At 46.0% G+C, this 288,358-nt stretch overlaps 5 protein-coding genes across 17 annotated transcripts; 2 read left to right on the top strand and 3 right to left on the bottom strand.

Moving 5' to 3' along the window:
• Nucleotides 1–131,474: 131,474 nt before the first annotated feature.
• On the bottom strand, nucleotides 131,475–170,305 carry Cct6b (chaperonin containing TCP1 subunit 6B). Of its 6 annotated transcripts, none has more exons than XM_075942296.1 (14): nucleotides 170,169–170,305; nucleotides 168,329–168,392; nucleotides 166,263–166,397; nucleotides 159,441–159,614; nucleotides 158,417–158,520; nucleotides 148,901–149,011; nucleotides 148,118–148,277; nucleotides 146,635–146,717; nucleotides 145,502–145,598; nucleotides 144,674–144,821; nucleotides 135,552–135,685; nucleotides 134,136–134,238; nucleotides 132,241–132,313; nucleotides 131,475–131,749 (listed from the first exon to the last, which is right to left on the bottom strand). In XM_075942296.1, exons 1-14 carry the CDS (start codon nucleotides 170,303–170,305, stop codon nucleotides 131,677–131,679), a joined length of 1,596 nt encoding a protein of 531 aa, XP_075798411.1. In that variant the 3' UTR covers nucleotides 131,475–131,676. The 6 variants fall into 6 exon arrangements, with proteins under 6 accessions (XP_075798411.1, XP_075798414.1, XP_075798416.1 ...); XM_075942299.1 differs by lacking the exon at nucleotides 170,169–170,305 and adding an exon at nucleotides 170,098–170,117; XM_075942301.1 differs by lacking the exon at nucleotides 148,118–148,277 and having other exon boundaries at nucleotides 148,954–149,011.
• A 129-nt stretch (nucleotides 170,306–170,434) lies between these two features.
• On the top strand, nucleotides 170,435–172,049 carry Znf830 (zinc finger protein 830). Its single transcript, XM_075991389.1, has one exon. The coding sequence runs from the start codon at nucleotides 170,458–170,460 to the stop codon at nucleotides 171,574–171,576; it is 1,119 nt and encodes a 372-aa protein (XP_075847504.1). The 5' UTR covers nucleotides 170,435–170,457; the 3' UTR covers nucleotides 171,577–172,049.
• Nucleotides 172,050–174,278: 2,229 nt separating this feature from the next.
• LOC142860302 (large ribosomal subunit protein eL19-like) lies at nucleotides 174,279–174,951 on the bottom strand. Its single transcript, XM_075991388.1, has one exon. The coding sequence runs from the start codon at nucleotides 174,736–174,738 to the stop codon at nucleotides 174,373–174,375; it is 366 nt and encodes a 121-aa protein (XP_075847503.1). The 5' UTR covers nucleotides 174,739–174,951; the 3' UTR covers nucleotides 174,279–174,372.
• An 18,156-nt stretch (nucleotides 174,952–193,107) lies between these two features.
• Lig3 (DNA ligase 3) lies at nucleotides 193,108–218,295 on the top strand. 2 transcript variants are annotated; one of them, XM_075991379.1, is made up of 20 exons: nucleotides 193,108–193,240; nucleotides 195,589–196,142; nucleotides 198,789–198,932; nucleotides 201,359–201,559; nucleotides 202,238–202,389; nucleotides 203,141–203,307; nucleotides 203,446–203,523; nucleotides 204,140–204,308; nucleotides 205,765–205,920; nucleotides 207,633–207,764; nucleotides 208,368–208,447; nucleotides 209,521–209,608; nucleotides 209,897–209,974; nucleotides 210,190–210,313; nucleotides 211,348–211,490; nucleotides 211,819–211,893; nucleotides 212,257–212,403; nucleotides 213,216–213,423; nucleotides 214,051–214,172; nucleotides 215,184–218,295. In XM_075991379.1, the coding sequence occupies exons 2-20, from the start codon at nucleotides 195,593–195,595 to the stop codon at nucleotides 215,415–215,417; spliced, it is 3,048 nt and encodes a 1,015-aa protein (XP_075847494.1). In that variant the 5' UTR covers nucleotides 193,108–193,240; nucleotides 195,589–195,592; the 3' UTR covers nucleotides 215,418–218,295. The 2 variants fall into 2 exon arrangements, with proteins under 2 accessions (XP_075847494.1, XP_075847495.1); XM_075991380.1 differs by having other exon boundaries at nucleotides 201,362–201,559; nucleotides 215,184–215,813.
• Nucleotides 217,817–283,397, bottom strand: Rffl (ring finger and FYVE like domain containing E3 ubiquitin protein ligase). Of its 7 annotated transcripts, none has more exons than XM_075991384.1 (7): nucleotides 283,222–283,397; nucleotides 234,361–234,548; nucleotides 228,629–229,036; nucleotides 225,222–225,305; nucleotides 224,249–224,459; nucleotides 222,604–222,627; nucleotides 217,817–220,197 (listed from the first exon to the last, which is right to left on the bottom strand). In XM_075991384.1, exons 2-7 carry the CDS (start codon nucleotides 234,538–234,540, stop codon nucleotides 220,016–220,018), a joined length of 1,089 nt encoding a protein of 362 aa, XP_075847499.1. In that variant the 5' UTR covers nucleotides 234,541–234,548; nucleotides 283,222–283,397; the 3' UTR covers nucleotides 217,817–220,015. The 7 variants fall into 7 exon arrangements, with proteins under 7 accessions (XP_075847499.1, XP_075847496.1, XP_075847498.1 ...); XM_075991381.1 differs by having other exon boundaries at nucleotides 228,629–229,039; nucleotides 283,222–283,358; XM_075991383.1 differs by lacking the exon at nucleotides 283,222–283,397 and adding an exon at nucleotides 282,842–283,022 and having other exon boundaries at nucleotides 228,629–229,039.
• Nucleotides 283,398–288,358: the final 4,961 nt, after the last annotated feature.

Below are 288,358 nucleotides of genomic sequence, written 5' to 3'. Positions count from 1 at the left end.
TTGGCCAGTCTCTGGCCTTAGACCAAGGCTCAGATGTCCATGCGTGCAACAGAAAGGAAATGCCTGCCAGGGCTGAGGAACATGGACACAGCTAGAGAGACCAGCAAGAGGTGACTGCGAAAGGCTGAGTGGAAAATGGTGGCAGTATTCTAAATTGGTCCTTGTTCCAAGTTGCCTATTGCTCCTAGAAGGCCTGACCACACCCAACAAGACACAGTCATTTTCACCACTTTCTTTTCCAGCAAGCAACAAGATGACACGGCCCCTGATATATAGTAACTAGCTGGTCCTTGACCTGGAGATCCTAACTCACCCTTCCCCATCCCTGTAACATGAGGTCCTGCTTGTTGGGGGTTACTGTCCTGCCCAGTTCCCACAGCTGGTAAGCCCCCAAAGAAATTACACAGAAATTGTTCTATATTAATGATAAACTGATTGGCTCATTAGCTCAGGCTTCTTATTAGCCCTTATCACTTATATTAACCCATTATTCTTATCTATGTTAGCCACATGGCTCAGTACCTTTCTCAGCAGGGTAGGTCACATCTTGCATCTTCTGTGGTCTGTGCAGGACTGCCAAAAGAGTTTCCTTCTTTCCAGAATACTCCTGTTCTCATTGTCCCACCTCTACTTCCTGTCTGGTTTTCCCACCTATATTTCCTGCCTGGCCAATCAGCATTTATTTAAAACATGATTGACAGAATACAGACAATTCTCCCACACCATATCCCTAGAAGCAATGTTATGAAAGGGAAAAGTCAAAGGCATCTAAGAAGAGCTAAACGGACTCTCGGCCTCTCCCATCCATCTCAACAGAGATCCTCATGCATTGGAGCAGGATGAGAACCCAAAATGCCTAAATCCTGCACACCTCCTCCTCCTCTTACAACAGTACAGTGAACTGCTCTCCCTCTTGGCTCCACTCCAGTCCCTTGCCCAGGCTGTACCCTCTGCCCATAATGCTACTTAGGAACTAAGACATCTCCTCCTTCCACCCGCACTGAGCAGCTTCTGTTGACCCTGCTATTAAATGCAGCTACAGTGATATCAACGAATCCTGCCTGCTCTGTGATGGAGATAGAGCCTTCTCTTGGAGGGGTTCTGAGTCAGGCGACGGGCATGAAAACTTGCCCCATGAGAGTCCCCTCTTTAGGTGGGAGCATATCCCTCTATGTGAGAGCTGTTAATGCTATTAGGCGCCCAGGGAGAGAGCAGGAAAAAAGGGCTGCCTCATGAACTTCTCCACATAGACTCCTCTGCAGGCCTGGGTAGCTGACACAGAAAAAAAAAAAAGAGAGTTTACTGGGAGCTCCATCTCAAGCCAGCTGGCTTTACAGCTACCAGCCCCTACATGGAGCTGATGGAGCTGAAGGATGGTCCTGAGCATGGTGGGCTTGGCTATTTACCACTAAGAACACCGCACTTTACTGCGGCTATTAGGACCATAACAACACCTCATCCATCCTCTCCCCAGCCCTGCTACATGGAACACTGATGGTGCAATTAGACACCAGAGAGCTGCTGTAAATTGCCGAGCAGCCTTCTTCTGCCAGCTGCACCACCTGACTCCCAGACCCAGTAGACGGTGATGGTCTCCAGCCCCAGCACTCTCACCTGCACTGAGACCCCTAGGATGGAGTTCAGAGCACAGGGCAGCCTCCTGCCTGCTAAGGCCACAGGAAGCTGTGGTCAGGCTCTTTAGAGAATTCCATTCTTAGTGGTGGGGATTTTTTTGCAAAATTTAGGGGGTTCCTCTTATGTGCTTCTTTGGGAGTTCCTCACACAAGCTCTAATGACCACCATACTATGTGCTAGGGGCATGGGACTGTTCCCTCCCTACCCCAGCCTATGCATCACTCCAAAAGACTTTGTGTCCATGGGGCAGAGGACGTGGTAGACTCTCTGCATTAGTTTGTTCTTTTCCTTGATGTTGTGACCAAATACCTGACAAGAAGCAACTTGAGAAAGGAGGGGGTTTATCCTTAGAGCACAATACATCATGACAGGGAAGGCAGGGCTGTAAGAAGAGCTCTAGTCAGAGCGGAGGGAGCCCAAGGAGGCTGCTTGCATTGTATCTGCAATCAGGAAGCAGAGAGAGGTGAATTCTACCATTCTATTCCTTTTTCCTTTTTGTTTAAAGCCCTCAGCCTGTGGAATAGTGCCACCCATGTGCAAGGGGGGGGGGGGTGTCTTTGTTCCCTCAGTTAAATCTCTCTGGAAATGCGACCAAAGACATACCCCAAATATATTCCTATGGTGATTCTAAATCCCTGCCCCAAAATTTGTCAAAGAAAATTAATTGGAATACATACCTTTTAGTCCATATCAATGAACCCCATGTTGGGCAAAATTTGCTCCCCTTAGATCCCATTATCCATCTATCAAATTGATGGGGGGGGAGACTTAGGAGACTATAACCTGGTCCCAAGGGTATGTTTGGCATTGCTCCAGAGAGAACGGGCATTTACTATCTAATTATTTAAGAATATTCACCTAAAAATACAAAGTCCCTACACCTCTTTAAAAATGATTAGGTGAGGGTACAAGCCACCAAGTCTGATGACCTGAGTGGATTTCCAGGAGCCTTGGAGGAGGGAGAAAACTAACTCCTGTTAGTTGGGTTCTGATCTCCACATGCTTGTTGAGGCACACAAGCACCCCCTCCACACACACACACACACACACACACACACACACACACACACTAAATAAATGAACACAATTTGAAACTGTAATATTTATTTATTTTCATCTTGTGTGTTTTAATATTTTGCCTGCAAGTATATCTACACACTATGTATGTGCAGTGCCCACAGAAGAGGGCATCAGGTCCCCTGAACCTAGAAATGCAGATGGTTATGAGCTGCCGTGTGGGTGCCAGGGACCAAACCCAGGTACTCTACAAGAAAAGCTGATGCTCTTAACTATGGGGCCATCGCTCTATTCTCCCTCCCAAAATTTTTAGATAGAAGATGTCATTCAGTTAGTATAATCATCTCCAGCAAATATTGCACAACTTTTCTCACTGACAATAAGAACACAGACGCTAAACTCCGGAACGACAGAAGCTAAAGGGAGCGGAGAAGAAGGAAGGGTGGAGGATGTGCTGGGAAGCACGCTCAAAGTGTATGAAAAAGGCCTTGTGTAACCCCTGGAATCAGATAGGAGATTGTGTCATGAGGCCCCTCACCTGTGTTCAGCAACTATCTGGTGCCACATCACTGCCACCTTTTACACGGGGTATGGACAGTCATTGTGGCTCACCCCTCCCTTTGTTCCTCCACTTCTCTCCCTTCTGCCGCCTTCCTTGTGGCCTGATCTCAGGATCTTGATCTCAGATTCTGCCCATGAATGAGAGTGGACAGAGGAAGAGGGGAGTGACTTGCTAGAGAGTCCTGAGTTCCTTGCCTTTATTTGGAGTAAAATTCATTATTTCCTGCCTCTCTGTGGCAGGCAATATCTTTTCTGTTCCTAGCTCCCTCAGACACAGGAAAAGAGAGATGAGATGAAATGTTCAGAAAAAAAAGGGGGTCAGAAAAACTGATGTATTGCAATGCACAGGGGTCAGAGGAAGAATGGCTGGGGTGTTTACAGAGAGAGAGCTTTTGTCCACGCTACCCTAAAGCCACAATCATCCTAAGCTTCTCTCTTGGCCCCCTGGTGGAACCAAGATCTCTCTGTTCATTAGCGTGCTCTCCTGATCAGTACCTTGGACAGCTCCAGGACCCCAGATCATGGTGGCTCCAGCCCAGCCAGGGCATTTCCAGCCCCAGCCATTACCCAGCCTTTGCCTTTAGCCATGAGTGTCTTTCATGCCTTTATCAAACTTACCAAGCTTGACCCTCCAGCTTCTGGAAGTTTCTCCACCCATTTCTCCTACTGGGTCCTGCTTCATAGGTCCGCTTACATAGATCCCCATAGAATGCTATTTGCTATTCCTCTCCCAGTTCTTCATGGCGTGCACTGCCAGCATAATGATGTAGATATTCACCTGATCTTATCAGTCATGTCTTTCCATTTTAGGATAGGAGCCCTGGGAGGCAGGATTCAGACTGGTCCTATTCAGCTGGGTACATGGTGGGGGGAAAAAAAACTTACATTCAAGACCATTCTGAATGTAAATAGTAAAATCCAACTAAAACACAGCCCCTTTCCTGGAGAAGCTGCTAATTAAAGCCTAGTTTATGTGGAATGGAAAACAATGTAAATCTCACCCCATGCTACCACACATTTAAAAAACAAAACAAAAAAAAAAAGCAGCTTGCTTTACAAACGTGAAAACCTGAGTTAGATCCCAGAACCCACATTTTCAAAAGCTGAGCATGGCAGTGAACCCTTGTAACCCCAGCCCTGGGGAGGAGGAAACAGGCTGAGCTCTGAGACTCTCTGGCCAGCCAGTCTAGCCTACTCGGTAAGTCCCAGACCACTGAGAGACCTTGTCTCAAAAAGAGAGAGATGATTAGCATTTGAACAGTCAAGGCTGTCTCCTGGTCCTATGCGCATGTGCATACACTTGTGGCATACACAGACATACACATGAACAAATTCATTAGTTGATTTAAAAAAGCTGTGGCAAAGCCACAACCAGAACCCAGCCTCCCAGGCAGCTAGGCACCATGAGTTCTGCCCTGTGCTCCTATTATCCAGTCTGCCTAGTAATGGCCAGGCACACACCCCCTTCCATTATCCCATCAGCCCTGTGTGGGCCTCTCTTTGGCTGGCATTTAACCCCCTGGGGCTTCTGTTGGTTGTGGCTCTCTCCACCGCTGCCCTCTCAGAGTGCCTGCCAGGGCCTTCTCGCTGCTCTGAGCAGAAAGATTTAATGTTGCTGCTTTGGTCTCTGTCTTCACACATCAAACCCTTCCCCTGCTGGGAACCTCATCATCACCAAACATCAAACTCCAGCTGAGTTCCACTTAGCTGTTTGCAAATGGAGGTGGGGTGGGGTGAGGTGTCAGTGAAGGGGCACAGGGCACTGTAAGAAGACACAAAGGCGGAGGACTCTAGGGGAGACACAGGAAGCTTGTGAAGAAGGTCGGCTAGCTGAAAGCAATGAATTCCTGCCAAGGGTGTGAACTGCCCACAGTTACACCCCTCAGACCCTCCATGGTGATAGGCACAGGCTTCAGGACCGCTGTTGTGTGGATCCAAACCTGTAGTATTATCACCCAAGCTTCAGCCTACCTTTCCAAGTCTTGTTTGATTCATCCTGAAAATGGGGCTGTTGGTATGCAGAAAGATCGTGTGTGTGTGTGTGTGTGTGTGTGTGTGTGTGTGTGTCTGTTTATGTGTGCATGTGTGCACTTTGTACATTGTGTATGGAGGCTAGAGGACAACCTTTTATGTTGTTTATCAGGCATTATTCATCTCTCTGTGTCCTGGGACTCACCAAGTATGCTAAACTGGGAGGCAGGAACCTGTCTGTCTCCATCGCTCCAGTTCTGGGATTACAGGGGAGTGCCATCATGCCTAGCTCTTTCCATGGACTCTGGGAATCAAACTCAGGCCCTCATGCTCCTGTGGTCAGCACTTGACTGGCTAAATGTCTGCCCAGCTAAAGAAGATCAGACTTCATGCGCGTATACATCACAGGATGTGTGGCAAATATATTTTCCCTGTAACTGGTACCCAGCCTGACTTACTCTCTGCCTTAACCACGATCTGTCCAACAGAATGGCTCACCCATCCTGATTGACTCAGGATGACTTGAGTGGCCACTGGAGAGGCCAAAGTGATGGAGTGGGTGGTACCCAGGCCAGGTCACCAGTCCTCCCCTGCCCCATGCCTTTCTCATCCCTTCCCTCCTTGCTCACTCCAGGCTCTAAGCTCTTGGAACTGCAGGCAGAGTAATTTAGTCCATGCTTTGAACATCTTTCCTCTCCCCACCCCCACTGCCTCTCTGCCATGGTCTCTTTTCCTTCTCCACCTCCTAAATACAAAGACAAAATACCCATAGATGGGAAAGGGATGGGGAAGACAGAAAAGAGGAAGGGGGACAAATATCTCACCTCTCTAACAGAATGGCTTCCTTTCTGACTCTCCTTGCCTCTCTTATGTTCCTTCATTCCCTCTGACAGCCCTAGAAACCACCTCTTCCTTCTCACCAAGTCCCTCTCCCTTCCTCCTGCCTGATCTCTAAGCTGCAGCTCACTTTTTCATAAAATTCCATTTCTAGCCATTCTCATTACTTACTCACTTAACATGACTGGCTGGGGGAGGGACAGGAGCCACGAAGCCAGGGAAGGAGGGGGGTGGGGCGTGCTGCCTTAAATCAACCTGGGTCCCCAGCTCCCCTGCTGAGGTGTATTAACATCTGATGCGACCGGATAATGGACTTAAATTTCCACACAGGGAGCTGACTCCAGTGTCGGCAAGATTGCAGCATCCAGCGGGATGGTAGAGAGACTCAGTCACCCTTGGTGGCTTCTCTCTCCCTGGGGACATTCCATAGAGGGAGACATTTGTTTAATAAATATTTACTGAGCACAACATGCTGCCTCTCAGGTGCTGGGAGTATATACATAATAAAAGGGATCTTCATCTAGGTCCACAGGTTTAAGGAAGAATTTGGGGACAATGGTATTTGAGAAATCATATAGACTCAAAGAAGAAAAGCCAGGATCTTAGCTCGGGTTCTCAAAACAGACAGAAATGAGGCATTGATGGAAGGTCATTGATTTGGGACACCAAGATGATTGATCCTAAGAGACAAAAGGAACAGGGGACAGAGGGATCTGGGGAGACGGAAGGAGGAAACACACACAAAGGTTTGAGGATGGAGTTGTGGAAAGACCTGTAGAAATCTCGGGAGCCTCAGAACAGCCAGTCACAGGAACTACCGCCCAGTGATCTCATTGGAAGAAGGAAGGAGGCAAGGGTTTTGCTTTGGGCTCCTGGCCCCATCATTGGAGGATCACACCCAGAGGTATTTGTTTTTCATCCTCACACAGTACATATGCAACTGGAGCTGAGACATTGCTGAGTCAGAGACACAGAGAGCCCAAAGAATGCTAGAGCTAAGATGCTGGCAACCCTCCCAGACAGTCCCCAAGAGCTTGCAAACTCAGATCACTGAGACAACCTGCCTGGCATGGGGAGGTAACATCTACTGTAGACTACCGCCTCTTGTCATGTGCAGACTCACATGTGGTCATTTTGTCTCTGGGTTTTCAAGGTAGGAAAGTGAGTTGATAAGGACAAGTGTACCAGCAGGTGTGGTAGCACACCAAACTCTGGAGGCTGGAGCTGAAGGATGAAGGTAGACTTTTCTTTTCTGTCCATCCCAAATAACCAAGAGGGATACTTAATATTAGTTATAAATGCTTAGCTGATAGCTCAGGCTTATTACTAACTAGCTCTTACAACTTGAACTAGCCTGTTTCTATTAATCTATGTGCTGCTGTGTGGCTCATGGCTTTGTGTCCTCCAACATGTCTTGCTCCCTCTGCATCTCCTGGCGACTCTACTGACTCTGCCCTTCTACTTCTCAGAATCCTCCTAGTCTGGCTCTCCCACCCAATCTCTCCTAACCAGCTATAAGCCAGTCAGCTCTGTATTAACCAACGAGAGTAATACATATCTACATGCACAAAGATTGTTCCACAGCAGGAGGATGGGGAGTTGGGGTCAACCTGGACTACACAGCAAGCCTCTATATCAATACAAAAGTGTCAGCCACGACTGCAGGTCCTGAGACCACTATTGACATCTGTGTCTGTCCTGCACCACTTACCCTTACCTTCCTGCTCTGCCAATACTTAAGCCAGCCTGGCTCGCTTGCTCACTAGGGTAACCCAGGTAAATATTTCTGAGGGGTGTTAGCCAGTGGTGGCCCCGATTTCAAGAACCCATAGTTGTCACCATTGCCCATCCACTATTGTTGTTAGGTATGAAAGCATCAAGAGATGTCTCAGTAGATCCCCAAGTTCCAGAGTCTTCTATGCCCCCATTACCTAGCACACCCAGCTCCTTATCTCTTGACCTAAACTGTGCTGGAGAAACTATGGTCCACCTCTCCCAGAGCCTCAGAGCGTAAGCAGAGACTCCGACAAGGAGGTCCCATGGGTAGGAGGTAGGGTTTGACTCTGAATCAATCTCAGATATTTTCCTTACATGGGGGCCACTTAGCAGAGCTGTGTGGGCTATGCCTTAGCCCTCTGTACAGCCCTGTTTGTCCACGGGTCCCAGCAAATTGTGCTCAGTGCCTGGAAGTAAGCAGGCAACTTTGTCCTTTCTCTCTAAAGAGCAGAATGGTACACTTGGCCCTTGGGTGCCTCACACTGAAGTGAGCCAGGGGAGGAAGCCGAGGGGAAAACAAAACACCACAAGTTGTTTTATGGGATTTCTCTAATCATGACAGAAAAATAGATGATTGGCAGGTCACATAAAGAACTCTGACTCAAGTCTCCAAATCCCAAGGTGGGATCAAGGGAGGCCGAACAGAACCTGCAGGCCTCACAGTGAAAGCCAACAAGACAGATGCCTGGGGTCATGCAGGCAAACTCAGTTGGAAGTCTGCTGTTACCCAAGCCATCATAGCCAAAGCACACATAGATACTGTACACACATACATGCACACACACAATTTACATAGTTATCATATGCACTATGCACACACTATGCATACACACTATACACCACACACACAGTCTCTCTCTCTCTCTCTGTCTCTCTCTCTCTGTCTCTCTCTCTCTGTCTCTGTGTGTGTGTGTGTCTCTCTCTCTGTCTCTCCTCCACCATTCCCTCAGCTGTCTCTAGAGAAAAAAAGGGAAGCATCTTCGGATACAAACCTTCTAGAATGTTGCACAGGGAGGAGCAGCAAGCTTCAAGATACCTTCTCCTTTGAGAGATGTGACCAAGTTTGTTAAATGCCGTCCTATGCTCTTACAGGATAGCTGGTGGAGGGGTGCATAGGAAAGAGCAGCAGAAAGACATCTAGAAGATTCTGGTCACCTGGGTCTATGCTGTGCTGGGAGCTTCTTATTTCTCCTGTCCTAGCCTCCATTTGCCAATCTGAAAGTAAACTCAAGAGTCTGAACCTCCACCAACAGAGGAAGCTTGAGAGGTGAAGAGGGTGCTGCAGGAGTATCTTTAGTGCCCCCATAGGAAGATGCAAGGATGGGATGAGTTACTGATCCAAGGGAGAGCAGCATCTGGCTGAGAGCAAATGCTCTCAGGTCAGAGCTGCCAGGAGCCCCTTTCAGCACAGCACCACTTAGATTGCACTCAATGTTCAAAACTGGAGAATTCTTATTAGTACCTAGCAGAGTGTTTTTAAAAATAACTTGTGTGCATTACCTTTAAAAGAGACATTGGCATTTTAGAGAAAGATGCCCCAACGGCGGGCTGGGAGAGAACGACCTGCTCCTCTTGGCCTCACCCGCAATTGGTGTTTCCCAGCCTGCATTGCAGTTAGGCAACCATGGAACTGAGTGCTAGTCAAGGGGACATGAGCAAGAACGAGGACTATGTAGTCCAATAGGACTGGGAAGGCCTCCCAGGTAACCTCCTATCTTTTCTTCCCCGTTTGTCACCTCCTAGAGAGCCTGAGCCCTGAGGTGGAGGTGGAGGGTCACAGGGATGTGGATCTACCATGGCTACTGCTCAAATGTAAGGACCAGACACAGCACGAGGAAGGTGCGATTATTGAGAAATCTGGTTTGATGCCCTAGACTTCTTTTTTTTTCCTTGTAGGAGCAGAGATTGAATCCGCAGCCTTATACATGCTAGGCAAAACACTCTACCACTGAGCTACACCCCAGTCTGGAGAGCTAGATTGGATGGAGCTCTGAAGTCCACATTCCTGAGCAGGAGAGGAAGGCGGAGTGTGCAGAGGTCCAAGTGGAGAGAAGCGGGTGGGGTCAGGGGTGATCTGAAAAGCAATTGGAGATGGAGGCACAATGAGCTGGCTGCTCTCCAACCCTTGCAGAGGCAGTAATCTCTTAGCTTGTCTAAGGATAAGCACTCAGCGGGGAGTTCATCAGCATGTTCTCAGGAGGGAGGCTCTGTTTCTTCTAGCTGTATGCTTCCGGACTGGAGTCTGGGCTGTGTTCCATCAGCAAGCACAAGCAATGCCACACATGTGTGCAGACACACACACACACACCTTTACCTCTATTCAGGCCTGTTATCTTCTCAAATATTTCCCAGAACCAAGTTCCCAAAAGCACCCTGGAATTCCTAGAAAAATCTAGAGGCTGAACCTGAGGGAGCAGCAGGGAAATCACAGAGAAAAAAGCTTCCAGCTTTTCCCTGTAGGAGCCATTAAGATGTATTAAAACTAATGTCTCCTCCCCTGCCCACTTCTAGCTCACCTCTGCCTAGGCCTCCCCATCCCCACGTATACCACATTAGGACCAAATTGAATTAGAATAATTAACTTTTGGTCACACTTTTAATTTGGTGCAGGAAATAAGAGAGCTAATGGAGATTAAACAAGGCTCTCACTCCAGAGACCATTCTAGAAAGTGCAAAGGGAGACCCTGGCTCTGGGGAGGAAATTCAACAGCCAAGAAAAGGAGGCTGAGACAGATGTGTATAGTGTGGGAAACATGCATGTATCTGCATGTGAAAACACGCTCACTGCCTCACCGGCAAACATGTACTCTGGGCTGCAAATGTAACTTAGTTGTCAGAGTGTTTACCTAACATGCATGAAACCCTGGGTTCGATCCTCAGCACTGTATACGAAAGACATGGTAATGTGTGCCTCTAATCTTAACACTCAGGATGTACAGGCAAGAAAATTAGAAGTTCAAGCTCACCCTTGGCTACAGAGATAGTTTGAGACCAACCTAGGCTACGTGAGACCGTCTTAAGAAAATGCACACAATAAAATGAAAAATTCACATAGTCATGTATGTACGTACGTCTGAAGGCTAGCACACAGGTGCCTTTGGATGGGTATGAGTGCATACCGCTATGAGTGTGTGCATACACTGTTTTAAGCCCCCAGGCAGGTAAAGCTACCTGATTCTGTGGCATCCTAGCATCTCTGACTTGAAAGAAACCTTCATAAATATCTTCAAACCGGGTTACTTTCCACCTGTGGTTTAATCTCTTCTGCATATCCCAGGGAAACACAGCATCAGCTCCACCTCCACTCACCACTGATGAGTAACCCCCCCCCCCCCCCGCATCCCACTGAATGCAGCAGCCTGGACAGCAGGAGTTTGTCCTTTACTCAACACCTCAGTCTGCCTCCCCACAGGGTCTGCATGGATGGTGGCCATTGTTGAACCTCCTCTCTAAACCAGTATCCAATGCTGGTGCACAGCCAACTACACAACTGTACACAAGAAGCATTCAGAAGTCAGGCTTGGAGCACGCATGTAACAGAGATCTTTCAGGGGTCAAGGTCAAGTGCCCATGAACCAGAATGAACATCTGGTGGGATTTATGAAAATACAGATCTCTGGGCATGTGCCCAAGAGCTCCGGATCTGGAGGTCGGTAGAAGACATTTATCTTCTGAGTATGTGATGCGCAGAGCCAGGTGGCTCCTGTGCAGGAGCTGTGAGCCATCATTTGAGGTCACTGAGGTCACTGATGTAGCTGGTAGGCAGCCCACTCTGAGCCTGCCTCCCTGAGAGAGACCAGCACCCCCACCATCATGTAGCTGAAAGCAGAGTCTAAGCTGAAAGCAAACCTCCCCGAATCTGACATTTTCACTGTCCTCATGCCTATCTCTGGCCAGGGGGCAGGAAAAAAGGCCAGGACCAGCAGTCCCACACCTATTAAGCAAAGGGTCTCTGCCCAAAGGAGCCGAAATCACAGAGACTGTGGCTGCACTGGAGAGAATTCTCCAGGATACAGGAAATGGACTGGGATCAAGGGCACACTGAGGATGCCAACGTGGAGAAAAGAACCAGGCAAGGAGAGGCCAGCTAGGGCTTCCCCATGAAGGAATCAGACATTCCCGAGCCTCATCTCATCACCCAGTAACTTCAGAGCTGCCTCTCTGGGCACTACACACACACACACACACACACACACACACGCATGCACACACACATGCAGGCGCGCACACATACATGCATACTTGCCACAGTTCACTGAGGTCCCCAGCCTCTCATCAAACTCAAAATTCAGCTTCGTGCCCGCCCCACCTCCCAAAGAGAAGCCAGGGCCCAAAATAACACAGCTCTTCAGGAAAGCATGGCTTTCCTTTTGCTACACCACGCTTCTAACTTACTGCAGAAAGTCAGCACCTAATAGAAAGATTTTGTGTGCCCAGACACTGCAGAGAGGCAGGGACAGAGCCCAGTGTGCAACCAAAGGGCTTAACAAAGCCGAGGCAAAACCACATTGGCCAAGAACAGATCCAGGAAAAAAAAACTTGTCTTTTGCCAACATTGGCTTTCCTCATTATCTGCCACCACTGTCACCCTGCCCTGATCCCCAAGACACCTCGTCATGTTCTGAGACTGTCTGAAAGCAGGCAGGCACCTCCAATTCAGAGTTCTGTGGGCCCTGAACACAGGAGAATAATAATAAAAAAAGGAATAAAAGAATCCAGTGTGCTGGCACGTTCCTGTGATCCCAGCTCTGGAGAGTGCGTGGCAGGAGAATCAGGAGTTCAAGGCCAGCCTGAGCCACACAGAAAAACTCTGCTTTAAGAAAAAAAATAAATCAAAGGAGAGGGAAGAAGAAAAAAGTTGTATTTGACCTGAGGTCTGATTTCACTTTAGTCACAGATAAAGTCAAGTTCTGCTTGTTTTGAATGTGTGTGTCCCCAGAGGGGAGGTGAAGTCTCCCTGCTGCTTCTCAGTCACTCACATACCACATGCTGCCTCCACTAGTCCACACAGGACACACAGAACAGCCCCTGGGCTTTCTAGTTGTGTCTGTGGCTACTCGGAAGGGTGTATGTGCTGAAGACAAAGAAGCCCCCAACCCATTTGGGAGGATGGTCTAGTGACTTGCTCAGAGAGAGTCCAGTCTGGAAATGGAGCTGTCTACTCCATGTTCCTGCCCAAGACCAGTCTGGTCTATGCTCCTGAGGACAAGGACCCTACTGTTTTCCCAGAGTTTATTCCCTGCCTTTGCCCCCTCCTTTCTCAGGAAAGTTGGGGGAAAGAAACTGACAAGTCTTCCCTGGGTGGTCATGCTGGCCCGTTCCTGCCCTGCTGCCCTGCACATGCTCCCACAGGTGTCTTTCTCGACTCCCATCCTATTTTGGCCCAGCACTGAAGGAGAGTCCCAAGAGCTGGGAGAGACCAGAGGGGCTAGCCTTGGGAAGAGGATCGGCAAGCAGTGTTGCTCAGATTCCACAAAGCTCAGGGTAGGAAGACTCTTGACTGGGTCTCGCCAGGACCAAAGGAGATGACTAGGTGGGGACTTCACAAAGGTCCCCAAACCAGTGGGGAGTCGGAGAACTCCAACCTGAGGAAGTCACTGGAGAGTTCCAGAGGAGGGAGAGGTCAGAGCAGATCTCATAGCTAGAGGCTGTCCCAATCAGGTTGTGTCCCTGTGTGGAGGCCAGGATGGCAATCTCCAGTAATTAGGGACAATCCTCCCATGGTTCCTTGTTGATGGTGGGAAGAAGAAACGGGATTCCACAAACATGGAAAACCCTGGAGTATTAGGCATCTGGCCCCCTGGAGGGCCCAAACTATGAGCACCAAACTGTACCCTAACGTCTCCTGCATACCTGACTCTCACCGTAGCCCTTATCATCATTAATACTGCACATTTTATTTATGTTCCTGGTTTATTTTTGTCTCCTCCAAAATGTGAACTCCTTCAGGCAGAGTTTTATCGGTTTTGTTCATTGCTGTAGTCGTCGATGCCTAGAACGGTTGCCTGGCTCATAGTGAACATTTGAAAAATGAATAAGACCGAGGGAATGTTTAAAAAATAAATAACATTTGAAAAATGAATAGGAGAGGGAGGGAGAGAAGAAGGTTGCTGCTGCTCCCCCAGGTCCCTGGCTGTGGTCCAAGGCACTGGGTTTCATTTCAAGGCAGGTCATTTGTGAAATCAGGGCTGGACCTGCAGGCTGCAGGCTTGACAGTGAGATCCCTGTTCTCAGGGCTACAGGAAGCAACTAAGGCACAAAAAGGAAGAGGTGAGACAAGGCCCCTCACCCACACACACACACATACACACCCCAAAGAGGCACCCTCATGTAAAACCTGCAGAGATTCTCGGTTGCTCTGAGCCCATGGCCCAGAAAAGGCAGGCAGACTGAGAGGTTCAGAAGCCACGGAGCTCTCCTACTATGTACGTTCTTTGGCTACTGGGGCCATTACTGAAGGGCCAGAGGGCCAGGTTGTGGGTGAGATTGTGCAGGTACACACCACACTGGGCCCTTTCTGCCTGGTGTCTTGGGACCCCACCTTGCTTCACAGACTATGCACTCCCCAACTTCTTAATGTGGATGACAACAAGCAGTATCCACTCTCCTTTATAGGACCTTTGCAAAGTTCAAGCACAGGCAAAAGATGCAAATGGATGATTATTTCTCTCCCCCTAGCCCATAGTTCCAAGATTCTTAACTTCTTATTTCCCCTTCCACGGTTTGCAAATGGAAAACTGTTTCTCTGAACGCCTGAGTTGCTGTATATGCTATCTCTGACTTCATTTCTGGCTATTTCTCACTCAGCCTGTGCGTGTGTGTCTCTCTCTATGTGTGTGTGTGTGTCCTCCACTTTTCTTGTCCTTATTTCCCCTTCTTCTCTGAGTCCCAGGCTTGCTCCTGTTCACCTTTCTTCCCCCTGCTGTTTCTCTCTACCTCTCTGCCTCCTCTTTACCTTGCTCTCCCTCCTCCTTTCTTCCCCTCCCTCCCTCTCTCCTAATTGCTTCTTGTCTGCAGATCCTGTGAGGATTTATGTAATGCCGGGCAGCAGAGGCAGTAGCCAATCTGGATGCTGCAGGCAGACTAAGAACCTAGCAGCCTTCAGGAAAATGGACTATGGTCCTCCCCAGACCCAAGATGTAGCCTGGGCCTTCTCCCCCAACTCCATCTCCTTACATCCTCACCCTCTCTGTGTTAAGAGACAGCCCCACCCCCACCCCACACGGTAGTGGAGAGGTCTAAGGCCCCTGAATAAAACTTGGGATTTAGTTTGTGGCTAAATAACATGAGGGAGAGAGAGACAGGGCTGGACCTGAGGTCCAGTATCCTATCATGAACCCCTCTGGAAAGAGACCTAGGGCAGAACATGCACCTTGGGGAGCCTGTTTCCCCCACTTGGAAAATGAGCCAACAGTCTGCTGCCTGCATTTGACCCCCCATCCCCCAACCAATTAGACCAGAAGCCAGAGAGAGGCCGGCCTGGATGGAATGAGATCAAGGCATCTATGGAAGATGGGAAAGGAACAGTTACCTGTTCCAGGCTGTTCCTTGCAAGTCTTCTCAGGGAAATCATGGTTCCCTTTTGGGTCCATAGTCTTATCAATAAAAGAATTTAAGAGATGGACTCAGAAGGAAACTCTAAGACAGTTTAGTCTGAAAGAAAAGCCACAGGTCAGGCAAACTGCAGATCTTGGTGCCTACCAGGAAGGAGGAAGAAAGACAAGATGAAAAGAGAAAGCCACGCATTTTGAGTTTGGGTCTAAGTGTAGTAGTATCAAAGAGTTTCACAGTAGCCCGGAATGGAGTATAACAAAAGTTCATTTATTTGGAGATGAACTCACAGTAGTGATCAGCAGTCCCCTGTGTGCGCTGGGAGCTGGACTGAATCCAGCAGGAAAAGGGGCTGCACACACTTTTCATCTGCACTTATAGTACATGAGACCACACCCAAAGTGGGCCATTGGCTGAAGGAGTTCTCACAACATACAAGAAAGCCACACGTTTAGCAATAGAAGTCCAGCAAGCAGCTGCATGGTGGGAGGGGAAGGGTTTAGAGAAAAAGCAAGAAAACTCAGAATGTCAGGAAAAACATGCTTGTGCTCCTGGACAGTATTCCAAAGAAAAAAGACGAGTTGTGTTTTTTGAGTCAGAACTTGGGAAATTGGTCAGGTATATCAATGCGGCATGGATGCTCCATAAGCTGCTGCTTGGGGGCAGGGCTTTTGGTGGTATAAGTACATTATCTCATTAAGGGGATAATTATTCCTCCCATCTCCTTAGCGAGTCTTCAGGCGAATCAGCCTTCCCGATGGTGGGCTCCTAGCTGGGTGAGTGACAAGCCCAGCTGGATTCACTCTTAAGGGAGGAGCAATAGCATATAAAGTTCTCATCCTTGGAGGGGATGAGAATATCATGCTTCCCTCTAGAGCCAGAGGTGGATTCCATTCTTTGGTCCCAGGGGCCTAAGGAGAAGCAGTTGCATTTTCTTTTCTAGTGTTACCAGGGAAACAGAAAGTGGGGGTCCCTCGTGAGGGAAGAGTCCATCCTCAATGGGCTCCAAGACCATTACTCTCTATCTAGCTACTTAACTTAGTGATTTGAGTCAAATTCAGACCCAGGGAGGTTAAATCATACCTGTCTGCCAGCCCTCCCACACCCTCATTTGCTCTGCAATCCCAGAGCTTTTAGTGGGGCAGAAGAACACTCCAGGGTCAGAAAGGAGCAATACCAATTTCCTGCTGTATATCTCCCTCCTTCAGTCAGCCTTACCCAAGACCATGAGTTGGGCTACAAAGGCAAAAGAGAACCCAGGAAGTTTGGTAAGAATAGCGAACATTTTTTTCTTTTTAGGTATCTGGTTGATTAATATCTAAGAAGTAAAGAGACATTAACCCCTTCCACAACCTAAAGACAAAGGTCTCAGATTTCAGAGAAAGATGGGCTTGTAGCAGACCTGAGGAAGGACTTCCCACCTGTTTGAGAATGGGAACAGAATTCAGTTCATTTCTTGGAAGTACTTCAGGAAAGTAGGGCCTCCCTGTGAAGGTCCTTTTGATGGATATCAACCTGTGTGGATATGGAAGATTGGACTAAATGATCTGTTGGAGACTCTTACCATGCTCAGGGGTAGTAATCATAGGCAAACACACCTCTTGCACATGTTCAGAAATCACACATGTGATTCTCAGAGCCAAAAACACTGGTGTTTCCTTCTGGTTCTGTAGTTTACCTGCAGCAAGGCTGGCCAGTGCCTATCTTCAAAGCTCTGTTTGCATGGCAGGACAGTGAGGGTGTATAGAAGTGAGGGAGAAGGCCTAAAGACAGGCAGGAAGCCAGGGCAGACAGTGTTATCTCTCCATCTCCCTGAACAGCAGTCTCTCAGCCCAACGTCTTTCAGGAAGGCAAGCCAGGAAATTAACTAGGAACTAAGACACCTCCAGACACCTGCTTGTAAATTCAGGCCTGGGGCAAGTGGGGACTGGCTTGGAAAGGGTACCCAGACAGTAGGAGATCCCTGGAGAGGACACCACAGGGGTCCATTCAAGAATGGGGTCTGTCTAGCTTTTTTTAAGGGGCATGTTTCACTACCCTCCCCTCCACACACACCAACCTGGCTTTGCAGGGGAGTAAGCTACAGGCTGGTGATGGATGACTGTCTGCCCACTTAAAGCCCCCAGGAAACAGATGGGGGGGGCACGGTGATACCTGCCTTTTCCTTGGAACCAGGAGTTCCACACAGAGGCCAGCACAGGTTTTAGAGCCAGACACACCAGTTCAAACCCACGCTATGTCAACATACACATTCTGCACATTGGTCTTGGTTTCCTTGATGAAATGGGCACCAGCTGAGGGAGTTCAGTGGCTGAACAACATGGCCTGAGAAGCCAGTTAGCAGAGTCCATGGGCTATGTGTTCCACACAGCTCTTCAAGAGCATGGGCTCTTCTGTTTGGACATCAAGGGGACTTGGACACCCTAGATGAATTTCTGGGACTCAGCTCTAGTGGCATGGGCTAGCTGATGGTCTATGGGGTCATCCTTCCAAGCATAGTGACACGTTTAGCTAAATTCCTGACCTCTGCCCACCATATACCAGTAGCACTCCCACAAGTCTTGATTTAGGTCCTGTGGCCTCAATGCAGGGGATACTGGGAAGTGTAGTCCACTTTGTGGTCAAGCCAAGTAGATGGCCTTGTCTGGGTAGCACACAGCCATGCCTCTGCAGCACCATTTCTTTGGGGTATTGGGTGATAAGAAGAGGAGGCTCCTGGGCTCTCCGCAGGTACAATGGAAGCTCACTCGGGATGCTCTGTCACTGTATCCCCATGCAAGAACAAGGAAACCAGAAGGCAGGGAAGAAAATGTTCTCCCTGCGGTCACAGAACCAGATTCCAGTGCCTACATGTCTCCACCTTGAGGATGTACTCTCAGAATGTAGATTCTGCCCCAAGTCCCTCATTCATACTGTCACAACTTACATCATAGACTCAGGCCCCATCAAATGCCAAAATGTGACCACCTAGTGCCACTCAGTAAGAAAGTACAGGGCTAACTGGAGCCCTGATTGAAGAGACTGAAGATCCAAAACTGCCTGGAAGGAGGTCACTTCTGTTCCCTAATAAATCTACTTTTAGATTAAAAAGCAGCTAGTAGTCTCATATATTTTACATTGGTATGGATTTTTTGTATATTGATATAAATTAAAGGTCATTTTTGTTACAACATACTGAAAGTATTATACCTATGCAACACATTTAAAATTGTAAAGTTCTATTTGTCTTTGAAAGCTTCTATTGCAAATTATTTAGGATAAATAAGATAACAATCAAACTTGTAGTAAGGGTTTAGATGTAGACAGAAATAAACTTAATTTAGCATCCTATATTTTAGATAGATAGGTGGCCTTCAAACACTTCATAGATCTGCAGAATATGACGTTTAAGATGGTTTAACAACATAAGGCTTTTCATGACAGTGAGATATGTCTGTTCTTGGCAGCAGTGATAAACCTGTTATATTAAAGTCTATTTTTGTGAGTTTTTGGAGTTTGGGGCTGTGGATGTCCCCAAACTTGTTATTGTTTCTTACCACCTGGGCTTTTGGCAATCCTTGTACCTTTGACTCTATGTTTGTTTATTTATTTATTTATTTATTTATTTATTTATTTATTATGTATACAGTGTTCTGTCTGTCTGTATGCTTGCTGGCCAGAAGAGGGCACCAGATCTCATTACAGATGGCTGTGAGCCACCATGTGGTTGCTGGGAATTGAACTCAGGACCTCTGGAAGAGGAGCCAGTGCTCTTAACCTCTGAGCCATCTCTCCAGCCCTAATTGTTCTTATTGTATATAGTTTTACTGTGTTAGAGTTAAACCTTTCCCTTTTTATTTAGACAAAAAGGATACAATGTTGTGAGATAATCTTAATGTACACTGTGAAGATGTATCTCTGTTAAGGCACCTTCTGACTGGTTTAATAAAGAGCCAAATGGCTAATAGCTAGGAGAAGAGGATGGGGGACTTTTCAAACAGAGGTAGGAACTCTGGGAAGAAGAGAGGCAGGATTCGCCAGCAAGATGCAGAGCAAGCTAAACATACAATATGAAGGAGAGGTAATGAGCCATGAGGCAGAAGGCAGAATAATATAAATGGGTTCATTTATGTTTTGGGAGCTACTTGGAAACAAGCCTAAGCTAAGACCAAGCTTTCATACTTAATAAGAAGTCTCCATGTCATTATTTGGGAGCTAGTGGTACAAAGAAAGACCTGCTGCAGATCTTCTGTATATTTTTGTGGTTCTCTAACCCCATCAGCTTGTGATGTCGATAGATTGATGCTGAGGGACTTCAGGAAACCAGGCTGGTTCTCTAGGTGGCCAGACTGGGGGAAGATAAGAACAGCAGACAGATCTTGGACCTGGTAAGATGGCTCAACCTGTAAAGGTATTTGCAACCAAAACCTACTACCTGGATTCAGTGCCTGGGACCCACATGGTAGAAGGAGAGAACTCAACTCCTCCAGGTAGTTCTCTGACCCCCACATGTACGCCTTAGTGCACACGCATGCACCTGTATACAAGCATATAAACACACACACACAATCAATGTAATACAACAAAGCAATGGGCAGTCCTGCCTCCTCCCGGATGCCTGGAGTGGGGACAGGCACCAAGTAGGTAGTCATGTGACTGCATGGAGTGCTGTGTGTTATGGTTTCTTCCCTGGTCCCCAGACTCCATTTTCTCCCCCATTGCAATGCTATCACTCCTCCTCTTTGAAACCCTCCATAGCTCCCTGCTACCATCACAACAAAACCCAGACCTCTCATTCAAGCTGACAAGACTTCCCCCAGCTTTCCCTGGCCCTGCTCTCTGCTTTGAATGCTGCAGCAGCACCCACCAAGGTTCATGGTGCCCCTGGACACAGTGTTTCAAGTCTTCTAGGACTTTGTCCGAGACATTTCCTCTACCCAAACTGTATTAAGAGGCATCATAGTAAACCCTTATCTGTCCTTCAAAACCCTATTCATATATTATCTTCCTGGAGCCTTTCTTTACTAACTCCTTTTCACAACAGCACAAACTAAAATAAACTAATTTTTATTTATTTATGTTTTCCTAATTATAAAACTTAACATTTAAGTGTTATGTGTTACTTTTCATAACATTTATTATTTATTAACAGCTATAACCCAGGCATTCTTCTATACATGTCTCCTTGACTTCAAGTTTCCAAACCTACCCACTGGGCCTTTAAGCTCTCCCTCCCCTTAAACCTGGGCAGGTTTGCCACTGCCTCGACCACTAGAGGGCAGCAGAGGTGATGCTTCCATAGGTCAGTTACAGAAGGCAAAGACGCTTCCTCCTCCTCCCCCCCAACCTTGCAGCCCCCACCGCACCCTCACACCTGTGTTCATTGTCTGGATACTTTCTCTTCAGACTCACCACCACCACCACACTGGGTGAGCCACTCAAAAAGGACTGCCAGCCTGGGAGTCACATGAGCCATTGAACGACAACCTCCCAGATGTTCCCAGCCACTCACACCACCTTGAGAATTGAAGTCCTCCGTGATGGAGCAGAGACAAGCACTCAGTAGTACCCTTCCCCAGTTCCCAGCTCCTGGTGACAGACCCAACCAGGACCTGGGCAAAGGATGAGGCTTTCGTTTGGCTACAACACTGGTTGTACTGCAGTGGTAATCACGCCGTCACGGCTGTCACCTTTCTCCGATGAGATGGCTAAGAGGACAACTTGAAGGAGTTAGCTCTCTGATTCCACCATGTGGATCCCGAGGACCAAAGGCGGGTTGATCCTGCTTGGCAGCAAGCATCTTTACCCACTGGGCCACCTCACCATCTCCAGCATCAATTTATTTATTCATCCCAGCAACCCAAATGGGCATACATTGTCTGTTGTTTGTATTCCTATAAGGAAACCAGGCCACAAAGGGTCAGGAGACTTGGCCAAGTGCTCACAGCCTGCCATGGTGGCGGCAAGAGCCTGCCCCAGGCAGAGCAGATCTAAAGTCCTGCCCTTCATATTCCATCCCCACAGGGCATGCTCAGCATGGTATATGACCTAGGACTGTAAACACAATCCCACCAACGCCAAGAGAGAAGCAGGACATATGGACCCAGACAGAGGCTAAACCCTTCTACATGCAGTGAGGAAGGCACCTTCCTGTTTAGCACGTCCTGAAGTCCAGCATCATGAGGTCACTGGAAGTACACACCACCTGCAGCTTGGCCTGTTATTTCCCCTTCTGACTTGTGTGAGGATGAATTCCAGGAGTTATTGACTGCAGTGATTTCATCGAGATGTTCTTGCTCTTAGTGTCTATTCTTTAAAGATGAAATAAAAAAAAAAATCCAAAGGCAGTGACGTGGAGGGGTGCTTACTTGGTATCATCAAAGCCATCGACAGACATTTTCCTGGAAGAGGATGAACAGCATAAGGCTCCAGTGGAATGCTGTGGGCGTGTCTGCAGGGCTGACCTGAGCATCCAAGGATTGTTGCTGGGCTACAAGGGGCTTTGGGCTCCCGGGGCGAGGAGGTGGCAGCTGGTCCAGCACAAAGTGATACTTAATAAATGCTTTTTGAATTCAAGAGTGAATTGGGAATGCACACAGGCCAGGATGCCTGCACCACCCACAGCAGGAGGGGCAGTGACTGTATGTAGCATTGTGTCATCCAGGACTGGACCAGCACCCCTGAGACCCTCTCTGGACACACCAATCTCAGCCCATGCTTTTGTGGTTCCTGTTCCTCTGATGGAACGGGCTTTAATCTGAGGGCAGATCCTCCCCTACCTGTCAAACACCCACTCCTCACACTCTTCATTCCCAGCATTGACACCTTAAGGGCCCCATCCTCCTCTGTCAGACCAGCACCCCGCGGGGCTCTGTGTGTGAAGCATGCTGGGTGCCTCAGGATGGGGTCCCCAACAGGAAGTGCTCAATGACTCCTCCACTGGTGAAGGAGTGAGTGAGTAAATGAATGCTTGCCTAAGACTTGGTGTTCCCCAAGGCATTTTCTGAGCATTGCACCAAGAACTCTCCCACCCTGCCCCCTGGTGCCTAACTTTGACCTCACTTTATTTTTTTTTTTAATTTATTTATTTATTTACAGATGGTTGTGAGCCACCATGTGGTTGCCGGGAATTGAACTCAGGACCTTTGGAAGAGCAGGCAATGCTCTTAACCACTGAGCCATCTCTCCAGCCCCTTGACCTCACTTTATAGGTGAGAAACAGAATCAGCACACGTAAGAGGGTACCCTAAAATAAAATGACTGGGAATGACTCATCCTGATCCAGATTCCTGTGTTGGAATCCGAATGACCTCTGGAGATGGTCAGTATTTTTCACTGTCAGAGTCTAAAGTTCGCTTGGGGTAAATCCCCCAAGAGATTGCCTAGGTTCACATTAGCCTCTGGGAATATCGGTGGGGAACTGTCTTGCTTACTGCCTTAACCGAAGGTGCAGAAAGCCACATTTAATTGTGGGTAAGGCCGTTCCCTAGGCTGCGGATCCTGCTTTGTATAAAGTGGGAACCGTGAGCAGAACATTAGCAGGTGCGGTCACTGCTTTTCCTGACTGCAGGTCTAAGAGGACCAGCCGCTTCAGGCCCCTGCTGCGTAATTCCCCCACCGTGAGGGATTGCACCTAGAACCAGGAGCTGAAACAAATCCTTCCTTCCTTAAGTTGTTTTTGTCAAGAGTATTTTTTATCATAGTTGCAAATAAAGAAACTAAGGCAGCCGCCAAGTGACACAACAAGGAAATAGGGCCTATCAGAAAGTGACTCCATAGTGAGTGTAGAGCCTGTGGGTGTAAGTCAGTGCCGTGGTAAAGGGGCTGGTAAAGGGGTTGTGTTTGCCCTTCCACTTGCTGTCACTGAGCCAGAGACCAAGCCCTGCCCCCCAGACACCTCCCCAATCTCCACATTCAGGAGAACTAAGCACCTACTACTTTTGAAACACCCCAATCCTATGGGTGTATCCTAGCAGCCTGAACAGAGACAAGCACAGCCCAGCTAGGAGAATCCCCAGCATCGGTGCTTCCCACTGCTCCAGACCAAAGCTCAGAACAGCACCGTGGGCAAACACACACGGTCAGGCACTCATGTGTATAGATGTGCACACAGGACCTGCACATGCACATGGATGCAGATTGTACACAGATGCATGCAATGGACATGCACCCCCACACCGGCATGCACATGAGCCTTAAGAGAAAACCGGTGAAGAGGGAAAGAGTCTCCAGCCTCCATCTGCCATCCTTCCAGCCTTTGGTACTTCGGCTTTTAATTTTCACATCATCAGTTATGACATCAAAACAGTCTTCACACAGGTGCACAGGACCCAGGCTGTCTCCAGCAGCCCCGATGCCACATTCCCCTGCGCACTGGGCCTGGTGCCAGCGGCATTTCGCTTCTCTTTAAACTCCATGAGGGAGGGGGAGAAGCCACACCTCACCTCCACGGCCACCTAGCTCACTTGTGTGGATGCTGCTTTTAGAGGTGGGTCTCTATGGCTGGCCAAGCAGAGAAAACTCCCTTCCCCACCTAGATGGCCAGGGCTCCTGTGGAGACCCCTGCAGGGCCCGACTGTGCAAACTCTATAGTGCTGGGCACTATTGAGAAAGTCATTCTCCACTCTCCTTCCCGATGTCTCACGAGAACGACAGGGCTCTCACCTCAAATGAGATTTGAATGCTAGGAAGCAGGTGGCTGACTGCTTGGGGGTTAGAGGAGGGTGGACGTGAGTGGACACTGGGAAGCAAGCCCAGGAACAGGTTGGAAAGTCTCGGGCTTGAGAGCACGGGCTGCACCAAAGGCAGGAAGGGCCTTCATCAGGCTAAAAATAGCTGTGCGCGCGCGATAAAAGCCTGTATGCGAAGCAGAGGACCCTCCAGCAGAAGGGCAGAAGAGAAGCAGGTCTGAGGCTTTTAAATCCAGAATGCAAACGAATGCTTTAAGCAAAGCCCTCCTGCCTCTCTACTCAAGTCCCTGAAGCTTCTCTGCCTCCTACCAGGCCTGCTGCAGTGGAGTTCGGAGGTGAAGGCTTCCAGATGAGAAAGAACAGACCCAGAGCGGTCCTGGCATGCTTTCTCTTACCCTGCCCGCCATATCCAGTGCACACCAGGCCCCCACATGTGGAGCGCCCAGGCACCCGAGAGCATCCAGGAGAAAGACAGAGACAAAAAGAAAAGCCTGAGGGTAGGGCTCAGAGGAAACACATGCGAGGCACAGTGGCACACTTCAAATGCTGAAAATTATCCTCAGAGAAACGCGAGGTGCATCCCTGAAAAAAAGAGCAGGTGGGCTGAAGAAATGTCTCAGTGGTGGGAGCACTGCCTGCTCTTCCAGAGGAGCAGGGTTCGATTCCCAGCACCCACGTGGCAGCTGCCAACTGTCTGTAATTCCAGTTCCAGGGCTTCTGACACCCTCACACAGTCATACATGCAAGCAAAACACCAATGAATATAAAATAAAAATAAACTGAAAAAAAAGCAGCCCCCTTTATGTATACACCAACAAACAAAATGCTAGGAAGAATTTTTTTTATTTATTTATTTATTTATTTATTTATTTATTAGCAAAAAATTTCCGCCTCCTAACCACCTTCCATTTCTCCCCCTCCCCCCACTCCCCTTTTCCTCCCTCTCCAGTCCAAAGAGCAGTCAGGATTCCCTGCCTGTACTCACTCATAAGTGGATTCTGGACATAAATAAAGGTCAGTGAGCCTATAATGCGTGATCCTAGAAAAGCTAAATAAGAAGGTGAACCCAAAGAAAAACATATAGTTATCCTCATGGATATTGGAAGTAGGCTAGATTTCCAGGCAAAAATTGGAATCTTGAGGGTGGCAATGGGGTGGGGGTAAGGGGGGATGGGGAGAGAAAAGTGAGGGGGGGAGGATGGGGAGACCCTGGGGGAATGGGATGGTTGGGATGGAGGAAGGGTGGATATGGGAGCAGGGAAGAAGATATCTTAATTAAGGGAGCCATTTTAGGGTTGGTAGGAAGAATTTTTTTAACTCTTAGAATTTAAAAAAAAAAAAAGATTCTATTGGAGGGCTGGGGAAGTCCACTAAGGAAATTACTAGGAATAGGAATGAAAGACAGGAGAAAAGTGATTGGAAATTCGGGAAATGGTCCAGGAGACCCACCACATAGCCAACAAGGGCTCTGGGGAGGGAGGAGGCAGAAAAGTGACCATTACCACAAAGGCAATTAGGACGATGTCTGCATGCTAGGGAATCTGCATTTTGGGGGATGACACCCGATACAGAGGCACTTTGTTGGGAAATCTCAGAACAGTGGGGATGAAGAAGATATAAAAGCCACCAGAAAAGGAAAAGACTCTGCTTTTCCACAAATGGCGTGGGCACTGCTTGGCATTCAACTTCCTATGAGCACGCTCAGGTGCCTTAGCTCCTACATAAGGGAATAAGAGAGGAAAAGTGGCATTGTGGAACAGGAGACGGCATATGCAAGTGGGCACGGAGCCAAGTGGAAGGCAGGGGCAAGGGACACCCAGATTGCTGATGGTGATCCAATCACTGATGAGAGGAAAACGGGAGGAAGAGTCCAAAGCCAAAAGATCACATGATCTTCTAAACACACCTAGATCAGGCATCCAAACCTCCTGCGGTGGGGACTACAGGCTCAGAAGAAAGGTACCCACCACGTGCCTTCTAACCCCCAACTAGCTAAGTTCCCTCTCTGGTCACCCCTAAGCCAGAGCAGGTTGTAACTTAGCCTAAGCCTCCGCTGGTTGCTATGGAAATGATTGGCCCTTAAGCAGAGCAAATACCTTGGTACTTATTTCTTTCCAGAACAGGGCAGGGGAAGCTGTTGATGTGCTGCCAACTTGGATCAAAAGCAGGAGTTGATTGTTGGGGCTCCTAGAAGGCTGTTGACTTACACAGAGAGAGGTTGAGGTGGGAAGCCTCCAAAGATGAGAAGCCTGAGATTTAAGAGCTCACTCTCTCTCCTCCTCTCTCTTCTCTCTCTCCCTTTCTTCCTCCCACCCCTGCTCTCTCCCCTCCCTCCTTCCTGTGACAATATAAAATGCAAACAGAGATGAACTGCCAGTCTCTGGCTTTACTGAGAGAGGTCCTGAGCTCACACAGCAGACTAAGCCAGAACGACAGCCCAAGGCTCTCAATACTCCCCTCCCTTCCAGAACCTTCTTCATGTCACTTACCTCTCATTCTACGGAAATAGAACCAAGCACCTATTTGATGCCAGGCACTGGGAATTCTTACAGAAACTCCATATTGGGGTTGGAAAGATGGTTCAGCAGTTGAAAGTCAATACTGTCCTTGCAGGAAGTAAATTTCCATCACCCACACCGTCTGACAAGTCCCTATATTCCAACTTGGGGTGATCTGCTGCCATCTTCTGGCCTCTCAGGTACCTGCACTCATGAGCACAAATCCCACTGCAGAAACAAAAATTTGCAATAAAAATAAAACCTTATTGGGAAAAAAAAAACACCTGGTAATAAGACAGAGAGGGGGGCTACACAGAGGCACATGTGGAATTACAGAATGCCTGTCTAAGCAGCCCCTTTCCTTAAAGTGGAGTGAGAGAATTAGGTCAAATCTGTTTGTAGGGGGTCCTCTGAAGGCTCCTAACGATTAGGGGGAACAGTTCTACACAGAAACCTGACAAAGCAGAGACCAATCCTTACAGGCTAGAACCTAAAGTCAGATCTGACATCCAAGGAGCAGATACCACATGAGGCTGGAGCAGCACACCTGGAGCTTTCTGCCATGCAGGGGCCCCGCCTGGGAAAAGCTCCAATCAAGTAAAACCAGGAAGGCACAGAGACCCGGAGTCTGGGCAGGTCTACCTGCATGAAAGAGCCCTGTTCAAGGAAGGAGGGAGACAGGAGGGAAACCGGGTTTGTCTCAAATACCTTTGAGAATAGTTAGAACCCTTTGCACCCACAGGTTTGTAAACCCCCTTCTCCAACACTCAGGGGTTACTCTTCAATTCCCCAACCTCCTCATCCCACCCCCACTCCAAACACCCAGTCCCAGCCCCCTAGGTAATTATAAAGAAGTTAAACTGAATTACACACGCAGGGTTTATTTTGTGTTTTTCTGCTGCTGCTGCTGCCAATTATGGTGCAATTAGACTGCCTTCATTAGCAAATGAGATTAGAATTAACATTGTTAATTACTCGTTCTGTTAAATGGGGAAGCAGTGTGGTGGGGGGGGGGCATTAGGTGGAGGAGGGAGGAACCCTACATCGCAGGTTCACATCCCATGCCCAGGAGGGTTCCTGGTCCCTTGGGAATTGGAGTAGGAAAGGGATTTACCAAATGTCCACCAACAGGCAGGTGTCAGGGACTAGGGACTCTGCTCCTTCCTAACCGTCAACCATCCACTGAGCATGCAATCTATGCAGAGACTTAACCCATGCACATCATGAGTCATGGGTCTTAGCATCCCATCCCCACTTTACAAAGGAGATAATTGGTGTCCAGTGCAGCTAAGCGGCCTTTCCAATGTCACACAGCAATGGCAAGAGTGAAGCATGTCTCTGTTCCTGAACACTGGGACCATTGCTTTTCCTTCAAAATCAACTTCTTTTATGACGTATCTTGTCTCCCAAGGACCATTGGCCCCTGTTTTTCAGATAGGGGGAACTGAGACCCAGTATGTCATGAGTGGTTGATGAACCATGGCCTGCTCGTTGGATCTGGTCTAAACCTGTGTTTATAAATAAGCTTTATTAGAGCCAGACCTGCCATTTAGGTATGTGTTATAAATACACACTACTGGCTTGTTACGTTGTAGCTATTCTCGACTATAAAATTTAATTCGAAATACTTTTAGTTTTAAAAGTTACGTTTATTTATTTTGTGTCCACAGGGGTGCACAGTGCCATGATGCTCATGTGGAAGTTGGAGGATAACCTGTGAGAAGTGTGTTATTCGGGAGGATAGGTCGCAGGTTATAGGCGTGCAAAGCAAGCGCCTTTACCAGCTGAGCCGTCTTGCTGGCGCCAGTTTGTAAATTATAAACTAAAGTAATGACTGAGCAGCTACAGCGGTGACCACATGGCCTGAGAAAACATCAGCAGTGAAGGAAACGCGATCGGTATATTCTGCTTAAAAACATCAGGATTCAATCCGGGGCGGACAGGATCCTTTGGACATTTGAGGGTTGCTGGTATTTGAATTCTGGAAGCAAGAAAGAATTGGAGCTTGTGGGGCCTGGAGAGATGGTTCAGCAGTTACGAGCCCTGACTGCTCCTGCAGGGAACCTGGGTTAAGTTCCCAGCTCCCACGTGGTTGCTCACAACCCTCTGCAACTCTAGTGCCACAGGACCTGACGTTCTTTTCTGGCATCTGTGGACACACCTGACTCAAGTTGCACACCCATACACGCAGGCAAAGCAGCCATACACATAAACTAAATAATTTTTTTTAAAGTGAGGGCTGTGGAGTGATACCCAGAAGCTTCAGGGCTCCATTCTAGGGTCACCTGGAGAGTCCCAGCTCTCAAGGTGAGTGAACAGATTCAATCCTCACGCTCATCTTCGTTCAGTGTTCAGCTTGGTCTCTGTGTACCCTCCAGCCAGTCCTCAGCTTTTGCTTCTCTCTTCCCTGGCCCATGGGTTGAGGGGGGTGGGTGGGAGAGGCAACAAAGACTCCTGGGAATTTCCCTGCAGTCTTGCCTCCCAGATACATCTATAAGACACTTCCTGATGCAGGAGTTGTGCACTGAAAACTGAAGCCGAACTGTCCTAAAGAGAGCTGGATCCAGAGCCCCGCCTCTTCAGGAGTGCTGGAGGACTCTCTGTCCTAACAGGGCTGAAGGAGTTGGAAGTCATTCTTGCTCTTTTGGAGACAGCCACTGGAGGGAGGACACAAGCTACCTAAGATATATCCCCTGTCTCTGATCTCCATGTCGGGACTTCAGAATACTAAAAATTTCTACAGAGGGAAAGGGGGTACAATGAGTTGGGGGTGGGAAGTCCATGTCCTGGGAGGGGTCTCATCCACAAGGAGTGTTTTCTTGCCTCTTTGCCAGGGAAATATCCCCAATGGATTTCTGCCTCCTTAGGAGTTGACTAAATCCTAAGAAAGGCTGCCTTCTGCAGAGAAGAGTGAGGAAGGGGGCCAGGCACTGCTTCAGGGGGACATCTGTTCCCTCTGCACTGTGGCAGAAGTGCAGATAGGATGCCCTCCCCTAGACAGCTGGAGCAAATCCTAGGGCATGGGCTTTTTCTCCCTACCGCCGATTCCTGATACCCATAGGTGTAGTTATGATAAAAGATAAAATAGATATAACTATTGTAACTGTAATTCTTACTTGATACCTGTTTTGTTATATGTAATTTTTCTGTGTTAAAGTTAAAACCTTCCTTTTTATTTAAACAGAAAAGGGGAAATGGTGTGGGAGGTCCTTCTATATACGTGTTGCTTTTGTTGGTTAATGAATAAAGAAGCTGCTTTCAACCAATGGCTTAACAGAATATAGCCAGGCTGATAACTAGATATCAACACATAGAAGAATGAAAATAGATCCGTATCTATCACCATGTACAAAACTCAAGTCCAAATGGATCAAAGACCTCACACATAAAGCCAGCCACACTGAATCTCATAGAAAAGAAAGTGGGCTGTACACTTGAACACAATGTCATAGGAGACTACTTCCTAAATAGAACCCCAGCAGCACAGACACTGAGAGAAACAATTAATAAATGGGACTTCTTGAAACTGAAAAGTTCCTATAAAGCAAAGGACACGGTCAACAAGACAAAATATCAGCCTATAGAATGGGAAAAGATCTTTATCAACCCCACATCAGACAGAGGACTGATCTCCAAAATATACAAAGAATTCAAGAAATTGGTCCTCAAAAGAACAAATAATCCAGTAAAAAAAAAAGAGTAATGTTCAACGTCCTTAGTCATCAGAGAAATGAAATTAAAACAACTCTGAGATTTCATCTTATACCTGTAAGAATGAACAAGACCAAAAACACTGATGACAACTTATGCTGGAGAGGTTGTGAGCTAAAGGGAACACTCCTGCATTGCTGGTGGGAGTGCAAGCTGGTATAGCCTCTTTGGATGTCAGTGTAGTGATTTCTGAAAAATTAGGAAACAACCTTCCTCAAGACCCAGTAATACCACTTTTAGGTATATATCCAAAGGATGCTCAGTCATGCCACAAGGACATGTGCTCAACCATATTCATAGCAGCTTTGTTTGTTATAACCAGAACCTGGAAACAACCTAAATGTCCCTCAACCAAAGAATGAATAAGGAAAATGTGATGCATTTACACAATGGAGTACTACACAGCAGAAAAAAAAGAATCTTGATTTTTTTTTTCAGGCAAATGGATGGAGCTAGAAAACATCATTTTGTGTGAAGTAACCCAGACCCAGAAAGACAATTAACACATGTACTCACTCATAAGTGGTTTTTAAATATAAAGCAAAGAAAACCAGCTACAAATTACAATCCCAGAGAACATAGACAACAATGAGGACCCTAAGAGAGACATATATGGATCTAATCTACATGGGAAGTAGAAAAAGACAAGATTTCCTGAGTAAATTGGGAGCATGGGTGCCTTGGGAGAGGGTTGAAGGGGAGAAGAGAGTCAGGGAGGAGAGCAGAGAAAAATGTAGAGCTCAATAAAAATCAATAAAATAAAAAGAATATAGCTAGGCTGGAAAGAGAAAGAAGGTGGAGTCAACAAGATGCCATGGAGTCCCCAGAGGAGAAAGATGCTAACTGAAACCTTGCCAGTAGGCCATGAGCCTCATGATAAAATATAAAATAATAGAAATGGGTTAATCAAAGATATAAGAGCTATCTAGCAATATGCTTAAGAGATTGGCCAAGGAGTGATTTAATTAATACAGTTTCTGTGTGGTTATTTCAGATTTGAGCAGCTGGGAACAAAGAAGCAGCCTCTTACAACACATAGGAACATGCTCTCTGTCCCTCCCTGTCTCTCTCTCTTTGCCCTGTTGTCCCCTCCCCACTTGCAGGTCCCTGGGCTTTTCCATTGTCCCTTGTCCACAGGATTTGCTTCCTCTTCCTGCTGTTTCATCCCAGTGGCTGCTGGGTTTGTTTGGGAAATCCTTTTGAGTTTCTAAGGCTTTCTGATCTTTCTGATTCTGGATTGGTTTTGGAGTGGGGGTGGGGGAATGGACTCCTTCACTTTCCTCCTTTACCTTTTAGGACTGAGAGTTGCCTCCAGATGACTACCCGGGCTCCTGAGATCCTTCCCTCTCTCAACTTGCTACGCAGGCTATGAAGAAATTGCTTTCTCTGAATCCCTGGAGGATGCCATGGAATCTGCCACAAACCTAAGCATCTGGCAACTTCAAAGAGAAAATCTGACCCCTTCTAGTGGGAATGAGCACCCTGTAGATTGGAAAGAAATGACAGATTCCTAAGAGAATGACCTCCCTCCCACCCCTGTCACAGACATTCAGGTAAGAGCCAGTTTCCCAGGGAAAGGCTGATCCCCTTCAGCCTTAGGGATAGGCTGGACCAAGATAGAGGGAAGTGATGCATGGATGGGTGGGTGGGTGCATGGCTGAATGGATGGACACATGGCTGAATGGATGGTGGATGGATGCATGCATGCATGGGTGGGTGGATGGATGGATACATGCATGGATGATGGATGGATGGATACATGGGTAGATGGATGCATGCATGCATGCATGCGTGGGTGGGTGGGTGGGTGAGTGGATACATGGATGGATAAATGGATGAATGGATGATTGGGTGAATGGATGGATTGATGAATGTGTGGGTGGGTGGATAAATGCATGGGTGCATGGGTGGATAGTAAGCCTGACTCTTCCCAAATGAAGAGGCTGAAGCAGCCACTTCCTTTTTTCTTTTTGACATAGAGTCTGGTGCAGCCTAGGCTCCTGACCCTCCTGCCTCCACTTCCAGAGTCCTTGGATCACAGGTGTGTGCCATTATGCCCAACCACTTGTGACTTAGAAATCCCCGGGAGCCCAGAGTTGTGTTATAGAGCACTGATCTCTATGTAGAGCAGCTATGTCTACCCACAAGCAACTCTCAACAAGAGTACACCTGTTGACCTTCCAAAAACAGTAGAAAGGGGGTGGGGAGGGTCACTAGCTCCTCACCTAAGACTCCACCCTCTTGCACCCCACTCCCAGCTGTAGATAGTCTTTGAAGACAGGAAAAGTGCAAACATACACACACACACACACACACACACACACACACACACACACACACACACACAAATCAAACCCCAACAGTTGGTTCTCTGACATCTTGGTACAAAGAGTATTCTAGACCCAGACAATGAACTTAAATGACAAGGGCCATTCCAGACATGAGCTGGTCACTGGGGCCAGACAATGCAGTGTCTGTAGATCACAACAAGGCTGCCTCCCATAGATTGCCTGTGGAAAGTGTCAGCTGTGGGCCAAGTCCCATCCACCTGACATTCCTGTTAATAACAAATCCTAATTAGCATGGCTTTTAAGCATCCATTACATTAATTTAACACGAAAATCTAATGGAGCTTTATTGGAATTTTTTCGGCAAAATTAACCCTGCGGGTTTCTTACACATGTTTTCATTAGGGCTGTGAGCTGCTCAGAGAATGGAGAATTAGAATTAGCCCCAGGGTTTAGGCTGTACACTCTATGCCAGCCCTATGTTCCCAAGCACTCTGGGTGCAGGTCTTTGTCTAGCAAAGCTTTTGCCCCTAACTCACACCATTACGGGCTTTCCACACAATCCTGAAGACTTCAATACTGGAATGCTAAGGAATCTCAGGACAGGGTCCCTAGAGAGAGCATTATTAACTACTGTCTCTGCAAGGCTTTACCCAAGCCTGGACACCATCGTCCTTCCCTGGCTGTCGTGCGGCTAGGAGTGACCACACACATAAACTCAGTTCTAGCCTAAAGCAGGCGGGCAGAAATCTCAGGATGGCGCATTTCCCTGAGCAAAACTCAAGCTAGAAAAATCCCTCTTCCTGCTCACCCCTTCCTCTCCTTCCAGCCTGGAACAGCAGGATCCATTCTGGAGCAGCAATCTGCCACGAGAGCAAAAACCCAAGCTAAGGACGGCTGAAGAACTTGGGACAGAAAGAATCTGGCCATCCCTGAGCTACAGTGGAGTGATTTTCCCCTGTCTGTGCCGGGCTTCCTTGATGCATATGAGAAAATCCTTATTTGTTTATGCCACTGGGGGTAGAGTGTGCAATGAATCTTTCAGCAGCCAATAGTCCTTGCTAATACACTTCCGTTCTGGTCCTAGACTCCCTCTGACCTTGAGCAGGGCCCTGCTCCTTTCCAGCTGTCTACTTCCTCCCATGTAAAGTAGACAAATGACAAATGGAACAAACCAGGTTCTTAAAGCCCCCTAGACCACAAATCCTGATGGCACAGTCCACTCCAGTGACTCTGCATTCCATACAAATTAACACGAGGTCGGGAGTTCATGCTTGAGGAGTAAAACACCTGGGCCTGCCTGCTGCGTTTTCTCCCCCAACCCCAGAGAAGCTGCAGTTGCTCCACACATACAGCCTAGGAAGCTCCGGCCTTGAGGACCTCTGGGAACTCATTGAGTAGACATCACATTGGGCCTACAGACTGTCCCAAGCATAGCAGACAAGGGAGATGGTTCTAGAGCAGGTCTTCTTGCTGCTCTTGTCCTCTGGGTCTCCTGGGAGTCCTGGTCCGTGTGTGTCTGGACCTGGGGCTCATGCAAGCAAACTCTGTGTGGTGCCCCCTACTCTGGTCAGTAGGTCATCCCTCAGCAGAGTCCCTTGGATGCCAACTCTGCCTCCACCTGTGATTCTGAAGGAGATGCTTACTTAGCTGCTCTTCTTAGGGAGTGGCCATTGTCAGTCATGCCTTGTGGTTCCAGGCAGAGCATGGTACAACAAACTGAGTCACCATCAAAATCAAAGGCTTCATTCAAGTCCATATGGTGCCTTCCAAAGACCCTGGAGAAGGCAAGCACCTAGACAGGACCAGGAGGGAGGGGACACAAAGCAGATACAGAGAGGCGCAGGGCAGGACAGCTCACATTCAAAGAACATGTAAAGTACATGTAGATAGCGTATCTCTAACATGATCCCTGTCTCCTAGAGCACATCTCCCAACTCTGTAGCCTGGCTTCAGGGGTGGCCATGCCTTGGTTCCCTACAGCTCTCTCTAATACCCATCCTTATTACGGGAAGGAAGCCAGACTGGGTGGGGGCAAGCCTGGGATGCCAGCTGAGGCAGAGGCCGAGACAGCTGAGTCCTGAGTTCAAAGCCAGCTTGGGAAGCTTGGTTGACCCTCTCTCAATAAAAAGTAGCAAGACAGCCAGGACTGTGGGTCAATCAATGATCCAGTCCTTGTTTCATGTCCATTAGGCCCTGGGTTCAACCATAGGACAGAGAGGAAGAAAGGAAGGAAAGGTAGGAAGGAAATCTGATCCGGTTCTCTGTTTGGGGTTTTGTTTTGTTTGTTTGTTTGTTTTTTGTTTCTGAGACAGGGTTTTTCGAGTGGCTCTGACTGTCCTGGAACTTGCTCTGTAGACCAGGTTGGCCTTGAACTCAAGAGATTCGCCTGCCTCTGCCTCCCAAGTGCTGGAATTAAAGGTGTGCAACACCACCACTCAGCCCAATTCTCTTTTTATGAGTAAAGAAGTTAAGACCCAGAGAAGTGAGGCAGCTTTCTCAAGGTTACACAGCAAGTTGCTGGCTCCCTAAGAGCCCTCCGGTCTCCTGTCCTTGACTATCTGACAGTGGCAGGGAGTGGGGTCCTTTAGTCTTGGGAGCAGGGCTGAAGGAGGCCAGAAGAGTGACAAGATGCTGTCACCGAGCCAGATCAGACAAAGCCTTTCTATTGGACCAGGCAGTCAAGACAGGAAATCAGGATATTGAGGATCCTGCTCCCCAATTAGTGTCAGCATTCATCTGCAGCCCAGCCCACTGCAGGTGGCAAATCTGGCTGCTGGAACAGGGAGGGGATTGAGCAAGGCCAATACAACAAAAGCTGGAGGTGGGGACAAAACCCCACTTGTCCCTCCCTTGCTTGTGTAGCTTACATGCAGCGCCTAGAGTTTAGTGTCAACAGGGCCCAGATCCAAAACTGCGTGAGTCTGACAGCCAGCCCCAGCCTGTGCTCCACCACACCAGAACACAGAACCCCATGCAAAGCCACAAGCCAGACACCAATAAAGCCTTCCACACGCGTGGCTTCCTGCCCCCTTCCCTGCCATCCGCTGCCACCAACACAGAGTTCGAGCAGAGATGTTCTAGCCTGCCGGGGAGAGAAAGGCAGTCCTGGCCTGACTCAGAAGCCATCTCCCTGCAGGCACCTGCAGGATGTTCCCAGCATGGGCAGATCTCTTTTCTGTTTTTCGATTGGGATTAAGGTTTTCTCACACCAAGATGGAAATTAGTTTTCCTGATGTGAGCTCATGATGGAGGACAATTAAGACAGAGGAAGGGCCAGGAAGGAAGGAAGGCTGAGGAATTACAGGGATGGATGGGCCGGAAGTGGGCTATCCGATCTCCTCCATCTGGCAGGGGAAAGTGGATGGGACCAAGTGGGGTCCCGGTGAGGCTACCACACAGGCTGTCCCAGACTCTTCCTCCAGGTCCCTGAGATGGACAGGAAGCCTTGGCTAGAGGTCTAGGGCCCACACTCTGCTGTGAGCACAGTTGATGTCAAGTTGAAAGCCCCACAGCTCCAGACGACACTGGCTTTTCCTGGCCGCACTCATTTCTGTGCCCTGTGCATAGGGGTATGCCTGGGAACCCTCCTTTCCTTACCGGGTTCTCAGGATCTCTAAGCTTCAAGAACCACGAGCTCCAGGATCCAATGGCACAACACTAACTGTGGCCTCGCCCAGCCCTTCTGTCCCTCTGCCAGGCACAAGAACCTAGCAGGGAAAGATCTACTTTTACCTGTTGCCGACACTCTCCATGCTCACCCCCTACGTGTGTGTGCGTGTACACATGTGTATGCATGTGTGCATGTGTGTGTGTTCATATATGTGCATTCACATCGCCCATGGGGCTAGCTAGTACATACTGCCTCTTCCTCCTCTTCTGCCCCACATGGTCTTCCTGTCACCTGCCCTGCCTATCAGGAAGACATAACTAGAGGCCACAGTGTGGAACTACCATGGTCACACATAGATACGTTCCATAGGGAGTCCTCCGTGGGAGCTGGGAGACCTAGTTTTACCCCCTCGTCACCACAGTACTAAGGCTCTGTGGAATTGTAGTCTCTTGTTGGCCTTTATTTGGAAAATTCAAGCATGACAAGAGATGTCCCGAGGTCTCCCATGCTGGGAGTCTGAGAAGGAGAACAGAGAGGACTGACCACACTGGCCACCGGAGAACCGGAACACAGGACTTGGTGCCCTCATGGCAGTGAGTTGAGCCCACTCTAGGCCCTGCTCTGCCGCTCAGCCAACCCAGAGGTGTTTGGAGGTGGCATAGGAAAGAGATGCCCCACAGTGGCTGACTACACAGGAGCTCATTGGAAATTCCAGCTGAGAGTTAGTTTAAAGCAAAGAACGGTGCTTATTTGGCCAGTTATGCAAATTGCTTGCTGCAAAGCCCTCTGGGAACTGCAATTATTGAAGAAGGTGAAATGATAGGATTAAAGATAGGAAAGGAGAAAAGCAGCATTCTGCAGTTGCTGGGAGCACATGCCCTGGAGCCGGGTTTTTAATCCTTGCAGTCCAGCAAAGCAGGCTGAGCTCTTCCCAGACAACGGAGAGTATGTTCAGCAGGCTGGAGGTGCACAGGCTATCCTGTATCACAGTCCATGGGTGCACAGTCCACATCCCACATCACAGTCCATGGGTGCACAGCCCACATCCCCATCACAGTCCACATCCCCATCACAGTCCACATCCCCATCACAGTCCACATCCCCATCACAGCCCACATCCCCATCACAGTCCACATCCCCATCACAGTCCATGAGTGCACAGTCCACATCCCCATCACAGTCCATGAGTGCACAGTCCACATCCCCATCACAGTCCACATCCCCATCACAGTCCATATCCCCATCAGAGTCCACATCCCCATCACAGTCCATGAGTGCACAGTCCACATCCCCATCACAGTCCATGAGTGCACAGTCCACATCCCCATCACAGTCCACATCCCCATCACAGTCCACATCCCCATCACAGTCCACATCCCCATCACAGTCCACATCTCCATCACAGTCCACATCCCCATCACAGTCCACATCCACATCACAGTCCACATCCCCATCACAGTGGACATCAACATCCCCATCACAGTCCACATCCCCATCACAGTCCACATCCCCATCACAGTCCACATCCACATCCCCATCACAGTCCATATCCCCATCACAGTCCACATCCCCATCACAGTCCACATCCCCATCACAGTCCACATCCCCATCACAGTCCACATCCCCATCACAGTCCACATCCCATCACAGTCCACATCCACCTCACAGTCCACATCCCCATCACAGTCCACATCCCCATCACAGTCCACATCCACCTCACAGTCCACATCCCCATCACAGTCCACATCCCCATCACAGTCCACATCCCCATCACAGTCCACACCCCATCACAGTCCGCATCCACCTCACAGTCCACATCCTGTATCACAGTCCACATCCCCATCACAGTCCACATCCCCATCACAGTCCACACCCCATCACAGTCCACATCCCCATCACAGTCCACATCCCCATCACAGTCCACATCCCCATCACAGTCCACATCCCCCTCACAGTCCACATCTCCATCACAGTCCATGGGTGCACAGTCCACATCCACCTCACAGTCCACATCCCCATCACAGTCCACATCCCCATCACAGTCCACATCTACATCCCCATCACAGTCCACATCCCCATCACAGTCCACATCCCCATCACAGTCCACATCCCCATCACAGTCCACACCCCATCACAGTCCGCATCCACCTCACAGTCCACATCCTGTATCACAGTCCACATCCCCATCACAGTCCACATCCCCATCACAGTCCACACCCCATCACAGTCCACATCCTGTATCACAGTCCACATCCCCATCACAGTCCACATCCACCTCACAGTCCACATCCCCATCAAAGTCCACATCCCCATCACAGTCCACATCCCCATCACAGTCCACATCCCCATCACAGTCCACATCCCCATCACAGTCCACATCCCCATCACAGTCCACATCCCCATCACAGTCCACACCCCATCACAGTCGACATCCTGTATCACAGTCCACATCCCCATCACAGTCCACATCCACCTCACAGTCCACATCCCCATCACAGTCCACATCCCCATCACAGTCCACATCCCCATCACAGTCCACATCCACATCACAGTCCACATCCCCATCACAGTCCACATCCCCATCACAGTCCACATCCCCATCACAGTCCACATCCCCATCACAGTCCACATCCCCATCACAGTCCACATCCCCATCACAGTCCACATCCCCATCACAGTCCACATCCCCATCACAGTCCACATCCCATCACAGTCCACATCCCCATCACAGTCCACATCCACATCCCCATCACAGTCCACATCCCATCACAGTCCACATCCACATCCCCATCACAGTCCACATCCCATCACAGTCCACATCCACATCCCCATCACAGTCCATGAGTGCACAGTCCACATCCCCATCACAGTCCACATCCCCATCACAGTCCACATCCCCATCACAGTCCACATCCCCATCACAGTCCACATCCCCATCACAGTCCACATCCCATCACAGTCCACATCCACATCCCCATCACAGTCCACATCCCCATCACAGTCCAAATCCCCATCCCCATCACAGTCCACATCCCCATCACAGTCCACATCCCCATCCCCATCACAGTCCACATCCCATCACAGTCCACATCCACATCCCCATCACAGTCCATGAGTGCACAGTCCACATCCCCATCACAGTCCACATCCCCATCACAGTCCACATCCCCATCACAGTCCACATCCCCATCACAGTCCACATCCCATCACAGTCCACATCCACCTCACAGTCCACATCCCCATCACAGTCCACATCCCCATCACAGTCCACATCCCCATCACAGTCCACATCCCCATCACAGTCCACATCCACCTCACAGTCCACATCCCCATCACAGTCCACATCCCCATCACAGTCCACACCCCATCACAGTCCACATCCTGTATCACAGTCCACATCCCCATCACAGTCCACATCCCCATCACAGTCCACATCCCCATCACAGTCCACATCCCCCTCACAGTCCACATCTCCATCACAGTCCACATCTCCATCACAGTCCACATCTCCATCACAGTCCATGGGTGCACAGTCCACATCCACCTCACAGTCCACATCCCCATCACAGTCCACATCCCCATCACAGTCCACATCCTGTATCACAGTCCACATCCCCATCACAGTCCACATCCCCATCACAGTCCACATCCCCCTCACAGTCCACATCTCCATCACAGTCCACATCCACATCACAGTCCACATCTCCATCACAGTCCATGGATGCACAGTCCACATCCACCTCACAGTCCACATCCCCATCACAGTCCACATCCCCATCACAGTCCACATCCCCATCACAGTCCACATCTACATCCCCATCACAGTCCACATCCCCATCACAGTCCACATCCCCATCACAGTCCACATCCCCATCACAGTCCACATCCACCTCACAGTCCACATGCCCATCACAGTACACATCCCCAACACAGTCCACATCCCCATCACAGTCCACACCCCATCACAGTCCGCATCCACCTCACAGTCCACATCCTGTATCACAGTCCACATCCCCATCACAGTCCACATCCCCATCACAGTCCACATCCCCATCACAGTCCACATCCTGTATCACAGTCCACATCCCCATCACAGTCCACATCCCCATCACAGTCCACATCCCCATCACAGTCCACATCCCCATCACAGTCCACATCTCCATCACAGTCCATGGGTGCACAGTCCACATCCACCTCACAGTCCACATCCCCATCACAGTCCACATCCCCATCACAGTCCACATCCCCATCACAGTCCACATCCCCATCACAGTCCACATCCACATCCCCATCACAGTCCACATCCCATCACAGTCCACATCCACATCCCCATCACAGTCCACATCCCATCACAGTCCACATCCACATCCCCATCACAGTCCATGAGTGCACAGTCCACATCCCCATCACAGTCCACATCCCCATCACAGTCCACATCCCCATCACAGTCCACATCCCCATCACAGTCCACATCCCCATCACAGTCCACATCCCCATCACAGTCCACATCCCCATCACAGTCCACATCCCCATCACAGTCCACATCCACCTCACAGTCCACATGCCCATCACAGTCCACATCCCCATCACAGTCCACACCCCATCACAGTCCACATCCTGTATCACAGTCCACATCCCCATCACAGTCCACATCCCCATCACAGTCCACATCCCCATCACAGTCCACATCCCCCTCACAGTCCACATCTCCATCACAGTCCATGGGTGCACAGTCCACATCCACCTCACAGTCCACATCCCCATCACAGTCCACATCCCCATCACAGTCCACATCCCCATCACAGTCCACATCTCCATCACAGTCCACATCCCCCTCACAGTCCACATCTCCATCACAGTCCATGGATGCACAGTCCACATCCACCTCACAGTCCACATCCCCATCACAGTCCACATGCCCATCACAGTCCACATCCCCATCACAGTCCACATCTACATCCCCATCACAGTCCACATCCCCATCACAGTCCACATCCCCATCACAGTCCACACCCCATCACAGTCCGCATCCACCTCACAGTCCACATCCCCATCACAGTCCACATCCCCATCACAGTCCACATCCCCATCACAGTCCACACCCCATCACAGTCCACATCCTGTATCACAGTCCACATCCCCATCACAGTCCACATCCCCATCACAGTCCACATCCCCATCACAGTCCACATCCCCCTCACAGTCCACATCTCCATCACAGTCCATGGGTGCACAGTCCACATCCACCTCACAGTCCACATCCCCATCACAGTCCACATCCCCATCACAGTCCACATCCCCATCACAGTCCACATCCCCATCACAGTCCACATCCCCATCACAGTCCACATCCCCCTCACAGTCCACATCTCCATCACAGTCCATGGGTGCACAGTCCACATCCACCTCACAGTCCACATCCCCATCACAGTCCACATCCCCATCACAGTCCACATCCCCATCACAGTCCACATCTCCATCACAGTCCACATCCCCCTCACAGTCCACATCTCCATCACAGTCCATGGATGCACAGTCCACATCCACCTCACAGTCCACATCCCCATCACAGTCCACATCCCCATCACAGTCCACATCCCCATCACAGTCCACATCTACATCCCCATCACAGTCCACATCCCCATCACAGTCCACATCCCCATCACAGTCCACACCCCATCACAGTCCGCATCCACCTCACAGTCCACATCCCCATCACAGTCCACATCCCCATCACAGTCCACATCCCCATCACAGTCCACACCCCATCACAGTCCACATCCTGTATCACAGTCCACATCCCCATCACAGTCCACATCCCCATCACAGTCCACATCCCCATCACAGTCCACATCCCCCTCACAGTCCACATCTCCATCACAGTCCATGGGTGCACAGTCCACATCCACCTCACAGTCCACATCCCCATCACAGTCCACATCCCCATCACAGTCCACATCCCCATCACAGTCCACATCCCCATCACAGTCCACATCCCCATCACAGTCCACATCCCCATCACAGTCCACATCCCCATCACAGTCCACATCCCCATCCCCATCACAGTCCACATCCCATCACAGTCCACATCCACATCCCCATCACAGTCCACATCCCCATCACAGTCCAAATCCCCATCCCCATCACAGTCCACATCCCCATCACAGTCCACATCCCCATCCCCATCACAGTCCACATCCCATCACAGTCCACATTCACATCCCCATCACAGTCCATGAGTGCACAGTCCACATCCCCATCACAGTCCACATCCCCATCACAGTCCACATCCCCATCACAGTCCACATCCCCATCACAGTCCACATCCCCATCACAGTCCACATCCCCATCACAGTCCACATCCACCTCATCACAGTCCACATCCCCATCACATTCCACACCCCATCACAGTCCACATCCACCTCATCACAGTCCACATCCCCATCACAGTCCATATCCCCATCACAGTCCACATCTCCATCACAGTCCACATCCCCATCATAGTCCATGGGTGCACAGTCCGTATCCTACACCATGGTCCATGGGTACACAGTCCACAGCCCACATCACAGTCACACCACAGGGCCACTCTGATTTTCTCTGGGAGGAAGGTTGTGCTGTCTGGTCCCAGGACATCCTCCAGTGTCCGTGTCCTTCTGTGATTCATTTCTCGGTGTGTTCTGCTCTAGCAATGTGTGATATAGGAGACATGGCAAGGTCAATGAAGACTCTTCTACTTGTCTCACTCTAGAGAAAGCCAGCACCAGGTTGTGAAGACACTTAAACAGTCTCAGAAGGAAGCCTTTAAAGTGTGGACACGGGTTCCTCCAAAGACTGCCATGCTAGTCAGGGAGATGGGCTATTGTGAAGCTGGGCAGCCTGATGCAGGGTTTCTAGCCCTAGAGAAATCTCAGATGGCCCAGCACACCAGCTGGGACTTCATGAGAAATTATAAGCCAGAGCCACAGATGGACTAACCCCACAGTTCTAAAGCAAAGAAATCATTAGTGTCCACAAACGTTTGTTGTTGTTTGAAGACAATCTTTTGGGCTTGTTAAGCATTAATATGCGGATGATGCAGGTGGTACTTAGGACGCAGTTATAACTGTTACTCAGGTACGGGGAAGCCCTCAGATGAGGAGACAACTGCAACTGAAAAGACAGCTTGTCAGAGGTCTCAGAGGAACAGTGCCATGCCATACAGAGCCACGGGGGCAGCATCAGATTTAATTTGGGAGATGAGAGAGTAAGAGGGAGTCATGAGCAAGGGTTTGTGGTCTCCAAAACAGACATGGGTACCACAAAATAGGTAGGTTGAGGCAGACCTTGCTCGAATCATCTCAGTGAGTCTGAGGGTGAGGGACTGTCACCTCCAGGTGCTTAGTCCTGGCTCTGGGGCAGGAAGGAATAGTGGCCTGGAGCAGAAGACACCCATAAAGCAAGTGAGTGGAATATGGACTTACATAAGGCAGGCGTCTCCCAAGTGTCGGCTCTCCCTGGGAAGGATAGATGCTCTGGGTTAGCCAGGCTTGTGGGGTATCCAAGCACCAGAAATGCAGAAGGTAAAATGCTGCCACTGTCCTGACTAGATTTAGAAACACTCAAAAAATGCGCTTCTGGGAATGTCTTTGAACGCATTTCCAGGGAGTATTAACTGAGGAGGGGCCCCATCCACAGTGTGGGAATTTCATAAATTGGGCTCCTACTCTGAGTAAAAAGGGGGAAAAAAATAAATAGAAGTGGGTAGGAGCCCATGGAATGCCAGTGTTCACTGTTCTCTGCTCCCTGATCTGTAGCCATGTGAGCAAGCAGCCCCACGCTCCTACTGCCACTGAAGAGCCCCTGCCACCCTAGCAGGCGAGGTTCCCCTGCCCTTGGCACTCACACACCTAGCAGTGGATGATTCTATCCGTTCATCTCCAGAACTCCCTGGGAGCAGGGCCATGGTTTATTCTCCCTTGGATCTTTAGCACACGGCTCTGGGTCTGATGCACAACAAACGGCTTTGTTAAATGACTGAATCAATCAGTTGGTGAACAAGGATGGCATTGTGCAACTCACTCTCACCCCTAGGATCTCATTTTTTTGTTTTGTTTTGTTTTTTGAGACAGGGTTTCTCTGTAGCTTTGGAGCCTGTCCTGGAACTCGCTCTGTAGACCAGGCTGGTCTCGAACTCACAGAGATCCACCTGCCTCTGCCTCCCGAGTGCTGGGATTAAAGGCGTGCGCCACCATCGCCCGGCCCTAGGATCTCATTTTGTCACCTCAAATCATCATAGCCATAATCACCACCACTACCCTGTCATCATAATCACCACCATCATCACCACTACAACCACCATCAACACCACTGTCATCACCATTTTCTTTGCCATCATGGCCATAACCACTGTCACCACAACCATCACCACCACCACCACCGCCACCACCACCACCACCACCACTGTCCTGCCCACCTCATAGACCATCTTTGGGATTCAGGGAGGCAAAGGATGTGGGTAACTTTTGTAACCTGACAAGGGCAGTACATGCAGGAGGGGAGTTTTCCTTAGCTCTGCTGGAACCCTGCATCACAGCTGCCCTCTCCACCAGCCCAAGTTCCAGGGTCCTTCCAAGTCCCTGGCAAACAAAGGCAAAAAGAAGCTCCCTTCACATGTGTGCCTCCCTCCCTCCCTTTGCTCCTCCCCTCCCCCAACTTCCTCAACAGCATGCGGCCACCCCTCTAGCCCTTTTCCCCTCCCTTTTCCTTATTCCTCTCTCTTTTCAATAAGCAAACTTGAGAAATGGTAAACGTTTCTCCCCCATTATTCAAATGGCATGGAAATTACCTACTTGGCATTCCTCTTTGACATGGAGCCTTTAATTAGCCACTGGCTCCCCATCCTGGGTGTTTCTCTGGCTCCACAGCTCCTCCACTCCCTCCCTCTCTCCATTAGCATCCTAATCAGGGAAATACAGGCTTTGGGAAGAGGGAGAAGGGTGGTGGCCTCCAAGAGGTGTGGGGGGACCTCTCATGAGCTGGCAGAGAGACCTTGGTTCTGGGGCCTGTTCCTCCAGCCAACTCTCCTGTGACCTTAGACTTAATTGGAGTCACTCATAACAGGAAGTACCACTGGCTCATACTGGGGCTCCGACCCCATCCAGATCCTTTATCTCAACTACAAACACACACACACACACACACACACACACACACACACACCACCTCTAACAGGCCCACCTCACCTGGGTTTCTTCCACTCTTCCAGTCCTCACATTATACCCAGCTGACCCCAGACCATCACATGGGTCCTCCAACTCTGGGGGATGCAGAAAGGGTCCTCTCCTGATGGGACTCTCAGCTTGGGAGGGCTCAGGTCCCTGGCTTCTCAAACCAATGATCCAGAGCACCTGCCTCCAACGGGCCCTTCGTGCACATCAACTCTCATTCTCCCAACCCCATGAAGGAAGGTGCCTGTTCTTGCTCCTCAGATGAGGAAGAGTCACCCTGGAGCATGTGATGAACAATGGGCAAGTCAGGAATGACACCCTCCCCCACATCCCATACTCCAAACAGTATTTTCTTTCACTAAACACTTTACTTCTGGGACAAGGAACACTGAACCCCGCTTTGTGTCGGGACTGAGGTGCCAGCCCTCCTCCTGTCCCTTTGTAGCTGAGTTCTCCCCGTGTCACTCACCCCATCCCCTTCAAGTGAGATCACATAGCACAGTGGCCACTATCAGAAAGGGTGAGTCCCAACCACAAGGCGAGGGAGAAGCTATATAAGTCAGTAATGTTTCCAGGAGGACCCAGGGCTCTTTTGGTACCTTCTATGTCAAGGACTCAAACTTCATCTACTTGGCTGCTCCATGGTTTTTTTCCTCATGGCCCAATGTGGCTGCTCCCATACAAGCCATTACAAGTGCATTGCAGCTAACAGGAAGGAAAAAGCTAGATGAATACAAGCATTTTCTTAATGGATACCTCCTGGAAGCCGTGGATACTATTTCTGCTTATGTTGTTCATCCAGAGTTTAATCTTGTGCACCCAGCTAGCTGCAAGGGAAGCCAACAAATGCCATCTTTATTTTGGGTAGCCATGAGCAGGGTTCTCACAGAGGAGAAAGAATGGTGGCCCATTGATTCTTACTATCCCCACGAGTCTTCCCAGCCTCACTTCACTCAGGAGGTTGTATGAATATTAAACAGAGCCTCTCTTTTGTTAAATGACCCAGAAATTGGTCATCATTGCTGGCAGACTGATGCCCTGAGCATCCCCTCACTCTGAATGTAGTTCTCCCAGGTGGAGTTCTTCCTCTGTCGCTCACGGCCATGATTCTCTCTGTCCTGCCCCCTTTTCACTATCGGCTGCCATGCTTTTCCCGCTGTTGGCTCTTTAAAGGTGGTGGTAAACCTGAGATAAAGGAAACTCCTTGGAAGCACCACCGCAGCCATTACTTCTCCTGCTGCTAGGACCGAATCCCTGTCAGGAAGCAACTAACAGGAGGGAGGGAGAGTTTATCCAGGATCCCTGTTGGGGGGCATCATCCATCTCACCAGGGAAGGCCAGGTGGTGAGAGCAGTGTTAGCTGGGGCAGCTGGAACCCATCACTGTCTCACATCTCAGCCAAACAGAAGGCAGAGAACTGTCAGGAAGTGGGGCCAGACTGGAAAGCCTCAAAGTCCACCCATAGTAGCCCACTTCTTCCATCTCCCAAAGCTTCCGCAACCTTTCAAAACAGCATTGTCAGTTAGGGACCAAGTGTTCAAATACATGAGCCTACGGGGAACATTTCTCATTCAAAACTGCACAGTCATTTTCCAGGAAGTCCCCCCACCGCCCCGTCCTCCTAAGTTTGAACTAACCAGACAGCATGGTTTTGATTAGACTGTGCTCACTGGACAGCCCCTCCTGAGCTGGCACTGGGCACTGTACGAGGCACGGGAGACATGCACATATGAAGCTAGACCTACCCTTGGCAGCTCACACTCTAGCCCCGCCAGATAGGTGGACATCCAAGTCACTTAGCAACAGGTGTCTCCGTGTTTTATAAGATTTAGCATTATGTGAATTTGACACTGTGACATAAAGGTATTAATAAAGTCTCACTTTACATGCAAACTATGAAATAATATGTACCATTTGCATTTTATTGAGCATGAAGAATGTTCAAACTGTCAGGCCTGCTGGATTGTAAACTGTGTTTGCACGCTTGCTGTGCGGCAGGGTGGCTTCAGCTCATCAACAGAAACACCGACCCACCTGTGTCAGGACTGGTCTTCAATTATGCAAGCTGCTCCGTTATACAAGGCCTGCTGGAGCATTGCACACCAGGCCACAGGTCTGGGAGTCAGAGTTCTGCCTCTGCTATCAGAGAGCTAGGATTTGACTCCTCGTTCCGTCACTGTGTAATCTTGGGCCAGAAGTGGCGCCGCTCTGGGCCGCGGTTTCCATAGATGTGCAGCCAAGGTGACCATGCCAGAGGGCCTAGTGAGAGGACTCGGCGGGTCAGAGAGCTTGCTGCATAAGCACGAGGACCCGAGTTCAGGTCCTCAGCATTCATGTCAAAAGCCAAACTTGGCAGCAGGCGTCTACAATCCCAGCCCTGGAGAGGTAGAGACAGGAGGATCCTGGGCTTGGCTAGCCAGCCAGTCTAGCTGAATTAGAGTCTTCCAGGTTTGCTGAGAGATCCTGGAGCAAATAAATAGAAAGTGATAAAGGAAGACCCCTGAAGTTGACCTCTGACCTCCACACGCACACACACACACACACACACACACACACACACACACACGTACATATACATAAATTAACCTGGACGCCCACCCTGGGGAGCCCCTCCCCACAGAGAATCCTAGGCTCTCCTAGGGGCACAGGTGCTGCCTCTCATCTGCTCCTCAGAGCAGAGCGCCAATGAGCCCGAGAGGTGCTGTGGCAGCGGACCAGGCAGGGGGTTATGGGCACACACCACACAGGAGTAGAAATAGGCCAGCGGCTCCAGACCAAACAGGGCAAGGGGCAGCCAGGGCCCCTTCCACATGGGTAATGGTCTCTGGCTTGGGGTGCAGTGGGCTCTCTCCATTCTTTGCCTTGTGTCAGCCAGTCTGCAGGTCTGGTGGGGCCTAGGCATTCCTTCTCAGAATCCTTCCTTTAAAAGACCAAAGCGCGATGTATAGAGTTAGTTACAGGGGAAGCCGTTTCCTCAGGCGTTGTCCGGTGGGCTTTTAAAAGAAAATGCGCATTTTAGTCACATACATGCCTTTTTCTTAATGTATCAAGGGCGAGATGTAGTGGCAGGAAGCATTGAGGAATTAAAGTTGTTTCTCGAGATATTTAAACCTCCGGAATAAGGCACGAAAACACCCATGATTTCTATTACCGATAAGCAGGGCTTCTGCCAATGCTATTGTAGCTTGTTGCCCACACCGACAATGAAATCCTCAATTTCACCGAAAGCTTAGCGAAAATGGAGATGCAACTCTTCCCTGGCTGAGTTCACAGGCTCCCGGAATTCTTTTCACACTCCCGTTGGATCTCCAGGATGCCAGAGGGAAATCCTTGCCACATACAAAAGCCCAGTTTCGTTCTCATAGCCCGGCGGTTAAGAACTTCGGAGCCTATCAGACTTGGTAGCGCGGGTCTGTAATCCTAGCTACTCAGGAGGCTGAAGGAGAGAGCTGCACACTCAAGGGCAGCCTGGGCTACGCAGGAAAAGTCAAGGACAGTCAGGGACACCCTGCCTCAAAGTAAAAAGTGAAAAAGAAGCCTGGGGATACAGTCAGTGTTTGTGTCTGCCTAGTGTGTGAAAGGCTCTGGATTCCATTCCCAGCATTTTAATTATTAATTAATTAATAAGATGTAGCTCATTGACAGAATGCTTCTTTAGCATGCATGAGGCCCTAGGTTCAACACCCAGTATTAAAAAGAAAAGTATAGCAAAGCTAGATTTCCTCTACCACTTCACCTGGGGCAAGATCTTCCACCCACCGTGCCTCAGTTTCCTCAAAACCATGGGCACAGAATGAATGCAGGCAAAGCCGTGAGAACGGCACCTGGCATACAGTCTGTGCTCAAGTTCCCCGCCCAGCTGGCTTCACGGTGGGTCTCAGCCCCTAGAGACAACGAGGCGAGGGAGCCCGAGCCTCGGCTGTATTTACTAACCGTTTTCATGTGAATAAGCACGCAGGCACAATTAGCAGAGTTATTTCAATTCTGGGGTTTGCCCAACTATAAAAGCTTCCCATGTCTCCTTCTCTGATTTCTCTGCTAATTACAAACATCGTCGTCCACCGCAGCTGCCATGCACCCTCATGATGGCTGCATCTAAAGTGGTCGTTAAAGCCAGCACAATGGTGCACCCTGACGAATTGCCCGTCACACCCAGGATGAATGGAGGCAGGAGAAGGAGGCTGGCCAGGTCCTAGCTGCCCACAGGAATAGGCCTTGGAAGGGCGTGCGGATAGGTGTGCGGAACTGGGAGACCCTGGGAGTCCTCGCTGGGTCAGCTCTGGTCTACGTCGCCGTGTGCCTTTCAATTCCTCACTAAGCCTCTCTGGGTTGCTTGTTAATCATCTATAAAGTGGTTTGAGGATGAGGAGGTGGGTCTAAGATGTTTTCTAGAGTTCCCCAGCCACCACCTACTGCATCTCGATTATTCTAGGTATTCTGGGACAGACAGCCATCTCTCTATACCCTAGGGCTTCCCAGGCCACCTCGCAGTGAGAAAGAGACAGAGATGGGCAGAAACTGCCATACTCACAAATATTTCATATGGATGTTTCCCCATACTCCCCAACCTCTCTGTTGTTGGATGAGGCTACTCATACAGTTCTGACCAGTGGGCTGTCAAGGAGAAGTGACATGTGTCGCTCCTAGTCTTGGGTGGCAATAGAAATGAGCGCCCTGTGGCATCTTCCCATGTTGCAACCTGTGGTGGGAAGGGGAACTGAGCTGAGCTGCAAGCAGCCCATGTCCCACCCTGCCACTAGGAGGACACTCTGCAGAAGTAACAAGCAGACTTCTGCCTGCCAGAAAGAGTCGGCCCTAGCAGGGCAGTAGTGGTGCACGCATTTAATCCCAGCGCTCAGGAGGCAGAGGCAGGTGGATCTCTGTGAGTCTGAGGCCAACCTGGTCTACAGAGAGAGTTCCAGGACAGCTAAGGCTACACAGAGAAAAACAAACTGAACAGACAAACAAACAAAAAAAGTCGGCCCTTGCTACCACGGCAAAACCCGCCCTGCTGCGCCTAATGGTAAGTATCTTCCTTACCATTTAATTCAAATCATGGGGATTTTAACCATGATTTTCCTTATCATTCAATTCAAATCATGGAGAATTCAAATCACGGAGCTTGTCTCCCGTGAGGGGTTCATCCACTGAGACAGTGTGCCTGAGCTAGTGGGAGCTCACCAACTCCAACTGGACAGGGAATGAACGAGCATGGGATCAAACTAGTCCCTCTGAATGTGGTTGACAGTTGGGGCAGACTGAGGGGCCAATGACAATGGCACTGGGATTTGTCTCTATTGCATGGACTGGCTTTTTGTGATCCTGTTCTTTTTGGATGTATACCTTGCTCAATCTGGATGTAGCGGGGAGGGTCTTGGACTTCCCACAGGACAGGGTGCCTTGCCCTCTCTTAAGACTGGAGGGGGTGTGGGGGAGGGGTGTGGAGGGCGTGGGAGGGAAGTGGGAGGAGGAGAGGAAGCGAGAATTTGGACTGGTACTTTTTAAAGTAATAAAATAAAATAAAAATAATATTAAAAAAAAACAAACCACAGAGTTTTCAATAAAGTACTCTAGGGGCAGCAGTGAGTAGAGAGGAAGGCTCCGGGGTGGGGGTGCGTCAGTCACAGAGGGTGGGCTTCCCACAGCAACTGGCTCCGAAGTCAGATGCCGCCTCCTCCAACTGCTTCCCTGCTTCCCAGCTCTGCAGCCAAGCCAGATGGCTGGAAATGCACCGCCGTCCTCAAGGTGCAAGCAGGGACCCAGGGAGACCTTTGGCTTCCGCGGGTTCCCCAGGGAGACTTTTCACATAGTGGTTTACCCAGAAGACAACGTATCCATGACAGAAGAAATCCTGTGCATTCCAGGCCTGGAAGAAAGGTCTGGGTGGGGGCTTTGCTCTGAGACCTCTCTATCCAGGGAAGCCAATGAAGAGGAGAGCGCAGGCTGGGTTCTCTTCCGCCCCTCCTCCATACCCCACCCCTTTCCTGAAGTATGAGTGAGAACTAGATTCTTTCTCACCTCCACGGGGTGTGAGAATCCCACAGAACCCTTGACACAACTTAAAATCACACCCTGCTTGAGGTGTGATTTTATTATATAAGGAAAGAATTCGGAAGGTTCAGAATCCAACGCCCAAGATTCCAGTGAGAGGACCACGGGAGGACTCTGGGATGCGGAACGGACTCTGGGATAAGGGGCTGACTCTGGGATGAGGAACGAACTCTGGGATGCGGGGCGGACTCTCCGCCACGGGGTCTCCAGTACAGGTTGTGACATCCTCAATGTGATCACAGAGGCTCCAGATGTACAGTATTCTAGGATCCTGGGTGGTCACAGCTCCAGAGCAGTCCCGGAAATAAACTGATGAGTCAGGTCACCCACCTGGCAGTCATCAAGGCTGAAGCCGCAAGGGTACCATTGGCTGCGGCTTCCGGAGGTGCTGCAGAGGAACAAGCTTCCTGTCGCCACCTTTCTAGGTCCTGTGTTCACACCCCTAAATGACAATTGTAAACAGCTGTCCTCATGCAATAAGTAAACAAATAAATAATAAATAAATAGTCAAATAAATAGTTAAATAAATAAATGGAGTGACTTTGTATCTGAAGGGCGAACACCAAGCCTCCTCTCTGGGGCCCTCTCCCAAGCCTCTGTATATTACCTCCACGTGACCGCGGCGCTGTCAGCTCTGCCACCAGAGCTCTGCGTGGCTGTGATAAACGCAGGAGGCTGCACGCTGTCTACCCCCTCGGGCCCTGCAGTCAGGGATGGGGTTGAGGGCAGAACATCCCCGGAGTCACTCCGGGATTTATCCTTGAAACTGTTTGCCTTTGTCGGGGGAGAAAACAAGCAGATGTTGATAAAGGTGAGCTTTGTAAATCAGAGCGTGTATGTTGGCACACAGTGCCCTTTGAGGCCATCTATCAGGGTCGGGCTTCTGCACCAGCACCTGGGATGCTCTGGGACAGGTACTCACCCACCACCTTTTACAGACCCTCTCCCTGCCTCCCTTCTCCAGGAAGTCTTCCCAGACATTCCTCCTTCTTGCTCCCAACAAGCAATGGCCCTTTCTCAGCCCACTATGAGGTCGGTTTATTCTAGAATTACTTGTTTCTCTCCATCCTGTGTGAGAAGCACATTCTATCCCAGTCTAAAACCCAGGGGGAGCAATGCCAACTACTTCCCAAGCCAGAGTCCCATCCAGGAAAGACTCTGTGGAATCTGGGAGGCTGTGAGGAATGGCCACGTGGACTTGCAACTTTCTGGAGAGCAGACCCGCCACTTTCGGGTGACCCTCAAACGAATCCGATCGAAGCCGACCAGGATGGGGCCTTCAGAAGCACTGAGCACTGGTCAGAGCGTGGTACTGCCCCACCCTACACCTGCCATATGCAATTCCAGCTGGCCAGAGTTGGGCTGTGGACCGAAAGCTTCCAGGACACACAAGCTCAACCGATCCGAACGTCTTGGGTTTTGCTGATGTCTTAGAAGGCAGCTAAGTCTCCCCAGCACTCAGGGAGGCCACTGCCCTCACCAGCTGTGGAGGGATGGTGCAGATGTACCACTTCAGGGGAAGGTTGGAAACAAAGCCGGCACTCAGCATGCCGATGGGAAGCAGAGTGTAGTCTCCCAGCCTCTGCAGCAGGCAGGTGTCGCGAGACTAAATACCTGCTGGGACCCTTTGCTTTCCCAGTCTGGGTTGCAGCTAGGGAAGCAGGGCTGCTGCTGTGTTCTCAGAACTAGAATATGACTCAGTGAGGGAACCTCTTTGGGTTCTGTGGGGTATGGGAACTCCTGGGACCTTCCTCAACCCTCACTCCCAGGAAGGGACCTACTGGGTCAGTTGGCAGCCCATTACTACAACAAATACCTAAGATAGCCAACTAATAAAGACTTCAGCCCATGGTTTCAGAGACTCTGGTCCATGGTCAGCTGACTCATTCCTTTTGGGTCTGTGGTCTCTCATCGTGGTGGGAGGATGTGGCAGAGCACACCGTGACAGCACAACCCCTCACCTCATGGCCGAGGAGAGGAAGAGAAAGAGATGAGAATCTCACAGGGCTCTTTAAGGGCCCCGCCCTCAATGACCGAAATACCACCCATTAAGATCTACCTCCTCTGGTACAGCACCCTGTGGACCCAGCCTTTAACACACAAGGATGTAGGAGACATTTAAGCTCCAAATGCGGCAGCCACCTACAGGGGTCCAGTGGAGGAAGGACTCTAGCTTTTCTAAGAAAGCTTCCACAACTTCAGAAATCCATCACCTAGAACCTTGTTGCCAGGGGTCCTGAAGCCACTCAGCTCCATCACAGCAGACTTCCTGGTGCCTTAGAACCCAAGTATCCCACAGCGAGATAAAGGGGTGAGGCTGGGCACTTGCTTCCCCAGTCCCAGGGCTTAGACAGACACAGGAGCCACACCAGGAACAATGTATGACATCCGGGGTCCAAATGGAAATGGGGAAAACCAGTTCCGGCTGCCAGCTCACCCCAACTGTGTTCTTGGAGCCTGGCAAGCCACCACCTCTCGGATCGTTACTGTTCATATAGAAGTCGAGGAGGGGTAGTCTCCAGAACACCAGTGACACTGTGTGTCTCAGTTGGGGCTCTATATTCCTGTATTCCAGAAAGGTCCCAAGTGAGGTTTCACCTCGGAGCCTGCCGCCCCAGTAGGGTGTGGACATGGCCTTGCTGGAATGATAGCGCTCACCGAGATCCCTCTGGAAGCATGCTTTGGTGTTAGCAAGGAAGCACCAGTCTGGGTGGGTGGGATTCTCAGCAAGAACGCAGCAGTCTAGTGGAGTGTGGGCAATGAGGGGCACAGGGAGCTGGAGTCTAGATCTCAGCAAGCCCAACGGAGGGTATGAGACAGGGAGCCCAGCGACCTGACAGTCCTGATTCCCTTAGGACCTTGAGCTCTCTCTGCCAAAAAGGAAAAGAAATATCAATGACGAAAAGAATGTGAGAGGAAACTAGATGGCAGAGGATTTGGCGGATGCTGGACACACAGACATTTCATCTCCACAGCCTGGGAATACTATGATGACATTTGTCATGTAGATGAGGAAACACTGAGGCTCAGAGAGGTCATGTGACATGCCCAGGATGAAGGAGCTAGGGCATGGCAGGGCCAAGTCTCAAACTCCAACTCATGTATTCTTTCTATGAGTTCTCTCCAGTGATAGGGAGCCCAGGAGACAGCTTAGCCCAGGCTACCCTCTGTGTACTCAGCAAGTTATTCTCCTTCCCTTTCTCACCTAGCTTCTTCCTGCCTTGCACCCAAGATGTTCCCATAGCCTTGCCAACAATCGCATGTTCCCCCAATTCTGAGACAGAAAATGGAGCCACCTTGAGCTTCCTATAGGACATTCAGCAGCCACCAGACTGGGCATCAGAGCTTCCACTCTCCATGTCCCTGACAATGACAGGATTTGGGTAGATTAAAGGTTAGGGAGTAGAGGCACAAAGGTACCAGGGAGCAGAGGCTCCTAGCCTCTGAGGACCACAGAGGTGAGCTCTTGGAGTGAACTTTCCTGCTGCCAGATCCTTTTAACAGACCTTTTTTTTTTCTTTTTTCTTTTAATATCACCATGTAGCCCTGGCTGGCCCGGAATACACTATGTAGACCAGACTGGCCACAGACTCACAGATACACATCACCCTTGAACTGGAGTTAACAGAGGGTTGTAAGATGCCATGTGGATAATTGAAACTGAATCCACATCCTCTGCAAGAGCAGTAAGAGCTCTTAATCACTGATCCCTCTCTCCAGCTCCTGGGTAGAACATACTTTTCAAAAAATGTGTGAATGCCTTTGCCTTTCTGCGTGACTTGGCCCTGGAACCCTGACTTGGACACAAGGGAAGAAAGGGAGGACAGAAACACAAACACATGTTCCGAAAAGCTGGGATCTGCCGGGCTGGGTGCTCTGATGGAGATGCAATAACAGAATCAAGCTGGAACCCAGGAGGCAAGTTTGCTGTATCCAGCTGAACAGGAGGCAGGTTTAGCTTGTCTTAGCAGGAGATCGCTGTAAATCAGTGGTTCTCAACCTTCCTAAGGCTGAGACCCTTTAATACAGTTCCTCATGTTGTGGTGACCCTCCAACCATAAAATTGTGTTTGTTGCTACTTCATAACTGCAATTTTGCTGCTGTTATTAATCATAATGTACATATCTGTGCTTCCCAATGGTCTTAGGAGACTCCGGCGAAAGGGTCATTCTACCCGCAAAGGGGTCACAACCCACAGGTTGAGAACCACGGCTCTAGAGGAGGTGTCAGGTGGCGACCATCCTGGAGGAGGAAACTGTAGGTTTCAGGTTTTGTATGCAGACCAGAGGAAAGCTTTGCCCGTTCCCCTGGGTTCGAGCTGTTGAGGTCATTGACATGGTTTTAGTATTGTCTCCATTTCACAGATAAATAGATTGAGACTTGGGAGTCTGCCCTAGATCACTGTGGTGGTCTCATTGAGAATAGTCTCATAGGTTCATACGCTTGAATGCTTACTCCCAGTTGGTGGAGCTGTTGGAGGAGAATTCAGAGGTGTGGCTTTGTTGGAGGAGGTGTGCCACTGGGGGCAGGCTTGAAGGTTTGCAAAAGCTGACACTTTTCCCAGTTAGCCCCCCTTCCCTCCCTCCCTCTGCCCTCCCTCTGTCCATCTATCTGTCCCTCCCTCCCTCTGCCCTCCCTCTGTCCATCTATCTGTCCCTCCCTCCCTCCCTCTCTCATTTGTTATGGTTTGTTATCATAACATGTAAGCTCTCAGCTACTGCTCCAGTGCCCTCCCCGCCTGCCTGCTGCCATGCTCCTGCCACGATGAACATGGACTCACCCTCCGAAACTGTAGACAAGCCCCCGAATAAACTCTTCTTCCATAAATTGCCTTGACCACAGTGTTTCTTAACAGCCAGAGGAAAGTCACTACGACAGTCATACAGCCAGCCAATAGCAAAACCGACACCCCACCCGTAGATTTATCCATAGGGTCACTAGTTACAACTGATTGTGACAAGGTCCATAACCAAGAAAAGGTCACATAGTGTGGGTATTCAGGGATGGGAAGGCTTCCTGGAGGAGGTGGCTTTTGACCTGAGGCTAGAAACTGTGAGGCAACATGGAGGTGCAAACATTAAGGAGGGAGAGGCAGGAAAGTGTATTGACTAATATCCCAACAGCACTCGATGCCGACTCCCTACCAACACCCCCACCCACTGCCCCTGAAAACAGAGCACCCAGGGCCGCCTCTGAACTGCCCCCAGCCGTGGGTTTCAGGACGAGAGACAAAGTGGGAGGAAAGAGGCAGGGAGGACAGAATCACACGTCCAACCAAGCTCTGACTAAACTTGAAGAAACGGAATGAGGAGAATCCAGGGACAGAAGCCAACAGAGCAGGGAGAAGGCACGCGGCCACAGCAGGGGTGGGGGTGGGGCATCCCACTCTGCACTCTAGGTACCCCAGTCCTGACCCACACTGCAAAGCGCAGCAGGGCTATAAACCGCTATGTAGGGAGCATATTTATTGGTGTGGGAAACTGCCCCCATATATTTCAGGTGAAACGGCAGGTTGCGATATAATACATATGGTGCGATGCCGTTCTCATAGGAGAAAGATATCCTCGTGTAAGTCTGAAAAGATATACACCCAAGATTTCAACCGTGGCTATCTCCAGGTGGTAGATTGTGGGTTTTTATCTTTTTTACACTTGCCTATATTTTCTAATTCTTCCACAAAAGCAGACATTATCTGGGCTGGTGCACAGGCTTTTAAAAAAATAAGGTAAATACATCTAGAATTTGAGCAGGTATTGTAGCCAGGAAAAGAAAGGGCTACAATCTGATTGCAGTAGGTGGGGGAGAAGGGAGGGGAGTACAATACGTTGGGAGTAGAAAGTGGGGGGGGGGCTCCTTTAGGATAGGGGTGGAAGGAAGGGAGGGGAAGATTCAGCCAGAGGGGAGGGTGGGGAGATCATAAGGATGAGGAAGACTTAGACAGTAATTTGTAAGTTCCATCCTCTGCTCCCCCATCTCCTCATATGTGAGGGGTGCTGTCTAGAAGCCCACAGCTACCTGAGAAGATGCAGAAAAGGTGTGTGGAGGAGGGGATGAGGTGTCATGGCATGCCAGAGGAATGCGGACTTGGAAGCTAACTTGGGGTGTGCGAGAAGCAGACAGAAGTGGACCTAGGCAGCAGCCCAAGAAGAATTGTCAGGTAAGTCTCCAGGGTGAGGCCGGAAGCAGATAGCCTGACATGCCCTGAGATACATATGACCCAGGGGTTAATTCAGATCCCCCTGACTGGCAGCTAAAGAATTAGCTCTAGGACTAGTGGCCAGAGGCAGAGCCAGGTGGAACAGGAAGCACCCTGCTCTTCCCAGCCTTCTCTGAAGTCACACAGGTGAGGCCAGTCAAAGCCACAGTGGTGACTGCCTGTGTCACACTGGTGTCTAATATTCTCTATACCCCATTCTCCTTTGCCAGGAGCAAAACACTTAAGACAGTCAGGGCTCTCCTTAACTAGGGAACAGGCTGCCTTAAAGAGTGAGGGGTCTCCTTCCCCTGGAGCTATTCAGACAGGAGCTGGACCCCTCAAAGGGTATATCAGAAAAAGCCAGACTCTTTCCATTCCAGTTCTTCCATTCCAGAATTCCTCAGACTCCAAGACAGCAGATCTTAGGCAGAAATTGTGGAAGACCCATATTTCCCTGTTCCCATCCCACCCTTCACAGACCTGTACCTAGGGGAAGTGGGTCCATCTACAGCTCCCAGCAAAGAGCTGGGTCAAAAAGAGGAGTCTATCTGTCTGCAGGGGGGAGACGAGATGGAGCAAGGCACTCTTGGAGGAAGTGCTGGTCTCTGGGAGAGAAAGCAAGGGGCTCTGAGAGGAAGTGAGGGTCTCTGGGAGGAAGCAAGGATCTGAGGGGGAAGTGAGAGGGCTTGAAAGGCAGGTCACATCTCTGGTGAGAGGTGCAGGTCTCTAGGCAGCAGTGAGGCTCTCTGGGCCTTTGGGATTTGCCACTGGTCCGGGGACCTGGGGGAGAAAATACCACAGGAAGAGAAGCAGAAGTTATTCTGCTCCAGGTATTCAGAGAGTCCCAAGGTCCCGGGGATCCTTGCGTAATGAAACTTTAAACCATCACATTGGTGATGGTGAGGAGGTGAGGAGACAGAAGGTCCTGGGCTGATGAGGAGGGTTAACGTTGGACGCTGAACCTCAGCACCACAGTTTGCTGTTAACAGAGAGAGATTTACAGGGACGATAACTTGGGCTTGCTCTTAGGGAGGGTTCAGTCTCTAAAACAGGGGAAGAGGGAACTAGGAGGCAGGTGGGGGATCCGTGCCTCTGGGTGGCTGCAGACAACATGTCGGTGCGGACCCCTATGCTGAGGCAGGGTCCCTCCTCGGCCTCTCAGGTCCTTTCTCCACCTACCCATCTAACACCCAGTCTAGGCCCTGACTGCCTCTGGCTCCTGTTGAGTCTGAGCATCCTGAAGCCATGCAGTGACGTGAGAGAGAGGACAGGTACTTGTGTCCTAGGCTCCCTTCCTGCAGGGCCACCTTCAGCCAGCATGACACAACCCTGGCCATTTTGACTTCTGGCTACACTCTCTCTTCTCTGTCCCTCACCACCTAAGTAGTGCCAGCTCCATCACAATACACCTGTCACTAGCCCTGTCCCACCTGGTAGGATCACACACCCACACCCTGCCCACACCTTGACAAATTGTTCCTTTACTAAAACCCATACCGGAATTATAATAATGCGTTCACGCCATCTGGCTCCTGCCAGGGTGCTGACTGATGCGCAGGATCCCTAATCAGACAAAAGAATTAAGCAATTTGTCCTCTCTGTGTGGCACAATTAAGACGGTGGCTCCGCAGAATGTGAATCACAATCACTTTGTCAGGCTGGGAAGATGGCTCGGGAGGTCAAAGCACCAGCTAACGAAGCCCGATGACCTGAGTTCAAAGCCTAGAATCCATGTAAAAAGCTGGAAGTGATGGTGCCCAGCTGTACACCCCAGCACTCCTATGGAGAGATAGGAGGGGGAGACAGGACAACTGCCCAGAAGCTCATAAGCCAGCTACCTACAAGCACATAGCCCAGCAGCAGAAACAACAGAGGAAGTGCTTCAGCAAGGTGGGAGGTGAGAACCAGCTCCGGAAAGCTGTCCTCTGACCCTACACGCATGCCCCAACACACGCACACACGCACATACACACTCCCTCTCTCTCAATTAAAAAAGTTAATTAATAGAATCATCGTTGTCAGCCTTATTCCATTTCAGTACTAAACAATATTATTGGCCATGGTGTGGCTCATAGCTCACAACTTCCAAAACCTTTCCTCCCCATGCCTACTTGTTCTCAGGGGAAACTGAGTCCCAGAACTACCCAGAGTCACAGTCAAACAGCAAGCCAGAGGACCCAGATCCTAGCCAGGTGCTTTCCCTGAGCTGAGCACCTAGCTGGGCCTTTCAGTCCCTTCCCTGTCCCCCTCCTTGGAGGAGGCGGACCCTGGGAAAATGATGAGGTTTTTATAGATTCTGTGGTAAGTAGTTAATAACTCTCCAGGCATAGATCTGTGCTTCACGTGGACTGGGAATAACTCACAGTAAAATATGACTTATCATTTATCACACTGACGGGTAATAAATGCTTCCCAGTGAAATCTGGGCCCCAAAATGGGGGTGGTGAGAGCAGCTACGAGATGAGGCTCCAGTCTGGATGCTGGAGATCCCGTCAGTGGTAGGGGGATTTAGGGTGAGCAAGTTCAACCCACAGAGGGAACAGTATCCAGGCACCATAAAAAGTTTCTTTTTTCAGTGTTGGGGATTGAACGTGGGGCCTCACACATGCTAGGCAAGGGCTCTGCCATGGACACATCTCCAGGCCTGTCTCAACACAGGGTCTCACTAAATTGCCTCGGCTGTCCTTGAACTTGCAACCTTCCTGCTTAATCTCCCAAGCAGCTGGGATTATGAGCCTTCCAGGAAACTCGGAAGCTTTCCACACCGTGGTAAACTCCCTGGACTGAACTTAGCTCCCCATCAGTTTTGTCACGTTTCTAGAGCTCTCATTCCTCCCTTCTAGAGCCAGGATATCTCAGGGGCAGTGAGGTCTGTTCTAGAGGTCCAGGCACGTGTCCTCTGCCTGCCTTATCCTGATGAGTTGCTGTTACTCCGAGTTCCCATCCCCGAGTCACTATGCTAATAATTGGCCCTGTGGCTTGCTTTCCTATCTTCCCCAGCATCTAACAGTCATCGCAGCTTCCCTAACTCAACATCTGCCGCGTGTCATGAGCATTTGCTCGTGTGCTCAGGACATTCACACTAGCCCTGGCTGGCCCTAAGATGACAGCAGGGACACACGGGGATTGAGTGACCAGTCCAGGGTCTCATTGGGATAGATAGCACAGTGCCTCAGGTCTTCTCACTGACCCTGTCTAGATACTATCTCAGTGTGGACCCTGCGCATACTGAGACAAGGGTTGAGGACACAAAGCATAGTCTGTTTAGGAAGGAGAGAGGCGCGTGGGGCAGGGAAGGAGGGAAGCCCGTGAAGAATGATGAGCAGGTTATACCCAGGCACTCAAGGAGCTCAAGGGAATGGTGCAGACCTCAGCAGAGAGGAAGCCAGGGTGTATCCGCAGTCACCAGTCAATCACTTACTAGTAGAGGGTGTTCATTCACTGTGTGGTGTTTTGAGTGAGAAATGCCCCCATAGCCTTGAGCCTTTGAATACTTCATTGCCAATTGGTGGCTCTGTTTGGGAATTTTAGGAGGTGGAAGAAGTGTGTCACTGGAGGTGGGCCTAGAGAATGCAATGTAATTTCTAGTGTGCTCTCCCCCACCCACCCACCCCTTCGCTTCCTGTTTTAAGCTTATGGTTCAAGAAGATGTGAGCTCTTAGCTTGCTGCTTCAACCACCTTGCTTGCTGCTTGCTGCTTGCTATGCCTCTGCCTTGCCTTCATGGACTCTAACTCTGGGGCCATAAGCCAAAATAAACTCTTCTAAAGCTGCCTTGATCATGGTCTTCAGTCACAGCAATAGAAAAAGAACTGAGGCACCGTCGTGGGACCGCAGGTTCCAGGAGCCTGAGGAAGTCTGCAGAAGCTTCTCAGATGGCAAACGGAAAGTTTGCAGTCACTGGGCCCATGTACATGGAAACAATAAATGCCGCAAACATCTACTGTGCCCCTCCTACTACTTGTCTGTCCTCCCCCTTGGCCCGACCTCCTCCAGTCCATCTTCCTGGAGGTATGGTGTACCTCTAACTCTGCAGAAGAGAACGGGGCGGGACCTGAGGACTGAGGAGCAGCCTAACCTGTGCAAAGACAGAGCTGCCAGGCCTAGGTAGGGCCTCAGACCTCACACTAGACACAGGAAAATGACTGGACACATTAGATGTTCCAAGAACTGACTGTACTAGAAACAAACACATCTCCTCAGCAGACACTTCATGTAGTGGGAATCGGGAGCCAGAATTCAGTCCTGACCCGGCCACTTACTCTGCACCATAAGGACTCGGAGGCTCTTGGCTATGAGCACTGGGGATGAGGGCCTTGTCCCAGATACAAATGTGAAGAAGGCAATCGCCCCGCAGCCCGATTCTCTGCGTTTCACCTGGAAAGCATGGCCACTTCGTCCTGGTCCCCTCCAATCATGTCCTTTACTGGAAGAAAATATTCTGTAACAATTCCAAGAGCTTCTGTAACAATTCCAAGAGCTCCATGTAGGAGAAGAACCCTCAAGGCGTCCTCCACAGCACGAGAGAGCCGCTCTCCACCCTTTCCCGTGAAGAACTACCTATGCCCCCACTCTGCAGACTGACTTTGTACAGCCGAGGCCTCTCCATCTCTGGCACAAGTCTGCCTCCCTAGCTTCACTGAGATCTCTCGAGGACTGTCAGAATCCTATTTCATTGCTCGTACACGTGCGCATGCGTACATACGGTACACAGACATGGATGTTTGAAGGCCCAGGCCTGGCTCCAACCTGGCTCACTGTAAGCCTTATCAGACACATGGCTAAAAGATTGAACAGAAAAATCAATTAGTGAGTGGGGCTGAGACCCAAGAGTGAAACTTCAGACCAGCAGTCCCAAAAGGAGATGAACTCAGATGAACTCAATTCAGCAAAACTGAGTTTCTTCCTCCTCCTGGCTCCTTCTTCCTGGCGGGAGAAGTCCAGGGCTGCCTCCTGCTGTTTGATGCCAATACCCTGCAAAGGGGTGTGAAGGGATCCCCCTACCAGAGGTCACAGGGACAAAAGTTCAGAAAGTGGAGGTCATTCCCTGCTTAGGAAGCTGAATATTCTACTGTACGGAAAAACTCCAGGACCAAAGCTGCTAGCCCCTGGCTGTTCTTGACACTCCTTCTTGACCAGCCCCACCCCACTGTCCCACGCCACCCTAATCAGAAGATAGACCGGGGTGTGTGAGAAGCCATTTCCTGGCTCCATAAAAGCTACTGGGCAAATCTGTGGCAGGACAAGTACCTGAGCTATGGGTATCCTCCCCTGGCACCAACCTGTGGACCACTCTGCTCCTGCCTCGTCCAGACAAGACATTGATACCCAAAGGCCAACAGGGATTTTCTCCAGCAGGCAGAGAGGCAGCCCTGCTCCCTGCCGCCACTCCAGATCTAAAACAAAGAGCAATAAACAATTTGTGGCATTTCTTGCCTGTTGGAGTGGATTTCTTGCTTACTGAGGATATATGGGCTTCTGAATAATTAAGCACAACACTCAGCTTCTGTGACCCAAGACTCCAAAAAGGCACAGTGAAGCAGAGGCCAGAATTTTCCATCAGCAGCCAGCCAAGATTCCAGGAAGCAGGAGCCTCTCTGCTGAGGACCAGACAACCCTCGGTTTTGCCTGCAGCGAAGAGTCAAGCTGAATCACTCAAACACCTCCATCCCCATGTGAGGGAGAAGAGGTTCCAAGAGGGGCCTCACCCAGGGCTATCCAAAGCCTGGAATACCTGGTAAATGGCCAAGAGTTGAGAGGTAAGCCCCAGTCTTGTGGTGAACTTGACTCCTCAACTTCCCAGCCCAGCTGCCCTGGACAAGTCACTCTACCCCCACAGTGGCACCTTCTTCCCCAGTCACAAGAGACTAGTAAGAGCTAGCATGACATTGGTCATTGTAACCTGTGAACAGAGGAAAAGGAAAGGGAGAGAGGAGGAGTCCGGGGTGGATTTCAGAAAGATGCAGGGTTGGACTACAGACTTCTTGTCTCGGAGGTCTGGTGCTTTGTTCTTTCTCCTTCTCATCTCCTCTTCCCCCAAAAGGACTAAAGAATGCATTCGGAAAGCTACAGAAAATAACTAAAATCAAGCTAAGTGCCAACTTATGAGGAGTCACAGAACTCGGAGAAAGGCAGCGGGTGGTGCAGCCTCCAGGAGAAGCATGCTGTTAAAAGTTGCCAGGAACGGGAAGCAGGTTGCATCTCGGGGCTGTGAGTACAGGTTACCTACCCCAGCACCATCGGCCACTTACTGTAAACCACCGGATGCTAAACTCCTTGCAAGATTCCACCACCTCTGGTGCGATCATCCTCCTTTTATAGCGTGAGGAAACTGAGCCCCAAAAGGTTAATGAATGTCACTGAGGTCACAGAACATTGCCCACCCTCCTAACCCTCTCTGCGCCATTAGAGCAGTACAGGAAGTCTCTCTGAGTCTCCCTGCAGTGCAATGACAGCAGAGAGCCCCGTGCAAGCATCCAGATTTATAGCTTATAGAAGATATTAAAACACACACACACAGCCCTTTTCTGGCCCCTGCCCCTAGAAACAGCTAAGAGGAAGAACGGTGTGAAATAGCTTCTCTGATTTAGCCTCTCTAGACCACATAGACAGTTGTACAAATCTGCCAAGGAGCTGGGCTGTGGGGGCAGGTATTGGTCCTGCACTGATAGATGCCCCCCCAGGAGTCAAGCAGCTCGCTGCCCTTGTCCAGCACAGACTCTATTCTGCCATCCTGCCCTTTGCTCTGAGAACCAGGCCTCCCCCAAGCATCTTTATTCCCCTGCTCAAGATCATTAGAAGCCCACAGAAAATGCTGGTTAAGTAGGAATTTCAGGGTCCAAGGCAGGATCAACCCCCCCCCCAACTGAGGGCTCAGGTCTTCAATTTCTTCATTTCAACTTCCAGCAGCCTCCCCTTCGGGTCACTTCTTTCTGAACTGAGCCTTGAAGCGCCTCAAAAACCAAGTGGGATGAACTCTAGTGAGGTCCCATTCAGTTACCTGTAGCACACAGTTAGAGGCTGGGAGACGAATGTCTTCCTGAACTCACAGGATATGCGAGGAGCAGAGCTCAGATGAGTGCAGACCGTCCTGCGCCTGGCTAGTTCTTCTTCCCCAGTTCCCCTCCAGCTCCAAGCTGAACTCAGCAACCATTCCAGGATGCCCACTGGGCCACATGAACCCTGAGCTGCAGCCAAGCCACTCTGTCTGCCAACTGCCTAGGTGTCCTCTACAGGAAACGAACCAGTCCAGGCCTAAACACAAGCCCCAGGTAGGTCTGCCCTCACACTCCAGCTCTGCACGGTGCTAGGAATCTATCTCTGCAGGGCAGTGCTGTGGTATAATGCTTTTGTACACTGTAAAAATTTGTCACTTGTATTGGTTTAATAAAACACTGATGGCCAGTAGCCAGGCAGAAAGTATGGGCGGGGCAACCAGAGTAGGAGAATTCTGGGAAGAGGAAAGGCTCAGTCTGCAGGCAACACCCAGATACAGAGGAAGCCAGGCCTTACTGATAAAAGATACCAAGCCACAAGGCTAAACATAGGTAAGGATTATGGGTTAATTAAAGTTGTAGGAGCTCATTCTTAATAAGCCTGAGCTAATAGGTCAAAATATATATATGTGTGTGTGTGTGTGTGTGTGTGTTTCTTTGGGACTGAATGACTGAACTGTGGGCCAGGCAGGACAAAACTGCTGTTTACGGAGCATCCTTGAACAGTCATGGGAAGCAGTCCTCATTCATTGGCACAGTGTCTATGGGTTATGAACCAAGACCCAGTTTTGCCATAATCCCTATAAGCCACAATTTCTCTCAAGACAGAAGCTCGAGGTCAAGGAGAGTCTGTTAGCAAGACTGAAGTCATGATCTTTGACATCTAGAGACAACATACTATGAAGTTAGGCCTTACTTTTCTTATTGTATTCATATACACACACTTGACACACATACTTGGGAGTTTTTGAGACAGGGTCTCACTAATTTAGCTTTGGCTGGCCTCAGACTTGTACAGATCCACCTGTCTCTGGTATACACCATCATGCTTGTTCTAATATATGCTGTATAGCATTGTTAGATGTATAGCACAGGATATACAATGGAGATATAATATGCAATGGAGATCCTGGAATTTTCTAGCACGAATCAACAAAATTGCCTTTTGCAATTTCTTCTGTTACTTTGACCCAATGAACAAATACACAGTGCACTGGGATCACAGTCTTTAGTAACCTAATCACAAAGGAACATTTCTTCTGTCTGTTGGATTCTGTCAACTGGGTCCAGCCCCAATTCTGAGTGGCAGGACACAGGGGCATGGCTATCAGAGACAGGGGCCTCCTATCCGCCTGCCAGCCACAGCCAAGGCTAGCTTGTGTCCCTGGCCATGCTCCTTTGCCTCTCTGAGTGTCAGTTTCTTCCTCTGGGATCCTGGGGACTGATATTCTGTGCTCAGCAACAGGCATGCAGAAAGAGCTAAAGAAATGGTAGAGAAGCCTTCAGTTCTAGCACTTGGGACGCAGAGACAGGCAGATCTTTGTGAGTTTGAGGCTAGCCTGGTCTACAAAGTGAGTTCCAGGACAGTCAGGGCTACATGGTGAGAACTTGTCTCCAAAACAAACAAATAAAGAAAGGAAGGAAGGAAGGAAGGAAGGAAGGAAGGAAGGAAGGAAGGAAGGAAATGGTGGTGTGTGTCACCCTAAGAGGCTGAGAAGGTAGGGCAAGATCAGGTTGCATGAAGCCAGTACTTACGAGGAGATGGGTGAACCTGAACACAGGTCATGAGTGGAGCATCTTCCAAGTCTGGGAAAATAGTTTGATTAATTGGAGTGTCGGGGCAAGAAAAAGCAGGAAATCTGCAGGGGTCAACTTGAGAGCCCCAGAGGACTTCATAGAGCTCAACTAACCCTATTACTACAGGAGGAAGGTCAGGAAGGGTCCCATAGAGAGAGGGCTTCAAGTCTTAAGGAGCTGATCCCTCAGCAGGGAGCCAGTGCTGGGTCCGGTCATGCTGCTCACCTTCCCGACATTTCTTGTGGCTCTCTGCGATCTAGGAAACTTCAGGCACCACCCACCAGTGCTTAGCCAAGGATGGTACCTAAGAGGCCAAGGGCCTTCCTAGAGATTTCTACATGACCAGTACATTAGCAACATGAACCAGACTACAGCTAGACGTGCTAGGCTGGGATATGAGCCACAGAGCAGGAAAAGTGCCGAGTCCTCAGCCTCTGGAATTGTGCGCAGAAGGGGTGTGTGTGTGTGTGTGTGTGTGTGTGTGTGTGTGTGTGTGTGCGCGTGTGCAGTTCTATGGAGACCCCACTCTGAAGAGATGAGAAACTGATCTAGTCAACCCCCCCCATTCTACAGATGAAGAATTCTCGGGTCTCAGGGACTCTTCCAGGCATAAGACCACTCCCAAGGAAGCCAGGGTGAGAGGCCAGGGGAGCCCGTTCCCTACCTTTGCCTGTGCAAGCTTAGGCTGCGTGTCCTCTTAACAAAGTAATGAGATATCCAAATGGTCCTTAATTATCTCACAGAAGAACCACTTTAATAGGTCGCATGAAACTTAAAGGATTTTTAATAAAAAAAAAAAAATCTGGTGCCCTTTGGGGCTTCAGCCCGCTCCACAGGCTCCCCTTTGTGAGTCCCCCTGAACCCGGAGACAGCGCATTTGTCACCGTTTCATTAGCAGCTGTGGTGTCCGTGTTATTTATGAGCTTGCTATTCATTGAAAATCGTATTTTTGAGGGGGAAGGGGATGCGGTTTATTGCAGAGAAGAAGCCTCGGCAAGAAAATTAGTGACATGTCAAAATACCCAATTCCATGATCCCAGACAAAGTGAATGGGTGCACTGTCCCCCGGGTGTCAAAGCATACGCAGATGCCACATCTGAGGGTGGCGGCTGTTGGCAGCTCCTGGAGGCTCTGCCAACCTCAGGAAGGGACAGAGGTTTGTAGTATTGTCCTCTAAATCTGACCTCTGACCTCTCCTCAAGCCTGTTTGCTGTTGTTTGTCTAATTTTATTTATTTTAGGGGTTTTTGTTTTGTTGTGGGAGTCTCTCTCTCATGTTGTGAGTGTGTGTGTGTGTGTGTGTGTGTGTGTGTGTGTACTGTGTATTCATGTGGACATGCACACGGCACAGCCCATTGGTGCCAATTCAGAGGGCAACTTCAAGAGCAAGCCATCGCCTTCCCACCATTTTTGAGACAGGACCTCTGCTTTGCTGTCTGCCACCGTGTACCCAAGGCCACCTGAATGTTCAGGGATTCTCTTGTCTCCCCCATCTCTCTAGGGGTGCTGAGATTACAGATACATGCTGCTGCATCCTGCTCCATGGATGTTCTGGAGATTCAAATTCAGGTTTCCATGCTAGCAAAGCAAGTGATCCGCCCCCTGAGCCATCTCTCCAATCGTGGTTCCCAGCCCTATTTTCTTTTGTGCTTTTGTAGATTGCACTCATTTATTTATTATGGGAGGGAGCCCACACGAACGTGTGTGTGTGTGTGTGTTTGTGTGTGTGTGTGCGCTCACCCCAGCCTACATGAAGAGATCAGCAGGCACCCTGCAGAAGTCAGTTTTTCTCCTTCCTCAGCATGGGTTCTGTAGATTGAACTCAGGTTGTTAGGCCCAGCAACAAGCACCTTTACCTACTCGGCTATCTTGCCGGCCCTTTTGTGGTTTGTCTGTTTGGAGTTCTTTTGAGACAATGTCCTGTGTAGTCCATGTTGTCCTAAAAATCAAACTATGCAGTTGAGAATGACCCAGAACTTCTCATCCTCCTGCCTCTACCTCCTAGAGCTGAGATTACAGGTGTGCAGAACCAAGGCTGGCTTTTGTGCAGAGCCAAGGATCACACCCGGGCCTTTCTGAGTGGGAGGCAAGCACTCAGCCAACCGAGCTACATCCCCGGCCTCCAAGCCCCTGTTGTGTGATTTGAAGTAATATATGCATGGGTTAAAAACACTACCCTGCTAACGGCTCTTACTCCGCATCCAGTTCCCTCGGGCAGCCACATCTAACTTTTTAAAATGTCTTGTCCTGTCTTTGCCTCCATTTTTCCCAATAATATTCTTCTCCCCATATTTCTTGATTCATCAATTTGAGACACAGCCTATTGACTTACTGTTATAGTAAACAAGGATTTATCTCACACACGCCCTCACCCTTCCTGCCACCTCCCTGGCTTTTTTTCCCCCAATCTCTAGCAGGTGTGGGACCACGGAGTTCCACCCTGTAAGGAGAGGATGTGAAGACACACCACACCCTTCACTCCACCGCCCTTCACCTCCTCCAGCTTTTACTACATGAGCTCTGTCTCTGTCATGCTGCAAGGAAGTGAAAGTTCTATATCTATTCTGTAACCAGAATAGAGCTCTCTTCTCGGAATGAGGCTAAGACGGAAAAGTCATCCAAAAGCATTTTCTGGGTGTGGGTAAAGACTGCTCACTGAAGTGTGTGCTTGGGCTAGTTCACTGGTGGGAGTGAGGGGATTGTGTTTGTGGTTTGAGTTGTCTTTGGTTTTCGTTGTTGTTTTGTTTCTTTGTTTTTATTTTCAGATTTTAGACAGGTCTTGATATGTAGCCCAGGCTGGCTAGCAACTCAAGGCAATGCTCCTGTCTCAGCTTCCTGAGGATTAGGATGAGAGGTGTGTGCCGCCACATCCAGCTGAGCTGTCCTTCTTTATTCTTTTGCCCTAATTGTCTTTCTTTACCGCACTCACAGTTCTTTTCACTCTTGTTGTTTTGTGTGTGTGTGGTGCTTGCGTGTGCATGGGCGATACTTGTATGTGTGTATGTGTCTGCATGCCCGTTGAGATCAGATGTCAACGTCGGGTGTTGTACTAAAACTACCCTCTACTTTGTCTTTTGAAACAAGTTCAAGCTCAGTAGGAAGTGGGGCTCCTTGATGAAGCTAGACTGGCTGACCAACAGATCACAGACTCTGCCTTTCTACACCCCAACCCCAGCACTGAGATTACAAGCATGCTCCACCATGCCCAGTTTTTCTATGTCTTTCTCTGTAGGCATGAGGGTCCTACTGAGGTCTTCTTCACACTTGCATGACAGGAACTCTACTGACGCTATCTCCCGAGTCCCAACGCAGGTCCTTTCCAAAGCCCACGCACACTGTATTCCATCCAGCACCCTCTTCATGGGGCTGATGAGACTCCCTTGCCACTGGCCTGGGCCTCTGCACTCAGATCTATCACTCCGCCTGCCCTTCTGAGCTCCAGCTGTCAGCTCCCCCAAACTCCCTCTGTCTGGTTCACCCCCGAGCTTACTGCCACACATCTTCAAGTTGCTTCCTTAGAAAGGATTTATGGGAGATAAATTTCCCAGGCCATTGCAACTTAATTCATGGGCTGGCTGGGTACAGAGAGCCCACGCTGGAAATGATTGTCTTCTGAGTGTGAGGCTATCAGAAGCTGCCGACAGGCCGGTGTCAGCCTGTGTCCTGCTGCTTTGTCAGTGACCCCATTTCCCTCATGGGCATCTCTACAATGTTCTTTTCCCTGACTGTCTTGTGGCTCACAGAGAGGAAATTGGGTGGGCTCTTTTCATGTATTGTGTTTGGCTCTCAAGATGCCTTTGTGTTGGGGTTTAATGTGATTCTGAGAATGATAGCTTGGGAACGGACACAGTTCATCAAAATAAACATACTTTAAGCAGTCTGAGTCCCTTCGGGCCTCCCCCAAAAGACAGCATCCCAACATGAGCCACTATTCCAACACTTACCACCTCTTCCTAAGTGCCATACAAATTTTACATTTAATGCCCCTTTACACCTGACCACTTTTACTTAACAATGCTTTTTTCAACTCTCATCCATGTTGTTCCTTTAAACTTCCTTGGTTCTTTTTCAATGCTGTATAATATTTCACAGACTTGTTGACTTGTACGATTAATTTATATAAATGTTGACAGATGTTCAAAATTGCTCCTGGTGTAGAACTATCACAAATGATGTTTTTGTAACATTCTTGTTTGTGTCTTTTGGTAGAAATGAGTATCCACTTTTTTTATGTCTCTATCTAGAGGTCAAATTTGGGAGACCTACAGTATGCATTTGTCTAGCTTCGGTAGGTGGTGCCTATGATGATTAAACTCACTTGTCCACTTTATGAGGTCTAGAATTACCTGGGACCTAGGCATCCGGGTGTACCAGCGGGAGAGTATCTTGTTTAGGTTAACTGAGTTGGGAAAACTGCCCATTGTGAGCAGCCCCATTCCCTAGGCTGTGATCCTGAACTGTAGGAAAAGGAGAAAGGGAGCTTGGCACAAACACCTACCATTCTCTCTGCTTTCTGATTGTAGCTACAGTGTGATCAGCTGTCTCAAGCTCCTGCCACTGCGGTGGTGTCCCTGCTGTGATGACAGCAACCTGAACTATCAACCAAACGAACCCTTTCTCCCTTCCATGCATTTGCCAGAGACAGGAAATGTGGCTAAGACAGAGCCGAATAGCTTTCAGATGTGGTTTAAGCTAAAGTACAGGCAACGCCAGCTGAGTTGCTGTGCTTCCTTGCCTGCCCTTCCAGACCTTGTATTCTCACTGCTGTGGTAGGAGCGTGATAGTGTTTCATGGGGTTTTATTATTTTCCTGGTTGTGAATAACATTCATCACCTCTTAACATGTTTATTGACCATTTTTACCCTTCTTTTGTGATCTTATTTTATAAGATGTCTATTTTATTTATTCTTTGACAATTTTTAAATGTATATAACATATATTGATCCTAACCTACTCCTCCTCCTAGATAACCATTTCTCAATATATCCTCTATCCTACCTTCATTTCTTCCCTTTTTTTTTCTGTCATCCACTGAGTTCAATCAGTACTGCCTATTGAAATATTGAAATATCTTGATGATTTGATCTTATGCAGATAACCATAGCTGCAGGTAGTTTATGAGTAAAATGGCCATGTCCTGTCCAGAAGACAGCACTTCCCACCCAGGCTTGCTTCTCATCCTCCAGCTCTTCCATGCCTTCAGTCCCCTCTTCTGGGATGTCCCTTGAGCCTTAGGGGAGAGGTGTTGGGAAACATGTCCTGTTTAGATCTGAAGACTCAGCAGTAACGTATCCCCAACTCTTTGACAGTTACGAGTCTCTGCATCAACTCTAACCCAATGCGGACAGATTCTCTCACTAAGGCTGAGGCCGGCGTTGATCTATGGGTAGAGACATAAATACTTAAAAGGCAGTTTGAGAATATATTTATTTAGTAAAATAACAATAATAAGACCCTTCTCCAGGGATAATGGTCTCCCAAGTCTCAAGTTTTTGAGCAGGGTTACAGTACCAGACATGAAATCTCTCCTGGGGGAAACAGCCTCACACCCAATTGGAGAGCAATTGTTGCCCCAACAACCTTCATGCTACTTTTGCACCAGTGGGCACATCTTGGGTCCTTTTGAGCATTCTTAAAAGCCAAATGCTCTCTCTTTATGAATTTGCAAGAATTTGTATGCATTCGGATGCAAAAACATTGTTGAGCCATGAAAATACTTCTCCAGGTCTTTGCCTTGCCTTTCATCTCTTCAAGACGGTCTCTTATTGAAAATCACTTCTTAATTTTAACAGTCTTATCCAGTGATAATTTCTTTTGTGGTTACTATTTTGTATTCTAAGAAGTATTTGTCTGTCCCCAAGACATGAATTCCGCTCCTTTAAGGGTTCTTCCTAAAAGCTTTGCTTTACTGCTCATATTTGGGTCTAGCATCCCTTCTTAATTAGTTTTTCCATGTAGCTTATAGGGATTAAGGTTCATTTCTTTTTCATATGCTTTTCCATTTGGCCCAGTAGTAATAGGTTCTTTAAGCTCAAGTCCTCGGCCTTGAAGAATTGTCTTGCATGGCTTCTTGGTACAATTCTCATTTCTTTCATTTTCTCTATTTCTGAATTTTACTATTTCATTGTTAATATCTGGTTCTCTCTCTCCCTCACTCTCACTTTCTCGCTCCCCCGCTCTCCTTTCAAAGGGTCTCAGAATGTTTTACACCACATAACTTAGTTCGGGATTGCTTATTTAATAAAGAGCGTGGAGGAGCTAACTACTGGGCAGAATGATTGATTAAGTTATGGACAGTGAAGTCACAACATAGTATGACTTCTTAACCCTGTCCCAAAGAGAAAACTGTAGCCTTCAGGCTGAGGGACCTGACCACTCAGAGTGAGTGACCAGAGTTATAAAGGGACAAGCCCATGATCTAACAGCATCTTCAAGGAGACTGAGGGACAGTGTCCAGTGATCTGTGAGTGTGTTAGCCAGGGGACTCAGACCCAAGAGTGAGTGCCAGAGCAGTGCCTCATGATGGTGATGCCTGGGTGGCAGAACCAAGGCAACCTTGGGTGGCAGGGGATGCTCTTCTCTCTGAGGAGCTAGAGGAGCAAGTTACGGAGCTTGAGTGGCCCTGCCAAGTTAGCTTGGCTCCAGGAATAAATGGAACTCTTACCACACCCTCCCACTGGATAGTCATTGGGTGCAGACTATCCACGGGAAAGAGATAAGGCCTGGAAAGGGGCTTGCTTTGGTTGAAACAGTGTCCGAGAGGAATGTAACCGAGAGACATCAGCAGCCCACACTCTCAGCAGCTGGGAGGATAAATGTCTCAGCCCAAGCAGGGAGAGGATGATGTCTGGGCCTAGTACCAACAGCACACGTTAGAGTCAGTTCTCCTTTCCTTCCATCTCCATCACTTTTTCCTCCTTATACTCTTGCACACATGAGTAGGCCTGACACAGGACTCTAAAGCCCTTCTCTGGGTCCCTCACCTTACTGTGAGGAAATCAAGGACTACAGGTAACACCCGAGTCCCCTGATTTCCTTCTGCCATGCTCAAATCAACCATGAGGACCTGAAATATGCTGTTGTACGGGAGAAGGAAAGGGAAGGATGGGGAGAGAGATCCAAGGGCTGATTCCTGGACCAGAATTGGAAACAGAATTTAAAACTCCATTTTATGTGTGCGAGTGTTTCACTGTGTGTATGTTTATGACTCTATAAGTAGCTATGGTGGCCAGATGATGGTGTTGGGCCCCCTGGAACCAGAGTTACAGGACAGTAGTGACCTTGTGCTGATAACTAAATGCATAACCGCTAAACTATCTCTCTATCCTCCAAATCAAAAAAAAAAAAAAAGCAATAACACCAGCATCTTTTGCCAAAGCCTCTACCTCAACCCTTGCCCAGTTGAGCCCTGTGTATTCCTCTTGCCTCCTGGGAACAAACTAATGCGGACCGCCTTTCCAAGGAGCTAATCTGCACTACAAAGAGAAACTGGGGGGAGAGACTGGGGCTCCAGGAAAAGACGCAAATTGAAAATGCTCAGGGGGCCCCATTAATAAAGACAACAACCCACTCCTTTCTGAGCAGCCCAGAAGGAAGTAGAGGAACTGCTGAGTTTTTACCTGAGTGGGGAGGAGGATGTGGGGGAGGAAAAACAGGGGCAGGTTGACAAGTTGGCCTAGAATCACGAATGCCTCTCTCAGCGTCTACAGACGCACAACCCAAAGTCCAGTTACGGCTTCCTAACCCAACTTCCCCCTCAGCTCTTCCCAGAGTAAGTCTCCCACCAGGAACTGACCAGAGCTCTGGATTCAGTGGGGGTCTCCATGGTCTCCCAAGATCTGCCCACATGCGAATGGGTTGGAGCCAGGACCCTGCAATCACCGAGTTCACATTGGGGGCTCCTCTAGCAAGCTGTCTCTTAGTGCATATAATCTGCACTGGTCCCATGATGGGAACAGTAAGATAATGAGCGCTGGCTGAGCTCATTACCCGCTAGGCACTGGGCTTTATCTTTTCGTCCCTCACAACAAAACTGAGTGATGGAATCTATTAGGAAGCCCATTTTCCTTCCACAGCAGCTTTGCTGTGATACAACCCGCACAGTATATAACTGTCCCACCAACGGGGACAGTTTAATGATTTCTTTTCTTTCTTTTTTATTTTTTTTCTTTCTTTCTTTTTTTTTTTGTATAATCTCAGAGTTGGACAGGCTTTCACCACAGGTTTAGAACGTTTTCATCAGTCCCCAAAGAGCCTTCGTCCTCATCACTGACACCCCTAGCCCTTCACAGCCTTCCTACCACTGAGTCAATCTTACACAATTTCCTGCCCATCTTCTGCCTCTGTGGATTTGCCTATTCCAGACATTCGTGTAAATAGAGCTGTACCTGGGAGCTTCTGGGAGGGGCCTCATTTATTTAGCATTAAGTTGTCAGGATTCTAGCTTACTATAATATGTATCTCTACCCCGTTCCTTTTCGTGGCCAAATAATATTTCGTTGTGTGGATATACCACAATCTGTCTATCTGCTGGACAGCTGACAGGCATCGGAGCTGTCTCCGTCTTTTGACGACCATAAGTTTTGTGTCCGTGTGCGTTTTTGTTATTTGGAGGCACAGACAAAGGAAAGGAATCAGATAGTAATGTCATGTGTTTAATTCTTTTAAAGATGTATTTTTGTTTTACGTGAATCAGTGTGCATGCAGTGCTGGTTGAAGCCAGAAGAGGGCGGCGTAACTAGATTTATAGACAGTTGTGAACCACCATGTGGGTGCTGGGCATCAAAACTTGGTCCTATGAAAGTACAGTCTGGATGGCCAGATGGTTTAACTGCTGAGTCGTCCCTCTGGGCCCTGTTTATTTTTTGTTTGTTTGTTTCTTTGTTTTGTTTGTTGATTTGCCGAGACAAGGCCTAGCTATAGAGCCCAGGCTGGCCTCCAGCTCTCAATTTCCCTGTCTCAGCCTCCCCAGCGTCGGGATTACACATCTGTACCACCACCTCCAGTTTAGCTTTCTGAGGACTATCCGGACTATTGTTGCAAGTGACTGTATCCTTTTATATTCCTGCCAGAGTGGGCGGCAGGATTTCTGCACACCCTCCAAACACTTCAGTCTGTTTTAGAACAGTCGTGCTTCTGGGTCCACAGAGCTTTCACAGTCCCCTGTGGCTAATGGGGCCGAGCATCATTTCGTGTATTCACTGGCCATTTGACCCTCTTTGGGAGTCTGCTTAGATCCTTTGCCCACTTTGAAATCTAGTCGAGTTATAAACGTTCTTTTGTTCTCTAAACACAAATTTTTATCAGATGTCTAATTTACATTTTCCTACTGTGCAGTGGTTTGTCTATTCGCTTTCGGAATGGTATCCTTTGGTTTGGCGCAGGGGGTTTTGTTCACTTGGTCGATTTGTGGGTGGATAGATAAGTGGTTTGGTCTGGCTTTGTTTGTGTCTGAGATAGGGTCTTACTTTGTAGTTCAGGTTGACCTAGAACTTGCAATCTTCCTGCCTTGGCCTCCTGAATGCTGGGATTCCATGCATGTCCCACTATGCCCATCTTGAACAGTATCCTCTGAAGCACAAAAGCTTTATTTTGATGAATTCCAGTCCATCTATTTTGTTGTTGTTAACCCCACTACATATGCGGGAGACGAAGAGACTTTGTAGAACATAGCAATTGACTATATCACAGTGGCTGAAAAGGCAAGATTCAACCCCAGCTCTGTAGGCCCCGGAGTCTCCTGTAGGAATTTAGGGAAGTCAGAGTGAGCAGAAAGTGTTTCTTGTGTTTGTGTCTAAACTTCTCCTTGCCAGTAACCCAAGCCCTTGGATATGTCTATTGCTATCTCTGCCCCTGGGGGTTAGGGATGGCCACAGCATCAGGCTCCAGAAGAAAAAACGATGCGACTGTGTCCCAGATCCAGCACGTGGACCCCTGCTAAGCAGAGCTGGCCAAAAGGGGTAAGAGCCACAGCAGGGAAGCCCTGTTCCCTGAAGAGTTGGTATGGTGGCCTGGAGAGGCTGGAGGATGAAGGAACCTTCCAGTCTACGGCCATCATCAATTCACCAGGGGCCAGGAGCTCACCCAATCACTTTGAGCGGTGCTTACAAAGTCCTTCACGCTCTGGTTTAGACATTTCCATATATCACCTCTTGTTTATTAATAAATATTCATGCCTTCGGCAAACGTGTATCAGGTACCCATCTGAGTCAAAGCCCTAGGCTGAGAAAGTACGGAAGATAAACGTCCTGTTTAGATCACACTGGGAAAAGACAGAAACCTATGCATCACACAGAGACCAGGAAATGAAGGCACCAGGATGCTTCAGGGCTCAGTCAAGGTGGCAGTTTAACAGAGCCAGGATCTCTGGGGCCCACATGTAGTCTCTGGCTACTTCTTGGTGCATGTCCCCATCAACAGAGGTCATAGTCAAGATTAGCACTACCTTGTTTCCCCGTTTAAAAATGGGACTTCAGCAGTGAGTGAGTCTAGAGTCAGTGAACTCCCCCTTGCTGTGGGGCCACTAGCAGTGGAACCAGTATTTATACTAGTGCATGAACTGGCTCTGTGGAGCCCGTTCCCTAAGGAGGGATACCCTGCTCAGCCTAGATATAGGGCAGAGGGTCTTGGTCCTGTCTCAAGTGATGTGACAGACTTTGTTGACTCCCTGTGGGAAGCCTCTCTGAGGAGTGGTGGGGGTAGGGTGGGGAGAGGTGGGAAGACTGGAGGAAGAGGGAACTGGGATTAGTATGTAAAATAAGATTGTTTTTAAAAGAAGAAGGAGGAGAAGAATGGGGCTTGTTTTTTCAGAGGAATGTTAGCCAAGCAAGATCTAGGTCTCAGGGCACCTATACCTTCTGCTCCTTTCACCTGGGTACCACTATGTGCTGACTTGGCACTGTAGCTTCCTAGGGGTAAGAGAAAAGCTAAACCTATCTTTTAATTATTATTATTTTACGGCTAATTTTCCGGGCAAATCTTTTATTTGTGAAAAGCCCGTCAAGCCCTAAGCACATTCTTGTCTTTGAATTTTATCTCTCTTTTTAATTAAAAAAAAAAACCCACTCACATAAGGAAACTCAAATTGGGTCACCATCAAAGACTTCTTTCTCCTCTCAAGGAGAGATTTTATGCAGATTAACCCTTGTGCTGCTGTGGCCTGTGAGCTGACTGAGTTACTCGGCCTCTCTGGGCTGGTTTTCCTCTCCAGAGACAATGTCCTGGTGGGTTCTTCCGGAAACTCCTTCTAGCTCTCATGTACCAGACCCTCATTTCCAAGCCAGACCCACAGACACACTGGTCTGTCTCTATGCCCAGGATGGGATGGGAGACAAGGTGCACAGCAACCTCAATACAAACCAAGGGCACCCTGAAACTGCGGGGGTGACAGGCCTGCTTGTTGGATGCCTGTTGAGTCCCAAAGCTCATCTTTCATCTTCTGTCACCAACATAAGGAGCAGCCACAACAATTCTTTTCAAATCAAACTGTTCCGTTTCCCTGCTTAGAAACCGAGGCTTTCTTTTTACTTAAAGTAAAACCAAAAACCCTAGCAAGTACTCTCAATCACCTACCAGATAAAAGAGTACCGACGGCAACAAAGATGAGACACCTCACTGACACACACTCCACAGGAGTGTCACCTTCTGAAAGTCCACAGCCAGACTCTGTAACAGGCTGAATGGGAGTGTCCTCACAGGCTTCTACTGGGGGCTTGGTTCCCAACTTGCGTCTCTATCCTGAGAGGTCCTCAAAAGTGAAGTAGGTGGAACCTAGCTGCAGGAAGTAGGTCACTGGGGACAGGTCTTTGGGGATGTTTTGCTCTGGTTAACTTCCTGTTTCCTCCTTCTCCGCTTCCCGGCTGTCAGTGTGAGCTGCTGTGCTCTGCCAAGCTGCCCTCACCACACCGGGCCTTTCCCCCACAGGCTGTTTATGTAGCTCTTGACCACAGCGGTGCAAAGGTAACGAACACAGGTCCTCATCCCAGGCTCAGGTCACAGATCCCACTGCCCCCAGAGCATCCTAGACAGCGTGGACCACAGCAGCCATGCCTCGAGAGTCCCCTGGGGTATATGGGTTATTTTCGTGGGGGAAAGAATGACACAGGCTTCCCAGGTCCTGGCTGAGGTCTCTCCAGCTGGTTTAGGCTGGTCCTCGGCTCACTGAAATCCAACATCCCCCAAACCTCACCTTTCCTTTCTTGAGGCTCCTCTCTCTGATCAACGGCCACTTATGTCTTTCCTACAGCCTCTCGTGGGGCCCTGACCCCGGGCCTAGATTTTAAGAAAGTCTCTGGACGGCACACCTCTCAGATACCCAGTAAATTCCACAAAAGAAAAAGATGGGGATAAAGGGGGAACGAGGAGGAAAAAGAAATGGGAAATGGGCGGAGTCGGGGAGATGTAGGAAAGGAGAGGGCGGAAGGAGGGGATGTAACACAGGTATTTTATATTGACTGTTTAGTCTCCCTGGCTTCTAAAGCGTTAGGGATTGCTGCAACACTCTGACCTTCTGAAGCATGTCCCTTAACTCCATATTATAGTTAGAAACTCTGAGACTCAGCAAAAAGGGGCATTTGATGGGACGGTGCATACCTACAAGCCCAGCTATCAGCAGGCAGAGGCAGGAACATGCTGAGTTCAAAACCAACCTGAGCAACACAGTGAGACCCCATGAAAAAGGGAGAGAAATAGAAAAGGAAGAAAGAAGAGGAGGGAGGGAGGGGGAGAGAGAAGCTTTCTTAAGTACATTGAGAGGCAGAAGCAAGAGACTTTGGTCTTAGGCATCTTCAGCCTGGCCATGCTGAAGCCCTGGATATGAGCCTGGCTCGCTGAAGCCCTGGGTGTGAGCCTGGCTTTCTGAAGCCCTGGTGTGAGCCTGGCCATGCTGAAGTCCTGGGTGTGAGCCTGGCTTGCTGAAGTCCTGGGTATGAGCATGGCTTGCTGAAGCCCTGGGTGTGAAGTATTAACCGGTACACCCCCTTCACAAACAGTCATAACACGGGAACCAGATGCTCATGAGCAGACAAGAGCCAGGAGAGCAGGAGCAGATTCATTCCAGGCCTCTTTACAGATGATGCTACTAGCTTCAGATACAGGCTTCTTGACCCCAGAGATGCCCCACTTCCAGCCCCAGCACCGGCTTCCAAGGCTGAAGTGCCAAGGCCTAATGTCAGCTCTGCCTCCTGCTTGCTATGTAGTGAAGTCCCCTCCTTTCCTACCCTGGGCTGTCCCTACCTGTAATAAACAAGACTGGAGGTCACAGCTCCTGAGGGCCCTGTGTAGAAGGAAGAGTTCCAGATTCTGGAGCACCTGAGGTTACAAACATCAGTAGGCAGGACCCCATAGTAAGGCTCGCACTCTCTACCCTGGTCCCCTCATGGACCTGAACACAAGCCTTCACTAGCCAATGAATGAACTGGTACATCTGGAACCCACCCCCACGGACCCCAGAACCTGCTAACATCCTTGCCTTCTTTGCCTTCCTCAGGATTCTGTACCTCAAACCTTTGTTCTTGGATTAGCCCCTGAATTTCTCACAGATGGAGAAGGAGGGAGAACACTTGGTAGCCCCTCCCTTGTGTCATACCCAACTGTGGGCTTCTACAGACATTTTTATTAGGCTCCTATTGACTTACTCCTACCTGAGGAAGCCAGGGCTCAGAGAAGTTAAACAACGTTTGCAACATCACACAGCTCTTGCATGTCAAGGCCAGAATTGTAGCCTAGAAACAGGACAAGGTACCTCTGCATTGCCTGAGAAGCCACTTACAGTGAGAGCTCCCTGCTCTCCCAGCCAGAGAAGAAAGGGCATATGTATTGTGGAAGAAGACAGCAGCTACCCTAGGAAGCCAGGGTTTGAGAGAGGTGACAAGATATAATAATGAAGGAGACACTTTTCTTCATGTATGTTTGTGTCCTGTGTTTGTATGAGTGTGTGTGTGTGTGTGTGTGTGTGTGTGTGTGTGTGTGTGTGTGTGTTTACATCTGTGGTTATATCTGTTTGGGTACATGTGTATACACATGTGTGCAGAGGCCCAAAGTTGGCATTAGATATCTTTCTCGAAAGCTCTTCCACCCAATTTATTGAAGCATGGTCTCTCGCTGAACTTGAAGCTGATTCCAGCTGGTCTAGCCAGCCTGCCCCAGAGCTCCCTGGCTATGCATCCTGAATGCTGAGATTAGAGGTGGCTGCTGCCCCTGCCCAGCTTTGTGTGGGTTCTGGGATCTAAACACCTGTGCTCACACTTTACCCACGGATCCATCTTCCTAGCCCCACAACACGAGCAACTTACTGGTTTTCTGATCTAGAATGGCTGGGTCACACCTACCTCGATGTCACAAGAACTGAACCTGATGGAGCACATGAAAACAGCCGGCATGGACTTGTGACCCTCCTGCATCTTCCTCACAGCCTGGCTTCGGCTTCTCTTAGGCTCTGACACTGCATCTCTCAGATCTTAAACCCCAAGGTTTAGACATGGATAGACTCACCTCAGCGAAGGTCTCTCCCGTAAAGAGACACCAAATATGACGGCCTCTTCCTCCTCTCCTGCAGCCCCATCAGGCCTCACTCCAAGGCAAAGGGCACTGCAAAGCACTAGATTTGGCAGCCTCTGCCTCCCCTCTCCCTCGGCCTGGTCACTTGCCATCCTCACACACTCCCTCCAACTGACCATTGGCACACAGACACCGCAAGTCAGATGCTGCAGTTTTGTTAAGGGCAGCTTAAATAAAGTCTTTAAAGCAAAAGTTCTTGGCCATTTAAGGGACATCTCTCTTCTGTCTTCATCTTTCTGATACATAAGAGATTTTTAAAGCTGGAGAGATGACTCAGCATTAAAGAGCACGAACTGCTCTTCCAGAGGACCCAGGTTCAATTCCTAGCACCCACATACAGCTCACAATTGTCTATAGCTCCAGTGACAGGGGATCTGACACCCTCAGACAGATATACACGCTGGCAAAGCACCAATGCACATAAAATAAATAAATGATTAAAAAATAAACAAAGAGATTTTTAAGAAGAGAAGGGGGAAGGAAGGAAGCACCCGATAAAGTAGGAGCTTGCTGATGTAGCTACCAGGCACTGGCTGTCCTGCCACGTTTAAAGAAAGAGAAGGGGAGCCGGGTGGTGGTGGCGCACGCCTTTAATCCCAGCACTCGGGAGGCAGAGGCAGGCGGATCTCTGTGAGTTCGAGACCAGCCTGGTCTACAAGAGCTAGTTCCAGGACAGGCTCCAAAACCACAGAGAAACCCTGTCTCGAAAAACCAAAAAAAAAAAAAAAAAAAGAAAAAGAAAGAAAGAAAGAAAGAAAGAAAGAAAGAAAGAAAGAGAAGGGGGACTTTAGGCAGGAACCAAATTGCCCCAGCCCCTGGCACATGCCTGCCGGTAGAGAAAGTGCCTGGGGGGAGTTGGACAAATGCCATAATCAGAGTTGAAAGAGGCTTGCCTTTGACAGTATTGGTAATGCCACCCCTCCCGCTCCTGGTGTTTTCCCCAGAAGACTTCACCATGAATGTGCTAGAGAGAAACAACACCCACATCCCACTCCCAGAAGCCAGGGTGTCTGGAACGATGACCTGAGGCTGAATGCCCCAAGAAAAGAGACATTGAAATGAGCACCTGTGTAGAAGGTCATTATGGGCACCATCTCCCAGTGCTCCCAAGAGCCACAACACTTTCCTGAGATTCGCAGAAAGAGTTGGGCCTGATGGAGTGTGAGGCACAGGCCCTGCCTGACCCAAACCACAGGAGGAGCTGTCAACCCAAAGAGGGCCGGACCGAGGCTTCTAATAACAGCCGAGCAGCTCCCACCAAACCTGCACACCCACGGACCACATAAACTTTGCATAAAGACTTTAAGGGCATAGGTAAGACAACCCAAAAAGTGGCGAGAGGACTAACTCTGAGAAGAACAGCAGTGGGTGTGTTTCATGTTTTATAAACCTTTGCTCCTTACAGCAGATGTCACACAAAGTAGCTAAGTTTATAGAACGGCCATTTAAATAGCTGAAAGAAGCGGAAAATGAGACTGAGTGATGGAGTGCATAAGCCCTGACCTCTGTCCATCAGCCCTGCCCAGCCTGTGCCTGGTCCTGCAGGGTACCTGCACAGGAGAGCTCAAGACTGTGACTGTAAACACTGAACGGACCCTTCCACTTACTGACCCCCGAGAGGGAGGATGGCTTGAAGATTGAGTTCAGCCAAATTAAAAACTTTGGCTGTGGTTCAGTGGGCAGAGAGCTTGCCTAGAGTGTACGAGCCCTGAGTTGCAGCCTTGGCTCCTAGGAAGTGGAGAAAAGAGGATCAGGAGTTCAAGGTCATCCTCAACCATGCACAGGAGAGCTTATCTTTAAAAAAAATAAAAATCAGCAGCATATTTCAGAGCTATATAACAGAACCCAGAGTCCCTTCAACATGTCGTTTACAATACAGTCTAAAACTGCTAGACATATGAAGAAATAGGATGATGTGACTTTCTCAAGAGGCCGTCGAGGACACCAATGGTCGGGTGATATTGTAGCTTCAAGGCACACAAAAATTAGTGTAACATCACTTTGAAGGGGAAGCTTCCTCTGAGCACAGAGAGCCCTGCCCCTGGCCTAGCTCTACCGTGCATGGGTGTGTCACCTGGGAAGTTGAGTTCTTTTACATTTCTGAGTCTCTGCTTTATCTTCTGCCCTGAGAGACTGATGCAGCTTGTCCTCTTCTGGTCCCTGCGATGCCGAATGGAGTAACAACCCAAAAGTGCCTAAAGCAACACTGATCTCCAAATAGCAATTCCCCACGTCCCCATTCAACTATCCGGAATTGTTAAACTCCTCAACATTCCATTCCTGTCAGGTTTTTAAAATGTTTCTGGAGCAGGGCATGATGGCACACGCCTTTAATCCCAGCACTCGGGAAGCAGAGACAGGTGGATCTCTGAGTTTGAGAACATACAAAGCAGGTTCTAGGACAGCCAGGGCTACACTGAGAAAAACCCTGAAAAAAAAAAAAGCAAATGTTTTTCATCCAACAACCTGAGGTCTCAGAAACTCTCAAACAACAGTCTCAGAGAAAGCCCAGCCAACTGTGTCAAGCCCTGAGGATGCTTACATCCAGCCATGGTTCCGCAGGACTCTAGGAGAGATTAAGAGAGAAATAGGGTCCCCACAGGCAACAAACACACATTACCTTTTCCTGACCCATAGGAAGGTGCCTGGCAGATACACCTATAGCAAAGGACAGATCCACAAAGGACAGGAAAATGTAACAAATGCATTTAAGCTCAGTTTGACATACTATGAGAACCTTCTGGAATGAAGGCCAAAGACCAAGGGGAAACTGAGCACCAGGTTTCTAAGGGTAAAAGAAAGCTATGGTCTCCTGGTTAGAGAATGGAAGGAAATTGCCAAAGACTGTTTATTTAAGTTTTCTTGACCTATGAGTATAGGGTTGGATGCTTCTGGAATAGGGTCTCATGATCTACTGTCAGGTAGCAGAACTCTCAAAGACTATCCTTCTGGATTAAAGGCAGGAGAAAGCTAGTTACCCTCTTACTCCTTTTAGTCCCTTAGGTTCCCCTTCAGCATAAAATACTCATGGGCACCATGTGAGGAGGGAGTACTATGGCCTGGACTCCAACCTAGAATTTGTTTTGCTCAATGACTGGCTAACATAGCTCTTCCTCTTCCATGTCCTCACCCTACAGGCTCCACCCTCACCTGGGAAGTCTGTGGAGGCCCAAAAATGTGAGCCTATTTCCACGCTAACCAAAGGTCAGAGAGTGGGAACTTACCTCGATTTCTTCAAGGTTATTGTGTTTCTACCTCAAACAAAGGTTCAACCTAGATTCAGACCAGAGAGTTCTGCTCTCTCAAGGTTATTGTCAACAGGTGTGGGTAATAGCCAGACCCTGCATTTCAGGAATAGGGAATGAAATATGTTTCTACCTCAAACAAAAGCCTAAGGATCCAATTAAGTAAGATTCCAGTTCCTATAAGGAGATAACTTTTGATTCCATCCAGGGAGTGGTTTGCCTACAGAAGGTTTTGGTCTAGGGTGTGAGCGTGACTTTATTTGTTCCAGCAACAGAATGTTTATCTATTAATGTAGCCCACAACCTTCAACTGGTCTGTTCACTTCCTTGTATCTTGTTAATGCAGTTTTTTTTTTTTAATCTTACTCCTACCTCTTGGGGTCAGGGTATTTTAAGCAAATGGAAATTAAACGTGGGCAATTTCAGTATTCACTGGAACTCCCTCCAGGTATTATTCTATGTTTTCCTGTTTTATTATTTTTGCATCTTCATACTCTTTACTAATATTCCTACTCCCCATGCCCCTACCCTGGCAGGTGGTGTTTTTATCTAGGCTGATCCCCAACAGAAGTCAAGCTAAGATTTGCCATGACCCCATCACTTCTGGCGCTGGGGTTGTAATGCCCAGTATAAAGTAACAGAATTTGATTCCCGTGGAAAAAGAAATTTGGGGGGTGAGTGTAGAATTAGCACAGAGTCTCCCGGCTCCCCATGGAAAATTCATAAAGGAAGACTCCATTAGCCAGGCATGGAGGCTCATGCCTATATAATCAGAGCGCTCAGGAGGTTGCCGGTCTCAGAAAGCCAAGAAAGCAAGAAAAACTTTACCACAGCGCCGTAGAAAACTCCAAAGACACATCCATGGCTTTGTTTCATTCCTACAGCTGTTTTGTTTGTGATCTACAAAGAGGGCGGATGGAGGGGAATGTTAATCCCAGTTGACAAATGAAGAAAGTGAGACCCTACAAGGGGGCATGATTTGTTTCACTGTCGCTCTGCTTTGTGCTCATCTCTGGTCAGAGGATGCACGCCAGGTAGGTGCTGGTTAACATAAGAGTGAGGCCACTCAGCTCTCCCACCCTGCTGGGCTCCTAAGCCTCTGAGGCCTTTCTCTTGGATATGAGCTCTGTGTTCCTCTTAGGTTAGACTTCTGTGGGGGACCACCATCCAGAGAGAAGCCAGCAAGGGAAGCTTCTTGGGCAGCTGAGTGACACTCTCTCTCTCTCTCTCTCTCTCTCTCTCTCTCTCTCTCTCTCTCTCTCTCTCTCTCTCACACACACACACACACACACACACACACACATACACACACCTGAAGAAGTCCTATGTGTCCTATGTCTCTCTCTGTGTGTGTCTCTGTGTCTCTGTGTCTCTTTCTCTCCCCCCCCCTCCCTTACACACACACACACACAAACACCTGAAGAAGTCCTATGTGTCCACCCCTCAGTACTGTTCTGGAAGTCCAACCAGGCCTCTAAACTCTGGCCTAGTGTCCTGCAAGGCTAGAGAATGTCCCCTCACCTCTGTCTGTACTTCCATCTTCTTGGTACCCAGCCAAGGCCCAGGTCACAGGGGCCAAATTCAGATCTCTGGGCTGTCCCCTCCTTCTCTGAGGTCGGAAGGAGTCTTGCCCCTCATTGAACCCCACCTTCCCCAGGTACCCAGGTCACAACTTCCACAGAGCGCACAGTCTTGGTGCTGAGGAATGGGGTCCCCATGCCTTGTCAGTTCTACTCCCTTAGCCCCCCCACAGGTGCCCCAGTCACGCAGACCAGCCCTCCAGCCTTCCCCAGCCCCAGCACCTCCCTCTACTGCTATTCTGAGCTGTTCATAAATCACCAAGTTTGACTCATTTTTCTTCATAAATCCTGAGCTTCCAGACCCCTGTTTGATTTGTGTTCCTGAATTATCCATGAAATTTTCAGTGGCTTAGTGAACTGCCAAGCTGAGGTCCCTTTGGCCCAAAAGAAAAGCTCTAGAGGCTGAGACAAGAGATGGAAGGACCACCAAAGTCGGGGAAAATATGACAGTCCTGAAGAGAGGACCAGTCTGGATGGAAACTTCCAGAAGACCGCTGAGCAGGTCAGAAGGAGGTAGAATCTGAAGGGGGTTGCTTACTAAGCACACGTCTGTTCCGAGGACGTGAGTTCCCATGTTTCTTCTAATCCAAGGGCACCATTCCGCAGACCAAGAGGACCGGAAGGAGGGACTGAGGATGTAAGGGGTAGAGGGTTAGAGCAATTGCCCAGTTGCTGAGCAGCATGCACAGAGCCTTGGGTTTCATGCCCAGCCCCCGCAAACCAAGTATGATGGTGCACACCTTGACCTCCAGCACTTGAGAAGTGGAGGCACGAGAATCAGGTTGCTCAAAGTCATCCTACAGAGTGAACTTGAAGCCAGCCTGGTATACGTGAGACTCTGTTTAAAACAAACAAACAAAAAACCATTGAAGTGAAATCTCAGATTCAACCTTTCTTGAGAGTTTTTTTTTTTATTGCACTAAAACATGTTTGAAGTAAAACACCTTTAGTACACAGTTCAGTAACATCAAGTACTTTAATGACCTTGCTGTGTAGTCATTGCCACGGTCAGTCTGTGGAGCTTCACCTGGCCCTGCAGGCTCAATGCCCCAATGTAGAAAGACAAGAGGACTGTGCAGGGCTTACAGCACATCTGCAGTACTTTGGAATGTGTCCAGCCAGAAGTTGCCCAGACCCCTGTGAGGACATACTAAGCCTGTACCCCAGGAGGGAAGGTCCCCTCACAGTGTTTCTTATCTCCATTCAATGAGGAGCCCCTCCTCCTCGCAGCACCTGCTCATCGCCTTCCTGTGTGAACTTGAGAAATAGACCCCAGCGGGCATCTGAGCTATTAAAAACAGTGGGGTTGGATGGTGGCTCTGCAGGCCATAACCCAGCATCCCCTGCTAAGAGAGGAAATCTTCTGTGTACTGCTCCCTTGCTCCCTCTACCACCTGCCACTGAGCCTCACAGCCCCTCACTAAGCAATAACACCCCCACCCTTTTTAAATCGAAAGCATCAATCCACACAGAGTGGTCCAAAAGTGTTCCTGCCTGTTGCCACCCACAGCCCTTCTCTGTCAAGTGGAACTAAGGCCCAGGTGCCTAAACTGGCAGAGGATAGATTCGCTCCCGGGAGGGGCCAGTGGATAAGATACATCTCACTCTCAAATACATGTGCACTACGCAGAGGCATGTTTAACTGCTGAGAGGTCACTTGCTGACAATAATGCTCACACACACAGCCTGTCTGTCTCTGTCTCTCTCTGTGTGTGTGTGTGTGTGTGTGTGTGTGTGTGTGTGTGTGTGTGTGTGTGATTTCTAGATGGCCTTCACTGGAATGTTGTCCCTATACTGAGTCCTCAGCCTCCCTATGACTAAGTCATGCCTGGGCAAAGCTGGGTCTCTAGTGAGGTTTGGAGACTCGAGGAGGGAACAGTTGAATGTTTAGAAAGCATCTTTGAGGCAGGTCTAGTAGAACAAGCCTATAATCCTGGTGATTTAGGAGGCTAAAGCAGGAGGATGGCAAGCACAAGGCTAGCCTGGGCTATAAAGTGAGTCAACCTAGGCAATTTAGTGAGACACTATCTCAAAATAATTCATTTTTTAAAAAAGGCTAGGGATATAACTCAGCAGCAAAGCACTTACCCAGAATGCACACCTCAGTACTGTGCATGTGAACATATACATAGAGTTGTGTGTGTGTGTTTGTGTGTGTGTGCGTGCGCATGCATGCATGCATACAGTCATTGGAGTAGAGAAGGGAGAGGGTTTCCAGGGGGACCCAGGCCTCAGGCTACCCTGACCCCTTATCCAGGCCTGTCTCCTCCAGAGAGCGTTTCCTCTGTTGTGCTCACTACAACCTCACGGGTACCACAGCTGGACAGCCTGTGATGGGTGGCAGGCACCCACAGTGACCATAGGAGGAGGGTTAAGAAGACACTTTGGATCTGTAGCTTAGAGTCATCCAGTCACTTCTTTGGTGTCACATGGTCTGGGACAAGCCCCGCCCCCCCCACCAGACTATTCCATTTTCTTCCCCTGGGACGCCCCAAAGAAGCTGAGTGGGATGGCCTGAGTCAGCATGAGTCCCTCCTGTCACACCTAGAACCCCACTGAAACCCACTACCACAGACCAGCCTGACCAGAAAGATGCAGATCCCAGCAGACACTATCTAGATTCCAGTCTCCACCGCCACACCGTTCACAGCACTTGAGCAAGCCTTGCTTCCCCATCTGTGCAATGAGCTCAGACACTCGCTTGGAAAGGCTGCTGTGCAGACACTTGGCACAGAGCTTACTGAGCAGGCATACAAAAACCACTCCTCGGTCAGGCATGGGGTACACCCCTTCTATTCCAGCACTATGGAGATTGTCATGAGTCAAAGGCCAATCTGGGCGGGGGAAGAATTCCAGGCCAGTCAGGAATATATAGAAAGACTATTCACACACACACACACACACACACACACACACACACACACACACAGAGAGAGAGAGAGAGAGAGAGAGAGAGAGAGAGAGAGAGAGAGAGAGAGAGAGAGAGCAAAAAAATAAACAAAATAAATCAGATTGTCCAGAGACAAGATGGGGGATTTTATTCTGTCTTTAAAACAAAAACTGGCTGGAGTTAGAGCTGGGTAGTTGTCTTGGTTAGGGTTACTATTGCTGTGATGAAACACCATGAATTTCAGGAGGAAAGGGTTTATTCAGCTTACACTTCCTACTAATAGTCAATCACTGAGGAAGTCAGGCTAGGAACTCAAACAGGGCAGGAACCTGGAGGCAGGAGCTGATGCAGAGGCCATGGAGGAGAGCTGCTTACTGGCTTGCTCCTCATGGTTTGCTCAGCCTGCTTTCTTATAGAACCCAGGACCCCAACCCCGGGATGGCACCACCCACAATAGGCTGGGTCCTCCCTCATCAATCACTAATTAAGAAAATGCCCTACAGGCTTGCCGAGCTTTTGGAGGCATTTTCTTCATTGGGGTTCCCTCCTCTCCAATGACTTTAGTTTGTGACAGGTTGACATAAAACTAGTCAGCACAGTAGCAGAGTTCTTGCCTAGCATGTTAGTGTGTAAGGCCTGGGTTCCATTCCAAGAAACACAATACATGTACACACACACACACACACAAGTGTTCTCACGGGTACACTTGGAAAAAAGGAAGCATACACTGCTGGTCATCAGAGCCACACGCGGCAGTCCCTCCTATTCTCCTGCTCCCCTTCAACCTCATCTCCATGCAGAGCCCAACTCTTGACCTAACACTGCTGCACGAAGGAAGTTTGAGGCCACTGTGAAGGCCATTAAGTCAGCATGGGCACTGTATACCAAGGGCCCTGGCACAGGGCCTCTGCTAATTAACCCACTCTTAAGTGACGGCCTCGTTATCTGAGGCTCCTGGTCCCTGCTGGTCCCTCTGCTTCTCCTTCTTTTTTCTTTTTTTCTTTTTTTTGGTGAGCAAGCAGCCATACGGCTGCGCCCTAAGTCACGAACAGACTTTTGCTGTTGTAATCAAATAAAACTTACAACAAAGAGAATTAGCCCCACGCGGGCGCTGTTGCTGTGATTGTCTGCTCCTCCGAGATAAGCTCCCTGGTAAGCAAAAGCTGGGAGAGCACGCATTTGTTTCCACCCTTTGTTGATTCTTCCAAGTCTTGAAATGGTGATGGCTTTAGATTTAATCTGTATCCCAGACACACATATGGAAGCTCCTTCTCAATGAATTCCAAGGACAGCCAGCATGCCTTGGCACCCCAACACATCCCAACACACCCAGGGTGAGCTGTCTGGACCTTGTGTGGGTCTCTCCCCATTCTTCTCCTCCAAGGATGTGGAAAGTGTCAGTTGGTCCTTTGGGCTCAGGGAGGTATAGTTAAAACAAACAAATGTGGGCTTCGAGTGGGTGTGGCTTGCATCCAAATCCTGTGTCACTGGTGAAGTGACCAAGAATGAGCCACTTACATCCTCAAACCTTCAGTTTCTTTCTCTGTACCCAAGGTGCATGTAAGGATAGATACAAGCACTTAGAGGCACATGGTATTGTCTCCAACGTCAGTCACACTGCTAGATTCCCAGCTCTACCTCTTCCAGGCCACACCCTTTGGTTTCTCCCAGTTCTGGGCTCCTTTGCTGTCCAATCAGCATGGAACTGGTGCCTCCTGCATGGTGTTGCTGGTGGGATGGACAAGGACACCCTGCAGAATGTGCTTAGAAGGATGTCTGCCTTGTGGAGAGCACAAAACCCATTGGGTGATGTTTGTGCAGGTTCTTCTTCCACCTCCAGGGGGCAGGTTAGCAGAACTGGGCATGGTAGCCTGGGACCCAGCCATGTTGCTTGGAGGGAGGCTAATATTGGCTTCCATTAGAGCAACTCTGGGGCTTGGAGTGTAGAACTGGGACACGGAAAGGTTGGGGAAGAAGCGAGACTTGCGGGAGCCAGAGCTGGGGTAGGACAGTCTTCAGACCTTCAGGCTGCAACTTAGTGGAACTGATAAACCAAAAATGTGGGTCTTCGCCCTTGGCAATTCTAGGAAGAAATGCCCAGCAGCCTTGACTTTGAAATGTGCTCCACTCAACTGTGAATGAATAATTTACAGCCTTTGATCTTATATTGCTGAGGAGAAGGAGAGGGAGAAGACCACAAGGTCTGTGGGTACCAGAAACGAACGCAGCACTTAACCCTCTCTGCCTACCTAGGCTTTCAGACCTCCTACAGAGACCGTTCTTGGGGTGCGAGCATTGGAGAGTCTGTGGTTCCTGTCCCTATAAATCAAGGCCACAAGAATATGTGGAGGCAGGCACATGACTAAGACCGGAAGGAAAGACAAAAGGAAAGTTGTAAACACGGCGGACAGACAGGTATTGGGCTGTTCTCGTCACTACCAAAGGCTCAGTCAGGTTGTCCCCACTTAGACCTAACTCTTGTGTCTACAAGTCACTCCCTCATGCAGAAAGCATCGACAAAAAACCCTTTCTTCCCCAGCATGGGTGTGAATGGCACTAACAGCTTCCACCTAGGATAGTACAAGCTGCAAGCGCCTATCTGCCAACTGGGGACCTCACTTCTTCATAAAACCTGTTCCTGTTTCTAGGAGCCCCAGGGGGGTCTCATCATGAAGTGCCTGGGTTTTCTGCTCACTTGATGCTCTGCAGGAGTCTCTCTTCTCTCCAGACCCCTGCAAATTGGCAACGACAAAAATACATTCCCTAAAAGAGCACTTTTAAAACGGAAATGTAGCATTACTTTAACCAAGTATCCCAAGCTCTGCCTGCATGGGAGTGGCTGTCTAAGCTTCAGCATCGTCCTCCTGCAGAAGGTGAAAACTGTGGGGCCAGATGCCAGAATGAGGGGTCCGATATAGCACTGCCTGACCCCAAAGACTTAACAGGCAGAAGCAACTCTTGTTCTATGCACATATCAACACACATACTCACACGCATGCTCACCTGTACACACATGCACATATATGCACATACATATGCACCCACACACAAACCATACATGCACAAGCATGCACACACATACACACACACACATACACACACAATTTCTCTCCAGGGACACATAGGCCACCAATGCTATTGGCCTGGATGGGTTTGATGACCCAAGACAACTGCCTCCATGGTCCCTAGGCATCAGCCAGACCCAAGGCCAGGCCTCTTCAGGTCCCACGATGACATGTCTTTTGGGAACAGACATTCTCTAGTAACTGTTTCCACGCCCCCCCCATTCCAGCGAATGCAATTGTAGATAAACGACCCCATTTGTGGACAGTGAAGTGTTTGGGTACCCTGTACTCCAAAATCTTACTCTGCTAGGAACCAATGAATAAACGGGCTTTGGATATGAATGACACATGGCAACCAGATGAGCACCTCGGTTTAGTCAACCTGGAAGCTGTCATTGTCCTACCTCAACTCACAGCTCAGTCCCGGCTGGCAGTCCCTGCTGGGAAGAAACCATGGAGCCCAGTACTGGTGTGAAAAGCCCACATCTCCAACACTGCCTGTCCTTCTGGAGGGCTGGGTCATGGAAGGAAGAAAGTCACTGGGTCTAGCTCTCATCTCCCAGCCCTCTGTCTGCCCCTTGTTTGTGCAGGTAGCCTCCCTGCCACACACAGGCATTCTCAAAGCTGGCTTCCACTGCCCCCCAGGAATACTCAGCCTCACTCTGCATCCCCACCTGAGACCTGCCCCTCAGCCTCAGCTGGACCACATCTGTGTTCCTGAAAGTTAGAGGCGTGACCCACCTTCTCCGTCCAGCCACTCGTTGTGAATGCTGTTTTGTCGTCAGAGCAACCACTCCACTGACCCTGCCCTAGATCTCATGTGCCTTGTGTACAGTGTCTGTGTCACCTCTGCCGGAGGTGTCACACACCAGGAGCCCATCATTCCTCACTCAGGAACACTCGCTCCTCCCTGGGACAGAGCAGTGGTTCTCGGGAGCAACAGTAGGGGCTCAAGTAGCTTGGCGCTATCAACGGGTGCTTAGTAAAGTTGGATGAAGACCTTGCCTTTTCCCTGGGGTAGGGACCTCAGCAAGGGTGTCAGACAAACCCCTACAGATCTCTCCTGACCCATAGGCAGTGTGCAGGTGGGAACCAGGCGCTCTGTGGGTCTCAGAGCATAAACTTACCAGCAGAGTACACATACAACCACATCTAGTCGGGCACTTCCAGGGTGATGGGCGCTGCGCTAAGCACTTAACTCTCATTATCCCATTTACTCCCCACAATAGCCAGGTCATGGGGACACCATTAGCACCGTTTTCAGGTGAGGAAATGAAAAATCAGAGGGGTTAATTGAGCTGACCAAGGCAACACAGTGACTAAGTGAAACAGAAAAAAAAAATGAGGTCTGGCTGGCTCTGGAGTGTGGCTGGAATCTTCCAGGAGCTATCTGTTGGTCCCAGGGTATTCACACCCATCGTGGGACCCCATACCCAGGGTATTCACACTCATCACAGGACCCCACACCCAGGACATTCACACCCAACACAGGACCCCACACACTGAGAGTTCACACCAATCACAGGACCCCACAACCAGAGTACTCACACCCATCACAGGACTCCATACCCAGAGTGTTCACCCATCACAGGAGACCCCACACCCAGAGCATTCACACCCATCACAGGACGCCACACCCAGGTATTCACACCCACCACAAGACCCCACACTCAAGACATTCACACCCAACACCCCACACCCGGGACATTCGCACCCAACACAGGACCCCTCACCCAGGGTGTTCACACCCAACACAGGAGAGCCCACACCCAGGGTATTCACACCCATCACAGGACCCCACACCCAGGTATTCACACTCATCACAGGACCTCCCATCCAGAGTATTCAAACCCATCACAAGACCCTACACTCAAGACACTCACACCCATCACCCCACAGCCAGGATATTCACACCCATCAGAGGATCCCACATGGCATTTGGTGTGAGGGTCAAAACGATCAGAGGCTCAGCTGAGACCAAAAGACCACTTGTGCCCCTACCCCATCAGGACTCAGGCCCACCCCAAAGCATTAAAAACAGGATAGCCCAGGGAGTCAATTTCCCAGCAAGGGACATGGTTCACTTCCTGTTTTCCTGTGGATCAAGATGTAGAATTGTCAGCTCCTTCTTCGGCACCATGTCTGCCTGCACGCTGCCATGTCCCACCATGATGATAGTGAACTAAACCTCTGAAACTGTAAGCCACTCCAGTGAAATGTTTTCCTTTATAGAAGTTGCTGTGGTCATATTATCTCTCCACAGCAACAGAAACCCTAACCAATACCTCCTTTCTGACTTCCTCAGATACCAGGCACGCATGTGGTGCACACTCAGGCAAACCACTCACATACATAAAGTCAACTGATTTTTGGAAAAGCATACATATAGACATGCATGCATGCATGCATAACAGATGACCCTGAGCAATGCTCTGTCATCTGAGCCTCCAAGTCTGGAGCTTCCGTGTGCCCGCCTGAGGAGAGGTGAGACTCCTGGGCACTCCAGGAAGCTCACTTGGAGGTCAGCTCCATAAGGAGCCGAGGTGTGTAGAGATAAGGAAGTGTGACAATGGTCACACGCTTGCCAACCTCAGCAGCACTTCTCTATGGCTTTTATGGACATTCAGTCACCCTCACGACTCTAAGTGTGAATGTTGTCCCTGACTCTATAAGTGAGGAAACCCAGGCATAGAAAAGAAGTAAGTTACCAACGAGCTGGGGTACTTCAGGCCAGCAAGTAGCTCCAGGCCCTTCTCCGACCATGGAAGCTTGCAGCCTCTACAGGCCTGGGTTCGAGTGGAGAGGACAAGGGTAGGGATTTGTGAGCCTCTGATGCCTTCCTCACTCTCTCACTAAGCAACTCTAGTGCAGCACCATCATTGGCAGGATGTTGAGGTCCTCAGTCCTTGGTCCCCTGCTGGAAGTCTGAACCCAAACTGACTAATTCTGCTTCCCTGTTGCTTGGACCCCAACCTCCCCAGCCTCTACATCCTACACTCCAATTGCCACCTGCCTTGCTTCGCCGAATCCAAAGCCCGTCTTGCACTAGTAATTGGACATCCTGGGAATGGACGGTGAGGTGATGCCCTGCCTTGTGGATCCTAGAGTAGATGGCGCTCAGGCAGCCATCTACCAACGCCATCTGCTCCCCATGGCCATACCTGGGAAAGGCCTAATGTGGTTGTAAGCAGGCACCAAAAGCTCTGAGGTCTGGGGAAAAGCCTTCCCCTGGGGGACCAAGATGAATCTCAGGGTCCCCAGATACTCAGCCGCATGCCTGACACCCAGGACACCCTGACCCCTAAACGCCAAGATCTTTTCTCCTCGCGTGTGACTTGGGAAGGGAGCAAGGGACCTCGCCCCTCTCCCTCCCCCTGCTGGAGCCCCCACCTAACCCTGGGAGCAAGTGGCTCCACCGCAGGCTCCGCAGAGGGTGCGCGGGGCAAGGCTGCCCCCCACAGGCAGTCGGAGGAGGAACTCTCTTCTCCAGCACCGGGAGGGTGTGGGCTGTGTAGAATCTCTTTGCTGGATTAGCTCCATGATCCTTAACCTCACCCTGAGGCAGGGAGAAATCCATTTAAATGATGTCAAGAGAGAACTTAGATCTGGGGTGGGGATGAGGGTTTCTAAGCCCTGCATTAGAATGTGGGACTTAGAGAGTATTTCAGAGTCAGACCCCTCCCCTAGCACTGGGTCAGAGCACACTGTCCGTGACCACATACCCCATCCCTGTCCTGACTGCTGGCTGACTCTGGTTCCTTCCAATGCCTTCATCTCAGAGCCTCCTGTTTGTCTGAAAGTGCTTTCAAGGATCCAACCAAGATCACCCCTGCTGTAAATAAAGCTGGGACCCAAAGCCTGGCTGGAGTCCTGGCTGCCCAGGGCAGGAAAAGGTGACTGCAGGGAGCCAGAAGCAAGGAAGCAGGACAGAGCAAGTGTAGGAGAAGCCCCTTGGGAGACAGAAACCGGAAGCTGCCGGCCAAGGGAAGCACAGCACAGCTGAGGGAGCATCTCTGCAAGGCAATTGCCTGCGCTTCAGTTGGCCCAAAGCCTGGTTTCCTCCAAGACAAGCTAGCTGCTCTTTTGCATCATTGGAACTGCATTATCAGTAAAAGGAGCCTGGGCCGTCAGCAGTAACATCGCTAGCCCTTGCTTCAGAGCCCCTCCAGTATGGAGATGGCTGTCTCCCAGCCAGGCCAGCCCTGGGTCTTTTTGTTGGTTTTGTATACTATTTCTTTCTTTGTTTGTTTGTTTGTTTATCATTGTAGCAAGTTCATGCCACACAGGGAGGCTAGAAGACAACTTCTGGGGGTCCCTTCTCAGCTTCCACCTGGTGAAGCGGGGTCTCTTGGCATTTCTACCATGTGGCTGGTATATTCCAGGCTAACTGGTGCTCAAGCTTTAAGGAGAGTCCCCTGACTCCTCCCATCTCACTAAATGCATGTGTGTGCTAGGATTACAGATGCTTGCCACTGCATCCGGCTTTTTTATGTGGGTCTGGGGCTGGAACTGGGATCATCAGGCTTACACTGCAAACATTCTGAGTCAATCTGCGTGGTCATGTTTTATACTTTGTAATGGGGTCTCATGTAGCCCAGGCTGGCCCAGAACTTGCTATGGGGTGCTCTGAAGGACAAGGCAGGCAGACTCCTCCCCTAGCAGAGGAGCTCTCTCCTTACAGGGGTGAGCATTCCCTCTGTATTCTGACTCTGTGATTACTGGCACCCGCCACAATGTGGATCTAATTAGTTGAGTCCAGGAATCCACCAAAAAGACAAACCACGTGAACGGTCTCCTGGCTCTGCCCTGAAGGAACCCCTACTGCTGTTCTGCCCTTAGCTAAGGCAAGGTCTTTCAGAGACCCCATATCTAGTAGGGGTAGGGCTATGGCCAGGGACAAGGAACCTTTCTTAGGAAAAACCACAGGACATCTGCTCAGCAGGGCCATTCACTGGTTGGCAGGTTAGAGCCATGATGCCCAATGACTGGCCTAAGGTCAAAGCGTGAGTCACAGGCAGCATGCTGAGACAAGACAATGCCCAGTCCCTGTACCCACCTTCCTCCTGCGGCCAGAGACAACTTCTCCAAGCCAAGAGCCCTTTCTCTATAGAATAGTACCTGGTGCCTAAATATACAGGGAGACCTGAGTTCAAATCCCAGCTCTTATGCTTCCTACATAAACACCTCAGACATTCAAGATCCTTGAGCCTCTTTCTAGATCTGTAGCATGAATATATAGAATCAGGCATGGGACCACAAACCTATAATCCCAGTTCTTGGGTACTGAAGCAGAAGGAACGCTAGTCTGAGCCCAGCCTGGGTCTAGCCTGGGTTACATAGTAAGAGTCTGTAGGAAAGTGGCGAGGGGACTATAGTCACTTACTTCCCAGGGTAGCCGTAAAGATTCGGGGAGACGATGGCCAATGTTAATGATGCAAGGATGTACTCGGTCCCTGAAAAGCATGCAATAGCCACTGTCTTCACACGTATGTCCACACTCGTGTATGCTTACACACAGGTACTCCACACTCACGAACTCATCCACTCACACACAAACAGAAAATATTAGTAAAAGGGGAAAAAAATGGAAACCTGCCAACACCCTGAGGCTTTGTCCCAGCCCTGCACACGTGTGCCCTTGATGACACTAGATGCAGGGACTCAAGGAAGAGGGAGAGGAGAAAGCAGACCAGTATCCCTGAGGAGGCAGGATTCACACTAAAGGTAGAAGGATAGGGACCAGGCTCGCCACAGTCTGGCACCACCTTTCCTAACCGGCCCCTGTTAGTCACCTAGCAACAAACATCTCTCCCAAATCCTTCCTAAATTGCCCACTGCCTCCTCTTCTGCAATTCAGCCACCCTCCCCTCACATCCCACACATCTTCTAGGGCAGGCTCCTCGGGCCTGAAGACTCATGGGAGCCTTGCTGGGAGCCTTGATGACACAGGGCTGGGATATTCCTTGTGGAGGCCAGAGCAATTGACCTAGGATGGGCAGAACGAGGGTGTAGAAGGTCTCTTCTCTAGGGCTGGGGCTTTTCGTCTCTGGAGCAGCTTCCTCCCCTAATTTAGGCTTGGTCAGTTTGAAAAGAGACAGGCCTGGAGCACAAGCCTCCATCAGCAAGGGACTTACCAGCAAAAGTTGGGGGGAAAGCCTACAAGGCCTTTGTTTTAAGTTACCAGGCTTTTGTCTCAGGTTAGGAAAGTGAGGAAGCCAACCATTTTGGAAGTCCACCATCTTTATTACATAGCTAGAGCCCCTCCCCTATCTGTCTGCCCACCAGGGAGACTAACTCTGTTCTGTCAATGTAGCAGCCATGTGCCCAGCACCACCAGGACTGGCGCCAACTGTGGCCGACCTAAGCTTCAAGCCCTGAGCAGGTTACTGACACCTGGAGAGGAGCCTTTTGCAAAATGCCAGGGCAGTGACTTTCCCTGCTCCCTTTCCTCCTCCACTTCCTACTGACCATAGCCCGGTTCTGCTCCTCCCCTCCCCTCCCCTCCCCTTAAACAGACGGGAGCATCAAAGCGCGAAAAACATCGAAATTGCCAAATGCAATTTCTCTCCGGAGACGACAAATTTGCTGCAATTTGTATTTCCAAACAGGAGCTGCAGTTCCTGAAAGGCTCCCAGGCAGGTTCCCCATCCCCTCCCAGGACAGTGCTTGCCCCATCTCTGCTACAGGGGAAGGGGTAACAAAGGTTGGGAGGTTGTCAGAGCAAGGGCAGGAGGCAAGAGAAAGAAACAGCCACAGCTGTTGGCCAAGCTCAGAGCTACCAACCCTCAAATGGGCTTCCAAGACCAGCTCTGCATGGAGCTAATGGGGACGTAAGTGCCCCTGGTAAAAGGCAAACTGGTCAGAGACTCATTACCCAGAAACCCCAATACATTCAGCTGCTGAATGCGTCACAGTGGCTATGCTTTAAACCACTAGCTGCAGCACAGTTGCTCAGGCTGTAACCTGGGGGTGGGGGGGGGGCGTATTCTGTCATCCCTCACCCCTACCCCCACCCCAGAGCCCCAGACAATGGCTCTGTGGCTGCTGACAAAGGTAGCTTTAACTAAACCTCTTTCTTTCTAAGAAAACTCGCTAGAATGGAAACCTGTAAGCTCAGAGAGAGCAACAAAGGGCTAACTTTTAGTCTTTGCTGGCCAGCAGGAAGTCTCCTTCCTTTCAGCACCGCCCCAGCTGAAACACCCACACTATGCTTCTCTGAGTCCGGGTTAATTTTACTTAATGCAAATGCAACCTATCTTAACAAAGTTATACAAATGCTGTATAAACAAATATAACACATCTTTGCCTAGTTAAACACTCCTCAGCATTCAGCCATCTATGGTGAGCTATGTAGTCGCCCCCTTTTATCGGAAGGGGACCACTCTCAGGTAGATAGTGGTAAGGTGTAACATTAAATTCTGGTTTCCCTGTCCAACTTCTTCCTGTGACCTTGGTGACTTTGGGCCACTCCCACCATCTCCTTGTCAGCTGTAGACCTAAGAGACTGCAGGACCGTTTCTTTTCCTTTCTTTCTTCTTTTTTCTTTTTCTTCCTCTTTTTTTTTTTTTTACACTGATACCCCTTGAACAGGGCATGCTGGTTAATTTTCTGTGCCAAGTTCTCTAGGCACTAGACATTGCTCTGGGTGTGTCACTGGGGTTGTGTGTGGCTGAGATTAGCACTCGGGCAAGTAGACTGGGAAAAGCAGATGGCCTCTATTAATGAGGTTGGTTGAAGGCCTGAACCCACCGTGCTAGGAACAGATCCCCACCCCCACCCCCACCCCCACCCCCGAGTGTCTGCCATCAAACTGACTTGGGTTTTTTTCCTGCCTTTTTGCTTCAGGGAAATCCCTGGGTCTGGGCCTGCCAGCCTTCAGATGGGAGTCACACCATACTCTCTCCTGTGGACACAGATGAAAGGGAACCCTTCAGTTCTCCTGAGTCTCTAGCTGGTCACCCACTCTGCTGATCTTAGGCTTGCCCATATCCATAGGAAAACGAGCCAGTTAGCTCTGCATTAAATGTCTGTGTGTAACAAACACAGGTAACGACGACCTCCTGGCTTTCCGTTGGAGAAGCCCGATTAATGCTCAGAGTAACGTTAGAAAGCCATGCCCTCTCTGTGTGCGATCTGTATTGTGAAAACTAGGCTCTATGTTTGTTTTCGAAAGCAAAATTCAATTTTCTAAAGGGAAGATTCATTTCCAAAGATCTAACACTGACTCAGCCTTTCACTCCAAGCCCCAGGAGATGCTGCCGGGGCCAGGCAGAGGGGCGGGGCCTCATTACCAGCGCGACTCTGAAGCTGAGAAGAGGGCAGTGCCCCTGCTCTCCGGCTTTGAGAGGCCTGGGAGCTGGGAGCGCCCCTCTGTAGCAGGGCCTCATCTAGGGCCCTTCCTCCCCAAGAGAACAAAGCCTTCTGGAGGAGAAACCACAGCCACACTTCTGTTTAAAGGAGCTTTAATCGCGCCCCCGCCCCCAGATTCCTTCTTAGAAGTTGGAGCATCTACTGCCATTACCACCCTGAACGTGCCCGATCTGGTCTGATCTTGGAAGCTAAGCAGGGTCGGACCTGGTTAGTGCTTGGATGGGAGAAGTTTGAGCAATGCTGGGGGACTCCACGGTCTAGGGCCGGCTTGTTCTTTGGCTGGCTCTTGTGAAATTATTCTGTTGGCCACGCCCCACTCTCAGGGCTACTGTATTGTTGGCCCTGCGATCTGTGTGAACCTAAACAAACTGCCTCTTCCCTTCAGATTCTTGTTTCTTGGAATTTGAGGAACCAGCCATCTGGGAGACATTTGAAGCAAGATCTTTACCTCACTCCATACACCAAAACAAATTCCAGATGGATCTCAATGTTTAAACATACACAATGAAACCACAAACGTCCTCACTAAGAGAGTGAAGTCTTAATATGAGCAAAATTCTAAGGAGGGCACAAACCATAACCCAAGAAAAGTCAAAGTGCATACAATTCAGCTCCACAGAAAAAAGCTAAAACAAAATTCAAAGAGAAATGGTCAATTTAAGGGTGATACTCATTGGTCCAGAGCTCACAGATAACGCTGAATGCTTAAGGGACTGGGAATTAATGAGAAAAAGACAAAGATTCCATTTTAAAGATGCGTGAAGAAGACAGTCAGGAGGTTCACAGAGGGGGATAGAATAACGCCAAACAGATGGCGAGGGCAGCATCTCACTAACGGGAAACACGCAGGAGCTGGAGCACGACCCCGGCGTTATTATCTGTCATGGAAACCGTTTTGAGGTTTGCCAATATTCTTTTGGGAAAACAGGAAGGTTGAAACTGCTGGTTGGGGCTGTAAGTTGACAACATTCCTATCAGGTGCAGTTTGGTAGGATTTGATCCTGGCACACTCTCCTCTAGGAACCGATCACTCTGTGAAGGCCGAATAACCTGTGTACACACACACACACACACACACACACCTCTGTGAGCACAGCAACCCACTACTGGGCCTCTGGAGTGGGGCCCTTTCTGGGCCTCAGTTTCCTCTTGGGTGAAACAAGATTATCAAGGGTCAGCCTCAGAGTGTGTTGCATCATGTGTGCTCATAACGTCACCAGGAGAGTTGGGGTGCTGTGTAGGAAAGTCTCGGGAACAGTAGGTACTCATATCACTGATTAAACTCCAGCCATACTCAAGACCAACCAGAGGCTGAATGGCCATTTGAGGGAGGACTTTGGAGTGGGCAAGTCTACCTTCAGCCCCCTTTAGAAGGAGGAATCTCTGTACAGTAAGGGCAGGTGGCCAAGGTGACTGTGGAAATACAAGCCTACTGTAGTCGAGTGTGATGTGTGTGATGTGTGCAGGTGTTGGGTCAGTAATGGAAAAGGCCAAAATGATCTTCTTGAGAGCAAATCCTGACACTGCCTGACCAGACCCCGCCCCCGGGGGACGGGCCACTTTGAGTAAGGAAACTGGGCCATCTCACCTTTCTTAGCAGTTCTGTCTGAGTGATGCCAAGGCCCTAATCAATTGTTTCTAACACCCCCAAAATGGCTGACACTCTGGGGTGTGTTTTCTAACTGCTAGGCCTGGCTAAGCACCCAACAGTTCACTTTTCCATCCAGCAGCCTTGATACATGGCTGTCACTGCTTTCCCCATGTGACAGAAGAGGAACCAAAGCTCCACCATCAGGGGTTCTCTCAGCAGCTCAGTGTCAAGGCCCATGTTGGACCTGAGCCTCTCTGGCATCACGTGGGCATATCTCTGAATACACCAGAGGGTCACCTCTCGAGTATATGGCTCTGTTTCTCAGACCTATCTCTCAGAATGACCTCCACCCCAAAGGACTTCTCTAAGTATAAAGTCAAACTTGTTTACATGCGCGCACACGTGTGTAGATGTGTGTTGTGTGCATGTGTGTGTGTGTGTGGCCCGGGGATCAGCCTTGGGTATGGGTCTCCAGGAACTATTCTCCTTTTTATTTATTTATTTATTTTTTTTTTTTTTGGTTTTTCGAGACAAGGTTTCTCTGTGGCTTTGGAGCCTGTCCTGGAACTAGCTCTGTAGACTAGGCTGGTCTCGAACTCACAGAGATCCGCCTACCTCTGCCTCCTGAGTGCTGGGATTAAAGGCGTGCGCCACCATCACCCGGCTAACATAATTTTTTTTGGTTTTTCGAGACAGGGTTTCTCTGTGGCTTTGGAGCCTGTCCTGGAACTAGCTCTTGTAGACCAGGCTGGTCTCCAACTCCCAGAGATCCGCCTGCCTCTGCCTCCCGAGTGCTGGGATTAAAGGCATGCGCCACCACCGCCCGGCTTATTCTCCTTTTTAAAGACAGAGTCTCTCATTGGAACCTGGGGATTGTCAGGCAAGGTTTGCTGGCCACTGAGCTCCAGGGAGCCTCCTGTCCCCACCTCCCTAGTACTGGGGTACCAAACATACTCCACCATACTGCACTTTTTATGGGTATAGGGACTGGTTCTCATGCCTGCATGGCAAGCACTTTACTGTGTCAGCTCTCCAGGCCCAAGACTGGGTTTTTAAGCCCAGCAGGGCATGGGATGAGGTCAGCATAATGGTTTAAGTAAAATGCTGCAGGTTCCCAAGTGGCGGCAGTGGGCAGTGGGCCATGAAACTATGCTGCATATCTTGGAGCAACAGCAGGCAGTGGACAGCGGGTCCCAAGGCCACGGCAGGCCATGAAGGCAGCCAGATCCCAGGCAGAAAATCATGTGGCTGGTGAGAGACCAAGACAGATAGGCACATCATGTAGAGTGAAGTTGGATATTTATTTACTGGGTTATGGAAGGAAAGGAGAGAAGGGGAAATAGCAGAGAGAAAGAAAGAGAAAGAGAGAGAAACAGAGAGGGGGAAGGGGAAAAGTGGGGAGAAGGGAGAGACAGAAGCTGCCTCTTTGAGAGAGAGATGGAAAAGAAAGGACTAGGGCCAGGAAGGAAGAGAGATAAGCCCTGCCTCTCTCTCAGCAGAGAGGCAGGGCTTATCTCTCTAAGGGATAGGATAGACTATTACATTCACATCTCTGTTTTATAATAAAAAGGCAGGAGGTTAGGCATAACAAGTTAAAGGAATTGGGCTGGCAGATTCTCAAGACTGCTTCCAGCATATTTGTGGGTATCGTCTTTGGGGGGAGCCTGAGAAAGCTGGATGCTGGTCACATTCTGGGGTAGCTGGTCTCTTTGTTCCTGTCCAGTGTTTGTGGTATGGAAATGTCTGGTGTCTCTTATACCTGTTTAAGGTATTGGCAGAACAAAGGACAAAGTTAAGTTTAGGGGGAAAAAAATTAGGACCAGGGAATTGAGAGGGGTTATCTGACCTATTTAAGGTGGATCCTTCAATTCAGCTCCCTGGAACTCACAAGAATTCTTTGGGTTTATGAAAACAGAAGTTTTAGATGGCAGCAGGATGATTGGGACAGATGTTTTTGCACAATAAAAAGTATTTGTAAGATTATGGAAGGCAGCGTGAGAGAGAAATTTCATAGTGTGTATTTGTCCTTACTCCTTTATAACTTGTAGGTATACACCTTAATAACTTGTATTTGAATTTTATTGAAATTTGTTTGGTGAGGCTGTCCTTTTAAACTGACGAAACCTCTCAGCTGTCAAACTGCATCAGAGATCTTTGAGAAGGATAAAATTTTATTTGAGTTATTGATTTAAAAAACGACAGAGAATTTACTTGGTTGGCACCTAGAGCTATTCCTCAGGGTCCTCCATGGTCGCTGAAGGTTGTATTTGCCTTTTGCTGTTTAGCACAGGACCTGCCAGGCTCTAGAAGTTCCTGTGGGCTAAGAAATCTGTAGGAAGACAAGCCTACATTGACCTGAGAAGCTAGGCTGTTGATTCCAACGATTCTGTCCACTGTCTGGTGATCTTCAGTTTAGATGAAAAGCAGTTTTGCCCAGTGGTCAGTGCTTGGCAGTTGAAATGAAGTACAGATGGATGTTGTTCTGTGCCCATTTGTCTTCTGTCTTCTTTGGTGGAAACAGAGTGCTGCTGCTAAGAGCCAGTCTGTCTCTTTTTGTTATGAAAAGTCTTTTAATAATTAAATATTTAAAGGCCATATTCCCCCAGATCTCTGAGCAGTTGAGGGCTGCTTATCAGATATAGATGAGTTATAACAATAGTATAGAATCTGCCTGGAGAGCTGGGTCCAAGCTTGACTGTACTGGCTCTCAACTTAACAGGTAAAGCAGGGTTGGATTAAATATACCGTATTTTTGTAAGAGACTTAAAAGTACATACCAGTTTAAAACATGAGACTTATTGCTTTACAGTCTGGAACGAGATACAATGAACATACAATTATAATATTTAACAGTAAACATAGGTGCATTTAAGGTACATGTATGCACATGCACACACAGAGTGAACAGGAATTGGGTGAAAGGCATGCCACTGTGCAAAACATACATGTAACAGAGTCAGCGAGAGGAATTGAAAGACAAAAACATAAGTAAACTGGGACCAGGCAGGGAATACCTCAGTAAAGATGGAGGAACTTGGTCACCTGACCTGGCTCTCAGTTAAGATGATGGTGAAGATATCTGACCTCTGTTAAGATGGTGGTAAGGTCACCTGACCTCAGTCAAAATGGCGGTAAAGTCACCTATGTAACAGAGTTAACACCAGGGAACCAGGCAGGGACTACCTCAATAAAGATGGAGGAACTTGATCACCTGACCTAGCTCTCAGTTAAGATGGCAGTGAAGTCATCTGGCCTCAGTTAAGATGGTTGTAAGGTCACCTGACCTCAATCAAAATGGCAGCAGTCACATGTTGTATGGAAGAGAGACCTAGAGGCGTGATCTGCCCTGTTGCTGAGCCACCCTGCCAAAAGCCATGGTGGGGAGCAAAAGGCTGGAATTGAAAACAGCTACCTCATGGATCCCATCAATCTTGTTGACAGCAGTAGCGGTGGTAGGGACAGTTTGAGAAAAAGGGGAACTGGCAGGACACCGGCGGAGATAGTTTGAGGGTTGATACAATGGCTGAAATGTGAAAACAGCAAACACCGCGGAGCCTATAGAAGGATATCTTCTCTCTATAGGCAGGATATCTCCTCACAGACACCAGTCAGGCTCTGATCTGGGTGACTTGGAAGCCAGAGAGGCTGGAGGCTGCTCTGAGTGGTCTCTCACAGCAGGGAACACTGACGAGTGGTCCAAAACAAAAGAAAAGAAAAAAGGAGAAAAAAATCCGAGGGACCCTGAGCCCTCAGTTGAATGCACTGCACAGCATGTGCCGTGCGAGTGTGGGAGGACCAACCCCGGGGTCAACCTGTCGCCTTTTTAGCTATGGAAAGCAGCAAAGGGCTCAACCATAGCTGTGAAGGCTGTGGTTGGGGGCTGGAATGGGAAAACTCACCACAAAAGCTGCTGGTGTGCATATAGGTCAGTGCTCAGGCAGATGAAACATGTGGTTGTTGTGTAAAAAATACCTGGTTCCAGATCTGGACCCTGGGAGAGGGGCGGGAGGGCCTACCGAGTCCGATGGCACCAATGTAATGGTTTAAATAAAATGCTGAGGTTACTTCCCAACCAGGCTGACCAAGCAGCTGGAACAGCAGCGTTCCAGAGCCCAGACCTACCTCAATCACCTCAGGAGGTTCATACAGTACAGCCTACATTCTTGCCGAAACCCCCTGACACCCAGCAAATTCTGTCAAACCTACATCAGCTCTTTCATCCTAATAGCAAAGCTCTGTTTCATTTTGTCAAGGCTCACCTCCAACCCACCACCGAGGACTTAGAGTTCTTAAAAGTTATCACTGTCTCTTGTAAAATCTGTCAAAAGTCAGAACCTAAGACCAAATATCATAGTTTCCCTTTTCTCATCCACCAGGCCAGGGGCTCCCTTCCAGGAACTGACTGGCAGCTTGATTTTGCTCATATGCCCACAGTCAGAAGAGTTAAATATCTCCTGGTCTTGGTGGACACAATGTCTGGGTGGATTGAAGCATTCCCCACCATTAACAAGAAGGCCCAGACAGTTTCCGATGTTCTTCTCTGAGAAATCATCCCCCAGTTTGGAATCCCAACCTCTTCAGTCGGATAATGGCCCAGAGTTTACTTTGTCTAAAGCCCTTAACATTCCCTGGCATTTTCCTTTCCCGTACCACCCTCAGTCTTTAGGAAATGTAGAAGGAACTAACCGTTCTTTAAAAAATGTTCTTGTTAATATGTCATAAGAACTTTACCTTGACTGGGTAAAACTTTTGCCTCTGGCCCTTCTTAGACTTAGGGTTCTCTCCCAAAGCCCTCTTTCTATCTTGCCCTTTGAACTCATGTATGGGCTGCCAGTTTTAACCCCTGGCCTCTCATCTAAAACCTCTCCCCTTCTTGATCACCTGCTTATTCCAATGTTATCCAATCTTCGCTCCCTGTTATGGGATTTTGCAACTACTCATTACCTCAACGGTGTGCTAATTCATTCCCACTGCCGATTAAAATAGGAGATCAGGTATTATTCTGTCCCCCAGACCAACACCCCTTACTCTCTCCCCTAAATGGCAGGGCCCCTTTAAAGTAATTCTTGTAACTCCCACAGCTGCCAAGCTCAAGGGACTCTCACTGGATCCACCTGTCCCACCTTAAACCTTTCACTCTTCAGACTCAAGATTCCCCTCATATATGGTAACTCAATCAGAGCCCTGCTCCCAGAGGGCACCAAGATTAGCCACTCTGTCTCCAGTTCCAGAAAAATAAAGTCTCATCACCGTACTAAACTCTCCTATACCAAAAACTCCATATACTCTCCCTCTTCCTCTTTTTCCTATCTGCTTTACCAACTTCTCTGTATCTCCAATGTCATGCTTAAATTTCTAGTTAACCACTCAGCTGTTAATACAGAAACCATTATTTGTAAACTGCTTTTGGTGAGTTACTTAGTCTAGGGGTTGTAACCCACCCTGCAGTCAGTTATTCCAGGGTCACGGAGAGGTACTATCTGGAAGATAATTGGCTAAGAGAGAAGAAGAAGGCTAGGCAGATTTGTTGAAGCCTCCGTTTATTAGACACAGGTTACAGCTTATATAGGATAAGGAGTTGGGGGGTGGGCACAGAGGCCTGGACTCTTGCCGCATAGTTCACGTTGGTCACATGGTTCACGTTGGTCACGTAGGCCAGGAGGTTGCATTCGGTCAGGTCACGTAGGCCAGGAAGTCACAACTAGGAGTTGACACACCTAGTTCTCTAGATAGTTTGGAATGTGGAGCGGGTTTCTCTAACAGATAGTTCTCCATTAAAAGCCAATTTGGGTGTGGGGTAGGCTCTGTCAATAGAACGATTCCTAACACAATTAGGGGTGTGGGGTTCTCTGCAGACTCCCCAGGGTGATGGTTCCTGCAATAATCCTAGGAGGAAACGGCTCCTGACAATTATTAAGCATAGAGCCGAAGGTACAAGGATTGCCAAAAGCCCAGGTGGTAAGAAACAATAACAAGTTTGGGGACATTCACAGCCTCAAACTCCAAAAACTCACAAAACAGACTTTAATATAACAGGTTTATCACTGACTGCAGCAGTGTCTCCTGGATGTTAAGGTAATACCATGATGCTAAAGAGAACAAGTGCCTTAAGATTTGCTTCAGGTAAAACATTAAAAGGTCTAATAATTCCCCCTTCTTTTCCTCCTTCCTCCCCACCATCTTCTATTCCAACACTATACCAACATAATTACAAGCTTTTAATACTTCTAAATTTATTTCTTTTCAAACATGTTTTTTCATAAGCACCAGGGAGCCAATTGGACCTATCTAAATGGACCAGACTCGCCCAGAATAAGTGTCATTTAATCCTTCCCTTATCATTTCTGGTCTCGAGAACCCCTGGGAATTCCCCCCCCCCAAAAAAAAACTCTATCTTCCATCTTAGGACTCTCCTCCCTTAATCACCAGGATCTAAAATTTTTTTGAGACGTAATTTTCTACCTTTCTAGCATCTTGTGGGGTCCAAACTGCCAGCCAGCCAGTTTCACAGAACCCGGAAAAAACACAAAAGTAATCAGCCACCCCAGGACATGGTCAAGCATCTTAACTCTCTGACGCCCACAAAATCAACAGGAAGCAGTCATGAAAGATCTTATGACACCACATTCCCACCCATTAAAGACCCCAAACTCCCCAAATTTTTATAATAAACAAAAGGGTGGAATGTTACGATTTCAGCCACAATAAAGCTGACACTTCTGGGTTCTAGGGTCACACACGAACAAACAAGCCCTCAGACAGAAGTGCCTAACGGTCCCGTCCCCCACCCCCACCCCGTGTGACCTACGTGCATGCGTGGTTGCATCATCCACGTGTGACTCAGCTAAGCCCTTGCACGCATGCGTGAGCCCCGTCATCTGTGTATGATGTAGTCAAGGCTGGATGTGCCATCTTCCTCTCTCTCTCTCTCTCTCTCTCTCTCTCTCTCTCTCTCTCTCTCTCTCTCTCTCCTCTCTCTCTCTCTCTCCACTGACTTCCCAGGCCTGTACACGCCCCCTCTAATAAGCAGGTTTGTTGCGTGTTCTGTGCTTCCTTCTCACTCGTGCCAGGTAATTTCAGCCAGTCTATGTGGAGCCTCTCTTTCTCCTATTTTCAGATAGGCCAAGCAACCCTAGTGGGCCCACCCAGTTATGAGACAGCTGCAGCTGTCACATCCTTCCTGTTCCATCTCCTATAAAGAACTGAAGAGCCTCAGGAACATGGTCATTGGTGGTGATGGCAAAGGAGGATTTAGAAAAAACAATAAGCAAGAGTGAACCAATGTTATGCCCAGATCCACGAAGTCCCCCAAAAACCAACAAGGAGACCGAGACTCTTATGTAAAAGCAAACGCTTTTATTTTATACAAGTTTGCAGACTCCGTCTCTCTGCATGCCCAACATATTGGAATAATCAGAGAGCCCCCAGCTCAGTTAGAGTTGGGTTTTTATAGTAGTAAAAGTGGGGGTGAGGGATTTCTAAGATTCAGGACCCCTGATTGGCTGACATTTGTCTAGGGGTGTCCTGGTGAATGTGTGCTGGAAGTGATCTACAACCGTTGGAACGTTAGGTATTTCCTTTGGATGGTCTGTTCTTGGGTGGTGCTCAGGTAATCTCAGTTTGTGGTTCTTCCTGCAACCAGGTATAAACTACTGAGACTCAGGACTCCATTAAACTTACGGGTGGCTGAGTCCTTCACTGGCAGCTGATAATGGTTGGAAGAACTTCCATTGGTGGTCTGTTTCTATTAAGCTTATCATGGTTGGCTGAACCCTACACCAGCACTCAGGAGGCAAAGGCAGGCAGATCTCTGAATTCGAGGTCAGCCTGGTCTACATAGTGAGTTCCAGGACAGTTGGGGCTACACCGAGAACCCCTGTCTCAAAAGAAAAAGGAGGAGGAAGAGGAAGAGGAGGAGGAGAAGGAGGAGGAGGAGGAGGAGGAGGAGGAGGAGGAGGAGGAGAAGGAGAAGAAGAAGAAGAAGAAGAAGAAGAAGAAGAAGAAGAAGAAGAAGAAGAGGAGGAGGAGGAGGAGGAGGAGGAGGAGGAGGAGGAGGAGGAGGAGGAGGAGGAGGAGGAGGAGAAAAGAAAGCATGAGTAACTAAGGCCCTTGATTGCCCTTACCATGCTGAGAAAGATCTTTGAAGAACCAGAATGCCAATCAAGGCCATTGACTCTCCTTCCTCCTGCACAGGGGGAGTGCACAGAGGCTCCAGCTATACCAGCTAATTGTCTTCCAAATAGATGAGGGTTCAGTATCCAGCTTCCTTCCAGGAATCCTTGCAGTCCCCTTTAGCATAAGATAAATTGTTGCTTCTGATTCAATTTCTTCCCCCTCTCCCCCTCCCCAAGTGGTTTCCTAAAACAATAAGAAAACACATTTCTCATTTCTGCATTCAGCGTTTCAGGCAAGGAGCAGAAGCTCTGCTTAGGGGTCCCAGCACAAACAAGGAGGGAGCCCAAGGCCCAGCCAGGGGTGGTGCAGGCAGTGGGCTCCAAGGAGGACTCAGCTCCCTAGGTAAGGCTTGGGCACACAGGGCACAGCTTGCTTTCCTCTGTCGGTAGTAAGATCACTGTGTTCTGTGCTGGGGAGGCCCAGCACACCCAGGTCACCATGTGGAGGTTTATTGACCTACACACCACTACCTAGATTTCAGCATTATCCAACTCTGATAGAGGCTGTGCTGGATTCCAGGGTAGCAAGATGAGAAGGCTTTGAAATGTGTGGGGTGCATTTGTACTGCCCCGCACCCCCCCCAACTTAATTGCTAGCCAGATGATGGGGCAGAAACATTGCATGTTATTTATGACATTTATGTGCCAATGATCTTCACAATGAGCGTGTGTGTAGGTCTCTGCAGTCAGCACAGTTCTCTCATATCTTATGATTGTCGCTATTCTGAAAATAAGGAAGCAGAGGTCCTGGAAGAGAGGCTGGCCTGGGTCTCCATGGCCTGTGAATGACAGAGCTGGAGTTCAAATTCATGTCTGTCTGATGACTAAAACCTGTGTTCTACACATGGAAATCACATTTAATCTGGGCACTGTAATCGTCTGTCCTGTCCCTTTAAGAGACAAGCCCCGCCCATCTTCCCATCCCCCATCCCCCACCCCTGTCTACTGAGGATCTTCCTTCTGCTTCCCATCTGAGCTTCTTCCCTTTCCATCTCTTCTGAAGAGGCAGCTATTGCCATGGCTCCTCTCCCCTCATCCCCCCCCTCTCTGTTTCTCTTTCTCTCTCTCTCTGCCTCTCTCTCCTTGCCGCCCTTCTCCCTCCCTCTCCCTTTCCCCTTCCCTTCTATAACCCACTAAATAAATATCCAACCTCACTCTGCATGGCCTGTCAATCTGTCTCTTTCTCTCACCTGCTGTGTGGGGACCCTCGTGGCCTGTTGCCTGCTGCTGGCACTCGGGGAATGGTGCCGTTTTATCTAAACCATTACAGGCACTGCATGGCATGTTCAAACTGACACACAGAATTAACCATCACACGCTTGGCTGGTAGGAAACCACACAGGAATGGCTCCTTTCCCATAGATGTCCCTCTCATGGGGCATCATAGTGCAAACTAAAGTTTCAGCAGACTGGTTTGCAGGTCAAACACTTCCTCTCTTTTTGTCTCTTCCCTTTTCTGCTCATTTTTCCTGAAATCCCTTCTTCCCAACCCAGATATTTCAAACTTATGTAAATCCCCTCATTCAAAGCTTGTCAAATAAAATAGAGCAAAACTTCCAAAAAAAAAAACCAAAAACCAAAAACAAACAAACAAAAAAAACCTGTGTTCTTCCCCCACCTCTAGAGATGTCTGTGTGTCCCTTAGAAGGACGTTCAGGGAAAGCATTGAGAGTGAAATGGACCCAAAGCAGGGTTGAGGGGGACAGGCGGACGGACTGTTGAGACTCCCTATGAGCCTCTCCTGTCTCCTGGCTATAGGTCTGAACTGAGAAAATCCCTGCTCTCAGGGTGATTACCTCTCTTAACCAGCCAGCTACAGTGGACATCTTGATAAGTGTTAGGTCTCAGACCTGGGACAAATGACTAACTGAGGCGTCCATTAACATATCAAAGCAGATGCTGGCTGCCAGGTTCTCCAGCTTCCCCCATTTTCTACCTGTTAAAGGGTTCTCCTGGCTTGCATACCCTGCCCACTAACCAGAACTCGCCAGCCCAGTGACTGGGCTGGGCTTCCCTCCCAGCCAGCTCCTCTGGCACACATATAACTCAGCCATTTTGGTTATGCCAGTCTCTTGGCCCAGGCCACCCCTCTTGGTCAGCAGCCCCTCTTCCTCCCTCCCTCTCCTCACACGGCCCAGCCCAGGTCATGTTTGCTCTGGACTCTCCCAGATGTCTCTTTCTCTGACTGTGCTCTCCCTCATAGCTACAACAAACCTCATCCTCCACAACACCTAGAAGCATTATGTCCTTCCTTTTTTATTTCTTTTTTTCATTCAGTAAGATTTTGAAGAAGTGGAGTGTCTAGTCGGTGCACATCCTTAGTCCCAGCACTCAGGAGGCAGAGGCAAGGATATCTCTGTGAGTTCAAGGCCAGCCTGGTCTACATTGTAAGTTCCAGGCAAGTCAGAGCTATACAGTGAAACTCCATCTCAAAATAAAAAGACTTTGAAGAAAAGACATCTGTTCCCGTTGCCTTGGATTTGCATTTGCCCTGTAGTTACGGAGTTGTGTCTGTGCGTTGTGGGAGGGTCTGCAATCAACTGCTATTTTGAAATTTGATTGAAGCAATAGGAACATAACTTGCCCTGACTGCTAAGCTGGGGTGCCCATCTCATCAGCTCTTCCTGATCCCCTCCCCGTCCAGGGAGACATTTAAACGGGCACAGTCTCCAATTGTACAAATCAGGAAATGGACTCCCAGAGAGGTGACACCATTCTGAGCTCAGATGTTCCATTGTTTACAGCATCAATTTCAAGAAAGAGTGACCAGAGCTTTGCAGGGCCCAAAGAGCCCGAGAGCCACCACATGGTGTCCTCCTAGATGTCTCACAGGCTCCTGGCAGTCCTGCCACCATTCTAAGAGCGTCTGGGTTAGGAAGGAAGGTGATCAGTGCTAACATTTATTTACGAAAACATGCCCGGGACCATTTGACTACAAAGTTAAACCAAATCGCAAGAGTGTATCAGAATCCACAGGACGCTGTTTCCACACCTTGGAAAGTGCCTGAACAGACCATAGACTCCCCTGGCGTCGTCTCTCAGAAGGCAATGCCAAGCCCAGCTGTGTGTTGGAGTGGCCTATGAGAAGCTTGAGAGCTGAGTGAACTCGGGAGCAGGAGCCATGTGCCCCTCCCTTCTCTAATTTATGGAGTCCCCCAAAATAGCAAGAAAGCCAAGCTCAGTGGGTTCCATCAATGCCACTGATAAGAATCCAGTCTGACCTTCCATAGCTCTTCCAGAACAGCAGCTTCAATAGTCTGAGAAGGTGACCCCCAACTACTTGGGAGTTACAATTGTCTTCTTAGTGGGTAAGGATTTTTTTTTCAGCCTTCAGTATAGAAATGGCTGAACTATACAAAGACACAGAATGAATATTTTTAGATGTTAAAAAATCTGGTTGTATTTGGTACTCTAAGTATTTAGGATGTTTAAGAATTTGATGTACTTGAGAGATAGGTCTGCCTTTAAATCTCTTTCTAGCTCCATAAATCCAATATAAAGTATAACTTAGTAATTAAATTAGGGTTTTTTTTATTTCCTATTGAAAACCACTCATTTACCTTTGTACACACTTAAGATTCTCTTAGATTCGTAAGATTTACTTAATCATATGGAAAGGTTTATCACTCAAGTAGTGAATAGAGAGAGCTTAAATATGTTGAATTTGTGAAGTACTATTTTAAATATTTGAAAATGTTTGGTTAATTTTGTGCATGGAATGAATAGCAACCAAGTTCCTTAAAATGATAGCCAGCATCTGGTAGAATTACAAGTAAAGTAATAAAAAGTTATGGTGCTAAAATGAAACAAAAAATAAGATTTTTATAAAGCACGTGATTTTGATAAATTAAACACTCTTTAAAAATATATACAATTTGGAATTGCGTGTGGGGTGTGTGTGTTTCGGGACTGAAAACAACTGTCCCTAGTGTAGATCGCATCCCACATGCTCAGAACTAATGCTTTAGATAAATTTTGTTTAGTCTTTACAACAATTCTATAAAGTATGTACTATTCTTATCTCCATTGTCTGGAGCCTGGAGCTGGAGCTAGAATTCTGACCTAAACAGTCAGTTTCAGAGTGTGTCTGTCTTGATCCCTGTGAGAAAGCATCCATCATAGGGCCCAATTTAAAGTACTGTTACCAACAGCCTGGCAGGACTCCCTCCCCTTTCCCTCACATAAAACCAAATGCAATCAAACAGTTCATCGGCATCCAGGCCACGGTTCCTGTCCTCATCTCTGACTTCCTCCCGTGGCTTTACTCCTCCATGTGGTCCAACATCTCAAAGCATCGGCATCAGCTGGGAGGGAATCCATCAGTAATTCACAGTTGTGGCCACTCGGCCTTTTGGAATCTGCAGTGTTGGGTGCCCACGTGGCATGCTGCCCCTTCGAGCTCAGGAAGCCCTGTTCGGTGCCCTTCATTTGGGCCAGACTGGCCACAGCTAGCCAAACAATCCTGTGTGCCCTACCCTAGGAGAGAGCCTCCTATGAGAGCAGAGCTTTAATAAAAGAGGTGGTGAGGCAGGCACCCAGCCCGGAGCTTAGTGAGCAAGGCTTTTCTGTAATTCAAAAGTTCTTCTGAAACCAGCTGCCGAGGAAGGTAAATTTTGCTGAACTGCCTAAGGCCACACTCATCTTTAATTATCCTGTTAATATCTGTCTCCCCCAGGTAGTCGTTACACCTGTACTTATTACAGTGCCCAGGCTTGAAACAGCTTGCAGATTTCCTGACGGTATTAATGGAAGTTTTGCAAATTGATTTGGAGAGATTAGGTGGTGCAAGGCTGGCGTGACTTGACGTGGAGCCCATTCTAAGTGGCTCACAGCCTCCTGACCTTGATCTCTGCCAGGGCAAGAGCAAAGAAAAATCAGAAGATGAGGGTTCCATCTCCTGTGTGGCCTGTGACCTTGGACCTGTCACTTTGGAAAGCTAAGCAACTTTGTCAAAACAAGAGGCTTGGATGAGTCTCAATAAATGAGAGTCTCTCCTGGCTCCCATTGCTCTGCCCTCTGGGGCTGAGAGGCTGGCAGAAGGGCTCTCCCCTCTCAGAACTGACAGGCCTCCCTCTTCCTTCCTCCCCCTCATCCATCTGTCCCCCAAGTACAGGGCTGAGATCAAACCTCTATGAGGTTCTAAAGTAGGTGCTGGCAATAGATACAAATCAGCTACTTCTGAATGATAAAGTCAAAGGCCATCAGTGCCCCTGTGACCTGGGCCAACTTGGCATTAAGGTTCTTTTGCAACAAGCTCTGAGGGGCAGGGATCAGATGCACACTGCAATGTGGAGGAAAGAGAATTGGCCTTGATGCCAGAGGCCCCAGTGTTCCAACCGGCACCAGATTCAATTGCTGCCTGACTTTGAACATGTTACTTTCTATTTCTAGCCCTCAGCTGCCTTCTCCACAAAAACGGGGGAGCTGCCAATGAGAATCTTGTTCTACCTTGCTGGAGGATAGCTCACAAGATCATGTTTATCAAGCTGGGGACCGTTATCTACAGATGGGGGAGAGGTACTACCTTCCTCCTGCCTGCTTCCAAGAAACCAGACGTGAGCCAAGACAATGGAAAGAAGTGACTTCCAGAGTGAGGAAGTAATTCAGAGCCAGAATAAAGATCAGGTCTGCCCTGCTACCTAAGAGGGTCTTCAGTGGGGAGCCCAGACCCTGATTCCCCATCACCAGGCCACCCGTTATAGACAGTCAAGGACCAAGGCTGACTCTAGTATCCCAGGGACATAGGCAGGTGTCACTGGTCCCACATAATGCAGGGCAGAAATAGGATTAGACCTCTGGGGCTCTCCGACACCTAAGCTGAGCCACTTGTGTGACTGCCCTCCTTGCCCCATTCACCTCAGCCTCAACAGGCTGGCTAAACCAAGCTTCCTAAATCCCGCCAGTGTCACCATCCCTGACTCCAAAGCCTTTGTCAATTGCGGCCCACCAAGCTCACCCCCGCTGCTGTCACCATCATTGCCAACAGCTACAAGAGGGCTTGGGCACCTAGATTTTATCCTTAAAGAAAAGGCTTCAGTTGAAGTTGGGAAGTATGAGAGTCTGCCTCCTCGAGCAGGCAGACCCCTCTCAGAGGCTTCCTCAAGCAGATGGTTTGTAGAATTTCTAATTAATGAGAGACGGTGCAGATGGGGGGACTTAATAGCCTGCAGAAAAATATAGGGGATGGAGGGGTGGAGCTGGCCCTGAACAGGTCCTGGACCAGGAGCTGATGCCTGAGCAAGAAGCAGGGGGAGCCGTGCCCTCTAGCTTCGTGGCCTTCGTGGTGGACATCACATATAGCACCTGGGTCATCCATGGCCCGTTCTGAGGATGAGAAAGTCATATACCTGAGATTCTTGGCTCTGTGCCAGCACATAAGAGGAGGAGGAGGTGGAAGGGCATGCTGCTCGGTACAAATCAGATGAGCCTCTCCTTCCCCAGATCTCTATATCGAGCAAGGCATATAATGTCGCTAAGCCTTAGTGTCCTCATGAGGAAGATAACGATAGAAGAATCATAAACTACAGGCTTGAATGGGTCATAAAGTCCATGGAGTTGAACCACCAGGGCTTGCATATCTACCAAATTCTCCCACAAAGAGCTGGTCTGATCTCCGAGCCAGGGACCTCACCACCACCCAGCGCTGCACCACAGCCGCATTTATCTATAGACAACACTGCTAGGAAACAGGTATTAGAATAAAGTCTGCCTCCCTGAGTAAGTGATGATAACTGTGCCAGCTGTGCTGGTGCGCCCGTAATCCTGGGAGCCAGAGGCTGGAGGATCAGGAGTTCGAGGCCATCCTTAGCTACAAACTTGAAGGGGACGTTAGAGAAGGCGGCGCAAAGTTGCTTTGAAAACTGAGAATAGTACTTGGACTCTCTGGAGCCTGTAATATGGAGCCAGGAGAAGAGAAGGTAGGTGACATGCCAGCTGCGTCTCAGTCCTTGATATTGATGCTAACCAGTGGTGAACAAGAGGCCGTGAGTTTCCATGGGGAAGGGACCAAGAAGGAACCTAAAGTGTGGACAAGTCAGGCGGAGATGAGGAAGATGATTAACAGTAGCAGCAGCTAACACTATCCCTGGCTGTTCTGAAGCTTATGTGGTCCCCTCATCCTCCCAGCAGCCCTATGGAGTGGGTGCTCACGGCCCAGATGAGAACATCAAGGCAGAGCGGTTGAGTTAACTTCAGAGTAACCAGTAAAGTGGCAGATCTGGGATTCAAACCAGGCAGGCAGGCTCGAGTCCGCGTTTATAGCCAGGTAGGATGTCCAGGACCAGAGGCAACTCAAAGCAGACTGGGCACAGAGGGAGGGAAAAATCCGAGAAACAAATTTGGGGTGATACTGTGTTCTCCCCCACAGTCCCTGGCTATTCATTTTATGATTGGGAAGTTTACACATTGTCTGCCAAGCTGATCCTTTGAACAACTCTGGGGAGCAGCTGTTATTCCCATCTACATATGAAGATGCTGCAATTGCAGAGGTCAGAAATCACATACCCAGTCAGGCAGGGGTGCCGTATGGCGCATACCTTTAATCCCAACATTTGGGAAGCAGAAGCAGAGGCAAGAGGATCTCTGTGAGCTCAAGGCAAGCCTGGTCTACAGAGCTAGTTCTTGGACAGTCAAGACTACACACAAAGTAACCCTGTCTTGAAAAAAAAAGAACAAAAAAATCCTATGCCCAGCTAGGTGAGTCTGATGGGGCACACCTGAAGTGTCAACATCCTGGGGCTTCCTGGGGGTGCAGGGGTAGGATTCAGATACAAGGTCTGCCTAGCTTCAAACCTGTGCTAATTTAGGTACTCAAATGCTCCTTACGGGTTCCTATTTAGTGTCGTGCACTGAGCTAAGTATTTAAGCAAGAAGCACTGACCTTGAAAGGATCCCTTGGTTAGTGCCTCTGTCAGCTACATCCTCTATTCAGGCCCATAACTCCTGGCTAAAGCACTCCAGCAGGGGAGGAAAGTGTGGGAGCAGCCGCTGGCTCCTGCTCTGTGCTTGCTCCCCCCCCCCCCCCCCCCCCGTACTATATCACCGAAGGCTTCCATCGGCTCCGCAGGGAACGTGCGGCTGAGACCGAGCCAGTGAACCTGTTCTTCAGCCCAAGAGCCCCGTTTACGGCCTGTGCACCTAACTAAAGGCTACATTTTAAAGCCTCTGCTACAATGAAGTGGACCCATAGGGCTGGATTCTGCCTGGAGAAAAGTTAGAGGGAATCACTCAACCGGACTTCTGGGACAGCTTCCCTCACAGGAAGCAGTGAGGTTGCTGAAGTGGGCCTTTTCTCCGTGTCTCCCGCCTCCCTCCCGGAACTCAGGGATGGTGGTTGATGCTTCAAAGGGCATCGTGGGTCGTCAGGCAAACTTGAGGATGAAACTCAGATGCTCAATTGAGCGCGGTGGAGCATACCTGGAATCCCAGCGCCAGGGAAGCTGGTGCAGAAAACTTGCTAGGAGAGCTTGAGCTACATAGCGAAACCCTGCCTCCAAACAGCCCCCACCAAGAAAACGGTACTGTCCGAGGAGTTAGGAGCCGGGGCTCTAGGTGATATGAGAATGCTCAGCTTCTGAGCTCTGTGCTTCTGGACTTGAAAGAGAAGCAAATTTCTATATCACTTTCAAGTTGCTACTATTTCCCATCTCAGTTCTCCGGCACATGCACAGAGGTCAAGGAATAAGTTCTCTCCTCCTGCAATGTGGGCCCCTGGGATGAAACTCAGATCCTCAGGCTTGGTGGCAAACACCTTTACTCACTGAGTCATCCCACCAACCCTGTTTTTGCTCAGCTTTTAAACTGAAAGTGTATAGTCAGTAAGACTTATTGAACATCCTTTGAGGAATGTAACTTAGAAAGTTACATGTTATACACATGCAACCTGTGCTCTTGGGAAGATCATGAACTTGGGACCAGCCTCAGCTCCATAGTAAGAGTCCATCTCCAAAAATACATACGAGGGAGAGGGAAGACATCACAGCGGATCCCTGCATCTACCTATGCACCCTAGAAGGTAATTATCCCCAAAGCAGCAGAAGACACACTGCTAACCCCCGTCGGACACTTCCTCTGGCTCTAAGTTCCAAGCTGCCACTTTTTCCAAGGCACTGAGAGAAAAGCCCACATAAGGAACAGTTATGTGGGTCTGAATTTGCTCTGTTAATACGGTGTGTTACATCAGCTGGCTCTGGGGTACGTCATGCTGTATGTGATGCTAGACTTGGTTTCCTAATTTCATCCTCACTCAAACTCAGCAGGTGCCCTTTTCTCATCAATACATGTACTTACCTAATCCTCAGAATGTTCTGGATCATGTTGTCTAGAAAAGCCACTTTTCCTGTGCTTTTTCACAAAGCCCTGATTTTAGCCATCTTAGCCCCACTAATGCAAGCTCCGCAATACCACTCCTAGGGCAGAGACTGAGAGGACACCACTGAAAAGGAGCCAGGAGAGTCAACACTAGCCACAGTCTCCACACTCTGTGCCCCCGTGAGCACAGGCAAAGCCAAAGTGTTAACATCTCCCCACCACTGGAGCCCAAACTGTCATTTTATTTTACTCTCTTCATATTAAAAAACTGTATATCTGACCCATCTCTTATGCACACAAGAGATAATAAAAATAACTAGTTGTTAAGCTCAAAGAATGGGCTGAGCCCTCTGGGAAGCAATTTCTGACAACAGCCATCTCTATCTTAGAGAAAGGGGATGTAGAGACTGAAGTAACGGCCCTGGGACAGACGGTGCCCCCAGGATCAGGAATGGAGTCAGATCCCGCATCCCGCTGTGGTTCCTGAGTCAGCATTCTCAGCTACTGGCATCACTGTTCTCCCTAGAGGCAACTCCAGGACAGAGGGCTTTCCAGCATTCTCCTCCTCACAGGCTCGCCTACTGTGTTCCCCCATTGTGTTGGGGTGTAGCATAGAAAAGAAGAGCTTTGGAGACTAAAGTTTAGTGAAAACACAGAACCCAGCTACACAGCGACATGCAAGCCGCCGTGAGAAGTTTTCTTCAGTGGTAGCACCTTCCAGAAGGTATCTGAAAATATGGGGGAGGGGGCCTGTTTTGCTTTTATAAGGAATGCAGTGTGGTACCAGCTATCAATGCCTGCATTCCAGAGGAGGCATCCTAGAGAAGACAGAACAGTCAAACTCAACGAACAATGCTGCCCTTATCAGAAGCACTTCACCTCACAAACACTACCCTGTAGTCATTCTGTCCTGGAGAGCCCCAGAGCCACGGCACAGGAAAGATCCTCTTAGGCTCTCTGCCTTCAAAGCCTTCTGTTCCACACCATGAGGGTTTTATGTAGCACCTGCCAGGTGAGCATATGGCTCGACCCTTTTTCTCAACCTCTGTAACTAAATCTATCTGCCAGGCATGGACAAGAGCCAGATTCAAGCGCACAGGCTATTTGTCCAACAAGACACTCGGCCCTGTGCTGGCCCCGGGCAGTGGGCAAAGAGGAGGTGGTGCCATCTGATTCCTGGACCAAGCACTTAGAAAATATTGACGAAGTTCCAGACAAGAGGAAACCGCCATCACTTCTCATTGTGGCTGTCATCATTTCGGTTCTGCACTGACAAGGACTCTGCTGAGCATGAAGAAGATGGCAGGCCATGCTCATGGGGAAAGGACACCCATGGGGGGGAGGGTAACATCCAGGGGCTCTGGGGAAATGCCAGCACCCTGTCTCTTCCTTTCTCTGTGCCCTTACATACAATATCCTCCTACAAAGGCCTAGTTCGGGTCTCCAAGTCTGATGATTAATACTGTGGTAGATCGAGACTCACCCAGGAGACAAGCCTTCGGGCATGTCTGGGTAGGGGTTTCTAGACTGAACTAATTGGGGCAACAAGACTCACCCTAAATATGGACAGCATTATCCCATAGGCTGGGGGCATGGACTGGAAAGTGTACTGTGGCCAACTGCTTCATGTTTCTGCCCCCATGCCTTCCTGCCATGCTGGACTGAACCCATGTGAAGCAGAACAAATCTTCCTTCTTTTCTTTGAGGGCTCCTGTCAAACACCATCACCGCAACAAGAACAGTAATGAGAAAGTCAAGTTACACACGGAAGAGAGCAGAGTGATCAGGAAGCTAGAGTTAGCCCCGTGTAGGGATCACTTAGCAGGGTATGCCTTTCACTAAAGCCCAGGCTCGGATTCTGCTATACTGGGACTCCTCAACATCCCATGGTTATATTCTGATCAAGCCATCAGCAGTCAAAATGCATTCAAAGGGCTGGAGAGATGGTTCAATGGTTAAAAGTACCAGATGCTCTTCAGAGGATCCAAGTGTGACTCACAGCACCCACGTGGCAGCTCACAACCACCTGTAACTCCAGTGCCATGCAGGAAGACTCCATCTTCAGGCCTCTGAAGCTACCAGGCACACGGCAGTGCCCGGACATATGTGCAGGCAAAAAACCCACACACATAAAACAATTAAAAATTTTTATTAAAAAATTGAATTGTTGGATTTTTTTAAAGCATTTAATATCCCTAACCTACCAACCAGTACACCACCTGTGCTTTACCCTCATGCCCGGGTGGCTAACTGGAGATTGGGCCTCTATAGCTGCTCAGCCTCACTAGACAGGGGTTGTAATGCTTATCGTCGGCCTTGACAAAAGATCAAGACTCAGAAACTGAAGTGCCGTTTCTACTAAACACGTATCACTTTCCACCCCCTTAAAGTTGAAGTATCATAAATCGAACCATAAATCAGGGACCATCTGTACAGTCTAAACATCTGTCCAGGAAAAAAATATGATTGAAGATTAATTCATGGAGCACTTGATTTCCTCATTGGTAATCTCAAAGACCCCAACCTAGAATAGAATAAGAAAAAGGCAGGCTATTTACAGAGTCACCACGAATGCCCTTAATGACTGTATCCTTGTTCCCCTAGATCTCTTTGACAATTATATAGGCAGCTGTAAAGGAAGAGCGAATGGATTGTTACAAGGCCTTAATACCTAGAGATGTTAAGCTGAGTTACGTTCATGAGCCGAACCCCTGAGATGGCGGCGGTGCTGTTGGAGGCTGGGAGGGCAGTTATGTCTGACTATGAGAAAGGATCAAAACATAAAGCCATAGTGATGGCACCAATAAAGTGATTGCAGAGAGATAGTTATTGCTACAGAACGGATTGTAAAAGAAAGAAGAGGTGAGAAACAAATAGGAGAATGGCAGATAGGGGGATAACGACTCTTGGCCCATGATACTTTAACAGAAACCAGGAGATTTATAAAACAATCTTAGGATAAGGGCTTTTTTTATTTTTAAGAGAACTGTCATGAATTTTTTATGTACTTATAAGTTGGATTCTCTCCAAAAGATAGAAGAATGAGCTAGACAAATTGCATTAAAAATACAGAGGTCTGGTAGTTCCAGTGCACAGCAACTCTTCCTAACTCGGACTACCCGCCACCTCACCCCAATTTACAGACATAAAAACGCTGCGGAAGACAGACAGCTCACAATGAGATGTCATTTCCCATCTATTAAGGTGGCTCTGGCCAGGAGTAACTGTTGGTGAGGATGCCGAGGGACCTGGGCTCCTTGCCCATCACTGCTGGGCCTGTAAAACATATGGCAATGCCGAAAGAAATTAAAAAAGGAACCGCCACATGACCCACCATTCCACTTCCCGTTTCTATACAAAAAGGACTGAAAAGTGGAGAACGCGCTCTGCTCAGCTGTGCCGAGAAACAGAGGCGCGAGAGCTACGCCATGCTAGAGGGCATCCAGACAGCTTCCGGTAGATGGGGACTTGGAAATGTGTCTCAAAAGAACAAAGATGTGGTAGCAGAAAGCAGTGGGACCGTGTCTTCAAAATGCCGAGGAGAACAGAAAAGTGAGAGCTCTCTACTCGGGCAAACTACCATCAGACGGTCAAGGACAACAGAGACATTCTGAGGGACGCACAAGACACTCCTTCCATGGTACACTGCAGGGCCGAGGAGGGAGGCTGCGGCATCAAAGTGGCCCCAAAAGGAAGAAGACGGCAGCAGGACAGTAGGAAGACCAATAGCAGTGAGTGGAGGAGTGAACCCATGTAGAGTCTAGACACTGATTAAGAACACATTTCAGGAGCCTGCAAAGACGGCTCAGTAGTCAAGAACACTTGTTTTTGCAAAGGACCCCGGTTCAATTCCCAGCATCCGTATGGTGGTTACAATCACCCATAACTCCAGTTTCAGGGGATCTGGCACCCTTTTCTGCCCTCATGGGCACCAAAAGCATTTAAGTGGCACATCTGTACACACGCAGACAAAATACATCTAATAAAAAAATTATAAAAAAAATACATTTTTAAAAAGTGTTAGGGGGGGCTGGAGAGATGGCTCAGAGGTTAAGAGCACTGGCTTCACTTCCAAAGGTCCTGAGTTCAATTCCCAGCAACCACATGGTGACTCACAACCATCTGTAATGAAATATGCTGCCCTCTTCTGGCCTGTAGGGACATATGCAGGCAGACCACTACATACTTAATAAATAAATAAATCTTTTAAAAAAAAAGTGTTAGGGGTTTGACTCACTGGGGGGTTTTGTCTAAAGCAGAACATATGCCCAGTATGAGTTCCAGCAACACACATACACATGCATACACACACGCATGCATATGCACAGGTATATACACTGCCTCTAACAAGCATTCGTGCACCACATACACACAAAAAAAAACTTTTTTAAATTTTTAAAAAACATTTTGGAAGAATAAAAAAATTATAAATCCAACTGTCAATGCAAGTTTTTACGTATTGCAATTGTGACTATCATTACACACAGTAGTGTCACGTGACACTTTTATATAAAACCTGTGTGCATATGCATATATGTATCAAGTACATTGAACATATTCCCTGCCACACACACCTCCTATGCTGTTTTTAATCCTGACTTGGGAACTGGATTATTCTTGTTCTTCAGGACCCTAAGGCGCATTGTTGTTTGAAATCTCCTTGAGCTGTGAATGTAAACACTTGTAGCTATAAACCTCCCTCTTAGGACTGCTTTCATTGTAACATGGGTTTGGGATGTTGTGTTTTCATTTAATTCTAGGCGTTTTTATTTCCTTCTTGATTCCTCCAGTGACATTGTTATTCAATGGGGTATTGAGTTTGTGTGTGTTCCATGAAGTTCTCTTGCAGTGGATTTTTAGTTTTAGTCCATTGCAGTCAGATAAATTACAAGGAATTATTTCAGTGTTTCAATATTAAGACTTGATTTGTATCTTATTGTATGCTCTATAGAGAAACTTCAATGGGCTGCTGAGAATGTTGTAGGTGGAGGCTGCTTGTTTGTTCCCGGCCACCCAGACCCGAAATAATAACACAGAAACAATACTAATTGCAATATTGTTTGGCCAATAACTTAGGCATGTTCCTGGCTAACTCTTATATCTTAAATTAACCCATTTCTATTAATCTGTGCATCGCCAGATAGTTATGGCTTATCAGTAAGGTTCTGTCCAGCATCTGTCTCCTCTGGTGGCTACATGGCATCTCGCTGGCTCTGCCTACTCTCTCCTCCTCTACCTACTTGGAATTTCCACCTTGCCCTATTCTACACTGCAATAGGCACAAAGAAATGTCTTTATTAACCAGTGGTATTCACAGCCTATAGAGGGGAATCTCACAGCAGAGTGTGCTTTGTATCTTTAGGGTAGAATACTATGTAACTGTTTATGAGGTCCATTTGATCTGCCGTTTACCCAGTGTCTCACTGTTCACTGTCAAGATGGCCTGCTTATTGTTGAAAATGGGTGACATCATCTATATGGTTATGCTGGGGTTGACCTATGTCCTTACCTCTAGCTATGTTTTATGAAACTGGATGCACCCATGTATGATGAGTATGTTTAGGATTGTAATACTCTTTTGATGGGCTATTCCATTAATCAGTATGAAGGGAGCTTCTTTACCTCTAATTTTGGCTTGGAGTCTATCTTATCAAATATTAGAATGGTGACACCTGTTGTTTTGGCTTGGCACGCCTTTTCCCATCCTTTCACCCTCAGCTGTTAGCGATCTGACTTTAATAGGAAAGTACATCACCTGGAGGTAGCAAGTAGATGATTCCTGATTTATTTCACATTTTAAAACTCTTCGTTTTAATTTTTATGTATATGGGTATTTTGCCCAGGTGGTGGTAAGAATGGCTCCTTTAGGCTCATAAATTTGAATGCCTGGTGGAACAGTTTGGGGAAGAACTAGAAACTGTGGCTTTGTTGGAGATGTTTCAGTAGGGGTGGGCTTTGACATTTCAAAAGTCCATGCCAGGGCCAGTGTCTCTCTCTGCCTAAGTTGTGGGTCAGGATGTAAGCTCTCAGATAGAAAGTGCTCCAGTGCCATGCCTGCCTGCCTGCTGCCATGCGTCCTGCCACGATGATGATGAACTCACCCTCTGAAAGTGTAAGCAAGCTCCCTATTAAATGCTTTCTACGTTGCCTTGTCACAGCAATGGAACAGTGATTAAGACAGCCAGCATGCATGATTTTGCACCATGTACATACCTGTTGCCCAGAGGCCAAAAGAGGCCATTGGATCCACTGAAACTGGAGTTGTGAGCCACTGGGGATAGAATTTCAGTTCCCTGGAAAAGCAGCCAGTGTTCTTAACACTGAGCTATTTCTTCAGCCTTCCTCACATTTAAGGTTTTTTTTTTTTTCCATTTTGTGTGTGCCATGTTAAGCATATAGAGGTCTAAAAAACAACCTGAGGGAATTGCTTCTCTCCTTCCACCACACGTGTCCCAGGGAATCAACTCAGGTCATCAAGCTTGTTAGCAAACATCTTTAATCATTGAGCCACCTTGCCTGCCCTGAATCCCCTTTTTTAAATCCAATCTTTTAGTACATGTCTTTTGATTGGAGAATTGAGAACATTTATAATTAGGGATCCAAAGCTGGGTATTCTTATTGTTTTGCTGTGTTTGGTTGCTTAAGGCTTTTTAAAGTGTGTGTGTGTGTGTGTGTGTGTACACGTGCACACACGTATGTGTATGTGTACATGTGTATGAATTTATGCACATGGCTACAATGCTGGTAGGAGCCAGAAGATGGCTTCAGATTGCTGAAGAATTACAGATTATTTGTGAGTCACCCACTATTGCTGATGAGAACTGAACTAAGGTCCTCTGCACGAGCAAAAAATTCTATTGGTGCTCACAGAGATCAGAAGAAGGCACCAGATTCCCTGAAGCTTAAGGTTCATATGATTGTGAGTCACCATGTGGGTACTGGGAATTAAAACTGGGTCCTCTGGAAGAACCCTCTCCCCAGTCCAGTATTTTGTTTTTCACTATTTGTTTGTGTAACTACCAGTGTAAGGTGTTTTATTTCCTCCTATTGCCTCATCTATGTGATTCTTCCAAGTATCTTCTATAGAGTTTCCTAGTGATCATCAATTCTTGTAGTCTGTTTTTGTTAAAAGTTTTTCTTTCTTTTTCAATTATAATAGTTTTGCTAGGTATAGTAGTCTGGGTGGCAGTTGTCTTTCAGATCTTGAAGGACATTATTCCAAACTCTCTTGACCTTTAGGGGAAATAGTGTGGGAGGTCCTTTTGTCTATGTGTTGCTTTTATTGGTTAAAGAATAAAGAAACTGCCTTAGCCTGTTGATAGGGCAGAACTTAGGTAGGCAGGGAAAACAGGACTGAATGCTGGGAGAAGAAAGGCGGAGACAAGATGCCATGGATCCGCTGCCAGAGATAGACATGCCAAAACTTTGCTGGTAGGCCATGACCTCGTGGTGATACACAGATTAGTGGAGATGGGTTAAATGAATATGTAAGAGTAAGCCAATAAGAAGCTAGAGCTAATGGGCCAAGCAGTGGTTTAATTAATATAGTTTCTGTGTGATTATTTCGGGTCTAAGCTAGCCGTGCGTCTGGGAACAAACAAGCGGCCCTCTCCTACAACAATCCTCTCTAGAGACTAATACACAGAGAACTCCCCCAAAGAACGGTTTCATTTACATTCCCTGGGAAGATCTATCAAAAGGAAAATTAAAAAAGAATAGAGAATGATTTTTAAAAAAAGAAAATAGAAATGAGAACAAAGGAGGGCAGAGCTGGTCTGCTTAACTGGCACTGAATATTTAAAAAAGAAGTGATGAAAGTGAATCCGAGCTGGACAGGACTTCAGGGTCTGGATGTATCATCTTCAAATCAGCAGAGGAGGAAAAGGGGCACTGAACAAAACTGAACACAACAAAAAACAGTGAAAGGAGTGGGGTAGGGCAGAAAGATGGCTCGGCTGGTTAGGGAACTTGTCATAGAGAAGTGGCGGCGAGAATCAAGGCCACAAAGTTACCCTCTGACCTCACCTTGTGTCCTCCAGTGTGGTTATAATTTAAAAAAAAAAAAAAGATAATGAAAGGGAAAAAACTTTATAAATTTAAGTAAAAGACATCAAAACCATATGTTAGAAATAAATTCAACATGTAAGTAATAACAGAAAAAAAGAACCAAAATCACTACTTAAGAGAGACATCATCTGGCGCGAGGGATGTAGCTCTATGGCAGAGTATTCGCCGAGCATGCGTGGGTTCTGGATTCAAGCTTTAGCATATAACAAATAAAAATAAAATGGTCCCTTTCTCAATCCCCTCATCAAAAGAGGTGGCTCATCTAGAATAACAAAAAGCAAAATAAACTTTAAGGGAAAAATCACTTTATAATGGATTTCTATAAAAATATAAATTACCAAAAGAGACTCAAAATGATAGAAAATCTGAGACCTCCAGCAATAAAGAAAATTGAGTCAAAACTCTATCTGCCACTTAAGAAACTACTAGACCAGGCCAAGCTTTCAAAAAATAGATAACCCTTTGTCATTATGACTCAGACTGTGCCCCAGGAAAGACAAAGAGGCTCCCTGCACAGCTCAGGCCGGAAGGCTAACGGCCGCTGACACCAAACTTTAGGACGGAAGAACAAGCCAATGGAAGCCAGTGCTGCCCGAAGCACATCTGAAACCTCGATGTCTGCTTGTGGCAACAGGAAGTTCGCCCACGCACTGCTTACCTGCTGCTGTTTGAGTTGCCAATGTAATAAAATAAAAAAAAACGCACCCCCAAAACTTTCTAAATAAATATTACCCTTGAGCCCAGAAATGCATAAAATGTAATATTTCATCAAAGCTAAAACATCACAGTCTATGAGATGTAGCATCTCTTCATATACAAGAGAAAAATATATTATCACTTCAACCATGACAATGCTCTCTTGCCACTCATACATTTTATTGATATTTACTAAAGGAACTTTTTAGACTTGTTTATACAGATTTTTGCCATAGATCACTGTCAATGAATTCATAATAAATGAAACACAGGCAAGATAAACAAGGTGCTTTTCAAACTTTTAAGTTACTGTTCAATGCAGTTGACATCATTCCTGGAATCAAGAGGTGATTAACTCAAGATTTCCTAGGAATCCTTCCCGTTGCTCGGGTGTGTTCCCTACTAAGATTTCCTAGGAATCCTTCCCGTCGCTCGGGTGTGTTCCCTACCAAGATTTCCTAGGAATCCTTCCCGTCGCTCGGGTGTGTTCCCTACTGAGCCCCACACACAGTCTCGAACTTTTGATGCTGAAGATTTCTTTGACTCGCTAGAAAATGACAACAGTAAGACATCGGTCAAACAAGATTCATTTTCTTCCAAATGGTCTGTAAGATGTCTATCAGGGATGACAAGTGACCAGGTTTAAGCAGGAGAAATTAGAAGACACCATTGTCCTAATTACAGAAATGTTGACGTATCAAAAATACGCATGTCACAACTGAGGAATATGGTAAATCATAACAAATAGGGTTTATCTCAGGAGTGAAAAAGTAGTTTACAAATGCATTAAAATAGGACAGATGAGGTGGTATATGCCCTTAATCTCAGCATTTGGGAGGCAGAGGCAGACAGATATCTCTGAGTTCAAGACCAGCCTGATCTGCATAGCCATTTTTAGATCAGCCAGGGCTATATAGTAAGACCTGTCTAAAAGGTCTTCAAAGGTCTAAAATAGGTGACCATTTTACCACATTAAAACAAAACATCTTGATTTATGGAGAAAATCACTTAAACTCAAAAAACAACAAGTTTAACTCAAAGCAAAACAGATAAGAACAGATTTAACCTTGTGTAGCTACCTGCCAATATCTCACAGCAAAAATAGATGAATTAAAACAATGTGGTAATGACAGAATAACAATCTGACAGAATAATGGAACAAAAGAATCAAACCAAAACAAACTTATCTTTCCCAGTGGTCTAAAGTTTAGGATTTGGTGCTCTCCCAAATCATGAAAACCTGATCAAAATCAGTGGGATGTCTTGCTGGTTAAGGACATCTGCTGCCGGGCCTGATAACCTGAGTTTGACATTCAGAACCCACATAGTGAGAGGAGATAACTGACTCCCCAAGTTGTCCTCTGATCTCCACATGTATGCTGTAGTACATGCATGCGCGCGTGCGCACACAAACACACACACGCATGCACACACACACTCTAAATAAATAAATAATATATTTCAAAAGAAAATGTGACCACCGCAATGGAATCCAAACCTTGGTATACCACGGAAGTGTTATCACACATAAATGGGGACCTGGTTGGCAGCATGTCAAATATTTAGAGCCACACCATGTCATATACAAAAGCAAATGTGAAAAAAAACCAATTGTAAAATATAGATAACATCTTTATTATTTAAGTAGAGAGGAATTTCTTGAGGCAGAATATCGCATTATACACACACATCTTCCCATCCCACACCATGTATGATGATTTAAAAAAAACAAAATGGCCAAGAGTTTAAGAAAAACATGTTCAGTTCAGGGACCAAGGCAATTTCCAGATGTGAGATGCAACCACTACCCTTCACACTGGAAAAAGTTAAGATCAGGACTTTGAGATTGTAGAGACAGGGAATTTATATATTATCTATTGCAGAGAGATTAAGAAACTTATGAAGCTACTTAGTAAAGCTAAACTCTGACACTTCGTTTCCCAGAAGACACACAAAGAACTTCACCATGTGGTGATTAAAATTATGTAGAATTAGAAATAACCAAAGAGTCCACTAATAAGATGAATATGAAATGTACTAGGGCGCTCCAAAATTGCTAAAATAAATGGATAAATCTCAAAGCCATTCAGTGGGAAATAAAAGCAGTAAAATATATATCTGCAGAATAACCTATTTATAGAGTACAGCCTTAGAGAGAATGTTTACACAGGTGTGTGCATGTATACTAGAAGCTTAAAAAGACAGTGTCAAAGACTACATCTGTGGAGGCTGGGTAGGAAGGAGAGCACATGGCAGAGAGAGGGACAGGTGGTACTTCAGCATCCTCTTAAGCAAGGTGTGTACATGTACAAGGGCACATGTGTTTGCACATACATGTGGAAGCCATAGGACAACCTCAACTGTCACCTTTAGGAATACTGCCCACCTCCCTTTGAGACAGGCTCTCTCGTTGGCCTGGAAGCAGCAAGCCCCAGGATTCTCCTTCTCAGTCTCTGTGTCACTGGGGCTGGGATTACAAGTGCAGGCCACACCAAGCACTTCCCACGGGGACCGAACGAACTCAGACCTGCACGCGTGTGAGGAAAGTGCTTTCCTAAGTGTGCTGTCTTCACAGTCCCTTGATGTCTAGATGTCTCTAAGAAAATTCAAAGCATGTTGGCCCATGCCTTGTAATCCCAACACTTGGGAGGATGAGCAGGAGGAATGCTGAGATTCAGATCCAACCTGGGCTACAATGTGAGACTCTTTCCTAAAAATCTCACCGCCCCCCCAAAAAAGAAGAAGTCTTGATGCACATGGTAAGTTGACAATGGAAACTTAAAATATAAATAGTAAACTAAAGAGAAGTGTGTCTTGAAATGAACTGTCATGCAAGAAAGTTTACAAACATATGTGAAATAAAACAGGCAATAAAATTGTAGATTTTTCAGACAAGGCATGGAACAGTCAAGGGAACCTTCTCCTAACACTGTAAACAAGTTCCAAGAATGCACCTGAGAGATTTACTATCTTATCAACTAGGATCCATGCAAAGAACATGGACAAAGATACTTACCTATCAATGGTAAGTATGACAGATGAACTGCAGAGCTTGAACAAATGGATATAGGATTGCATATCTACAGACCAGCTGCAGTTGAATGTTCTCATAGAGCCCGTGTTAATGGTCCCTGCCTTTCCAGAGAGACGGCCCTGCTGTTTAGTCAGAGCTATCAGAACCAGGGAGAGTACCGGTTGCTGAAAAACTGGGGTTATATAACACTAGTACCCAGAAACTGAGGCAGGAGGATTATAAATTCCAGCCCAAGCTACATAACCATACCCTGCCACAATTTTAAAGACTAAGCAAACTATCTGGGCTAGGGACTGTGCATGAGAAACCTATATGGCAAATGATGCCACATTCGTGGGAGAGTGGCAGCAGGAAATTACTGAAGGACTTTGGAAAGGAAAGAGAGCATTTATCTTACTATATTTATGATCTATGATAACTGGAAATTGACTTGGATACTCTAAAACCTATGCCCAGAAGGTACAGGCATCATGACACATTTTATTTTATGAAAACTGAAATAACATCTATTATAGGGAGGGGAGTTAAGACTCAGAAAATATTGCCATTATTATTCCTTTACTGGGAAAATTTGTGTGTTCTTTATACTTTGATTAAGTGTTTTTGAAACAGTTGAGACCAAAAGATGCACACCACATTTATTTTGTAACAGTTAAGGCCGTAAGACGGTGTTGAATATGACATGCATGCTATCTTGTCTTCCAGATGAATTGATTTTGAATTCAATCACTCTCTGAGAGACGACATCCCAGCTCGCATAATTTCATCAACCAGGAGAATGTTAGTGGCAATCACTGTGCTGAGGATGAAAAGATGAGAGTGAGTCGAGCCTCCTGATGCACGCCTGTGTCTCCCCAGCATCCTCGGCAGCGCGGGGCACTTTTCCCTCCGGTTATGTTGGTGTGAGAACACGGATCTTAGGAACGGGGCGCCCCTCCTCACACTGTAATTTCAACTGCTTTGTTGCCTCGGTGGAAGTCTGATTTATGCCCCAGCAAAGCTGTGCTTAATTTCCACATGTCGCTGTCCCTCCCTGGCACACAGACAAAGCTACTGCACTACTCCCCGCCTCCCCTTCCCACTCAAACAGCAAGGTTAGGTTAGCTTCTCCTGTGACTTACGATGCTGCAAATGCAATGCTTAGGGGACTATGAGAAGACAAAAGCTAGTCTCGGGAGCTGGGAACTACGGTGTCATACACGTCACAACGTTTCCAAAACCAAAAGAACAAGAAATGTTCAAAGTTATCAGTTATATCCCTAAAGGTCTTTCTCTTCATTGTGAATTTACCATGAGTGAAGAAGATGTTTTTTCACACAATAATTATCCCAAATGCCTGCTTCTGCTGCTACCATTGGCTCCCCTGTAAAGTAAAAACAAACCGTTTAATACAGCAATCTTGACATACCCTGTCAATGTTGACTGGCGAATTCTAGCAATATTTAACCTCTTATAGAACTACTTTTATCAAGGTCACCAAAGACCCCTGTGCTAAGTCCTGTGACTATTCTTACATTCTGCTTGACAGCTCATCGCCCTGCTCTGGCAATTCCTTCTCAGCTTGTAAGAACCATGTTCTCCTTTCTCTTTCACTCATGGCTCCTTTTCTTCTCTGACACCTTACTGTCGGAACACCCACCCAGTTCAAGACTCTTCTGTTCGCTCACTATTCATCTGTCTTAGTCAGGACCACTACTGCTGTGATGAAAAACCATGACCAAAACCTCGAAGAAGAAAGGGTTTATTTGGCTTATGCTTCCACATTGTTCATCATCAAAGAAGTCAGGGCAGGAACTAGAATAAGGAAGGCCCCGGGAGGCAGGAGCTGACGAAGAGGCCACAAAGGGGTGCTGTTTACTGGCTTGCTCGGCCTGCTCTCTTACAGAACTCAGGCCCTCCAGCCCAAGGATGGCATACCCACAATATCAATCACTAAGAAAATGCCACACAGGCTTGCCTACACCCAGATCTCATGAATCTTAAGGAGGCATTGTCTTAATTAAGGTTCCCTCCTCTCAGGTGACTTTAGCGCATGTCAAGCTGGCACAAAACTAGCTAGCACAACGTATTTCCCAGGCGGTCTCATCCAGTTTTCCGGGTTTAAACTATCTGATATATCCCGATAACATATCTCTTTCTGGAGCTCAATATATTAAACCACTTTCCCCCCAAGAAGACCATAAGTAGTTCAAAGCACTTTGTCGAAATTGAACAGTCCCCCAGTCCACAACCAACTCTAGCCTTCTCCAACAGTTAGTGCAATTCTAACCTGCTCCTCTCCACAGAGTGGTCCGAGTGGCCCTTTTAAACATAGACTATGCCACATCTCTGCTCAAAATTGCTCCCTATTTCACTGCAAGGATTAAAAACAAAAGCCAAAGTCCTCAGACTAAGCTCACAGCCACTTTACAATCCAACCTACCACCTCCCTTCCTTTCTTCTCCACTGGCTCTTCCGTCTCTTGAGAGAGCACTTACGTTGCCCCCTTCACGGCTAACTCTTTAGTTCCTCCAGCTTCTACAGTAGACACTTTCCTAGTTTATACTGTACAAATGTTTTATTTTTCATCTCTTCCCTACCCTCCTTCATTAGCATTCATGATCATCCTTCCTTTGCTCTTTTATTTTTTCATCAAGTTTATTGTTCTCTTAGATGCTAAATAATTTATTTGTCAAGGTAATTGTTTGCTGCCTGTTTTCACGCACTATAAGAGAAGCGCTCTTTTGCCCAATGTGAATCCAGATAATAGCACTTAATTAACTCTATCTTTTTAAACATTGGTGGGGGCAGAGAGGACCAGAGAGGTAAATAGTTCAGTCATCGACTGTTGTACAAACACAATGATCAAGTCTGAGTTTGGTCCACATTTAAAAATTCTTTTGTTTCAGGGCTGGTGAGGTGTTTTACCCGCGCAGAGCACTTGTTACTCTTGCAGAGGACCTAGGTTCAGGGCCGGTTCCAGAGGATCTGATGCTCTCTTCTGACCTCCAGGCACTGCATGCACATCGTACACAGACATACACGGAGGCAAAACACCTACACACATTAGCTATATTTTGGAGTAAGCTACAGGCAATCAAGACTGATGTAACAAAATGTCCCAACCTACCACTCTCTGTTATAAGATTTGGGTTCTGAAAGAACAACCTAGTGAGTAAAGCTAATTTTTTTTTTCAGTTTCTCACCTGTATTCAGGTCTATGCCCACGAGCTCTTTTGATTCTGCATGTTCAGTCTGAATTTTTATCAATGTTTCCTGCAGGTCATAACCAGAATTCTGAGCAAGAACCTTCATGAAAAAACAATAAATATGTGTGGAATGCCTTCACGTGTGGATTTGAAAATCTAATACAAAAGTAAGGTACTACCCTTTAGTCTTGTAAAAACCCAACCACGGAACAGTGCTCATGTCCGTTAGAAGAATTCCATTCCTAAGCTAAACCAAATGATTGCTTTATCAACCTAGCACATTTTATACTTGAACAGTCCCCCTGCGAACAGAACACTAACTCTAAGGACCACACCGCCCCACTCCCACTTGATTCTTATGCAAGGTCTCAGGTAGTTCAGGTTGGCCTCAAGCCCCTTCTCCCCTTACGTAGCAGGAAACGCCTTGAGTTCCCAGTCCTCCTGCTTCACCTCCCACGTGCTGGCGTTAGGCACGTGCCACCACGTCCGTTTATTTCTTTCCTTATAGAAGATTTAAGGTCACTCTTGTTTGCCCTGGCCTCCTGAGCCGCATGCCCTCCCGTTCTTCCCAGCACGTGCTAGAGAGAAGCAGAGCATCTGCAGCATTGTGTGCCCCTCGGCTGGGAAGGAGAGCCATGAACTGCAGCAGCTGGGATGGAGATGCCTGTACTCCTCACCAGCCCACTTTCTCCACTAACGGCTGATAGAGAAAAGGGCCACCGTGTGCCAGGGCCACCAACTCATGCCAGCAACATCATTACTTAATGACTTTGCTGCTTGGAGGAAAGGAAAATTAGATATTCACAAACAACCCACAAATTATGAATAATTCTGACATAAATTATTTAAGTCTTTGCCAGGATTGTTAATAATGGTTTAACTCATGGCAATAGCGTGCTGGGAACAGCTTTCTATATTTCTATGTGGCTGACAGCTGACAGAAGGCAAAGAGGAAGGAAGGACAGCTCTGTCCTCTCTCTGTGTCGCTCCTTGTTGAAAAATTACAACAAATTCAAGCTAGTGGTATTTGGCGACACTAAACATTTTGAAGAATTCCTTCTCTTCTCACAATTTAAAGCAATAACCAACAAAACAAGAATCTATGCAAAAGGGAAAAAACCTAACAAAACCTAAACTTCAAACTGTTCATTAGGATTGGTTAGTAATGAACTTTCTGAAGGAGCTTTTAGACACAAGGAAATCCTGACTGTTTCCTGGAGCTCCCCAAAGAACTGCAGGCTTCCGTCCCCACCGTTTCTCTGCTGGCTTTGTAAAATATTTAACACAACAGGAAATGCAAATAGGCACATTTCTAACTCTGTGAACTGCTGGGAAAGATGGGAAAGATGGGCAGTTTGTAACCGAGGATCTTTCGGCGCAGCTGGCCGTTATCTGGCCGGGAGACAGTCGTACCTTCGGGACAATAAGTAAGGCGTCAGCGAAGGCTTGGACTCCAAGGCGAGATCGTCCCTGCACACGGTGCTTATAGTTCACGAGAGCCTCTGCTATGGCGACTTCAGCTGCTCCAGCCCCTGGGACCACACAGCCTGCCAGAGGGGAAACAACGGGAAGATGTCAGGCAAGGGAGGGGAGCGAGAAAAGCAGTGCGCTACAAAAGCGAGCGCCTTTAATTAGCTGACTACCTCTGCGATGTTTTGAATATATTTAGAGATCAAATAAATTCCACAGTTCAGAAATAACTAAGTTTGCCCATAAAGTATTCTGAAATCAAATAATTAAGCACAATACAAATACTGGTGGCAAACAGTTTGTTTCATGCTCATCCTCTGGAAAATAAACGTGGCATTGCTGGCGCCAAAGAGATGGTTCCTAGCACCCACGTTAGGCCGCTCACAACCATCTAGAGATCAAATCCAGGGAATCTAACACTGTCTGTCTTGCATTAACCTGCATTAACATAGTGTACATAAACTCACACAGGCACATTCACACACACACACACACACACACACACACACACACACAAATCTTTTTTAGGTAGAGGTTTCTTTTACCTACATCTTATAGTTATACGACAACATTGAAAAGTTGTTATTTATAATTTATAGTAGCAAGTAGCTGGATACACTGTCTCATCTAAAAAATTTAAAAGATCTTAGAATGATGTATTTCAACCTTTGAAAGACAATAACTGCTAAGCCAGACTACTTTATGTGCAAAACTATCTCTCATAATTGAAGGGCAAAGAAAAACTTTTGATGACTGGACCAGGAATTCATGGTTACTAAACCAGCTCTACCAAAGTTATTCAAAGGAATCCTGAGGTCTGAACAGAAAGACACGCTATGAGACTACAGGAAAGAAGAGGTGATGCTAGACCAGGAGTTAAGCAAACTCATCAATCGCCATAAGATCAACAGTAACAGGAACCAAAGCATAACCTTCAGTAATAACTCTCAACATCCATGGTCCCCACTCCCCACATGGAAGACAGACTGAAAGGCTGCATTTACAACTAACCTGGGCTCATAGGGGCTCACAGAGATTGAACTGACAGCCAGGGAGCCTGCACGGGACTGACCTAGGCCCTCTGCATAGATCTGACAATCGTATAGCTTGGTCTTCTTGTGGGACTCCCAACAGTGGACACAGGAGCTGTCTCTGACTCTTTTCGCTAGTTTTTGGGATCCTGTTCCTCATACTGGGTCACCTAGCCTAGAATTACTACAAGGCAAGGAGATTATTCTTACTATAGCTTGATATGCTGTGTTTTGTTGATATCCATGGGAGGCCTACGAGGAGCGGATGGACAGGGAGGCATGGGGGACGGAAACTATGGTCAAGATATAAAATAAAACATTAAAAGAAAAAATGTTTTTAAAAGTCTGGATTTATAACAGAATTCTTGTATTTAACAAAATAAACTACAAACCAAAATTAGTCAAAAGAGATGAAGAAATCACTTCATACTGACTAAAAGAACACTCTACTCTAAAAGACAATACTACTGTTATGAGCATATAAACCCTGGACACAAGGGCACCCAGCAATACTAGAGGTCAAGACCCAGATAACCAATACAAGAATACTGAGTGACGTCAGTACCCCATTCCCATCCCAATGAATCATAAACAGAGAAACATCTGGATTTGTCGATACCTCAGATGGACCTAGCAGACATCTACAGAACATTTCACACAAATACTACTGAATATATGTTCTTCTCTGTAGCCCATAGAACTTTCCCTAAAGTAGGACAAAAAGCAAGTCTCAGCAAATACAGAAAGGAGTCAAATGAAAATGAAGACACAACATACCAAAAGCATGAGATTCAATGAAACAGCACCAATTTAGAAGGGGAGTGCCAAGAAAATTCATAAAGTCCTAAAAATAAACCTTGAAAATGTATATTCCACTAAATTAGAACATCTAAAAGAAATGGGGACTTTCTAGAAACATATGAGCTACCAAAATTTAACTGAGATAAGTAATTTAAATGACTCTATCCTTTAATCCCAGAACTTGGGAGGCAAAGGCAAATGAATCTCTGTAAGTTCAAGGCCAGACTGTTCTACAGAGCAAGTTCCAGGACAACCAAGCCAGAGAAACCCTGAGAAGAAGAAGGAGGAGGAGGAGGAGGAGGAGGAGGAGGAGGAGGAGGAGGAGGAGGAGGAGGAGGAGGAGGAGGAGGAGGAGAAGGAAAGATCCAGGCTTAGATGGATTTGCTGCATTCTACCATACCTTTAAAAATGTAATACCAATCCTTGCAGACTATTCCACACAATGGAAAATGAGGGAATGCTCCAAACTCTCATATGAAGCCAGTACTACCGTGATACAAAACCAGATAAAGACACACACACAAAAGAAAATTATAGGCCAATTTGTCGTATGAACATAGAAGCAAAAACTCTAAGTAAAATATTTGCAAACTGAATTGAATACATCAAAAAGAGTATCCATCATTATCAAGTTCATTCCATTCCAGAGATGCAGAGATAGTTTAAGATACATAAATCAATAAAAGTAATATAGCATATAAATAGACTCAAGGATAGAAATCACGGATCATTTCAATAGATGCAGAAAAGGCCTTTGACAGAATCTTACCACTTTGCATGACAAAACACTGAGGAGACTAGGAATAGAAGGAACCTATCTCAGCATAATAGAAGCCACATACAGCAAACTTACAGCCAGTACCATGCAAAACAGGAAAACTCACAACACTCCCATTAAGGTCAAGAGCAAGATAACGGTGTCCTCTCTCCACTCTTATTCAACACAGAAATTGAAGATTTAGCTAGAGCTTGTAATAAGATAAGAGAGGATATAAGAGGTACACGGCCAGGAAAAGAAGTGAAAAGATCCTTATTTGCTGGTGACTTGATACTATACACAGAGACCCTAAAGACTCTACCATAAATTCTTACATCTGGGCTAGGTGGCGGTGGCACATGCTTTTAAACCCAGCACTTGGGAGACAGAGGCAGGAGGATCTCTGTGAATTCGAGGCCAGCCTGGTCTACAAAGTGAGTTCCAGGACTGTCGAGGCTGTTACACAGAGAAGCCCTGTCTCAAAAAAAAAAAAAAATTCTTACATCTGATAAACACTTCCAGCAAGACAAGGTGACACAAAACATCATGCAAAAATCAACAGGTGCCCTTCCTATAGACCAGTGGAAGACACACTGAGAATCAAGGAAACAATGTCATTCAAATTAGTTTCAAAAAATAAAATGAAATCTTAAAATAAATCTAACCAAGGAAATGAAAGATCTATATAATGTCTTAAAACACCATTGAAGAAAACACTAGAGGACAGAAAAAAAAAATCTTCCCATGTCCATGGATTGGAAGAATTAATATTGTGAATATAGCTGTCCTACAAAAATTAACTTACAGATTCAACACAATCCTCATCAAAAATCCAGTATCATTCTTCATAGAAATAAGAACACAATCTTAAAAATTGTGTGGATAAAATTCCCCACACAAGCTCTGGAGAGCTGGCTCAGTGGTTAAGGGCCCTGCTGCTCTTCCAGAGGACCTGGTTTTGATCCCCTGCACCCACATGGCAGCGCATAGCCATCTGCAACTCTAGGGCATTTGGCGCCCTCTTCTGGCTTCTGTGGGCATTGTACATATGTTATGGGCAGACAGACAGGCAAAACACTCATACACATAAAATATTTTTTAAAGATCCCAGACAGTGAAAGCAATGCTCTGCAATAAAAATAATACTAAAGGTATCACAGAAATCACATGATAACCTCAATAGATGCGGAAAAGGCTTTTGACAAAATCTGACATCCCTTCATGACAGAAACACTGAAGAGACTAGGCAAAAAAATAACATACCTCAGCACAATAAAATAGGGCTATACAACAACCTATAGTGAACATTATACTAAATGGAGGAAAACTCAAGGCATTTCCATTAGAATCAGGAGGAAGACAAGGATGTTCACTTTCTCAGCTTTCATTCTTAGCTAGAGCAGTAAGAGAAGGAAATAAAGGGGGTATAAACAAAGAAAGAAGCCTTATCTGCAGATGATCCATATGGATCTAGCCACAGTTCCCAGCACTGACGAAGGTATAGGGCTGGTGGGGCAGGAGAGAGTGCAGTGTGTCCATCCACGAGAGGTTGGAGCCAGCTGATGTCATCCTGGTAATGGCCCCTCCAGTTCCAGGGGACCTGACATACTCACCAATGCACATACAATAACTTTTTTTCTAAAAAAAAATATTCTTCTTTATTACATTTACTTATTTATATGTGAGATGCGACTGGGTGGATGCGTGCATCCCATAATGGTCACCGGAGGTCAGAGACAGTGTTAGGAAGTCAGTTCTCTCTCTCCTCCCATAAGAATCCTGAGATTGAACTGTTGTCGGGCTTGGTAACCAGTATCTTGACCTACTGAGCAAGCTTGCCAGTCCCATCCCACTCTTCATGATAAGTGAGATTACAGGGTAGCTCCAAGGGTTCTTTGGATGGGATTAAAATCTAATAAAGATAAAACCATGAGGCACAAGGGTTGGGCAAGGTGCTTAAGACAAGTCTGTAATTGTAAGTGGAGAGTCTTAGGAGAGTTCTAGAAAATTGCAGGTTTACAGATGAGAATGGGAAAAGGTCACCCAGACTTAGGCCTCAGGCACAGTTCATTGCTATTTAAACATTCTTATTGGAATTACCACTATATCAAAGAAAGACTTTCACTATGTAGGGAACCTTCAAAGTGAATGTTGTTAATATCTCAGCTCTCAGCAGGCGAGAAACTTCAAGCAGAAAGGGGAAAGGGGCTCCTTCCCCTTCCCACTTCCTTATAATTTCCCCCGACTTTCATCCTGTCACACATACGACATAAAAGTATAAGTGACACTGGCTAGGGGAACAAAAAGTACTAACGGGAAGGGGGAGGCAGGACGGGATATGGAGGGAAGCATGTTCAATCTACATTATACAGTTGTGTCAAGTGTCCTTGTGTAGCACAGCGCTATATACAATGAAGTAAAAAAGAACTCTCCAAAGTTTGCTGGAGCCAATGCAAGATGTGACAGTTCTAGATCAGCGTTCCTGTTTCACCACACAGTTCAATAGTGGCATCCACGTGTCCACACTGCCATTTACCTGAAGCAGTGCATAGAGCCATGCCACAGCGTTGAATGTACTTGACCCCATCTAATCTCAGCATGTGAATGTCATTGGTGGGAACAATGACTTACTGACAGTGTATTATGTCTTCATTATGCTTTGGAGAGTGATTACACTGTTACTTAACAGAAACTGGTCTGTATAGTTCCTTAAAAATAAAGGATTTAAAACCATGCAAAATTATGTTTGCTTATTGCTATTTAAAATCAGTTTGAAAGTGTAACTTTTAGAACCTTCCCCCACGGTTCAGTGAATGTGAAAATGTATTAAAATAAAGTGGGGATTAGGGCAAATAATGTGGCCAGACATTTGGATATGGAATTTTGGGGACCCAATGAAGGATTTGTTTTCTATATTGGAGCAGAATCTAAACTGGTACCCAAGGGGGAAAAAAGTGTCTTTGTATTCTAAGCCAAGAGCTTTGTTTTAAAATATATCAATTTTCACCCTGGATAAGAGTTTTACATCTGCTTGCATAGTGTTGGGTAATTGTGTTGTGAGACTGGAGATTAAACCTGGGCCTTGCTCAGGACAGGCATGGACTCCGCCACTGCTCAGGACAGGCATGGACTCCACCACTCAACAACAGATCCCCAGTCCTGCTTGTATAGTGTCGTAAGGATTTGGATTTGTTTAAATCAACAAATTTGCTCTGGAATTACCTATAATTATAGCAAAACAATATAAAATCAATACTTCTCAGCTCAGCATTTTTATTACCATCTCTCTTTTCTGATTCATTTCATAACATGAGTGCTGAAGAAGTTATTCAGCTATAAGCTGAGTATATCCTTATATCTCATCACAGTTTGAAAAGTTCCTTCTTAAGAAGGAATACACTCAAAATAGTATTTGTATGTGAGAGATATAAAGACTAAATATGCAAATAAACACATGTACCCACGTACTGCCTACCCCACCCATCTTAAAAGACGTTACTGTACCTCTGAGAGCTTCCCAGAAACCATTCCTCATAAAAACATAGCATAAAGCTGAAGAGAAATTTATAGAACTACCTACATTAGAAAAGAACAAAGTCCTTAAACCCAGGAAGGGAGAGCGGAGCACACAGCACCCAGTGTAAGTGGAGGAACGGAAATAGGAGAGATCAGAGTGGGAAACTGGGAAATGAGAAATAGAGCTCACACCTGTAAACCACACTAAGAAAGCCAGATGGGGGTATTGGTATAACTTCAAGGCCAGTCTGGGCTACACATTGAGTTCCAGGCCAGCTTGGATTAGAGTAAACCCTTGTCAAGAAAGAAGAGAGAGAGAAGTGAAGGCAGGAGTAGCAAAAAGGAGGAAGAAGGAAAATGCATCCTTACAGCTAAAGAAGAAGAAGCAAGAAATGTTATAAACAACTTTATGCCAATAAAGCTGACAACTTAGATCAGTGGCTAAACTTTATGCAAAGGCCAGGTAAGGGCCAGCAGGATGACTCTGGGTAAAGCACCAACCATGCAAGACTGAATCTTGATCCCAGAGCCCAAGTGGGAAGAGAGAATCAGCTTCTGAAAGCTGTCCTTTGACCTCTATACATGCACCAAGGCATGAAGCACATCCTCATTCACACACACACACACACACACACACACACTAATATGATTTTTACTTATCTAGGGGTGCAGTTCAGCGATAGAAAGCTTGCCTAGAACATTCATATCCCTGATTCTATCCCTAGTACTGAAAAACAACTAAGTCAGCTAACAACTTAGGTTCTGTGGGTCCCTTTACAGCTATCTCACCCACCACGGCAGCACAGAACAGCTACAGTCAATACACTCAAGGGGGTACGACTGAGTTACTAAAAACCTATTTACTAAAGACATGCAGCAACTCATATTTCACTCACAGGCAATAGTTTGGTGCTCCCAACTTAGATAAGAGGAAATTATTTTGTGCTAGCACAAAAACAGACACACAGGCTAACAAGAATGGGACAGAGGATCCTGTAATAGACCCGTGCTGCTATAGTCACTGGTTTTTTGGTTTTAGTTGGTTTGTTGTTAATGTTGTTGTGTTTGGTTTTCTGAGACAGGGTCTCTCTGTGTAACAGTACTAGCTGTCCTAGAACTCACTCTGTAGACCAGGCTGGCCTCAAACTCACAAGAGATCTGCCTGCCTCTGCCTCCAGAGTGTTGGAATTAAAAGCATGTGCCACCATGCCCAGCTGCCACTGACTTTTTAACAAACACATCCAGAGAATATATACACTTGGAGAAAGGACAGCTTATTTAACAAACTAAACTGGGAGAACTAGATATCCATATATAGAAAAATGAAACTAGATCTTACCTCTTACCATGCACAAAAATTAATTCAAAACAGATCAAAGACAGCAATATAAAGGCCTGAAACTTTGAAACTACTAGGAAAAAAACTTAAGATACAGACATATATCAGACATGCTGGTGCACATGCATAATCCTATAATTTCAGAAGACAGAGGCAGGTAGATCTCTGTAAATTCAAGGCAAGTCTGGTTATGGAGAGAAACTCTGTCTCAAAAACAAATAAAACAAACAAATAAATAAATGGAACAGGCAAAACATTTCTGAATATGTTCCCCAAAGCCCAACCAAATAGCAAGGACTGCATAGGGACCCAATGCGAGAAATTAAAAAGCTTCTGCACAGCATAGAAAACAGTAAAGAATGCTAAGAATGGGAGAAAGACTTTCCTAGTTATTCCTCTGCTGGGGAATTACTATCCAGAACATGTGAAGGGCCCCAAACCAGCAAACAATTCAATCACTAGAGAGGTAAATGCACCATTTCCAAATAAGTGCAAAAGGCCAATAAATACATGAAAATGTTCACCATCCTTATCCATTACTGTGATGCAAACTCAAACTATACCAACATTTCCCCTCACTCAATCAGAATGGCCATTAGCAAAATGACAACAAATGCCACTGAAGTTGTGAGGGAATGAACCCTTAAATTCTGGTAATAGTATGAGCTAATACAGCCACTACAGAAATCAGTGTGTGGAGAGAAAAAAAAGAAAAGAAAAAATAAAAGGACAGAACTACTATTTGATCCAGTCAGAAGCACCTGTCACCCAACAGTTCTCATCAGGGTTCCAATTTCTTTATGTCCTTGCCAAGGAAGGACACTTAATTGTTATCAGCTTTTGTATTGCAGTCATCCTAGAGGATGCAAAATCACATCGCATTGTGCTTTTGCTTGTCACTCCTTTTCTTTGTCTTCTTCTTCTTCTTCTTCTTCTTCTTCTTCTTCTTCTTCTTCTTCTTCTTCTTCTTCTTCTTCTTCTTCTTCTTCTTCTGTGTTGTTTTTAGAGATAGGGTTTCTCTGTGTAGCTTTGGAGCCTATCCTGGAATTCACTCTAGACCAAGCTAGCCTCAAACGCAGAGATCCGCCTGCCTCTGAGTCCTGAGTGATTAAAGGTGTGCACCACGACTACCTGGCGATTTCCACTTCTTAATGACTGTTTTTTTTAACATCTTTCCATACGTCTATTACTCTGTTTAAAGGATGCTTTTATTGAATTACCTCCCTTAACTCCTTTTAAATACCAGCTAGTTCTAAATTATCAAGAATTTAAGAAGTTAACATCCTTTCCCAACTTTCTTACCACTACACTATACCTGAGGGGAAGAAGCAAGTTCTGAGTATAAAAGCTCTCTCATGGTTTGAAAAATAAATTCCTAAATGTATAAAATAACAGTATAGTATTAAGTTAAGTGGTTTTCATCTCTTACAGAGGGGCTAATTAATAAGGCAACATACCTTATCTTTATTCTTAACAGATATCCCAAAGGAAAATTAGAAAATTGTCTAAAGTCTAATAAAAGAATAATCATTTGTACCTTAAAATATTATATATACCATGACAGACTTATTACTACAAAAAAGCGTGAGGCTCATATCCACCACAAAAAGAGCTTGTTTACCATCTTCAATCGCATTTTTGACTGCACGAAGTCCGTCTCTTAAAGCATCCTTGATCTGTATAAGAGTATGTTTGTTTGGTCCTTTGATCAACAAGGTGACAGAGAGAGGATTCACACAGTCCTCAATAAAAGTGAACTTCTCCTCACCCTAGCAGGGGACAAGAGAAGATATAGCTGTAAGACTTAGAATATAGCTGAGGGCACAGGTGGTAGAGCACTTTGCCCAGCATGCGTAAGATCCTGACTCGGATCCCCAGGAAAACACACGCACACATGCACACACATACGTGTATATATACACACACATGCATGCACAACAGGTATAACATTTGACAGATTACATTATTACATTTGTATAAAATAGCAATGTTATCATGAAATTCAAATCTATTTTCTATTAAGATAAAATCTTCATGTAAATTTTCTTATCAAGTATAACTGCAGATGCCTTTCTAAAGTGGTTAAGTTATCCCACCATTGGCGGGATTGGGTCAGGAGACAGTTCAAGACCAACTGTGGCTCCATAGCAAAACTCTTAACACTTAGAGGAATAAACTGCAAACTCTGTTCTGTCTGACCTCAAAATGTAATATATGAATTAAAATGTATAAAATACCAGAAATGGTTTCGGAATTGTGCTATAACTGCTATTCACAGAAATACTCACTATGAGCTGGACAGTGATGGCACATATCTTTAACCCTAGCATTCAGAGACTGGCAATTCTCTGAGTTTGAGGCCAGCATGGTCTACAAAGTGAGTTCCAGAACAGCCTGGACTACACACACAGCGATCTTGTCTAAAAACTAAAAATAAAGATATACTCACTAATGAATACTCAAATACGAGGCCAGCATGCCCCAAGCAATCTTCATTAAGGTCTTCAAAGGAGTTTACAGCTATTCCTCCACAGGCGAGGGTAAGCCTGGAATCACATGGACAGCACCTCCACTTTGGTTATAGAAAATACAAAAGCTAATTTCTCTTTTCTTTCTTTCTTTTTTTTTACATGATCTCACTTTAGTCCAAGCACTAAGGAAGCAGAGACAGGGGAATCCTTGTGAGTTTAAGACCAGCCCGGTTTATATAATGAGTTCTAGGTAAGCCAGGTCTACACCTGAGACCCTGTCCCAAAAACAAACATATAGTTGTTACCTACAGTCACCAGTTTTATAACAAACCCGTATCTACCTGTCTCTCTAATGAAAACTTTGTACCTTTGATCAACAGCTCCCAAACTCTTCATTTCCCCTAGGACTCCAGCCTCCGCTATCACCCTCTTACCTACTTCTGAAAACGCAGTCTTTTTAAATTTCACATATAAGTGAGATCATACAGTATTACAGTGTTTCTAAAATATATTTTGTGGGGGAAGAGAGTGTATGTGTACCCGTGTACATGAGGGTGCACTCACCCATGCAAGTGGGGGTGGACAGAGGGTGACACAGGTTGTCTTTTTCAGTCACTTCTCCATCTCATTTTTTTGAGGCAGGGTCTCTCCCTGAACACGAAGCCTGAAGTCTAAGCTAGGCTGGCTGAGCAGTAAGCCCAGAGCTGGGGTCCAGGCTCACAATGCTGCTGTTCCTGGCTTTCATGTGGACTCTGGCGCTCAGAACTCAGGTCTTCAAGCTTGCACAGCAAGTACTTTACACACTGAGCTATCTCCCTGGCCCCAGATCTTGTGGGTTTGTTGTTGTTGTCGTTGTTTGGTTTTTCAAGGGTTTCTCTGGCTGTCCTGAAACTCACTCTGTAAACCAGGCTGGTCTCGAACTCACAGAGATCCCTCTTCCTCTACCTCCCCAATGCTGGGATTAAAGGCATCTACCGCACCCAACAACTGTTTACAAAGAAAGAAAGAAAGAACTTCGAAAGCTTTGGATTCAGTTCCTGGCACTACAAACAAAAAGGATAGCATCGCCAAGAGTGACAGAAAAGACTTGAGATACATAACTTGCACTTACCTTTCGAGATTTCTTCTTTTTGCCCTGCGAAGAGCTACGATTTCATATTTTGCAAGCATTTCTAAGGAAAACGGATCAATGCCCTGTGTTCAAGTTAACAGAAAAGTTAAGTGATTTTTGTTCTACTCTAGGCAAGTGCTCTACCACTGAGCTCTACTCTTAACCTTAAAAAATTTAAACCAGTATTTCTCAAGCTTTTTTTTTTTTTTGTCTCAGCACCACTTCACATTCTTAAAAATCAAGAAGAGTCAAGGCGGGGCATGATGGCACACACCTGTAATGCCAGCGCTCAGGAGGCTGAAGCAAGGAAGATCTAAAGTTTCAGGCCAAAAGAGACTACATAGCAAGTTCCTTGTCAGCCTAAGCTATATAGTGAGTGGTAGCTGTATCAAGTTATAAAAATGGGGACTAGAGAGAGGGCTCAGTGGTTATGAATACAGGCTGCCCCATCAGAGGGTCTCAGCTCAGTTCCTAGCACCCGTGTGGGGTGGCTCACCATTGCCTGCAACTCTAGTTTCAGACACATATCTCTAAACATAAATGAAAAAGGAAAACATTTTAAAGAATTTTAAAAAATAATTAATATTATATTCTAAGGGGGTTATTTATTCATGCATGTCTTTGCAAGATTATGTGTATTTTAGTCATTTAGGAACTACTGGTTCATTGAGTCAGGCAGCACACTCTGGGAGGTGTCCTCCTTCCTTGGAGTAGTGAATTGCTGCATTAATTTTTCAGGAAAAAAATCCACTGGACATCCAAATCTAGGCAACCACAGTTTATCTGTTGAACCTTCTTTCAACTAAAAAAGGCTTTCCGTGAAAAAGTAACTAGGTTAACTCAAACTCCAATTACACGTAGGCTTTCTTCAAGACAACCATCATGTTTTGCAATGAAGAAATGCTTTGTGTATATTTCAATTTTATCACACAACATTACAAAAGAAAATGAATACTTAAGGACAAATATTTAATAAAATCAATACAGTTAACATTTCAAGACATTCTTTTCTAAAAAAAAAAAAGTGTGTGTTGCGGTATGTCTGTATGTGGATATGTGCTCCTGAGTGCAGATGTGTGGAGGCCTGACGGCAAGAGAGCCTCTGGAGCTGCAGTCCGCTGGACCATGTGGTGCCGAGAGCAGAACTCAGATCCACAAGAGCAGTACATGCTCTTCACCGCTGAGCCACCTTCCCACCCATCATCAGGACGCTGGTGAATGAAGTGCCCTTTCCCTGGTGCTGCGGCAGTAAAGAGTATGAGGAAGAGCCCAGCTCGGCGCTGCTCTCCTGGTGTGCAGGAAGAAGCTAGCAGCTTTACCCTTCCTAATAAAAGCCCACACAGTGTAAAGGGTATTATTATCATAAAAAGAGTTTCCTCCCCAAACTCCCTGAAAATGTCATAGGGACGCTTTAGGGTCACAGGCCACACTGAGAAATGCTGAGACACAGTGACAAGCACTTTGGCTGTGAACTTCTTCTCACCTTCTGATTGATGACAACAAATCCTTTATTGGACTCGGCACAGACTTTCTGCTTCAGGTCTATTATTTTCTGCACTCTATCTTCAATGAATTTTCTTTCGGCTTTTACCAATTTCTCTTTCTCTTCTACAGTCTTATAAAAGAAACCAGAGCTCACTTCTCTAAAGAATTAATAAGAACAAGTTAGTAAACCAGGAATGGAGGCTAAGGCAAGAGGTTTACAAGTTGGAAGTCACCCAGAGCAACGCAAGTCCCTTTCTTCGGGAAAAAAACAAAAACAAAAACAAAAAAATGAGAAAAGTGAGTGAGGCGGGATAGAAGGGAAAAAGAGATTACAAGACACCTTTAGAGAACAGGGAGCTGGGCGCGGTGGCTCGCACTTGTTATCCCAGTACTCAGGAGACTGAGGCAGGAGACTGAGAGTTACAGGTACGAGACCAGCCTGGACTAAAAAGTGAAACTCCTATCGAGAAAAAGAGAGAGAGTGGTGAAAGGAGGAGGAAGGGGGAGGGAGACAGAAAAGATAATTTAACAATTGGGGTTGGAGAGATGGCTCAGGCTAAAGGGACCTGAGTTCAGTTCCCAGCAACATGGTCAGGTGGCTCACAGTTGTCAGCAACATCAGCTCCAGGGCACAGATGCCCTCTTCGGGACTCCTGGGGCCCCTTTACTCACATGCACATACCCATACACAGTGCATACACATAATTAAAAATAAATTTACAAAAAAGAAGAAGGAAAGTTAAAAGAGTTTCAACGGTTATAAAGGCAGACTGAGACGCACGTCTTCTCATACTCCAGTGAAACATTGCAAATGAGGATAAACGCATCTTGCACTTGCTTCTTCATGCTTGGATGACGGGCACCATGGTCCAAAACCAATCCTCGAATCAACCTATTAAAATACAAAATGTTTCATGGAATACACATTCTAAAATTAGAACTTCAAAAGCTATTCAAAACTGGCAACAGCCAGGACACACATTGTTTCCTAGTATAACTTCAAACCTAACGTATAATTAGTAGAATTAGGGAAAGAATCTATTTTAACAGTGTGACTGTAAGTCAAAATGAAAAGCCAATCCAGAATTATTCTCTAAGTTATACAGCTCAAAACAGGAATAGCTGATCAAATAATAAAAAGTAGGCACACAATGGATTTCTTAGGGATATTTGTTCAAAATAATTATATAGAATAACTAAAAATTGTTAACCTAAATGTCCAGCACAATAGGATATTGTTCAGCCAATGATGGCCCAGAAATTCAATGGTTATGAAAACTATGTAGTAACATGAAAAATATTTACAGGGAGAGCCAATAACTACAGGATAACCCAGTGTATATTATATGTCAAACATGATTGCAACTATTCTTTTTTTTTATTGTTGACAGTTAAAAGGAAATGAAGCTTGGTTCACAGAGCACATGTCTAGCATGCTCGAGACTCTCCATTCTTTGATTCCCAGGACCACAAACATAAATATATAAGAGCTGGAGAGAATGGCTCAGCAGCTGAGGACACTTGCTGCTCTTGCAGAGCACCTTTGGGTTCCCAGCACTCTTGTGGCACCTTACAACCAAGGGATCTGATGCCCTCTTCTGGCTTCTGAGGGCAGTAGGCATGCATCTGATACACATACATACCTGCAGGCAAAACACAATACACATAAAACAAATGTTAAAATTAAAAAAAAAACTAACTAGATAGGTAGGTAGATAGACGGAGGACCCTGAGGGTATGTCTAGACTTGGGTGGGAGGAATAGATTATGGGACTCTTCTCAGTTTTCCAAATATACTTTTTCTAGAGTAATTTACAACTTTATAAAAGTCACTTGGCTGGAGAGATAGCTAGTGGTTAAGAGCACTGGCTGCTCTTCTAGAGGTACTGAGTTCATTTCCCAGCACCCACACAGTAGCTTACAACCATCTAAAATAGAACCTGATGCTCTCTCTTCTGGCATACAGAGAATCTCAAATGACAGAAAAATATTTAAGGAATGTCATCAACATCAGGGAAATGCAAATCAGATATTACACCTGTCAGAATGGCTAAGATCAAAAACACTGATGACAGCTTACGTTGGAGAGGCTGTGGAGTAAGGGGAACACTCCTCCACTGCTGGTGGAAGTGAAAACTTGTACAGCCAAGTTGGAAATCAGTATGGTAGTTTTTCATAAAAGTGGAAATCAATCTACCTCAAGACCCAGCAATACCATTCTTGGGTATATACCCAAAGGATGCTCAATCATACCACAAGGACACCTGCTCAACTATGTTCATAGCAGCATTATTCATAATAGCCAGTACCTGGAAACAACCTAGATGCCCTTCAACCTAAGAATGGATAAAGAAAATGTGATACACTTATACAATGGAATATTACTCAGCAGTTAAAAAAAAACAAGGATACCAGGAAACATGCAGGCAAATGGATGAAACTAGAAGAAAATTTAAAGAATTATTTATTGTATGTGTGAGTGGGGCATGTACATGCCACAGCATACATGTGGAGATCAGAGGACAACTTTGTGGAATCAGTTCTCACCTTCCATCTTGATGAGGCATGCTCACTCCTATTGTGTCTGCCACTGAGCAACATACTCCAGGCTAGCTAGCCCATTCATGCAGCTTTTTACATGGCTTCCAGGGCTCAAACACAGGTCATCAGACATATATAAACCTAACACTTTACCTGCCCTCTCCTTGCCCTGTAAGAATCTGTTTTGAGTATGTGTGGTGCTAGGGATTAGACCAAGGTCCTGTTCATTTTAGATTATTTCTATCATTTAGCTATACTCCCAGACCCTTAAGAAATACTTAGACCCAATATTTGCTATGTACTAAAGAATTACATTTTTAGCTAGGCAGAGTAGCACACACCTATAATACCAGTACTTGGGAGGCATAAACAAGAGGATTGCCACAAGTTTGAAGTAAGCCTAGACTACACAGTGAGTTGTAGCTCTATTAGGTACAGAGTAAAATCTTGTTGAAAGAAAAGAAGGAAGGAAGGAAGGACATTTTTTAAAGTTCAACATAGATATAAAGGAATCTTCACGTTTTTAATCTAACTAGAATACTCTAGCTCCCAAATGAAGATAAAGACCTTATTTAGGAAAAAATTATACATTCACTATTCTTTACCTTTCATGCTTATTCTCTCCGCATAGAAACCATCCCATCACCACCTCCACAAGTCCCCACCAGTCTCCAATTCTTCTCAACAAAGAATTCTCCTCCACTCCCAAATCCCCTTCTAATTAGTGTCAAGTTGACATCAAAACTGACCACAGTACACCTCGTCTCTCACCATTTTCTCCTGGGCTTGCCTTCATCTCTGCCTCTTTACTGAATCAATGTACTGATCAATTTCTAGTTCCCAACACTATGCTTCAACACCGTTGACTCTGCTGGGATACAGAGACACCACTCTTTGACTCCCCACCTCCCTGGTCACCCATTCTCCATCTCCATTGGTGAATTTTTAATCTCTTTTCAAATTCTAAACATTGAAGTTTCCAAAGTTCAGGGTTTAAAAAAGCTGATTGAGTCAATATATTAAAATAGTTGATTTAGGCAGTTACAATGGTAACTTCAGCCTCCACTCCCTGCTCAATAGTGATGGAAGTAATCACTTAACGATCTCAGAAGAACTGGGTAAGTCATTCAGTTACCATAGATTCTTATCTGAAAATGATCCCTGTCTTAGAACCTGGACCACAAGGGGTTTTCTTGTAGTGATTACTGTTATACTAGATGTGAACTGATCATTTTACTTCAGATTCTTTTCCTCTGCACCTCTGATGAAATCAGAAACATCACATCATGGCTGGTAAGGGGATTTGAATTTGATGGATCACTACTTCCAGTTCTATGGTTATCTTTCTTGGTTTTTTGTGGGTTTTTTTTTTAGATTTATTTATTATGTATACAGTGTTCTGCTTGCATGTATCCCTGCACACCAAAAAAAAAGCATGAGATCTCATTATAGAGGGTTGTGAGCCACCATGTGGTTGCTGGGAATTGAACTCAGGTGTAGTTTCTGTGCTGTCTGGTCCTGCAGCTATTCAATCTCAAAAAAACACACAGAGGCTTATATTAATTATATTATTTGACCTATTACCTCAGGAGTATTAACTAGCTCTCATAAATTAACCCATAACTTTTATCTTTGTTTAGCCACATGGCTTGGTTCCTTTTTTTCAGCTCAGCATTTTCATCTTGCTTCCTCTGCATCTGGGTGGCAACTGCAGACTGAGATGCCACATAGCTGCCGAAGGAGAAAGATGCCAGAACCTTACTAGTAGGCCACAGCCTCGTGGTGATACATAGATTAATAGAAATAGGTTAATTTAAGATACAAGAGCTAGATAGGAATATGCTTGAGCCATTGGCCAAACAGTATTGTAATTAATATAGTTTCTGTGTGATTATTCGGGTTTGGGTGACCAGAAAAACAAAGGTGCAGTCTCTGTTTATGCTAAGGACCTCTGGAAGAACTGTCAGTGCTCTTAACCTTTGAGCAATCTCTTCAGCCCCCATTTTTTGTTTTTAATGTGTATACACTTTGTCTGCATGTAATGTCTGTGCACCATGTACATGTAATAACAGCAGAGACCAGAAAAAAGGCCCTAGATCTCCTAGAACTAGAGTTACAGTCATGAGCTACAAAGTGAGTGCTGGGAATTGGACCCAGGCTCCTAGCCACTGTACCATTTCTACAGCCTCATTTCCACTACTCAGCATCACAAGAAAGTGTCATACAATATATTGCTGGAGGAACATCAAAATGTAAAATTCAAAGTACAGGTTTTCCTGAATGTGTATCACCTTCGCACCACTGTGAAGCTGAAGAACCATGAGAATCATCTAGAATTGTAAGCCTAGTTTTTAGGCCCAATAAAAACACCAAAAGGTGAAAAATGAAAGCAAATCAACATTTGACAGTGTACCTCCAGCCAACACAAGTAGAAGAGATCTACAAGACAAACAGTGAGCAGAGGAAAATACAACAATGCTCCCTGTCTGAAGGAGGTTCCTCAGGTCCATCTCTGGTCTTGGTGACCCTCTGTCACATCAGAGTAATATTAACAAGGAAATCTGTGGACTTGCAGAGTCATTCATGGAGGAAAGGGAAGATGAAAACGAAGAAACTAAGCTGAATGTGTTACCTCCAGGTACACAGGAAAGGGCCAGGGAGAAAGAGGACTGAACAGTGGCTGTACTATTTAGACAGCCACTGGGAACCCTGGAAAATATCTCCAGCAAGTAAGTGGGAGAGAGCTGCAATCTCAAGTGGAAGCTGAGATGTAAAAAGCCATAAACATCAAAGCAAGTTGGAATTATGAAGATAAATCTTTGCAAACACAGTATGAAATAGCAGTAGTTATCAAGTGGGATTTTAAAGAACAGTAACAATATGCTTCAGGAAGGAGTAAACAGGAATACTACCCAGAAAAGATATTAAGATATTAAGGGTAGACTCCTATAAATTACTATAATTACATAATCTCTACTAATCGAAAAATAGTAGAAGTATGAAATTTGCAAATTAGTAGAGGGGAAAAATACAATGATGAAGCCAATAAAATGAAAAGTTGATTAAAAGAAACACAGGACAATGGGAAATAAACAGAAAGTAGAAAGATAGATTTGAAATCAAATATACTCATAACAATGTTAAATGTAATAAATTAGTTATTTCAATTGAAATATAAAGACTACCCAATTAAGAATTTCTACTTGGCCCCATAGATCACTTACAAAAAAAAATCTTCTAAAATATAAGGACAAGAATATTGAAAGAAAAACAAAAAATATGACAGGCCTATACTAATAAAAAGAAAACTGGTGGGAACTGGAGGGATGGTTCAGTGGTTAAGAGCATGTGCTGCTCTTTCAGAGGATCAGGATTCAGTGCCCAGGACCCATGTGGTAGATAACAAGATTCTGACACCCTCTTCTGACCTCTGCAGGCCCCGGCTATGCATATGTTCCACATACATGCATGCAGACAAAACACTCATAAAATATAATTTTTAAAAAATCTTAAATGAAAACATATTCATAGTTGAGTATATGCCTTTAATCCCAGCATTAGAGAAGCAGACACAGGCATATCTGAGTTCAAACCTGGTCTACAGAGTTCCAGGACAGCTAGGGCTACACAGGGACACACTGTCTTGAGCCTCCCACACCACCCCACCCCCAAAAAAACCTTAAAAAGAGAAAACTGGTATAGAAACTGTATCCACGTGGAATAGATTCTACTTTTAAGACATTTCTAAGTGCATCTGGTGGCTCAGGTCTGTAATCCCAGATACCTGAGAGGCTGAGACAGGGGAATCAGAAACAAAGGCCTTTGGCTACAGAGTGATTCAAGGCCAGCCCTCATAAATTAATTAGATCCTATCTCATAATAAAAAATAAGAGAAGAGGGATGGAGTTATAACTCAGTAGTAGAGCATATGTCCGGCATATGCAAGAGCCTGGCTCAATCCTCAATACTGGAATAAAAAGATATTAGAGAAAATATGGCCACTTAATACAGGCACAAAAAGTTCATTGTGTGAGGGACATACGCTATATTAAAAGCTGGCCACACCTAAAGCTGGGCATGGTGACAGAAACCTGTAATCTCAGCACTTAGGAGGCTCAGGCAGGAGGAGGATCCTATATTAAAGGCTAGTCCAGAGTACTTAGCAAGACCTTGTCAAACAACAGAAGCAACAAAATTCCTGTATGCACCTAATAAGACAGTTTTGGTTTTTGGTTTCTCTTTGTTGAGGATAGAATTCAGGGCCTTTAAGATATTAGTCAAGAGCTCTATGCTCAGTTACATCTCCAGGCCAAGATAGTCTCAAAATATATAAAATTGCTAGGCATAGTGGCATAGGCCTTAATCCTAGCATTCAGGAAGCAGGTAGAGCTCTGTGAGTTCGAAGCCAGCCTGTTCTACATAGTGAATTTCAGGATAGCCAAGGCTACATAGATAGACCTTATTTAATATGCATTTAACATATATGAAAGCTGTCAAAACTAAATCTATGGTGATATTGTTATAATATTTAAAGATATCAACATGTCTCAGTAATTGACAAAATAAGCAGTCAGAATATCAATAAGGACACTGAAGGTCTGAACAACAGCATTAACAAAATTGATCCCTTGATAGAAAACTGTACCCAGCAACCACAGCATACCTTCTTTTTCAAGAGCATAAAACATTAAAAATAAATTCTTTTAAGTCAAGCATGGTAGCTCACATCTGTAATCCTAGGACTCATGAGACTGAGGCAAGAGGATTACTGTGAGCTTAAGGCCAGCCTGGGCAGTAAATGTAAAACTCTGCCCCCTGAAAAACAAACCATAAAATAAACTAATTAATTGACTCTATACTTAAGCCTTAACACAAATCTCAACCAATTTCAAAGTAGTGAAATATTATAGAATGTATCCCCTACCATTATATAATTAAACCAGAGTCAATAACTAAATTATTCTATATATTTTGAAATTAAGACACATGTTGAAAATTGAAATTAGAAAACCTTTTAAATGTATTACATTTTCCAACAATCCTCAGCCAGTTTGTCTGCCAGTGGGACCAAACCCACACCCTTAGGAAAGCATGCAAAAAAAAAAAAAAAAAAACCAAAAACAAAGCAAAACTCACTTTTAAGCCAACTTTTCTTGACAACAAATAGCTTCTGCAGACACAAAAGGAGATGCAGAAGGGAAAAAACAAAGAGGAGACTGGCTGCGGCTTTAAAGCAGCAGTTCCTAACCTGTGGATTGCAACCCCTCGGGGAGTCGCGTATCAGATCTCCGGCCTATCCGATATTTACATTACAATTCATAGCAGTAGCAAAATTACAGTTATGAAGTAGCAAGGAAAGCAATGTTACGGTTGGGGGTCCCCACTACATGAGGAGCTGTATTAAAGGGTCACAGTATTAGGAAGGTTGAGATCCACTACAAAGCAGATCAGCAGAAGAGTAAAACAAACAGGGGCAGAAGCATGTCCTGAAACCAGGGACGAATCAGGAGATACTGTTCCAAAGGCAGGCTGCACTGCTGGGCACGAGTCTGCCTGTAATCTGCCTGTAATCCCACAAGAAGCTGAGGCAGGAGGACTGCCACAAACTCCAGACCAGCCTGGGCGACAGAGACTTTGCCTCCAAGAGAGGTTCACCTCCAAGCTGCTTTCTATTACTCCTGTCTGCACTTTTAACACTAATCTTGCCCTTAAGATAGTCCTGTTATACCTAAACCACTCTTTAGTAAAATCTTTGGAAGGCAAAGAAGAAACTATCTTTTTTTTTAATTTATTTATTTATTTATTATGTGTACAGCATTCCTTCCATGTGTGCCCCTCAAGCCAGAAGGGGGCGCCAGGTCTCATTATAGATGGCTGTGAGCCACCATGTGGTTGCTGGGAATTGAACTCAGGACCTCTAGAAGAGCAGTCAGTGCTCTTAACCACTGAGCCATCTCTCCAGTCCCAGAAGAAACTATCTTAAAAGTAATAAAATGCATATGCTTGTAATTTTGGCACTCCGGAGGCCAAGACAAAAGGATTAGAAGTTCCAGGGTAGCAAGCTAGGAAGTGGGAGCCAGTCTCAAAGGCAAAAATAAATGAATAAAATAAAAGTGAAGGGCTGTAATTAAGTAATAACGAGGAAAGCAGACAATGAACGACCTGAGCGCTGTTTCAGCAAAACAGAAGAAGCAAAAAGCTCTCACTCGCCATTAACCAAAAGTCAAAAAAATTAAAGAGAAAGGCCTTATGAAACAAAACAAAAACAAACAAACAAAAAGCCAGGGGGAAATGAGAGGGAAGGTGGGCAGAGAGAATGGGAGTGAAGTAAATCCTTTGAACAGGATCTTTATGACAATTTTGTTCTAAAATTTGAAGATTCAGAATAGAAAACCTAACTGATCCTAAGGAAATGATGTAAGCTGCATATGGGCTACATAGATAGTGTTTGTAGCCCAACCAAAATTAAACTCACTGGAAACACTCAAACATCAAAACTGAACTATGAATTAAATACAATAATATATTAAGGAGTTGTACTATTTTAGAGGTATATTAGTTAATATTGATAATAGCTATTTCTAAATAAAGTATTTTAAAGTGAAATATTATTTCAAGATTTGCTTCAAAATGATCTCGGTTAGTCCTAGCACATGGGAAGCAGGAGAATCTCAAGTTCAAGTCTGGGCTATGCAGCGAGGCCTCATCTCAAGGGCGAAAAAAATTATCTGTAAGGAGGAGGCTTCAGAGAAGGAAGGGGAAGATGGAGAAGGGAAGTATACCGCTGAAATTAGACTGAAAACTGGCAAAGATAAAAGCCAGAGGTGCATGAGAGACCGCTGCTCTTTGTTTATATATATTTTTGGGTTAAAACTTCTAAATAACTAAGTCCTCAGTCATCATTGCTCCTCTTGGCCCTCACCTCAGCCCTTCCTGCTGTCTCCTCTCCCTGGTGCTGCAGGCACCCTGATCACTCCAAGCCCATTTCTACTTCCAGGTATTTTCAATTATTATTTTCTCTGCTTAGAAGGTTCTTTTTTGACATGGCCAGCTCCCCTGCTTCACTAGAAGCCTCTTAGCTTTGCAGTTCATTTTCTGATCAGAATGATTTTCTCTGAATGCTATAAAATCACACATGAAGCCAGGCGGTGGTTGGCACGCCTTTAATCCCAGCACTCAGGAGGCAGAGGCAGGGGCATCTCTGTGAGTTCGAGACCAGCCTGGTCTACAAAAACTTAGTTCCAGGACAGGCTTCAAAGCTGCAGAGAAACCCTGTCTTGGAAAAATAAAAATAAATAAAAAATTAAAACACACGCATGATTGTGTTCCAGCCTCCAGTGGATTAGATTAATTAGAACTGTAACCATCTTGAGGAGAATGTGTTTGGCTTACTTCTCATTTCAACACCTGGAAGTGATGGGCCCACTGTAGCTAACTCATATTTAAATGAATACATTAATATGGAGTAAAACTAATGAAATCAATGAAAGTACATTTGAATAAAGCCAAATATTTCAGAACTTAGGTATTGCCAAAATATAGCTGGTGAGATGGCTTAGCAGATAACAAACCTGAAAACCTGAGTTTGGTCCCTGGAATTCACAAATTGCTTAGGGACATCTTCAAGCTGTCATTTAACCTCCACAAGCACAAGCATGCTGTGGTACACACACACACACACACACACACACACACACACACACACGGAGGGGGGACGGGGGGAACGGGGGAGTATTGTAAATTTTATGCAATTTACTGTGTATCTGTTTCTGACTTGTGCCTCATCTCCACGATTTCCACCATGAAGAGATCAATAGGGATACCTGGTCTTCTAATAGCCAGGACAGAATCCACCACAGCCTGAAAAAGAAGCATACAAGGGGCATATTACCCAGACTAAAAGAAACTTCTGGTCCAAGTGACCTATCACCAGACTGATCAGGGAAAGGGCTTCAAGCTTCAAAGTCAAAGGCATGGCCACCAAGTAAGTGCCACACGAGGCACACTTGTGCCTGTTTCACGTGGCAATGCCTCATGAATTTGGTTATTGTCAATTCCTTGTTCCTGATTTGGAGTTTGAGGAGAAACAGCAAAGCTGAGGAACAATAATATAATCAAATAATAACCACTGGATACAAAGTCTGCCAGAACTGCCTAGGCAGTTTTGTCTTTACATTGCATATAGTTTGCCTTTAGAAGTAAATCAAATAAACATGAGAATCTTATATATCAGGTCAATCTTGCCTCATTAAAGCAGAAACCCTAAGCCGGGCGATGGTGGCGCACGCCTTTAATCCCAGCACTCGGGAGGCAGAGGTAGGTGGATCTCTGTGAGTTCGAGACCAGCCTGGTCTACAGAGCTAGTTCCAGGACAGGCTCCAAAGCCACAGAGAAACCCTGTCTCAAAAAACAAAAAACAAAACAAAACAAAAAAAAGCAGAAACCCTAACTACAAGGCAACTGCCAAAACAGCCTGCTCATGTGTCACCAGCTATAATCAAATATGGACCTTTAGGTTTAGCTGAAGACACTGTCCAAGAGCTTCCACAAGAGATAAGCCACGGGAAGTGAACCTCTCCCAGCTTTCAAGTCATGTAAGCACTAGCGTGATGCCTTGGGGAAATTAAAAATACTGTTGTGATCGATTGAATTTTAAAGGCTTGCCTTCTTCTTTGATATTTCTGAAAAGTCATGTGCAGTATTTGGTTATCTTGTAGAAAAAAAGAAGAGTATCACCAAATGTATGGCTATCCTTGCTAAACAACCGCTGGATCATATACCTCTGTTAACACGTCAGCCAGTTCAGCATGAACTTTCGTTCGCAGGGATGTTCTAGCCACATCTAAGAGGATTTCCCTCTTCATCTCCTTTTCTACTTTAATTTCATCCAGAACTTCAAGTGCTTTCGTCTTTGCAGTATCAAATCCTTCAGCTATGATTCTAGGGTGCAGGCCCTGGTGTAGCAACATAAATACACAATAAAGATGCAAAACAAAAGTTAGCTATGCTCTCTTAGTAACAAGCATGGTAAAATGTGACCCACAACAATGGCACTAATGTAAGTATGTATTATTCATAAATTATTTCTCGGGCTTTATATCTGAAAAAATTTTTTTAAAATGTATATGAGTGTTTGCATGTATGTATATGCACCATGTGCATGCTTCTACACACAGAGGTCGGAAGATGGAGTTGGGCCCTCTGAAATTAGAGTCACAGATGATTTTGAGTTACCATGAAGGTTCTGGGAACCAAACCCAGGTCCTCAGCAAGAACAACAGGTGCTCTTAGCCACTGAGACATCACTTCAGTCCCTCAAACAATCTTGAGCCTACAGAGCAGTTGCCAGCACACACACACACACACAAAAGAATTCATTCATTTAGAGGGAGGATCTTGATGCATGCATAGTTCAGTCTGGCTTCAAATTCACAATCTTTTTTTAATTGATTTTATTGAACTAATTGAGCTATACATTTTTCTCTGCTTCCCTTCCTTCCTCTCTCCTCTCCTTCAACCCTGTCCCATGGTCCCCATGCTCGAAATTTACTCAGGACATCTTGTCTTTTTCTACCTCCCATGTAAATTAGATCCATGTATGTCTCTCTTAGGGGGCTTATTGTTGTCTAGGTTCTCTGGGATTGTGAATTGTAGGCTGATTTTCTTTGTTTTATGTCTAAAAGTCACGTATGAGTGAGTACGTATGATATTTGTCTTTCTGGTTCTGGGTCACTCAACAGAATATTTTCTAGATCCATCCATTTGCCTACAAATTTTAAGATGTCATTATTTTTTTTTCTGCTGTGCAGGACTCCATTATGTAAATGCACCACATTTTCCTTATCCATTCTTGGGTTGAGGGGCATTTAGGTTGTTTCCAGCTTCTGGCTATGACAAACAATGCTGACATGAACATAGTTGAGCACATGTCCTTGTGGTACAATTGAGCATCCTTTGGGTGTATACCCAAAAGTGGTATTACTGGGTCTTGAGGAAGGTTGTTTCCTAATTTTCTGAGAAATCACCAAACTGATATCCAAAGGGGCTGTACAAGTTTACACTTCCACCAGCAATGCAGGAGTGTTCCCTTTACCCCAAAACCTCTCCAGAATAACCTGTCATCAGTGTTTTTGATCTTGGCCATCCTTACGGGTGTAAGATGGAATCTCAAGAGTTGTTTTGATTTGCATTTCTCTGATGACTAAGGATGTTGAGCATTTCCTTAAGTGTCTTTCAGTCACTTTAGATTCATCTGTTGAGAGTTCTCTGTTTAGGTCCGTACCCCAATTTTTTTATTGATTATTTGTTCTTTGATGATCAATTTCTTGAGTTCTTTGTATATTTTAGAGATCAGTCCTCTGTCTGATGTGGGGTTGGTGAAGATCTTTTCCCATTCTATAGGTTGATGTTTTGCCTTGTTGATCATGTCCTTTGTTTTACAGAAGCTTTTCAGTTTCTGGAGGTCTCATTTATTAATTGTTTTTCTCAGTGTCTGTGTTACTGGGTTATATTTAGGAAGTGGTCATCTGTGCCAATGCGTTCAAGTGTAATCCCCACTTTCTTTTCTATGAGATTCAATGTGGCTGGCTTTATGTTGAGGTCTTTGATCCATTTGGACTTGAGTTTTGTGCATGGTGATAGATATGGATCTATTTTCATGCCTCTACAGGCTGATATCCAGTTATGCCAGCACCATTTGTTAAATATGCTTTCTTTTTCCATTTGATATTTTTTGCTTCTTTATCAAAAATCAGGTGTTCATAGATGTGTGGATTAATATCTGGGTCTTCAATTCAGTTCCATTGGTCCTCCTGTCTGTTTTTATGTCGTTACCAGACTGTTTTCAGTACTGTAGCTCTGTAGTAGAGTTTGAAGTCAGGGATTATGATGCCTCAAGAAGTTCCTTTATTGTACAGGATTGTTTTGGCTCTCCTGGGTTTTTTGCTTTTCCATATGAAGTTGAGTACTGGTCTTTCGAGGCCTGTGAAGAATTTTGCTAGGATTTTGATGGGTATTGCATTGAGTCTGTAGATTACTTTTAGTAAGATTGCCATTTTTACTATGTTAATACTACTTATCCAAAAGCATGGGATATCTTTCCATTTTCTGGTGTCTTCTTCAATTTCTTTCTTTAAAGATTTAAAGTTGTCATACAGGTCATCCCTTGTTTGGTTAGAGTTACTCCAAGATATTTTATGCTATTTGTGGCTATTGTGAAGGGTGATGTTTCTCTGGTTTCTTTCTCAGTCCATTTCTCGCCTGTGTAAAGGAGGGCTATTGATTTTTTTTTTTTTAGTTAATCTTGTATCCTGCTATATTACTGAATGTGTTTATGAGTTGTAGAAGTTCCTTGGTAGAATTTTTGGGGTCCCTTATGTAAACTACCATATCATCAGCAAATAGTGTGTTTGACTTCTTCTTCTCTGATTTGTATCCCCTTGATCTCCTTTTGGTATCATGTTGCTCTAGCTAGGACCTCAAGAACTACACTGAATAGATATAGAGAGAGTGGGCAACCTTGTCTTGTTCCTGATTTCAGTGGAAACACTGGAAGGTTCTCTCCATTTAGTTTGATGTTGACTGCTGGCTTTTGTATATTGCCTTTATTATGTTTAGGTATGTTCCTTGTATCCCTACTCTCTCCAAGACCTTTATCATGAAGGGATGTTATATTTTGTTGAAAGATTTTTCAGCATCTAATGAGATGATCATGTGGTTTTTATTCTTCAGTTTGTTTATATGGTGGATTACATTGACAGATTTTTATATTTTGAACCATCCCTGCATCTCTGGGATGCAGCTGACTAGATCATGACAGATGATTTTTTTATGTGTTCTTGGATTAATTTGCCAGTATTTTATTGAGTACTTTTGCATCAATGTTCATGAGTGAGATTGGTTTGTAATTTTTTTTTCTTAGTAATGTCTTTATGTGGTTTGGGTTTCAGGGTAGTCTCAGACCCAAAATAATCACATAGAAACTATATTATTTAAATCACTGCTTGGCCCATTAGCTCTAGCTTCTTATTGGCTAACTCTTACATCTTAATTTAACCCATCTACATTTATCTGTGTATTGCCACATGGCAGTGGCTTACCGGATAAAGTTCCAGCATTTGTCTCCAGCAGGGCTACATGACTTCTCCCTGACTCTACCCTTCTTTCTCCCAGCATTTAGTTTAGTTTTCCCCGCCTACCTCTATTCCCTGTGCAGGCCCAAGACAGTTTCTTTATTAACCAATGGTATTCACAGCATACAGAGGGGAATCCCACATCACTTGATTTTCTTGAAGAACCAACTCTTTGTCTCATTAATTCTTTGTACTGCTCTTTTTGCTTCTATTTTGTTGATTTCAGCTCTCAATTTAATTATTTCCTGCCATCTAATTCTCTGGGTGAGTTTGTTTCTTTTTGTTCTGGAGTTTTCAGATGTTCTGTTAATTCTCTAGTGTGGGATTTTTCCAGCTTCTTTATGTAGGCATTTTGTGCTATGAACTTTCCTCTTAACACTACTTTCATTGTGTCTCGTAAATTTGGATATGTTGTGTGGTCATTTTTATTGAATTTTAGGAAGTCTTTAATTTCTTTCTTTATCTCTTCCTTGACCCATTGATGCTTCAGGTGAGCATTGTTTAATTTCCATGTGTTTGTGGGCTTTCTAGAATTAGTGTTGCTGTTGAATTCTAATTTTAAGTCATGGTGATCTGATAAGATACACGGGATTATTTCAATTTTTTTTATATTTTGTTAAGAGCACTTGTTGCTCTTACAGATAACCTGGATTCAATTTACAGAGCCCACATGGTGGCCTACAATCATCCACAATTCCAGTTCCACAATGTACTCTTCTGAATTCAAAGGGCACCAGGCATGCATGTGATTGGCATACATACATGTAGGCAAAACATTCACATACATAAAATAAAAATAAACCTAAGATACTTTCAAGTATCAATTCCAGGCCAGCAAGATGGCTCAGAAGGTAAAGGTACTTGCCACCAAGAGGGACAACCTGAGTTTGCTCAGGGCCCACAAAGGGAAGGAAAGAACTGACTCTCACAGGTTGACCTCTGACCTCCACATATAAATAATAAGAGTAATTTTTTCAAGTAGCAATGCCATGAACTATAAACGGCACTTCAGGAACTAATGGGATATGACAACTACACACAAGGCATTACCCTAGAGCTTCCTTTCTCTGGGAAAGACACTCTTATGACAAGTGGTGAAATTTGAAAGAAATCTGCAGACTGGATAATAGAATTCTCTGTAGCTGTTTGATGCTATGATTAATTTCCTGTTTATTATCTATATACTGTGACTATAAATGAGAATTCAGTGATTCTAAAAATTATGCTAAGTGCTGGGAGTACATGACTGTAACCCCAGAGCTTGGAAGACTGGAGCAAGGTGGTAAGTTAGAAGTCAGTCCCATCTGCACAACAAGTGTGAGACCAGACCGAGCTACACAGTGAAAGCTGTCTCTAAACAAAAACAAACAAACAGTGACAACAAAACAGAAGAAAGAAGTCACACTGAAAGTAGGACACATTGCAACTTCCTCTCAACCATTCAGGGAAGAAATAAGTAGCGCTGACTTCCTCTGATTGTTTGACCTTCAAGATCCAACTTAGAAGGAAGCAGTATTACACTCAGAAGAGCTTAGGGACCGAAAGAACCTGGGTATTTGATGGTTGGTTGAACTTTTAAGTTTACCGGCCACAGACCCTACCTTATCCCTTACCGTTCTCTTGTGTGAGATGATGATTTCTGCATAGTTAAGACAGTTTTCGTTAAGTTCCCAGTATTTAAGCCCAATCATTCTAAATGAGACAAGTTGCAGGCACTGAATAGATAATGCCCAGTACTAAATGGAACATAAAGAAGTCAGAATCTCCACTTTGACCAGGTTATGCTTTGCCAAGATAGTCTCTGAATAAGAGGGAGCACTCAAATATTGTAGAAAAGACATCTCCAATGTTGAGGAAAGAGCATGACTGGGCAAAGGCACAGACACAGAAATATGAATGACGACTCCATAGGCCAGTGAAGAGATGAGCGCAGAGAGGTGGTTAAGGAAGGAAGGATGGACTAGAAAAGTAAACACAGGCACAAGGTGAAAACCCTCCAGTAATTTTTCCCCAGTTAATTTTAAAGAAACATAATTTTGTTTCAACTTTAATAGTAACATTTTCTTTTGTAAGCATGATTCATGGGTACATGGGAAGTTTTCTTTTTTTTAACCTTTCTATACATATTTAAATATTTACATTTCTTAAATATTTATTTATTTATTTTGTATACAATATTCTGTGTGTATACCTGCTGGCCAGAAGAGGGCACCAGACCTCATTACAGATAGTTGTGAGCTACCATGTGGTTGCTGGGAATTGAACTGAGGATCTTTGGAAGAGCAGGCAATGCTCTTAACCTCTGAGCCATCTCTCCAGCCCAAATATTTATATTTTTAAAAATACATAATTGCAATAAAAGTGTGAGAGCCCAGTTTTGGATCCATTCCATCTTGACTAAAGATCAGAGTTCAAACCTATTCTTGCTCTTAAGAATGAACAATAGGATGCTTGACCAAAGGTGTGGCTACTGAGAGCTTTGCTCCTAGAAGGCCAGAGAGCAGGATGTTTGCCTTTGGGCATGATTACTAGGTGTTTTGAGATGTAAGGAGGTAATTATGCTTGCTTGTTCCTTGTATCACGGGAGCCTTGTGCCCTCCCCTTTAGATTAGGGTATATAAGGACTTCACAGTGTTAAGCTTGGGGCTTTTCTACAGCATCACTGAAAGCCCTCCCGACTCTACCTTCTGTCACTTGTCTATTTCTCTCCCCAATCCTCACTCCCCTCTCAGGAACTTATGGACCAGGAAAACCTCAGTCCCAGCAAAAAGGACATTACTTTGTTGGAAAATAAAAATCGGTTTCCACTTATGACTACCTAAGATTATATTTTTTTTTAAATTTATTTATTTATTAAAGATTTCTGTCTCTTCCCCGCCACCGCCTCCCATTTCCCTCCCCCTCCCCCAATTAAGTCTCCCCCCAGCCCGAAAAGCAATCAGGGTTCCCTGTCCTGTGGGAAGTCCAGGGAACCCCCACCTCCATCCAGGTCTAGTAAGTTGAGCATCCAACCTGCCTAGGCTCCCACAAAGCCAGTGCGTGCAGTAGGATCAGAAACCCATTGCCATTGTTCTTGAGTTCTCAGTAGTCCTCATTGTCCGCTATGTTCACTGAAACAATGGGGATGTTCTATTGGGAACTCACCAAGGCCAGCTGGCCTGAGTCTGGAAAAGCCTAAGATTATATTTTTTTAAAGTCCATTTTTTAAAAAGATTTATTTATTGTGTATACAGTATTCTTAGTACTCTGCCTGCAGTCATGCCTGCAAGCCAGAAGAGGGCACCAGATCTCATTACAGATGGTTGTGAGCCACCATGTGGTTGCTGGGAATTGAACTGGGGATCTTTGGAAGAGCTCTTAACGGCTGAGCCATCTCTCCAGCCCCCTAAGATTATCTTAATTACAATTAGTTCATATTCTCTAAAATTAAACTTAAAAAACTTTCTTTGAAATAGTATGAAATTTTAATACCTCAGAAATGTAAAGATCGGCTTGCTTGAGCAGTTCCCCAATGATCAGGACATTGGAGGTGGTGCCATCTCCTGTGACTTGGTCCTGGGCTGCTGCTACTTTCGCTATGATGGAAGCTGTTGGGTGCTGAATTTGCTGGAAAAGGTAAACACTGATTTAAAAAGACAGGGACTATGATAAAGAAGGCCACTAAACCCAAGATAACCCAAGGGTCAATAGTAAAATTAAGAAACAAACTTCATGTTGCACATTTACAAGTTTTACATTATCAATATTTAGTAAATGTCAAATCCAAAATTTTAAAGTTGAGAATTAATGAGGTTTGAACATTTTATGAAAGTCTTTGCTTAAAAATGCAATGACATTTACAAGAAAAGATTAAACCCTTCAATCTCAAAGATGAATACATATATGAAAATGGCAAAGGACTTTTTCTTTTTCCATGATTACAAAGACTATAATGAAGTGCTCCAAAAAGATGCTATTAATTTGTAAGTATCCCTAAGCTATTAGACTCTATAAACATTTGAAAATAGTCAAATTTCATTCTGTTGATGTTTAGTCCAACAACCATATCTCAAGAATGTAGTTTTTAGCTGACAGCCTTATCTTAAAAATACAAATTGTGAGCCTGGCATGGTGGTAGAAGCTTTTAATCCTAGCACCCAGGAGGTAGAAGCAGGTAGATATCTGTGAGAAAGGCCAGCCTGGTCTACAGAGTGAGTTCCAGGACAGCCAAAGATACACAGAGAAACCCTGTCTTGGAAAAAAAAGAATAAATACACACACACACACACACACACACACACACACACACACACACAAATTGTGGAGGGAGGGTAAACTGTGGCTGGCATGTAAAATAAATAAAAAAATTAATTAAAAAAATACAAAATTGTGGTGCCAGCCGGTAGTGGTGCATACCTTTAATCCCAGCATTTAAGAGGCAGATGCATGTAGATCTCTGTGAATATGAGACCAGTCTGATCTGTAGAGTTCCAGAACAGAAAGGACTATATATAGAGAAATCCTCTCTCAAAAAAAAGAAAGAAAAGAAAAGAAAGAAAGAAAGAAAGAAAGAAAGAAGAGAAAGAAGAAACTGTGGAACTAGAGAGAGGGCTCAGCCATTAAGAGTATGTTCTGTTCTTCCCAAGAAGTGGAGTTTAGTTCCCACCACCCACAACAGGAAGCTTACACTTGCCTTAAGTCCAGCTCTAGGGACCCTTTTCTGGCCTCATCAGGCACCAGCATACACGTGGCATACACTCATACAGATAGACATTCATACGAGTAAAATTTAAAAATCAATAAATCCTTAAAACTACAAACTGTAAAGCTGAAGCTACCCTTAGTGGTAAAGAGCACTTACCTAGCACATGAGAGGGCCCAATGCTCAATCCCTAACATTGCAAATATTATTTTTAAAAAAATTTACAAGACAAGGCTTCTCTGTGCAGTCCTGGCTGTCCTGGAACTCACTCTATAGACCAGGATGGCCTCAAACTCAGAGATCCAACTGCCTCTACCTCCCAAGTACTGGGATTAAAGGTGTGTACCACCAAGCCTGGCTAAAAAAAAATTCTTTCCTTTTATGTGCACTGATGTTTTTCTTGGATGCATGTCTGTGTGAGAATGTTGGATTCCCTGGATCTAGAGGTACAGACAGTTGTGTGTTGCCATGTGGGTTCTGAGTATTGAAGCTGGGTCCTCTGGAAGGACAGCCAGTGCTCTTAACCACTGAGTCATCTCTTCAGCCCACAAAACTATCTTTAAATAAATAAAGTTGCATATGAGATACAAAGTGTACATTTCCCCTGCAATGTTGAACCTAGAATCTTGTACATGCTAGGGAAGTGCCCTACCACTGAGCTGCATTCCCAGCCTGTGTGCCATGTTTTTAATTAAGGCTTATAAATTTTATTAAAGGCAGCAGCAGATGGGCATTGTATAGAATGCCTGAGTCCAACACTCCGGAGTCTGAGGCAGGATTGTGAGTTTGTGGCCAGTCATGGTTACACAGGCAGATCCTGTCTCAGAAAAGAAAATGAAGAAGAGCATTAGCTCACCATCTCATGAAGCAGTACATTGCCGTCTTTTGTGAGTTTGATATCACCTGCCCCTGAAACAAGCCTGTTCAAAGAACAATGGTACTTATTAACTCCACAAGTCAAGACTCAAAAAACATTCACTCCCAATTCTTGCCATTCACTGTTCTAAACACAGATGACTGGGCTTGGAAACTCCACATCGAACGGGGTGATACTGTGGTAATGACTGCCACTTGCAGCCCCTAGAATTATTTCTCCCAGATGACCTTATAGTGATTTCATTCCAAGTGGAGCATTTATGGGCTTAGAGAGTAGTTGATGGGTCATAAACATTGCCTAATGAAAAGTATAAAACAATGCACAAATCTGCAAATTTCCTGTACGATTTTATTTTGGTAAATGTCATAACTCAGTCACTGAATTTAGTTGCTGTCATCCCTGCATTTATTAGATGCACCAAGCTCTGCCAATTCCACAATTTAAAATACCTTTGAATCTTAGCCCCTTCTCTCCAATTTTATTATCATTTCTAGACTGCTTAGATAGCCATCTTGTCTCCAAATTTGAATCAACTCTTTGCACTATATTTTTCTAAAAGGCAATGTGACTTAGTTTCCTGATAGACAGCCCTCCCTTCAATGATTTTATGTCCTCCACCATCTTCAAGGTAAAATTCAAAGTAAGTTAACAATAACATACTTGTCTCTGTGAGTTCGAGACCAGCCTGGTCTACAAGAGCTAGTTCCAGGACAAGCTCCAAAACCACAGAGAAACCCTGTCTCAAAAAACCAAAAGAAAAAAAAACAAACAATAACATACTTGGCCTTTCCCAAACGCTCTTGTTCCATCGCCCATCATTCCCACAGTAGGTCTTCCAGTCCCCTTAATGCATTGTAATGTTTGTTTCTGAGGGATTTACACCACTGAGAGACCTTTAGTCCTTTCACCAACTGCCCAACTCATTCTTCTACAACTCTGATCAGACATCACCTGTTATTTGAGAGGTTTTTCCTTCAGCCATTAGTAATTGGACCCCTTTCCTCTGTAAAATCGTTTGCATCTATATATAATTGACCCACCTGTCACTACCATGTCCTTGAGATGCTATCTCAAGAGCTGCAGAGATGGCTCAGCAGTTAAAAGCACTTACTGTTCTCGCAAAGGATCTGATCTTGGTTTCCAGCACCCATATCAGATGGCTCACTCAAGTTCGGGGGATCTGACACCCTCTGACCTCTGGGAGCATCTGCACACACCTCGTGCACATAAATTCAGATAGGTGCACACATATAAAATAAATCAAACTTTTTTTTTTTTTTAGAAAAGAATAGAAACTCTCTCATTTGTTTTCCCAGCATCTGATGTTAAGTGGCCTCGTTTACTACTAATGTCAGTGTGCTCATTCCTCTCGGGGTGCCACTTTGCTAAGAGACCTTTTCCTCTCCCCATTTTCTTTTCTTCCTGTGTAAAACAATGGTGCTAAATAAATGTATGTCCAAATGGATAGATAAATATAAAGAACTCTAGGTACAGAGAGTTGCAGGAACTTGACTACTAAGTACTAACATGATAAAACTTGAGTTTGAACCTAAGCCTGCCTAGCTCCAAAGCGAGTGGTACACCACATTGCCAAGTCACAACAATCCGGTCTATGGTGGGGCTGCAGTCCAACGTTTGCTGAGCGCGCGCACAAGGTTAAATACATCCCCAAAAGGAGAATGGTGAAGGAAGCTCCAGAAGCGTTCGAGGCTTAATGCGAGAGGGAGGAAAACTGCAGCTTTGTTCGCAGGTCTTCACTGAACATCATCGGCCCCAGAGGGCGCCGCGACAACCCACACACACCCTAGCGGCATCTCACATTTTTAGCGCGCCCTTAGGACCCAAGGTCGGCCGCAGCACATCCTGCAGCCCTCGGGCGGCGCAGACATTCACAGCCAAAGCCGCCCGGCTGCGCGTCACCTCAGCCCCAGGGTTGGCGAGTTTGATCGCTGCCATGGTTCAACGGTCCAGCCCCCAACCTGCAGACACGGAACCCTGGCGCCACGCCCACCCTCCTGAGCTTCGGCCAATCGGCCCCATAACAGGAAGTGACGCTATCACGCCTCGCCGGTTCAGAAGCTAGAACCGCCTGACTCTCTGACGCAAACATGGCGTCCTCCGCCTCCGCTGGGACTCCGGCGGGGAAACGGGTGGTGAATCAGGAAGAACTGAGGCGGTTGATGAAGGAGAAGCAGCGCCTGAGCACCAACCGGAAGAGAATAGAATCCCCGTTCGCCAAGTACAACCGTCTGGGGCAGTTGAGCTGCGCGCTTTGTAACACTCCGGTCAAGAGCGAGCTCCTGTGGCAGACCCATGTTCTGGGAAAGCAGCACCGGGAGAGAGTAGCCGAGCTGAAAGGCGCCAAGGGAGCAACCCAAGGCCCATCGGCCAGCGCAGCACCTCAGCCCATTAAGAGGAGAGCGACGGATGTGGAGAGCCAAGACACCAAGAGAGCCAAGGCCTCCGTGGGACCTCAGGTACAGCCCTCCACCTCGGCCTCGTCTGCCAACTTTGAGAAATCGGGAAAGGAGGCCGCTAGGGCAACCTCCAGTAAACCTTCTGGACTCGGTTTACTCCCTGATTATGAAGATGAGGAGGAGGAGGAGGAAGAAGAGGGGGGTGGAGAAGGAAGGAGGGACAGCAGCAAGCATTTTACAGATGCACAGGGCAAAGACAAAGAACACTCGCTTGTTCCTCCGAGGGAGACAACAAGCAATGTGCTGCCAAACGATCCCTTTAATACAAACCCTCCCAAGGCCCCCTTAGTTCCTCATTCAGGTTCCATTGAGAAAGCAGAAATACACGAGAAAGTGGTGGAAAGGAGAGAGAACACCGCCGAAGCATTACCAGAAGGGTTCTTCGACGACCCTGAGGTAGACGCAAAGGTCCGGAAGGTTGATGCCCCAAAGGATCAGATGGACAAAGAGTGGGACGAGTTTCAAAAGGCCATGAGGCAAGTCAACACTATTTCCGAAGCTATAGTTGCTGAAGAGGATGAGGAGGGACGGTTGGACCGGCAGATTGGAGAGATTGATGAGCAGATAGAGTGCTACCGTCGAGTGGAAAAGCTGCGTAATCGCCAGGATGAGATAAAAAACAAACTTAAAGAGGTTCTGACCATAAAAGAATTGCAGAAAAAGGAAGAAGAAAATGTGGACAGTGATGACGAGGGAGAATTACAGGATTTGCTGTCTCAGGATTGGCGGGTGAAAGGGGCTTTGCTGTAAGGTTTTGAAGATCCAGGTTGTCCATCATTCTCGGCTGCCCCGTAAAAAAGTGCTGTGTCCTAGTACTTGGGTTACTCGGTCCTTGGGTACCCTGAGTTGTTGAGAGAAAATAAGCCACTGAGCAGTAATACTTTGGGGAAGGTACTGCGGTGCTATTTATTATAAAATATTCGAGGTAAAAGTTTGTGACATTTTTGAAATTATAACCGCAAATCGCCAACTTTTTTGCGTTTACAGGCATAATGTTGATGTTTCAGTTGTAAAATCTTAAATTGTAAATACTGTACGTAGCAAAGTATATATTTACATAAAGTCACTGTTTGAAACTTATAAATAGAAATCAGACAAAAAAGACACACGTTTATATGACCTCGATGTACATATATATTTTTGAGCCTTAAACTCCCAAAGGTTGGGACTTTGGGGAGGTTATTTTTAAAAGGCTACTCATAAACATATATATTTTTCTTAAATCGGTGAATGAGTATTTTGTTTTCAAAAACATACTTCGTGAGATCACTGAGAACATGTCAGAAATGCCCAGCCTCCTTAAGCCAACATTTCTTTTGATAAGACCAATGACTGTGAAGTGTAGGTCTGTATCACCTGTGAAACTTCTGATTATGCGTAGACTGTTGAATCACTATGGAGCTTTAGTGTGAACCTTAGCCTTAGATTCCATAAATGAGGTTCAGATGACAGTATTCTTGAATGTTCCCAGGTTATTCTAATATATTCCCAGGTTGGAGAGCAGCTGCCCTGTGTCCAAATCTGTTTCTCTATTTTCTCAGAATTTGTTTTCCTCCAACATGGTCTGTAAATTTGCTGTACTCCCTGCCCCTGTAGGCACACTATCCAAGGCCATGGGAACGCAAAGTTTGTACCTTTTATTTCTACCCCATTGAGTCTGAAGCTTGATTTTTGTGGTAAATTAGGCTTGTGTTTACAGGTTCTTTCAATTGTAGGAAGACGTTTATGTTGCTTAGGAAAGCAGTGACAGTTGCCTTACACTAGCTGTTGATAGTTCGAGATGTTCAAAAGGAAAATAAATAGCAGTGTTTAATATACAGCGTGTTCAAATTTAATAATAGCTAAGACATACTGTTCTAAGTATAAGCCAGACAGGACCCCAAGTACTTTACATATAGTAACCCATTCTAGTTCCGACTCTCTAGGGGGAAGCACCAAGGAAAAGGGTCTGGAAAGCCTTGAGAACTGGATGTGGTGACTCACACCTGATACCCTCAGCTTTAGGGAAGCTGCAGGAGATGGCTGAAGTTTGGGAACAGCCGGACTACCTGACTAAAGTGAAAAAAAAAGCCTTTAATTAGGCAATGTAAAAATAAATGGAGGATTTTGGTTTTGGTTTTAAACAGAAGAATTGTGTGGTGATTGGATGTACTCCAGTTGTATATGGTACAGAAGGGACACAGGACAAGGGACTGGGAGATTATGTGGAAACTACGTCAAAAGTAAAGTGACTGAGACTGGTTAGTTACGGACCATGTGGGAGAAAGTAACAGAATTTCTCAGGAAAAGCTAACATTTCAGTGATTAGAAGTAGAAGAAAATGAATGTAGAAGGAATAAGGATAGGATGCCAAAGGATGTTCTAGATATGGCTATCAGGAAGACTGTCTGGCTGGTGTGTGCCACACATTAGTAATCATGCTGCCTGTGACACCAAGTCTGAATTCTTATCTGCCTACTGATTAGCGATAGCCATTTCACTTTGATAGGCACAAGGGGTGAACCTGACCCAGTTTTCAGTTCTTTCCGCATGCAGGAAAGTAAAGGTGGCTTGAAAGGTGAGTGATGATCTGTAGGAGCACCTTCATTACATACGAAGCTGGGTGTGGTGGGTCACATCTGTAATTCTAGCACTAGGAAGGGCTGAGGCGGGAGGACTCCTGTCATTTTGAGGCCATATATTTGACAGTAAGATGACATCTCAGAAATCAAAAGTGCAAAAATATAAACTATTAAATCTAGTGGCCATTTTTAAGAGAAACAGGTAAAGTTAGTTTCAGTGTTTTATTTAGCCTGCTATCTCTAAAATGTTCAATTTCAGTAAGTGATATTTAAAGACGACTACTGAATACTTTTGCATACATTTGTGAAATCTTTTTTTTTTTTTTTTTTGGATTTTTGAGACAGGGTTTCTCTGTAGCTTTTGGTTCCTGTCCTGGAACTAGCTCTTGTAGACCAGGCTGGCCTTGAACTCACAGAGATCCGCCTGCCTCTGCCTCCCGAGTGCTGGGATCATTTGTGAAATCTTGAGTGTATCTAACAACATACACATTTTAAGGCCCAGTGGCCATTGGTGACTAAAGGCTTCCTTAAAGGACAACACAGATCTAAAAGTTACGAAAGTGAATAAAAGAAAACATGCTGAGGAAGTAGGAGCAAAAGGTTAATTCTTGACATCAGTGGAGGTTAAGATGTGAGAAGATAGTGTGCATGTCTCTGTGTGGAGGCACTGGGTAACAAACTCAGGTCCTTTAGGAGAGCAGCCAGTGTCCTTTGGAAGAGCATCAAGTGCTCACAACCACTTAGCAATCCAGCCCCCTGTTAACATTTTATTCTTAATGGAGCCAGGACAGGCTCCAAAGCCACAGAGAAACCCTGTCTCGAAAAACCAACAACAACAAAAAAAAAGGCATAAGGAATGTAATGTGTTGATGCACATGAACTACCACCACCTTTTTGTTTTTTTTTTTTTAAGGCTTGTTTTATTTTAATGACTGATCCACCTGAGGCCACAGACAGCCCACTATGTACAGACTCGAGGAAAGCTCTATTTCTTGGTCTCTTCCTCCTTGGACAGAGTCTTGATGATCTCCTCCTTCTTGGCCTGGAGGCGCTCCTCCCGGTGCTTTCTTGCTTCCTTGGTCTTAGACCTGCGAGCCTCAGCCTGGTCAGCCAGGAGCTTCTTGCGGGCCTTGTCTGCCTTCAGTTTGTGGATGTGCTCCATGAGAATCCGCTTGTTTTTGAAGACATTCCCTTTGACCTTCAGGTAAAGGCTGTGATACATATGGCGGTCAATCTTCTTGGATTCACGGTATCTCCTGAGGAGGCGGCGCAGGATCCGCATTCTTCTCATCCAGGTCACCTTCTCGGGCATTCGGGCATTGGCAGTACCCTTCCGCTTTCCTATGCCCATATGCCTGCCCTTCCGTCGAGCCAAAGTGTTTTTCCGGCATCAAGCCCGGGAATGCACAGTCACAGGCTTCCGGATGATCAGCCCATCTTTGATCAGCTTCCGTATCTGCTGACGGGAGTTGGCATTGGCGATTTCATTGGTCTCGTTGGGGTCCAACCAGACCTTCTTTTTACCACAGCGCAGGACGCTGGAGGCAAGCCTCTTCTGTAGCCTGAGCAGCAGCGAAAGGCTTTTTTGCTTTTTCAAGACTAGGTTTCTCTGTGTTGCAGTCCTAGCTGTTCTGGAACTAGTTCTTGTAGACCAGGCTGGCCTTGAACTCACAGAGATCCACCTGCCTCTGCCTCCTGAGTGCTGGAAGTAAAGGCGTGCGCCACCACTGCCAGGCTAACTGCCACTAACTTTTAAGAGGGCCAAGAACATCAAAATCTAATCTCTGTGGTCCTTATTAAGAACAGGAGGGAAGGACCCCGGTCATAACTAGTGGTCAGTGAGTCCTTGTCGAATGTGAGACCGAAGGAGCAGCTCCATCAACTGCAAAGATCCTTACATCCTCTGAGCTGAGTCAGAGGTCTGGTGTTTAACTGTGCTGTTCCCTGATAGAATTAATCCAAGAATTCCTTCTAGTCCTATCTCTTTTTAGAGAGGTTCCCTAACTCAACCACCATCACAATAAGAATTATTGTAATGGGCCAGGTGGTGGTGGTGCATGCCTTTAATCCCAGCACTTGGGAGGCAGAGGCAGGTGCCAGCATGGTCTACAGAGTGAGTTCCAGGACAGCCAGAGCTGTTACACAGAGAAACTGTCTTGGAAACAAAGGATAAAAAGGTATCTTCTCAAAAAAAAAAAAAGTATCTTCTCCATTTCATTTAAAACAGCCCCCCCATTTGAAAGAAAAAATGCTAATCCAACTGGCCTTCAAATATACATTTGTCTGCCTTACAGTTATGAAATGCTTTCTCATATATTTCACTTATGATGGAAGTAATGTCTGCTTTTCTGATAGTTGCAGGGAAAAAAAATTTAGACCTAAAACCTTTAATAGTTAACAAGCACCAGATTAATGTAGACTAATAAAGCAAAGCAGTTGGCAGCAGAAAGCCCAGCTCAGGCAGGCTCCCTTTCCACTTTATTATTTATTTTGCAGTTCTGGAATTTAAAGCCAGGGCCTTAGGCATGTTAGTTAGGCAAGGGTTCCATCACGGAGCTGTATCCAACCTGCTCCACCTCTAAGTGTTAATGATCTTAGCCAAGTCACCTCTCTAAGCTTCAGTTTGCTCAAATATCAGATGGAAACATAGTCCTCATGGGGATGCAGTGAGAGTCTGTAGGCTCATTCTAATACAGAATAAAAAATCTTAAGGGAAAAATACATTTTCTTGCCATGATACACACCAAGAAAAAAAAAACACAAAAAGAAAAATACATCTATCAGAGAAGCAGCAATTGGCTAGCAACTTGGCAGATATGCCGAAGATTGAGTTTATTGACGGGCACCATGGTTGGATGGACATTAGTATTTTTAAGGACTAAATGTCTGTGTGGTGCTGGGAATAAGTTTAGGCTTCAACAGTAACAAAAGCCATGATTCATGGAATTAACTTACTTACTGACTTGACTGTGTCTGCCTTGGGTTTTCTACATATATGTCCACCATCAGCCCATCTCATCCATTCATGTGGGTTTGAATATCGTCACATTTGTACCGAAGGCTCAAGTTTATACCAACAGCCAGGGCAGAGCTAAGAGCACTACAGAGATGCTGCCCAAGCCCTGATCACACTACCAGTAAATGCCACTGTTGGTTAAGTCCTTGAGCATTGGCTTTCCATCTGTACGTTTTCTGCCTCTTCTAGCCTACGTACCTGCCTAATACTGCATTAGAATAGTAACTGTTCCAAATTTAGTGCATCTGAAATAGCTTTCCTTCTTTCTAAAATTTCTCCTTCACCTCTGTGAATTGGAGTTACCAACCTCTCCTGGAGCTTTAGGCAGCCCCTGGGAGTGATCCAGACACTTCCCTCACCTTCCAAATCGAGGTCCTGTTCTACCTCTAATGTATGCCGGAATCCCTTCTGCTGTCTGCCTTGCTTCTAGCCATTAATGTCTCTTAGTCCCTGTTGCTGCTCCCCGCTGCCCAGCCAGAGTATAGTAATCCTTTTAAAATGTTCAATTGTCACTCAAAGCCCTTCATTATGTTTCCATGACATTGAGAAATAAAAGGCCAAGACCTTATTAGGCCTACATGGCCTTAAGGGGTAGTTAAATATTCCTTACAAACTGACTCAATGAGCCCCACTGAGGACAGAAGGGGACAGGAAAACATAATTGTCCTACACTGAAAGCAGTAATATAATAAAATGTCAGTTCAGCGTATTGAATATGTGTGTTAGTGGGTGTGAGTGACTGGGACAAGGGGTGAGAAAAGAAATTTAAAATGTGCACTAGCAAAACACAGCCTGCTACTACACAAAGAGGAACAAGGGGGACTCCCAAATTTTTCCAGTTCTTTCTAGAAGTTTCCTGTGTGTTTGTGAGCAACGTTTTCAGTTTGTTAATGCCTGAGGTGATGATTTGGGAGTCCAGCCAGAGGTCTCCTCCACATCTCTCCATAAAGTCACGCCAATCTTCTGACAGACTTATTTCTTAACGCCATATTTAGCTACATTGATAACCAATGAAAGAGCCCCTGGCTTTCAATAAAAATAAAATAAATTTTAAAAAATGTGAACTAGCTTTGAGGAAGGAGAGAAAAGTAGACCAAGACAGATATGCAAAGTACACAGACTTCCCAGGAGACAGTAGCTTCAGGTACATGGAAAGAAGTGAGAGGCAGGACAGGATGTCTGTAGGGTTAGACGCAACCTTATATGCTTCACCTAAATTTAGTGTTTAGACTCCTATTCAGAACCAGAATTCCAATGTGGGAAAGAAAAGGGCGGAAACACAATTCTTGTCCTCAATCAGAAGATGGTGATACTGAGAAAATGGAATGTTCTCTTTATCTGGACTTTTGTTGCAGTTAGGAATTGCCTCTCTGGCTACAGCTTCTAAAGCCATCCAGAAGAGATAGCTGGAGGAGTGGCGAAACCATCCCATCCTCTTAAAGAATACTTGGTTAGGGAAAGACCTGGGAATTTCACTTCTAGTTCTAGAAGCTATTTAAGAAATCTTCAGGGGCTGGAGCCATGGCTCAGAGGTTAAGAGCATTGCCTGCACTTCCAAAGGTCCTGAGTTCAATTCCCAGCAACCACATTGTGGCTCACAACCATCTGTAATGGGGTCTGGCGCCCTCTTCTGGCCTGCAGGTATACATGCAGACAGAATATTGTATACATAATAAATAAATAAATATTGAAAAAAATCTTCATTATGGGGTGGTGGTGGCACACAACTTTAATCCCAGCACTCAAGAGGCAGAGTCAGAGGCAGGCAGATTTCTGAATTTGGAGCTAGCATTGCCTACATAACAAGTCTCAGACCAGGAAGGGCTATCTCAAAAAAAAAAAAAAAGAAAGAAAGAAAGAAAAAAAATACTCCTAAAAATGATACAATCTTGCCGGGCGGTGGTGGCGCATGCGTTTAATCCCAGTACTCGGGAGGCAGAGGCAGGCGGGAGGCCAGCCTGGTCTACAAGGGCTAGTTCCAGGACAGGCTCCAAAACCACAGAGAAACCCTATCTCGAAAAACCAAAAAAAAAAATAAATAAATAAAAATAAAAAATAAAAAAAATGATACAATCTCATAAACAACATAAAGGATTTGGTAGGACCCAGTTATTTCTTAATCTACCAGACCAGGCAGTGGAAAGAGGGGGAACTATGTCAGGTTGGCAGGGCATGGTATGCTGCATGGCCATAATCTCAACACACAGAAGGTTAAGGTAGGACAATCATATATTTGATGTTAACCTGGGCTACATATTAAGACTCCATGTTTAAATTTTTAAAAAGGACTGGAGCCGGGCGGGGGTGGAGCACGCCTTTAATCCCAGCACTCGGGAGGCAGAGGCAGGCAGATCTCTGTGAGTTTGAGGCCAGCCTGGTCTACAAGAGCCAGTTCCAGGACAGGAACCAAAAGCTAGAGAGAAACCCTGTCTCGAAAAATCCAAAATAAATAAATAAATAAATAGGACTGGAAAGATGGCTCAGAAGTTAAGAGCACTGGCTGTTCTTTCAGAGGTCCTGAGTTCAAGTCTCAGCACTCACATGGCAGCTCACAACTGTCGATAATGGAATCTTCTGTCATGCAGGCATACATGAAAATAGAATACTCATATACACAAATAAATAAATCTTTAAAAGTAAATTAATTAAAAATTTAAGCTGGTGTCACAGTATCACTTCTACCCCTCCCTCACTTGGCTATGTGATACCTACATATTCTTTTGAAGATTACATGGTCTATGTACTCTTTCAGGACCCTCCCACATGTCTGTCACCAAGACCAAATTGGGAATCTATAGGCAAGGCAGGAAAGCACAAGATGCTGCAGGTCTAAGGCCTTCAACAAGAGCTCAGGGTGGTGTAGATGGTGGAACCATCAAAACGCTGAGAAAGAGGAAGGACTCTTCAAATATCAAAAAAGTGGTACCTACAAAAATGCTAGAAAGTAATCACAGCACTTGGGAGGCAGAGGCAGGTGGATTTCTGAGTTTGAGGCCATCCTGGTCTACCAAGCAAGTTCCAGGACAGCCGGGGCTACACAGAGAAACACTGTCTTGAAAAACAAAACAAAATAAAAGAATGGCAGAAAGTGTCTAGCTTTAATCCCCTCTGCTTACCAGACCAAAGCCGGAAAACTATCACCAATTCACCAGCACTGCCTATAAACCAGCACAGAGTCCAGTGGAGGATACAAAATTGAAGCTTGATTCTTGCCATGATTAATCTTCATTGTCAACCTGGCTGAATCTGAAATCACCTAGGAGACACACCTCTGGTTGTGTCTTAGTCGCTGTTCTGTTGCTTTGAAGAGACACCGTGACCATGGCAACTCTTATAAAGAAAATAATTTAATTGGGGCTGGCTTACAGTTTCAGAGGTTCAGTCCATCGGCATCATGGTGGGGAGCAAGGCAGCATCCAGGCAGACATGGTGCTGGAGAAGTAGCTAAGAGTTCTATATCCAGAGCTACAGGCTGCAGGAAGAGAGCCACACTGGGCTTGGCATGGGATTTTGAAATCTGAAAGTCCACCTCTAGTGACACACTTCCTCCATAAGACCACACTCTAATCCTTTCAAATAGTGCCACTCCCTGGTGACCAAGCATTCAAATCTGAGTCTATGGGGCCATTCTTATTTAACCACCAGAGTCTATCTGTCTTTCTTTTTTTCTTTTCTTTCTTTCTTTCTTTCTTTCTTTCTTCTCTTTCTTTCTTTCTTTCTTTCTTTCTTTCTTTCTTTCTTTCTTAGGTTTATCTATTTTATTTAAATGAGGGGTCTATCTGCATATACACCCGCATGCCAGAAGAGGGTATCAGATCCCCTTACAGATGGTTTTGAGCCATCATGCAGTTGCTAGGAATTGAGCTCAGCATCTCTGGAAAAGCAGCCAGCCGTCTTAACCACTGAGCAATATCTGCAGCCCATAGGTGTTTCTTATTAATTTTAATTCTTATTATGCATGTATGCTGTATCTGTGAGTACAGCATGTGTGGAAGTCAGAGTCCATTCTCTGGTGATTGAATTCAGGTTGTCAGGCATATGCAGCAAGTGATTTTTAACCATCTTGCTGTTCCTCTGGGTGTGTCTTTGAGGGCATTTCCAGAGGGATTTAGCTGAGGAGGGAGGTCCCATTCTGAATGAGGGTAGTACCATCCCATGAAATGAACAAAGAGAGAAGACAAGAAACCAGCTGAGTGCCAGCATTCCTGCTGTCTGCCTCCGGGTCTGCCCTGAAGGGAGGAATCCAGGGCATGCTCCTGAATTCTGCAACGCCCTCCCCAACAAACTGGACTGTATCCTCCTATGCTGTGAGCCAAATAAATCTTTCTCCCCGTAAATCCCTGACATATTTGGTGAAAGCAAGAACAGTGACTAATATTTTCCCAAATAGGTTGACCCCATTGTAAAGTATGTATTGTTTTGAAAAGTATTCACTTGATTCCCAAAGATGTATCTCTACCAGAACTTTATATTAGAATACCCTATAAGGAGTTTGGGGAAGACAAGAAACAGTCTATGTACCTGAGACCCCAGGCTTCTTGGCTGTGTCCCAGAACCCCCAACCCTCTGGCATGAACTGAACACTCCAACTCTACTCTTCAACTCAGTTCTGGCTCAATTTGGCAGCTGTGGCACAAGACATTCAGAAAAGAGATCATGAAACCCCTCTGACTAAGAAATGAAGTCTGCAACCTGCCACAGTGGAGAACGAGGCTGAGCTGAATTACCGTATACTCCTACTCTTGGACCCTAGCGTCCAATCACCGAGGAGGGAGAGTCACCCCAAGAGACCATCTCTCATCACAGCTGATGTAAAAGCCTGAGGATTTTATTCATTCTGTCATGACAGGGTCTTCCAGCAGTCAGGAGACTAGAAGACCCTGGATGTCTGGTACAGGCTATTTTTAAAGGGAAAAACCCCAGAAGGAAGGGGTGTCTGGGGGTTGTTCTTTAACTATTATGATTGGCTTATTCAAAAAGGCTATTACCAATAATTGGCTGGAAAGTCATTGCCAGATCAGATGAGGTAAAGGGAAACTTCTGAGGGTCACTTTGCCTCTTCCCAGGGACTAAGTCAAAACATTAGTAACTGAGTCAACACCTAAGGGTTATCTTGCCCCTATTCAGGGAGGTGGAAAGTTCCCAACATCTCAGTACGTGCCTGCATAGCTGTTATGTCCTTGGTTCCCAGGGGAGGAGGGGAAGTACTGAGAGTTGTCAGAAATGGCTTCAGAATTGTCTTAAAGTTCTACACTGCATGCTGCTGCTCACTTTTAAATACTTTTCCTAGCAAACACTTGTACCATATTTCCTTAAAATGTCTTTTAATTATATGACATTAAGCAAACCAAACTGTAAGATCAGATCTTGTTGCTGAGATTTATATGATTCATAGAGCAGAACTTTGATGGAGGAAGGTCATTGGTTAAAAATATAAAGAAACTGCTTGGCTGGCCCTCATAGGTTAAAACATAGGTGAGTGGAGTAAACAGAACAGAATGCTGGGAGGAAGAGGAAGTGAGCTCAGACTCGACAGCTCTCCTCTCTGGAGCAGATGTCTCAGAGAGACGCCATGCTCCCCTCTCCCGGGAGGACGTGAGAGCTCTGCTCTCTGAGGCAGACGTGATTCAGCTCCGACCCAGGATGGACGTAGGCTAGAATCTTCCTGGTAAGCGCCCCTTGGGGTGCAACACAGATGATTAGAAATGGGCTAAATTAATATGTGAGAATTAGCCTAGAAGAGGCTAGATAGAAATGGGCCAAGCAGTGTTTAAATAAATACAGTTTGTGTGTTGTTATTTTGGGCATAAGCTAGCAGGCGGCCGGGGTGCTGGGGATGCAGCCCCTCCACTCTTATTACTACAGAACTTATTAAAAAGGGAATCCCCTGAGACCAGACCAACTCCCCAAGTGTCTGCCTTCTCCAGGACAATGTGAAGTGTTCATTCTAGCGCTGCCCATGACTTCTAAGTGAGCAGCAAGAACACAGTCTACGCATCTCCCTGTAGGCCCTTTGTCTGTTTCTCTTTTCGTTTAAGATCTTGTTTTTAGCCAGGCAGTAGTGGTGCAGGCCTTTAATCCTGAAGGCAGAGGCAGGTGGATCTCTGTGAGTTTGAAACCAGCATGGTCTACAGAGTGAGTTCCAGGACAGCCAGAGCTACACAGAGAAACCTGTCTCGAAAATCAAAACAACAAAAAAAACTCTTTTTAGTTTTGCGTGTATGTGCACGAGCGCAAGTGCTTGCGGAGGCTAGATGAAGGCATCGGATGCCTGCAGGTGGAAATGTGGGCACTAGGGGGCTCTTTTGTAGGTGCTGGGTGAACTCAGGTCCTGTGCAAGGGCAGCAAGAGTTCTTAACTGCAGAGTTGTCTCTCTAACCTGTTTCTGTTTCATTACTAATCTTGATAAGCCTCAATTGGAAGTCAGGGATAATCATATTGAAGGGGGTGATGGCGGTGTTAGCTCTGAGACAGGAACAAATAATATCAATACCCTGGAAGATTTGCGACTAGGGTTTGAGGAATGGAGTTAATTGTGGGCTTCTGGGTAGGCAGAACAAGCTAGGATATCCTCATTACTCACCACTAAGGGACTTAGTATCTCCTGATCTGGCTCAGAGAGTTGCTTTAAGACTTCAACCAAAGTCCTCCTCTCCAAAATGTGTTCACACAAAAACGTTTATATTAAAATATTGGGAGAGTCAAGGATGCCCAGGGCCACCCATAGATCTTCTAGGGAAGCACCTCTTTCACTTTTACTAGTGAAGCGGTCTTCCTTTCTCACACAGGTAATTACTGTTGGCCACCTATCATCTCCTGCCTTCTCTACAGAGCATCCAGAGTGACAGGGGTCTTGTTAAGAATGAAGTTAGATCATGTCTCATTCCTGCAGTACAATCCATTAGCTCCCCATCTCAGCTGGAATAAAAGCCGGTCTTTTTACAATGGCATACAAGGCCCTATAGGGTATCTCTCCTTGCAGGCTTCAACTGCTGCTCTTCTCAGCCTTGGGCTACTCTGGCCACGGGGCTCTCCTTGCTGCTTTCCCAGCAGATCTTTCATGCTCTCTCTTAGATCTGCAAGTGACACTTCCATTCCTTTAAGTCTTACTTTAGCTGTCACTGGGTAGATGAGACCTTCTTGACATCTATTAAAAACTGCAACCCTCCTTCCCCTGCCCCTACCTCCGATTCTGCCTCTCTCTCCATGACACCCATTCATATCTTACAGTCTATGTACTTTACTTTTTGTTGTTGTTGTTGTTGTTGAACACACTAACTTGCTAACTCCACAAGGGCAAGGATTTTTGCTGGACCCCAGGTCCTAGAATTTTGTCTGACATACAATAGACATTCAATAAGTGTTTAAGTGTCTGACTGATCGGATGATTAGAGAAGCTGCAGTGACAGAAATGTATCCAGGTTTGGGGATGGAAAAAAAAAATGAACATTTGCTGAAAGAGCTGCAGTGAACAGTTTACAAATTAACATTATTTGCCAATTTTACCACAATCCTGGGAGCTATTTTTATTCTTATTTCATCATCCCTTTGAATGAAATTTTAAGGTACAAAGCTACCAAAATATGATGAATTAAATCTATTATAAAACTGATGAAAAAATCAAAGCACAAATTAAAGAAGAGGGCTTGGGAAATAGCTCAGTCAGTAAAGTGCTTGCCTTGCAAGTGTGAAGACCTGAGTTCAAGACCCAGAAGTTCCTCCACTACCCCCCCCACACACACAAGCAAGGAAGACATGTTTGCAACCCTAGAGTTGGCCTTAGCCTAGCCTCCTTGTTGAGTTCTAGGTCAGTGAGAGGTTAAGTCTAAAAACCAAAATAACAAATAAACCAAAAATACCACAAAACAAAAAGCCACAGTGAGGGACAGCACCTGAGAAAGCACACCTGAGATTGTTCTCTGGTCTCCACATGCATGGATACACATGTACACCTGCATCTCCATGAATGCACCTGTGTATGAACACACACAGAGCAGAACACTGGACCTTCCTCTGGTGTGTTCCTATATCTTAGTTCTTGGGAGGCCGAGGCAGGAAGATCAGAAGTTCCAGGTTCCCATCTCAAAATTCTAAAATAGAGTTGAAGAGGGGGCTCTGTGGGCAAAGGGCTCACTGTGCAAGCACAAGGACCTGAGTTCAAAGCCCTCGCACCCATGTTGTGGAGGCCCAAAAATATGAGTCTATTTCACTTTGTCTGAAGGTCAAAGAGGTTAGCTTGCTCAAAGTTGTTGACAACTGTGGCTACACACCCTGACCTAGAGCGTGGTTACTTGGTGTGTTGGACACTAAGATAGTCCATATAGGTAGATCCACTCCACCCTGAACAAAGGTCAGAGAATTCAAACATACTTCTGCTCCTTCTTTTGAATTATGAGTTTTGACTCATAGAGTGGTTGCCTTCAGAACTAGGGTGGGTTCACTGCCTAAACAACAGAATGATTTTCTCATAAATTAATGGCTTGATGTCTTAAAGTATTGAAGCAAGTGGCTATTCTAGTTATCCTTAGTATCATGTCACAGCAATCTTTTGCCTTCTTCCATCCCCTCCCCATTGTATTGGGATATGAAGTGTATGGAAAATTAGACACAGGCAAACTCTGTACTCAGAACTCAGGATTCAGGACCCACTGGGCTGCCCTCTCAATACTATCCTGTGCTTGTTTGTTATTTTCACTCGTGTCTTCATTCTCATTACTTATTTTTCTAATCTCCAGGCCTCTACCCTGGTAAGTGGTATCCTTGTTGAAGCTGGTCCCTGACAATATGTAAAAGCTGGTCACAGTGGTGCATACATCTGTCATCTCATGGAGAGTGACAAGGAGTGGAGACAAGTGGATACCAGGGGCTCACTGACCCTGCCAGGCTAAAATAAACAGTGAGCTGAGAAACTTTGTTGTTGCTAGAAGTAGTCTCTGTCCTGCTAGCCCCCCCGCCCGCCCCAGTTTCTCTCTGCCTAACTGTTCCCAAATAACCACTCAGAAGCTTAGTAACAGTTACAATTAACTGGCCAATGTCTTAGACTTTTTACTGGCTAGCTCTAACTATAAATTAACCCATTTCTATAGTCTGTTTTTTTTTTTAACCATGAGGCTTGTGGCTTGTTCCTCACATCTTGCTTCTTGGGCAGCTACATGGTGTCTCCCCAACCCTGCCTTCTCTCTCTCTCTGTATCTTTGTTATGACTTTCCACCTAGCTTTACTCTGCTAAGCTATTGGTCGAAAAAGCTTTATTCATCAACCAATAAAAGCAACACATATACAGAAGGACATCCCACATCATCTCCCCCTTTCTGTCTGATTAAAAAGGAAGGTTTTGACTTTAACATAGTAAAATTACATATAACAGAACAATTATCCAGCAAGAATTACAGTTACACTTAGTCTACCTGTATTAGCCAAAATTAAAGAAAATACTTTATCATCTAGCCTATCTTTGTGACTCTAAAGTTTTATATTTATCTTTTATTAATACTCTGGTTTCTCTTCAGATCATATAAACAGTTCACCTTAATTTTTTATTATAACTAAAGAAAACTATAACTATCTGACTTGAACTCCAATCAAAGACCCCAGAAGGATATAACATTACCTAAAATAAACAGGAAGTGCATTGTAAGTAACTTCCAAAACTCTAAAATTGACAAAGACATCTCGCTGCCTGGACAGTGACCTGAAGTTCTTTTGCAACGTTGGGGCATCCATCTTCAACCTATAGGTAGGTCCATAGTATCTGGCAGACTTTACCTTGTACTGGCAAAATTTGTTAGTTGTTTTCTTCTGTGTCCTGCAGAATGTCTGGCAGTTTCTTCTGTGGAGCAGGAACCCTGAAGGACCATCCCATCTTTTGGAAAGTTCAGCAGTCACTTTCCTATAGGTCCTCCATGTTCAGTTCATACAGCATACTACCAAGCAGTCCAGGCAAGAATAGTTTTTTGCCCAAATGGTTAGCTTTATTACACTGAAGACAAATTCCATAAGTTTCTTCAATGCCCATCATCCTCTTTGAAATAATTGTGCTACCAGAAGCAGACATATCTCATTGTCGAGAAAAGTCTAAGTTCTTAAACATTTTTAAATGCCATATTCCATAGGTCTTCAAAGTGCTGAAGATTATCTAATTGAAATTAATTGAAATATATCTGTGTATCTAGAAAATCTAACTAACATGACTAAAAGTTTGATTATTATATATGACTATTAATCTATATTTACTAATTATACATTACATTTTAAAATGAGCTGTATAAACATACCTTGAACAAGAGTAGAAATATATATGTATTTATTTATATATGTATATAGAGAGTGTAACAAAATTTATCTTAAAGTTGTATCAATGGACCAAAATCCACACTAATGTAGAGTATTTGTTTCTATATCATACCCTGCCCCTGTTGTAATAAGGAGCGGCGGGGCTACGTCCCCAAAACCCCAGCCGCCTGCCCGGCTAGCTTATGCCCCGAAATAATTACACAGACACTGTATTCTTTTAAACACTGCTTTGGCTCATTTCTACCTAGCATCTTCTAGGCTAACTCTCCCACCTGGACTAGCCCATTTCTTATCATCTGTGTAGCACCGGTCTTACCGGGAAGATTCTAGCCTAAGTCCATCCTGGGTCGGAGCTTCATAGCGTGCGTCTTCCCTGGAGCAGGTAGCATGGCGTCTCTCTCTGAGGTGTCTGCTCCCGAGAGGAGAGCTGTGGAGTCTGCCCTCACTTCCTCTTCCTCCCTGCATTCTGTTCTGTTTACTCCTCCCACCTATCTCCTAACCAATGAGAGCCAAGCAGCTTCTTTTATTTTAACCAATGACCTTCCTCCATCACTGCCCCTTTCTTAAGAAAGAGACTGACTGTGACCATAAACCATTTGTAACCAATCCCTCTAAAATGAAAATAAACATTTATAAACAATATTTTAGGAATTTGGGCATAGTTTTCTCCAAACTACTTCCTGGTGCTTGTTTGGGCAATGTATTTTTGGGATTCATAGAGACCTTTCAGCGGGGGTGGGGTATTTTGTTCCATCAAACCACATTTATCAAACACACTGGATTTATTCTTATTGTTTATCTGAAATCCTTTTCTGACCAGGAGCATTTTTTAAATGGTAAAAAGTTAAGGTAAGCCTTTAACTCCCAATATTTTTGACCTCTACCTAAACCATGATGGGGTGGGTAGTAACAGAGAGGAGAGGATGGAGTGGACTGGCCAAAAAAAAAAAAACTAAGGATGTATGAAAAATCCCTATTGAAATCCATGACTCTATAAGCTAATTTAAAAAAATGCTGGGTATCATGGTGCACCCCTTTAATCCAATGACTTGGGAGGGAGAGGTAGGCAGATTTCTGTGAGTTTAAGGCCAGCCTAGTCTACACAGCAAGTTCTAGACTGGCCAGGGCTACAAAGTAAAACCCTGCCCCTGCATAAAATGTGAGGGAATTTGAATACAGACACCCTGCAAGGTGAACACTACCCTAGAAGATATGGGGTATTATATGAAAATCTCAGAACCTAGTGAGGGATACCTCCCTGAATTATTGATTGGAGAGGTCCCAGAGGCCCCTAAAACAACACAGACTATTACCGTTGTTCTTGGTTACTCACCAGAACAAAGAATTAAATGGTCGGCTCTATTGCTAAAGATACAACACTCTTGGACAGAGAAACCAAGCTGGAACTGTCCTGAAGACTTCCTCCCTGATGATTCCTTTTCAGAGTGCTGGAAGGGGCTATGCAGGATGCTGAGTGAGAAAAGACATCAATGGTATCCCTGCAGCCAATCTCACAAGGTACAATACTGACCTTCCAGGCAAGCTGTGCTCATCAGTGCAACCGTGGCATGAAGGGTTATAGGGGCAACCAACTGCTTTTGGATTGGATTTGAGACCTGCTTAAGGGAAAGAATTAAGACTTGGTAGCACCAAACTAGTCAAAGGTCCAAAACTCCAAAGGTCACAGGCTCTAAAGAATCTACCACTGTTGTCTTGCTAAAGGACATGTTGTCCAGCTGTCTTCTAAATATTAATGCTTATCTCTGTAACAGTGCTGACCTCAACCATGGCCAGGGATGCTTCTTTCTGTGGTGGTCTGCAGTTAATAACTGGTCAAATGCTGAGAATAAATATTTAGTGAGGGTTCAGACCTAAATGGAGCATGTCTATCAACCACCGACAACCCTCCCATGAAACCTCAGGGAACGCTGGAGAAAACAGGTAGAAAGAATGTAAGAACTGGAGGGTGAGGAGGAGCACTGTAAGATGCTATTTTCTGAACACGACATGGTTACGGAACTCAGGAACGTACTGGTGCTATGATCAGGTCGACACGATCAGTCTGCACTCCAACAAGCATCCCTAAGTGGACTAGGTGGGTTATTAACAAAATAGGAGGACATGAAAGCAGATGGGGATGTGGTGGGAGCTCCTAGGAGGAATGAAAGCAGAGAACTAGGGCTGCATACAATCCAGATGCATTGCTCACATGTATAGGAACAAAGAAGAAATACACCTTGGTGTTTTGCCTGCTTGTGTGTCTGTGTGAGGGTGTCAGATCCCATTACTGGAGTTACAGACAGTGGTGAGCTGCCATGTGGGAGCTGGGAATCGAACCTGTGTCCTCTGGGAAAGCAGTCTGCACTCTCGACCACTGTCGACCACTGAGCATCTCGCTAGCCCTATTTTTTTATTTTTTATTTTTTTTGGTTTTTCGAGACAGGGTTTCTCTGTGGTTTTGGAGCCTGTACTGGAACTAGCTCTTGTAGACCAGGCTGGTCTCGAACTCACAGAGATCCGCCTGCCTCTGCCTCCCGAGTACTGGGATTAAAGGCGTGCACCACCACTGCCCGGCCCTATTTTTTTTTTTTAAGGAAGAAAATCACTTAAGGAAGACATGCTAATGTCAGCCTCTGGCCTCTGTATGCACATTCCTGAGTGAGCATCCACATACATATAAGCACACACATACAGTTACACAAATAATAAATAAAAAGGAGAAAATTTTATGCTCGTGAACAGGAAGACTCAAACCTATCAAAATGTCAGTTTCTCCCAACTTGATCTCTAATTAGTTCAATCTCAGTCAAAAATCTCAGCCAGTCACTTTGTGGCTATTAGATTTAGGTGATTCCAATATTTACGTAAAAAGACAAAAGACCCCCAATAGTCAACCTAACTACTAACGGAAAAGAACACAGCTTAGAGGACCTACAGAAGCTGATGTCAAGGCTCACTCTAAAGCTACAGTAACCAACATGGCAATATTAATAAAAGAAATACACCAATGACAGGAATACAGAGCCCAGAAGTAGAGCTTCACACAAATAGTCTCTGAATAGGAGAAAAAAAAAAAACAAAGACAAATACTGTACTTTTCTCCCATATGTGAAACCTAAATTTAAAAAATTATTCATGTATGTGTGTTTGTAAGTCATGAAATTAGAGAAGGGATCAGGAGGGGAGGAGGAGATCTTAACGGTGCCGGGAAATAGGGTAATGGAATACCTGTAATAGGAAAGCAGAAGGGGAAACTGATGGCAGAAGGGATCCAGCTGGAGGTGGAGAGGGCACAAGAAGAGCAGTGGGGAGGGTAAGAAGAGAACAAAGTATAATTGCATCATGATGGAATCCATTACTTTGTACACCAACCTCAACTCAAAGATCCACCTGCTTCTGCCTCTCAATGAAAGGCATGTGCCACCATTCCCAACTTTAAAAGATTCATTTTTTAAACATTTTTAAATATTTATTTATTATGTATTATGTATACAAGACTCTGTCTGCATGTATGCCTGCAGGCCAGAAGAGGGCACCAGACCTCATTATAGATGGTTGTGAGCCACCATGTGGTTGCTGGGAATTGAACTCAGGACCTTTGGAAGAGCAGGCAATGCTCTTAACCGCTGAGCAATCTCTCCAGCCCCCTCATTTTTTTTTTTAAGGAGCAAAAGCAATAAAATCTTTCAAGCATTGGTGCTTGAATAACCTAGACATCCACGTGCGAAGAAAGGAAGGGGCAGAGAGGACACGAATAACAGCCCCTAACACTCTTAGTAGCAAGCAGTTCGGTGGATCACAGACCTAAATGTATAGTGCAGAACTTCTCCTATTTCACCAGGGGAACTAAATGAAGGCTACACAGCTCAGGACAGAACGTAATTCAAACCTAACTGTGCCATTCCAAAGCCCTATTTCCTCACCAAACTTTCTCTCTCCTTGACGGATCAGACCTAACCTTTATAAAGAAACACAAGCTTAGCATGAGGGCTGAATCCCCAGATTACAGGTTGAGGTAGGGAGATGGTACACTGGGGACAGACCTACAGCCACATAGTGAGACTGCTCACCCCCAAAAATGGAAAAATAAAAGTCACTGCGTTGAGATTTGTGCTAAATGAAACTTCAGTGTTCTTACCACCAAAGGCGGGGGGGAGCAATTGCTAACTTTCATTCTAGTTATGTTTCATAGCAGGGGGGCCCTAGTCAGAGATCATTATGGGTGCCATGTACTTCTAATCAAACAAACCAAATATTGTCAAAGACATAATGAACTTCCTTGTAAGGATCTTGAAAATTATCCATTGATAATGAATGGATATAGCTCATGAATTTCATTGCATTGATGTTTTACCTGCATATATGTCTGTGTGAGGGTGTCAGATCCTCTGGAACTAGAGTTACAGACAGTTGTGAGCTGCATGTGGGTGCTGGGAACTGACGGGTCCTATGGAATAACAGTCAGTGCTCTCAACCACTGAGCCCTCTCTCCGGCCCAAGAATTTCATTCTTTTAGAAGTATATGCTGGCTGAGTGGTGGTGTCAGCCGCCTTTAATCCCAGCGCTCAGGAGGCAGAGGCAGGTGGATCTCTGGAAATTCGAGGCCAGCCTGGACTACAGAGTGAGTTCCAAGACAGTCAGAACCACACAGAGAAACCCTGTCTCAAAAACAAACAAAAGAGTATATGCTGGGTGCCTATTATGTGCAGGCAACTTTTCTAGGCATTGAGGATAAAAAAACGCATAAAGCACTCTGGAGGCAGAGGGAAGCAAGAAGATCCAGGAGTTTCAGACTAACACTGGCTTCAGATAGAATTTCAGACAGCCTGGGATCTATAGTGAGAGCCTTTCAAGACACGGGGTACAGGGCTACAGAGATCCACCGTACTGCACTGTAAGCTGTAAATCTGTGGCGCGCTGTACTGTGGAGGGCAGTGGGAGTCAAGCATGCAGCCTCCTGTTTTCTGATGTCACGTTTTCAAAAAAGTAAAATTAAACAGGTGAATGACACAAAGATATATTTTATTTAACCCAACGTATCAAACATTATTTCAGCAGATATTGGAATATATGCACTATTACTATTAATGAGCGATTTCACACTCTGTGGGGAAGGGTCGAGAACTTGTCAGTACGCAGTGTTCACTTAGAGCACCTCTCGGTTCAGACTGGTCACATGTCTAGCCCTCAGCAACCACATATGCGCTAGTGATAAAGGGTTGGACAGCACAGGGCTAGGGAAACGTCAGTACAGTTAAGATTCTCCAGTCAAAATGTTGGTTTTTCCTCATTGGAGGCCTTGAATTTCCTAGGTCCTTCTGATTCTCAAATCCAGGTTTATCCTGCCACAAGTTAAGAGAAGACAAAGAGCCTGTGCCTCATTTCAAACAGGGATCTAGCTGAACTCGGTCCAAAAAGCCTTGCTCAGCGTTCATTCTCCAGCTCGGTAAATGACCTTATAGTCTATCATCTCACTCTGGTCATTCATGTCTTATCAACATACTGAGCACCTCACACAGGTAATGTTAAAGCGTAAATTATTTCAAACACGCACCTTCCTCTCCATCCCAAGGCCACTTTGATATACTGGGTTCGCTTGCCTTAGCATCTCCCGTGACCAGTTTCTTTCTTTTCTTTCTTTCTTTTTTTGGTTTTTTTGAGACAGGGTTTTTCTGTGGCATTGGAGCCTGTCCTGGAACTAGCTCTGTAGACCAGGCTGGTCTCGAACTCACAGAGATCCACCTGCCTCTGCCTCCCGAGTGCTGGGATTAAAGGCCCAGCTCCCGTGACCAGTTTCAACATTAGCTACTAGGCTCTTCGTTCACAACATTCTTTCCCTACGAAATAAAGGCCAAACTCTTCCACACAAAATAGAACTTTGCTCCAGCATCAGCTCTTTATTTTCCTAACAAAGCCCAATTGTTTGCAGTTCCCAGTCTGAACAACGTCACTTACGTTCTGCCCTAGATACTTTTAGTTTTGTAAAATTAGCCGCCTCAAACTCACAAAGCCAACCTGAGGTTTAGAAGCAGTAGTACACTAAATGACACATAATCGGGGCCAGTGTCCCTGTCGTTCCTTCACAGTTCCCAACTTCCTTTTTAAATTAAAGAAGCCTCTTTTTAATTCAGCAAAACTCATGTGGGCAGGAATAGAAAATAACGGTGGAAACACTGTTATTTCCTTCCTTTCCTTCCTGGGCTCACCGCAATAATTGTTTCATTTACTATCTTTACTATCTAAGAATCTGAGACATTCTAGGAACATCAGGTGCGCTGCACCCTACCACCGCCACCGAACCCCACAACTCCTCAGCTCAAACCCTCTAGGGCGGAACGGAACAGAGACACACGTGGCGGCCGGAGGGGGCGGGGTCCGAGGGCGCAGGTCCGGCTCGGCTACTGAGCCTGCGCGCTGCCTCCAGTTCAAGGACCCGTATTTAAAGAGACAGGCGTTCTAGTCATCGTGCGAGGCCCGCGGCCTTGTGGGCTCCTAGGCGGGCGGACCGTGTGGAGCGTCGGAGCCTGAACAGCCGGGAAGGAAGGTGAGGGGCGGCGCGGCTGGCCGTGGGGCCCGGTGTGGGGAGGGATAGGACCGGGGCCTAGCGCGGCGTGGCTGGAGAGCCCGTGGCTCCTCCCCCGCCCGCCGCTCAGCCTGGGGGCACACCCTCCGTGACGTGGCGGCCCCCCAGGAGCCCAAGGGAGGCCCGCGGCCCCTGAGACCCCAGGCGGGCACTGGGGAGGGCAGGATGCCACCCGCGCTCGAGTGGACGTCCCTAGGGGTCCGGCCGCGGCTCCCCGGCAGAGCATGGAGGCAGATCGGCGAGCTGCTCTCCGCGGCCCCGGGGTTCCTGAGCCTCCCCGCGCCGTCGGCCCCGGTGGTTAATTGTCCCATCCCGGGCCGAGGGCTGCATGCCACCCACCATTATGTGAGGAAAGTTGAAGTCCTGCTCTCCCCTAGCTCCTCCTCGGCCCTGCCGTCCTTCACTCGCCTCACTGATTCTTAAACGTGAGGCTTGGGTGACCCACTATGAGTCTCCCCAGTTAATGGACCTTCTCGCCTCCCCCCCCCCCCCCCCCGTCCTACATTGTTAAATACACAAGTTTGGTATACATTCCCCAGGAATTCAGAACTCTGTCTCCAGCCCGCCCTCGAATTCCTTGTGATTTTCCTAACCACCCCATGAAGTACTTCTAATCTTGGAGGATGTTTTCCTTTTGAGATGGATGGGCTTGCCATTTAGCCCTGGCTAGACTGAAATTTACTAAGTAAGTCAGACTGTCTAGCTTCGAACGGACACCACAGTCCTTCTGCCTTCTGAGTGCTGACATGACAAGCGAGAACCATCATAATTAACTGTTATAAAAATAAAACTAGGGCTGGGCGTGTTGGTACAACGCCTTTAATCCCTGCCCTCAGAATGCCAGCCTGCCCTACATAGTGACTTCCAGTACTACATAGAAAATACCCCCAAAACGAAAAATAAACAAATATAAATTGAAGCGGGGAATGGTGGCGCACGCCTTTAATCCCAACACTCAGGAGGAAGAGGCAGGCAAATCTCTGATTTCGAGGCCAGCCTGGTCTACAGAACGAATTCCAGGAAAGCAAGGGCTGTTACACAGAGAAACCCTTCTTGAAAAGTGAAAGAAAGAGAGAGAGAGAAAGAAAGAAATTAGGCTTCTTGGCTCATACCTATAATCCCAGCTCTAGAGAGCTGGAGGCAGGATTGGCTGTTTCGGGATGGCCTTGTTTACATAGCAAGTTGAAGGAAACTGAACCACTTGGTATCTGCCGCCCACCCCATGGGTAAACTGGCTTCCTATCCTTTCCCTTCCATAGTTCACCAGCTGTGCTGTGTTCTGTGTAGCACAGCAGTGAGAGAGTACGCTTTCTGTTGACACAGTAGCAATTTTACTTCACAGCAGTGTGTGGACAAAAATAGTTTCTAGTATATTGGAAATTAAAACTATAAAGAAAGCCACTAATAGTTGGGCGGTGGTGGCGCTGCCTTTAATCCCAGCACTCGGAAGCAGGGACAGGCAGATAGATGTCTGGGTTTTTTTGTTGTTGTTGTTGTTGTTTTGTTTTAATAACCAAGAACAATTACATCGTGTTTATGAAGTTTACCTGTGAAATATAACACGAGGTACCTTTAGAAAACAAACCATTATAACAGATTTGGGATTTCAGAAGAAGGCCCTCCTTTGAGAGGCAACTCATCAGAGCCTATAATCAGATTGACTGCCTGGGTTCAAAGCCATGCTCAGCCATTTGTTAGCTGTGTGACCGTCAGCAAGTTACTTTGCTTCTCTGCTCCAATTCCATCTGTAAAATGTAACCCACAGTAGTACTTAATTCAAGTAGTAGTTGTTCTAAGAGTAAAATTCTTAGAAACAGAATAAGCAATTCCCTTGCTTAATTCAGCAACCTGAATCAGGGAAAGTTGAAATAACTGGAATGTAAGAGTCAAAGATAGTGATGGATAAATCAATCCAAGTAGAAGCAGTGATTATACCTAGTACTTCTTATAATTATTTAAGTGCCTTTTTTGTTTGTTTGTTTTTTGAGGCAGGGTTTCTCTGTGTTTCTCACGTTTCTCACAGAGGTCTGTATGCCTCCCAAATGCTTGGATTAAAGGCATGCGCCACCACTGCCCAGCTAGAATCTTGGTAATATTTAAAGGGCACCATTCATTACTAGTATCTCATATTGTTGATGTTGCATGCCCCTTTGGAAACTGAGTTTTCCTGTATTGGAACTCTGCTTCAGCCTAGGTGAATACATTGGGAAGTGCTTGATTAATCAAGAGCTCTGTCTGAGATTCTGGCCATTAAGAAATTGGAAGCCCGTCTTCATATCTTTGTGTTTATTTTCCACCCTTTCATACAGCTATATGACTTTGGCTTTCAAGATCCTCTTCCCGAGAAACCTTTGTGCCCTTGGCAGAAAAGAACTGTGCCTGTTCCCAGAACAGAATTACTGGTCTGCCATAAGACAGTTCAGCCAGTGGTCGGAAACAGATCCTCTTCGTGGGTGCCGCCTCCTCCAGAGAAAAAAGCCTGTCCTATCTTTCCAGAGAGGGCATCTAAGACCACGTGCCGTCCACCTTGTTTTCTTCCCAGGGTCGCATGTGGGACTCTGTACTAGCCCCTGTGAGATGGCGGAGCAGCGGTTCTGTGTGGACTATGCCAAGCGGGGTACAGCTGGCTGCAAGAAATGCAAGGAGAAGATTGTAAAAGGTGTATGCCGCATTGGCAAAGTGGTGCCCAATCCCTTCTCCGAGTCTGGGGGCGATATGAAAGAGTGGTACCATATTAAGTGCATGTTTGAGAAACTGGAGCGGGCGCGGGCTACCACAAAAAAAATCGAAGATCTCACAGAGCTGGAAGGCTGGGAAGAGCTGGAAGATAACGAAAAGGAACAGATAAGCCAGCACATTGCAGGTGGGTTGGAGAACCTGCTTTCTCAGCTTGCTGGTGCTGGTGCTAATAGAATAGGATGCAAGGAGACTAGAGTCTAGGAGATTTCTTTCTTTGTTCATCTTGTTTGGGCATAATTTCAAATTCACACAGTAGTTATAAGAATAAAATTAATACTAAGAGCACTCACATTCTCTGTACACAGATTTCCCTCTTGATACTAGTCAGTTTACTCTATCATTCCTGTCTATGGGCTCACTCTACATATCAGGATTGTTTTTATTGAGCCATTCAGAAAACATTGTATCATCAGGCCCTGTAGATACTCTAGAGTGTATCTTAAAAATAGGATCTTCTCTTACATGATCATAGTTTACCTGTCAACCTCAGTAAATTTACCTTGATGCAATACTTTCTTATCTGTATACTGTTTTGTCAGCTGACTGAATATTATAATTTAGTAGTATAAATGTTATAATTTAGTTGTACCCATTGTAGGGTTCAGGTCTAGCATCAGATTAGGTACTGCATCTAATTGTCATGTTTATTTAGCCTCCTTTACTCTGCAACATTTCCAGAGTGTCTTTTTGGTTTTTGGTTTTGTTTTTAGATGTGTTCTTGCCATGCCATGTAACTTGGGCTGACCTCACACTTGGAACAGTCTTCCTGCCTTGTCTCCCCAGGACTAAGATTATAGGCTTGTGTCACCAAGTCTGTCACTCTATGGTCTTTTAGATGTTGATATTTTTAAAGAATAAAAGACCCGCTACCACCATTTTAGCTGTCACCTTTTTATCTTTACAAACTTGTAGATTACTACTTTCCCCAGGGACTTAAAGTTCATTATGGTACTTAATTGTTCCATATTTGGCCAGCCTGCAGTCCCTTTAGGGTGGCTTCTCTATCCTGTAAACCCTAGTTTATCTCGCACTCTCTCTCTGCAGTCTTGCTGTGTGGCCCTAGCTGACCTTAGAGTCTCAGTCATTTCTGCACCAGCCTCTCAACTCCTGAAGTTGCACACAACTGCCAACCACACCTGGCACATCTTTTTCCTTGCATTTTAGCTAGGTGAGGTGGCATAAGCCTGCAGTCCTAGGTACTCGGGGGTGAGTGTAAGGCCTGTGGGCCACGTTTTATGAGTACTTATGCATTAGGCATAAAAGGATGCTCTTGACTTCTTCTATGTGTCCTTCCCTAGCTGTGGCAGTAGACATTCCTCCAAGGATTCTGAATTCCCATTAGTGAAAAATAGTTTTGGAAACCAAAATCTGGATGCTGTATGTCTCATCATCTTTTTTGTTGTTGTTGTTTTGTTTTTGTTTTTCGAGACAGGGTTTCTCTGTAGCTTTAGAGCCTGTCCTGGAACTAGCTCTTGTAGACCAGGCTGGCCTCGAACTCACAAAGTAGGATTAAAGATGTGTGCCACCACCGCCCGGCATGTCTCATCATCTTGGGGTGTATTTGCTTCTAAGTCCTTGAAACAGACAACTAGAAAGATATATGTGTGCATATACATAGAATCACATATATGCATATATACACACACACATGTTTACTCCTCTATGTAGTTGCTGGGAATTGAATTTAGGACCTCTGGAAGAGCAGCCAGTGCTCTTAACCACTGAGCCATCTCTCCAGCCTCCAGGCCTCTATTCTCAGCCTTTGTTACTGATTCTATCTCATTCAGGGGAAGGGAAATGCAGTCAACAGGAATTTTTCTACCAGTGCCAAACAGGCATGCTCTGGTTTCTTCTTTTTTTTACTTGGTTGTTTCTATATATTGGGATTATTCCACAAAGCAAGGTCCAAGTTCTATCTATCAAAATGTGATTACTGGGGCTGGAGAGACGACGGCTCAGCAGTTAAGAGCAAAGGTATTTCTTTCTGAGGACCTGAGTTTGATTCTCAGCACCCCCATGGCAGCTCATAATTATTTGTAACCTAATCCCGAGAGATCTAATACCCTTTTCTGGCTTCCCTGGGTACCAGGAATACACATGGTACCCAGACATACATACAGGCAAAACACCCATTCATACAAAAAAATTTTTTTTAAATAAATGATTATTGATTTCCCTCAAGTCTATACTTTAAGAAAATATTATATATTGGATAAGAGGTGGGGAATTTTGATGAAATTTCAAGTTACCAGTAGAGGTAAATTGTAGCGCAACACCTTCTCTACGCAATACAGTACGGTTCATGAGTCAGGCAAGGGGCTGGAGATTGAAACACACAGCCAAGAATGCTCTCTTTATTGTGGTCTAGGGCAGCTTATATAGGGTCTCCTTGACTAGTGGCCACGCCCTAACTCAGCTGCAAGCCCACTAGAAACCACTTTCCTGCCATCAGGAACTCCTGAGGGTCTTGGAGCAGCTGCAAAGCAAGTTGTTTGCTCAGAGCAGCTGCAAGCATAGGAAAACAGGTTGTTTACTCCAGCAGACGGGGTTCAAGTCCCCAACAGTAAATGATCCCCAGATTACCTTTTTCCTCTCTCTGTCCAATACCCTTTTACCTTCTCCCAACACACAAAAAGACCAGCCAGCCTGGGGTCAGAGTACAGTGGAAACTTAACAAGCAGAGAATTGAGAACTGTTGATAAAATCTCCAAAAGCTTCTTTGGTAGTCTTTCTCTGAAGGACATTTTTGTTCTTTGTGTGGGTCCTGTAGACCTGTCTTCTAAGGCAGCTGGTACACCAAAGAAGAAAACGGCTGTCCAGGCTAAGCTGACAACCACTGGCCAGGTGACATCCCCAGCGAAAGGTGCTTCGTTTGTCACCAGTACCAATCCCCGAAAATTTTCTGGATTTTCAGGTAAGATTGGGTTAAGGCTACTGTTAAGGCCCTCCCTCCTTTGTGTGGAATCTTCTCTGGGGTTCTGGCTGAATGAGAATGCTGTGTTGCCGAGAGTCGGTAGCTGCCGTCTGTCTGGGCAGTCGAGCTGCAGCTGACTCTCAGTGCTCCACTCCACAGCATTTCTTTGTGTGCTCAGTCTCTGGTGTAGCAGGAACATTAGTTGGTTTCATAATTGCATTTGTCAGTACCTCATCCACTTAAAGTTATTACCTGGGTCAAAAAGATTTTTCTAACTTGCTCTTTCTTTATTGGTGTTTTGTTGTTGGTTGGTTGGTTTGGTTTTTCAAGACGGTTTCTTTGTGTAGCCCTGGCTGTCCTAGAACTCCCTCTGTAGACCAGGCTGACCCCGAACTGACAGAGATTCACCTTCCTCTGCCTCCTGAGTGCTGCGGTTTAAGGCGTGAACCACCACCACTTGGCTAGTTCTTCTTTTTTATGACAGAATTCTGAGAAGTTGTTTCCCCAAGCTTGCCTAAACTGGAAAGGAAGTGTGGGAGGATAGGTCACGCATAGAACATTTTTCCTTGATTTCCCTTAACAGTCAGTTGTCCATATATTCCTATGGTAGAGATGTGTGAGCAAGAAACTAGAAGGAAGATCTGAATAACAGGTTCCTGTTTTGTTGGGAGACAGTAGAGCCCATTAATTAAAGAAGGTGGACTTGGGACAGGCTCTGGATTCAGACTAGATCTCCAATCTCTTGTTTATGTCTTGGCAAGATAAACAAATAGTAATTTGTGATTATATACACACATATGTAAGTTGTTTCTGTTATGTAACAAACTACTGTTCATGGACTGGAATCAGTGAAACTTTGCTAGAACCTATGCTGCAGATGGGAACTGAGAGGATCATTTATTGGCTATAGCAAGAGAAAGCATTGACTATAGCTTTTGTTCTTTCCTTAACCTGAGAAGTGCTTTTCTGTTACGTTCATTATGCTCATTTTATGAATGAAGTTCAGGCTCACAATGGAACTATTATTTCATTGTTGTGTTTGTCCCAATAGTGTGTTATTTACCCTATACCCTGTAGCCTGTTTCATTGTTTGAGATAAACAGTTCTTATGACTGACTCAGTTGAAGAAAATAATAAAATAAAACCCTTTGGACTTGAGTAGTTTGGAGGTTCAAAGAAGCCTAGATGTGAAGTCAGAAGAACTGAGGTTTGGTTCATGCTTGACAGCTTGGTGCTTTGAACAAGTCTTCACCTGTTTGATCCTCTGTGGCTTTGTCTGTGAATTAAGACATTAGTCCTGTCATGAGGACTATGGCATATAATGTTACAAAAATTATGCTGGATCTGTAGGAGTTTTGCACACACACGGTTAATTTGTTATGTTGAAGAGAGAGAGTCTTTGCTAGAGAAATAAATGGCTTACATGGTAAAGGCTAGGCTCACAACCCAGAAATAGAAGAGGATCTTCTGTCTAGGCTGTTCTGAAATTAAGATCCTCCTGTGTCAAACTCTCAGGTACTAAAAGTACAGGCATGTGCTGCTGTCTCTGGCAGTTTTTATTATTTGAGAACTCGGGTTTGTTTTTTTTGTTGGTAGTAGGCCAGGATAGGGATGCAGATAACACGCCCTGGTCTTGTGTGTGGAATTTAGAAGAGCCGAAAGGAATAGGGTGCTCTTGAACCCAGCTAAATACTGTGCTTTGGAAAAATCCCCACCCCACATCAGATTTAGATTCCAGGTCAGATTTACAGTGTACAAAACCCAAACCAGAAGCTTTGGTAAATAGCTCCTTCCTATAAGAACTCTGCCTTGGCCTTGTAAGTGATCACAAAGAGGTGAGAAAGAATCACCGAGGATTCTCTCTCTCAAAATAAAATTGCCTTTTATTTTGACAATAAGAAAAGACAAAGTGGAGTGGTGATTCCTGACTTTGTTGCTGGCACACTTGTCTTGGCTCCTTTACCAAAGGTGGTCTTGAAAGCTATCTGCTCTTGGGCCTTGGTCTCATCAGTAAGAAGACAGTGAAACCTATAATCTGTCAGGTTTGCACAGCTCTGACAGCCCACGATGGCAATATTTCAAATTAGCATGTCCTTTAGTTTCTTCTCCCTTTTGCAGCCCAGCCTTTCTGGAGTCATTATTAGAATTGCTGAGAACCACCTGATGGCTGTGGCCTGAAAGCAGCCTCTGTTCCTATATGAGATGCTCATATAAACAGATGCTTCAAGCAGTGGTATTTTGGCCAATTTTACTTGCCTACCCTATGTATACTTGTGATGAGGGTGTAGTACATCTACCCCCAGTGACTCTTTGTGGGAATTAAATAAAACTATGTGTAAAGCCCCAGCAAAATTTTTATTTTCTTCTTTCTTGTTTGTGCTTCCCCAAAAGGAAAAATGGATCATCTGTGTTGTTTCTCTCTCCAGCAGCCAAAGCCAACAACTCTGAGCAAGGCCCCTCAAACCCTGCCCCTAAGACAAGTCTGTCTGCAAGTAAATGTGACCCTAAGCACAAAGACTGTCTACTGCGAGAGTTCCGGAAGCTGTGCGCCATGGTGGCCGAAAACCCTAGCTACAATACAAAGACCCAGATCATCCAGGACTTTTTGCAGAAAGGCTCTACAGGAGGTAGGGCCATGAGCATCCTGAGTATGTTTTCCCTCTGAAAAGCTTAGAGCCATGACCAGTTCTATGGGTATAATACACTGGTGTCTTGAAATTCTTGATAATCTTGGAATGGGATCCTGTAGCTGTAATTGTCACCAGACCCTGCATATTCTATAGCAGTTCTGATCAGGGTGCTTGGCCATTTTCTTCCTCTGCCCATATTTTGTCCTAAGGAGGCAGAAGAACCCATTTGACCAGTAGAGAAATTGTTCACTTGCATATGTGATTAGGTGAACCACATGCCCAGTGTAGAGTAGAATTGTCTGACCCTGTTTCTTTCATAGATCTAGCAAATTGTCACTCCGTATCTGTTACATCATCACAAAGTGAAAGTCAGGGCTTCGCCCAATGGGAGATCATGGGATAAAGGTGAGGCAGACAAAACCCACAGCCTAGCTTCTACTACTAGTGATAGATACAGGGAGCTGTGGGAAGCAGTCCCTGCTTTTTTTTTTTTTTTAAATTTATTTAGGGCCTCACTGTGTATCCTTGACTGTCTAGGTACTTACTGTGTAGACCATACTGGCCTTCAACTCCCAGAGATCTGCAGGCTTCTGCCTCCTGAATGCTGGAATTAAAGCTGTGTCCACACCTGGCAGCTCCATTTTTTTATGGAATTTTCCTTCCTTTTGTTTTCAGATGGCTTCCACGGTGATGTGTACCTAACAGTGAAGCTGTTGCTGCCGGGAGTCATTAAGAGTGTTTACAACTTGAACGATAAGCAGATTGTGAAACTTTTTAGCCGCATTTTTAACTGCAACCCAGATGAGATGGCCCGGGATCTGGAACAGGTCAGAGGCGGGTGTAGGGAGGCCACAGCCCAGGTGGGACTCTGCCAGGATTTTGACTGAGAGCCAGGGGTCGTACAGCACTCGGGAGGCAGAGGCAGGCAGATCTCTGTGAGTTCGAGACCAGCCTGGTCTACAGAGCTAGTTCCAGGACAGGCTCCAAAGCTACAGAGAAACCCTGTCTCGAAAACCAAAATAACTGAGCACATCCTGGTGTAGGGAACTGAAACTTACTGAACAAGGTTCTGTTAGACTGTGGAAGCTGCCAGTGGACACGACTGTTCCTTTCATAAGTTTGATAATTGAAAGCATACCACTGCCAAGGCACAAAAGGCCTTATCTGAAAAGTCAGGACTCGAGACTTCTTTTTGTCTCTCCTGGGGCTGTTCTGAACTCAGGTGCTTGCTTGCTTGCTTTCCCTCTTTCTATGTACTTCCCATTTGTCTTTGGCTTGTTCATGGCTCCAGCCTTGCTGCCATGGAAAGTTTCTATTCAAACGTCTACTATTGGAAAGACTGTGCCTCTAAGTTGAAATTCTTAACAGCAATCAGATTGGCTCTATCTTGGATTAGTGCTGTCTCTACTCAGCTAAAGCAAGTGGGTAGCCTTGTGTGGCTAGATGGGCCCTTCTAGGAACTGGCTAGGAGAGTTCCTGAGAACAATTCTGGGACAGAAGCTGTGGTAGAACTCTTGATTATCACTAGTCCTGAGCTCCCTGGGGTTGCAGCAGTGGCATTTTGGTTTTTGGAGACAGGGTGACGTGTCTGAGACGATCAGAGTCTTCTTTGAGCAGAGCAAGTCTTTCCCCCCAGCCGCCAAGAGCCTCCTTACCATCCAAGAAGTGGATGCCTTCCTCTTGCACCTCTCCAAGCTCACCAAAGAGGATGAGCAGCAGCAAGCCCTGCAGGACATTGCCTCCAGGTTGGGGAGCTGCCTCAAACCAGACCCAATGACGGTGGGCTAGGGAGGTGCTGCTCTGGGAGGTGGACTGCTCTGGGAGGGAAGGCTTGGAGATGAGAACTCTTCAGACATAAAGCTGAATATGCCTCATCTCTTTAGGTGTACAGCCAATGACCTTAAGTGCATCATCCGGTTGATCAAACATGATCTGAAGATGAACTCAGGTGCAAAACACGTGTAAGTACCATAGCTTCTCTGACAGTCTGCATTGCCAACTTCTTCGTTCCCTGCTGCTCTCAGGACTTGGGAGACCTGCTACAGATTTGAACCCTAATTGTTAATTTCCTCTGGGACCCTACTCCCTTCCACACCCATTTTCTCACATTTAAAGTGGAGCAGCTATCTTTAACACAAAGCCGCTACAAGTGAAAGTCTGGAACAGGCTTCTTGCCCATTCCAGCCCCATCCTCTGCCAAGGCTACACCAAGTAAAGCACAGGGTCTCAAAACTCTGGGTGTTCTGTTTTATCTTTTCCTGTGCCACCTTTGATTTCCAACCTTTTGACTTTGTAACATCTACAAAATTCATACTCAAGAACTGTTTATTCAGGTTTCAAAAAAAATTAGAAAATAAATAAGTTTTTTTAAATAAATTTGACCACTTTGTGGTGGGGCACGTTTGTAACTACCTTTGACTCCATGTGGCTACTCCTGTAGGTTGGATACAACTTCAAGTTAAAAGGAGGGAGCTTTAAGGCTACTTCCCCAGCATCTCTCCTGTCTGACAGACTGCTACCCTAAGCCATAGTGTCAGATGTAGAGGTTTGTCTCCTTGCTCCTGTCTGCCTTGGCAGGTTAGATGCTCTTGACCCCAATGCTTATGAAGCCTTCAAAGCCTCACGCAACCTGCAGGATGTGGTGGAGCGAGTCCTTCACAATGAGCAGGAGGTGGAGAAGGACCCAGGTCGGCGACGGGCTCTGAGCGTCCAGGCCTCACTGATGACTCCTGTGCAGCCCATGCTGGTGAGGAGCACTGCCTTGTCCCTATCACCCATGTCTCTAAGTTGCTGGCATCTGAAAGGGTGAAAGGCAAGGGTTCTTCCCTGTAGGTTGCCTAGAGAAGAGTGGAGATGAGCGGAGCAGTGCTAGGCTAGGAAGTAAGGCGCAGAGGAAGGCAGTGTGGTCTAGTACAACCTTAGCGTAGCCTCCAGCACTGCCACCAGCAAGCCCTAGCATCTGGGATGGGTCACTGGGCCTCCTTAGTGCTTTACTTTCCTTGTGGGAGTGGCGTCTGAGACTAAGTAGTTTAGCATCACACTTGAGACAGCATAGCCCCCAAGACTGTGATCTCCTGCAGGAGAGCTCAGAGCTGGCAACAGAGCCAGGCCTCGTGTGACAGGGAGAAGTAGCAGCTCAAGGAATAGAGCCTCACTCCAGTTCATAACTTGGGGTTCTGCACCTTTAGTGAGGATGGGCTGGCCCTTCTGGTCTTTATGTGTAGTAGAGTCAGCATCTGCTGCTCTGCCACTTGCTGTGAGTCCCCTTATGCTTTCCAAGGGTATATAGCGATTTTTTTTTCTTTTTCTGGAACTATCTTATAATACTAAACCCTTGAGTTAGGCTTTTATGTTTGGGATAGGGAAGAATTCTCCTGCTTCCAGAAATATAGGATAGTCAGTGCCAAAATAGTGTGGTCTCCATGCCAGGGACAGAACCACCTCCTTCACCTAGAGATGGGACTTTTCTGGCTTCCTTGGGAGTGCTTCCTAGAGTCCTTCCCACAGCCTTGTCTAAAGAATGGTGCTTTAGCACACCGGCTTGGGAGGAGGCCGTGTATGCACAGTTGAGGCTGTTTAGTGGCTGCCTGACCTTAAGTGAGTGCATAACTTCCCAGAGTTCGGTTCTCTCCTGCAGCGTTTGCCATGTGAAGCATCACCAAAGATGAAATGATGTTGTGTTTTGTGGCCTGACAAGAACCACCAAAATGGTAGTCACTGTTTGGGTCTGGCTGGTGCCAGTATGTGAGTGTGTCTGTGTCTGAGTATCCTCTTGTTCTGTCGGTCTCAGATTATAGTCACCCTGCCAGCCGCCAGCCTCACTGACACTGGCCCTCTTCATTTCTACCCCACCATCACTTCCACTGGGATAGCAAGTATGTTTAGTAAGCCAGGTGCCTTGTAAGAGCCTTAATTATTGAGGATGAAAATCTTACTTCAGAAGACTTACTCTAAAATGGATAGCATTTATCTTTTCCAGAAAGCAGACTGTTAAGTCAACTCTGGAGGTAGATGAGCTATTTTTTTATTTGAGATAATCTTGGTATCAACTAATGATTTTATAATCACAATATAGCATTGCCCAGCCTTTTGCAATACCATTAGCAACCCTTTAGCAGCAGTCTTTCCTAGCAACCCCAGCCCCAGGCTCTGCTAAGGAGCCCCAGTTAAAGGGATCCAGCATTTGCTTTCTCCATCCCAAGGCTGAGGCCTGCAAGTCCATCGAGTATGCAATGAAGAAGTGTCCCAATGGCATGTTCTCTGAGATCAAGTACGATGGTGAGCGAGTCCAGGTGCATAAGAAGGGGGACCACTTCAGCTACTTCAGCCGCAGTCTCAAGCCTGTCCTGCCTCACAAGGTAATTGCCTTCAGCCAGGACTCTCTCCTCCCTGCCTGTAAGAGCCACCAGGCCAGAACTGCAGGGCCTTTCCAGCTGTACTTCACAGAAGGGAATTTGTTTTTATCTGTAAATGAATGGAATTAATTCCTGGACTCTTCTAGTAATGAAAGGCTGTTCAGCTGGGACAGCCAAAGAGCTCCGACTTGGATTAGTGGGGCGGGAAAGCCTGGATGGTGCGGTGCAGACAGTGAGCTCTGTGTGAGTCATGGTGTTTCTGTGTCTCCTGTGCTCCTTCTGGGCTAGATTAAGGTTCATGTACAAGGAACTGTTGGGCTGTCATTCGTTAGCTTGCTTAACAAGTATTTCTCAAATGGTATGCACTATTGTAGCTAATGGACATATAAAAGTTCAAACAATGGGTGAAGTACTGACCTTCATAGGCTGATAGTTTGTTAAGTGCACAATATTATGGGGCTGTCTGGGATCCCGGATTCCTGCCCTACTCAGGATTGGTGGGAATTGAGAACCTTATTCCTCAGCCCTTCTCAGCTCCCAGGCCCAGTCTTTTGAGGTCTGTGGAAAAGAAACAGCTGGGTTTATGGCCCCAGTAGCTTGTGAGTAAATGGAATTCCTAGCTTTGCCACCCCCTTCTTTCCCAGTTCTGGCTTGGTTTCTCAGAGTCTATGGATTGGGGAATGTGTTGTACAGTCTAGTATGGACATGGTAGCTGGGCCACTTGTTTTATGTATTCAGCAAGAGCACTGAGCGGTAGTGTTGCATGGAGCTTTACGTGAGGCTCATCTGTTCCGGGGGCACTGAAACTGATGAGTACCTGCTGTGAGAAGGATGGTGTGAGACAGACTGTCTTGTGACCTTGGGACATGTGAACACAGCTTTCCAGAATACATTTTCTTTACCTTTCTAAATATTATGGATTGAACCTAGGCTTACACAAGCTAGGCAAGGGCTGAATACTAAGCTATGTCCCCACTCTGGAAGGGCTGGGTTGGGGATAGAGGGAAGTAAGGATGGGTGGTCAGGTCTTTTCTCATCCCACTCCATATCCAAGATAGGGACTGTCTGTGTGCTGCTCTCAGCTGAGAAACTAGACCATTGTCGGGCCCTTTGGTATCCTTTGTCAAGAATACCTGGGGTTACAGTGGGACCTCTTCCACTGAGCGGTCAGAAATTAGGGCTTTGCCTATGTTAGGAAAAATCCATTCCCAGGGCTCATACTCTGAAGTCAGCAGGAGCTTCAGAGCTCCCACGTAGAGAAGACCCTGTTCTCATTCCTCACTGTTCCCAGGGCTTTGTTTCTCTCAGCCCTGCAACCTATGTGTTGCCCCATCCCAGTCCTTAGCCCGATAACAGCAATCTTCTGTAGTGGACACTGGTCTCTACCTGCCTGTCGTTCCTCTTTCCTCTCCTCCCATAGCCGTCCACCTCCATGTCCTCCCGACAAACTCACTCTATTTCTTCCTTTTTCCTCCAAACCCATAGAACATGACTCCAAGTAGGCTGGCCATTCTCTGGGTCTAAGACAGAGGTAATAGAGCAGATAGTCTGGTCCTCTTTCAGGGAAGACTGACACAGCCAAATTGTATATTTCACCCACTGCTTGGGCTTCCACATGTTGTCTCTACTATTTTGCCTGGGCTTTGATCTCTGTGGCTTTGTTTTAAGTCTTAACTGCCAAGTCATCCTTGCCAAAGCTACCTTTCTACTTCCAGGTGGCCCACTTTAAGGACTACATCCCCAGAGCTTTTCCTGGGGGTGAGAGTATGATCTTGGACTCCGAGGTGCTCCTGATTGACAACAACACAGGCAAACCACTGCCGTTTGGGACTCTGGGAGTGCACAAGGTACACATTGAGAGTCCTGTGTACAAAATGTGTTGTTAATCTAAAAGGTAGTGAAGAGGGGATAAAGGCACGTAGGTCAGGGCCTGTTCCATTGTTTGTTCTTCCATTAAAAAGGAGTTGCTTATTAGGAACTGCCATAGAATTGAGTTGGTTCCAGTTCACTACATGTTTTTCCATTACTGTAACAAAATACTGGAGGCCACTGTTCTATGAAGCATAGTTCCAGAGGTTACGGTCAGGGAATACAGGGCCCATACCTTTAGATCACTGACAGTACAGCACATCATGGCAAGGATATGTGACAGAGCAAAATCACTTACACATGAACTGAGGGGCACAGAGAGGGGAAGTCCCACAATCCCTTTAAAAGCATACCACTAATGACTTAAGACCTTCCCCTACCTTACCACCCTGGGGTCCAAGCTTTTAACACTTGGGCCTTTGGGAAACGTTAGAGATCTGAAATTTAGTACCATCTATGGATTATTCTATGGCCCAGGCCTGCACCAACAGACAGGACTTGTTCACTGGGGGCTGCAGAAATGGACTGCTATTCCCCTGATCTCGTGCCCACATGTACCTACTGCCTCATTTCCCCTACAGAAAGCTGCCTTCCAGGATGCTAATGTCTGCCTGTTTGTTTTTGATTGTATCTACTTTAATGATGTCAGCTTGATGGACAGGTAAGTTAGCTAGTGTTTTGATGTTTTTTTTGTGTATGTGTTTGTTTGTGTTTTGTTTTCATATTTTGCAGTACTGGGGATGAAATCCAGGGCCTTACATGTATTAAGCATATGGTCTACCATTGGATTTTACTCCCTGGCTATCATTTTTTTTTTCCTTTGGGCGGGGTGGGGTGGGTGGTAGTTACAAGACAGGGTTTCTCTGTGCAGCTTTGGAGCCCATCCTGGAACTCGCTCTGTAGACCAGGCTGGCCTTGAACTCAAAGAGATCTGCTATCTGCCTCCTGAGTGTTGGCATTAAAGGTGTGCACCAACACCACCCTGCCTCTGGCTACTATTTTAAAACCCAGAATCTCTCTGCACTGGGGATTTATCTTGGGCCTTCCATTAGGAAAGAAGTAGGGATTGGGCTAACATTTGTGCATTGTATCTATCAGCTTATAGGGGATGCCATGGGTGAATTGACAGTCTTGAGTAAGCTGCATCCACAGGCTTGAACCTACATAGCTGATACCTGTCCTTCATGCACTTAGGATGTCTCCTTAATCCTGTTTCTATAGTTACTACATAAATGATTAAGAAAGAAAGTGGAAAGAATTGATGGGGCAGGGTCCCAAAGCTTGTACTAGCCACCAGCCTTGGGTTAGGATTAGACAGGCAGGGTGTGGGGCCTAACCTGTGTCAGTCAAGCTGTTCACTTAGGCTAGCCAGCCTGGGGGTGAGGTTTAGACAGAGTAGAGCATTAGCACAAAAGTTGTAATGTTGAAAAACAAAAAACAAGGTTTCAGGTGGGACTAGGACTTATAGTCTGGAATGGAGGCCGGTGTTCTCTTGGCTCAATAGAGGAGAAAGCACTGTTATGAACCGGCTGTGAGCCACAGCTCACAGTGGTCCATCTTCAGTGTTGACGAGTTCTTGTAACCCTTGACAGCAGAACCGTTCATAGAGGAGCTTGGATCTATAGCTGTCCCTCTCCTGAAACATCAATTTTATCATTGGGCAATGTCCTGTATTAGAATTCCTTTAGGGGTGGGAGGGAGGCTCTTTTCCCTCAGCTCTGCTGTTTCCCTTAGGCCTCTTTGTGAGCGACGCAAGTTTCTTCATGACAACATGGTTGAAATCCGTAACCGGATTATGTTCTCAGAAATGAAGCAAGTCACAGTAAGTAAAATTCCTATCCTAGGTGGGATTTTAGAACAGAGCAGAGGACCCCATGGAGTATGAGAAGATGAGCCTCAGGCATACTTAATATGGAGTGCATGTATTACATAATTTTCTTCACTCTGAAGGGCGGGGCATGAATCTTCCTAGGCAAGTGGCCTACTTCTCAAAGCCGCAGCAGCTCTTTAAGACCGTTTCCTTACATCTAAGTACGTTTCTACAAGTGTATAGAAATGAACACGGTGTCTGTTCTCACATTGTCTGCACATCTCTCTTGCTGTCCCTCAGAAAGCCTCAGACCTGGCTGACATGATAAACCGGGTGATCCGAGAGGGCTTAGAAGGGCTGGTGCTGAAGGATGTGAAGGTAAGATGGCTACACCCTTGTCTCTTCCTGCTGGAGATGACAGGGTCACTGGAGGTGGGAGAGAGTGAAAGCTGCATGGGAGTCTTTCCTACTTAACTGGGGCAGGCCGGTCCCGGATCTGAAAATGGCTTTGTATGTGCTATAGTCTGGTGAAAAGACAGGCCCTACCCTTCTGGAGTTTGCACTCTCTGATCTATTTTCTTGTGTCCCCTCAGGGTACATACGAGCCTGGGAAGCGGCACTGGCTAAAAGTTAAGAAAGATTATTTGAACGAGGGGGCCATGGCCGATACAGCTGATCTGGTGGTTCTTGGGGCCTTCTATGGGCAAGGGAGCAAAGGTCAGTGGTGTCTGATCCCCATGGTGGTACTCTATCAGAAGATTCACACTGGCTGCCTTGCTAGTTCGATCTGCTGGTCATGGATTGCTTGGTCCTGGGATCTGGGGCCTTGATCACATCAGGCAGTGGCATCTGGGAGCTACAGGCTGACACACAGAAATCAGTTAAGAGCTTATGCCCCACAAGCCTTTCGACCTAAACTGATGACTAGCACCTACATAGTGAAAGGAGAGAACTGACTCCCACAAGTTGTCCTTTGACCTCCACACACTACACTGTAGTATGTTTGAATACTGGAGTATGATTGGCTACACACAAGTAGACATTCACAAAAAATAAATAACAAAATATGTTTTAATAAAAAGGGGAAAAATAAAAAGAAGTTGATCAAGAATACCTTCTGCTGGGCTGGAGAAATGGCTCAGAGGTTAAGAGCATTGCCTGCTCTTCCAAAGGTCCTGAGTTCAATTCCCAGCAACCACATGGTGGCTCACAACCATCTGTAATGAGATTTGGTGCCCTCTTCTGGCCTGCAGGTATACACACAGACAATATTGTATACATAATAAATAAATAAATTAAAAAAAAAAGAATACCTTCTGCTGTCCCAACGTAAGGGAGCTCAACATCAGCTGTTTCAAGAGCTCACTGACAGCTTCCTTCTCAGAAAACTCTTGTTTCCTGATTGGGGAGAAAGATGAGATCTGAGATCTTAAGGCAGTGTCATGTCAGGTTATGTCCGCTATATCTCAGGCACTGTCCAGTTCCCTAGAACCCAGTAAATTGTGATTACTCTTGGCATGTTTTTTGTGTGGGGGTCGTGGGGGGGGGGATGTTGGTTTTTTTTGAGACAGGGTTTTTCTGTGTAACAACATTGGCTGCCCTGGAACTCTGTAAACCAGGCTGGCCTTGAATTCAGAGATCTGCTTACCTCTGCCTCTGTCCCACCACTGTCGGCTACTCTAATATTCTTGATGCTAAGGCCCTGGTCCTTGCCCATTCTAACCCATACTCAATTCATGTTCCCCTCCCAGGCGGCATGATGTCCATCTTCCTCATGGGCTGCTATGATCCTGACAGCCAGAAATGGTGCACTGTCACCAAATGTTCCGGAGGCCATGATGATGCCACACTTGCTCGACTGCAGAAGGAGCTAGACATGGTGAAGATCAGCAAGGTGAGGTCGAACCCTGGCCCCAACAGTCATCACTCCTGAGACACAGGATGTGCTCTCAGGACTGAGGTCTACAGGTCTGGTTTTAATTCAGTAAGGAGCTTGCTTCTTGGCCATAGGAGCAGGATTAGGCTTCCAAATCTCAGAGATCCTTCCATGTGAATGGTGGCCTGTTTCCTGTGGGCCACAGCCTCTCTGGAGAGGAAGGATCATGTGGGGTGAGGAGTCATTTTTTTTTTTTTTAAGCTAAGCCATATTCAGTTTCATTGCCAAAGACTTAAACCTTGCTCCAGCATGACAGTAAGCCCAAACAGTGTCTTTTCTTCTTCAGGATCCCAGCAAGATACCCAGTTGGCTGAAGATCAACAAGATCTACTATCCTGACTTTATTGTTCCCGACCCAAAGGTATCAACTTGATGGTTTGTGGCCCCCACCCCAATAGTATGTAATTCTCCAGTGCCACAGAAGTTAGCCCAGGCTTGCTAAAGGTCCACCCAGGAAGGGACTAGGATATTCAACCAAATGACAGACACAAAGCTAACCAGCCATCACTGAAGACTCTCCTTAGTAGAGTGGAAGCAAACTCCCATCCACTTGTTCAAGGACCTGTTGTAGAAGGACCTAGCCCAGGCAGGTTTCAAGGGGAGGCAGAACTGGCTCACATGCCTCCTGGGTACCTCTGTGCTTTTTTTCCCCGTTTGCCATTTTTCTGGCTGCTGAAGATTTCCTTCTTGGCCATAAATAATCTACCTGTTTCATTCCTGACAGAAAGCTGCTGTGTGGGAGATCACGGGAGCAGAATTCTCCAAATCTGAGGCTCACACTGCTGATGGGATCTCCATCCGATTTCCTCGCTGCACCCGAATTCGGGATGATAAGGACTGGAAATCTGCAACTAACCTCCCTCAACTCAAGGTGCCAGCTCCTTGGCTTTCTAAATGTCCCCCACCCCACTGTCTTGCCCTTAAAAAGAGTTTTGGGTTCCTGGCCTGTTCAGTCTTTTGGCTTGTTACCTTTGTTCCACAGGGACAAAACAAGGAGAGCAATTAAGAGTTGAAACTTCCTCCCAGCTCACCCTCCTCAGGTCCGCTGAAGGCCCCCTAGCTTCCCACAGCCTTTTTAGGAGTTGCCCCAGGCCACAGTCCTACTTCACTAAGAAATGAAGTTTAGGGGCTGGAGAGATGGTTCAATGGTTAAGAGCACTGGCTGCTCTTCCAGAGGACCCAGGATCCCCAGCATCCACACTATAGCTTATAACTGTCTTGTAACTCCAGTTCTAGGGAATCTAGTACCCTCTTCTGGGCTCTGTAGGCACCATTTATGTAGTACACAGACACACATACACATTTTTTAAACTAGGATTTAGGGAGATTGTAAAATCGCACACCTTTAAAATTCTAGCAAAGACAAAGTTTCTCTGAGTTCAAGGCCAGCCCGGTATATATGGTAAATTCCAGGCCTGGCAGAGCTATACCATGAGACCCTGTCTCAAAAACAAATTGTTATTCCTCTGAGCCTGTAATCTCAGCACTGGAGAGGCTAAGACGGGAAGATCTTAAGTTTAAAGCCAGTCCAAAAAAAAAAAAAATTGGGTGCCACAGGTCACTTTCACCACAGTTGCTCAGATAACAGGGCCCTACTTTATTCCCTAACTACGTGTGCCAGGGACCACTCACCCAGACCCAGGGAAGGAAGTGGCAGCACCTGACTTCCTCCCCACTTCTTAGGAACTGTACCAGCTGTCCAAAGAAAAGGCAGACTTCACCGTAGTGGCTGGAGATGAGGGGAGTTCCACTACTGGAGGTAGCAATGGTGAGAGTGAGGGCACTGCTGGGTCTGCTGTACCCCACAAGGCCCCCAAGACACCTCCCAGTAAGTCCTCTGCCAGTGGCAAGAAGACCGAACAGAAGCTGAATAACTCCAATAGCAGAGGTGGTAAGTAAGAGGGCTTGAGGTGATGGAGAGGGATGTGGGTAGGAAGAGATGATAGGGCAGACAGATGTCTGTGACTAGGTGTCCACTACAACAGACATTCAGTGCATTCCTGGCATGTGACTAGCCGTGGGCCAGAAACTGTTTTACCAGGCAGGCACCCCTATCTGCTCAGTAAACCTGAGTGACAGTACTCAGGAAAGCCAGTCTGACTTGGGAATGAGCCGCTTTGGAGCTGAGTGGTCTAGCTGATAGCCTTGCTCCCCCTTCTTTCATGGTCATAGCAGAAGTGCCTGACCCATCTCCTGACTCCCTGACTTCCAAGGCCATCAGCAAGCAGTTCCCTTTGTCCTCGTCCTTCTTGTGTTTGGTTTGGTTTTAGTTTTGTGATTTTTTTTTTAATTTCTTTTTGGTTTTGTGATTTCTATATAGCCAGGTTTACACCAGGCTGGCCTTTGACTCACTGTGTGGCCCCAAATGACCCTGAACTTCTGAGCCTTCTGCCTCTATCTCCTTAGTGCTGGGATTATAAGCATGTCCCAGTTTGTGTAGTGCTAGGGATTGGACCTGGTCCCTCATACATGTTCGGCAAGTACCTAACTCCATACCATGACCTCTGCTGTCCTGCAGGCAACAAGGTGATTCCAAAGCCTTCCCCCATGAAACCAGGAGACAAGCTGACCACGAAGTCTTCTCTAGTGAAAGTGGGGGTGAAGAGGAAAGCTGCTGATGAGACCCAATGCCCTACAAAGGTGAGGGAAAGAACAGTGGTGGGACAGGCCAGTTTGGCTCAGGCCCTGGAGTTCCAAGCTCTTGTGTGTGAAGTTGAAAAGGTGTCTGTCCGTTGGTCTGGGGGAAGGCTACTCAAGTCCTTCCCTTCCTGTTTGGCAAGCGAGCAGTCCTTCTCCACCCTGTGCCCTTTTGTTGCCTTGCAGAGGCAGCGGGTCAGCCAGCAAAGAGGAAGGAGAGCCGGAGGCAGGAGATAGAGCCAGCCTAGCAGGAGAAGCTGCAGGGGCCCAACGAGCCGCCAGTGTCAAGTTACAGTTCACATTAAAAAACTAAGTCCAGTCTGGGTGTGGGGTGCAGCAGTGCCTTTGTGTCTCTCGAGCATACCCAGCAAGGAGAGGGAGATGGCCATGTCATAGAAAACCCAGCTAAGGAGTGTATTTTCCCTTTAGTTGGTCCTTGGTCTGGCAACATCTGTTGAATACCTACTGAGATCAGCAACTAGCTAGTCTGGTGCCCTGGGTGGCTTCTGACCCAGAAAGTAAATGAAGAAACATGATCAACAGAGATTGCACCCCTGCCCAAGCATAAGCACAGAAGGTGAAATCTCAGGGCCTAAACCTACTTCTCATTAGAAACCATTCAATCTCTCTTCCTCCCTGAAGCCCTTGAACTCATCCACACTGATGAGCAAGACTCCAAGGCTCCTTATCTAGGTAACTGCAGAGAAGACTACTTAATCCTTGGAAGGTATTTTACATTGGGTAGCTCTTGGAGAGATGCCCTTTTTCCCTATCTTGGCCTCAGATGTTGGAGCCCATCACTTTTCCCTTTTCTCCTAGTCAGGGACAGGAGAAAGTGTCAGACCTGGGTCAACCAGAGTGACTGGAAGATGGGTTAGCAACAGCCTTTCCCTCAGTCATCCATCTGTGTCCTAATCCTAGACTCTATGCATCCCAGGCTGTCGTGTATTCCGGTGGGTAAAGTTGAAAGTGCGCCCAAGATAGGGCTCACTCTGCGTGGACTCTTGTTTGCAGGTGCTGTTGGATGTCTTCACCGGGGTGCGGCTCTACTTGCCACCTTCCACACCAGACTTCAAGAGGCTCAAACGCTACTTTGTGGCATTCAACGGGGATCTGGTACAGGAATTTGACATGGCCTCAGCCACACATGTGCTGGGTAACAGAGAGAACAATACTGAGGCCCAGCTGGTTTCTCCAGAGTGGATTTGGTCATGTATCCGAAAACGGAGGCTGATAGCTCCCTGCTAGAACTTTATTCTTTCTCTTTGGGCTGTCCTCGCCTGCCCACTCTACCACAAGGCTCAGCCTGGATGGTAGGGGCTTCTTTGCCAAGCAGTGTACCTTCTTATACCCTCCAACTCTTCATGGTCCTTTCTGGATCAGGAGTTAGTTGCTGTGGGCACAAGCAATTCTCTTGCTAGTTTAACTAGGTCTTTCAGATCTGGGTGCTAGCTTTGTCTTCTTGTTTAAAAAGAAGCCGACCTTAGTTGTTTGAGGTGCTGTTAACCAACCTAGACCCTTATGCATGCTAGGCACAGTGTTGTGCCCTTGAACTACAATTTTATAAGTGAGAAATCTTAAGCCAGGCATGGTAGTGCATGAGGAGCCAGAAGTCAGAGGATCAGGAGTTGAAGGCTAGCCTTGAACAAAAAAAAACAAAAACAAAAACAAAAAGCATCTTTCCCCCCACCAGTTCCACCTCCGTGACTAAGGAATGAAGGCTGAGCAGAATCTACTTCCTTTGTCTGCTCCTTTTTCACTTCCATGTGCATCTTAAAAATTGTATTTAAACTGTCCTCACATGCTTCCTGTATGTGGCAAAATCTTTATTTTTGCCTGGTCCCTTTTGTCAGGATGAACCCTCATGTGAAAGAACAAAGTGGTCCCAGCTTGGAGGGAGAGGCTGTCATCTATAGGAAAGGTGGCCTCCTTGGAGGATTTGCCTCCTCAAAGTCTGGACTACTCTCAGGAGTACAGATCCACAGCCAGGAAAATCTACCCACCCTGCTTTCCACGGCTCACTAGCTCCTGTGCCACCTGTGGCAGATTGCTTGCAAAGCAAAGATCATTTCTGTGTACAGCTGCAGAGAATCCTGTCTGCAACAGTGGAAATGTCCTAAGCTAGCCTCATCTGGTTGTCAAGCTCTTGAAATGCGGCACTAACACCCTCTAAAAAGACAATTCAAATGATCTCAAGTCACCAGTGACCATCACACACCTTCTGAGCATCAATCAGTTCCCCAAGAGGAAGGGGCAGAGGCACTGCTCCTAAATCACTAGATGACTGTAACCTCAGATGCCTTATGTAACACAGGCACAGAACCTGGTACAGATGTTATGCAGGAGGAGGCCTGGCTTACCACCTTGCATGACGAAGTTCACACTTGGCTCTGGGCTTCTCTAGATACTGTAGTAGACTGGCTTCCAAGTCTATGCTGTGCCACCTCTGGAAGATCAGTTCTCTCCTATTACCAACTCAGCAGGCTTATCTGCTATCTCCTGTCAGCTAGGTCACTATGACCAAACCTCTTAAACACCTATGTGAGCCTCTAAGATACAGACATACTACCCCAAGTATTCCTAATACCCTACTAGGAGGTTGCTTACTGGTCTGGCTTTGCCTTTCACCTACTATTTAAAATGTCCAGAGGGAAGATACAATGTAGATGCTCTGACAACTAGGGCAGAGTGGGTATAACTCAGTCTGCCGAGTCAGATACTTTTTATTCCTCCCTCAAATCAAAAGCTGCTTTTTGCTTTGAGTACTTACCTGCATAGAATCTCCAACTTCCTTGGACCAAGCAGCTAGGTAGAGCATTAAAGATAACTCTTCCCCACCACACAGGGCTGAAATTTCAGCTCCTTGTCCCTTGAATGCCTTACTATGTATTCACTCCAGTTCACTGGTGTTTGTATGTTTCTTCCAGTCTGACATACTTCTCTCTGCAGGGAGATTAGACTGTATGCACACCTTTGTATCTTTTCCTGTCTCTCCACCCAACCCTAAGCGCTATCACCCTAAACCTCCCCTGCTCTCTTGGCCTTGGTTTACATAGTGCCGGCTAATGACAGAGTGGCCATCCCTGGATGCTGAACAGGTCAGCCATTAGCAAGACTTCTCTCTTTAAGAGACAGGGTAGAATCCTGTCTCGTCCAGTTCTGCAGTGGGTGACACACTCTTCTCCCTTCCCCTCAGGCACCTGGTCAGGTAGGCTAGTATAGGCCTATGTGTATTTTGCAGTCTGCTCTTTAGGCTGGGCCAACCTTTGAGCCATACTTGTCACAACTGTATTCACTTAACTGGCTACCTAGCTGTCCTGAGATCCCATCCCACTTAGCTCTTGAAGACCCTTTCCCGATGGGACTGTAAATAATTCACATGGTGCTTCCATTTGCTCTTGAGAATCATCCTTACGCTAGCTCCACTTCTAGTCTGTCCCATAATTTCTCCCACACCCTTGCGATCGTAGGCAAGTCACAACACCAAGCAGGGTACCTTGACCAAGATCAGGTGGCCCAAACATTTCCGTAAGTAGAATGGAGTCTCTAAGGAGCAACAGCTCTATGAATCTAGCCTGATACTTACCTATATTCACTAGTACTTTGGGGCCTCAGGCATCATCCCCACACCAGATAGGACAGGTATCTGCATTTAAAATTTATTACAAAATTATAAAGCAGAGCTCTGTAACAAAAAATACACATTTGGGTTTACTTTTTAACATCCAGGTGAGGAAATCTTAATATAAGCGACTTGGAGCAACACATTCACATCCAAGAGATTTTAACAAATTTGTACAATATAGACCATTAATTCCTTTAAAGCTTATTAGTTTAGAACTGGCTATTCCAACCTACAAACCAGTCAGCTGTCTGTCTTTTAAAACTAAGTCTCAATTGAAATCTTGGTGCAATCACAGCGAAGTCCACAGAATAGTTGGAAGGATTAGGTGTTTCCATGTTAATTAAGACCAAGGATCCGTGATGAAGAGAAAGGGGCTCAAGTACTTAAAACAAAAAATATGTATATATCAGGTTTCCTACCTGGGGTAAATATTAACTGGAATGGAATCTCAGAATTCCAACTTTCATTTGGTGTAACAATAAAAAAGTTGTTTGACATCTGGATTTTTTCCCAAAAGATAAAAGATTTAAAAATAAGTTCTTTCTTCAAAACAAGTACCCTCAGCTCTGTTACTCAGGTTGCTAACAGGCCATCAGTATATTATTTCTGTTGCTGTCTAGGAGGTAGGGAAATAAGGCCTCGGAAGGGAGAGCAGTTGTAAGAAGGGGAGCCAGCTCTGAAGGATTGTTAGGTCTTACTGAGCTGCATAATCAGACCTGTTTCACAGTGCGTTCAGGAGCAGCAAAATCAGTGGGCTGTGCTAAACTGAAGACATTGTAAATTACAGTACTTACTAGGGAGGGAACGGGAATATTTGTGGAGGAGTCTCTTGATTTCTGACACCTACCAAGGCTTTGACCTGAAATCTGGCCATCTGGACTTAGAATGCAGAGGTAAAGTGGCTGCCTCCGACAACTACTTCATGGAACTATTTGATCCCCTGAAAGGATTTAGAGGTTAATGATGGGAAGAAAGCATAAGTATTTCTAATAGCCCCTTAGATGTGCCCCTCTGCTTTCCAGGGTCATGACTGGTTCTTCCAGTCTCACTTAGCTGCATAGTGGAGGGTAGTGGTTTTATCCAGGAGGGTGTTGCAGGTACATCCTACATAGGAACACACAGCTCCTTCTGTGCCTGTTGAGCTGTTCCAGCAAACACCACTCGAACCTTTCAAGCTATGTCAGTGATGTAAAGACCCCTTGAGGCTCAAATCATGATTTAGAGAATGCTTTGTGCTGACCTGCCCAAAAGGCTGAGAAGCAACCATGGGCATAGTCCAGCCTAATTCAGCACCTTCCAGTGCCTCATACACTGTCCTGTGTGTCTGCTCCCCAGGAACTTCATGAGCAGCGAGGTGAAAGAAGAGCAGGGTTCTTGGCCTAAGTTCCTAGGCCTTCATAAGCAAATGTAAAACCAAATAAGAGTGGTTTCAGCCAGCTGAAGTGAGGATTAGAAGCCAAAGCACACCGCCTTGGCCTCTATTTCTCTTTCCTTGCAAGCCAAGGTTAAAGATGGTGCAGTCAAACCCAAAGAGAAGCAGCAGAGATGACCCACACACCAGCTCTTAGGGATTTCCCAGCAGTTTGGGGTCAGGTCAGGGGACTGATCATTTCCAACCCCAACACTAATAGAAGTGACTCAACTTAGAAACTTTTCTATAGTATTTAGACTTAATTTCTCAACAGAAATAAGTCTACTGATCCAAATTCTGACCTAGGAAATACTATTGGTCTGGTTAATGTATTTTTTGGTCCATAGAAACAAATGGATTTTAGGCAATGTAGTGGACTTAAAACACACAGAAATCAGAAATTTAAATCCAGATGTGCTGGGTGGGGAAAGGAACCATTTCCAGCAGTACTTGTGATTGATGAAACAAGAGTGGTGTATGGGATGTGTGAAATGTGTCTTAGGTTCTTGGGAAGGAAGGAAGACATGGTCTAAGTTCTGGAAAGTCCTCTTCATTGATTACCATCACCACACAATGATCAGAGAAGCAGGCATTCACTCATGTGATCTGAATCAGTTCCTACTGGCTTTGGGCTCTGCCACCTGAGAGGTACACTCCATGGCAAGACAGGTCTGCCAGGCACCTCTGCTTGTCTTGGTCTTAAGAACACTGCCAGTTTCTCAATAAACTGCCTTCGTGCATCAGACCAACCCTGAGCCTAGACACTGTGGGCTATGTCCCATAAGGCACTGAAGAAACCAATGCTAGCCCTCAGGACCGGAAGACATGCACTGCTCGGATGACGTACTGCCGGCAGATAGGACATTCGTTCATGCGTTTGCCACACTTGGTACAGGTCACCATGTGGCCACACTCCAACAGAACGCAGTCAATGGGTGAGTCCATGCAAATCTTACACAGGTTCTCCTCCAGGCCAGAAGGTACTGCTCCCCCTGGACAAACAAGGCAGGAAGAAAAGATTATGTCTCAGTGTATGAGGGGCTGTATGGAGCAAATCCTCAAATCCACACTTCCCTCAAATAGAGAGCCTTAAAAAAACAAAACAACAAAAACTCCACAGTAACCAAACCACCTCCAGCTGCTTGTTGAGCCTCCACTCCTGCTAAGAAAAGAGGGGTTTGAGGGTATACTCTCAGATCAAAAACATCCAGGACTCAGAACTAAGGAATAATTCAAACTTTAAACTTAGGACAAGGAGGACAATACAATGAGTGAGCTGGGCTTAGTACCACATCCCCTGAGGCAGAATGTACAGAAAAGATAAAATTGGTTCAGAAAAGTTGGGATATAAACAGAACTGTAATGAATGACTGACTCATTAGGAATCATAAGTCTTATCTATAAACATAGCCCCAATTTAATAAAGCTGAGAATCATGTGGGAACCCATGTGAAAAGACCTCCTGATAGAGAGGCATGGGCAGACATGCTGTTCCTTTTCTGTGCTATAATCATTGAATTTTATTCCTACCCAACTGCTTATCATACTTCATGATAATTCACTTATCTCCCACAGTAGACTAAAAGCTTCTTAATTCAACTTATTCAATCATAAGCTTAGCATTTGCTTTGTGCTCTGAGGTCAGATACTTATCTTTGAATTCCCAAAACATGAATCATATGGTATGTATTCTTTAAACATCTGGCAATGAACATTCTGCCCAGGGAACGATAACTGCTCACAGTGACTAACAGCCTACCATGTGTCAGGCAGGGTCCTAAGAGCTTTCTGTATTAACCCAGTGGTGTTAAAGCGCGCTTTATAGATGAGACAACTTGGGCCAGAGTGGCTTGCCCAAGGACACAGGGCTGCTGAGTTAGCACACATTCAAATCAGGGGGGCTCCTGGACAAGGGCAGAGACTATTAAGACATCATTAACTGTCCAGTACTCAGTTCTCAATAAATACTAACTGGCTTATGCTAGTGGTGGACACAGCTACTAGTCTAGTTCAGTTGAGAAAAACCATATCAGCAGCTCACCGATCTCCAGTGTGTCAAACTAGCCTAAACTAAGCAGCCATAGGACATACCAGCCACCTCTCCCACCTGGACTTCTCAGGTGGAATTCTCCTTTATCTGTTGCTTCTAGACTTTTCTACTCTGGACTAATAGAAAAAGTCAGATCTTTGTTTATTGCTAGTTTGGTGATTCTGGAGTATTTTCATGTAGCTATTCAAATATAGCTATGTATGAAATACACATCCAGTCAGAGATCACTTCCCCCAGGAGGTGGCTGGCTGTGAGAGTTCACCCTAGTTAAAGCCCCTTGTAGCCCTAATACAGAGGTTAGAAAGGGACCCGTATTCCTAAAACAAGCTTGAGTCATTTACAGAATTTCAGTCACTCATATGTCACTGAGGAGAGACAATAAATGCATCAGCTCAGTGGACAGTGTTCTCCAGGAAATGAGAAGAAAAAAGGATGGTGCCAAGTAGATTAATCTGATCTTGGTATTATCTGAGGTGGAGGTGGGGGGAGGGGTAACCCAGATGGTGACAGCGACTAAGGAAAAAGCTCAACTCTGCCCATTCTGCACAGAAGACCATTTTACTTAGGAAAATTCAGGATGTCTTCTGAAAAAATGTTTTAAAGTGCTCTGTAGGCTGAAACACTACTGAGAATAGTTGTGGGAAGTTTGCACCCAAATTTCTCAAAGCTTTCATAAGTGTACAACACATGCGGCGTCCCAGACTACCAGGGTTCTACAGTGTGCTCCGAGGATGCCCCAATGGTGCCCTTTAACACACAGGTGAGTGTTAAGGTAAGCAGGTGGGGATATGCATTTGGAGCTCACAAGGCATTCCCAGAACACCTCTGCTTCTCCTGAGCAGCTCTGACTACCATTCAAATAGGGCTCGCTTGGCTCACCACCCTCTTTTCAGTTTTGCTGGCAGACACTAAAGTGGGCTAAGTGCAGTACTGTATAAGCCTTTCATTTCAGCACTTGGAAAGCAGAGGCAGGTGGATCTCTGAGTTTGAGACCGGTCTGGTCTTCAAAGTTGAATTCTAGGGCAGCCAGAGCTACACAGATAGACACCATCTTAAAAACAAAACAAACAAACAAACAAAAAAACCACTCAAATAACCTCTCTGAACGTGTAGACTTCCCAGACAGACTGACCATGGTACTCCTCACACAGGGCATCTGCTCCAAATTAGCTAAGTCCCTAGACTGCTGTGGCCATCCTTTATAGTGGTGGGGCAAGGAGAATGCCTGATTCTGTGCTTTCTGTAAACACATATGCCTACAATTCTTAGACTGGGAGCAACCAGCAGGATTGCAAACAGGAAAACAAAAGTAAGAGCCTTAGCCCATCCTTAACAAACAATCACGTACCGTTTTGGTTGTCATCACCAGACACTGGAAAGGAAAGGAAAAGATATGTGAATGCGAGTGTGACAGTACAAAGGCAGTCTCCCACCACCCTGCTGTCACTTCTCAACTCCGGGCAGCTCTGGGCCAAGAATGGGACCTGGCTGGAATCTGAACAGGCAGGCAATCACCCACTCTGTGTACTAAGAACTCACATGGAGCCCCTGATGTTCTGACAGTGACCACTGTGTCAGATGAAAGGTCACTTCATACACAATATCCTTTAATATTGCCTCTGAAGCCATCGTTGAGGTAAAAATGAAGAATTAGGTATGTCAATGAGCCAAGGGTTCTGTCAAAGCTCCCGCATGTTATTGCCAGGCATTGTGGTACATGCCTATCATCCCAGCACAAGAGGCAGAAGAAGGATCATGAGTTCCAGGCCAGTCTGAGCTATGTATCGGGAGCCTGTTTTTAAAAACTACAGGGTGGTGATGGTGCACACCATTGATCTCAGCACTCAGGAGGCAGAGGAGGGTGGATCTCTGTGAGTTCGTTCTTTGTTCCTGATCTACAAAGCGAGTTCCAGGATAATCAGAACTCTTACACACAGAGAAACCCTGCCTCAAAAAACAAAACCAAAAACCACAAAGAGGAGGAGCAGCACCAGCACCACAGGACAGGGTAGTTCACACTTTTAATCCCAAGCACTTGAGGGACTCTGTGAGTATGAAGCCAACCTAATCTCCTGCTCAGCCAGGGATACAGAGTAAGATCCAGAATTAAACAAACAAATCTACTCCCAAAGTCTTTGGGACTCTACCAAGACTCTTGAAATAATCTCCAAGAGAAGAGAGACTTCCTTGTTAGGCCCCAAGTCTACAACCAGTGCAGTAAGATTTCTCCTAACTTGGTAAATCTTCAGTTATTCAACTTTATTAGAGGAAGGCCTGAAGCTTGGCTTTAACCATTTATCTATCATACGAGGGATCAAAATGCTCAAAGAACTAAATCAGCTGGTGATAAGAAATGTCCAGTACAAAATGGCCAAAGGAAGGGTGAGGCGTGGAGCTCAGTGACAGAATGCCCGCTCAGCACGTGGAAGAAGACCCTAGGTTTGATCCCCAGCACCAGGGGGAAAAGCTCAAGCTATTGCTAGTATGCTGGGGATGCAGCTTCATGGCAGAGTGCTTGCCTAGCCAAACATGTTTCCCTCCTGCATTTAAGAGAAAAACATCTACAATGAATTAGTGTGAGGACAGTGTAAAACATTTAAAATGACACCACCATGCTTTAGGAAGTGAGCACAAGAAAAAACCCAAGCCCACTATATGCTAGAATTTGCTTTCCAACCCAAAACTAATTCGAATTAAGTACTGTTGGTAGTAGAAATGAGTATGGAGTGTGTGTTGTGTGGCAGGAAGACATTGGGCTTGGGAAACCCTTAGTTCAAATCTTGGCTCTCTAAGTAGTACTAATAGAGTCTACTGTATAGGCTGCTCTGAAGATTAAACTGTGTATTCAACGCGTGTCCCTAGTCTTGGTAGTTGAGAAGTACAAATGTGTAGGCTGGCTTCCTCCGAGATCAGATCAAGTCAGTTTGATGCCATCACAAGTGAGATGGCAGCAAAGAGCTTTCTGTTCAGTCACCACCCAGACAGCCCCTCACCCAGGTGCTGGAGTCCTTTCTGATCCTTGTACAGTCGAGTTACCCTCTCCATCAGTTCCCACTTCTCACAGCAGCCCTTATAGTTGACAAAGTTGCGAGCCAGAATCTCCTTCAGCTGCCGCACTGTCAGGCTTTCAATGTCCTCCAGGTGGGTCAGGTCAGATAGTGAGGCTCTCCGGCCTGGGACGAAGCTGTCCTCTGAGCCAATGGACTGGAATAGCAAAGATGTGATTGGTTGATTCAGTTCTTGTGTTCTTTAAGACCATCAAAATAGACTGGTCTTTCCCTGCCAGTCATGTTGTCTTTGTACACTCACATAGCAGAACTACGCATACAAGGAGCACTAGTTAGTTGGCCAGAGGGCCCTGATGCTCAATGCTGATGCCTCCACTAAATATTAGACATTATTTTTCAAATTGTTTACCATCTTGAGCCTGTTACCCTTCCCCAAAGGAGAGACAACTGTCCTGACACACAGGGTTCCTGTGGAAAGTAAATGAGGCAGTACAGGAAAACCCAGGTATGGTGCCTTTCTCAGTACAGACCTCCCTGGCAGGAAATCACCTAAGTTCTATGGCCCCTCAGAATCATGCTCTTCACTGGACCCTTGTGTTGCTAAAGCATGAAAGCCTCATCTACTTCCTTTCCCAACAGTGGCTACTGCACCCTGGGCACACAGGACAAGAACAAGACTTTCACAGAAGCACTCTGCGCATGCCCTCTGGCAATTCTTGGAAAGCCAGTGTGGGCCAGGAGGTTCCCATCCTCCATGGTGGCCAGCCTCACATCTGCGCACTCAGACTGACAGCAACAAATGTTAATCTAGAATGCTATTACTAAACTCAAGGACTTGAGGACTGTCCTCACAAACTGACCCTTCTTGTTCCACCTGAGTCTGCTGAGGGTCTAGGAACATCCCAAGAAGACCAGGGAAACAGCAAAGGCAAAGGCACAGACCGAGCAGAGGCCCCACCTGGGTCTCATCCTCGGTAGGTACTCTGGCTGTGCTCTCCAGGAAGACGGGCTCCTCGTGGTCCTGAGACACATGGCCAGTGGCCTGTGGGAAGAGAAAGGTGCCATCACATCCACAGAGATGTCCCAGTGACTTACATAGCATGGGCCTCTTTCAATTCATATAAATGTCCAAATTGTATTCCCATCACCCCCCAGAAACCAAGGATCCCAAAGAAGTTCTACAAATGCCTGCTTTCTAATAGCAACTGTTTCAGGCAGACAAACAATACAAATATATTTCAGTGGATGGAGAGCTGCATCAAGAACAAGGGTGCTTGTCAAGCGGCGATGGCACACACACGCCTTTAATCCCAGCACTCCGGAGGCAGAGGCAGGAGGATCTCTATGAGTATGAGGCCAGCCTGGTCCACAGAGCTAGTTCTGGGGACAACCAGGACCACACAGAGAAACCCTATCATAAAAATAACAAACAAACAAACAAAAAAACCAAGAGTATTCTAATTCTGCCCACCGGTAAGGGTGGCATTGGCTGCTACATATTACTAGTTTGCTCTCAACGTGGACAGTTGAGGTGAAAGTTTCTCTCTACTCATCTTCAGAGATAACTGTGTCTCTGAACACTATGTCAAATGTCCTCCCCACATCCTCCATCCATTACCTGGTTCTGCCTCTGGACCAATGTCTACTAGTTTTTCCAAACGCCTCATTCACATCCTTAACATAAATCTTCCTGGCTTCCTCAACTGACCATCACTACCCCAAGGCACACTCTGCAGTATCTCACATTCTAGAAATGTGTTCTAACTAGTAGGACATACTCAGCTGCTTAAATGTGTTTCATGAATTTAAGAACCCAACACCCTAAGACTACAGAACACAATGGCTCAGCTTCGTTCCAGTCTATTCAGCATTCTAGTTTCCCGAAAGGGCTCACTTTTGCCAAGAGTGGTCAGAATTGTGACTTCCTAACTCTATTAACCACTTAAACAAACAAACAAACAAACAAAACTTTCGCCACAAACTCCCACCTAGTTCCTCTTCCCTCCCAGCTGCCTCCAGGCAAAGGGCCTATGTGAGCTCCTAACAAAAGACGTGCCTGAGTTCCACACCTTTGATCTCTGCATTCAGGGGGCAGAGGCAGGCCGATTTCTGAGTTTGAGGCCAGCTTGGTCTACAGAGCTGGTTCCAGGACAGCCAGGGCTACAGAGAGAAATCCTGTCTCCAAAACCAAAAACAAAACAAAGACACAATTTGGGAAACTAAAGTAACCTGACAGCTCTAGCCATTCATCAAGAGAAGCAAACAATTACAATGGAAACAAAAAAGCAGAGCTTAAAACACCCAAGCGATGACAGGAAGTCATACATATGGGGAGGCAGCCAACAGTGTCTTCATCAACATCTCTGGTTTCCTTCTAGTAGTGTGATGTAGATATGGTACCCACTGGCCACTCAGGTACTGTCTGTCACCTTGGGGTTACTTTGGGGTCTTCCAGAGGCTAATCTGTTCCTGAGTACATAGTTTTTGAATGTCTTCTATTCCCTAGAAAGAGCACCTGGAATTCATACTGCAAATATCTTCCCAGTTTGCCTACTGGGTAAATAAAAACCTACGACCAGTATCTATCTGTCCACTATTGTGTTTATTGCACACACACTTCCTTCCCTAGCAAATACAGAACCCTGGTAGGCTAGAGCTAGAACTGTAAGATTTGCATCCTTGCTTGCTACACCACAGCCTTGCCCAACTTCCCCATGCCTGTTTCTCCTGTTTACAAAGTTCAGGTATCACCAGAACAGAAGTAAACTGACACTAACTAAAGTTCTCTAAAATCTCAAGTGGAAAAGTACCCAATAACACACAATACACTGTATGCCTGTTGGTGTAAAAAAAATTCTGGTTAGTGACAAAATGGTAAGTTTATCATATTACACTGAAAATCTCCTGAAGGTCTGTTCATTCTCCAACTCTCCCCTTCCTCTTTTGAGACAGAATCTCATGCCTTGAACTCCCTCTGTAAAAGAGGCGAGCCCGATCCGTGTGCCTCCATCTCCCAAGTGCTAGGATTAAGGTATGCAGCGCCATACCTGACTTGTATGAAGGTTCTTCATGGAAAAAATACTTACTCTGATTCCTCTCCTTGTTCACTACACAAAGACTTGAGTGCTCTAAAAATCCAAGCAAAAAAGAGATGTATAGCAGCAAGAGGTAAAACCTCCCCACAGACCAGGAGCCAGAGCTTAAGAAAGCATTAATGACCAGCTGCTTTCATGTCGGCCTTTATATGTGTTAAGGGCGGAATAAGCGCCAGTCCTGGCAAAGAAGCTGACCATAGACAAGAGGCACAGCCTTCCATGTCATCTGCGGGAGAGGAGCTGCCCCTCCTCAGCAGAACTCCATAGATATATATGGTAGTTGAGCCTCTCTGCAACCTAGCGAGCCCAAAGGGGTCTCTTCCATTGTTCTAGGCTCAAAGTGTACCCCAAGGAGTCAGAGACAAGATAATTGTGGGGTTGGTGGTATAGCTCACTGGGAGAGCCCTTTGCCCAGCATGCTTAACAGCAAAAATAAACAAAAAACAACTGGGCGTGGTAGTGCACGCCACTAATCCCAGCACTTAGGAGGCAGAGGCAGGGGGATCTCTGAGAATTTGAGGCCAGCCTAGTCTAAGAAGCAAATTTCAGGTCAGCCAGGGCTGTTACACAGAGAAACCCTGAAAAGAGGTGGAGGGAAGGGAGGAGGGGGAGGAAGAGAAAGGAAAGAGGAAGGGAGGGAAGGGGAGGAAGAAATCACTGGATATAGAGTCCTGATCAAGGTCCTAATCTCACAGTACCCATGCCCTGTAGCTTGCAGCATTGGTGAGGGACTTCTGTAGATCTGGGTGACACCAACACTCCTGACAAACCCAAGAGTGGGTGTCATGCTCAGCTCCTCTTTTGCGGGCTTCCCCTGCGTACTACAGACTGCATGGTCAGCCTGCCCCTCCCGGCTCACCATTAAACAGCTCCCACACTGTGACCAGGGCAGTAGCAAGGCCCCTTCGCAGGGCTTCCCATTTCTCCCCTCCCTGCCCAGTCAGGACAGACCAGTCAAAAGGGCAGTAAGCTGGAGGGCAAATTTGAAATAAACTAGAGAAGTAATTGTGACTTTCTTCAAAGTATTTCTGGAGCAATGAATTTTTTTTTAAGTCTAACTAGGGTATTAAGGTATTACAAATGAAATCCACAAAAACATGGTACCAGGTCTACCATCCCCGAAGTCAAAACATGAGCCTAATGACCAGGAAACACCACTTTCAGAACCAACAGGCAGAAAAGGCTTCACACCATTCCCACAATGCAATAGGAGAGGAAAATGAGCCCTGGATCAGCCACAGAGATGAAGAGACTGCAGGCAGGTCCCTACCTGGTTTTCCTGAGCTGGGGCTAGGGGAACAGAGGTGGCTTGTGCAGGGGAAGAAGGGAGGCCAGGTGAGGTAGGAGGCACTGTGCTGGCGTGAAGCTGGGTCAGGAAGGCCTGCTGCTCAGGGAAGTCCTGGGTCAGCGTGGGAACATGAGTCCTGTTCGCCTCAGAGATCACAGGCTGCTGGCCAAGCACCAGAAACACCAGCTCTTCTTTCTCCCGGCACATTTCAGTAGAGATGTCGTGGAGGCTGAGATAGTCCCTCAGGTCCTTCACCTTCATCTTCATCAGTTCCTCCCGCTGGAAGGCTGTGGCTCGGAACCGCAGGCAGAGGAGGCAGAGGCGTGGACCATTCCCCTCTTGGCTTGAACAAGTCATGCAGAAATTTTTCTTACAGTCCAAGCAGGTCTGCTGCTTAAGCAAGAGACAGAGAGGAAAATGTCAGCTCGGAAGAACAAGGCCACCAGGGTCAGCAGGACCTCCTCCCGTAGCTCCTGCTCTACTCAACTGTTCCGTATATCCAAAGTGTGAGCCACACGGCAGTTTTCAGATTAAAGGCCACTTGGAGGTGGCAGACCACCTGTGCTGTACCCACCAACAGGACACCTGACATTTATACACTATGCATATATAATCATTTACACTTATAATTTTTCATTTATGGCTTATGGAAGTTTTGTTAGTTGGGTTTTTTTCCAGAAAGGATTTCTTTGTGTATCCCTGGCTGTCCTATAACTCCACTCTATAGGCCAGGCTGCCCTTGAACTCAGAGATCGGCCTGCCTCTGCCTTCGCCTCCAAGTGCTGGGACTAAAGGCATATGTCACCACCGCCCAGCAGCTTATGTGATTTTTAATCAATAGTGACACCATATTTAGAATAAAAAAGCTCTGTCTTTTTATTCAAGTCTCCATTTCAAATACCATTCAGAGTATAGGTATGTTACATTGGCCTCTCATGCACTCCGTTTCTCTACCTGTAAAAAGCAGTGAAAACAGGTCATTGTGGAGATGCAGAATAATGCACTGAGGCAAACCCGAGACATAATGGGTCCTAAGGGGAGGAGCTGGGGTTCAGCTCCTATCTGTCTTGTTTTTCAGTGCTTGACATTGAACCCAGGCCCTTTTGCAAGTTAGGTAAGCACCCCGCCACTGAGCCACATCTTTAATCTTTGGGATTTTTTTGTTTGTTTAATTTGTTGTTGTTGTTGTTTTTCAAGACAGTGTTTCTCTGTGTAGCCTGGCTATCCTGGAATTTACTCTGTAGACCAACTTGGCCTTGAACTCAGAGATCTGCCTGCCTCTGCCTCCAGAGTACTGGGATTAAAGGCCTGCACCACCACTGTCCAAGCAGCCTTTGTTTTTGAGACAGGGTCTCACTACGGCTCAAACATTACAGATTACGGCAATGTTACCATAGCCAGCTAACAGCCATTGTGAATACTGGTGTCAACAGAATTTACTGTGATGCGCTAGGCATTGGTGGCGGCGCATGCCTTTAAACCCAGCACTTGGGAGGCAGAGGCAGAAGGATCTCTTGAGTTTCAAAAAAGCCTGGTCTACAAAGAGAAACCCTGTCTCAAAAAAAAAAAAAAAGAAAGAAAGAAAGAAAGAAAGAAAAAGAAAAGAAAAAGGAAAGAAAAGAAAAGGAAAAGAAAGTATTATAATGCTACAGTAAGACCTGGCTTATCATTTCATTCTCAAATCTCCTTAAAAAGTAAGTATTAGTGTTCCTCCCCAATTTACAAAGAGAGAAACCAATAATTGGGAGATCAAGTACTATATTCAAGGTCAGATACTAACGTCCAGCCAGGATTAGTCAGTACCCTCTCCACAGAGACTGTTCACAGGTGTCCCTGCAATGGCCGGGAAGTAGGTGGTACACGAGATCACTTCCAGATAAATATTTGGATAGGACGAGGGATTGGGATGCTAGCTTCTCTCCTTTATGAAAGCACACAGTGTCTCAGTTTAGAGACAAGTGTGACTGACTCACAAGCTGGCACTGCCTGGTGCAGCTCTTCCCACAGTCACAGACGGCACACCAAGGGTGCTCAATCTGCAGGCTGTGCAAGTTACAGTGACATTTGACTGAGCTCTGCTCAGCCAATGATAAGTCACTCTCCCAAGAGCTCAATCCTCAACACCTGGAGAGCCAGCTACTCAAGGGCACCTTTTTAAGACGTTAGCAGCAACTTTCCATTTCACGTTCCCTTAAATGTTACATTAGCTCCCATGTTCCTGCTTCCTTTGTTCTCAATATGGAAAGCTATTCAGCTCCAAAAACAACTGAGACCCATTCTCAGAGGCAGGATGAGGGCAATCTTTGGGTGGGGTTGAAGAGCCCACGTAGTGTTTGTCTACATGTCATCCACACAGTCCAGGCAAGCAAGAAGACACAACCAGTTTCCTTCTCTACTCAGCTTAAACCAGACAAGAAGCTATGCAGAGATTGAAAAGAACATGTGGCCACACCAGCAAAGAGCAGTCATGCAAGTGGAAAATGGGAGCCCTGAGTATTTGGGGTTCAATCCTGATGCCTGGCTAACAATGAAGAGGCTGCAGTGTCATGTGGAGTAGTACGAAAGTCAATGCAGTTTGACAAGACTGAGCTCAATATAATTATAAAACCTGTGTTGTTCAATCAGCCAAATCCAAATCTCTCTCTTCTTCAAACGTATGTAGCTTCTAGATGCAAGATCAGAAGGCAAGGATGACAACCGAGTTTCTGCTACCCCTGCCAGCCAGGGACTCTGAAGCCTACCTCTGAACAGCTCTAAAGGAGGAGGGAAGCACTTGAGGCTAACAGCTTGCAGTGCAGTGGTGGGAGACAACAAAGAAAGGCAGCGGGCTCTCAGCAAACAAGGGAAGAACGCAAAGGAAAGATGTGAGTAAATTCTAACCAACAGATCAATCCAGAGTAACAAAATAGCAAGAAAGATGACTCAGAAGAGGTTCTGGGCCTGTACTGAAACAAGAGTTACCCAGCAGCCAGCCTTGGCCAAGGAACATGCCTTGGCTTTTTCCCCTTCACCAGGCTGTCCTTACTTCCCCGGTGCATCCTCAACCAAATTCCCTAGCACTGCACAGGTCCACATTTTCATCCTGCTGGCTTCTAACTGTTAAAATATCAGAGATCATTTATATAAAACGTCGTAAGGCAGATGCTCCCCCTAGTCCATCACAGGTCTTCTCAACACACCCCAAAAAAACCCACTTCTGCTCTACATCTGAATACTATGCCCAAGCTCCAACCTAATACAGCCTCCTCCACTACCTCATACCGGTCCAGCTCAAGAAGCTGGGCACCAGAACTCACTCTGTTAGGACCACTGCAACACCGTAGGTAGGCATTACCAGTACAGACGGGATAGTTGCTTGTGGCCTGCCCCTTCTCTCCAGGACTGGGAACCTGAAGGATGAAGGGGACATACCTTACTTGTATTCTCTCTACAAGTCTTGGCTGTTGTCTGTGCTTTGAACCCAGTGAGCATGTAGAAAATACTGACCACAATGAGAGATGAACAAACAAACAAACAAAAAACAATGGTAGGATCCATGGGCAATTCAACTACTTCTAAAAAAGCTATTTTAAAAGTATACTTGCAGCAGAAAACATCCTTAATATTCACAAAATTCACTGTAAATCACACTAAATTAATTCATAATTTAGAGCAAGAAAATATTGTACCAATATTATCTTTCATCATCCAAACCGGGACCCCCTGATGGAATGCTTCAGGCCATGGTGGCTTTCCTCGTCTGACTACAAGCTGTACTCTGCCTAGACCTGTCTGTCCCACTGCAAGCTCTTCATCCCTGTCTGCCTGACCAGACACCAGCTAGATTTTTTTTTTTTTTTTTTTTTTTTTTTTATTATTTGGTTTTTCGAGACAGGGTTTCTCTGTGGCTTTGGAGCCTGTCCTGGAACTAGCTCTGTAGACCAGGCTGGCCTCGAACTCACAGAGATCCGCCTGCCTCTGCCTCCCGAGTGCTGGGATTAAAGGCGTGCGCCACCACCGCCCGGCCACCAGCTAGATTTTTGCACTTATTTTCAATGGGGGAGAAGGGCAATTTTAGTCATCCCCATGCTCCCAAGAACCTAAGCCTGTTACCTGTCATCTTGAACTTGATGCTCTGTGTAAAGTCTGAGATCTGAGTTTGATGCCTGATTCTAGTACTTAACCATGTGATAGTGAGGTACTGTTTGAGGTACTGTGTTTTTACTTAAATCAATCAATCTCTCTTCTCTCTTCTCTCTCTCTCTCTCTCTCTCTCTCTCTCTCTCTCTCTCTCTATCTCTATCTCTCTATCTCTCTCTCTCTCTCTCTCTTTCTCCAGGATTTCTCTGTGTAGCCTTGCAACTTGCTCTGAACTCAGGGATCCACCTGACTCTTTGTGCACCACCACCACCCCACTTTCTTTTTAAACTCTAACACTTTGTCAAATGTAAAACAGGATTTGGTGTTTTCTAAAACTAAAATAGTTACTGTGGGGATTAAATGAAACAAACAAAAATCTATACTAGTTGGGCACTGGTGGCACATGTTTTTAATCCCAGTACTAGGGAGGCAGATCTCTGTGAGCTGGAGGCCAGCCTGGTCTACAAAGCGAGTTCCAGGACAGCCAGAGCTACATAGGAAAACCCTGTATCGAAAACATAAATGAAACAAAGGGAAAAAAAAAATCTAAGCAAGGAATAGTGGCATAGCTGTAATCTCAGCACTTGGGAGGCTGAGGCAGGATTACCCTGAGTTTGAGACCAGTTAGATTAACACAGTGAGGCAGAGGCTAGCAAACTAAGACCCTTTCTCAAAAACAACAAAATCCCAAAACAAAAGTCAAAAGTCTTAGTAAAATTAAAGGTCTAAATTTAAAAAAAAAAAATTAGCTTTATCTTATGTGCACTGGTGTGAAAGTGTCAGATTCCCTGGAACTGAACAGTTGTAAGCTGTCATATGGATGCTGGGAATTGAACCCAGGTCCTCTGAAGAGCAGCCAGTGCTCTTAACTGCTGAGTCATCTCTCCAGGCCAAAATGTCAAAATTTTTGTTGTTGCTTGAAACAGGGTTTCATTACATAGCTCAGGTGACCTCGAACTCACCACACCAGGTGTATTTCACCCTCCTAGCCTAAAACTTCAACAGTTCCTCTCATACAGTAGAAAGGACAAAAGGGTTATTTCCCCTGGTTTCCCACTGTCACCATCTCATCCTCAAACCCTCCTAGCCATTGCAGGCTACCAACCTCTCGTTCTACAGGACATGTACTGTCTGAGGGCACAGTAAAGGAACAGCCATACCCCAGTGCAGCCTATTGCACATGGTGTCTATGCCAGTGAGTGGGCTCCGGTCCCTCTGCTAGGGTTTCCTTGTCTCTCAGGAAGCTCTGAAAGGCTTTTGATAATGAGGACAAGGTTAATCTGCAGTCAGGCCTTGTATGCAACAGCTAACAGAATCAACACCTGCCCTGTTTCCAACACGGTGCTGGGCACACTTAGCCTCATTTTATTCCCAGCACTAGAACAGGGCACTTCACAGCTGGGGCAGAGGTATATATAAATGGTGAGCACTGAAGCTGCTGGCTGTGTGGGGGCGGCTGCTCCAAGTCTATGCTGAGATGCTTTGCCTTCACTTGTACATTCTATGAGTACGACAGGCATGGGACCCCAGCATCACACAGGGGGGAGCTAGGTGGCTGGCCTGAGGTGCTGAGGTCACAGCGCAATGACACTTACCTTTCGGGTTGTGCTTGCAAAGTGGACCCCACAGGATTTGCAGCTTGGTTCCGAACCCATGGGGGAGGGGAAGGAGCTGTATCCAGGGTTGGAATAGGCTTGGGCCCTGGCTCCCTGTGGTGGTGGGGCCTCTTCAGGCTGTCCATCCAAGCAGAACCAGTTGCAGCAGGATGCCCACATGGTAAAATCTGGTATAGGAGAGGAAGAGGTAAGAGTGAGGATGGACCATTACTGAAGTTTTATCCCTGCAGGCACAGGTAAGGCAGGACACATCTCCACACCTGCTGAGTATGAGGTCACAGCTTCAGGGGCCATGGAGGCTTGCCACCTCTTCTACCACCACAGTTAGTGTACCACCCGAGCAAAGTGCGCTGCCAGGCTGGTATAAGGCTTTGTAAGGTAAAGAAGTTAGGACTTCTTTAATCTGAAATCTCACTTCATTAAAATTCATTCTTTTTTTTAAAAAAAAAAGATTTATCAATTATGTACATTTATACCTGCACACCAGGAGAGGGCACCAGAGTTCATCATGGATGGTTATAAGTCATCTGTAATAAGCAATCCGTCATTAATGTGCTGGGAATTGAACTCAGGACTTCTAGAGAGCAGCCAGTGCTCTTAATCTCAGAGCCAGCTCTCCAGCCCTAAAGTTCACCTTACCTTACAATTACAACTAGTTTAACACCTACTTTGTTCAAGGGCATCACCTTGCCCTGAGGCTCAGACAGAACTCTGTCACACACACTGACCAGAGTGTGTGCACTATAAATGGGCAAGCCAGATGCAGTGACATATATCTATCTGCAGCTCCAGCCACCTACCTAGTTGAGACAGATGAGGAGGGATAACGTGAGCCTAGACAATACAGAAAGGTCCTCTCTCAAAAAATAGCATATAAACCAAACAAGCTCAAAGAAGTGTACAGGTAACATTAGAGACTGTAAGAATCCAGGTCTTCTGACTCTAAATCCAAGGTCTTCTCCTTACATCAGGCCATCCTGACTTTCCCTTCCCACCAGCCTATACAAAGACTCTTACTCCACAGTCCTGCTCATCCAAACCTCTATGGGTGCACTGTTCTTATTTGTGTGTATGTGTCTCTGTGAGAGCCACAACTGCAGAGGCCAGAAGAGGGTTATCAGAAACCTTGGAGCTGGAGCTCCAGGAGGTTGTAAGCTGCCCCATGGAAGCACTTCTAACAGTTTGCTACACTGACCATTTATTTTCTTCTCTCAAACTTTAGCTCATCTAAAGCAGGGACTATTTCCTATTGTCTATACTGGATCCTAGCAGCACTGGGCAAGCAACAATGGTGGATTCTTTAATAAGGAATGTTACATTTATTCCCATCACACATACCAAATTTAGGTATTGAGGACAAAAGAGAATGTTTTTTTAAGTTCACAGAAAACAAAAAGGATCCAGCCTCTCAAACATCAGAATGACCTGATGACAGTGAGATCTACTAACCCCAAGCACTGCTGGGAGACAAGAGTGCAGCAGACAGCAGAGTAAGAAGTCAGCTGTGGACATTCTGAGCTGAGCTCTTGGCTCAGAGATGACAGATGAGTCATCTAGTGTTGTTATTCAATAACACACACACACACACACACACACACACACACACACACGAGGATACTTCCTGCATTGTCTCTTTTTAACAACGGCATTTTCATAGTTCAAAGACAGCAAATTGGAAGGAACTAAGAGGCAAATCAGTCCAACGCTGGTCATTATATGGAAGAACAGAACAGGGTACAAGCAGGGAAGGGAATGCTCCAAGCCCCAAGAGTACAAGTTTAGACTTGACTGATGTGGGAGTCCCTTCTGTATGCTGTGATTACCATTAATGGATAAAGAAACTGCTTTGGACCTATAGCAGGGCAGAACTTAGCTAGGTGGGGAAAACTAAACTGAATGCTGGGAGAAGGAAGGCAGAGTCAGAGAGAAGCCATGTAGCCCCTCCGGAGACAGACACTGGGAACTTTACCTGGTAAGCCACAGTTGTGTGGCGATACACAGATTACTAGAAATGGGTTAAATTAAAATATAAGTGTTAGCCAATAAGAAGCTAGAGCTAATGGGCCAAGCAGTGTTTTAAATAATATAGTTTCTGTGTGATTATTTCAGGTCTGAGCTGCCGGGTAGTAGGGAAACAACACTTGACTTCTTTCAAGCTTTTTAAGTTTTCTAACATGGCCTCTGACACACTTGTGACATAGGTCATTTTCCTCTGTAAGTATGCTGGACTAACACCTGACTCCCTGACCTGACTCCATGAGAAAAGGGGATGTGACAGTACTCAGGTTGTCACACAGGTAGCTTAGTAAGGGCTGCTGAATAATCAAGACTCAAGACGTCTTGCACACATCAAAACCATTTGTTCCCATCTCTATCGATTATCTGAACCTCTAAGTTACCAAGGAAGAGAGATCAAATTATGCCTTACTGCAAATTCATAGTACACATGACATAGTGATAAAGAACATGTCACACATGCATCATAAGTTAAAATAAATGAGTTTTTGTGGGTTTTGTTTAAAGGTAAGGTCTCAAGCAGCCTAGACTGTCCTTAAACTACATAGGCTAAGATGTCCTGAAACTCCTAATCTTCCGGCATCCACTAGTCAAGTGCACCATCACACCCAGCGTGAAAGCCCAGTTCTTTGTTGACAGGCCATGAGTAGCATTTCTCTAAAAGGGAGTTCCACAATTCTTTAAATCACATGTTGCTATGTCTGAGTGTGTACAGACAGGGTACACATTCCGCCCTGCTCTGCTGCCTGAGGGCCATGCTGTCCACCTCTAACAGGTCACACCCTTTCTACACTTCATATTTGTCCTCTGACACATTACAGGAAAATACAACACTCAACAAATACTAGCGGCTTCTACCTGCACTGTAAAAATGCCTTTAACTACAATTTCCTCGGGGAAAGCAGAGGTTTCACCAGTTACCATGTGGCTCTCTGGGCCTGTCTGCTGGGGGCAAGGCCATGGATGACTCAGTAACTTCTGTTAAAAGCTCTCCTCAGCCAGACATGTAGTACACGCCTTTTAATCCTAACACTCAGGAGGCAGAGAGAAGCAGATCTCTGTGAGTTCAAAGCCAGCCTGGTTTACATAGTCTCAGGTTAGCCAGAGCTACCTCGTTAAACTCATCAAAAATCTCCTCATTCTTACACACACACACACACACACACACACACACACACACACACAAAAAAAAAAAAACCTTTACTAATGCCAATCCCTTTGTTCTTTCCCAGTGCTCAGTAACCATCCTCAGGGAGTTAATGGTCTACCAGAGTTGCTAGAACTCTATGGAGGTTGGTACAGAGTGTGGCAGGGTTGGGGAGTAGAGCTAATACAAAGACGGCAGAGGTGCGACAAGAGTTCACTAATGAGGGACCATACCTAGATATGACAGCAGAGAGAATTAACCAGAAAGCCAGGAACAGAGGCATTTTCTAGGAAAAATAAAAATGATATGTATCATAGGAGAGAGAAATTACAAAATGCTTATATGGGCTAGGGGTAGATGAGGTAAAGGGACACAGTTAACCAGGAACCATGGGAAAAACTTGTATTCCAGGACTCTAATGTGACTACCTTATTTATTTGGGTGCACTTGTGGTAGTAACAGACCAGCAAGGGGTAGGTTAGGAAAACACACTGCTTCAGAAGTAGAGTCCATAGGAATGAGAAAAGGGGCTGGCAAATCTCGGACAGAATTAGCAAGATGTGCCAATTAACTGAAAAGGGGTAGAAAGAGGGTGCAAGGTAAATCTAAGGATAACTAAAGGGGCTTACTCACTAAGATGACATCCTCAGGAGAGAGTGTGTGTAGGTGTGAGTTAAGATGAGAAAAACTGAGTTTCACCACTGTGGGACATGCATGTCCAGGTGTGCACATCTAGGCTGATTTAAGGATTCAAGAACACCTGACACTGGAACTACACTGGGCCACAGTGGGACAAGAGACCGACTGAATGCTCTCAGAAACGCACGCAGAGGAAAACCAACCAGAGAAGGGCAGAGGGTGCCACAGGCGGGAGAACCGCAAGAGTGTTGCTTCAAAGAAATGAACAGTGCTGTCCAATAAGACAGGGAATGGAACACAGGAGGGACTTCAAAATTTCCAAGGCCAGCCAGGTGGCGGTGGTGCACGCCTTTAATCCCAGCAGAAGCAGGCGGACCTCTTTGAGGTTGAGGCCAACCTGGTCTATAGAGTAAGTTCCAAAACTACAAAGAAACCCTGTCCCGGGGAAGAAAAAAAAAAAGCCCAAGGGCTTTTGTTTTAACAAAGTGTGAGTGTATTCTGCTAGAGCAGTTTAGAAGGAAAGCAGCTGACTGGTGACCACAGGAAGAGAATAAGAAACTCAACACCGACTGGAAGAGAAAGAGAAGGCAGCCACTGAAGAGGACCTAGGATCACTAGGGTAAGTGCAGACACACAGACTGCAGAGAAGGGAAGCCATCAGTTGGGGGAACAAGGGCTAGGAGGACAAGGGATTGTGATCAGTAAGGAGCTAACTCACTCCTGGGCAGGGGAAACTCATCTCTTTCACCACTGTGGAATGGAGATGAAGGCAGATGGAAACAAGAGAAGCCAGTAGCATTAACAGAAAAGTGAAGGAATAAAATAAAAAGCGCAGGACAGAGTTGGTTATTAAAATGTTTTCTAGGGATTCATCAAGGTAGAGTATTTAGCATGCTTAGGCTCATCCTCATCGTGACAAAGAGGTAAGGATTCTGAAAAACAAACAAACAGGTATGGGCTGTCATGTAGGTAAAGAAAGGCTGCACGCTGAACTCCAGTGGAATATTACTTTAGCTATGTAAAGATGCATTACATCTGTTCATGTTGCGGAATATTACTTTAACTAGGCAAAGATGTATTACATTTGTTTAATTATGTAAAGGTGTGTTGCCTAAGGTACCTGATTGGTTTAATAAAAAGCTGGATGGCGAATAGCTAGGCAGGAGAGGGATAGGCGGGGCTGGCAGGCAGAGAGAATAAGGAGGAAGAATCTAGGCTTGAGAGAATGAAAGAGGAAAGAACAAGGGAAAAAAAGAGACGCAGAGGCCAGCCAGCAAACAGCAAGCCAGGCATGGAAGGAGCAGGCAAAGTAAGACATAAAGAATGAAAGAAAAGTCCCAAGGCAAAATCTAGATGAAGAGAAACAGGTAAATTAAGTTATAAGAGCTAGTGGGACAAATATAAAATAAAGCCAAGCATTCATAACTAATAGTCTCCACGTCTTTATTTGGGAGCTGGTTGGTGGCCCAAAAGAAAGCCTGCTACAGTACTCCGCCAGCTTAATGAGAGGAAGCAGTCACTATGCTGAGGCACTGGGACTGCAGAAGCAAGGCCCTCATCCAGAAGAGCTTAGGGCCCAGAAGGACACCATGGCTACCCATAGCCACTGCTCAGCACTGTCTCATTCTTCTATCTTGGAAGAACAGCCTACTCAAGCCTTGGCTGCTCTGAGAAGAAGCAGATGGCCCTGTGAGAAGACCTGACTCTTGTCACGTTGTGGCCCCACCAGCCGGTGCTCATCTGGCTATGTAAACTCAGGGAAGGAGAACTGTGGAACGGAGGCAGCACGTGACAAGAGCAACGGTGTCAGACCCCTTAGGCCTGCTCAGTCTAACAGACCAGGTCCAAGCACTCAGTGGACATGGCGCTTGTTCACCAAGATATTTAAATATCAGAAAAGAAACATCTGCTACTGTGGTCAGTTAAAAGTACTCTCCTATCAAGCTGGCAAGCTCTAACTAACAACTATGTTCCCAGTCCCCAGGGCAAGAGGTTATCATGCTGACAACGCCACCGAGCAAACAAAACGCTCTTCTCTCGGAAGGCTCTTCTGGTCTCTCAGCCCTAAACAGACACACAGGCATCAGATGATGTTGCTAAATGACAAACCGGGAAACCAGCTATGGGACGGGGTAAAGAGGACACTTTGGGAAGCCAGTTTCTGTCCTGCAAACCCCTTCCTAGATCTTAAAAAGAAGACAAGGCAAAAACTCCTCAGTTCCCTCCCCCATTCTGAGAAGATGAATTCTGGGGTTTAATCCTCACCAACTGCACTTTTGCTGTGCTTGACTGAAGCCATTCCACCATGTATGAGGGACAGAAAGGTGGAGCGTGAACAAGAAACTGTACTGTCCCCCAAAGAACCCTTCAGGACAGGCAGATGTGGCAAGTGAGCCTGTGGGTTTTGCAACTTCATGGAATACGCTGGTACTTCTGATGCTGAACAGGAAAATTGTGGTGTTAATGATAAGGTAAAATAAATTGCCTATTCCAGGTGGGTTTGGTACAGTCCTAGAGGCAAGAGAGAAGATAATAGTTTCTCAAAAAAAAAAAATCTAGATTCCTAAGTAATTTAAAAACATTCCTCCACTTTGTACAGCTGCCCAAGGCAAATAATTTAAAGTGTATCACTGGCTGTTGTGGGCTTGGCTTCAAAAGGAGTGGAGACAGAAAGGGAACAGATTTCCAATGAGATTCAAAACCCACCTCACTAGCCACCTCATTACTAAAGCAGTAATGCCCCCAAGATTTGCATGCAATCTGTCCTGATTAATTAACCCTCTGTGTGGCAGAGTGGCTCTGCAACAAGAGCTCCACAGAAGCAAAGGGCTACATACAGGAGCTAACACATTCACAGTGAACCCATTGCATACAACCTTACAGATCCCTTAAAAACACCCGGCTGAAGTGCCCTCGAGCCTCAGAAGTGCCTTGTGACACAGCAAATTATCAAAGGGCTGAATCATCTCATTTATCCAGGGGTGGCACACCTATGGCCACTAATGTATTCCTGGAATGGTCGACAGCATCCATGCTCTAAGTGCATAAAGCAAAGCATCCGGTGTTATGGATCGTTAATACAGAATGGGCCGAGTTTCATCTTGTATATTATCCTTAAAAAGCAATTAAAGTACAATTGCAAAGGCTCTGGAGGGAAATGCTGTGGAAGGCCTATCAATATGGCTTAGTCAAGGTTCTCTGAAGTAATTGATAAGTAATTATGTATGTGAGAGGGACAGAACAGTCACAGACCAAACAAATGCTGCTTTTTCTGTCAGACCCCGAGCTACAAGCTTCACCCAGCATCCCTAGCTCATGCAATTCTAACAAGGAGTGTGAGCTGGTCACTTTTCAGGTAAGAAAACCAAGAGAAATAAGTTGCTGAAAGCCACAGAAAGTGGGTAACAAAGCCAAGGCTCTATACAGAAGTCAGTCTACCCTGAAGTTACCCCACTCTGGGTTCTGACTCCATTAGAACTTTTTTTGTTTATGTACAAGCATGCTCCAAGATCCCCTGGGTGCTACAAACTTATCCTTATCACAAAACAAATACAAATTACAGGCCAAGTACCCAGAGGCACAGCTAAAACGGAAGAGATCCTAACAAGTCTAGGTACGGCTGGAGAGCAACTAGGATTCTAACATTGCCAGGACAAGGGGAACCCACATGGTACCAAGTGTGCATCAGTAATGACAGGGGAGAGACAATGTGTACATACATGTGAGAGATGTGTGTGATATACACAAAAACACATATTTAATTCTGTGACTTTGCAATTCTGTTTCCAGGTATAATATACTCACCAAAAGAAATGCATTCATCTAAAGAAAACATTCAAGAATATCCTTGGAGGCATACTGGGGCCCCAAGCTAGACACAGCCCAAATGCATGCCAAGAGCAAAATGGAGAAGTAAACTCTTTTTATGCAACTCTGAGATATATACACAGCAATACAGACAAATCTTATATAGACCTAATGCTGACTAAAAGAAACAGGGAAAATGTATGTATATATACTAAATGATCACATTTAAAAGGAGCTAAGTCATTCTAGTGTGGCAATTAGGACAGTGCATCCTGGCAAGATGGCATATCCCGAAGCTCCACCTACTTGGGAGACTAAGGCAGTTAAATCACTTGAGCCTATGAATTTAAGGCCTGCCTGAGCAACACAGAAAGACATAACCAATCAATTGGGGGGAAAATCAAGAATAGTGGCTGTGCTTGGAAAGGATAGGTGGAAGGAGGCACAGAAATTTCTGCTAATATTGTTTCTTTTTAAATTTCTTTTTTTTTTTTTTTTTTTTTTTTTTTGGTTTTTTGAGACAGGGTTTCTCTGTGGCTTTGGAGCCTGTCCTGGAACTAGCTCTTGTAGACCAGGCTGGTCTCGAACTCACAGAGATCCACCTGCCTCTGCCTCCCGAGTGCTGGGATTAAAGGCGTGCGCCACCATCGCCCGGCCTTTTTAAATTTCTTATGTTAGTGTATTTGCCTATTTTTGTTTGTATGTGTACAAGAGTGCAATGCCCACAGAGGCCAGAAGAGGGCATCAGATTCCTTAGAACAGGAATTACAGGCAGTTAAGAGCAGCCAGACATAGGTGCTGGGAATGGAACCATGGTTTCCTTTAAGAGCAGCAAGAGCTCTTAACCACTGAACCATCTCTCCAACCTCCAAGTTTCCTACGAGATTACAAAGATATGACATAGATATGACATAGATAAGAATTAATTAGCTAGCCTTGAACTTGTAGCAATCTTCCTGTCTCTACCCGGCTAAACGTGGTGATTAAAGCCATGTGCCGCATGGGCCACAGTTTTACTAGGGATTTGTTTGGTTTTGAGATAACTTAACTCATAGAGATCCGCTTGCCTCTGCCTCTCGAGTGCTAGGATTAAAAACATGTGCCACCATACCACCTTAACGGGATATTTTAAGCACCTAGTAAAATACATACAATTTGTAATAACCAAAAAGAAACCATTTTGACTCCCACCCCTGTAAAGCTCATTTTCTCTGCATCAAAATGCCTCTCAATGCTTTGCTACAGTTCCTTAACCTCTATGTACTCGTCAAGCTTCTCCAAGTCCCTGACCCGGTGCTCCACATAAGCTCTCCTAAGTCACTGAAGCATCTCCTCAACCTCGCAGCATTCCTAGACACCGTGGCCCTCCCCAGCCTCCAGAGTTCCATACCACAGGCTCCTCTGACCTCCAGAGCACCCCGCTGGTTCTCAGAGGCCAGGCACACTGCAGCTCCAGGACACAGAGAAGTGAAGATTCCCATCAGCACCTCCCCTACCCTGGTAGCAGTCATCCCTTCCTGCCCTCTCCCTCCTCTGGTTTCCACTGTGTCTTCTGCCTGGACAGTTCCCCCAAGTCTCAAGTCTGACCCTGTCTCTGGAATCCTCCCCATTTAAACACACTGCCCCAACGTGCCCTGCTTTCATTCACAGCTTTCATAATGTGACTCTAGACACCCAAATTGTAGGATGAATAAACTGTGGTCAAATTCTACTAATTTTATCAGCAAAGCTGACACGGCAAGTTCTCAATTCTCCCTAGGACCAAAAAGCTCATTCTCAGTGTTTACAGGGGCAACATGACTAAGAAAGAAAAATCCTGTGGGAACAAATTTAAGCTTGTGTGTGTTGTCTGAACTTATCATACGGTGGATGCATACGCACATGGGTACCAATGTGTATAAAGGCAAGAGGTCAACATCGTGCGTCATCCTTGATTACTCTCCACCTTACTTTTTCGACAAGTTCTCTCACTGAACCTGGAGCTCATCACTCTGATGGCCGGCCAGTGAGCTCTAGAGCTCCACCTGTGTATGCTTCTCCGGTGCTGGGATTACAGATGCACACAACTGCACCTGGCCTTTACATGATGCTGAGGACCTAAGTGCCGGTCCTCGTGATCTCAAGTAAGCACTATGCCAACTGAGCTGTCTCCTGAGCCCCTAGTTTAATTTTTAAGTCTCTACACTTCCCAGAGGTAGGTAACTGTAGGGGATGAAAAGTAACATCCACGAAGTACCTATTCAACGGTGAAAACATTCGATGGACAGCACATTACAGACATTATTAAACTGGGATACAATTCTAAAATGGCAATGACCCGTGCATTTCAGTGGCTCCGCTTTTCTTCCCGGCCACCCGGTGTCCTGCGAGGGGCAGCGTTGGCACACAGCCGGTTGATAACATCACCCGCATGATAAAGAATCCCCATTTCTTAAGAACTCACCTGAAATTTAAAATCATCTCTCAACTTGGAAGACAGTGGCTTGCTTTTAAAAATAAGTTGGGCAGGCAAGAAACTTGAACTCCTTGAAGCTGTTAAAATCTCAGGGCTGCGACTGGAACTCTCCTGCAAACCTGCTGGGGGCATCTAATCCTGATGTAGGAAGATTTAAGATGCTGGTGACACAAGGAACAGCAACTAAATGACTGTTGCAGTCGTAAGCAAGAAACCTGCAGACTGAACCATATTACCAGCTGGCCTCACGTGCCGGTGTGCAGCAATGGAGCATGTTCTCTCTGATTCTGAGATCATTTCTGAGATGTTTATTTCACAATAAAGAACTCAGAACCCCTAAGTCACAGAGGAAACAAGAATATGGTGGAACTTTAGAACCTAAGGCTCCATAAAAACCCTGCTGAAGTGACGCATGGGCCAGACATAAACAAGAAAGACTTCACAAGGTGGGGACTCATTTCCCATCCCTTTAAATCCTGAGAGACATACCCACCCTCCAAGGCAGTCTTTTGGGTGTGGGTAATGGATAACAGATTCCCTAGCTGAGAATTTTATCTGAGGGATTAAAATTAGAGAAGACAAAACAGTTTTTTAGGGGAAAGAGGGTTGCTCCCAAATATGCTATATTTAAAATTGATTTTGGCATCAATCAAACTGTCCTTAAATCCTGACTGTCATACCGAGTGTGTGCGCTTGAATGTGGTCTCTGGGCTCCAGACTACAAGGAATAAATATCTCTATACTCATAGGCTGACCAGAGAGGTGGCAATCTGCATGGAGAAATCTTACTCGGACTGTTCCCCACTTTCCATGAAGAGCAGAGGGCAGTCAGCTGTGGTAGCCCAAGCCTGCAACCCCAGCATTTGCAGGGTGGAAGGTAGACGGGAATCAAGCAGAGTTCAAGACCTGAGTTACATGAGACCCTTCTCTTTCTCTCACACACCTTCCCACACACCCGTACCCCCAAACACATGACAGCTAGGCATAAACAGTATCAGGCAAGGTGTTGGTAAGGACTAAATGTCTGCCTCTCTCCACACTAGCTTCCAGCGCCTCTACGCATACACATGCCGGTGTTGTTAGGACAGTTAAGCTCGGCAATTCCTTTCCACTCCCACACTAAATACTTCATTACAAAGGACTGGAGCCTTGGCGGTGAGCTATCGCCTGGATGCTGCTTTGAGGGCCAAAAGGAAAACTGGTACAATTATTCAGACTCAAAGATCCTGGGTGATCCAGGGGGGAAAAAAATATATATATTTTTTTTTTTAAAGAACAAAGTAAAGCCAGGAGGTAGTGGCACAAGCCTTCAATCCAAGCACCTGGGAGTCAGGCAGATCTCTCTGAGTTCAAGGTCAGCCTGATCAACAGAGTGAGTTCCAGGACAACCAAGGTTGTCTTGAAACAAAAAAACAAAACAAAAACAAAAAAGAACAAAGAACATTCCAAAATTTCTAATGTGAGCCGAGTTGTGCCTGTAGCTAATGTCTCATTGATAAATTAATCTTACATAAACCCAAGTTAAGGGCTGGAGAGATGGCTCAGAGGTTAAGAGCACTGCCTGCTCTTCCAAAGGTCCTGAGTTCAATTCCCAGCAACCACATGGTAGCTCACAACCATCTGTAATGAGGTCTGGTGCCCTCTCTGGCCTGCAGGCATACACACAGACAGAATATTGTATACATAATAAATAAATAAATATTTAAAGAAAAAAAATAAACATACCCAAGTTAAAAAGAATGAGGAGAGTAGGTCACACACTGACTGGGTGAGAGACCAAGTGATTTGACTAACTTAGCATCCTCCAGAAAGAGGTGCTGCCTGGACTGTCACCACTCAAGGGTTTTACTGTGAGAGAAGATAGTGGGAAGCACCTGTAGTGGCTGCAAGAAAGAAGTATTTCATTGTAACTTCTCATTCCTTCTAAAGATACCAAAAAAAGCCTACCTACAAAGCCTACCTTTCAACATTCGAGTATGTCAAAAAAAACAGAAAACCGTTCCTGAGGATGCAGAATTTTAACTTACACATCTAGGAAGTCATCTGCCCTTCCTACTCTTTAGTTTGGCATACTTCTAAAGATAAAGCCTTTAACACCTAAGATGCCTCTGAGTTCCTCTTCCCACACTAGCTGATGAGGCTGCTGGCTGCTTGTGTGCCGGGGCTAGAACCTCACACACTCTCAGCAAGTGCTCTATTGCCAAGCTACACTCTCGGCCCAAGGAACGGTTTGATTTGCCTCAAAGCTGCGATCGCCGGGCGGTGGTGGCGCATGCCTTTAATCCCAGCACTCGGGAGGCAGAGGCAGGCGGATCTCTGTGAGTTTGAGACCAGCCTGGTCTACAAGAGCTAGTTCCAGGACAGGCTCCAAAACCAGAGAAACCCTGTCTCGAAAAAAACAAAACAAAACAAAAAAAAGCTGCGATTAATGCTCTGCGCCTACCTATTAACGAGGGCTTCTATCAGTTCTACTGAGCAGCAATGGAAGTAACTCCTGGCACTCAGGGCTTCACTCTCCTCTTCTTAGCCTGAGCTGCCCTATTTCTCTTTGCCAAATTTATTTTGGTGTAAGCATCATCCTCTAGTGTCCTCAGCATGAAACACTATCCCTCCCTCTCAGAGACCCTGTCTATGCTCTCCTGACATCTCACAAAGCTCCCTATAGCTCTAACTCACTCATCAGAGAATCTGTCAGTACCACTCCCTGCCAAGCCCACTGGAGATCCAAGAGGGGCAGGGGAGGGGGAGCATCTGGAGATGATTACATCCCAGAGGGTGAGTGGCCCAGCAGCATGGTATTAAACCCACTCGCCAATCACTTGCATAATCTTGCCCAAAGTATTTTTCTCCTTTAGGTATGAAATGGAAGGTAAGACATGAAGTCACAGCGGTCTTCTCACAGCTTTGTCCTCAGTCAGACTGGTGTGTGTGGTTACCATCGAATCATTCACTCTCACTAATAATGGAACCTTTATCAAAAAGAAAAGTCAGAATTTTATTATGTTCTGCAACCATGATTCCAAAATGACCAGCAAATGAAGGGGCCTACATCCAGGTAGTAGCAGCAGTGCCTCTTGGGGACAACTGAAGCCACTAACACTCTTCCAAGGTAAGTGACCACTAAGCTCAGGTCACTAAGAAAAGAAAAGCAGCAGCGGACTGCCCTGAAAGTAACAGAACAATGTTAGTGCTGGAGGTTGTCCCGCAGCAGGAAACCAGAAAGGGGGAGCTGGAGGAAGGCAGGGCCCTCACTCCCATTCCTTCCCTACATGCAAAGACTCAGAGGCATCTAAGCTCCTTGCTAGAGGGCTGTGATGGGAACTGCAAATAATGCAAAGAAACACAAAAACAAAATGCACAGAAGTAAAATAACAGCAGAGAAACCCTAGAAATAAGAGACGCACACCTCTAGTCAATATACCCAGGTCCCAACCCAACACAGCCCACACAGAAGCAACAGTAAAGAAGGAGCAATAGGACACTAGAGCGTCCTGGAACACAAAGGGTTAATTAAACAGACACCGCCAGTGAAGATAGCAGGGAAGACACTTCCCACTAGCAGCAACTGGGCACTCTTCCTGAAGTGGGAACCATTGTAAACAACCGAAAAACATACATAATAATCACGAGTTATAAATGTTCTCGGGAACTCCCTGGTTTCAACTCGTCTATGACAAATATCTGCAGAGGGATCTCAGCATCTGCTCCGAAGTTCAAGGAAAAGTAATTCCTACCGATGGAGTGGTGCCAAAATATCACCCCCGGGGTCGGACCGATTAAATGGTTGCTTCTTAGTGTGGCGTTCAGGAGAGATGACAGATTGAACACTGCAGCGAAAACCCACATGTTCATTTCAGCCCAGGCACTCTGCCCCAAAGGGGGAGTCAATCAGAAAAGGAAGCAGTTGGGAGTGAAGTCTTCTAACGAGGCTGAACAGAATCATCGGACCCGCGGTTTAATTACCGCAGGATCCGTCTTCTGCCAAGACTGATGACACACTCATGAGGACTGAAGAGACTCAGCTCCCTCTAGTCCTCCTGTGCAGGAGACAGGACTCACCAGACAAGCTTGTGAGGACTTTCTGCCTCAAGAAGCTGTGTTCACAAAACATTATTATGCTGGCAGATTACAGGTGAGCCAGGATTAAAATAAAGAAGCCAGGAGCCAGTGGAGAGAGCTCCTGGTGTCCCAGGAAAAAAACAATATGCTAATTCTGATTTAGCATCAAATGACGCAATTTGCTTTTCTTCCAAAGAAGCCTGCACAAAATGTGGCCAGGTGTAATAGACAGCACCCTAAACCCTGCTTTGACTCAACTGCTTTAAAATTAATTTCCTCCAAACAGAAATCCGCTACATTAAAAGAATCACTAAAAGGGTTAAAACGTGCACATCAAGGATTTGCCTGAGAGCTTAATATATAATGTGCACTCAGGGAAGAGTGGCTATAATAGATCTTTTAAAACTCTGATTACATTATAATGAATTTTTATTACATTTGGGATGGGCATGTGCCAGAGCATATACACAATCAGAGGTTAAATTCCAGGTATCAGTTCTCTCCTACCACGTGGACTCTGGGGACCAAATTCAGGTCACCAGGCTTGGCAGCAAGCACCTCTACCCACTAGGGCTGCGTGCTGGCCCTCCACTTAATTTGACGGTAGCCTCTCTTGTCATTGCTGTAGCTTTGCTGCACAGGTGCCACAGAAGCCAGACGAGCCTCTGGTGCCGTCCTCCAGTCACACGGAAGGAACGCTGGGGCTGGGGTGACGGGCTTCTCAACATACTTTCCAGGGATCTGAGCCATCTCGCTGGTCTAAACAAATTGCCTTTAAAGCTTTTTGTTTCCCCACTGGAATCTATGTTATCCAGGCTGGTCTCAAACTCATGGACTCAAGCAACCCTCCCACTTCACAAGGTGCAAGCCAGCATAACTGACTTTTCAAGGTTTTTAGAAGACAAAGACCCCTTTTCTTTGCTTTACCTCCTTCAGACTGGACAAAACCTTTACTCCAGTTCAGTCTAGTTCCTAGCAAAAGGCAGAATGATCTGTGGCCTTGCCTACTGCTCCTAAGTGAGTGTGGAACCACTTGAAGAACTTCCTGGAGCCACTTACAAGGGGCCTGCCCTTCCTTGCAGGCCAGATTGTGACATTCCTTCCCTTTTCTACCCCACTGCAGTAAGTTTCCGTTTGTCTTCCTCTGCCGCAGTCCAGCCAACTCACGACGTGGTGCTTCCCTGCCGGACGAGCCTGACCTAGAGCTGCAGCAACACCAGCACCATCACCAGACGCACCTCACACGTCAGTGACAGATGGAGGAGGAACTCGCACCAAGCACCTTCCTCCTCCCAGGCTTTCAGCCTGCTGTGATGTTTGGTCTCATCTGAAAATTATGCTGACTTTCTACAGCATTTTCTGCTCCTGCTGGATGTAATGAACCCAGCATCCATTCAAGAAGCAGAAGAAAATAGAGGTGTCTAGCTGTGGTCTGCCAGCACCACAACAAAAATCACCACTTTAATTTCACCACGGTCTCCCCTACCAAACATACCTGGGTTTAATTTGGCCCTCAGACATTACTTCGCCTCTATTCTACAACAAATTATAAAATGGCCCCCATTCGATATCCCTTGATAACATCAAGACCCCAGTCCTGATTTAGGAAGTAGAGTCCTCATTAACTTAACCTGCAAGGCCACCAACCCAGCCCCCATTTTTAAAAAAGTTTTATTTTCTTCTTACCGATTTGCCCCTTGAGTTACAAAGCGGAAGGACACAGAGACTGCAATGTAACTAAAGCCTTTACCTGGAAGCCTAGGTACCCCTGAGCATGCTCAGTTCAATGTACTGAACCAAATTTACTCTCAGCACCTGACTAGGCTCAGTGACCTTGGCTGGTTCTTGAAACAAAGAAAACGTCAGCTCTGAAAGTGTTAATGAAGCTTGCTCAGAGAGGTGCCTGCCTGAGTAGCCAACAATCCCGGTGACTTAGGACAATAAAAATGTGTTTCTTAGTCAAAAGGTAATTTAAAAGAAGACCTTTACCTGCACCTAATTATAGCCTGAGACAGCAGAATGGATCAGTTTTGAAATAACTTAAGCAGTTTTAATAATCCACAAATATTCCAAGGTGACTCACTGCAGGTGGGTATCCCATAGCCAATCTGGTCCCCTAATCAAGGCAATAAAGCAGATTTCACAGTAGGAAGCAATGAGAAATGGGAGTAGGGCTTGGAAAATAGGGGCTGTTGTGACTGTTTACCAGCTGGGTGACCTCAGGGCAAATTACTTATTTGATGGCTTCTCCAGAGACTTGCCAAAGGGGGAAACAAGTGAGCAGCTACTATTAGATCCCGCCTCCTCCAAAGATAAAAAGCCTTAACAAAGGCCCACAGTACTTTGTAAACTACCTGGGTCAGAACACACTGGGAAAGAAGGTACTAGGAACCCTGGAGACTCAGAAAAGGAACCTGCTACTCAAAAATCTGGTGAACTGTGAGCTAAAATTTTTTGTTGTTATTTTGTTTGTTTGTTTGTTTGTTTTTTTGAGACAGGGTTTCTCTGTGGTTTTGGAGCCTGTCCTGGAACTAGCTCTGTAGACCAGGCTGGTCTCGAACTCACAGAGATCCGCCTGCCTCTGCCTCCCAAGTGCTGGGATTAAAGGCGTGCGCCACCACCACCCAGCTGTTGTTATTTTTTTTAAAAAAGAAGCTAGCGTAGACTGAATCCCACACCTACCAAAAGTAGACCAGCAGCCGTCACTCCAGTATAACTTCACTTCATAAACCATATGGATGCAGTATGGTATAAACCAGGGGAAACACCAGGCTGCAGACTCCAAAGACAGACAGACCTGGGCCCCAGAAGAAAGACTGCTGTGTTCAGAAGCCCGAGCTGTGTTGTGGTTGAATGTGCAATGTCCCCATAGGCTCCTGTGTTGGAGCACTTGGTCCCCAGGTGATGGCTGTTTTGGCAGGCGGTGAAACTTAAAGGAGATGGAGCCTTACAAGGGCAAGTCAGCACTATGGATGTGCCCACGTGTCTACTCCTGGCTCTCCTAGGACTACAGATGCACTGTGACTAGGCATGTCCTTGTACCACACATTTCCTGCCATGGCAGGCTAGCTCCATCAAGCTGTACACTAAGAAAAACAAAAACAAAGCCTCACACACCTTTTCCTCCCCTAAGCTCCTGCTAGTCTGGCCGGGATCACAGCACTGAGAAAAGGCTCTCCAGTGTGCAGTAAATGGCTACCAGCTCCTCTCCACATCAGGAGCTGATCTCTCCAGGAAAGCTTCAATACTAAGTCTTAGCCTGGATACTTCTCGCTCAGCCTCCAGATGTTGGAATAATTACGGGTGTGCGCCACACCTGGCTAAGCTTTGACTTTTTCCCCAGAGCAAGCACTCAAGCTGCAGTGGAGACAAGCGCATTCTGGTTTGAACCTGACTTCCTGCTTGGGATTGTCTGACTGCTTTGCGCTGCAGCTCTCCAGCTCACCATGAGACCTTTGACAAACAGGTAACCTTTCATGGCTTCTGACAACCAGCTCACTGGACAGGAAAATCCATTACTATTTAAAGTCAAAGATTTGCCTAGCAAGCACTCATAAGTCACAAACCTCTATGACATTTTCTGGATGTCCCATGCTTCATACTGACATCTGACCTGCAATAAGCAATAAAAACACCACAAATGGTGCTAAGATAAGGAAATGAAATCTAAAACAAAACTTGGAATATGAAGGTTGAAAAAAAGAGCCACAAAAGTTAGAAGCATTTTCATGATTAAACCTTGGCCCCCTTTCAAATGCAGAAGAAACAGGTTTCTGTCAGCTGGTCCACAGTGCCCTGAGCCCAGCCTGCCACCAACCTAGCAGCTGTTGAGCACTCCAGTGGCTTCAGCCATCTGAGAGGCCTGCGGCCCTCACACTAGTCTGACCCCACGGCTTTCCACAGTCCACCCAGTAAACGCTGGGCACAACAGCCTGGCTTAATTTATGGACAAGTCATTTAGTTTCCTTTGGTCTGTCTCCTCATCAGGAAAATAGAGGAGGGTGGAACTCCACTAATTTCTAATGATCCTTCCAGCTGTAGATTTAAAATTAGCAGTTGGTGGAAGTGCCTGTGGCTTCCTGGATGATTTCTTTGGTATAAAAAGATGTCTCTAACACACCACATCCCATAGTGGGAATACCACATGCCTCAATCTAGTACCCAAAGAATTTACCCTCTCTTCCCTTTCAATGTGGGATAGAAAATTTCCCACCTGGAAGAAAACTAATGATAAACCTTAAAGACCATTCTTCATATACGGTCTTTTTATTATGAGCTTAATGTTATCACACTTTGTTCCCACACTAGTCACGTGACTTGTGGAAAGAGAAGCACAAGAGAGTGGGGGATGGGCCCAGCAGGAGGCACACCCACACCAAGTGACTGTTAGTGGGAAAATCTGGGTGAGAGAATGGAGCAGGTAAGTATGCGAGTGAGCACCAAGAGCAGATCACAACAATCATCTCAGAAAGAGAGGAGAGGGGACAAATGGCAGTCAGAAGCTCCACGTGCTCGTGTGACAGACAGACAGAATGCCTTACTGTGTGCAAGGAACAGAAGTGGACACCAGGGGAAATGCAGAAGTCAGCACACAGATCCGCTCACAGAACACAGTGAGATAAACACAAGTTCACAGCCGCTAAAAGAAAAGGCGGAAAAGTGCACTGTGACATAAAGGTGACGCGAAAGAGACTCCTGTGGAGGAGTCAGAGGAGGATGGGACGCTCCCAGTGACCACCAGACAAAGGAGGCTTCCTGGGAAAGAGCAGAAACAAAGGTGCCTGAGAAAGAAATCAAAGACGCGTTAAGTACAAGTACCTGGTTTTGATTTGAGGCACAATCCTAGAGTCATGACTAAATTGGATAGCTGGACTGGAGTCAGAGTGAGAATTCAGAAATCGGCCTTAGAATCTGAATTTAAATGTCATGGAAGAAGAGGATTCTGACAAGCTAGAAGCCTGAAGAAACTCAAAACCCTGACCCATAAAATTCACATAAAATCTGTGTGAATAGTATGTAAAAAGGCTTGAGTGGTAATATAGTATTAATATATTAAACAAGGAATGTGATGCTCTTGGGCCAGATATCCCAAAGCAGTGAGCAGCAGAGCCATGGCTAAGATCAAGGAAGACATGCTAAAACAGGACAATCCAAAGGTGGAGCTGTCCCAGCTTCTTGCTCAGACGACAGGCAGTACTGCGCCAAGCTCTCCAAATCCATGAGTGTCCTCACAGCCATTAACCAGATCCAAAGGAAAAACCTCAAGAAATTCTACAAGAGCACGGTACAAGCCTCTGGACCTTCTACCCGAGCAGACTAGAGCCATGTGCAGCCGGCTGGCTCACCAAACACAAAGAGAAGCAGAGACCAAGAAACAGCAGAGGAAGGAAAGGCATTGTCTGCTGTGCAGGTGTGTGGTCACGCCCTGAGGTGGTCACAGCAATAAAGCACCAGACTGGCTGGAAAAACAACAAGCAAAACAAAGATGTGACTACATCAAAGAGCGGTCAAGAGAAACCTGGAAAGATCTAAGAAAAATGTTCTCAGTGTGGACGCTATTATAACCGGCTCATCTGCCTCGGCTCCCTCGGCTCCCACGCCACAGAGCAAACACTTCTTCGCCGATCCCTTCTCTGCACTGTGACAGTCTTCCTATCAATCTGACTGAGTTTGGAATCACTCAGGAAACGCGACTCTGGGTTTGTCTTTCAGGGTATTCTGGAGAGGGAAGACCCACCCTGAATGTGGGCGGCACAACCCCATGATGTGGGGTCTAAGTAAAGGGGTGGGGGCACAGAACACATAGGGGACACCAACATCTTGGGCTGTCTGCTCCCTGGTCTTAGCAGACATTAGGTGCCCACAACACGCTCCAGCCACCATGCTACTCTGCCATGCTATTCCTGCCACGACAGACCGAGAAAAGTACTTAATGCAGCCACGTTCTATCGCTGGAGTAGTCACAGTGGACATTTATTTAAAAGAAAATAGATAAACTCCATTCATCGCTTTCAATGGTATCCCGTCATGCTTTTGAATAAAGCACACGGCAAGGCCCCGTGTGACTGGTTCTGCCGCCTTCCCTCTCACTTTATACCTCTCCCTCATTCTCCTCACTCTAACCTATCACTCCATTTGCAATTTCTCAAAAAAATAAAGTATTCATTGACCCCAGGCACTTGTCCCTTTCCTGGTGGAATATTCTCACCGACACCGTTCAAGAGGACGCTCTATGCGTCTTTCCTTTACCTTCCCTACAGCACGGCTGTCCGGCATGCAGCAGGGGCCCACTGTAACTGGCTGCAAGCACACACCCGTGGTGTTCTCTCTGACATCAGTCTCGCCCTCAGTTTCAATACTGTATTTCTAAAAGCCTGCTAGATATCCACGTGGCACACCAAGTACAGTAAAAGTAAAAATCCAACCTTTCAACGCTTCCAAACCAGTTCATCCACCTTCTGGAAGCAACGTGATCTACACTGGAGACTTCAGAACAATTAATTTCTCATTCCAAAACCCTAATCACCTTTCTTACAAGGAGAAGCACGGTGGTAGGTAGAGGAAAAGGAAGAAGACAGTCAAATCATTTCACAAATATTTAATTAGAGACTAAAACACACTATGTTGCACTTGACAGTAGGAGAAAGAAAAACCGAGGAAAGCAGAGAAAGACGCTCTGACTATGTGCTGCCTGAATGAGATCCGACTTCAGAGGAGGAAGCGTGGATGGAGGAGTGTACCAAGCAGCCTCAGCCAAGTGCAGGAAGCAACAGGTCAGGTATGGCCTTCTTAAAGCGCCCACCAAGCTATCCTATATATTAAACTTATCTGGCCCTGTACCCCACCCCCACTCCCATGCTGCTGGTAATTACCGGAGAGGACACAGTGTCTCTTACAAACTAACACCCCCAGGAGACACTGAGTCACACGTCTGGTACCTAGGAGTCCAAGCCTGTAAATTCCCCCAGGTGACTCAGATATGCTGCCAAATTCGTAAGTCATGTGCCTGTACACTGATTATTCTCTCATGAAAAATCTCTACGGTTAATATGGTAAATTGCCTCAACATTAGCAGCAATGCTCCCAACCATAGCACTTGTCCTTTTGCAGGGTAACTTCAACACTCTACCCTCCAAGGAGTGAAGTCCTAGAATTATCCTGTTGACTCTTGAAGTTCATTAAAAACAAACTCCCACTGACAACTATACTTCTACTTGAAGGTGGGACTCAAGCTATCTCTTAGCTTTTGTTTCTCTAGGTTAACAACTTTTTAATTGGACCTAGTTTTCAACCTTTTTTCTCATCTCTCAAGTATAATGGAACCAAAACTGAACAATTTGTACCTAAACAGACATTTCCTAGCCCCAATGATCAATGGATTTTTCTATAATTTAATTTCACAGTCCAAGTCTGACAGCAAACATAATCCCCCACTAGAATGTCTACAAGACACAGTTCACTCCATTTCCTGCTTTTCTCTTCACCTGGTCTCACAGCACAAAAGGAAGCTTCAGCAAGCTTGGAAGCACAACAGAAAGCCAGATGGACTGTAGCTCAAAGGGAAAGGGCACTTGCAGGCTAGCACGTGGGAGGCACTGGGCCCTATCCCCGGCGCACAGGCACAAGAATACACACTCACAGCCCATTAAATTGGGGTGCAGAAGTCTCTAACCATAATGGAGGTCTTTGTATAGGACAGAAGGCCAGATCTCTTATTATTCCTTCTTCGACCTTGATCATAAAGTGGCCTGGTAAAGAAATGATGCTTAGCCCCTGCCTTCTGAGCAAAGGCACTATTTATGTAGAACTAGGCAAGGTTTATTTAATTACAAAGTGACTAGCTAGTTGCTTAATGATACAAAAGAACACACCCCCTCCCAGTTTTATGTGAATAAACGCTTCTATATCAGAACTAGCTTTATAACCACTGGTTGGGGAGAGGGGCAATAAAGTCAATCCAACACAGGGTTATTGTATGCATCAGATAAAATGAGATACAGAAATAGTTTTATAATGCACTATAAAAAGTGTTAGGCAACAGGGATGGAGAAATGGCTCAGTAGTTAAGATGGCTCTGCTGCTCTTGCAGTGGACCTGGGTTTGGTTCCCAGCACCCATCCCAGGCAGCTCACAACTGCCATTAACTTCAGTTCCATGATCTGATGTTATCTTCTGGCCTCTGAGGGCACCAGGCATGCATGCGTATACATACAAACATGCAGGCAGTTAAACATACACACAAAATAAAAACACCAGGCAACATGGTGTGACGAGATTTCATCAAGCCGTTTAATCTTCACATAAACTCAGAGTGACTATCTAGACTCCAGTGAAATGAACAAGCAGCCATGAGTCTGAGTTCATCCAACAGGAGCCATCCATCTAACCAGAGAGCATATGGATCATCCAACACTTAAAAGAATGATAAAGACATTTAGAACTAAGGTTTAACCCCAGGGATCCATTTCAGCCACTCTGCCTGATGTACCAGGCTCCAGACAAAGGGCCAAATTCAGTCAAGGAACAAGGTAACCAGAGAACAAGAGAGGGAGAAAACAAGAGGGGAAGAGAAAGAGGGGGAGAGGAGGAGAGAAAAGACAGAGTTGTGGAAGCCCAAATAAGGAAGAATAATCAAATTCAAGTCAGAGACTTTATAGTTAAGAAATCTCCCGGGGAAGAGCCTTTGCAGTTAGGGAAGGGGCTGCTACTGGAAACAGATCAATCCCTAATGCACTGGTTCTCAACCTCCCCAATGCTGCCACCATTTAATACAGTTTCTCACGTTGTGGTGACCTCCAACTATAAAATAATTTTTGTCGCTATTTCATAACTGCAGTTTTGCTACTGTTAAGAATCGCAATGTAAAATACCTATCTTGCGATCCCCGTGAGAAGGACATTAGACCCCAAGGTCATGACCCACGTGTTGAGAACCATTAGCCTTAAAGGGATATGTCATGGCCATGGAATGGGAAAATCAACAATTTAGTGAGGGTAGCTGAGGGAGATAGAGACAGGCAGTTATCAGGACACTGTTAAGTCTGGAGTGGTTTACAAATCACAGTCAGCAACAATGGTTCTAAAACTCAGGATCGGGAAGATGAGATTTGGCCTTTAAGAAGAAAATGTTGAGAGGGCAGAGGCAGGCAGATCACTATGAGTTCGAGGTCAGCCTGGTCTACAGAGTCAATTCCAGGACAGCTAGGGCTGTTACACAGAGAAACCCCGACTTGAAAAACAAAACAACAACAAAAAGAAGATGTTGGCAACAACATGGAGAAGATGGGAGTATACTGAGGTTGACATCAGAGTGCCAGAAGTCCAGCAGAGAAATTCTGAACAGGACTTGCATCAGATTCCTGCAGGCAAAATCAGTCTTTGGCATGTGGAATCTTGGGAAAGGGTAGTCTCTGTAGAAGGTGGCCCTGTCTTAAAGTATTCACAAACAAAACTCTAAACCACTGAGATGCTTAAAGAAAGCAAAGCACAAGGATATCAGGAAGTTTCTGGATGGTATCTTTGTGTCTGAAGAGGGAGCAGTGCAGCAGGCGGATGAGTAGACCTGAGTTACCAGTTCCAGAGACAAGAGCCTGAATTTTAATATGATTTGGGGTGTCTTTTGGGACAATAAAAGACTTGTATTGAAAAAAAAAAAAGAAAGCAAACCACAGTAAAAACAAACATCTAAGGGCTGGAGAGACAGCTCTACTGTTTTTGTTTTTTTTTCTTTTTCGAGACAGGGTTTCTCTGTGGCTTTGGAGCCTGTCCTGGAACTTGCTCTTGTAGACCAGGCTGGTCTCGAACTCACAGAGATCCGCCTGCCTCTGCCTCCCAGTGCTGGGATTAAAGGTGTGCATCACTATGCTTGGCTATGGGAAACTTGTTCTAAAACGTCCAGTCATCTGCAGTTTATGTAACGACAGAGGATGAAGAGGAGCCATATGAACAGTACTCCAATATAGTCAGCAGGACTTAGCAGCCACGGGTCTACTACATTTAGAGGCTGTCAACATGAAAATGAACGAAAAGCAAGAGTTAGTGGGTATAATTAGCAAAGTTCAAGCACACAGGCAGAATGATGAGTTCAGTTGTGTACATGTTGGGTTTAAGAGGCTTTTTGCTAGCAGGGGCTTTGGCTGTGTTTCACACACACACAAGACAGTTCATCAAGGTTTGTCCAATTGCCAATAAGGTACAGGTTGGATAAACACTGCTAGGCTAGTGAGATATAATGAGGGTAGCTGAATTTAAGAGTGTATTTCAGGGTCTCCGAAGGAAAGGAAGATGGCAAAGCCTTGAACACCTCAACATTTATAAGATAGTGGAAAAGTCGTGAAAACACAACAGAGGACACTGGGAGAGGAAAAATGAGGACTGCTGGGAGAAAGGCTCAACAGTGTGCTGCTGGGCAGATGGGGGACAAGGGAGTGAAGAGCGGCAGCATGCGAGCAAGGTGTGGAGGGGCTCCTGCTGAACGTCAGGGAAGCATGAGCAGGCTGCTGGCTAAGTGTAGAATGACGAAGACTGCACGCGGGTCAGAGATGAGAAGGTTCAGTGTAGGATTTTCCACATTCTACCTTTACTGAAAACCGACTACCATTGATACACAAGTAGAACAAAACAAACGAGGTTCTTACATCCCCATTCTAAGGCTGGAATAGACAGCACACCCTGACGGAGACTCACCCAGGATCGGAAAGTACGCAGTGGCTCTAAAGAAGTGACTTCTGGACTAAATCAGCTGACCAGGTGTTTGAGAGAAGGCCCACGTGTACAAAGCCTGAGAGGAAGGAGAATGTCTAGAGGTGACAGCATCGCTTCAGGTACAGATAAAAAGCTTAGAGGCAAAAAGCAGGAAAGAGATGATCAGGGATCTGAACAAAACCAAGAATGAGAGGACGGTGTTCTTCACAACCCCTCAGAGAAAGATCGGTGGGAAAGAAGCCACTGTTACCAGCATCCTGGTTCAGTAGCCGGTTACCAGGAAAGGGAGCAAATGTGCCTGCCTTACTTTCATCATGACTTAGTTTAATCAAACGATTTCTCGTAAGACACAAAAAGAACAGAAGAAAGAAAATAAAATATGAGTAAAGCCGCATACCTCTTATGCAATCACTGGTCTGCTCAGTCAAGTCTAAAACACCCACATCCCCAAAGAAAGGAAATCTGTCCCCTTAAGGACCACTTCAAAGAATGGAAGAACTGGTTTTAGACTCCCAAATTCAGAAGCCTTATTTCACGTCTGAAGGCTAAGGATTTTTCAGTTTCTACCCCCCAACTTAGTCTGGTTTTGGGAATTGAAAAAAAAACATCTGGGGTTACCTGCTTTTGCCTGTCTCAAAACACTGCCACAGCAGACAGTAGGCTGCCCGAAGCAGCTGCAGCTGAGGTCGCTGGAGCCATGTTCTGATGAGATCATCTCAGGGGCCAACAGCAGCTGCTTTCAGGCACAGTGAATGGTGCCGCCTGGGGACGGATCTTTGGTAAGCAACTCTGCAACAGAGTTTAGGCTTTACCCAGGACAGTGCTGACTCACGCCAGCAAAACTCCAAATTCCCAAACGACCCCTTCCTGCGCCAGGAGCAATCAGCTGCAGCTAACAATTAGGCACCCTACTGATTGTCTTCAATCAAGGGCAGAGTTACCTGGGGGCAGGTAAAGCTCATTTTCCCCCACTGTTGGAGCCCTTACCTGGAAAGCTATGATGGCCCGGTCCTGAGATTTCATCTCAGAGCGGCCTGAGGCTCTCCACAGCCAGGTGCTGCAGTTAGCAGGCTCATAACTCTCAAGATTTTCCTGGGAGATACAAATGTAGCTTTGCTGTTATAAAGATTAACACTTGGGTCAGTGGACTGGGAGAACAGTGGAGTCACTAAGGCCTGGTAGAATCCTACTGGTGAATTTTTATCAGTTCTAACCAGGATCACCTCTTTTTCAACTCAGCCTCCTCTGACCTCTCCATTTCCTTAGACAACTAGACTTCTCTCATTAAAACTAAAATAGCAGAATTCTTTTCTTGCAGTTGCTACACTCCATGCTGAAGCTAAATCATCTACCATCCTATCTTGGGGTGCCTAAGGAACATAGGAGGATGCCTTAACATTTGCCCTGAAAGTAAGCAAAATCCCTAAATGTATATCAATTCTTTCTTATTAGCTGTTTATTTAAAAATCAATTTGTGAATGATGGCTCATCAAGAGCTAGTCATTATTATTGAATTAGCCCTGACAGGCTAGAATTGGCATTGGTGTTGTACAAAGAAAACAGAGATCAAGTCCTTGAGGTCTAGGTGCTTTAAATTATGTGTGCGGGTGTTTGCCTGCATATGTGATGGAGGAAGGTCATTGGTTAAAAAAATAAAGAAACTGCTTGGCTGGCTCTCATAGGTTAGAACACAGGTGGGTGGAGAAAACAGAACAGAATGCTGGGAAGAAGAGGAAGTGAGCTCAGACTCGACAGCTCTGCTCTCTGGAGCAGAGGCGTCATGCCCCGATCCCGGGCAGACACACGCGATGAAGCTCCGACCCAGGATGGACGTAGGCTAGAATCTTCCCGGTAAGACCGGGTGCTCACAGATTATTAGAGATGGGTTGATCCAGATATCAGAATTAGCCAGTAAGGGCTAGAGCTAAAGGGCCAAGCAGTGTTTAAATGAATACAATTTGTGTGTTGTTATTTCGGGGCATAAGCTAGCCAGGTGGCGGGGTGCTGGGGACGCAGCCCCGCCGCTCATATTACAACACATATGTGTCTGTACACACTTGCATGATGCCTGAGGAGACTGGAAGAGACCATCAGAGCCTCTGAGACGAGTTACAGATGGCTGTGAGTGCTAGGAACCAAACCCTATAGAAAAGGAGCCAGGGTTCTTAACCACTGACCCATCTCTCCAGCCCCTAGATGTTTTAATTTGGCAAGAAGAGAAACTGGTAAGATCCTCTGTTCTCTAGTGAAGACATGTGAGCGTTCCCCTCAAATCCACCAGTTCTTTCTCAGCAAGGGCATTCAAGGCCACCACACTTGGCCTCCTTCACCTTTCAAGGTAGCTTTCAGATGGCATGAACTCTGAATGGAGCTGCCAACACAGGCGGCCAGTCAATAAATGATAGGTTAATTAAAATGTACAGGCAAATCTGGCGGTGGTGGTGCACAACTTTAATCCCAATACTTCAGGCAGAGGCAGGTGGATCTCTGTAAGATTGAAGCCAGCCTGGTTTACAAAGTGAGTTCCAGGACAGCCAGAGCTATACAGTGAGACCCTGTCTCAAAACAAAACAAAAATAACAAAAATCGCCAACAACAGAAAGTACATACAGACAGAATTTGGGTTTAAAACTGCTATTTCATTCCTCTACAACGAACAAGTTGTTTCATCCCGCTCATCCAATTCTTCATAACTAAGCAGTTCCAGAGGGACAGCCACTGTAGAGGAAAGTGTTATAAGCGCCCCCTGGTTTGTCTCCCCATCAGTGTTTCCTATTCAGAAAATGCTAGTATTTAAAGACAAGTTTCCCTGCTAATTAGTCCTTTTCAGAAGATAAAACATCTCTGGAACAGCTGACAACCATTATCTCATGAACCACACTTCAGAACATCCTTCTGTAGTTGATGATAAGCTCCACAGTCTAATATAAAACAACTCTTGAGGTCCACAGACACAGCCTCTTGGAAAATGGTGTTGTTACAAAAGCTACTGGCTCCTTCTACACTGGTAAGCTTTTAGAGCAACAAAAACCTAAGCAGTGCAGGGCACTAGGAGTCGATGTGAACCACACCAAGAACTACTCAGGACCAGGAACATTTGCTAAGACACCAGTCAGCTTCACAGGGCTATCACGCCCCTCTCTGAGATTCTGACAGCCACGCTCTACCCTAACATCTCCTTTAAGACTGGAAAAAGTGAGAGCTCATAAAAGTTACTAAATTTCAACTAATGGCTTCGGGCACTTGAGGTTTTATGAGATTATGTAAAAAACAGACTATGTAGGAGCAAGGAAAACAGCATTGGTTCTGCCATTAAGTTCTAAAACAACCTACCACCCAAAACTATTAATAGGGTTGCTGATTTTTTTTTTAAAATGAGTAGTTGCAAAGTATCTATGTATGTGTGTATATATATATATATGGGTTGGGTGGTGGTTCATTTCTGTAATCCCAGCATTTGGGAAGCTGAGACAGGACATGATTTTGGGTACATAGAAAGTTGCAGACCAGCATGAGACACACAGACACACCATGGAGATGGTGTAAAAGTGTTTGCTCTGCAAGCTGACAATCTCAACCCCACCCTTGGAGGTAATGGTCTATATCTGTATTCTTGGCACTCGTGGCAGGAATGGAAGATGAGACAGGAAGCAGAGACAGGACAATCAGCTAGAAGTTGTAGGCCAGCTGGTCTGAGACAGCACAAACGAGATACTGCCACAAAAACAGGCAAGAGAGAACCAACCCCCAAGCAGGTGCTGTCTGGTCTTCCCCTCTCTCCCCCCACATACTGAAAATTAAAACTGTAAAACTTGCATACATCTTAAACATTGTTTTACTTGACTAAGCATATGACTTTTCTTTCCTAATAGTACAACTATGAAAAAAAATTAATTAAAAATTCATTCCTCAAGAATCTTTAGACTCCTAAATCCATATAAAATTAGCAAGGATATGTAAAAAGAGGTTAGAGGACAACATGTTCAGGAAGAGCTACAACAGGCAGCAGATTGAGAAGCCATTTTTAACTTTACTAGTAAAATTTTTCGAGAAAGTTTGTATGTAGCACAGACAGGCTTCAAATGAATGATCTTCCACCTCCTGAATGCTGAGACTGTAGGCATGTCCACCACGCTCAGTAAATTCCTTTTTCATAAATTAATCTTACATCGAACATCCAATTGAAAGTGAATCAATAAGACCAAAATTTCTAAGAACCAATGTCTGTCCCAAACAATGCCAAATTCTTTTTTTTTTCCCCCAGACACTGCCAAATTCTAATCGCTGGTGTGGAGGGCTCTTACTGCCCCAACATCCCTTTTTTTAAAAAAAGATTTATTTTTAATTATGTAAGTACATCAATGCCCATGGACGCCAGAAGAGAGAGAGCTACAGGTGATGTGGGTGCCGGGACTCAAACTCAGATCCTCTACAAAAGTAATAATGCTCTTTTTTGAGGAGGGGGGTTCAAGACAGGGTTTCTCTGTGTAGCCTTGGCTGTACTGGAACTCACCCTATAGACCATGCTGGACTCAAACCCACAGAGATCTGCCTGCTTCTGCCTCCCGAGTGCTGGGATTAAAGGATTAAAGGTGGCATATGCCACCACCACCCGGCGTAATAGTGCTCATACCCACTGAGCTCTCTCTCCACCTAATCCCTTTATAAATAAACAAGAGTACCTACTCCTTAATAAAGATAATATGGGTGCCACACAAACATCGCTCATCTAATGAGCCACAGAAATTAAGCAGGAAAAAATGAAGTAAGCCTTAGGATACTCGAGAATCAACTCTAGTGCGGCTTAAGAAGCAAGAAGAGTGCTTAGGGAGAATGACGACTTCCACCCCACTCCCTCCGCTGCTGAGTGAGCAGAAGTGGGGGACGCCCCAGAAGCTGAATTTTAACCAAGCTGCTCCCTCTCTAGGAGGTTCAGAGGCCGAACCAGCCTGAGACAGTGCCTGGCGGTTACTGCTACTTACCTGAAGCACGAACAGAGCAATAGGAAGTGTTTTTGACAGGTTAAACAGTAGTCACAGGGTCCTCGACATCAGTCCTCTTACCCACAAGAATCACACACAGAATAAAACTCAACTGTTACTTATTTTCTTGGTTGGGCCATTGTTTCTCTCAAGTCTCCAAAAGACAATTACTCTAACTACTCATAACCTGCAGTCTGGTTACACCGAACTGCTTGGACACCTGGGACGCAGCACAAGGGACTTCATGGACTTTTTATTGCTGAGAAAATTCAAGTTCACTTGACTCCATAAAACAGTCAAACGAACAAAGGAGTCCGCCTCCCCCATGGGGACAGGCTGAAAGTTGAGGCTTTTGACTTCCTGATGAGGCAGTTTTCCCAGAAACCCAAACCACGGGATGCTCCAGAGCTCATATGTCTTGAGAGTGCCCAAATAGCACCTTATCACCACAGGATCAGCCAGGGCAGCTCCCAGCCACATTTGGAAGCACAAACCTGCTGTATAAAATGGCCTCTCCTGGGAGAGAGAAGCTGTCGCCATAGCAGAGATCATTCCATCTTGGGGCCAGAAGAACCAAGCAGTCCTTTAATCTTTAACGAGCCATGTTTGTGGTTCAGATACAGGAACTAGCACAGCTGAGGTTCAAGCTGCTTTTTGGTTCAACAGCACTTTCCCGCAAATGACCTCGGGCAGAGTGAGGGTGCGCCACCCCAGCCTGCCCCCACGGTACAGCTACCAGAATCTATTCGATAATGCAACTGTGGGCACTTTATTATTCACTGTGATCTAATCCTTCATAGCTCAGGAAAGGTATCCAGTATTAAGAGGTGAGCAACCACCTACCTCAGCCACAGTAAAATCTGAATTCCTGTATGTCAGTAATTGAAAATGGAGCAAGCACACAGCAACAGAAGTCGAAGTTGTCAGGACAGTCTGAGGTCCCGATGATGGGACTGGGAGAAAGGTTGTCGGCAATGTGATCAAATTGCTATCTTGGGCAGCTCATTTCAGAAGCTGGCAATGGAAATCTTGGAGCCATTTGTGGGTGTAATTTTCTACATGGGGCTATTTCTTAGCTCTTTTCCTGAACTGATCATACAGAGAAGGGGCAGGGAAGAAGCCCCTGTCATCAAACTCCATCACCCAAACAATCTCATGGCCGCATAATGAACCAGCTATTAGGCTCTCTTCCTATTACTTGTCTTGGCCCAATAACCTTCCTCTCAGAGCAAAGTAACTCAATGCTGGAGACCATCTGAATTTGTAATACCTTATTATAAAATATATACTATATAATACCTTTGGATTCTTTGCCTCCTGAAATGACATTTCTCACACTCACACACACACCCACTCTCCCCCACCCTTAGACACACACATTCTCACACACTCACACACAGAGGCACACAAGGACACACTCACAAATGTCTGCCACCCCCCCCCCCCCAATACACACGCCCTGTCTCATTAAGTCAAATTTCCTAAACTTTCACCATGGTTTCCACTAAGAATCCAAAGGACTGAGTTACCTTTGTTCACATCTCCAAGTCAAGGGGGCCTCTGTCAACATGTACTTCATCTTTAAGGGTAACTTCTAGCCAAGTAGATACAGTTGCCTGCTCACCTACAGTCAACCATCAAACTGGCTTCTGTGGGCCATGGAAATAAAGAGATACAACAGCACAGCTTGAATGTTTTGTCAAAGTAATCCAAGTACCGGAAGAGGGAGAGAAGACAGAAGGAATGATTTCAAAACAAAGACTGAGCTGTCCATTTTGGGAGCATTAAGAAAAAAACACTCGGTCTGACTAAGCAGCTTCTCAGACAAACACCCAAAGGACTACACATTCTCTGAAGATGACAGCACTCAGTCACTACCTCCCCAAGGTTCAGAAAGAGAGCACATCACAAATGAGACTTGCATTATTTATAATAAGGCGAAAATACAGCCTAACATCCAGATTCTATTCATTTATGGGCAAAAAAAGCTATAGCCTTATCTCAACCCAAGTCCATATAACAAGGAATAAAACTTATCTTCTTTGGATCCTTAAAGGTAGGGGAAGGAGAGATGGGGAGAAGCTGACAAATGGGTGCTGAACAACAGTCAGACAGGAGTAAGAGGTGACTGGACACGATGACGGCATAATATATTGTATTTCCAAAGGCTCAAGAGTTTGATCCTCTTTTCCACAAAGGAATGATAAATGTTGGAGAAGATAGACATGACGGAAAACATTACACAGTGTATACATTTTGAAACAGCACAAGGCACTCCATAAATATGTACAGTTTTATGATTAGGTCTCAGCTTGAAAGATAAATTTAGAACTGGAATCTTTCTAAGCAGGTGCCTCTCCCATCCCTTGTGTAGCAGGACATGAGTAACAGGACGGACACCTATGCTCTAGCACAGTGCTTTTAAAAACTTTACAAGGAAATTATCACTGTAAGATACTAGCCATCGCGACAAAGCACCGTGACTGATGAGTGGGGGATGCATGCGGAGATGGAGCGTATGACGGACACACTGGCACACACACGCACATACACAAGCACAGAAACATAATTAACGAGTCTATGACTAATTCAGTTACTTCTGGCAGGGTGGAAGCTTGCCTTCTTTCTCCGTGCACTGTGTGCTGCTGCAGCATTCTTAAAGAGGCCGTTTAAATTACCTGACAAAGAAAACAATTTGAACAATTTTTATGTATAGCCAAATTCTGAGGGTACTGTCACAGAGGCAGATTTTAAAAAGAAGTCACCAGAAACTGTCAACTGGGATGCACACGCGTAAGCAGCACTGCGCTAACAAACAAGAGAGTAAGTCTTGGTTCCAACTCCCAGCACACAGCAGCAGGTTCCAAACTGAGTCTGCACACCCCGGCCACAGGGAATAGAGAAAGAATCATGTGCAGGGCTAAAAACACACAACTCAAAATCTGTCGATTTACTGAGTAACCTGATGAATTTAAAAAACCAAATATCGTGGGGCTAGGAATACAACAGTGACAGAGAGTTTGTGCAGGTTGTAGGAGTTCAAACAAACAGAAAAATCTACCAAAACCAAAGGTTGGAGGCCAGTGCGGGCAATACAACAAAACCATACTTCAGAACAATAAAGAAAAAGAAATCTGACCACACACTCACCGTAAGGCCCATCCACTGCATTCCTGGGCACTTAACCCCGTGAAATTAAAACTTGTAACCAGGGCCTGTGAACCTGCTGACTTTAGTTTTATCCCTGAAACCCACAAGGTAGAAAGAGAAAACCAACACCAGCCAAGTTGTACTCTGACCTCCATGCTTGCACCACGCACGGCACGTACCTACATGTACACACAAGCACACAAGAAAATAAAGGTAGCAAAAAATAAAACTTGTGTCCATATACATACCTACAGCACATGAATGTTCACAATAGCCCCAAAGTGGTAGCAACCAACATGCTCTCCCACAGGTGAATGACCAACACTGCTCAGCAAGGAAGAACAGACTATTTTCAATGCAACTGAGATGGAGGGTGTTATGCTAAAAAGAGTCTTGAAGCAAGGAAAGATTGCTTGCCCAAATGAAATCCATTCAGGCCTAACCTGTGTGTTAACCCTCCCTGACACTTTCCTGTTTCCCCTATAGCCAAGAGCAAAGGAACCCACACAGAGTGCACTCTCCCTACTGGTTCAGCTCAGCAGACAGTCAAATGCCCAATGAGAAAGAACCAGAGCAGTCAGACAAGCTGACTGTACCTCCCTGGGTGTGGTTAGCAGACAGGCTGTCCATGCATCAGGCAGTACAATCAGTTGCTGCAAACAGGTTTGCTTACATGGTATGTCTACAGTGTGAGACTGACCTCCACTGTAGCTGGCAGTTCTACCCAGCAGGGCCTTTCACATGTGACCAGGAGGGTAGGAAAAGATAACGGCAGTATTTCTATGTCCTGTGATGATCTCCCCATGTGTCCCACGTGCAAGCCCATCCACGACGTAGCTCATGGAGGATTCCTACATGAAGAAATCTACTCAAAAACAGGAAGATGTGTTCAAAAAAGAAAAATGATCTGAAAACCCACCGATGAAATCGTCCTAAACCAAAGCTTTAGATATTTAGCCAAATATGCTTTTAAGGGTGGCTGGTTTATACATTTAAAATTTTGGGATTATGAATAAATGATAAGACAATTCTTTAGTACTAACAAAAAGTAAACTAGGAAAATTAGGAACAAATACGTCATTTTTAAATAGCATTCCACTGAGGGAGGCCCATGTCTCAAAACAAGTTTTAAGCTCACATTATATGAAAAGGAATCTATCTGTGAAGGCCCAGTCTGAAAAGTGTGTGCATTCAATGAGCTGAAGGGGAGGACAGCAGTGACAGCCTAGTGCTGGGGACTTAACTATTGTGGAATTTTATTTTAAGATGTGTTACATTGTTACATTTGTTTATGCTGTGGAACACTTATTATAATAATGCAAAGATGTGTTGCATTCTTTTATGTTGCATTTAACTCTGTGAAACTGTGCTACTTTCCTGTCTAAAACACCCAATTGGTCTAATAAAGAGCTGAACGGCCAATAGACAGGCAGGAGAAAGGATAGGTGGGGCTGGCAGGAACAGAGAATAAATAGGAGGAGAAATGTGGGAACATATTATCAAGGTGCAAGAAAAAGAAGGGGCCAGTCACCCAGCCACACGGAATAAGAAGGAAAGCAAAGATGTAGAGAAATAGAAAAAGGTAAAAGTCCAGAGGCAAAAGGTAGATGGGATAATTTTTAAAAAGTTGGCTAGAAACAAGCCAAGCTCAGGCTGGGCATTCATAAGTAAGAAAAAGATTGTGTGATTTATTTGGGAGCTGGGTAGCAGTCCCCAAAGAGCAATGTATAAAGAGCCAAAAGAGTAAAACAACTAACTACATTCAACTACTACGTTCAGCTGGTTCAGTGTCAATGCTGGTGGTCTTAGGTCGGCTCTCGGTCTTTTCACATCTGTGGAACACAGGTAATAGCATAGGAAGGACATCCTGCTGGATGACCAGGAGGGCTAAATGGGATAATATGATAAAAGTCCTAGCTCAGGCTGTGTGTTTTGTTTTGGCCTCTTTGGTTTTGTGGTACAGGAAGGAACCCCGTGCCTGGCATGTGCTAGAGAAGTAAAGTGCTCTCCCACGGAGCCCTGAGTTGGCACTTCTCATTCAAGTAAAATACAGCACAAGGAGGCATATTCCACACAGCAAAGAAACGCCAGTCTTTTGATCAGTCTTACACAAAAAGTTCTCTCATATTATTAGGCAAGAACAAGCCTGCCAGGCTGACCTCTGAATTCTAGGCCAGTCTGGTCTACAGAGCATTAGACTTCATTCAGAAAAAGATCATCTTCCACAACAGAGTGGGTAAAATAAACCCTGCCGAACACACCCAGCTTCCCAAGCTCCTGTGGCCAGCATAAGATTCCAATAGGAAGGAGGCTGTTTGTAGTGACAGTTTTATTACATCCGTCACCAAAGGAAATGTTCAAAGTCAAAATCAAGACTTCACAGGGCAGGCAGTAAGACTTTCAAAGTCATCTGTACCCTTATTCATGGGCCCCACCCATCTTTCCTAATGGAAGTTATACTAGCCAAGGCCCACTGTACGATGGCTCACAACCTGACAGCAGGATAGCCAACCAACTGGTCATTAACAGGAAAGAAAGGCCCAGAGTCAAAGCGGTGCCATAAAGCACTCTTCCTCAGGAGGTTAGGGGAGGACCTGCTCTGGAGACGCTGTGAGAAAGCCACTTGCCAAGAATTACCTGGACACGAGCAATGCCTTTCTCCCCTTTGCAACTTCCACATCTATTCGGGGGAAAAAAAATAGACACTAGAATCAGAAACACAAACTCTCTCCCAAAGCGTTAAGCAATATTTGTACAAAGACCCCAGCATGGCCAGCCGTCTGAAGAGCTGTGTCAGAAGCCACAGATGCCACATTTTCTGACCAGCTCTGCTTCTGAACAATTGAAACTATCGTCGTGTTCCCTGCAAACATCCAAACAGCTTCATTACTGTTTAATTACCCAAATAATGTTCCAATAGTCTTTCCAGTTCAAAATTTCATGCAACTAAACAATCAATCAAGCTGGAATGAAAAGCACACGTCAAGAGAGCTCTCTACCCAGCCCCAAACAGATACCAAATTGGACATTACAGCCAATACAAATGCCTAGTGCTTCTTCCTACAATTCTTACACAGGACAGCTGGAAAACAAGCAGAAATGAAATGCTCAAACCACACACCTCGAAATTTCATTTTCTATTCTCTGTCTTTCAGTATCTTTGTTGGTGGTGACTTAAACATTACAGACCAAGAAGTTGGAAATGGTAGCACTTCGTTAAAAGAGCTGGGTATGTCTCCTGATACAGTTCTACCAATTTACTCTTAAATACATCAAAGGTAATGTCCATTCACCTAATTCTCACATTGTATTTTACAGTTCTAACCTAGGAATTCCCTAGGTGATGGAATAGGCGTCTCACTTGGTTGCTACAGTTACAAGCAGCACTAGAGAGAAAGAGATGTTAGACCCACAGCATCAAATTCTTCAGATAGCCTCACAACCACCTAGAACAATGCTATTCAAAGTGTGCACCAGATCTGCCAAGAGAGACAGAAATCATGTAAACACTTAAGATATTTTCACAGCACTTTGACACTGCTATGACATTCAAGCCCATGATTTTTCTGTTCATTTTTCCTCTTACAACTTACAAAAATATTGTTTGATGATAGATAAGGGTCAGGGGTAGGAGGGAACCATTTACAAAGCTGGTTCTTTGAGCTGGGTGGTGGTGGCGCAAGCCTTTAATCCCAGCACTCAGGGAGAGGCAGGCAGATCTCTGTGAGTTCAAGGCCAGCCTGGTCTACAAAGTGAGTTTCAGGACAATCAGGACTGGCACAGAGAAACCCTATGGGTGTGGGGAGGGGATAGCTGGTCCTTCATAGTTTAGGACATCATCAGTTTAGTCTGGGTGTTTTGCCTGCACGTATGTCTGTACATGTATGTCTGCATGAATGTACATGTTTGTCTGCATGTATGTCTGCTTGAATGTCATAGCAGAAGAGGGCATTAGATGCTCTGGAAATGGAGTTACACAGGTTTGTGAACTGCCCTTTGAGTGCTGGGAACAAAACCCAGATCCCTCTGCAAGAGCAACAAGTACTGCTAACCTCTGAGCCATCTCTCCAGCGCTGTATGTTAACCCTCCCCACCACTAAGCGCCAGCTGGTCACTGCTATTACCAAGGAACCAAAGCGCCCTTGCTCTCACAACCTCACAGCTTCTGATACAAAGCACACAAGGCAGGAAGGAAGCATGCTGCGGTAGTATGGCAGTAGCACCCATCCGGAGACAGCAGACCTGACTCCAGTCCCTTCGTTTCTCTGTGCCTCTCTATAAAATAAAGACTTCTGCACTTCTCAACCTTTCTGGCTTTTTGTTTTGAACATAGAGTTCTTTTCTCACTGATATACCTTCTCCAAGTGGGGACTAGAGATTAGCTGTATCAGACAGAATGCTACCACCTCACTTCCGTGCACTTAACTTCCACAGGTCTGGACTAGAAACAAGAACTCTGTTTTAGCGTCTCAATATGCAATCCTAGTTGGCCTTGAATTCAGACATCTGCCTGCCTCCACCTCCTGAGTGTGCTGGGATCAAAGGCATGTGCCACCACATGGGGCTGGAATCTGCATTTTAAAAAAGATTTGATGAAAACTAAAATTTGAGATACAGAACCTCACCAACCTCTAGGAATACAAAGAACAATGTCAGATGGGCGGTGGTGGTGCACACCTTTAATCCCAGCACTCCAGAGGAGATGCAGGTTGATCACTGAGTTCAAAGCTAGCCTGGTCTACAAAGGTAGTTCAAAGTTACCTAAGGGAGTTCCAAGATAGCCAGAGCTACACAATGAAACCCTGTCTCAAAAACAACAAACAACACACAAAAAGGCACAACGTGTGCTATCTCCATGAAAGATGTTGCAGTCAACATATTAAAACGTACACAAAGTATGTTTCACTACTTTCATAGTCAAAGTACGTCAGTAGCAAATTCCAATTCCTACCGCTTTTTCAAAAGTGATGCTTGGGAGTCGAAAGCAGCACAATAAGAGTTAGAAGACCAGCCCTAGTGAGAACAGCTCAAAAACAAACACTCGGTTACATGTCACAGCGTCAAAACCTGAATATCTTGACACGATATTCAGAACTCTTCGCATTTGTTCTACTTCCTCTCAAACAAAACCAGAAAGGTGTGTGGAGGTGTGTGGGTGTGTGTGTACACGCACACTTCACACTGTTGGAAGCAAACCCAGGACTTCCCTCCCGTGTGCTCAGCAAGTGCTCTGACTCTGAGGCTTTCTTCCTCCTTACGAAATTTCATTTTACTTATTCAGTGTGAATGTTTTGCCTACATGTATGTATGTGTGCCACATGCATGCCTAGGATGCCTGGGAGCCACCATGTAGGCACCAAGAACAGCAAGTGCTTTTAGCTACTGAGCCTTCTCTCCAGTCCCTGTTTTGTTTGATTGTTTTTTAAAGTATTTGTCTTTCTAAAAATATTTCACTTTTGATACTGGTTTTGGAAGTTTGAGGCTGTGCTGAAGCCAGGTGTGGTGGTGTAGTACATCTGAAACTTAACACAAGGCAGATAAACTTGGAGGAAGGCAAATAGAAGGAGCCACAAGTTCATGGCCATCCACATCTACAGCAAAACAACAAAACGTGGGGTTGTGGGAAGACGGAGGGATAGAGAAAAGGGGGGGGGGGGGGGGACAAGAGAAAAGGAAAAAAAATTCTACCAGATGTAGCCAAGGAAATGTGACTTAGGAGTCTGGTGAAAACCGCCTGAGAGTACAGACCTGTGCACTGTGGTAACTGGTTGGTTCAGTTACTAGTCCACAAGCTACTGGTCTACATCTGTGTCCGTGCTGTAACGCGGGGGACACTGAGCTGGGCCTGTCACCTGGTCATTGGTCCAACCATATGACCAAAGGTGAACCAAAAGGTAGAAGACCTTTGTCAAGTTCTCTAGGAGCTATTCTGCCTTCCCTCTTTCCACCAACTTAGTAAAGGCCTAAACTCTGACATAGATCGCCACATTGGTAGACGATATTGTTGCCCAAAGTGCAGAATTAGAGGTGAACAAGTTTCTCTCTCTTTTTTTTTTTTTTAGTTTTTCAAGACAGAGTTTGTCTTAGTTAGAGTTTCTATTGCTATGAAGAGACACCATGAACAAGGAAACTCTTATAAAGAAAAACATTTAATTGGCTCACTTAAAGTTCTGAGGTTTAGTCTATTATCATCATGGCAGGGAGCATGGCGGTATGCAGGCAGATGTGCTGCTGGAGCAGGAGCTGAGATTTCTTACATCTTGACTCAGAAGCAACAGGAATTGATCTGGGTATCACGCTGAGCAAAAGAGACCTTAAAGCTCACCCTACAATGACACCTACTCCAACAAGGCCATCCCTTCTAATAGTGCCATTCCCTTTGGGGGCATTTTCTTTCAAATCACCACAGGGTTTCTCTGTGTAGCCCTAGCTGTCCTGGAAATAGCTCTGTAGACCAGGCTGGCCTTGAAAGCACAGAGATCCACCAGTCTCTGCCTCTTGAGCGCTCCTGGGATCAAAAGTACACCAAACTGGCCGTGATGGTGCTGCCTTTTAATCCCAGCACTCGGGAGGCAGAGGCAGGTGGATCCCTGTGATTTCGAGGCCAGCCTGGTCTACACACACAAAAAAAAAAAAGAGAGAGAGAGAGAGAGAAAGAGAGAGAGAGAGAAGTGTGCACCACCACCTCACAGCAGATTTTCTTTCCTCCCCCTTTGCATATAATTTTAGCCTCTAATCCTCTCTATTCCAACAAATATCCAAAGTGTCCAAGCAATGGCTACATATCTGTAAAAATCAGAGAACCATACTTACCTTTAACCATTCCTCCACACAGCTGGACTTCTGCTGGCCCACCTGTCAGAGAACGAGAAGACACCCTCTTTTCCCGAGTTTGAGCATTTACCCAGCGTTTTCAAGTAAAGCTTATGGTTTAATTCCATGGTTAAGAGAGGCTACAACCAAACCTAACTGACTCAAGACTTGGGGGAACCTGGAAACCAACAGAGGGAGGATGAAGCAATGGTTATTTCCAAAGCAGGTATCTTGGTCTTAGTCATGACTGAGTAAAAAGGGAAGAAAAATAGGGGGTGGAGGACATTTTATGATACTGTATGTTGATTCGTGTTGTCACTAGGTCAGTGTGTTCAAGAGATCATCCCAAGCCTGGAAAGTTTCCAAAACAAATGAGGTAACAGGAGAAAGCTGGGTGGGGGAGGGGTACTCTACTTAGGAAAGGCTCTTTCCTTTCTTTCAAATCTATTAACACAACCAGCAAATAAACAATGGTGGGCAGACGACTAATGAACTGCCCTTGGCTACTCAGGGACCAGCAGTCCACAGCTGGCCTGACCTCTGGATACCTGTCGGGATGGCTGGGCAGCAATTCCTTAAGGAGAAGCCAGACAGTTACAATGCTCAAGAAACCCCCAGAGGCTGTGGGGCTGTGTCTTCCCCTGCCAGGCTAGGCAGACGAAGTGTGAAGGTTAAACTAGGAGACAACAGAGGTCAGAAGCCGGCTTGACAAAGTCAAGTAACACCCAGTCACTGAAAACCAAAATTCACGGCTACTGAGGGAGTCACCTGACCCCACCAGGTGGAGACCAGCCTGGCCGCAACATAAAGCCTAGGCCCCACCCCAACCCCCTCCAAAAATTCCACTGTGCTCATCTGGAAAGGCTGCTGAGACAGCAGGAAAGCTGCACTGTCCACGTTATATAGGAGGACAATGGAGAAATTACCAGACCAAGGTCACTTTTCACTTAAAATAAATGTAAATAAAGGTTGGCGCCTTAGCACAGATAAAAACCCTTGTAGGTCATAGCCACTATAGCAGCCTGGTGAGGTTCTCCCCATGAGCCCCGTAGGAAATTAAGTGAGGATTAGAATAATTAAATGTAAAGCCTCCATGAGAGCAAGCTCAGTTGCCAACAGTCAAAGCCATTTCTGTGAAACATACAGGAAAATTATGAAAGGATTTACCGGGCTTCACAGCCTTCCCACTTCCACATCAACTTTACAAGTGCTATGATCTAAAAGGAACAGGCCGACCCTTCCGGGAGAGAATTAAATACCACGGCTTATCAGAGAGAACCACTCCCGTCTTCAGGCCCTGCGACAGTCCTGTGCTCATGTAACTGTGATATACTTAAGAGTTTCCAAAAATTACACACATTTCCTCAAAAGAGATGTAGGAAAAAATATAATCGCGGGGTAAAAGGCCAAACACTGTCTCTGCTGAATACTTAAACAGCCAATTATGTGTCTTAATACATTAATTCTATACAGAGGAGACTATTACAGGCAAGTTGAATAAGACATCTTAAAAAATGTACCCTGGGGCCTAAGTCCATTCAACTGACAGTAAAATCACCCTCAAAAAAGCAGTTTTATGCAACATCTAGTATTTTAATTTTCCAGCTGCCAACAGGAACATATAAAGGAGCAGAAATTAAACTAATTATGTCAGTGCTCAGTGAACAAAACTTTAATTGTATTACACACTAGACATCTACTGAACAATACAAAGGCCCTTAAGGGTAGGGACTTCTGCAGAATATAAATGATTCCCAGTCAATATGACAGAAATTAGTCTGTTTAGGCAGTGAACAGATTCGTAGGTTACATGCAAAAGTTCGGCTGATATGATAATCCAATATAAAAAATAAATACGTAGTGTAAGGGGGGAAGCCTACAATGGTTCTAAATCACCCCGTGACTTCCATATGCTATATCATTAGTAAGCCCTTGGAGCCCGCATTGTACTAATCAGTTTCCTTAACACCCTACCCACAAAAGAGCCTATTCATTTAGCCGGGAGACAGGTGTTAGCAAACCAGCAACCTCTTTCTGCCTCCAGTGCCAGGAGCCCAGCCTGTAATCATCACGGCATGATCAGCACGTTGAAAGGAAGGGCAGCCTGCAAGAGGGAAGAGCAGAGCAGAAAAGGAAAAGGACCCAGAGAAAGGGAAACATGGCAACAAATGAATGCCAGGCACTGCTGAACAGGGCCACCCTCAAAGCCTGCTAGTCTAATTTGAGTTTCCGGGCTACTGTCCAAGTATACCAAGCAGAATTTGGATAATGTTATTAATTTATTACTGCAGGTAGTAATTCTGGGCATATGCCAACACTCCAATATTTCTGAAAATTTTTTTAAAGCATTGGTAATTGTCCCGTGGCTTCATCTTTTTCACCCATACTCACTCTCTCTTTTTTTACCCATACTCACTCTCTCTTTTTTTACCCATACTCACTCTCTCTTTTTTTACCCATACTCACTCTCTCTCTTTTTTTACCCATACTCACTCTCTCTCTCTTTTTTTACCCATACTCACTCTCTTTCTCTCTCTTTTTACCCATACTCACTCTCTCTCTCTTTTTTAAAGGTGTGCGCCACCACCGCCCAACTATTCTCTGGTTCTTTAGTCCTTGCTCCTCTGCACACTTTCTAGTACAACAAACTGGGTAATCATTCCTAGAAAGATGTAAAGAAGCAGGCTGGATTTTAGTAGATACCTTAGATAGGAATGATGCACTTTTGTAATAACAGCTACTGGAGAGGCTGAGGCAAGTTCAAAGACAGCCTGGACAACTACCTCAAACTGATTGATAACTGTCTTAGGATTACTATTGCTGGCAGGAAAGCCATCACCAGAAGCAACTTGGGGAGAAACAAAGGGTTTATTTCACTCAAGCTCGATTTAACAATTCATCATCAAAAGCAGCGAGGATAGGAATTCAAGCAGGGCAGGAAATTGGAGGCAGGAACCGAAGTAGAGGCCATGGAAGAGTGCTGCTTACTGGCTTGCTCCTCAGGGCTTGCTCAGCCTGTTTTCTGCGAGAATCCAGGACCACCAGCCCAGAAGTGGCCCCACCCACAAAGGACTGGGCTCTCCACCACGAATCACTAATAAAGAAAATGCCCTACAGGTATGCCGACAGCCTGATCTTAAGGAAACATTTTTTTTTCAATTGAGGCTCCTCCTCCCTGATGACTTTAGCTTGTGTCAAGCTGATATAAAACTAGCCAGTATAATGACTGATGATGGCAGTTCAGCAGTTAAGAGCACTTGCTGCTCTTACAGAGGACCCAAGTTTGGTTCCCAGCACTCACAAGGTGGCTTACAGCCATCTGTTAAGTCCAGTTCCAGGAGATCCCACACCTTCTTCTGACCTCCATGGGCACCAGACAAGCACATGGTTAGAGGTGAAACTCAGTGGAACAGCACTTGCCTGCCATGTTTGAGGCCTTAGGTTGAAGCTCCAGGTACTCCAGGTACCCCTTAGAAGGCAGAGGGAAAAGGATTGAAGTCTAGGCCAACCTGGGTTAAGCAGTGAGATTATCTGTCTATCTGTCTCTCTCTGTCTCTGTCTGTCTGCCTGTCTTTCTCTCTCTGTCTCTCTCACTCTCTCTCTCTCTCTCTCTCTTTCTCTCTCTCTCTCTCTCTCTCTCTCTCTCTCTCTCTCTCTCTCTCTCACACACACACACACACACACACACACACACAGTTATTGTAAAGCCAAGCACAATGTAATCCCAGCACTTATGAGGAAAGCCAGGGCCCGAAGGATCAAGAATTAGACACCACCAGGCAAGGTATGATGGTACATGCCTTTTTTTTTTTTTTGGTTTTTCGAGACAGGGTTTCTCTGTAGCTTTGGAGCCTGTCCTGGAACTAGCTCTTGTAGACCAGGCAGGTCTCGAACTCACAGAGATCCGTCTACCTCTGCCTCCCGAGTTCTAGGATTAAAGGCGTGCGCCACCACCGCCCGGCTGGTGCATGCCTTTAATCTTAGCACTAAGGAGAGAGCCACAAATGGAACTCTGAGACCAAGCCTGTTCCACACAGCAAATTCTACGCCAGGCCGGGGCTGCAATGACTTTCTCAAACAAAAGTCATCCTGGTCTATGTAGCAAAACCTTATGGCCTACACTCTTCAAATGCTTCTCCAAAGGCTCTCCAAATGCTTCTGGTACACAGCCAGTGTGGGCACCACCGCTGTATTCCGTTGATATGAACATATGTTTTTATGACATAAACCTATATAAGAATGTACAATAAGATCATTTTATCATCTGCACATCAAGTCCTATGAAATTTTGAAACTGGGGTTCAGGTCTTTGTTTTCTTAACATTTTAAAAACTTAAAAGGAATACGATGAATTCTCAAGGAGCAGCTGCCTTCTGAGTCCTTCTTACAATAAACACGCCATAAGGTTGAAAGCTACACTGAACATCACATGACTTTCCTTTGATGACTCAGGATCTCCCAATGTCACCAGGTCAACACTCACTACTATGAACTAGTCACTGTACTGGCAGAACCAAAAACAGCAAAAAATACATATAAAAAAGATATATTTTAAGAAAGTAGATTAGCCGGGCAGTGGTGGCGCACGCCTTTAATCCCAGCACTCAGGAGGCAGAGGCAGGCAGATCTCTGTGAGTTCGAGGCCAGCCTGGTGTACAAGAGCTAGTTCCAGGACAGGAACCAAAGCTACAGAGAAACCCTGTCTCGAAAAACTAAAAAAAAAAAAAAAAAGAAGAAGAAGAAACTAGATTAATCCAATGAGATAAAACTAAAGGGACATTTAAATGAGCTGCCTCCATATACAAAGAGAAAAAAATATAAAGAGCATATTTTCTCTTTTAATCTTCATGTGCACATTTTCCATCTTTTAATCCATATAACAATCCTACCAGATATTTTTATCTTGTAGATTAAGAAAAAACCTCACAGAGGTTCAGTAATTTACCTAAACTCACGAACCATGAAGTAAGGAGCTGGGTTTCAAAACTAGGTTCGTCCATTTCTTAAACCCAAGTTTAATTCCTCAGTATATCTAGTGCCTAATTCTGTTTTAACTCGGATCCTTCCAGACTTGAGCAACTTTTCTTCTTTCCCTGAACTCAGCAAAGACCCTGTGATTAAAGTTTACTGGTGATTTATTAAGCATCCATTAATTTCAATAAGGGCTTCAGCCATGAGAAACAAAATAACCAGCACGTTGGTTTTATTTTAAAATCTCACAGAAAACATCCCCAGGCATCTCTCCCATCCCACACTGATCATAACTACATTCCACTACCTAGTCAAACCTTCAGCTGCTTCCACATTATCATCACTTGTCCACTCGGGATGGAGAGAGTTACGGTCACCAAAACCCTCCCTCGTGACTCCCAGCAGATAATACAGTAGAGGGGCCTTGCTGTAGAGCAATGGATATACAAGTCATAAAAGCTTTTTGTTGATCTGTCACAACTAGGAGATGGGCTATTCTAGCAAACCAAACATCCTGGAAAACATCACAGTGCTATCAGAAAGACCGCAGATTTATAAAGAGTTCAGTGCACCCCATTTCAATTTTTAAAATGGTAAGCCAGGCAGGGGGGTGCGCACACCTTTAATTCCAGCATTCAGGAGGCAGAAGTAGGTGGATCTCTGTGAGTTCGAGGACAGCCTGGTCTACAGAGCGAGTTCCAGGACAGCAGAACAACACAAAGAAACCCTGTCTGGGGGGGAGGGAGGGGTGTGGTAAGAACCAGAAGTGAACTCCAATTTTCAAAGTTCCAAAGGATTTGATGTACAGCTGTTACGTTTCTATGATATGTATGCTCGTATCAACGCAATACAACAGCGGTTCCCAAACTAGGCTGCACCTCAGAGGCAGCTGGAGAGCCTTTTGGAAATCAGATGGTTTCAAAATGTAGGTCATCATCCGATGAATCAAAAGGTGGGGCCCTGAGATCAGCATCTTTCAAGAATGCCTGGGTTACAGACCGAACTTCTCAAGGAGTGGTTGACTTCTGGAAACTCCTTACAATAAAACAAGGTCGAAGCTACTCTGAATCTAATAAGACCTTCCTTTGATGGCTCAGGAGCCGTCATGGCTTGCCAGTGCTAGTGGGTCAATACCGACTAGTCACTGTATGGCAAAATCAGAAACTAAGGAAAAGTTTAACACAGATTTCCTAATGGCAGAAAGCAGCTTTTGTTTTACCATCCAGATTCAAAGAGTTGGGTTTCTCCAAGAAAAAATGCAGATTTTATGCTTGCTTTGTAAAGGGGAAATGTTTTTAAAACATATAGGATTCTTAGCCAACTGCTTAGCTCCACTTCAGATGTAGACAAGCTCCAAAAGTGTAGAATATTCCAGTCTGAGTAAAAGCAAAGGAGGAACTTCATGACCATCTTGAGGGAGAGAAACGATAATGGGTTTAGACTAAGATCAGCTTAACAGAATTAGTGGTGACCAACTGTCCAGAGTCCAGCAACTGTTAAGTCCTGAGGACAGGGCAGGCTAAGGACAATAAACACAAGAGGTCAATTACTACCTATTTGAGATGACCTGCAGAGCCTCGGAGCCTAATTCGTTTTAGGATTTTAAAATTGCATGGCTAAACCGAGAAAGTAACCCAAACATTTCCTTATTAAAGAACTGGAGTCTGTGTCTGCTTATGAAAAGATCACCCTTACAATCGCCAAAATCATTCTTAAACAGGCGCCAGGGATAACCAAGGAGTTATGGTTATAGTTCCTTGGTACACCATGTTTACTGTGTGCAAGGCCCTTAATTTCCACCCCTTACCACACCACCATCCCCCTCACACTCACACACACACACACACAGCTAATAACCAGCAACCACCACCGAATAAGTCATCAACTTCAAAAACAAAACAAAACAAAGCAGTGCCTCCCTGGAGACTTGACTAGCAGCAATCTGAACCATCCATCCTCAGCAAACTCTGAATGAGACTCTAGACCAGAGAGACAAGGCGCCAAGGTGTAGCAGTTAATCTTTCTCTTTCCTCCCCAAACACAAATGCATTACCAGCACAAGTTTGGTGTCAAAGTCCCTCATCTACCATTAAAATAACAGCCGTATTAAAGATTCTACGATGCGAATAAAAGCAGTGTACTTAGCTCCCTCCCCAACATTCCTTACGTTTATGTAGACGGTGTCAGAAAGTAGCAGGTAGGGCCCACAGAGCAGGTGTGACTGTCTTAAACTTCACAAGGCTCATGTACTGGGAAAAGAAGCCATCTTTTTGTTAATATTGCTATTTATTCAACTAGTCCATGAAAATTCCTTTAAGAGGCATTTCTATTAGATGGTACTAAATAAAATACTCAGGTCAACTGGCTTGGTGAACAGAGTTTGAAAACAGGTAAGCTTTCTGAGAACGCAGTTTCTCTTTTTTGTTATTATTTTAGCAGCTGGTTAAACTGGTCAATTTAGTGGATGGATTTACAACCCTGGATCCCAATGTAAACAGTCAGGGTAACAGCTGATCAATATGAGAAGTTTTAATGAACTGGACTTTGCAATTAAACAAACATTAAAGTGAGTGTGTCCTCTATTCCACGGGTATCTTCGAACACCAAGTTATTAGTTAGACCTGCCACATCAATCTGCTACTGTCCTCCACCATAGCCAACTGTTCTCAAAGACAACACTACCTGTAAAGAGCGGGGTGGTGGTGGCCCACGCCTTTAATCACAGCACTCAAGAGACGGAAACAGGCGGATCTCTGTGGGACAGAGCAAGAGTTCCGGAATAGCCAATGATACTCAGAGAAACTCTGCCCCGAAAACAAACAAACAAACAAACAAACAAACCTGTAAACAAATAAACCAAAACTGTTGAACTGTACTCTGGAGTCCAGAATTAGCAAATATGCAAAAAGTTTCAGAAACACTAGCCACCATCTATTTCTTTGAATGAGAAAGAACGTGGGGGAGGGGGACAGAAGGATAAATACGTTGCCAGAAAGGAAATATCATAGCCAACTTCAGTCCTAGAATTCTACAAACTCGGCCCAGGACCAACTTCCCTCCCATTCCTAGAAAAATGCCACAATACTCGAACAGCCTTGCCATATTTCAGTACACTGGACTGTCACGGCAAGAATCACAAAGCTCTCAAAAGAGGGGACGGGGAAGTCTCTAGGTTCTCCAAATTACCAGCCAAAACACACATAAGAAGCTTACTGTTTTCTTAGAAGGCCACACGCATCCCGGGGTGTTTGCCCATGGCCTTTAACCTGGCTACAGAGTGGGAGTTGTGGGTAAAGTCCCACTTCCGAGCTAAAAATAATAATCCTCCGCGTGGACTGAGAGAAACGTGGTACTCTTCCTTGATTACACAACCCGCACCCCACACACACACACTTACACCCCCAAAATGACAGCCTAACAAAAAGGAAAAATTAAGCTGTTGTTTTGTCTGTTCTGCCAGTCTCCAATCAAGCTCTGAGCAGACAGATGCCAGGAAAAGCTGCGGGCTCCCCTGGTCTCCCCAGACTTCCCCATGCCCGGTCAAATGTCTCCTGGGCAGCTGACTGGCGAGGGGCCCCACTTCCCTCTGAGTCTGAGCCAGGGCCACACAGTGGCGACCTCACACACCTCGGGAACAGAGGTCGACTCCCAGGGGGGCAGACAGCCGACCCTGGGCAGGGAGGAGGGGAGAGCAGCAACCCCAGACTTCCCATCTAACCTCCAAACTCCGAATCTCCAGGGTCCTCCCGTAGGCAGGGAGCCAGTGGCGCCGAAGCTCTGCCTCAATTTTCTGTCCTACAAAATTTCATCCTCCTCCCCCCTCGCCGCCCCCCGCCCCAGGAGCCAGCTGGACCTGCCGGGTTCTTACGACACTTGGGCACAAGTTGAGGACACACGTCCCGGGGTTACGGCGCACACAGGCGAAATGCTTTGCGGCACTTTCAATGGGACAGGTGTAGGGTGACCTGGCGGCGGAGAGTTCCTGAGACCGAGGGCACTGCAGACTGCCGGGGCGCAGCTGCAGCTCCGCATCCCCGGGAGCACAGCCTGGGGCGCCCTGTCCTCCGGCCCGACCCGCCGCGGCCACCGCCTCCTCACCTGCCGCGGACGCTGCCCGGCCGCACCTGGGGGACCGTTGGCTCTTGACTGCGGCCGCTTAGGCAGCGCAGCTACGGGGTCGCCCACCGCCGCCGCCGCCGCCGCCGCCACAACTCCCGGGCAGAGGGGCGCCCGGGTGCGCGCACCACATCCTCACGGGCGGCCCCAGGAAGTCCACCCCCACCGCCCCAGTCTCCCGCGGCTCGGCGTGGGCCCCGCCCGCCCTGCGTGCGGCCCCGCCCGCCCCACGTGCGGCCCTGCCCCCGCGGGAGCGCGCCGCGCTCCGCCGCGCCCGCGCCACCATAGAGAGGAGTCGGGCGCGCGGCGGTCTAGGGCCGCAGCTTCCGCGAGCGCCCTCTGGCGGAATCCGGCTTCGGACTGCAAGAGTCCGGACAGAAGCCCAGCAAGGTGTGGGGTCCAGAGTTCGAATCTCTGCTGAATCAATCCCCTGCGCTGTGACCTTGAGCAAGTCTCTGAACATCCTCAGTTTGCTTTATAGTAAAGTTTTAATGTTGAGCCCTTGATTTCATGTTTCGTTGTACCCGACAGACGACAGTTTTCCAGTTCACAGTGCAAGAAACCCAGACTCACCCAATGTATTAACTCACGTTGAGGTATTAAAAGGCAAGATTGTGGAGCATCATAAACTTCGCGTTCCTTCTAGGATTAGCTACTTTCACAGTAGGAAGGAGGAAACACAGCTAGAAAGGTTGCAATACAATGACAATGACTGCCAAGAACCACCCAGCCATTATTCATCAGTTGAGCACCTTTTGGCAGTAACCTTCCTGAAGTCTTCCCCATCCCAGAAAAGCAGGTTGGGCCTGCCTGCGGATTAAATGAGCGGATGCACAAAGGCCTTAGCAAAGCGTAAAGCACCAGGATAGCATAGGGGATCATTAGCCAATGATCTAAGAAGATGCCGAGTCATGGAAGTCATATAAATGCTAATTCTTCTGCCTGACGTCCAGTGACATCATTTTCTTAGGCTTCAGGTTCCGATCACAGACCTCTCACAGTTTTCCTGAGCAATCTGTAGTTTTACTTATTCTATATTTTTGTGCTTGGAATTTTTGTATATACCAGGCAAGTGCTCCACCACAGTGGTGCTCGGCCCCTTGTATTTTAAAATGAGGACTATCAGAAGGGAATGAGAGCTAAAATATTATTTATCCACATCAGGCTGTCACTTTACAGTTCCATTTCCAGTTCTCAGAACAGCCCAGCACGCTCTGTGCTGTTACTTGCTTGTTATCAACAAGGATCTACATTTTAAGTAATTTTCGCACTTCCATACAGAGAAAAACAGGTCTGGGATGTGAAACCGTTTCTTTCTCCAACCTGGAGTACACGGGGAGCTCCACCTTCTAAGCATCCCCTACACCTGAACTGAATGTCCACGCCTTTCTCTCCCCTGCTTATTTCTGCAGTTTAGCTGCAGTTTTCCGTGTTCTCTGCTTCTCTTGGAGCTTTTTCTTCCACAAAGTTATCTCCTCATGCCGGGCGGTGGTGTCGCACGCCTTTAATCCCAGCATCGGGAGGCAGAGGCAGGCGGATCTCTGTGAGTTCGAGGCCAGCCTGGTCTACAAGAGCTAGTTCCAGGTCAGGAACCAAAAAGCTACAGAGAAACCCTGTCTCAAAAAAAAAAAATGTCTCCTCTCCTCTTCCTTTCTCTGGTTCCTGTTACCTTGAAGTGCCAACATTGTTCACCGTCTGTGTTTCTGAAATGGGTCTGTAAGCCTCGCTGGCAGCTCACACAGTCTCCACCACATCCCCTCCTCTGGATATGAATTATAACCACAGACCTGTAGTAAGTCCAGAACAGAGGTGAGATGAGGCTCAGACCTGGGATTATTTGTTAACTTCGCTCAGAAGCAGAGTGCCCAGTTCTGAAAGGGACTGCACTTACTCCCTTAATTGGACTCAATAATTAAGGTCCGGATGCATGGCATCCCGCGGAAATCTTTCTCTCAGGGCCCTCTGGTCCATATTATGGCGAAATCATCGGAGTGGTGCTAAATAATGAGCAGATCACTGGAGCGAGGCCCCGGAGCTGCATTTACCCACACCCCTCCTTTTCCCACCTTCGGCGTTATCACCATCACTATTTTTCATCTTTATCGTGCCCTTCCGCAGAGGTATTCAATAATGCACCCATTGTGCGAGTAATCTGAAATCCTTCTCGGCGAGCAATAGTATTTAGTAGTAATAAAACACTAATTTGTCTACCAAGTGACATATTTATAGGAGCTGTTTACTTTGACATATTTTTATTATTTCTACTCATTTGCTAAGTACTTTCCAATACATATTTATGAAGCACATGCCTTTCCCCAAACAGGTCTGAAAAAATAAATCACATTGTTTCTTGTATTAGTAGCAGCAAGGCTTCTAAGTCCTAGTGCCCCGATTTCTGTTGCTTCTGGCAGGAGCCAGAAGAACTAATGGTGATTGAGCACCTACTGTGTGCCAGGCTCTTAGCGAAAGGCACTTTCCGTAAATCATCTCTTCAACACCCCCGAGATAAGCATTTTACCAACAAGGAAAATGTAACTCTGTACAACATAGATCTCAACCAGTAAAACAAACGCACTATCTTCCCCGAGGAACTCTGCCAGAAAATGCACAGCAGGGTATTGAACCTAGATCTTTCCTTGATTCCAAAGTCCCCAAACCACCGTCTCACTTCACCAGTCACAGGCCACTCCAACATCTCAGGATAAAATACTCCATAAAATCAGTCAGGCGTGGTGGCGCACACCTTTAATTCCAATACTGGGGAGGCAAAGGCAGGTGGAGCTGGACAGCCAGGGCTACACAAGCCGTCTTGAAAAAAACAAAAATAAAAATAGATATTAAAAGCTCTGTAAAAATCTAAGATATTCATGATAAGAGTTATTCCCTAGGAAGCCAGCTGTGTCCCCCAAAGCAGAGTGAGTACAAGAACTGTGCCCATTCTGAGACTGGTGTGACTAGTTTGAAAGAAAATGGCCCCTAAAGGGAGTGGCACTAATGGAAGGTGTGGCCTTGTTGCAGGAAGTGTGTCATTGTAGGGTGGGCGTTAAAGTCTCCTATGCTCAAGCTATACCCAGTGGGACAGATTACTTCCTGTGGTCTGTGAGCAGGATATAAGAATTCTCAGCTCCTTCTCTAGCACCATGCCTGCCTACATCCTGTCTTGCTTCCCATTGTGACAATAATGAACTAAACCTCTGAGCTAAATGTTTTCCTTTATAAGAATTGCTGTGCGCCACCACCGCCCGGCTCGAAAAAATCAAAAAAAAAATTGCTGTGGAGCCAGGTAGTGGTGGCACACATCTTTAATTCCAGAGACAGGTGGATCTCTGTGAGTTCGAGGCCAGCCTAAAACGTTGAAAAAAAAAAGTTGCTGTGTCAAGGTGTCTTTTCACAGCAATAGAAACCCTAAGATAGAAATTGGTGCTAGGAACTGGGGAATCGTTGTGATAGGCCAGTTCATGGTTTTGTTTGTTTGTTTGTTTTTGTTTTTGTTTTTTTTTTCAAGACAGAGTTTCTCTGTAGCTTTGGAGCCTGTCCTGGAACTCACTCTGGAGACCAGGCTGGTCTCAAACTCAGAAATCCACCTGTTTCTGCCTCCTGAGTACTGGGATTAAAGGCATGTTTCACCACTGCCCAGCTGGACTATGTCTTTGTTTGGAATAGCATGGACTTTGGAAGTTTGGGTTAGGAAAGCAGTGGAATATTTTAAGCATTCAAGTAGGAGCATGGAAGACAGTGGCGCTAAGAGTTATTTGAACTGTAGGGCCTGGCTCAAAGGGTTTCAGAGAAGAATATTAATATGTTGCCTAGAGATCACTCTTGTGATATTTTGGTGAAGAATATGTCTGCCTTTTGCCCTTGTCCAAAGAGTCTGCCTGAGGCTAACATGAAGAGTTATGGATTAATTCTGTTGGCAGAGGAAAATCTCAAAACAGCTGAGGATAGACTCTGTGGTATAGTTATTAGTGGTAACACTAATGTAAAAGATTTATAATGAAAAGGAGCAAGCTGATCTGGGTAAATTACAAAATGTAAAATTTAAGAAAATAAACACTAGTAGGTGGAATGGGGCTAAGTCCTATGCTCAAGGAGAAAACCAGATTAAGAAATGGAATAAAGGGAGTGATGACCTCAGGGCAAGATCCCACCCAGTTAAGTTTCCAATTTTTTATCGTTTGCTTTGTTTATCAAGACAGGGTTTCTCTGTAGCTTTGGAGCCTGTCCTGGAACTCGCTCTATAGACCAGGCTGGCTTCAAACTCACAGAAATCCACCTGCCTCTGCCTTCCAAGTGCTGGGATGAAAGGCGTGCGCCACCATTACCCAGCTAAATTTCCACTTTGTGAAAAGGAATTAAAGAAAAGCTTAGAGCCCTGTGTAGTGGTGCAGGCCTTCAGTCCCAGCACTCCAGAGTCAGAGACTGGCAGATCTCTAAGTCTGAGGCCAGCCTGTCTACAGAGAAAATTTCAGGACAGCCAAGCTTACACACTGAAGGTAACCATCGGAAACAGAAAGCTGGTGAAGCTGTAACTGAAAGATCTCTGAGTTCAAGGCCAGCCTGGCCTACAGATCCAGTTTCAGGACAGCCAATGCTTAGGCAGTGAAGGAAACCATCGAAAACAGAAAGTTGGTGAAGAATGAGGGCCTTGTTCCAGCCCCAGTAAGCAGCACAACTTGGCAACTTTGGCAACATGATTCTGCAGTTAAGGATAGAAGGAAGGGGCTATGAAATTTGCCTCTGTGACTTAGAGGCCAGGCATGTGTCAGGGGCATCCCTGTATGGAGGTCTAGAAAAGCCACTTTGTGAAGCTGCGAAGTTGAAGCCTGGATTGCCTTGGAGACTCCAAGATGTTGGAGATGCCAGAGTCATGGGATACCTGCGGAGGAGAGCTGCTAACAGGGAGTAAAACCAGCCCAAGAGAAAGAAGCTGGAGGGAGTTGGAGATCTGAAGAGTGTTTTGACATCAGACATGGAGATGCAGAGTTTGCAGTTTGCCTAGCTGGTTTTCAGTCTTGCTTCGGTCCAGCATTTTCTCACTATTGTGGAATGGTAATGTATATCCTGTGCCACTGTATGTTGGAAGCATATGATCTGCTTTTTTGTTTTTATTTTATAGGGG

This window comes from Microtus pennsylvanicus, chromosome 11, assembly GCF_037038515.1.
Source record: "Microtus pennsylvanicus isolate mMicPen1 chromosome 11, mMicPen1.hap1, whole genome shotgun sequence".
NCBI lineage: Eukaryota > Metazoa > Chordata > Mammalia > Rodentia > Cricetidae > Microtus > Microtus pennsylvanicus.
Note: the sequence above shows the minus strand (reverse complement) of the source record. Positions and strands in the feature narration are given on the sequence as shown.

Excerpts from the sequence above, each read along its gene's own strand:
- Cct6b (XM_075942296.1), bottom strand. The coding sequence starts at position 170,305 with ATGGCAGCGATCAAACTCGCCAACCCTGGGGCTGAGGTGACGCGCAGC. Across the intron at positions 159,615-166,262 it reads CCGATCTTTACATTTCTGAG|GGCCTGCACCCTAGAATCAT; the intron begins GTATTAAAATTT and ends TTGCTACACCAG. Across the intron at positions 144,822-145,501 it reads TCGTATTTGAGTATTCATTA|GGTGAGGAGAAGTTCACTTT; the intron begins GTGAGTATATCT and ends GTCCCCTGCTAG.
- Znf830 (XM_075991389.1), top strand. The coding sequence starts at position 170,458 with ATGGCGTCCTCCGCCTCCGCTGGGACTCCGGCGGGGAAACGGGTGGTG.
- LOC142860302 (XM_075991388.1), bottom strand. The coding sequence starts at position 174,738 with ATGGGCATAGGAAAGCGGAAGGGTACTGCCAATGCCCGAATGCCCGAG.
- Lig3 (XM_075991379.1), top strand. The coding sequence starts at position 195,593 with ATGACTTTGGCTTTCAAGATCCTCTTCCCGAGAAACCTTTGTGCCCTT. Across the intron at positions 198,933-201,358 it reads AAAATTTTCTGGATTTTCAG|CAGCCAAAGCCAACAACTCT; the intron begins GTAAGATTGGGT and ends TTCTCTCTCCAG. Across the intron at positions 214,173-215,183 it reads AGACCCAATGCCCTACAAAG|GTGCTGTTGGATGTCTTCAC; the intron begins GTGAGGGAAAGA and ends TCTTGTTTGCAG.
- Rffl (XM_075991381.1), bottom strand. The coding sequence starts at position 234,540 with ATGTGGGCATCCTGCTGCAACTGGTTCTGCTTGGATGGACAGCCTGAA. Across the intron at positions 222,628-224,248 it reads GAAAGGACTCCAGCACCTGG|TGTCTGGTGATGACAACCAA; the intron begins GTGAGGGGCTGT and ends TTTCCTTTCCAG. Across the intron at positions 220,198-222,603 it reads TGGTGATGACAACCAAAACG|GGGGAGCAGTACCTTCTGGC; the intron begins GTACGTGATTGT and ends TTGTTTGTCCAG.